Source organism: Pleurodeles waltl, chromosome 7 (assembly GCF_031143425.1).
Source record: "Pleurodeles waltl isolate 20211129_DDA chromosome 7, aPleWal1.hap1.20221129, whole genome shotgun sequence".
Taxonomy (NCBI): domain Eukaryota; kingdom Metazoa; phylum Chordata; class Amphibia; order Caudata; family Salamandridae; genus Pleurodeles; species Pleurodeles waltl.
In genome coordinates, this window is record NC_090446.1 from 1,540,984,756 (window position 1) to 1,541,273,113 (window position 288,358).

At 46.2% G+C, this 288,358-nt stretch overlaps 1 protein-coding gene across 1 annotated transcript; it reads right to left on the minus strand.

Moving 5' to 3' along the window:
* Nucleotides 1-42,364: 42,364 nt before the first annotated feature.
* LOC138246666 (carcinoembryonic antigen-related cell adhesion molecule 5-like) lies at nucleotides 42,365-194,866 on the minus strand. The gene is made up of 10 exons (XM_069201412.1): nucleotides 194,554-194,866; nucleotides 168,946-169,296; nucleotides 91,845-92,123; nucleotides 88,884-89,147; nucleotides 83,009-83,284; nucleotides 82,654-82,914; nucleotides 70,118-70,253; nucleotides 65,088-65,131; nucleotides 60,445-60,476; nucleotides 42,365-54,692 (listed from the first exon to the last, which is right to left on the minus strand). The coding sequence occupies exons 1-10, from the start codon at nucleotides 194,621-194,623 to the stop codon at nucleotides 54,582-54,584; spliced, it is 1,824 nt and encodes a 607-aa protein (XP_069057513.1). The 5' UTR covers nucleotides 194,624-194,866; the 3' UTR covers nucleotides 42,365-54,581.
* Nucleotides 194,867-288,358: the final 93,492 nt, after the last annotated feature.

A 288,358-nucleotide genomic window follows, 5' to 3' on the forward strand; every position in this document is an offset into this window, starting at 1 on the left:
ACTCAATAGAGCTAACCTTAAATCTGAAAAACCCATGTTTTCCCACCAAAACGATCATAGCCTCAAGGACGTTTTGGTTAACACAAGACCTCGAAGGGATGAACCAAAACCAATGTCTGCAACAAGTATGTGGTAGGACATTTTCCTCGTGGCAGCTGTAGTGTGTGCTCCCTTACAGAACCTAAAAATACATTGGACTTGGGTGTGGAAAGACCTTGGCGTCTGCGTAAACATACTAATTGTAACCAGCGCGGGCCATGTACATTATAACTTGCCCTTATGAACTGAGACACATTATACAAAATACAGATGCATATGCAAGCACCGAGCAACTAAAGTAAGCTTAACCCCACACAAATGTCAAACCATTACATTGCAATGGAACACAGTGTAAAGGAGCTGCATTGGGTGATCCTGGGGAAGATTGACAATACAACAAATAATGTGGAACGTGTTTTGCAGAGAACAACAGTGGATTTACAGGCTAGCCACTAATAATACTGGACTCAACGATCACATCCCGGGGCCACTTTTACAGCTGATAAGGTTTTCAATCATTATCTATCAGGTCGCACACAAAGAACTCCCTTGAGCTGATCTTAACCATAAAATACGTGCCAACAATTTAGAGCAGGGAAGTGGGATATTTAAAAAATAGATGGGAGAATGTATTTTCTCCACTGACTTATATTGAAATAGAAGGCAATCTACCTGAATCGGGTCTATTGGCCTTACGTTCTTGGCAGCTTAATAACTTAGCACATACAAAGGCAAAATGTTAAACTCTACTTTTGTATGCGCTAGAGTAAAACTGACAGAAATACAATGTTGAGGCCTTTTACATGCTCTGATCTCCCCCTCCAAGAATTATAATCACAAAGCATTAACTTTGGATCTTAGAGGTAATTCTTGAAGGGGGAGTTCTGGGCGTGTTTGACGGGCCTCAACATTTCACTTTTGCCTTGTTTCCGGCAGATCATGAGTCAGCAATGCCTATCAATCAGGATTCTACATCCAGGAATCGGGAGGTGGGAGACTAGCTCTGAAATCGGTAGTATCCCGTCTGAATCGGAGGGTTGGCATGTATGCCCTGAGCATGGGTGAAACAAAGGCCCCCACGGTGGGGTGGGACAGGCTCCAGGGGGCCCCCTCAGCACAGCACCTGGTCTGAGTGAGTTGGGGGGGCCCTCAATGTTATTTGCAGGGGGAGCTCTCACTGGCCATGAGATGTGTCAGTTTCAGTCGCTACGAGTGACAAGATCCATGACATTTCATTACTACCTCTGTTGGTTCAATACAAAATTTTATTTTTACTATTTTTGTAGATAACAAAAAACATTCCTACCTATAACTCCGTCAAAATGGAAGAAATATAGAAATTAAACTGATACCAATGGGTTGTGTACTCTGGACATAACTGAGATTACCCTCAACGCTCACCATTAATATGGAGAAGGGGTTATTTTAGGTCACACACAAATAAAAGCATACATTTCAAGACAAGAGACAAGTTAAAGAGCTAAATAATTAGGGACAGCATTTCTCCCACTGATTTCTATTGAAGAACAGGAAATTTCAGGCAGGAGACAGCAAAAAATAAAGTCATTTTTGCTTCAAAAATCGAGAATCTCCATCCTGAATCAGCTGTATGTAGGAGATGGTAGGTGGAAGGTGTAGGCAAAGGGTACCTTTATCGAAAACTAATCCAACCCGTCCATGAGAGTTTTCTGAGCCCATTTTATAGATTTTCCCTTTGAAAATAAAACAATACATATTTTCTTATGTAAAAAAGAGGGGGGGTTTAATATGTAATGGTCTTGGAACACAATGTTGTAAAGGCCAAGAGAAACTTCAAGCCCTGTATCTCCTTCAAAAAAAGCCTGAATACCCACATAATGAGATGGATACTTACTGAAGCTATGTGCATGACAGAGCAGGTTACGCCATCATGCTGATGTCATCATGTGATACATGACTGACTGGGAACAGGGGCTGGAGACGGTATCTAGGTGCACCAGAGGGCGGGAATCTTTGACAAGCGGAGTAAACCAACTATGAAAACGGTTCTCAATGAAACTGGCATTTCCTGTGACAATGTACTAATCACTCATTTTGGAGGTATCTTTTCTACTGCCTCCACAGTGTGTGAGCACAGGTCATGCCTCGCTCTAGCACCCTAAGGTGCGACGGAAATATACCGGGTTTGTAGGCACGTCTACTTACTTGTATAGACATGGAGAGAATATGAAAATGATACAGGTCTAAAAATACCAATATTTGTTTCCTGAGTGTGCACACAAATATTACTGAGTGCCTTGGGTCCTGGCAGCAACAAACAATACTTACAGAGCGCCTTGGGTCCTGGCAGCAACAAACAATACTTACGCAGGGCCTTGGGTGATGGCAACAACACATGATACTCACATAGGGAGTTGGGTGCTCGTAGTAACAAACAATACGTACACATGGCCTTGAGTTCTGGCAGCAAGAAACAATACTTACAGAGGGCCTTGGGTTCTGGCAGCAACAAACAATACTTACAGAGTGCCTTGGGTCCTGGCAGCAACAAACAATACTTACAGAGGGCCTTGGGTCCTGGCAGCAACAAACAATACTTACAGAGCGCCTTGGGTTCTGGCAGCAACAAACAATACTTACAGAGGGCCTTGGGTGATGGCAACAACACATGATACTCACATAGGGACTTGGGTGCTCGTAGTAACAAGCAATACTTATACATGGCCTTGGGTCCTGGCAGCAACAAACGATACTTACAAATACTTACGCAGGGCCTTGGGTATTGGCAACAACACATGATACTCACGTGGGGGGTTAGGTGCTGGGAGCAACAGACAATACTTACAGAGGATCTTGGGTTCTGGCAGCAACAAACAATACTTAGAGAGTGCCTTAGGTTCTGTTAGCAACAAATAATACTTACACAGTGCCTTGTGTTCTGGCAGTAACAAACAATACTTATACAGGGCCTTGGGTAATGGCAACAACACATGATGCTTACATAAGGACTTGGGTGCTCGTAGCAACAAACAATACTCACACAGGGCCTTGGGTTCTGGCAGCAACAAACAATACTTACAGAGCGCCTTGGGTTCTGCCAGTAACAAACAATACTCACAGAGGCCCTTGGGTGCTGACAGCAACAAACAATACTTACACAGGACCTTGGTTTCTGGCAGCAACATATGATACTCATGCAGAGACTTGGGTGCTGGCAGAGACACACATTACTCACAAAGGGTATTAGTTGCTGCCAGTCATACAGGAGAGTCACACAGGATCCTCTGTATTAACAGCAGTACACTGAAGGTGACCGTTCGGGCTGCAGTTTGACATGACTAGCTCCGGACTCTCTACACTCAGCAAAGCCCTTTATAGGCAATCAACCTGGACTCAGGCGAGATGATCAACACACAGGCAGCCATAAACACAGCATTCAAAGATTATATTCCATCACTGTACGCTGCTTCCGCAGAACCTACACCTGCACAGTTATGCAGATGCAGTTGTCGGAAAGAGACAAATTAGATGAATCTACTCGGCTAGAGGACATTCGCACAGCTCTGGCAGATCTGGCCCGCAACAAGACCCCAGGCATGGCTTGGCTACCAGCCGAATACTACACCACAGACCCACCTCATCTCCCACAGCCCATGCTCAACATGTTCACTGAAGCGTGCACAACAGGCCAACTGCCGAAGGCCCTCATAGTGGAATTGCCCAAACCCGGTCATGACCCTCTAGATGTGCACTCCTATAGGCCACTCTCCTTACTAAACCTAGGTTGTAAAATACTGGGAAAATATCTTAGCTAACAGACTTCTTCCGGTAATTCCTAGGTTGATACATGAGGACCTATCTGGTTGTATTCCCGGTCGGAACACTTTTTTAAATATCAGGAGATTGATACGCCTTCTGCACAGTGACTCTCAGACAGGTTACGTAAGTGTGGCCATCTCACTTGATATAGAAAAGGTGTTTGACAGACTCAGTTGGAACTACCTTCTTGAGACTCTCAATCGGATGGGCTTTGGGCCTGGTTTCCTGACTTGGATAAATATCCTGTATTCTAACCTAACAGCCCGTGTCAGGGCAGGGCATACTATATCTGACAGTTTTCCTATACACCACGGCGCTAGACAGGGATGTCCACTTTCCCCACTATTGTTCACAATATTGATGGAACCACTGGCTGCCCGATTACGGCAGAACACAAGGCATTTGGGGGTACTGAAGGCACATATGGGCCACATTATATGCCTATACGCTGATGACTCCTTAATATACCTACTCCACCACTAAATGTCCGTTCCGGAGGTTATAAGCTTGCTGGACTCCTTGGGCACAAAATCAGGGCTGAGGGTCAACTGGTCCAAAACTTGCACTTTCCCCATGTCTCCTGTCCCACCGGACGAGCAACATACCCTTCCAAATTACAGAATACAGTGGTGCCACACCACGTTTAAATACCTAGGGATATAGGTATATCACTGTATAAAAGACCTAAAAGAGGGTAACCTTGACCGTGCCATCAGATCCATAAGAGGCTCACTCCCCTTCTGGTGCTCGCTCCCACTCTCACCGATGGGCAGGGTGGCCATAGCCAAAATGATAGTCCTTACTAGACTGCAGTACTACTTTGTGGCGTTACCAGTTTTTCTCCCATGATCTTTTTTCCAAACATTACATAGCTTATTAACTGAACTACTCTGGGGGAAAGACAGGCGTTGTGTGGCCTTGGCCACAACGCAGTGCCCACTGGATAAGGGGGGTCTTGGCATCCCTAACCTTGAATTATACTATGCTGCAGCTCAGCTACAATGGCTGCTACGGTGGTTGAGTCAGTTCCAGAGCTGAGAAAAAACAACCTCCTTGGTTTGACCTCAGTGTACACTTGGGTGACAGACAAGACATGCCACCCCACACATGGGACTATCTTGATGACCACAGCCAGAGTCTGCTGGCATAGGTTTATACACAGCAAACTTGCTAACATACCGTACTCGCCACGGAAACCCATGGCGCAAAGGCCAGCTGCTCGGTCACGCTCTGGCAACATGACATGACCCCGTGGAAAGCGGCGAAGCTCACAACGGTGGAAGAATATATTTCACAGAAGGTACATTGCTGTCATTTGATGAACTTAGGGTTTCCAGCAACTTACAAGCTGGTCTATTTTTATCATACTGCGCAATAAGACCACTTACACATGTCACCTTGCACAATGGTGACAAAGAACCACCACCTTCGCAATTACTTACACTGATACAGTCAGCTATGATGGACTAGGAAAACAATTTCCATATTATATACTGCCTTGAACATCACAAATTGTCCGGGGATGGAGGTTCCTTGTGCTCGGTGGGACGGGGTGCTTACCATCCCTCTGTCCCAGCACTCATGGGCATTGGCCCTATCTGGTGTCAAAGAGATATGGCGTAACCATAGGTTCCCTTTTACACAGTTCAATTACTTGCACCAATCTTATCTCTCCCCTCACTGCATTAAACAAATGTTCCCAACAGCTGACCCTAAGGGGCATATTTATAATCCCCTAGCACCACCTTGCGCCTCATTAACGTAATTTATTTTGATGTTAATGTGCCCCAACAAGGTCCAAATCCCCGCACTTTATTTACAGGGTGGCGCAATGCATGCCTTGCGCCACCCTATAACCCTGTGCGCTACATTATGCCTGCACCAGGAATAATGTATGCAAAGTGGGCGTTACCCCGTTAGGGGAGCCGGAAAAATGGCGTAAGGAAATCTATATGATTTCCTTGCTCCATTTTTTACAGCACTTTTAACGCCTGCTGAAGAGCAGGCGTTTAAAGGGGGCTTCAATTCTGTAGAATGGGGCCCTGTGTGCTCAGAAGCTACTCCTGCAGAGGACATCAATAGCATCATAAAAAATGACACTATTGCTCCCTACCTTGCGCCATGGTGCGCCGTATTTTAAATATGGTACGCAAATGGTGGCGGTAGGAGGGCGCTAAGGAAGGTGGCACTGCACTGAGTGCAACGCCACTTTCCATAAATCTGCCCTGAAATGTCCAGGTTGTGGATTGCCCGAAGCGAGCTTCTACCATATGGTTTGGGAATGTCCCTCTTTACAAGAGGCCTGGAAACAGGTAGTTGAGTCTACAGCCGACATAAAAGACTATGCCCTGTCACCTACCCCTGAATCCTGCCTATTGGGACTGCGCCACTGGGCCAGAGGGACAAACACCTTCATAGATTTATAGACCTGGCATTTACTACAATTAAGAGCCTCATCGCCATGCACTCTGGGTGCTTTCCATCCCAGACAACACCAAATAGTAGCAAACGTTGCTACAGTGGTCCCGAGCGGAGGCTGAAGTGCTACGTACACTGAGAAATAAGGCCCTCGCACGAGGTGGCAGTGAAATTTGGGACACGCTCGTTATCAAAATAGAGGCAAAAAATGACATTAGACCCCCATGAACATGACATGACATTACAGCCCTGTATGAAGGAAGTGGGCTTCCTGTTGCCCTTATGTAATTATGCATAATGAGCTACTTTTCATCCCCACCTCTTAGGCCCCCCACCTCAACTGACAACCATGGGACCCCACTTTGACATGTATGCGTCCTCCCACAGATGCGGGGCACAACAACTGTGTATATTTTGGCTGACATATATTTGCTGAACTCATTGTCTCTAATTCTCTGTTACTAATGCATGCTACATTCACACCCATTGAGGCACATGTGTCACTTTATTTACTGGATCGGGATGCTTGCTCCGTTGCCCTCCTACCTGGCTCCTGTCTGCCCTTCCCCCCGTGACACGCTCCCAACCCCTAGATCTCCTTTTTCCAATATTGTCGTGTTAATGCTGCAGATGTAACTGTTTGTTTTTTGTTTCTGCACTTACATGGTTTATAAAACTCAATAAAGAGATTTAAAAAAAATCTAAACTACATACAGCGCTCAGTGCAGCTCTGCACAAGGACTTATTACAAGGGGCCTTAGAGTTCGGCAACATGGATACTCATCACAGAAGTGGGGGATGTCCCGTTTGCCGTGTTACAAGTGCATTACATCCAATGGTATTTGTACTACAGGGGACAGGATATCTGCCATGTTTTCAAACATTCCGTCCTCCAAACTGTAAGCAAGACCCAGTATCTTATAAAAGGGTCAGCAGAGGGCTTTCATTGGATATAGCGTCTGTCCTGCCTAGCGCAGCAGTCAAGGAGCTGCCTGCAGAGCAACTATGGCATTGTATAGTGACGGCTGGTGGTGGTTACGCCAACCACACATCTGCAGAAGGTAGTGGTTGGTGTTGCTGAAATGTTTTGCAATGTCGAGAAAAATAATGCAATAATATGCAGGATTAACCTATAGGCTTTAATGAAATTAGATGTGTATAAATGAAAACAATCATAGTAGTCAACCATATTTACTCATATTAGGCCTGAATAGCTGACGTTACATTGCCTGACAAGCTGACATGACTAAAGAATGATGACTTAACACACCTTCCCATGGACATGTTTTTCATAATGATTCATAGTTGAATAAATGTTTGTCTTATAATTCTGCAGATGTTTCTGCTTGCACAGAGATCACGGTTCACTAATGAACAGAGATTTCCTATTTAGTGAGGTCATGAAGACGTTCACAAAGATGCAGCATTTCTGGAGAGAATGAATTATGTGAGCATGTAACAGAGATACCATTGTAGCTAATAAGATAAATGTTTCATTCCACACTGCTTCTGAAGTTCACTGTGATCCTGGTGAGAAGACAAGGTGCGATCCTGTTCCCATGAGAGCATCCAGAGGTGATTGGCTGGCTGAAGAAAGAAGAAACAACCAACTGCAACACTGAAGTGAAGTGTTGTCTATAAAAGTGTGAGTTCCTCAAGTAGGCTTCCACGATCATATTTTCCTCACCCGTTCATTCACAGAGCAATCTCCTTTGCCATTTTCCAGGCTGAGACTCTACTGAGTTTCTTAAACCGCCATCCATGAGAAGTTCTGCTTTGATTAATTACTTATGTATTGAGTTGATTTGATAACAAAGTTTATGCTTATTGATCTCCCTCTAATTAGAACTCTTTAAGGGTTCTGACACCCTTTCTGTCCCTGCTCCTAGAATAGGGATTCTTTTACTCATGAAATGCACTGAATGCATTTATTATGATTTATTGATTACTTATTTTGATTATTGACAAAACTAGTGACTGATATTGGTGATATGTATATGCTGATTTTACTAAAGATGAATTACTAAAAAGATTTGATTAATAAAATGCTTAAAACTCATACCAAATTCTACTTTTTGACTGAAAATAGAATTGAGATTGTGTTGACAATTCAATGTGATGTACACCTCCTGGTTAATCTCAGCCAATGTTAAAGTCTCATAGGCTTGAGAAGAAGAGCGGGGATTTTCTCTCTGATGAGTAGTGTCTGACTGTAAACCAGTAATTTAACTGAGATCTCCTCTCCTCCAATGGCAGAGTTAGAGGTATTCATTGGGGTTATGTTTATAGGGCCTCACGTCTGGTGGAAGGAGGATTTGAGGAAAGGTTAGAGCTGCTCATTGAAAAGCCTCATACCCGAGGGAAGTATATTTTGAGGCCAGTTCAGGAGGTTACCATGGAAGGAGAGTACGCTAATTACCCGTGAGTGTATCCAGGCTGTCCAGAGATGGTTGTTTTCAGGTCTGGCCTTGAGACATCTTAAGCTGTCTTGCCAGTCTTGTGTAGTCCAAAAGCCCCATGAATAAAAAAGTACATATATGCATACATAGCATGACTTAGGGCTCCACCCTCAACATCTATAGGTTTGTTCAAGTGTTATTGAATTTGCTTGACCGTAGCATTGGGTAATGGGTTTGGCCGTTCCAGCCAATTGCTGTCTTCACTGTGACTGACAAATGCAAAAAGAACAAGTGATGGGCAGAATGCTGAACAATGTCAAACATTCACCCCCAGTCACAGATCTGGGCCTAAATCCATCGTTTTATTGCTACCCATTGTGAGAGAGGGCCTCTTTTTGACATGGTTATCCCCCTTCTTTTTGCCTGATGTTGATGTGTCCTAGAAATTGTAGGGCCCAGGGCCCCTGCTAACTAGGTTCCCTGGGCCAGAGCTCTTTCCCTAAATCTGTTGTGATGCATGGGCACAATTGGATACACCCTTAACTACCACTATAAGTCCCTAGCAAGTGGGTACCTATGTACCCAAGTCATGAGGTACTAGGGGAAGGTCCCTGAGGGCAGCAGCACTGATTGGGCCACCCTCTAGGGCCATGCATCCAGATGCACCCCGCACTGCCAGTGCAGACTGAGTGTTCTGGTGCAAACGTAAGATTCAAACTCGACATGGCACACTGTGTGTCTGTCCACCATACACTGCATTTACGATGGGTAAGACATCCCTCTGGCAGGCCTAAAGGCAGGGGGCTTCATATTATATGTAAGGGCATGAGCAATATGCCCTCACTGTGTCTTTGCCAAACCTGGGACATGGTGAGTGAACCGAGCAGCCATTTTAATACTTGTGCTGGACACAGGTCATCATGAGTTTCCCAGGTACATGAAGGACGCTCTGAACCCTGGGTTGTCTGGTATCAAACAACTCATAATGATAACCCCAAACTGGTGCCAGTGTTGGATTTATCACTAAATGTACCAAGGGGCCACCTTAAAAGTGCCCCCCCCCAAAGGCTAACTATCCTGGCATGGTTGCTGACTGATCTTATCCAGCTGCCACCTCCAGACAGCCGATATACAAACCTTGGGGGGTCGGGCTGCCTCTCCGGTGTGTAAGACAATGCCTTTCCTGGGTGAAGGAGTTAACACCGCCTCCCTCAGGAATGTGCACTCTCCTGCTGGTGAGGTTCAAAGGGCTTACCGCCCTTGAAACTCAACCTCCAAGCCTGCTGCTAGCTGCAAATGGCATCACGCTTGCAAACCTCCACTTTTGGCGGGAGCAAAGGCGGGAAACCTAACAAAGAGTGGGGGGAGTGGCCTCACCTGGCATACACCACCCTTAGGGTGTTGCCTGTGAGGTAGACCCTCTTTTTCCGTTTCCTCCATCTTGGAATAGAGGAAAATAGTCAATGAGGTTTATGGAAGTGACCCTTCCCACAGGAAGTGGTCACTATAGTGGGTGAAGCCACCCAAAGGTAAGTGTCCCATTGGACACTACCAGGTTCCCCCTAAAACGCCCACTAAATTCAGTATTTAGTGGACACCCCTAGACCAAGATTTCGGATTCGAAAGGAGAAAGAAGACTAGAACCAAAGAAGATCCAAAGCAAGAGAACCATGGACCTGATGCATCAAGAAAACGTGCCAAATCCTGCCTGCTGCACCCAGGACCCAAAAATCGCCGCTGCGCAGGAGCTGGACACTGGATTGACCCCATTAAACCCGGCAGACTTCCAGGCTTTACAAATTAGCCTACATGTCCCCTTTGAGTGGAGGCAACACTCTGCAAACCAACAAAGACCAACAAGCCATTGAGGGTCAGTTCACTGACTGGCCAATATCCTCCAAACCGGAAGTCACTGCCAAGTTTGGTGATACTGCACTCTCCAGTGACCGAGGCGTGCTAATACCCCAGGTACTTGTCAGTGAACTTTGGAAATCAAGTAAAACAGCTCCCCCTTAGCTGCAACTAGACCAGAAAGAAGCCGCAGTCGAGGGACTTCAGGACACCCCGGACCTTGTGACAGAGTGCCCCCATTGTCCTGCAAGTGATCCTGACCTCGATCACAAGAGAGGCATATTGGCACACAGCCCTTGGATCAACAGCTCACCCTGCACCCGACCGCCTTGGGCCTTGGAACCAGCTGTGCCCCAAAGGTCCCTCACCCCTTGCAACCTCAACACCACAATGGGACCCCAAGGCACCACCTTTAAACCTGCTCCTGCATACCTTTTCCAAGTGGTCCCTCGCAGTAGCCCTTCACCAGCTTCAAGAGTATTTCCAACGCTGCTCCCGCTGGAACTGGGAGCTGCCCAAACTTCTTCAGCTGGCACAGTGTGCCCACCAATGACTGCAACCAACCTACCAAAGCTGAACTTGGTAGAGCAAACATATGATTAAATATTCATTGTTACAGGTGGCCTTCAATTGATTCATATGGTACATAATTACACAGAAAGACTGCATTTATTAAACTTTGAAAAATTCATAAATTAAAAAGTACTTAATCAATTTTGATTATCTTGGTCTCAAATATTATATAAAATCTGAAGTATTGTTATAAATTGGTCTTGATTCATTTCTTTGAGTGTGTGAGTTGCATGATTGATATTATGAGTACAACAAATGCTTTGCACTTTCCAAGATTAGCCTAATTGCGTGACTAAACTACCTCAAATATTAGAGCATTAAGTGAACTCGTTTTTGCCTCTGGAAACCAGAAACCAACATGTGGCTGCCTGGACCCCTATACAGTGTACCTAGTTGTGTGCACTAAATAGAGGGCCAGCTCTATGCCATTATACCCCATGCCATTATAGTTTGGACCCAGCTATCTGCATATCAGTCTTGATCCTGCTCTCAATGGGAACAGTCCAGCCCGACCTGCCAGCTCCAAGTTCTCCCTGGACTGGAAACAAGCATCCTGGGACCAGTTTCGCAGTATCAAGCCTCTAGCTTGCCTCCATTGGCATGGGCAGCACAACACCCACGTCTGGACATACTCATTCCACTTAGGGCAACAAATGCAAAAAGAACAACTGATGATCGGCATGCTGAACAATGTCAAACATTCACCCCTACTACAGAGATCTGGGCCTAAATCCACTGTTTTTCTGCTACCCATGCCATTCCAGCTTGGAACCAGCTATATGCAAATTGGTCTTGACCCTGCTCCACATGGGAACAGTCCAGCCCGACCAGCAGGCCAGGTCCTCCGTGGACCAGAAACAAGCATCCTGGGACAGACTGGTTTCAGAGTACCACCCTTCATCAGCCAGGTTACCGTGAATCCAGTGGCCAGTGAGCAAGGAACCCATGTCTGGGCATACCCTTCCCACTTAGTGCAACTTTAGCAACACAAAAGGATGATGGATGGAGTGCTGAACAATGCAAACACTCACCCTCAGTCACAGATCTGGGTTTTCTCCATTGTTCTTTTGCTCACCACGCCACCCCAGTTTGGACGCAGCCATATGCAAATCAGTCTTGACCCTGCTCCCCATGGGAACAGTCCAGCCTGACCTGCCAGGCCAGGTCCTCCTTGGACTGGAAACAAGCATTACAACTCATCTCACGTGAACTTTGGTGTCAGGACTGGTGGGCCCATACTTTACTTTGTCAGTGCTTTTTCAGTCCATTTTTTATCCTTTTTGTTTTTTACTTATCCTTGTGTGTTTAAGCTATGTCTTTAAGTTACAGTAACTCAAAGCCCAAATCGCCTTCTCTCTGTGCCAGTAATAATCATATTTTTCTGTGATGTGCATTAAAATAAAAAATGTTATTCCGCTGTTATAGGAAGCACTGTTATTGTTCTAAGGAAAGTATATACCATATTTAATTATTTTACTTTACAGTTTTTATTGAAACAAATCTTGTTCATATTTTGTTGAATGTGATTGCAGTTAAAAAATTTAAAAATGTAGCCCCTTCACACTAGCATCCAAGGTCAGACCTACTGCCTTTGCCATTGCTTGTTGAACATGCAGATGGTGATTTGGAGGACATAGAATTGACATTAGCTTTCGCACTGGGTGATCTACTCTTCGCTTGTCTGGACAAGTTAGCTTTGAGGGCGTGTCTGGATATGCAGAGGGAGGTGATGCGGGGAAGGTCTGACCCAGGAGCGGCTCCTCCATAATAGCGGAGGAGCGTCACTGAGTCAGTGAAAATTTTAAATGATAATAAAACAATGTTATTATCATTTAATTTATCATTGTCTGACTGAGCCATGCAATCTAGGGTGGGACGGTGGACGAGCCATGGCAGGGGGGAGGAGTGGTGGGCACTGTACAGTGCACATGTCGGTTTGACCGGCCATCTTTATGACGGCCAATCCGACATGCACACTTACATTTCTTTAACCCAGCTGGAGAAATGGCACAGGCTCCCTGTGCCTGAGAAAGCATCAGACCACTCGATCAGGCCAATCTCCGGCGCTTCTCTCATGCTTGGCATAGCATGAGAGCAGCATCTGGATTGGGAGCCTGTGCTTGCACCCCAGCGAGGAGGCTTACCTGGACCGGGAGCAGCAGGTAATAAAAAAAAAATGATTTTATTATTATTACCCTACCCACCCACCACTTTAGATTGGCAGAAGCCGCTACTGGTCTGACACTACGGGGAGGTCGTATCTGAAGGCAGTTTAAAGCCCTTGATGCAGGGGGCAGTTGTGACCCCTCTGTTTGGAGAAAATTGGTAGAAGAAATCTTGGGTGTAGGTGAGGGGCAGGAGGGCGGGGTGTGAGATAGTGGGGTGAGTGGTGTGGTACCAAGGTAGGACTCTCACATTCCTCAGTTTCATGGACACTCAGTCCCATATTTATACTTTTTGACGTAAATCTGCATTAGCGCAGGTTTGCGTCAAGAAGTATATCGCCGGCTAGCACCATTCCTGGACGCCAGCCAGCGGTAAAGCCCAGTTAGCGTAAAAATTATTGACACTAGCCGGGTGGGGGAGGCGTAGGGGAAACTGGAGATTGTGCGTGAAAGAATGGCGTTAGTCAGGTTAGAGTAAAAAAAATGACTCTAACCTGATTAGCGTCATTTGTTTCACTCATAACCCCCATAGACATGACTCCTGTCTAAGTAAAGACAGGAACCATGCCTCCCAGCCCAACAGCCATGGCCAGGGGACTTATGTCCACTGGGCATGGCCATTGAGTACAGCCCAAGTTAGGCCCCCCTGTGGCACTTTGAAAAAAAATTTAAAATACTTACCTGGACTTACCTGAGATGGGTCCCCCCATCCTTAGGTGTCCTCCAGGTGTGGGTGCGGGTGGGTGGGGGTGTCTCTGGGGGCAGGAAAGGGCACCCGTGGGCTGTTTCCATGGTCTCTGTCCATGGAAAAGGCTCACAGGCTCCCTAATGCCTGCCCATACCCAGGCGTTAAATAATGGCGCTAAGCAGGCTTAGCGCCATTATTTAAGGCCCTCTTCCTCCCGTGACTGTTTTCAGCACGGGAGGATAAATATGGCACTATGACCATAGCATGCGTTTTTGCCCGGGAACACCAACCTTTCATCTCATTGACTCAAGGTAATTTCCCGCAAGCAAAAACCAATGCAAACTCCAAAACTTTGGCGCTAGACGGGTCTAGCGCCAAAGTATAAATATGGAGTTAAGTTTGTGCCGGATTTGCATTTTAAAACAAAATGACTCAAATCTGGCGCAAACAGAGTATAAATATGGGCCTCAGAGGGCCTTTTACTAAGGTGATGGGGGTGGGGTGGACGCAGGCAATCACACTCCCTGACCTCTGCTGACAATAAATCCACCCCCTTCTCAGTGTGGCACACACACATGGCCATGGAACATGCACTGTGGCAGTCACAGATAATGGTGCACAGACACATGGCCAGAGACCCTGTACATAGTGGCACACGCTCATGTCCATTGGTCTTGCACATGGTACAAACACACAGTGGTGCACAGACACAGGGCCACAGACTGTACACAGAAGCACACACTTGTGGTCATGGGACATGCACAGTGGACACAGATGGTGGTGCACAGACAGAGGACCACACACTCTGTACACAGTGGCATATGCATATGGTCATTGGACATGCACAGTGGACTCACAGGTAATGGTACACAGACACAGGGCCACAGACTTCGAACACTGTGGCACACGCACATGGCAATGGGACATTCACAGTGGCAAGACAGATATTGGTGCTGACACGCAAGGCCACAGAGGTGCACACATGTACTTATGGTACTTGCACAGTGGACACACAGATAATGGCGTACATTCATAGGGCAAGAGACTCTGTACACAGTGGCACACACACATGGCCATGGAATACGCACAGTGGCACACCCAGATATTGGGTCACAGACTCTGTACACAGCAGCACACACGTGGGCATGGGGGATGCACAGAGTACACTGACCGTCGTGCACAGACCAAAGGCCACATACTCAGTACATAGTGGCACAGGAACACGGCCATGGGACATACACACTGGCACACTGTTGGACATGGCCTTGTTGGGGGAAACTTTTTGCTTCTTCCTCCCTGCTTTTTGATGACTCTCTTAGCGTGGCGTTAGGACTCTGGGCACTTTCCCACTACACTGCAGTGGGAAAGTGCGTGTGACTTTCCTACATAGACCAGGAAGGGGCACGTACTTGGGTGGTTGAGGTGCTGTCCCCAGGAGTGCCCTGAAAAAAGGTACACCACATACCTGGGGCAGGTGAGGCCCTGGCTACTGGTGGGGCCCTGCACTGTGTGTGCCACCCACCAGAATAGCCTGACCCACATGTATCAGGCCTGACAGTGCAGGCCTGGGGAGGCGCTTCTGCACCCAGGGTGGCATCACTCATGCCTTGACCACCCCTGAGTACGCCTTATGACACCCATAGAGTGCCCCTGAAGGGCAGTGAGGGTGGTAGGTGTGGTTGGTGCACCAGAGTGTGCCCTGCCCAAGCAGGCAAAAATCCCGACATGGTTTCTCCCTGCCTAAGGGGTCAGCCCCTCCCATAGGTTCCTCTGATTCCCTGTGAGTAGAATTAGGACCCGGGGCACTGTCCCACTGTGAGTACAGTGTGAAAGTGCCTGTGCCTTTTCTACGCATGGTGGGAAGCGTTGCTAACTGGTGTGTTCTGGACCTGCTACTGCAGCTCGGAGTGGGCACACTCGCAATGGTATTCTAATATGTGCTGAACCTGGCCTGGCAGGACAGTATGTGCGCATTTGCCCCATGGTGTCCAATAATGGACCGGTTCTGTCGTTGCACAATGGTGTTTCAATGTACAGTGAGCCTGACAGCTTGTGCGTGCGCCAGGGCACATGTGAAAGAATACCTATGTGTGTTTGCACTACACAAGAGAGCTGAAATGCCCATAGGTTAACATGCGGATATGTTACAATTTATCCTGAACCACAACAGTGGATTGCAGTGGAGCAGCCTCATAATGTTTACTGTCATTGGATTCATAAGGACAAATCCTTTTCCCATGGTAAATATGTTTTTTTCAGTAATGCTCTAGAAATGACACTTCTAAGAAGTAGGCATTTCTATGTTCTAAAAACTCTCTTTTGATGCCTTTTAGTTCCAACTCCATTTCACTGGAGGCTGGGGAAAGCACATCTGTGCATCCCTAGCAACAACCCTAAAACCTGGGCACCTGGGATGACAGGCTTCTGCCAGTTGAGGGTCTGGCTGGATAGACTGGAGGGAGAGGTTTTGACACTTGGCCTCTTGGAGCTTGGTCATGGCCCCACTAAAGATAATGATCTGCAGTCCATGGCTCCATGGCAAACAGGACAGAAAGTGTAGGGGAGACATCTGTGGTTCAAAGTGGAACACTATGAAGCACCCTCAACTTCAAAGGCACACGTCAGTATATCTACTGGTACCACACTTCCGAAACTTAGAGCTACGCTTGCAGCAACGTGGGACAGAGACGCTACACCAGAGGACTCTGTTGTGTACAAGGAGTATTTGCTGCTCCAAGAAGAGACTGCGCACCCTTTCAACATTGTGGTTGGCCTGGGCAAACTTGTTGCTGCAGTGTGCCACTCTGAAGTGGGTTCTCCAAGGGTATGAAAACGTGCCCCCTTTTCTTTTGTGGAGGTCTCAGGGACATCAAGGACCTCCCATGAGGGACCTACACCTTCTACCGGTGTCATCTGGAGAGTGGTGTCCTCGTAAGTACTTGCATCGTTGGCTAGACTTTATCAGGCAGCAACAGTGTAAGCGCTGAAGCAAGTAGACTATCTGGAGACCCCCTACTTTGGAGAGCCACCTGGGGTAGTACCTTCAAAGTATTGCCCACATTTCAAGGAGTGTGGCCCTCCTTCATGGGGCCACGACATGCATAAGCAGCTGATTTGTTGTGAGCAGATTCACTGGTGCCGTATCCCACATGATCCTAGTTTGTTGAGTGCATCGCATTTCTCTAATGTGATGCTCATTGTGTGTGGTAGCCGTGTAATAGGTGACAACCGTCTGAGGTGTGGGAGTCTCAGGAGCAGTGCTGTATCCTAACTTGTGCAGCCCCACTGTACTTACATCTTTTGTGTGTGTGTAGCCAGATCGTATGGTGTGATTCAAATCACTGTGCACCAGATGTTGTGCCTCATTCTAGGGAGCCACGAAGTTGGAATCCTTTCTGTGCTTGCTCAAGGATTGTCTGGTGCAACTCAGTTCATCACGCATCAGACGTTGTGCCTTCTTCCAGGGAGGTATGACATTGAGCACTTTGTGTATGCAATTGGAACCTATCTGGTATGACTCAAGTCAGAGAGGGACATCATTGAGCACTTTGTGGTTGTGATTGGAATTGTCCGGTATGACTCAAATCAGCGCGCACCCGACGTAGCGCCTCTATCCATCCAGGGAGGTGCGGTTTGGTATCTCTTCATGTGCAACCAGGACCATCTGGGGCTTCTCAAGTCATTGTGCCACAGACGTTGTGCATCCCTTGAGGGTAACTTTTGTGTATTAGAATGCCTGGCTCCGCTGGGCGCCACTCCTCCTCTAGGGTGGATCTCATGCTGACAACGTTTGGCACCTCATGTGGGTGCTGGGAGAGTGCATTTCTTTTCTCAGGTGTGCATACTGCAAATGTCGTTTTAACACAGTTCAGCCTAGTGCAGCTAGTGTTGTTTCAAATGGTAATTCCTGCCCAGATTTGCATGTTATTCATGCTGTGTTAATTAACTTGTGTGTTGAATACAAAACTTATTTACATACACCTTGTGTGAAGTCTCTTTTGTGACTCAGCGTAATTGTGTGGTATTGTTGTTCCAATGCTTTACACATTGCCCCTGTGATAAGCCTCACTTCTCTGTGCCAAACTACCCAAGAGTGGGTGCAGTTTATACAGTGAGTGTAATCGCCCACCCCTGACGGGAGTGGGAATTCTGCCTGGCTAGGGCACCAGCCTCCGCCAAACAAAACGTACCGCCTTCAACACACACACAGATGGTGGTGCACAGACACATGGCCACAGACTCTGTGCACAGTGGCACAGGCACGTGGCCATGGGACATTTACAGAGGCATACAAATGTGGTCATGTACTCTGTACACAGAGGCACACTCCGATAGTTTTGCACAGACACATGGCCACAGTCTCTCTGCACAGTGGCACAAGCACCTAGCCGTCGGACATGCACAGAGACACACACACTTTGCTACCTCCATTTGGCGCCACACACTAACCGTGGTGTACACAGACAGTAGTGCACAGACAGAAGGCCACAGACTAAGTACACAGTGACACGTGCACATGGTCATGGGACTTGAACAGTGGTGCACACTGAAAGTGGTTCACAGACACAGGACGGCAGACTCCATACACAGCGGCACATGCATGTGGTCATGGGGCATGCACAGTAGACACACAGATAAGGAGCCACAGACTCTCTAGAAGTGTGGCACAGTGGTTAGAGCGACAGACCCTAATGCAAAAATCTGGTCCGGGACCAGGGTTCAATTCCTGCCTTGTTTTCGATTCTCTTGGACCAGATAATTCTCACCTCGGTGCCTAATCTAATTAACGGGTCCCACTCTGGGCAATAGCTTGCTTAATCTCCACAACAGCCGTGACAGCGCTTGGATGCTTTGCTTCACCCTGGGGATTGCCCAGGAGTGGGCACCTCACAGGGTAAAGCCAGGAGGGGCTCCACAGCAGTATGTGTACAGCGCATTGAGACCCTAATGGGTGAGTAGTGCATAGTTTTACACAGTGGCACACGCATGTGGTCATGGGGCATGCACGGTGGCACACACAGAGGGCCACAGACTCTGTACACAGTGGCACACACATGCGGCCATGGGGCATGCACGGTGGCACACACAGAGGGCCACAGACTCTGTACACAGTGGCACACGCATGCGGCCATGGGGCATGCACGGTGGCACACACAGAGGGCCACAGACCCCGTACACACAGGCACATGCGCAGAGACAATCACTTCGCCAGCTCCACACGGCGCTCCACACACACTGGTGGCCACGCTCGAGGCTGGAGCTCCTGGGAAGGGGTTGGCACCGCGCCCAGCAGGAAGCTCGCGCTGATTAAATATGAAAAATGTATTTGTGCTTCCTGCTTCCTTGAGGCTGTTTGTGCACAGAGGGGCGTGTCCTGAGGAGGAGGTTGGTTTATTTGGGTCACATTGAGTCACCCTTCGAGCTGAGAATTCCGTTTCCCAAGAAGTTTCGAGGCCGGTCTGCACTGAGCAGTGTGTGACCCTGGGCACCTGGGACTCCCCCTGTGACATGGACTCTCCCCTGTGAGTGGGACGGACCGGAGCCCGCGAGCTCAAAGAGACTCCTGGTGGGGAGGGCCACTGGCTGGGGTGGGGGCCCTCGAGTGAAGGATTGTGGGTAACGATGCGGTCCTTAGCACCGACCCGTCCTAACGTGCATTTTCATTATATTTTATTCAATACATAATATAAACTAACCTAACATACAATATCTGTTTATTATTTGTAAACCATAACACTAGATTCGTCCGCTACCGCATAATCCGTCACAGTATGGAATGAGAGCAGGAAAGCGCTTGGAAGCCCTCGTGCCTGTACAAAGCACAAAAGGGCTGGGGCTGAGGTGAGGGGGCGAGGTCGGGCCCCGGGGTACAGAGTCCTCAAAGTCAGTGTCGGGACAGAAGAGTTTATTGGTGCCACCCCTGTCTGGTAGATGCCAGCTCCAGAGGGCACGGGTGTCCGGCTCCGGCGGGCATCGGCCTCGCACGTGGAGGTCACGGAGCGAAAGCCAGGGAGAGGACACCGGGGCCGCCACGTTGAGGCCAGGGTGGCATTCACAGCCCCTTCACATATAGGCAGAGAGCGGCTTATGTGTCACAGCCCGCTAAACCCAGGAGTGCTCTAGGGTCATGTGGTGCCCAAGGCACCAGCTCCAGCAGGGAGCGGACCATCTCCCCCAGCTGACAAGAGCCATGTGGTGCCCAAGGCACCAGCTCAGCGGGGAGCGGACCAACTCCTCCAGCCCACAAGAGCCATGTGGTGCTCTAGGCACTAGCTCGAGCGGGAAGCAGACCATCTCCACCTGACGACAAGAGCCATGAGGTGCCCTAGGGACCAGCTCCGGTAGGGAGCGTCCCATGCCCCGCCCCACACTCAGCTAGAGCCATGTGGTGCCCTGTGCACCAGCAGGGACCAGACCATCTCCCCAGTCGACAAGAGCCACATGGAGCCCCAGACAATGCAGGAGAGTGGGGGGAAACAGGGAGAGTTAATGGTCCAGTGCCCCAGCCTCCCTAGATGAACCTCATCTATAAACTGACATGCACTGTTCCAAAGTTCAGGAATACAGACTACCTATTAGGGAATCTGAGGGTGTGGAAACAGGTGGAGGTGACAGAGTTGTCCTGTCTTGTCATGGTGATCGATGAGTCGATGATGACGCCATGGTTGCGTGCGTGGTCTGTAGGGTTTGGGGGGCTGCCAAGTGTTGAGGGCTACAAGGAGTCGTCTCAGGCTTAGGAGAAGGGTTTCCTATAGGTGCTCTTAGAATCATGGAGTGTGGGGTGAACCAGCAGTCTTTCTTAGTGGTGTGTTTCCCTGTGGTCACTCGGAGTGGGGCTAGGGTGTTGGCGCAATTGTCGATCCATTGGCAGAGGTTGCATGCTGAAGTGTTGGCATCTGTTGTGTCAGGGGTGGCGAGTTGCTGAGGGTGTTGATGAGTTGCTCCTCTGTGATCTGGTTTCATTTCCTGTGGGGGCAGGCTGTGTGAATGTGAGCTGTAGATGTATTGATGGAAAAATTGATGCAGTGGTCATCAGTCCAGTGTAGCGGTGTTGAGTCGCCGATGGTGACGTTGCTGCTGGCAGAGAAGATGGGGTCGAGTGTGTGTCCAGTGATGTGCGTTGATGAGATGACCAGTTGCTTGAGGACGATTGTGTCAAGGTTCGACAAGGTGTTGTGGTCGTCATGGTCGTGGATGTGGAAGTTGAGGTCTCCGAGGAATATGTAGTTGGTGGAGGCGAGTACCTCAGGGACTTTGAAGTCGATAATGGAGTTGCTGAAAACTGGGCGTGGGTTCAGACCAGGTGGTCTGTAAATGAGGGTGCCATGAATGGTGGTCTTCGGGGTGACGTCGACTTGGAAGTCGAGGTGCTCCATGAGAGGAGAATGTTCCGGTGAGTTGATTGATAGGCGGAGGCGATGGCTCATCCACCGCCGACGATGTCCAGAGAGTCTGACTCTTTGCGTTCTGTTTGTCAGGAAGGAGTGTATCCACCGAAGGGCCTTGTTGCGTATGCCTGCTGTGTGGAGCCTGGTGCATAGGGTGCGGTGGGACACTGTATCGAAGGCAGCCAAAAGGTCTAGTAGGATGAGGGCTGCTGTTTTACTGCTGTTGAGGAGAGAGCAGATGCCATCTGTGACGGTGAGCAGGGTGGTCTTGGTGCTGTGATTAGTTCTGAAACCTGATTGGGAGATGACCAGGATGTTGTCCTCGATGTGTTGGTGGTGCTGAGCATTGATTGCTTTTTTGGTGACCTTGGCTGGGAAGGACAACAGCGAGATGGGATGGTAATTCTTGAGATCAGTGATGTTTCTTGAAGAGGTGGGCGGATCTCGGCATGCTTCCAGTCATCTGGGAAAGTGGCTGACTCTAGCAATGTTGAGTCGTCAATGGTGACGTTGCTGCTGACGGAAAAGATGGGTTTGAGTGTGTGTCTGGAGATGTGCATTGATGAGGTGACTAATTGCTTGAGGCCGATTGAGGCGAATGTACTTGGTGGAGGTGAGTGCATGGGAGCTATGACATCGACGATGGAGTCGCTGAAAGCTGGGCGTAGGCCAGGTAGTCTGTAGATGAGGGTGCCGAGGATGGTGGTCTTCGAGGTGACGTGGACTTGGAAGTCGACGCGCTTCATGAGAGGGGAGTGTTCCTGTGTGTTGCGGAGGGTGGTCCTGTAGGTGATAGCTAGTCCGCCACCTGGTCCGGAAGGTCAGTCCTTGAGGAGCAGTTTCTAGTCACTGGGGATGGCGATGGTGATGTCCGGTTCAGATACTGTGTTTACCCATGTCTTGGTGAGGACGGCAATGTCCGAGCTGGTGGAGTCTATCAGTTCTCAAAGTTCCACAGCATGCTTGTGCAGGGAGCGAATGCTGAGGAGGATGCACTTGAGGTGACCTGGAAGGGTTTTTGATGGTACTGAGGCGGGGGGGGATCTGGCGTTTAGAGTACGGAGAAGGCACAGTGGCAGTTGCGGCAGGAAAAAGTGCATGGGTGCCTCTGAGGGAAGCAAGGTGGCAGGCGATCTAACATCCTGGGTTCAGTGTGTGGAGGGTTTCAGCGTCGTATGTTGCGAGAGCCAGGGTTCATGGTGCAGGGTGTGGTCCAGGCACGGACGTGTGCTGACGGGACACATTTGGCACACCCACTGCGCAGCCGCAGCCACCCTTAAGAAGGGGAGGGAGGGGGATGAAATTGGTCAGCTGAGAAGTGGGAGGGTGGGAAAGTGCTTCGAGGGTGGGGTCACAGGGGCAGCAGCGGCAGGGATGGAAGCAAGGGAGCAGTAAGGAGCGTGAAAACGGGATAAAAAGTGCAGTAACAGAAAAGGAGTAAAAAACAGGAAGAAAAACAGACACAGATGGCCACCAGGGATGAGGCGCAGGTGGGTGCCTTTGGGTGGAGATGGGCCTCGAACACAGAGCCGGCAGGCTATGTCAGAACCCAACAGAGGCAGCAGCAGCAGCAGTGGCCACGCAGGAGGGAGCGACAGATGCTGACCAGAAGGTCAGTGGACTTGCTTAAAAGTTACTGTATGCCACTTAAAAGTTACTGTATGGTTTCTGGAACCCTACCCCAGTGAACCTGACAAACGTAGATCCACTGAGGACCTCCCTGTTTAGTTACAAGTCAGCTTTATTTCGGTAAAAATAAATACCATAAAAGCAGACCACAAATTCACAATTTTACAAGAAAACAGGCTATGTATAGAAATCTCAATTACAAAACACTAAACCATATGTAAAAATCCTCGAATATAAAACATTCTCCCTGTAAAAATTCGTACCATATTATAAAATCGTGCAAAAATGCAAAGTTTTTTGTGATAAATATCATAAATCAAGTATATATACCTAACTAAAAACAATGAATAAGATAAAAATAGAAAACGTTTCCATTTAAGACATATAAGAATATAAAACACGGAAAATTCATTGGACAATAGAGAATTGGTGTATGCATACATTAAAATTCACAAGTAAGTTTGTCAATGACCACTCCCATTATCTGTTGTTGGATTTTTTCCAGTTTTTTTTAACATATTCAGTCTGCAGTGCCAAATAGATTCTAAACATTTTGCCAAACAACAAGCTACTAAAACAGTTGGATCAGACTTAAAAACTCTCAGAGCCGATAGGCAATTCCTAAAACCCATTTTTTTACATAATGGAATAATCCAAGAAGCCCTCTGTTTATGGTATGCAAAACATTGGAAGAGGATGTGGGTTATGGATTCTTCCCTGGCGCAACCCATCGGGCACATCTTAGTGCTACAGCTTGTATTAGGAACTTGGAACCTCCCTGTTTACATGGACCGAGACCTTAGAGCTTAGTTCTCAGGTTGACTGGTGCATGCATAGTGCATCCCTATTTCACAGAGAGTGGCTACTGCCCTCTCTACCAAGGCAATGGTAGACTGACAGAGGTGGCAGAAATAAATCTCTAGTCAGGGATACCTGTATCCTTGGTGGTGGGGGGAGCTACTAGCCACCCTCCTGATCAAGTCTGTGCAGTCTTCTTTACCTGTGGTCCTGTTGCCTTAGTCTACCTGGAATGTGTGTTTGAGAGCCAGTAGGTTGGCTAGTGGAGAATGGTGAGGTGAACCATTGTGTTTAATGTGAGCAGAGCTGTTCTGCTTAACATTTCAGCTCCCCCGTGCCCCTCCCTATTCCTTGGGGAAGCCTGGTGGCTGGGGGTAGACACTGGCTGTTATCTGAGTTTAGTGGCAGTAACTCTTAGGAGGGCCCCCCACTCTTTTCATTGATGGTCAATGTCTTCTGGTCTGGAGTTAATTAAAATTCCTCTCTGGGGAATAGCCTGGGGTGATAGTAAGAGCCTGTCCTGAAGCCCAGTAGCTCATCCTATACATGCCTTATACATGCAATGAGCATGACACAGATAGGCCACATGATTGGAGGGGCACCCAGGATTCAAAAGTAGCAGACCCTCTGAGTGTCAGTGGTTGTTCAGGACTGGTCTTCAGTTCTAACAAGCATCTACAGAAGCCAGCTGTGGACCTGCGGTGTGAAGGCAAGGCTCACTGCGTCTAACCTTGAGAGTTTTCTCTGTGATGGATGAATTGTCCTTTGAAGGAATTTGCCGGCTATGAAAGCTCAAAAGGATCAATCAGCAGCCTGAATATAGAAGCAGAGGGCCAGCTGTTTGTGAGGCTTGTCGGGCAGCATCGGCTTGGAAGATAAGGACATTTCAAACAGATGTTCAAGATAAGGAAACTTGTAGCACATCAACAGAAGGAGACGGGGAAGCTTGATTCTACCATCCCTTTGAAAGTGAGATAACTTTGCTCAGACCCCACCCCTGTGATACTTAGTTACAATCTGTAGCTGGGGAAGAGTGTCCTATGACGCAGGCCCCCTATCTTTCTCTTTGTGATACATGGGGATACCAGTGTGTACTGGCACTCTGGCCAGCTAAAACCCTCACACTGCTAGCCAGTGGCTACCAGTCTAGTGGAACTACAGTAAACTGTGCAAAGACATCAGGCACTTGTGACAAGATCCCTGACTCCCCCAGACAGGAGTTCTTGCTAAGGGTGGGAGGGCACTTCTAGGGCACTTCTGTTCTTTGGGTGGTGGGTTCTGGGGCTGATGTGGAACGTCTGAATTCACATCATATACTGAAACTACACCATTGCTTGCAAGGATTGGTATGATGGCTCTAGCAAATGAGAGCAACCCTGTGCAAGATGTTCTGTAATATGCAATGTTAATTGTGTGTCTACATGCTAACTGCGTTTGTATAGTGCTTAGATTCCAGGTGCTATAATACTGTTTGGGGTCAGACCTCTGGCCCAGAGGATTATAGAGATGACCGTTATTCACTGTTAATCCTAATTTTATGAGTAGTATATTTCTCTTAAGAGTATTAAAGTACTTTTCTTTAAAAAAAAGTAAAGCACTGACTGGACATTGATATTATTAGCTGGTAGTACAGTGTACCCTGTATTCTGAACGTCTAAACCCACCTTACCTCCCTGAGTAAGCTTTGGACTGCTTTGTTTCACTACCCTGAGAAGAGTGAAGTGTTGGAGAGGAGTACTAGGTTATCCAGTTTTCGGTCCACTAGTACTGAGGCCCCAGGACACCAGTGGGGAACACTTCAGTTGATGGAATTGGTGTGGGGTAGCCCCTGAGTGCCTTGATGCCCAGGAAACCGGGTCTAACACCTTCTGAGAGAGGGGGAAGCTTGTACTTATGCCTTTTGAGAGAGAGGGAAGCTTGTATTGATGTCTTCTGTGAGAGAGAGAAGCTTGCACTGATGCCTTCTGTAAGAGAGGGAAGCTTGCTTTGCTACTGCAATGCTGTTCCTAATGTGGAGGCAACGAAGTGTGTACTTACGGCTTCTGTGAGAGAGAGAGAAGATTGCACTTACGTCTTCTGAGAGAGAGAAGACTGCACTTACACCTTGTGCGAGAGATGGAAGATCGTACTTACATCTTCTGTGAGAGAGGGAAGCTTGTACTTACGCCCTCTATGTGAGAAAGGAGCTTGTAATTATGCCTTATGTGAGGGAGGAAAGCTTGTACTTACACTTTCTGATAGGAAGGGAGGGAAGATTGCACTTACGCATTCTGTGAGAGAGGGAAGCTTGATTTGTTACTGCTATACCTATTGTGAGAGGCGGCAAAGCTTGAACTTGCTGCTGCCTGATTTGTACTTCTCCTAAGATAGCACAGGCTTGTTCTGATGCTACCATAGCTGTGCCACCCCTCTGAATGAGGGAAGCTTGTACTGTTTCTACCCAGGTGTAGCTGTCTATGAAGAAGGGTATTTCAGCACCAGTTGATCCAACTTATAAAAAAGGATATTTTAATGCACTCGCATAACATGCCCAGGTGGGTCAGAAGCTGTTATTGGACCCAGGGAAAAACTAGTTGTGGGGCCTTGACCCAGAGAGTCCCAGTTTCACAGCTACCCAGCTTGACCAAACTGTATGACCATGGGCCTCTCTTCCGCAATGGCGGAGTAGCATCAACCCCCCCGGCTTAGAGCCAGCAGATGAAAAATAAAACAATAGTTTAGCCAGCAGTGCTTGGAGGAGCGGGGCTGGGCCACAGAAGGCGGGAGACGGAGTAAAGTGCACTAAGTGCGCATGTGTATTTGGCCAGCTGTCTTAGGTCGGCCAAACATACATGCGCACTTAGGTTTCTCCAACCCGGTTGTGCTGAACAGCTGGGTTGGAGAAAGTGCACAGACCTCAGTGCACTGTCTGAGGGCAGTTCAAGCCACTCAGACCAATCCTGACAGTGCTTTCATGTAGGGTTTAGAAAAGCAAGAAAACAAAAAAACACAAACGATGGACGTACGCGGAATCAATCAAACATTCACACCCAGTCACAGATCTGGGTTTAATCCATCAATTCTTTTGCTCATCATGCCACCCAGGCTTGGACCCAGCCATATGCAAATCAGTCTTGACCCTGTTCCCCATGGGAACAGTCAAGTCCGAACTGCCAGGCCAGGTCCTGCCTGGACTGGAAACAAGCATTGTGGGACCGGTTTCAGGGTAACATCCTTCATCAACAAGGCAAGCTTGAATCCAGTGGCATAGTGAGCCCGAGGCCCACATCTGCACATACCTGGCACACTTAGGGCAAGAAAAGCAAAAAACCACAAATAATGGACAGAAAGCAGAACCAATCAAACATTCACCCGGTCACAAATCCGGGTTTAATCCAAGGCAGCAGACGTAGAAAGAGGAAAAGATGAGGACAAATAAAGATATTTCTCCTTGTTATATTTCCCGTCAGGAGGCGTACAGTTTTGATGTATTCCCAGATTTATACATCCCTGTGAATCCGGGAATGTTTAAAAACCCATGAGTGTCATGTGGGAAATCCACTGCAGTGCCCATGGAACGCCCCCGAGGCAGAGTACGACAATGCAGCAACTTGCTCTGTGTTGCCTTATGCCTTATCTACGAGGCATTGAAAAGCCACGCCAAGTAGCTTTGCCTGGCCTCGTAGAAATGGGCCTTCACTGTGCGCCGCCGGAGCATCAAAGAAAGTGACGCACCAGTGGTGCATGGGACTTGTAAATATGCCCCTTACTTTTCTTCACTCTGCCTCCTTTTCCATGGTCACCACCTTTGTGAGCACCTTGAAATAGTTCATTATGTGCTCAGTACAACAACCTCTCACGTTTGATCTAATAGTCACAAAACATTTCTCCATCTTCATAAAATGGCTTATATAAAAGAAACAAGAGAATTGATTTGCCTGTTGAGCCATTATTAAAATTGGCACCACAAAGAAGGTGGGGTTTACTCATTTTAATAATGGCAACTCAGTGCACTAATATGATCCAGGGTGGTAAAATACACTTGTTTGCACTTACACAGGACACCAGGTGTAGTATGTAACACACTGCACTCACACAGGAATCAGGAGTAGAATGTGACACGCTCCACTCACGCAGGACACCAGGTGTAGTATGTGACACACTCTTCTCACACACAGGATACCAGGAGTAGAATGCAACACGCTGCACTCACACACAGGATACCAGGAGTACAATGTAAACACTGCACTCACACACAGACTCACTTGTTGGCTCTTCAGCCTGAAGACCTCCTAGCTACCAGTAGGAAGTCTTCTACTGCAATCTTGTTTCCAAGTTCTGCATGACTTCTGCAGTCCCATGGCCTTGCATCCTCCAGAGTGACTGGGACTCTGCCTGCACTTAGGAAAGCAAGAAGAAATCTCCCTTGGGGTAAAGGAGTCACTCCCCTGCATCTGCAGACACCTCAATGAAGACAACAGGCTTCTGGATCCTGCTGCACCATGGACTCTTCAAGGCTCTACAATACAGATGGTGGTTCTGTGGCTCTCCAGAGATCTGACTTATCTTCCTTGCAACTGGAAAGTCTGTGGTCCCAAGCTGGAGCTCTTGGCTAGAACCTCTGTGCACCACGTCTGCTTGTATTGCAATGACTTTTTGGCTCTTCAACCTAAAGACCTCCTAGCTCCAAGAAGCCGCGGCCTCCAGCACTCTCCAGCTCCAAGAACGACATCCCCTCTGCAACTCCTACAACGTGGGTACCCCTCTTTGCTGTGCTGCTGAGGTCTCCTTGTGACTCCCTGTGCCTGCTGCCAGAGGGTAATGCTGGGGACTCCAGCAATTCTCCTGGCTCTTCTGCTTGCTCAGGTCTGGCCCTGACTTATCTGCCAAGGTTGGGTCACTTGTACCTTGCTGGTCCCCACAAATCCTGCAAACTCTGTGCAATGCTTCTCTGCATTTGCCAAGCCTTGTTGATGGTTCTGCTGACCAGTGACCCCTCTGCAATTCGACGGCTGGCATGAGACAGCTCGTGGATGACTCCTGGGATTCTCCTTCATCACCTGGATTCCACTGCTGCACTTCTTCATCCACCGTCCTACAGACAGCATCTCCAAGAAGGGTGGGAATTGCCTTCCTGCATTGCCTAGGCACCTCTGGGTGGTCTGGACTCTGTCCCCTTTCTTCTTAGGTCCTCTTCGTCTGGGATCCACACCTGGGTTCCACCGACCTGGTCCACAGGTCATGACAGCAGCTGGACAACCAAGGTCCCAGTTGATTTCAGAAGGAGGTTTCGACACAACTTCACCTCTATGCACCTGGGCTCCCCAGTGTAGGTACTCCACTGTTCTGGGCATCTGTGGGTGGGGGCACTATCTAAACTCCCTTGTTTCAAGCGGGTTCCTCTGGGTCCTCTGGGAAGGGTCCTGAAATGCAAAAACTCCAACTGCAACCTCCACATGTTAGCCTATGGACACTGACCTGAGATTACTACTCTGCACACTGGCGCCTGGGGTAACCTACCTACATACCTTTGATGTTTCAGTACTTCCCCAGTCCTATGGGCCCTTGGGTGGTAGTGTGGGTTGGGAGTGAAGTTTGCATTTCAGGTTTTAGTATATAGTTTGTGTGTTACAATAAATATAACCTTTTTTCTAACAGTGATGTCGTTCTTTCCTGTGTGTACATCACTGACTGACCTGTGTGGTGTTTGCAACCACTTTACACCCTCCTGGATAATCCTTAGCTGCTCTCCACATCTACCTTTGTGAGAGATCTGTTTATCTAGAGCCGCCTACACTATCACTAAGGGTTGCCTGAACTCAGTACAGGGTGCGTCACCTATAGATGTACACCATATACTGAGCCAGCTTCCTAAACCCAGGACATCAGGACTAGAATGTGCACTCACACACAGGGCACCAGGAGCAGAATGTAACATGCTGCACTCCGAATGAGAGAAACCAGCAGTAGTATGCAACACACTGCACTCACACAGAACACCAGGAGTAAATTGTAACACACTAAACTCGCAAACAGGACACCAGGCATAAAATGTAACACACTGCACTACCACACAGGACACCAGAAGTAGAATGTAACACACTGCACTCCGACACAGGACACCAGAAGTAGAATGTAACACACTGCACTCACACAGGACACCAGGTGCAGAATGTAACACACTGCACTCACACACAGGACACCAGAAGTAGAATGTAACACACTGTTCTTACACACAAGACACCAGGAGTAGAATGTAGCACACTACACTCTGAACAGGACACCAGGAGTAGTATGTAACAACCTGCACTCACACACAAGGATACCAGGAGTAAATTGCAACACACTGCACGCACACATAGGACCGTAGGTGTAGTATGTATACACTGCACTCACGCACAGTTCACAAGGAGTAATATGCAACACACTGCACTCACACAGGACACCGGGAGTAAATTGTAACACACACACTCACAAACAGGACACCAGACAAAGAATGTAATAAACTGAACTCACACACAGGACACTAGAAATAGAATGTAACACACAGTTCTCAAACACAGGACCATACCATTAGTAGAATGGAACACATTGCACTCACACATAGGACACCAGGCACCAGGAGTAGAATGTGACACACTGCACTCACACACAGGACACCAGGAGTAAATTGTAACACACTGCACTCACACACAGGACACCATGTGTAGTACGTAACACACTACACTCACACACAGGATACCAGGTGTAGAATGTAACACACTGCACTCAAACAAAGTTCACTAGGTGTAGTATGTATACACTGCACTCACACACAGGCCACCAGGTGTAGTACTTAACACACTGCACTCAGGACACCAGGATCACTATGTAACACACTGCTCTCAAACACAGAACACCAGGAGTAAATTGCAACAAAGTGCACTCACACACAGGACACTAGGGCCTTCATTATGAACACGGCAGTCAAAACCGCCGTGTTCATACTGGCGGTCAAAAGACTGACCGCCAGCGTCCCCGGATCCCCGCCGGCCATACAATGTTCATTCCTGTGGGCCGGCAGGCGGAAACATTGTTTCCGCCCGCCGGCCCACAGGAATGCCTGGCCGGGACATTGACGGCTGCTCCACATGGAGCCGCCGCCAATGCCTCTGTGCAGCGGGTGCAGCTGCACCCATCGCGCAGATCACTGCCTGAAAATCGGGCAGTGACCTGCGCGATGGGGCACTGCACCGGGGCCCCTGCACTGCCCATGCCAAGTGCATGGGCAGTGCTGGGGCCCCCAGGGGTGCCCGGGTGCACCCCTTCCGCCAGCTTTTCCCTGGTGGGTTTCCCCGCCAGGGAAAGGCTGGAGGCTGAGGAATCATTATCCAATGGGCAGCACCCCTGCCCTGTCAGATAATGATTCCGACTGCCGCCAGGCTGCCTGACGGATGCAGCCTGGCGGTGAGTGAGGGCTGCCGATGGCGGCCCTCATGGTGTTCATATGTGGTGGTGTGACCGGCCATGCCGGCTGGCGGGTTTTCCCGCCACCGCCAGCATGGCAGGCCACACGCCTAGTTCATAATGACCACCTAGGTGTAGTATGTAACACACTGCACTCACACACAGGATACCAGGTAAACTATGTAACATATTGCACTCACACACAGGACACCAGGCGTAGTACATAACACACTGCACTCACACACAGGACACCAGGAGTAGTACATAACACACTGCACTCACACAAAGTGCACTAGGTGTACATACACAGAACACCAGGTGTAGTATGGAACACATTGCACTCACACACAGGACACAAGGTGTAGTACGTAACACAATGCACTCACACACAGGACATCAGGTGTAGTATGTAACACACTGCACTCACACAAAGGACACAGGAGTAGAATGTAACACACTGCACTCACACAAAGGACACAGGAGTAGAATGTAACACACTGCACTCAAACACAGGACACCAGGTGTAGGACGTAACACACTGCACTCACACACAGGACACTAAGGTCCTCATTATGCCATTTGCTGTAAAAACCACCTACTGGCGCTGTGATGGCTGCCAAAAGACTGTCACTGCGGCTACCATCCATCCGCCACACTATGATCACTGCCAGACTTCCGCCACAAGAAGGACGAAAATCCGCAGTGATCATAGTGGCGGATGGTGGTAAGGTGGTGCTGCTACCACCAGTACCTCCACACCAGTAGACCACTGCCAGCCGTATCATGACCTGTGATACGACCTGGCGGTGTTCTGCTGGCGGGCGCTGCTGGCGGAGGCAGTGTCCTTCCCGTTCCCTGCCAGAAGACCACCTGGAAGAAGGTAAGTTGGGCTTCTGACAGGGGAAAGGGTGGGGGGTGTTGTGTGTGTGTGGGGGGGGGTTGTGTGCATGAATGTGTGAGTGTGTGTGAATGCATCTGTGTGTGTGGTGTTATTTGAGTGGGTGTATGCATGGTGCGTGTCTGCGGGTGTGTGTGTGTATGGGGGTGAGGGAATCGGAAGGGGAGAGTGGGGATGGAGGTGGGTGTGGGGGGCATCTGGGGAGTGTTGGGGGGAAGGGTGAGCTGCCTACCAGTGACAGGGAAGGAATTCCTCATCACCGGTAGGGCCTACTGCCATGGTTTTCACGGTGTTCCTAGCGCCACGAAAACCATGGTGGTAGGCTGGCTCAAAATTCCCCCTGCGGTAATATAGCGGCCACCGGGCCGGAGATTGACATGGTAGTCTGAGTGGAGAAGAGGCGGGTTGGCTGCAGCCAACCCGCCATTCTCATAATGTGGGGGTATGTACCACCAGCCTGTTGGTGGTACTGCTACCACATTACCACTCACCGCTGGGGTCACAATGACCCCCTAAGTGTAGTATGTACACACTGCACTCACATACAGGGTACCAGGTGTAGTATGTACACACTGCAGTCACACACAGTTCACCAGGTGTAGTATGTACACACTGCACTCACATATGGTATACCAGGTGTAGTATGTACACACTGCACTCACACACAGGACACCAGGTGTAGTACGCAGCACACTGCACTCACACACATGATACCAGGTGTCGTATGCACACACTGCACTCACACACGATTCCTGGAGTAGAATGTAACACACTGCATTCACACACATGATTCCTGGAGTAGAATGTTACACACTGCACTCACACACATGATTCCTGGAGTAGAATGTAACACACTGCACTCACACACAGGACACCAGGTGCAGTATGTACACACTGCACTCACACACAGGAGTAGAATGTAACACAGCACTCACACACATGATTCCTGGAGTAGAATGTAACACACTGCACTCACGCACATGATTCCTGGATTAGAATGTAACACACAGCACTCCCGCACATGATTCCTGGAGTATAATGTAACACACTGCCCTCACGCACATGATTCCTGGAGTAGAATGTAACACACAGCACTCACGCACATGATTCCTGGAGTAGAATGTAACACACTGCACTCACACAGTACACAATGGTGAGGTCCATATTATACAGATTAGGTGGGTGTCACCAGGCAGAGAAACAAAGCCAGAGTTTCGGTTGGCAGAGAAGCAGTAATGACCTCTTCAGGGAAATGTATTCTATTATTAGCTCCACCAGCCCTGCCTGGAGATGGTAACCAGGTGACGGTGTGTGAGGGGAAGGCACTGCAAAGGGTAACCAGGTGACTGTGTGGGGGGGGGGACACTGTAGAGGGTAACCAGGTGACGGCGTGTGAGGGGGGCACTGCAGAGGGTAACCAGGTGTGTGAGGGAGGAAGGCACTGCAGAGGGTAACCAGGTGACTGTGTGGGGGGGGCACTGCAGAGGGTAACCAGGTGTGTGAGGGAGGAAGGCACTGCAGAGGGTAACCAGGTGACGGTGTGTGAGGGGGGCACTGCAGAGGGTAACCAGGTGACTGTGTGGGGGGGGACACTGCAGAGGGTAACCAGGTGACGGTGTGTGAGGGGGGCACTGCAGAGGGTAACCAGGTGACTGTGTGTGAGGGGGGAGGCACTGCAGAGGGTAACAAGGTGACATTGTGTGAGGGAGGAAGGCACTGCAGAGGGTAACCAGGTGTGTGAGGGAGGAAGGCACTGCAGAGGGTAACCAGGTGACGGCGTGTGAGGGGGGCACTGCAGAGGGTAACCAGGTGTGTGAGGGAGGAAGGCACTGCAGAGGGTAACCAGGTGACGGTGTGTGAGGGGGGCACTGCAGAGGGTAACCAGGTGTGTGAGGGAGGAAGGCACTGCAGAGGGTAACCAGGTGACGGTGTGTGAGGGGGGCACTGCAGAGGGTAACCAGGTGTGTGAGGGGGGAGGCACTGCAGAGTGTAACCAGGTGACTGTGTGGGGGGGGGACACTGCAGAGGGTATCCAGGTGACGGTGTGTGAGGGGGGCACTGCAGAGGGTAACCAGGTGTGTGAGGGAGGAAGGCACTGCAGAGGGTAACCAGTGGACGGTGTGTGAGGGGGGGCACTGCAGAGGGTAACCAGGTGTGTGAGGGAGGAAGGCACTGCAGAGGGTAACCAGGGGACGGTGTGTGAGGGGGGGCACTGCAGAGGGTAACCAGGTGTGTGAGGGAGGAAGGCACTGCAGAGGGTAACCAGGTGACGGCGTGTGAGGGGGGCACTGCAGAGGGTAACCAGGTGTGTGAGGGAGGAAGGCACTGCAGAGGGTAACCAGGTGACGGTGTGTGAGGGGGGCACTGCAGAGGGTAACCAGGTGTGTGAGGGAGGAAGGCACTGCAGAGGGTAACCAGGTGACGGTGTGTGAGGGGGGCACTGCAGAGGGTAACCAGGTGTGTGAGGGGGGAGGCACTGCAGAGGGTAACCAGGTGACTGTGTGGGGGGGGACACTGCAGAGGGTATCCAGGTGACGGTGTGTGAGGGGGGCACTGCAGAGGGTAACCAGGTGTGTGAGGGAGGAAGGCACTGCAGAGGGTAACCAGGTGACGGTGTGTGAGGGGGGCACTGCAGAGGGTAACCAGGTGACGGTGTGTGAGGGGGGCACTGCAGAGGGTAACCAGGTGACGGTGTGTGAGGGGGGAGGCACTGCAGAGGGTAACCAGGTGACGGTGTGTGAGGGGGGCACTGCAGAGGGTAACCAGGTGACGGTGTGTGAGGGGGGCACTGCAGAGGGTAACCAGGTGTGTGAGGGGGGAGGCACTGCAGAGGGTAACCAGGTGACTGTGTGGGGGGGGACACTGCAGAGGGTAACCAGGTGACGGTGGGTGAGGGGGGCACTGCAGGGGGTAACCAGGTGTGTGAGGGAGGAAGGCACTGCAGAGGGTAACCAGGTGACGGTGTGTGAGGGGGAGGCACTGCAGAGGGTAACCAGGTGACGGTGTGTGAGGGAGGAGGCACTGCAGAGGGTAACCAGGTGACGGTGTGTGAGGGGGGAGGCACTGCAGAGGGTAACCAGGTGACGGTGTGTGAGGGAGGAAGGCACTGCAGAGGGTAACCAGGTGACGGTGTGTGAGGGAGGAGGCACTGCAGAGGGTGACAGTGTGTGAGGGAGGAAGGCACTGCAGAGGGTAACCAGGTGACGGTGTGTGAGGGGGGGCACTGCAGAGGGTAACCAGGTGTGTGAGGGAGGAAGGCACTGCAGAGGGTAACCAGGTGACGGTGTGTGAGGGGGGCACTGCAGAGGGTAACCAGGTGTGTGAGGGGGGAGGCACTGCAGAGGGTAACCAGGTGACTGTGTGGGGGGGGACACTGCAGAGGGTATCCAGGTGACGGTGTGTGAGGGGGGCACTGCAGAGGGTAACCAGGTGTGTGAGGGAGGAAGGCACTGCAGAGGGTAACCAGGTGACGGTGTGTGAGGGGGGCACTGCAGAGGGTAACCAGGTGACGGTGTGTGAGGGGGGCACTGCAGAGGGTAACCAGGTGACGGTGTGTGAGGGGGGAGGCACTGCAGAGGGTAACCAGGTGACGGTGTGTGAGGGGGGCACTGCAGAGGGTAACCAGGTGACGGTGTGTGAGGGGGGCACTGCAGAGGGTAACCAGGTGTGTGAGGGGGGAGGCACTGCAGAGGGTAACCAGGTGACTGTGTGGGGGGGGACACTGCAGAGGGTAACCAGGTGACGGTGGGTGAGGGGGGCACTGCAGGGGGTAACCAGGTGTGTGAGGGAGGAAGGCACTGCAGAGGGTAACCAGGTGACGGTGTGTGAGGGGGGAGGCACTGCAGAGGGTAACCAGGTGACGGTGTGTGAGGGAGGAGGCACTGCAGAGGGTAACCAGGTGACGGTGTGTGAGGGGGGAGGCACTGCAGAGGGTAACCAGGTGACGGTGTGTGAGGGAGGAAGGCACTGCAGAGGGTAACCAGGTGACGGTGTGTGAGGGAGGAGGCACTGCAGAGGGTGACAGTGTGTGAGGGAGGAAGGCACTGCAGAGGGTAACCAGGTGACGGTGTGTGAGGGGGGGCACTGCAGAGGGTAACCAGGTGTGTGAGGGAGGAAGGCACTGCAGAGGGTAACCAGGTGACTGTGTGGGGGGGGACTCTGCAGAGGGTAACCAGGTGACGGTGTGTGAGGGAGGAGGCACTGCAGAGGGTGACAGTGTGTGAGGGAGGAAGGCACTGCAGAGGGTAACCAGGTGACGGTGTGTGAGGGGGGGCACTGCAGAGGGTAACCAGGTGTGTGAGGGAGGAAGGCACTGCAGAGGGTAACCAGGTGACTGTGTGGGGGGGGACTCTGCAGAGGGTAACCAGGTGACGGTGTGTGAGGGGGGAGGCACTGCTGCCGGTAAACTCACGTTATCTCTGTTCCCAGCAAGCCATGCCCCCATCCTCTGTGGAATGAAGAGAGGACACGGGTCATGGGTGAGGGGTCACGCCCTGTGGATGCTGGGACCAGCACAAAAGGGGAAATTGTCTGCTGAAAGGAGGAGCGGGTGTCGCGGAGAGAGTCACCTTCAACATTTCAAAATGAAATATGACCCTGTTTGACTACATTTGCTGCCACTGCTTCCGAAGGTCCCTTGTTGACACTTTAACGTTAGTACAGAGTCTCTGCACACTGGGGGCGCAGCTGGACTGGGGGGTCGGCAGAGGGTACCAAGGCGGGGGCAAAGTGCGCTCTGGCCCAGGGCCCCGCCTGGCAGTGCCACCTCTGTTCTGCAGTCTCTTGCCCTGGCGACCTTCAGTAATTATTAAACAGATGGTTTTAAATACTGCTTCCTTTTATGTTAATGTGGGTGTTACATGGGAGTCCACGACAGACGTTCTGCAGACAAATGCTTGTTTTCCACACCATGCAACATCCACAAACGCAGCTCCTTTTAGGTCAGAGCAGGACTTCGCATATGAGAAATGTGGGTCAGAAAGATTATTTGCAATAATATCACTGAGCTGCTGCCGTATTATAAAACCGAAAACACAAATCTCGAGCCCTGAATACTAGATATAAACACATTTAGAACTTAGACTGTGCCTGTGCCCTCCCAGCGACCCGGCCAAAGAGGGCATGAAAGAACTACCTTAGATGATCAATTCGAAGCTGTCCCGAGCAGGGCCCCCCACATTATGTTTGGGCCAGGGCCCCCGAAATCCTTAGGATGTTCCCGGGGTGTCGGGAGACTTTTCAAACAGTTCTGTCATTTCCCTCATCACCCAGAGTCTCTTTCGGTTTAGGGGACACATGGAGTGGGGGAGTCCTTCCCCAACTAGATGTATATACAGATTAGACATCACGGGAACACGTACACATCCCAGGTGGCGGCTCAGGAGACAGTCACTTCCGGTGACCTGCAGGGCTTGGTTTGTATTATGTGTTTATGGCCTTTGAATCGGGTGTCACGTCAGACCTGAGGATGGGTGGTACCAACGATGCCAAGAGCTGGAGGAGCACCGAGAGAGATGGTCCCCAGTAGAATGTCACGTGGTGCCCGGATGGTGCAGTCTGTCTACTACAGCATGGAAGGGACCACTGCAGAGGTAAGGTGCGTGGTGGTGCATTGAAGGCTTGTTTGACAACTATTAGGGTTGGCTTTGAGGAAGGTGTCTAGCAGCCATTAGGGCAGTGTATGACCCCGGTTACTGTTGGCATTGAGGATGGTGTCGAGGAGTAGTTGGAGCAGTGTTTGACTACAATTACAGTTACAGTTACTGTTGGCTTTGAGGATGGTGTTACACAATAATTGAAGCAGTGTTGGACTACTGTTACTGTCGGCTTTGGGGATGGCACTGAATGGTAAATAGAGTGGTGTTTTCCCACTGTTACTGTCGGCTTTGAGGATGGTGTCGAGGAGTAATTGAAGCTGTGTTTGAACACTGTTACCGTTGGCTTTGAGGATGGTGTCGAGCAGTAATTGAAATGGTGTTTGATGGCGGTTACTGTCGGCTTTGAGGATGGCATTGAGAGGTAATTGGAGTGGTGTTTGGCCACTGTTACTGTTGGCTTTGATGGATGGTGTCTAGGAGCCTTTGGAGCAGTGTTTGACCACTGTTACTTTCGGCTTTGAGGATGGTGTTGAGTAGTTGGGGCAGAGTTCGACTACTGTTACTCTTCCTTTGAGTATGGTGTTGAGCAGTATTTAGAGTAGTGTTTGACCACTATTACTGTCGACTTTAAGGATGGTGTTAAGCAGTCATTGGAGCAGTGTTTGACCACTGTGATGCTTTGACGATGGTGTCGAGCAGTATCTGGGAGTAGTGTGTGACCCCAGTTACTGTTGGCTTCTTCAGGATGGTGTTGAGCAGTAATTGAAGTGGTGTTTTATGACTGTTACTGTCAGCTTTGAGGATGGTGTTGAGCAGCAATTGGAGTGTTGTTTTACCACTGTCACTGTTGGCTTTCAGGAAGGTGTCTAGCAGCCATTGGAGCTGTGTTTGACCACTGTTACTGTCAGCTTTGTGGATGGTGTCTAGCAGCCATTGGAGCTGTGTTTAACCAATGTTTCAGACAGCTTTGAGGAAGGTGTTAAGCAGTAATTGAAGCAGTGTTTGACTACTGTTACTGTTGGCTTTCAGGATGGTGTTGAAGAGTAATTGAAGCAGTGTTTGACTACCCTTACTGTAGGCTTTCAGGATGGTGTTGAGCGGTAATTGGATTGCTGTTTGGCTACTGTTGCCGTTGGCTTTGAGGATGTTGTCTAGGAGCCACTGGAGCAGTGTTTGACCACTGTTATTGTTAGCTTTGAGCATGGTGTTGATCAGTAGTTGGAGTGGTGTTTGCTTTTACTGTTGGCTTTGAGTATGGTGTTGACCAGTATTTAGAGTGGTATTTCACTACTGTTACTGCTGGCTTTGAGGATGGTGTTGAGCAGTAATTGAGTTGTTTTTGATTGTTATCACTGTTGGCTTTGAGGATAGTGTTGAGCAGTAACTGGAACGGTGTTTGACATCTCTCACTGTTGGCTTGTATGGTGGTGTTGAGCAATAATTGAAGCAGTGTTTGACTGCTGTTACTGTCGGCTTTGAGAATGGCTTTGAGCGGTAATTGGAAGTCTGTTTGGCCACTGTTACTGTTGGCTTTGAGGATGGCGTTAAGCTGTAATTGGAGTGCTGTTTGGCCACTGTTACTGTTGGCTTTGAGGATGGTGTCTAGGAGCCACTGGAGCAGTGTTTGACCACTGTTACTGTTGGCTTTGAGGATGTTGTTGAGCAGTAATTGAAGCAGTGTTTGACTACTGTTACTGTCTCCTTTGAGGATGGTGTTGAGAAGTAATTGGACCGGTGTTTGACTACTGTTACTCTTCCTTTGAGTATGGTGTCTACCAGTATTTAGAGTAGTGTGTTATCACTATTACTGTTGACTGTGAGGATGGTGTTTAGCAGACATTGGAGTTGTGTTTGACTACTGTGATGCTTTGAGGATGGTGTCAAGCATTATCTGGAATGGTGTTTGACCCCATTTACTGTTGGCTTTGAGGATGATCTTGAGCAGTAGTTGGAGTGGTGTTTGATTGCTGTTACTGTTGGCTTTGAGGATGGTGTTGAGTAGTTGGAGTGGTGTTTGATCACTGTTACTGTTGGCTTTCAGATGGTGTCCAGCCGCAACCGGAGCAGCTTTTGACTACTGTTACTGTTGCCTTTGAGTATGGTTTCAGACAGTGTTTGGAACAGTATTTGACCACTGTTACTGTTGGCTTTGAGGATGGTGCGAAGCAGTACCTAGAGCAGTGTTTGACTGCTGTTACGGTAGGCATTGAGGATGGTGTTGAGCAGTCATTGAATCAGAGTTTGACAACTGTTACTGTTGACTTTGAGGATGGTGTTGTGTAGTAACCGGAGCTGTGTTTTACCGCTGTTACTGTTGGCTTTGAGGATGGTGTCTAGGAGTAACTGGAACAGTGTTTGACCACTGTTACTGACGGCTTCGAGGATGGTGTCGCATTAACTGGAGTGGTGTTTGACCACCGTTACTGTCAGCTTTGACGATGGTGTCGAGCAGTAGTTGGAGTGGTGTTTGACCACCATTATTGTTGGTTTGAGGATGATGTTGAGCAGTAGTCAGAGCGGTGTTTGATCACCATTACTGTTGGCTTTGAGGATGATGTTGAGTGATAGTTGAAGTGATGTCTGACCACTGTTACTATTGGTATTGAGGATGGTATTGAACATCATAGATATCCAACAGACCCCCCAGCCTTCAATCACACTCCTAGTTCTAGACAACATGAATCTCCTTCCTCAAGCTCCTTCCAGGACCTTCATCACCCCGCTACCCCACCATCCTCTTAGACCTCTGTAATGCTGTCTGTATTTAACCACCGGCTCCACCTTGACCACTGACTCCTTTTTGTGCTTATCGGGCGCTCATGATTTGCATACGTTTAAAGAAATCAGGTAATCATAAAATGGAGGATTTATGGAAGTTACGTGAAAGATCCCCCTAGAAATGGTCTACCTTAAAGACTATCTTGGGGTAGGTCTTCATATTTGGTTGTGTATTTACACAAGGAGCCATTTGTGATCGGAAGTTGGAATTAGAGAATTGAGCCCTTTTTGCTTTGTATTTGAGGAAACTCATCAACATCGTCGCCTGGATATATACGTACGGGAAGGACGAGAACTTATAAGACCTGCAATATTATTTATTAAATATTGAAAAGGAACTGCCCTGATGAACACAGCCTTATAAATTGGATGGTTACCGCCGAAACGCGCGTAGGCTTGGTTCCTACAGTTGTCTGAATAGACTATGAATTTATGGTGTTAAAGTATAAATCTTTTTCTTTCGTGAATCAGTAAGATGGAGACATAATCAGGATTTGAATTACAATATGATACTATTGTGAATATTATTAAAGCTCCAGAAAGAGAAAGTGTGTATATTTAGCTTGTATCTTATTGTATCTTTGTAAATTTGAATTCTATTTTTGTCCAGTGTTATGTGTAGGTATATTTAGAGAAATAGGTGTGTGTCTTCCCTTATGAACATGTGTATATGTATATATTTTAGACAATGGTGTTTTGTTTTTGCTGTACATACATATGTAATAAATATCATTTTTTGTATTTTGATATTATTAGTTTTTATTTGTTCTGTATATTATTGTGGACAACAGTGAATATTAGTTGTATCTTATTTGATTTTTCTTGTACTCCTTTTTGTGCTTAGCCAAGCTTGAAACACCATCACATTGGTGGCACAGGTTTTTCTGTTCAGAGCTTGTTAACCTGTTTTTGCTCTTCTCATCAGGGGAAGGAACAAAACATGGGGGAGCAATGAAGATAAGCAGGTACTAGGCTGAGAATGTTTATGATAGAGCAGGATACAGCTCGGTCTTGGAAAATAAAATCAGATTTGGCCATCCTCATGTGTGTTCTCTCAACACTGACTTGACAAAGCCAATGCGTGAATTTCACAACTTATTTAAAGGGAGGGGGGTTTCTAGAACCTTCCTCTTAAGTTTGTTTAAAATATATAAGGTGAGAAAGCTTGACAACTGGGAGAAGAAGGAACTACTCTGGGAAGGGACTCCTTGCTCAGAAAATAATCCAGTTGCGGGTGGTCTTCCTCATGTTTCGGTTGTCCAGGGTTCCACGGCCTGAAGTTGGCAGACAAAAGGATGAAGTTGGTGCCAAGCCCCATGGTGATGCATTTTTAATTCTTATTTTTAGCTTGTCAGTGTGCAGGCATGAATATATATATATAATAATATTAATTGTTGAAGTATTGCATTTTCTTTGTTTCCGTGATCATTATTATTCTACTGCTGTGATTATTATTAGAATTGCACATGTTTTGCTGAGTTTGAAGTAAAAGCTCATGTTATTCTTTTCATTTATGAAAATTGGGAAGTGCTGTAATAAATTCATTACTCAGACTAAGAGTGCTGCATTCTTTGCATTCCTTTCATTTCGGTTCTTCTTAGTCTGAAGCAGAGCAGAACAACATCCAACGCCCCCAGTCCTCACTCACACTCCTAGCACAAGCACAACACCACATTCTTACAGGCAAACCACTTTCTCCCTTCAAGTCCTTCACCATCTCTCTCTTAACTGCCACCACATTCCTCACGGACCCCACCACATCTGCTCTTACTCTCCGCCACATTATTAATACCCTTTCCCTACATTCATGCCACGCCGCTCACACCCTCGGCCATATCCTTGCCACCCCTCTGCACGCTCAAAGTACACCACCTAGCCTTCTCACCGTGGTAAACACACTGAAGAAAGACAAATACTGAATAATTAAATAATGAACTTTATTAAAAATGAAAGTACAGATGATTTACAAGGAAAGGATCTGCAAAAATTAGGCACTAGAAAAAATTCTCATTGGTCTCTGACACATCTGATTAACACTTTGAATATACAAAATATACAGATTGTCTCTCCTGCGCAGACTCAGAGAGAGGCCCTGAGATTCCAGACAAAAGTGCATATAGTTCAAAAACATGGCATATATACAGATACTGGAAAAATGGGTGCAGGGGTTATATATGTGGACGTGCACCTCTAGATGACATTCCGTACATAGATCTCTGAGGTGTGACATTATCAGGATGGGTAGTCAACAGACCACAAGACAGTTTGAGAGAGGGGAGGGTCACTTGCCATGTCTTCATATAGGTACTGCAGTGACGCCCTCTGCTAACTTCCCTAAAAGCAATCATCGGACCTAGACATGAAGTTTTCAATGCTGGCCCTGGATCACTGCAGGACTGGGGCCCTGAAGGCTGGCAGCACCCACCCCCTGAGAGTTCAATTAGCTACAGTCAATGGAGGCACACCATATCAGTGACTACTGAAGGACATCTCTCATGTGCAAAATCAATCAGGGGTCTCTCACAGCTAGATGCCTACCGCAGGACTAGGTAAAGAGACAATCCCCAATTCTAAGGTCTTGATCGTCAGAGAGTAAAGTCTACGTAGCACTTGGACACTTCCATCCACCTGAACTAGGAAAACTTCCACAGTGGTCTTGGCTTCTGGTCTCTGAGAAAAGGAAATTCACAAGGAAGAACCTTACTTTAGGACCCCCCAATCTCCATCCGTCAGCTGGGGGCACAGGTAGAACATTTCATGAAACACCTGGGCCCCTTGACTCTCCTTCCTAACATCATACATCCAGGTGATACGGAGGTAGCACTAGTCATGTGTCAGCTTTGCTGCAGCACCGTCAAACCCTCCTACCATGCCTCTAGACAGTCCTCATGCCAGTCCTTACCTGGGGACCCTCACCTCTGGAATTGCCTCCCCTCCATCCCTCAGCTGCCAGACCACGTCCATCTCTCCAAGTTCAGGCGATACCACCCAGTGGTGAGCTCCCTCCTCTGAATGAAGTGTGGTCCTCTCACTTTGTGTTCAACCTACAACACTTCTGGTCCTCAGTAGATTCTGATGCAGCCCCCACACCGCTCCAAGAACATGCCAGACACGTACAAGAACACAAAGAGAGAAGCCGGGTCATGGGTATATTTAAGATGTGCAAGTGTAGAATGCTTGGATGTGAGGGTCAGTCTGGGGGAGTTTGCTAATGGGAACGTCTAGAAAGTTTAAATCCTCTAAAACCCATAACCACCTAGGATCTGGGGGCCAACCTGTGCTGCTTGAGGTCACTGCCTGGGAGAGCGGATTCCTGTACACTGAAGCACATCAGATCTGAGACACAACTCCTGCAGTTGTCATGAAATGTACAGCAGACATGTCCAGCAGATGTCATGAGATGTACAGGAGACATGCGCAGCAGATGTCATGAGATGTGCAGGCGATGTCATGAGATGTACAGAAGACATGTCCAGCAGATGTCATGAGATGTGTAGGAGATGTCATGAGATGTACAGAAGACATGTCCAGCAGATGTCACGAGATGTACAGAAGATGTAATGAGATGTACAGCAGACGTGCCCAGCAGATGTCATGAGATGTACAGAAGACATGCGCAGCAGATGTCATGAGATGTGCAGGAGATGTCATGAGATGTACAGAAGACATGTCCAGCAGATGTCATGAGATGTGCAGGAGATGTCATGAGATGTACAGAAGACATGTCCAGCAGATGTCACGAGATGTGCAGGAGATGTCATGAGATGTACAGAAGACGTGCCCAGCAGATGTCATGAGATGTACAGAAGACATGCGCAGCAGATGTCATGAGATGTGCAGGAGATGTCATGAGATGTACAGAAGACATGTCCAGCAGATGTCATGAGATGTGCAGGAGATGTCATGAGATGTACAGAAGACATGTCCAGCAGATGTCACGAGATGTGCAGGAGATGTCATGAGATGTACAGAAGACATGTCCAGCAGATGTCACGAGATGTGCAGGAGATGTCATGAGATGTACAGAAGACATGTCCAGCAGATGTCACGAGATGTGCAGGAGATGTCATGAGATGTACAGAAGACATGTCCAGCAGATGTCAAGAGATGTGCAGGATATGTCATGAGATGTACAGAAGACATGTCCAACAGATGTCATGAGATGTACAGAAGATGTCATGAGATGTACAGCAGACGTGCCCAGCAGATGTCATGAGATGTACAGAAGACATGTGCAGCAGATGTCATGAGATGTACAGCAGACGTGCCCATCAGATGTCATGAGATGTGCAGGAGATGTCATGAGATGTACAGAAGACATGTCCAGCAGATGTCATGAGATGTGTAGGAGATGTCATGAGACGTACAGAAGACATGTGTAGCAAGTCAATGAGGATCGGTATTAAGGTTGACATTTGTTCTTTTAACATGTAATGTATTAAAGAACATGTAATTACATGTATATTATATTAGGATGAGAATCACATTCGGAAATGTTAATTCAGGAAGGTCTGGAAAGACGATGCATGATGCCGTGTTGTCGCCGGCACAGCAGCGGCCGCACTTCACTCTAAACCACAGGAACTGACACCAGTGGCAGGAGAGCCACATGTGTGAGGCGCGGTTTTCGATTTAAATCTGTTCTCTTCCTTTTTTGTGCTTTACCTTCAACCGTAGGTGGTGCCCTCACCTCTCTGCTGTTTGGTTTTGAGGCCTAGGGCCATGTCAAGGGTGCGCATGGCACAGCTGTGGGCCTCTTTGTAAGAGACTTCCCTGTCTGAGCACAGGTGAGCGAGCCAAGCCTGAGCCCTTCTCTTGGGCCATGAGGGCTGGCTACTGCCCAGCTCCTGGCCATGAGGGCTGCTACTGCCCAGCTCTTGGGCCATGAGGGCTGGCTACTGCCAGCTCCTGGCCATGAGGGCTGCTACTGCCCAGCTCTTGGGCCATGAGGGCTGGCTACTGCCCAGCTCTTGGGCCATGAGGGCTGGCTACTGCCCAGCTCCTGGCCATGAGGGCTGGCTACTGCCCAGCTCCTGGCCATGAGGGCACTCTTGGCCCATGAGGGCTGGCATCACAGACAATGCAGAACAGATGAGCGCACACAGCAGGCCTGAGAGGGGCTTCCCTGCTCTATTTATGTGGAGTTTAAACACAGAACATACAAATGGGAGTGCGTCAGTCGCCCACCCCTTACCACACCTGTGCCTCAGTGCAGTGGCGTAACAAAACTTGAGGGGCCCCACCTCAGACTACAGGGAGGGCACCTCCGGACTCAATTAGGAACTCTCGGGCCAGGGTACTATGCTGAGGGGGTCACTTGGAACTCGGGGGCTCCCCCGCATCGCAGGAGCTGCGGGGGCCTATTTTAGGGCACTGCCTCAGTGAGGAGCTCTAACTGCAGGATCCGAGGCCGCTGTGGAGTTTGAATACATGTGAGGGTCTCTACTGAGGTGTCTAGGTGCCCCTGAAATCTTCCTCTTTGTTACGTCAGGAAGGAGATATCCACCCTGTTGCTGAATTCCACAAAGTGTAAACTTTCCACAAAGAATTCAGGTTTAGGCAGCTCTGCGCCAGCACCCTCGCCCATGGTCTGACCGGGCTGTACAATGGTGTTTCAACGAGGTCGGTAAAGGGGTCGAAGTAACTAGAAAAGACACTTTGTGGGGTAAATAATAACACTGTTGAAATTGTTCACAACTGTCGGTGTCTGGTGCGGGGAGGAGACAGCGCGGACGGCACATGTTGAGTACATCATTTCTTAGGAAAGACTGTTCCGGAAGAGGAGGAAGTGGACGTGGCTACACAAGAGAGAACCCGTTGATGAAAGCACCACAAGTGTGAGTAAAGACTCCTTAGAACATGAGGTCACAGCTGGGCCGGAAGCGTGACCCAACCAATGGCTCATTAGTCAAGCAAGGAGGATTCAATGAAGGAGCTGCGGAGCTCGACAAGAAGGGGGGTACACCTCACTGAAGGAAGAGGGGGTACCTCACCGAGGGAAGAGGGGGTACCACAGTGAGGGAAGAGGGTGAACCTCACTGATGGAAGAGGCGAGGTACACCTCACTGACACGATGAAGACGGATGTACCTCACCGAGGGAAGAGGAGAGGTACACATCACTGACGGGATGAAGAGACCTTCCAACTCAGAGTGCCACCACGTGTCACACGATTTAGGCTCCATTCACAAGGTCACACGGTGAGGAGTCGAAATCACACTGTGGCTGCAACAACGAGCTGAAAACCACCGTAACCTGTAAACACAACTCTCAATCACACGCAGAAAGAGGAGGAAGCGTCAGAGGATTGTGTTTTATGTGGCATTCCTGCCCTCTCCGTGGGACGCAGCAGAGCGCGGTGTCTTGCTTCGTTGCTGTGCATCACTCTTCCGAAACCTGGCCCAGGGTATCTAGTTATGAGCATGCGAAAAACACGCGATGTGTATCTGCGTAATAACGGGACATTTCTGGAAAATGACATGAACTGCAAAACATGACAGAGTCAGAGGGTGGCTGTGAAAAAAAGAGTGCCTTGAGACAGCCGGTGAGCTTCGCAGTGCGCTACTCAGCGATCGTAGCAACCTCCATGGTCTCCGAGGCTGAGCCCCGGGCTGAGGCTTGAAGCCGGCGGTTTTCTAGAGGTTTCTGTCCCTAGCCAGCAGTGAGGTACACATTGAACAGCTGGTTTCACTTCCTACACTAATGACAGCTGGAGGCGGAAGACCGCACCTCGACCCACAAGTGAGGTGCACCATGAACCCCAGAAATAAGGAGGTACTACAGTGCGAAGAAAGCCCGGAGATCTCCACACCCCGAGGCCACCACAGGTCACAGCCACAGCAGCTGCTGAGGTTTATCCTATTAATGGACCTAAAATAATAATTACATCAGGAGAGAGCGAAGGTCCCGCGTGCCTCCTCCAGATCATTAACCAATCTTTGGGGAAGGAATCGGGTGGACTCCGCTCACTCTGCTGACGTCGGCCCTTCACGGCTCGATGGGCCCCGGGAGTGTGGAGGCTGAGAGGCCATCGCCCTGGCGGACACGAGGCCTCAGTGGAGGGCGGGGGCGGGTCCAGGGATTGATCTTTCACTTCCTTTATGTGCCTCACAAATTGTTAACCTCCAGCTCTCTCCACCGCCCCAGGACGGCCTTGGCTCACTAGGACTCTTCGTGACTCCTGGACCTCTGACCCCACAGACAAGCACAGTTGGTAAAGGGAATCAGAAAGCATCTGCACTATCAAGGGATGAGAGCTATTAGAGCATGAGAGATGCTAGGGCATGAGAGATATTAGGGTATGAGACATATTAGAGCATGAGAAATGCTAGGGCATGACAGATATTAGAGCATGAGAGATATTAGAGCATGAGAAATGCTAGGGCATGAGAGATATTAGAGCATGAGAGATATTAGAGCATGAGAAATGCTAGGGCATGACAGATATTAGAGCATGAGAGATATTAGAGTATGAGAGATATTAGAGCATGAGAGATATTAGGGTATGAGAGATATTAGAGCATGAGAGATGCTAGCGCATGAGAGATGCTAGGGCATGAGAGATATTAGGGTATGAGAGATGCTAGGGCATGAGATATATTAGAGCATGAGAGATATTAGAGTATAAGAAATGCTAGGGTATGAGAGATGCTAGGGCAAGAGATATATTAGGGGATGATATATACAAGGGGATGAGAGATCTTAGGGGATGAGAGATGCAAGGGCATGAAAGATATTAATGGATGATATATATTAGCGTATGAGAGATCTTAGGAAATGACAGATATCAGGGTAAGAGAGATATTAGGGAATTATATATATTCGGCTATGAGAGACCTTAGGGGATGGTGGTATTAGGGGGTGAGAGACATTAGGGGATGAGGGATACTAAGGAATGAAAGATATTAGGGTATGAGAGATATCAGACGTGCGATAATAGGGGATGAGAGATAAAGGGGATGCAAGATATTAGAGGATAAGAGATGCTAGGGTGTGGGAGATATTTAGAGATGAGAGATATTGGTGATGAGAGTTATTAGGAGGTATGCGATGATAGGGTGTGGGAGATGCTAGTGGATGAGAGATATTAGAGGATGAGAGATATTAGGGCATGCAAGATATTAGGGGATGGGAGATATTAGAGCATGAGAGATATTAGGGGATGATATCATGGATGAGAGATATTAGGGTATGAGAAATATTAGGGGACAAGAGATATGTGATGAGAGATAATAGTGGATGAAAGATATTAGGGGATATGAGATAAGATATTACGGGTGAGAGATATTAAGCTATGAGAGATAATAGAGGGTGAGAGATATTAGGGATGAGAGATATTATGGTATGGGAGAGGGCCATTTTATTAGTATTGTGTTTCTGCAGGCCCCAGCTAGTCTCACAGATTTCTACAGGTGTCTCCACCATCACCATTGGCTAGCTGTCATGTACGTCAAAGAACAAAACCTGCTATCATCTAGGATATAGCGCATTACAGCTATATACAAATCATAAATCATTCTTGAGCAGGTCTTATCTCACTCTGACCTATGTATGTACATCATACCTTCTCTCATCCAGGTCATATCATGCTCTGATCTAAGTATGAAACTCATACCTCACTCTCGTCCAGGTCCTATTGCTCTCCAAGCTGCCCTTCGACTCACTGCTCCCTCCCAAGTCTGTTCTACGTCACCGCTTGCTCCCAGGTAGGATTTATGCCACCACTGGTTTTCCAGGTCTGATCTATATCACTGCTCGCTCCCAGGTAGGATTTATGCCACCGCTGGCTCCCAGGTCTGATCTATATCACTGCTCGCTCCCAGGTAGGATTTATGCCACCGCTGGCTCCCAGGTCTGATCTATATCACTGCTCGCTCCCAGGTAGGATTTATGCCACCGCTGGCTCCTAGGTCTGATCTATATCACTGCTCGCTCCCAGGTAGGATTTATGCCACTGCTGGCTCCCAGGTCTGATCTATATCATTTATGCCACTGCTGGCTCCCAGGTCTGATCTATATCACTGCTCGCTCCGAGGTAGGATTTATGCCACCGCTGGCTCCCAGGTCTGATCTATATCACTGCTCGCTCCCAGGTAGGATTTATGCCACCGCTGGCTCCCAGGACTGATCTATATCACTGCTCGCTCCCAGGTAGGATTTATGCCACCGCTGGCTCCCAGGTCTGATCTATATCACTGCTCGCTCCCAGGTCTGGTCTATAGGACAGCCCGCTTCCAGGTCTGATCGATGTCACTGCTCCCTCTCAAGTCTGATCTATGTCACCGCTTGCTCCTAGGTCTGATCTATGTCAATGCTATCTCCAAGGTCTGACCTATGTCACTGCTCGCTCCCGAATATTATCTATGTCACCGCTCACTCTTGGGTCTGATCTATGTCACTGCTAGCTTCCAGGTCCGATCTTTGTCACTGCTCACTCCCGGTTGTTATCTATGTCTCCACTCACTCTCGGGTCTGATCTTTGTCACTGTTCTCTCTCACGCCTGATCTGTGTCACTGCTTGCTCCCAGGTCTGATCTATGTCACTGCTTGCTCCCAGGTAGGACTTATGCCACCTCTGGCTCCCAGGTCTGATCTATATCACTGCTCGCTCCCAGGTTTGGTCTATATGACAGCTCGCTCCTTGGTCTGACCAATGTCACTGCTTGCTCTGAGGTCTGATCTATGTCACTGCTCGCTCCCAGGTCTGATCTATGTCACTGCTCGCTCCCAGGTCTGATCTATGTCACTGCTTGCTCTGAGGTCTGATCTATGTCACTGCTCGCTCCCAGGTCTGATTTATGTCACTGCTCGCTCCCAGGTCTGATCTATGTCACTGCTTGCTCCCAGGTCTGATCTATGTCAATGCTCGCTCCCAGGTCTGATCTATGTAACTGCTCGCTCCCGGGTATAATCTATGTCACCGCTCGCTCCCATGTCTGATCTATGTCATGCTCACTCCTGGGTCGGATATATGTGACCGTCCGCTCCCGGGTTTATCTATGTCATGCTTGCTCCTGGGTCTGATCTCTGTCGGCGCTCACTCCTGGGTCTGATGTACGTGACACTCGCTCCCGGGTTGATCTACGTGACAGCTCACTCACGGACCTGATCTATATCACTACTCGCTTCTGGGTCTGACCTATAGCACACCTCGCTCCTGGGTCTGATCTATGTCACCACTCTCTACCGGGTCTGCTGTATGTGACCACTCACTCTCAGGTCTGATCTATGTCACTCCTTGCTTCTGGGTCTGATCTATGTCAGTCCTCATACCCGGGTCTTAGCTATGTCACCGCACGCTCATGGGTATGATATATGTCACTGTTCTCTCCCAGGTCTGATCTATGTCACTGCTCGCTCCCAGGTCTGGTCTATGTGATCACTCGCTCCTGGGTCTGATCTATGTCACCGCTCTCTCCAAGGTTTGATCTATGTCACCGCTCTCTCCAAGGTCTGACCTATGTCACCGCTGGCTCCCAGGTCTGGTCTATGTCACCGCTCGCTCCCAGGTCTGATCTATGTGATCACTCGCTCCCAGGTCTGGTCTATGTGATCACTCGCTTCCAGGTCTGATCTATGTGATCACTCGCTCCCAGGTCTGGTCTATGTGATCACTCGCTCCCAGGTCTGGTCTATGTGATCACTCGCTCCCAGGTCTGGTCTATGTGATCACTCGCTCCCAGGTCTGGTCTATGTGATCACTCACTTCCAGGTCTGATCTATGTGATCACTCGCTCCCAGGTCTGGTCTATGTGATCACTCGCTCCCAGGTCTCACCTATGTCACCGCTCGCTCCCAGGTCTGTTCTGACCGCTCGCTCCCAGGTCTGGTCTATGTCACCGCTCGCTCCCAGGTCTGATCTATGAGATCACTCACTCCCAGGTCTGGTCTATGTGATCACTCGCTTCCAGGTCTGGTCTATGTGATCACTCGCTCCCAGGTCTCACCTATGTCACCGCTCGCTCCCAGGTCTGATCTGACCGCTCGCTCCCAGGTCTGGTCTATGTCACCGCTCACTCCCAGCTGGCTCCATCTCATAAACTAGTCATCCGCTCTACTTTGCAGTTATAGTTTAGTCCCACTTCCCTTCCTTCTTGGCTCTAGGCAGGTCCTCTGCACGAGGAAGGGAAGAAGGCGGGATCTTGCGTGAGTGTGAACAGGGCCACCCTGACGACACTTTCATACACTGCTAATGAAGAAATGCACAAAGGGATGGTCTGGGTCGGTTCTGCAACCTGAATCTAGAACCCGGTGAATACATCTTTGAAGGTGAAGCAGAGATCACAGAGGTTCAGTGGTGTAACAAAGGCCCCTGCCGCCACCAAGGTGGGGGTGGGTCCTGAGCTCCAGGGGGCCCCCTTAGCATAGTACCCTGGTCTGAGAGTTCCTGTGTTTGTCGGGGCATCCATGTACTTTGAAGGGGGCCCCTAAGTTTTGTTACGCCTTTGCAAAGGTCACTGACAGGCCAGGCTCTGCATACTGTGCAGCTGAGACTTAAGGGTTAATGCTTTGATAGCTAGTGTTGAAAGAGGTTACTTCCAGACGATTCTCCCATGAATACTGTTAAGTACTGAATATTGGACTAGATTTATTTTAAGTGATTGCACTATTTTGTTGCAGGGTTTACAATAGTTTTTTTGATGTCTTCTATAGGGCTGCCTTCTATTCTATGAGCCAGGCCCTATTGAAACGCGCCTAAGGGCAGTTTGTTGCAGCACTTTGAAAGATGGTGATTTTGGCCCAAAACAAGGTTAATGCTCCAAGGAAACAACCAATCTCACAGCAGAGAAGTTCCTCCACATATTTCCTCGCGAGCCTTGAAGAAGCAAACAGAATGCTTTGGATTTACATAATGAGGCAAAAGTAAGATCCCCTATCACACTTTCAGGCACGGGCACCAGACTCACTGGCACGGGCACACCAGCTGACATGGGCACTAAGCTGTACATTGCAAGTTCTAAAAGTAACATGCATCTTATAACCCAGGTCCAGCTCGAAATCCAGTGTTTTCCAAGAAGACCACACTTTCAGGCACAGCTGCACTAAACACCTGTCCCTTGTCTCTGTCTCTACCCCTTCTCTTTAAATCCCATCCTCTGTAGCAGCCTGTACCCTGCCTGGGACCCTTCAATCAATCAATCAATCAATCAAAAAATGTATAGAGTGCGCTACTCACCCGTGAGGGTCTCAAGGCGCTGGTGGCGGGAGGGGGGGACCCTTTTCGAATCATTAGTGCTGATCAGAGCTTCTTTAAAGATGAATACATTTCATAAAATGATTCTCAGACATGAAGAAAGGAGATACAATCAACATTGAGAACTCCCTGGATAACAGTAAAGCATATTTAACCAAAAAGGACAAGCAAAAAAAATCATCTATAGAAGCCAAACACTATGATGTGATAGGACAGAAGGAAATAACAGTAGAGAACTCACCCAGAATTTATCCCAGCACCATGTGTGGTCACAAAGAGGGTCTCATAACAGTAACTCATCGGTGACCACGTATAAATCAAATATTGCCATGGTTACTGATGCATAGATAATGAGGGCTCTAACTCTAGCCTATGGCGAATTGACAGCACCTATGGGCACATATTTTAATCTTAAAGAAACTTTGTTAGTGCGGAGAAGAAAAAACTCGACTTTTCTGAAACCCTGATCTTTGCAGACTGCGGTGGATGGTTCCTTCTAGCAGAGGACCACACTTTAGGGGCACAGAGAGTCAGTCTTTAAAGCACGCAGTCTGCCCCAGTACTGGGTGTAGCTGTGTCATGTGAGCCACGAGTACACACTCACAACATCCAAGGTCACCCAACACCCAGACCAACTCCAGAGTCCATCTGCTGCCTCTAATGAAGGCGTTCAGGAAGTGATCGGCGACTGTGAAAATAATGATCCATCAGTCAATGGCAAGTTTTTGCAGATCAGACATTCTGAGCATATGATAGTGCTGATGCAGCCTTATCTAAGGTAAGGATCCAGGGATGTGGCACCTTTCGAGTGCACGCAGAGAGATCATGGAGGCCACAGAAGGACTGGCTGTGCTGGACACGACGCAGTGCGGATGGTTCATCTCTGCCTCGTCCTCTGGTTCCTCTTTGCAGTACTGTTTGGTCTCTTATTCTTTGCTGCCTTGGTGACTCTGCAGTTCACCCTGAGGGTAGAACGCCCTAATATCCATGGCCAAAGGCCATCAAGTCACCATGGGACGATCTGACATCCTTTACGTCGCTCCTGCTATCGCAATGGTCTCTTGGGGCTTGGCAATACTTGAACATGTTCCGATCTAAAGGTGCTATTGCGAAGCATCATCACATTGGGGAGGCCAGTAAGGCTGTGGGGGGCAAGCAGACATCATAACAGTAACAATCTGATTTTCATTATTTTTTGTTTCATACGATTGGAATACTTTCTGCTCAAGATCAAACTGAGGAGATAGGAATGAAAAGGAAGTGACATCTGCCCAAGAAACTGGCATATGGTAAGTCACATTGTCACAAGGTCAGCCAGCCTTACCATGATAATCCTGATTATGATAAAAAGTAATCTGCAAGAAAAATGACTTGGAATTAGGTATTAAAGGCAAGTGGAGCAAACCCTGCGGTGGGGACAGATTCCTAGCATTCTGCTAATGATTAGATTCTTCTTGGATAAATCTCTGGGTTTGACTCAAGCAGTGTCCCGGTGTAACCAAGGCACGATCAACCATGCGATGCGGACATCTTCTGACTTCTCACTTGGGTGATCTTTGAGGTCTTCTCTGTTGGTGACAATCACAGCTTCTGAGGAAGGGTGATCTGGAATCTGCAAGGCTTTGAGAGGCAGAACCCCCCAGCTGCCACTGTTTCTCTGTCTTTGGTCTCACAGCTCTGGCTTCTGAAAGCGAGTGCAAGCGTGGAAAGGGTGCAGGATAGGACAGTTTACGGCTCCCACTACAGTAGCAGCTGGGTACACACTTTGAAAGAAGCCAAATGGAAAAATGGTGTGACTTCCACTTAAGGTTCAAGTGAGCTAGTCATGCCAAGATATCATGTCGCACAAGTGGTTTCTCATGTCCCTTCAGCCCAGCTGTCGCGGACGGCACTGACAAATTGGTAGGACACAGGGACGTTGTTTGTCACATGACCCCCTGCAGCATCATGACCGCCGCACCTCAGAGTACACAGTGTTTTCGTTGGATATCGGCTTCAATGGTGTACTTCCCTTGGGCATAAAATTGACCGAACTGTACTGAATATCTTCCGCAGTCTACAGAGAAAAGAAAGAAGACTTGTGAATTCACTGCTTACATTTGACTCACCTCTTACAGACTGACCACAAGACACAATCTTGGTGGGACCAGACTCTCTGGGCTCACGGACATAAACACCTAAAAGAATGAACATTTATGTTATGTTATATGTATTTGTAAAGTGCACTATTACTCGTGAGGGTATCCTGGCAAGACTGGGCATGTGTGTGTACCCAGCCCTGCCTAGTGTACGTTAGTCAGTTGAAAAGCCAGGTCTTCTCCTCTGAGCGGAATTCAGAACAGAGGAGGAGGTTCCTATGTGGAATGGGAGGTCATTCCATGCTATAGGAGTGATGTAAGAGAAGAAGTGTCCTCCTGATCAGGTTCTGTGTATGTGTGGAATGTGTGTAAATAAGACTCCTGTAGAGCAGAGGTGTCTGGGTGGTTGGTGGAATAAGATGCAACTGTTCAGGCTTGGGAGGGCTAAGTTGTGTACTGCCTTTAATGTGTGTGTGAAATGAGAGAGTTTGTGTATTAGGAGCCAGTGGAGTTCTCTGAGGTGTGATGTAATGTAAGTTCTGCGTGGGAGGTAGAGGATAAGTCTGTCTGGCAAGTTCTGGATGGATTGTAGTCTTCTAGTAAGTTACTTGGTGATCCTGACGTAGAAAGTGTACCGTAGTCCATCTTCCTGGTGACTATGATGTGAGTGGCAGTTTTTCTATAGTGTCTTGGGAGCCGTTTTAAGCTCTTCCTCAGCATCTTCTGGGTGTGGAAGAACGATGCAGTCATGGTGTTGACTTGTGCAGTCATGTCCAGTTTACTGTCAATGATTATTATGGGATTCCTGGCATGGGTACTGGCTGTGGGACTGAGTTCGGCTGGCCACCAGATGGAGTCCTATGGTGAGCTGTTCGTGCCAGAGATCACTACCTCTGTCTTGTAAGTGTTGAGTTTGAGGCAAATGGCATTCACCCAGTTAGCGACTTCGATCTTCCAGGCAGTGAACTTGTTTCATATGTTGGGGGTCTTGTTCGAGAGGGAGAGTACGAGTTGTGTTTCATCAGCATAAGAGAGTATGTTGATGTTGTGTGTGTGGATGACATTAGTCAGATGGATCATGTATTCATTAAAGAGGGTGAGGCAGAGTCATGAGCCTTGAGGGAGTCTGCAGATGAGTTTGTGGGCTTCTTAGTAGTAAAATGCCATGCTGACAGTTTCTGTTCTATCTGTTAGGAAGGAGCAGATCCAGCAGAGAGAGGTCTCTTTGATGCCAATCTCATGCAGGTGCCTCATGAAGGTGTGGCGTGACACTGTGTTAAAGGCTGCAGAGAGGTCCAGGAGGTTGGACTTCTCTGTTAAGGATCATGCGGATATCGTATATGTGGCAGTGATGAGTGTTGTTTCTGTACTGTGGTTGGGCCTGAATCCGCAGTATATGAAATCTAGGAGCTGGTGATTGCTGAGGTTGTCGCTGAGGTGTTGGTTCATATGTTTCTGTAAGACCTTTGCTGGGCATTGTGGAAGGGAGATGGGTCTGTATTTGGAAAGTATGGCTGGGTCAATGGAGGTCTTTTTGGGGAGGGGCATAGTGATTGCATGTTTCCAGGTGTCTGGGAAAGTGAATACTTCAATGGAGGCATAGAGGATGGGTGTTAGTGTTTCACTTATTAGTAGGAGTCCTTTGGTGAAGGCTTGGTGGGGGCAATGGTCAGATGGGGTCCACAAGTGGATGGTGTTCATGGAAGCACCAATTTCGATGGTGGTGACAGCAGGCCAGGAGGTCACGGTACGTTCATGAGTGGACTATCAGCAATGCCTGTTAAGAGGAGGTTACTGAAGAAGCGGGATGATTCTAGTCAACCAATGACAAACAGGAAATGAGAAATGCACGTACTGTGACAGCTGCAGAAGGTCACTCTAAGTTCATGCCAGAGATCTGTGACCTTCAGAATTCAGTGGTCCTCAGTGACAATAACTGCTTCAAGTGTTTGGAAGGGCACCTGATTATTGCATTGGTCGTGACCTTGAAGATTACTATTAAGGTACATTGCCAGAGCTGCACGGACATAGCAGTTTTGTTGGGAGTCATTGCTGGGACCTCTGAATACCTGTATTGTTCTGCATCAGAAGAGATTCATGAATGCATCAATAATTGTGTAATTTCAATGGCAGTTGTGAACAGAGGCATAACAGTTTTTGGTGGTGGGGCAAGTGGTAGGTGGTGGGCCGAGAGAGACCCTCCATGTTCTTTGCAGGGGGGACCCTCAAGTTTCATTAAGCCACTAGTTGTGAAGTTCATTCATTAGAGGTGCTGCTTAGTCATAGCACTATTGTGTTATTCTAGTGATGAAGATTGTGAAGATGTGTATGATTCTACCTTGAGACCACTAAAGCATTATTGCAATGATGGGTGTGGAGAACCAGACAAACTGCATGCCTAAAGGAGAACCGTGACATTACAGTGGCGGGGACTGTGACAATTGCTTGCCACTGTGTTGTATTTGAAGAGCTACACAGACGGACAGTATTGTGTCATTGCTGTGGTGGGTGTGGTTATCGTACTGTACTGCATTGGAAGACTTGCATGGACAGAGCAGCAATGCATTATTGTAATGGTGGGTGTGAAGACTGGAGCTGTGCTGCATGGACAGAGCAATATTGTTTTACTGCAAAGATTGCTGCCTAGACAGGTATAGTGCTGCAGCGGAAGAACCTCATGTGTCAATCGGCAGTGTGTCATGACGGTGGTGTGTGCCTAGGTCTGTACTGTGCTGCAGCGGAAGAACCTCATGTGTCAATCAGTGGTGTGTCATTACAGCGGTGGGTGCCTAGGTGGGTATAGTGCTGTAGCGGAAGAACCTCATGTGTCAATCTGTAGTGTGTCGTTACAGTGGTGGGCGCCTTGGCAGGCATTGTGCTGCATTAACAGTGTGACATTGTTTTTGCAATGGATGGTGCCTATCTAGGTATTGTGCCTCAGCGAAGAGCTAACTGGACACAGCAGTAACGTGTCATTGCAGATCCAGAGCTTGTGAAGACCTGTTTGTTGAGCTGCCCTGGCAGAGCTGTGTGTCCAGAGGCACAATCTAGTGTTGAATAGTCTGGGCTTGTCAAGGTGATGTGAAGGTGCATCAGTAGAGCTGTGTGCTCAGGGTCAGCTTATTGTGTTAAATTGATACAGTTTGTGTTCTATTGTGGTAATCCTGTAATATGTTTCTGCCTCCTGTCGATTTAGCCCAAAGCTCTTTCCAGCTGCACGAGCAGGTAATTACCAACTCTTCCAGTACATGCAGGAGGAAGATGTGTTGGCTGTTGTGCCATCTATTAGTGTTGAGTTGTGTGTCATGCATGCAGCCCGAAAAGTGTGCTCCAGACTTGCTTTGCTGGCTTGTAGCAATGTGTTAGCCATGAAGTGGAATATAAAGGTTGTGACGGACAGCTTTGTAAGCAACAACGTGAGGCCAGCTGAGTCAGGCACAAGACCCTCAAACATTTAGCGCTAGTGTGAACCGGAAGTGTTTTTGGTGATCACTGTTCTCTATGAGAAAGTGTAACAAAGCGTGCATCTCTGGACAGGGGAATAGGCACTGTTAAACCGCCCGTTACATCCCTGGTCTCAATGGAAGCCCAACCCTGGAGGCACTGTTAATGCACCAATAGGACACTATCTGAAGTCCACCCTGTCACAATAGGAGCTCAAACCCCGGAGGCACCAGTAAGACACAATCTCAAGTACACCCTGCCACAATAGGAGCACAAACCATGGAGGCAGGACACTAATGAAGTGCACCCTGTCACAACAGGAACCACACCCATAAAGGCACTTTTAAGGCACCAGTTGCCACTATCTGAATTCCACCCTGTCACAATAGGAGCTCAAACCCTGGAGGCACTGTTAGTGCACCAGTAGGACACTATCTGAAGTCCACGCCGTCACAATAGGAGCACAAGCCCTAGCGGCACCAGTAGGACACTATCTAAATCCATCCTGTCACAATAGGAGCACAAACCCTGGAGGCACTGTTAGTGCACCAGTAGGACACTATCTGAAGTCCACGCTGTCACAATAGGAGCACAAGCCCTAGCGGCACCAGTAGGACACTATCTAAATCCATCCTGTCACAACAGGAGCACAAAACCTATCAGCACCAATACTACACTATCTGAAGTCCACCCCGTCACAATAGGAGCACAAACCCTGGAGGCACTGTTAAGGTATTAGTAAATCCCTATCTGAGGCCCACCCACTAACAACAGGAGCACAAATCCTGGAAGTACTGTTAATGCACCAGTAAGACACTTTCTGAAGGCCACGGTGTCACAATAGGAGCACAAACCCTGGAGGCACTGTTAATGCATCAGTAAATCCCTATCTGAGGTCCACAGACTAACAACAGGAGCACAAATCCTGGAAGTACTGTTAATGCACCAGTAAGACACTTTCTGAAGGCCACGGTGTCACAATAGGAGCACAAACCCTGGAGGCACTGTTAATGCATCAGTAAATCCCTATATGAGGTCCACAGACTAACAACAGGAGCACAAATCCTGGAAGTACTGTTAATGCACCAGTAAGACACTTTCTGAAGGCCACAGTGTCACAATAGGAGTACAAACTCTGGCGGCAGTGTTAATGCACCAGTACAACACTATTGAAATCCACTTTGTCACAATAGGATTCTACACCTTGGAGACACTGTTAATGCACCAGTACAACACTACCTGAAGTCCACCCACTAACAACAGGAGTACAAACCCTGGAAGCACTGTTAATGCACCAGTAAGACACTATCTGACGGCCACCCTGTCACAATAGGAGCACAGGCCTTATTGGCACCAGTAAGACACTATCTGAAGACCACCCTGTCACAATACGAACACAAACCCTAGAGGCACTGTTAGTGCACCAGTAGGACACTATCAGAAGTGCACCATTTCACAATTGGAGCACAAGCCCTGGAGGCACTGTTAGTGCACCAGTAGAACACTATCTGAAGGCCACCCTGTCACAATAGGAGTACAAACTCTGGGGGCAGTGTTAATGCACCAGTACAACACTATTGAAGTCCACTTTGTCACAATAGGATTCTACACCTTGGAGGCACTTTTAATGCACCAGTAAATCCCTATCTGAGGTCCACCCCACTAACAACAGGAGTACAAACCTGGAAGCACTGTTAATGCACCTGAGACACTATCTGAAGTCCACCCACTAACGATAGGAGCATAAACCCTAAAACACTATACAACACTATCCGAAGACCACCCTGTCACAATAGGAACCCACCCGTGAAGGCACTTTTAATCCACCAGTAAGGCACTATCTGAAGTCCATCCACTCACAATAGAAGCCCAACGCCTGTTGGCACTTTTGGTCCACCAGTAGGACACTATCTGAAGTCCGCCCTGTCACAATTGGAGCACAAACTCTGGAAGCACAGTTAATGCACCAGTAAGACACAGTACATAGTCCAGCCAGTTACAATAGGAGGCCAAATCCCCCTGCGCTCTCATCCCCAATTAAGCCACTAGTACACCACTATGGTCCTCATTTGGAGTTGTGCTCAGATACCACCCCGCACAATTTCAAAATGTACTTGATGTAAGAACACACTGGATAAAACCAAATCCTTTGCTGCGCACTTTGTCCTCATTCTAAAATAAAAGCAGGTGGACATAGTAATCCCAGGTTCAGAGTCGAGATGAAGGAAACAGTGGTCAGATTAAAGAGCACACAACGAGGTGCAACATAACAGAAATGTGTCTCACCCCATTGACCTTAGGATTGGTTGATGCAGCATCTGAAAACAAAAACAAAACCAAGGGGTCAGGCACATAATGTACAGTTTTTACAAGAAAACTTCCTTTTACCAGAAGCAATTAGAAGGTCTGAAGGCCTAAACTCTAACCATGCATCGATGACAAAGGACAATAAAAGATGCAAAAGCTGTTTGATGGTAAGGAGAGGCGTAAATAAATAGTGACATCATCTGTGGAGAGTGAGCATCAATTGTGCAAAGTGAGCTGAACTGAAGTTCTTGAGTACACTTGTGATGTCACACTGATGCATCACTTAGACCCATTGTGCAGAGCTGGGAAGATTCGTGCAAGTACGTAGGTTATTAGTTGGAAAGGCTGTGGGTCCTTCGCAAGTAATAAACCTACTATCACCCTCCTACTGGGAACCTGTTAACTGTACGCAGCAGTTGACTCTCTCAGGGTAACGAGGGAGATCTTTGGGGTCTCTTGAGGGGAGGTGGTCTGGTCTACAAGCCCAGACCGGAAGCAAGCCATGAAGTTTACTCACAAGGAAAAGTGCTTTATAATGCACAGATTAACCAATGCTAAGTATACACTTACAAATATATACAAGATGGTAGGTGGAAATACTTTTCTGGCTGCTACACCTTGCTAGCCCTGAACCCTAAACCCACAATACCCACCACCTATGCAGAACATAATGTGATGGGATGAAGTTATTAAAAAGTAGGTCTACTGGCATTGTCAAGCTGTCACCACAATAATAAGCGGTCTTTTATAATAATCCAACACAAGATCATTGAGGGCCTTAGTTAGACTTTGGTGGAGGGATTACTCTCACATATTCCGTCCACCGCATTACGATTCCCGTAGGAAATAATGGAATTGTAATAAGGCAGGCGGGATAACCCGACACGTTTGTGACAGAGTAACCCCATCCACCCAACTCAAAATTAGGCCCTAAATCTTTGAGAATAATTCATTAATAATTTGTCATTATGAAGGAAATATTTCAAAATACTTGTATGAATCACTTTTACATCAGCTTTAGGACCCACCAACAATGGCACCTACATGTAAAACCATACAGTTACGTATCCCAGCTCTAAGAGTACATGGAAACTATCATAAACCTCTCTCAGGGTATCCTGTGTGGTCTAGGGCAGTGCTTAATTTCTGCTTGTTGTTTCCAGTGCTGAGCACCAGCACTTATTTTTGAGGGTGGCGCTTCGTCTTCTGGCTCAGTTATTTGCTGCGAGCAAAAGACACGTTTGGGAAAGACGGAGGAAGAGAAAAACAAAAAAGCGTCAAAATGAGAGAAAGCAGAAAGCTGCAGGTGTGAGTTGAAGGGGCAGGGAGTGGCTGTAAATGCATTGAAGAGGCCCGAGATGGCTTCAGGATTGCGCTGCCTCGGAATTCCGTGTTCGCACATTTAATTGCAGCAGCCGCGTGTTTAAGAGGAGGGCTTTGGGCACCGGTACCTTTTTATTTACAAATTAAGCACTGGTGTAGGGTTCTCCCCGCGCCCAGTTCAGTGGCTTGCAGCTTGCATGGGAGCAAACTTCAATGTTCCCCCACCCTAGGCTGAAGCTGGACTCTTCCTCCTTCGTGTCTCTCCCAAACAGAAGCAAGGGGTGAGTGAGGTGGTCTGGAGCAATGCTTCAAGGGCCCAGGCATCCCTGTGGCAGCTTTTTACAGAATCAGGCAGCTGTCACAGTGACTTCAGTCCCCAGAACATTGAGGGCCCGTGAGGGTATCAGTGTAGTGGTATCAGTGTCCTAAAAAGGTCCCCGCTGCCAGGGGGCCCACCCAGCACACTGCCCTGGCCTGAGAGCTCCTGAGTGAGTTCATAGGGGGCTCCTGCAGGTACTTGCAGGGAGACCCCCTCAAGTTTTGTTACACCATGGAGGGGTACTAATTTCTCCTCACTGCGGTCCGTGTGGGCGGATCACCAAATGGAGGGAGCACCAGCGGACAATCCAATCACAGGTAACTGGGAGCGCCCTGCGCGCTCCAGGGCACTGGCCCTCCCTGGGGAGTTTTGAAGCTAAGAGAGCGAGATCTCAGGTCCATTCTCCTACTGTCCCCTTTAGGGTGCTTAGGGGTGACTGCCACTGGTCACGGATAGATGAATCCACAGAATCACATTCAGTGGGCCCGCAGAGCTCACCAGCAGAGTAATTAACTCGACTCAGCAAGGGAAGCCAAAACCTGAAATCTAATTAGAAAGCTGGCTCAGAGAGTTATGAAAAACTTTAAGTGCCAGAAAGAAATATGTTGAAATCAAGGTCACATTTGCATTTGTGATCCTTGTTTATCATAGCATTGATGGGTCACCCTAGCCTCTAGGAGCAACTATGGCAGAACTGTAGTTTGGGGACGATTTCACCCATTATGTACATTACAGTAAAAAAAATCACTTTTCACGTAAAGCACTACAGATATACATTATGAATGCCCGCTCATAATGCAAAGCATGTGTGGGGCAGCACCAGTCCATGAAAGGCTTCTGATGCACGGGCACCTGGCTGAGTGAACCCTAGTCCTTCTCACCCGGCCCACACAGTTGTGAACACGCATGTGTGCATCGCTTCGTGTGTAACCAGCCCACAGCCTCTTTCCCCAGCTCTGAAGCAGCTGACTAGATTCAGCAGGCAGCACCGAGGGCTAGTCCTCACAGTCCGTCCAACAGAGCTTGTAGTGACTGACCCTCAGCTAGAAAGACTCACACTCAACAAAGATCCAAAAAGGAAAATAAATGGGGCTACTGAGATCAGAACCCATTCTCCTACACTATCACGCGCCTGCCCAACTAAAGCGAGTGAGTTGTGATGTGTCACAACAGGGAACAAGTCAAGGTGTTGGGCAGTGGTCAGATGTCACCCCCTGGCACCATAACGTGCAAGTGATGCATACATGCTTAGTTGAGACTGGGTAGTTTCCTCTTGGGCTTTGTACATGTACATAGATGGTGCAGGAACCAAACCCACACAGGTATGTGTATGTGCAGTGATACATCGCCTGAAAACTGTGGCATGTATCACTTCCGCTGTCCTTCTATAAAGGTTATCATAAACTGCAAAAAAGTGTCACCATCCTTCTCTTACACTGGTGACGTCACTTTGTGACGTGTCCTCCACAGTTTGTTTAGGTATCTGTCTTTGTTTGGATGTAAACGCTGGACAGTGCTGGGGAGGCCTAGCCGTGATGGACTGTGGGGCACGCGTAATGTAACTTATATATGGTTCTGATCAGGATTTAAGTCCTTATCCTTATATTTATATATCTCAACCTGCTTATGGTTTTCTACTTGTTTGCATGTAGTTTAAAAAAAGGAAATTATTTTCATGGACTTGGCCAGAGAGGAAGCAAAAAAACAGATTGACAAACAAGAGACCTATAATTCTGGGCCTCTTTAGCAATCACCCTTCTGTTAGAACTGAACACAAAGAGCCCATGGTGAGTGATGAGTGACCATGTAGGAGTGGACACTCATTCACGCTCTAGCTCGTCCACTCTGTGGGGGAAGGGTCGGAATAGTATTTGTATATTCACTTCCTTCTCCGTGAGGTGTTCCTTGCACTATTGTTTCACACCGGGCCAGTCCCAGGTGAATAATGCACCAGGAGAGAGAAGTCAAGACTCACTGAATGACCACAAGTGATAAAAACAAAGATGATAGCAATGGCTTTACCACCAAGCAGTTGAAGTGAAACAGAAAGGCCCATAACACACAGTGGACTTCCTCAGTAGTGTTGAGGGTCTAAAGAGCCTCTTTGGGGGCCCGCCACAAACATTTGTCCTCTTCAGTAGTGTTGAGGGGTCTAAAGGACCTCTGCGCGTGCCCAACACACACACTGTACCTCTTCAGTAGTATTTGTTCCTCCAAAGGGCCGCTGTGGGAGCCCAGAACACATACTGTCCCCCTTCAGTAGTGTTAGGAGCTCCAAAGAACCTCTGTGGGGGCCCAGCACAAACACTGACAGGACCTCTGTGGGGGCCAAGCACAAACACTGACAGGACCTCTGTGGGGGCCAAGCACAAACACTGACAGGACCTCTAAGGGGGCTAAGCACACACACTGACTGGACCTCTGTGGGTGCCAGGCACAAACACTGACTGGACCTCTGTGGGGGCCAGGCACAAACACTGACTGGACCTCTGTGGGGGCCAAGCACAAACACTGACAGGACCTCTGTGGGGGCCAGGCACAAACACTGACTGGACCTCTGTGGGGGCCAGGCACAAACACTGACTGGACCTCTGTGGGGGCCAAGCACAAACACTGACAGGACCTCTGTGGGGGCCAGGCACAAACACTGACTGGACCTCTGTGGGGGCCAGGCACAAACACTGACTGGACCTCTGTGGGGGCCAGGCACAAACACTGACTGGACCTCTGTGGGGGCCAAGCACAAACACTGACAGGACCTCTGTGGGGGCCAAGCACAAACACTGACAGGACCTCTGTGGAGGCCAAGAACAAACATTGTCAAGACCTCTGTGATGGCCAGCACACACACTGTCAGGAACTCTGTGGGGGCCCAGCACACACACTGTCCCTCTGCATTAGTGCCGGGGACCCCTGTATGGACACACCTCTTGTCCCCACTTTGCACCCTTGTGTCGGAAAGCACGTTTTCTCTACTTACTTTTGCTGCTTGCAGCATCTGTAGTGCTCCCTTCAGGTGGATGTCTAAAGGAAGAAAAAAGGGAGTTAATCCTTGTCCAGTGGCAATGAGATTCAACCAGTGATCATGGAAAACGTACATAGCATATCACAACATACTGTGGGCACGAACATCCTTGGGTGTCCGATATACCAATCCAGCGAGCCCTATGCCGCACAGTACCTCTTGCCTCAACACCATGAGCTCTCTGGGTCTGCCTTAGAGACGACCTTATTCAATAACATAATCTCTGAGCCAAGCAGCCAATGCCTCCTTCCTGTGCATCTATCAGCAGACAGACCTGCCTCCTCTCGCTGCTGTCACAAGACTTTGAGTGGGCAGCAGGAGCCCCTACTGCGCGTGTGGGTCTGCCCTCCCAATGCCCTGCCAATGCTGAAGGTCTACATCTGAAGAGGGCATATTTATTTATATAGATATATGTATATATCAACTTAACCCTGTTAAGTCTTGGGTATATCTACATAGGCATCAAAAAGTACGACTCTTGAGGGGTAGATTCTTGTACAGTTGTTTTGTCAACAGTAATATACTAATTATTATTGGACTACTGGTTTCCTTATTAATCACTTTTCTTTTTATTATTTTGATTGTGTCAAACCCTGCTAGGGAATAGCACTGATTAGCATCATTCTCTCTCTCTCTCTCTCTCTCATGACATGATTATATAAACGTAAACTGCTACACCAATCAAGTACCACATTTATATAGACATATATAACAAAACAATCACTACACCACAACCTGTCCTTATAGCACAATGTTTTAAAGATGACAGCCAACATATTTTTAATCAATCTTGTTAGGTCAGTCTTTTAAGGCAGTCTGTAGTGCAGATACCAATTGCCTAATGTCCAAAAAATATCTCCCACCTAAAGTGGATTAGGCTGGTAATCTTCATGTTCTTTATTGTTTGTTGTGGACTGCTTATGAAAAAGAGTGTCAACGCGTTTCGGCCTGTTCATTCCTGGCATCTTCAGGACTGTAAAAGGAGTCTGTATCCTTTTTTTCTACAACTTCTCTGCTTTGATTATCGTACTGAAGGGAGTTCACCACACGTCCCCAGAGTGAGACCTACTGTTTCTGTGGCAGGACTGGAGGCTAAGGATTATGATTCTCTTTATCTTTATCTTCTTAACACAGCAGCAAAGTAACATTACAAAAATACTACATTTCCCATGACCCCTCACAGCCCGTAGTCCACCAATCTGGACCCCACAGTCCCTATAAAGTGTTATGACTCCTCAGTCCTTACTCTTTCTTTGCTGCTAACACAGCTCAGGTAAATGCTCTCACATTATTCTGATGATTTCAAATTGCTGTCATATTTTATAAGTTTGTTTGCTGTTTTAAGCACTGTTTATTTGATGCAGGGGTAGTGATCCCTTCATTCAGCATTACCTGCGTGGAGCGGAAGTGGGAATCAGGAGCTGCACGTGTTCCTAGTAGGTTCGAAGGCCGTCTGCTGACACGGTGCCATAAGTAATCCCGCGTCCGTAGCAGCGGCATCTCTCCTTGTGGCGTAGTCTCAGGTGTGGTTCACTGCACCCAAGTAAGTTGGTCCTACCTCACTCGGGTTAATGCCTTCTTCATCGCATCTGAAGAGGGCAGCAAAAGTGAAAGGACTGATCCCAGCCAAAGCAGGATGGATGCTGCCATCCTTCAAGGTGGTGTGGGGAAAAACTAGGGTGGGCAAATGGGTCCTCGTCTTTGCGAGCTCTGCATGGTTCTTTATTTAAAGACTCACTGTAACTGTACAGTATGGCACCACAACAGCAGTGAGGTCATGTGATACAGCAAAACTGCCCTCAGGGAAACAGTACACACACAAAGTCCTTGAGTTTCCATCCCAGTGCTGAATGACACCGATCATCATGTCAAGGTAGAATTTATAGTCCCCATTCTGGCTTCATAGTCTGTCCTTACCTGTACTGTACCCACCCCTCCATTCACTAATTCACCCCCTGCAGTCTTTGTTCTACAACACAGTAAGCAAATATCCAAATGTTCAGTGCAACTGCACAAAAGGCCATGTGGCCTAAAGAAACAGAATCAAAGTTGAGAAGCTGAAGCAAAGACAATTGAAAAGATGCCACAAGAGATCCTGGCCCAAGGTCAGACAGATGCAGATCAGAGAAGCAAGGAGTCTGGAGAGAGATATCTTAAGAAAGAGATGGGGAGAACAGCATCTGGTCATAGGTGATGAAGAATGAAATCAGTGAATGCAGGAAGTGACTCCAGGCTTCACAGTCTCATCATCATCACAGAAAACAGGAGGAGTCAGAAGGCATGGACCACCAAAAACAAACGTCAAGAAATGAGGGAATCTGGATTGGATTGTTTTTTTTAGTTCATTGATTTTATAACACTTTAAAATCCTTGATGCACTATCAGAGCGCTTTACTGAGTGAGTAGACCCCATCCAGGTGGAGGTGAACATAAAAAAAATATACATGCATTTGGTGAGCAAATGCTGAATTAGTAGCGCCTAGAGTGTCACAATTTTGAAAATACAACATGATGTTTAGGTAAAAATCCTTAAATTACTAATTACAATTTCTAGGGGGAGCAGGTGGCAGTCTTCCACCGGAATATCCAGCTTTTTACTATTTTTCTACAAGACTGTAAACTCTAGAATATGAAGAGTCGCTATATTGTGCAGAAGAATATATGTGCAGTTAACGATAGTAAATCTACACTTCAGACAATATTCTTGTAGGACGATATTTGTAGCTATATCATGAAGATGGGTAGTTGAGGAGTTATCAATAGTAAATCTACACTTATCACGATATTCTTGTAAGACCATATTTTTGACTTGATATTCTGACATGACCCATGTAGCTTGTGACTTTGTCATACTGCCAAATAGATCGTTTTAGTGCAAGTCGGGACCCTGAAACTACACACACTGCACATTAGCGTTCAGTTCCCATAATCAATAATTGAAAAGATAGGATCTATCCGGAAATGGCACCCTCAAATACAAAGAAAAAGTTTGTTATGTTCATTTAATAAAGATCTGTATTAACTTAACCTCATTTCAGGTGTGGTTCCTTCTGATGGCATCTGTAGCCGCCCGACAGTGATTCAGGGAATTTACGCCATCCTAATTATACCTCCAATATGATTTACATTAGGAGTGGCTGATATATCCTGCTCTGCCACCAGAACTAGCAGAATTTTGTCGACACCTCATTACCCTTGCAACACAGAGTTCCAGCCAAATTCCATCAATCATCACGTGGTTGAGTTTTTTTCTTGTGCATGCACCAAAATGCTAAATTGGCAAGTTAGATTTGGTATCTCCAAGAGAGATTTTCCGTCGCCAGGAGGAAACCCAGCAAGATATTTCCAACATGGCAGTCGCAACCGTTCTTGGTCATAAGGCAGCGGCTCGAGTAGAAAAACTACTCAAGCGGCAGCAAAATCAACTTGAGTAGCTGCGCCCTCTGGCTCATCATGTGGTGCCATGGGCGCTGATTTTTCTGGGAGAAACGCGCTCCCGGTGCTAAATCACAGCATGAGCTATTGTCATGTGTGAGTTTTTAGGTAAGACTGCGGCACACAGTGAGTTCCACCCACCCTAATTTACATGCAAGGCAGTACGTTGCTTGAAGAGATCTGTGGGAATCCCAATATTACCTCAATGCAGACATGCAGGATTATGCCCGGATTGAGGGCTCAGGATTATCTCTTGGCAATAAATGTATTAGTTTCCCATACATTTATGTGCACAGTTACCACCAGCGCTACATGTCCATGATATAAAGTGGTCCTGTAGCACTTCAGCGATGCTGTACATGTGGGACAACCGTATGAGTCACGCTGCGTACGTTTAAGAATCCAGAACCTCAGTAAGTGACTCAAGTGGCTCGAAGCACAGAGGGTCACTGATGTCTCTGTGTGTACAGTGCCAGAAGGCATGCAGGGTATGTCCACAGTCGGCGAGTCCTTGCGACAGTGTCTGGCGAGGGCTTTACATTTTGACTTTCTCAGAAGCCTCGATGCCTCTGACCTCACATTCAGACTCAGGAGACATCCTTGATATCTCCTGCTTGTGTTGTCGATCCTCAATCTCTGGTACACAGAGGCTGTTGGTGGACCACAGCCTTGTTAAAGCTACGAAATACGCTCTATCCTGGAAACCTAAGGCGATGTCCTAGTGTCACACTGAAGATGAACCAGAGAACTTCAAAGTCATCGCCTGTGAGGGACCTGGATGTCATCCAGAGCAAGAGATCTCCTAAGATCTTACACTACTCAAGTAATGGCTCAATGAATATGGGTGTTGCCAACACACTCTTCTGCTGCTTCTCAAAGAGGCCTAGAGTCTTTTGAAATCTATTTAACGTGTTGTCTCAGCCTATTCCACACAATCCATCTGCTAACATCAGGTAAGAAAGAACTGTCAGAGGGAACAGAGACATTCTGTGGACACAAAGCGAAGAGATCAGGTCAATAAAGACACTTACAACCTCCAGCTTGAAACATAAACCTTCTCAGTGAGGGTCCGTTTATCGGAGGGTAACCCTGGTTACTACTCCAAAGGATGAGCGAGGTGTAGGAATTAGGAGGTCAGAGGAGAGTGGCAGAGGCAGATATTTAAAGGGAAAGGAGATGGGTATGATTTATGGGGAAGAAATAAGAAGGAAAGTCTTGAGACAGACCCTGAAGAGGAAGAGAGATGGACCTTAATCCCAGGAAAGGAAACACTGAAGAAGGACTAGAGACAGACACATAAAACAAAGAGGGATGGGGTTAATTTCAGAGAGGAAACACTGAGGAAGAACCAGTGGCAGATTCAGAAGAGGAAGAGAGATGGCAGTTAATCCAGGGAAGGAAACACTGACGAAGCACCAGTGACAGACCATGAAAATGTAGGGAGGTTGACATTACATTCAGGAAGGTAACACTGAGGAAGGGCGAGAAACAATTGGTGGATTGGAGTGACACATGACGCCATCTTGGTACGTGTCTCTATGCACACTTACCCTGAGGCAGGCTTCTTTATCACAAAGATGTAAACCAGCACACACACAACGATGATGACCGCTAAGACGCCAATCACAATGCCAGCAATAGCTCCACCTGAGAGATCTGGACTGCCACCTGAAGAAGGGTCTGTTCCTGAAAAACAAAGAGAGAGGGGGTTGGGTCAGAAAGTCATATATTTCTATGATTTAGCTTATCTTTGTGTCAGTGAGCTCTGATCACACCATCCTTCAGTGTATGGAGGCTTTAACAATCTCATGTGCAACCACTACTCTGTAATTCTTGGCCCCTTTATCAACATGTACTGTCACATAATTATTAAGGTGACACAGTGACAGTGTAAGGGATGCACACTGTGGTGCTCTATATGAGTGGGGTACAAAGACTGCATACCCTCCCTTGTAAACGTGTGTGTGTGTGTGTAACACTGCTCCCTGTGATGCTCAACATGAGTGGGATTAAAACACTACGTGCACTGACAATATAAACATGTCCGTGTGTGTGTGCAGTCACTGTGCTGTATGGTGCCCCACATGACAGGAAGCACAAAGACTACATACTCTGTCCTTGTAAACTTGTGTGTATGACATAAGATGTAAACGTGTGCGTGTGTAAGGCCACACCCTTTGGTGCTCCAGGTGAGTGAGAGTATAACAATGCATACTCTGACAATGTAAATGTGTGTGTGTGCGCGTGTGTAAGGCCACACCCTATGGCACTTCAGGTGAGCGGGAGTACAACATTGCATACTCTGACACTCTAAATGTGTGTGTGTGTGTGTGTGTATGGCGCTCCAGATGAGTGGGAGTACAACAATGCATACTCTGACACTGTAAATGTGTGTGTGTGTGTGTATGTGTAAGGCTACACCCTATGCCGCTCCAGATGAGTGGGAGTACAACATTGCATACTCTGACATTGTAAATGTGTGTGTGTGTGTGTGTAAGGCCACACCCTATTGTGCTCAAGATGAGTCTGAGTATAAAAATTTATACTCTGACACTGTAAACGTGTGTGAGTGTAAGGCCACACCCTATGGCACCCCAGATGAGTGGGAGTGTAACAATGCATACTTTGGCATTGTAAACGCGTGTCTGTAAGCACTGCCCTGTCTGGCCTTCCACATGAGGATTCTATGATCCTCCACCTTCCCCTCTAAAAGGTCAGGTCTTAAAAACTTGGAGATTACAATTAAAATAAAATGGTATGGCCCTCTATGTCCTAAGGACTGGACAACTAATATGGACATGACCATAGGATTTCATTCCCAGTTTTATGCGTGGGAACCTATCCCAGTGAAGGTGGTATTCTTACTTTAGGATACAGCATATGTGCAAGACAGACAAGATTTCCCATGCAAAAAAACTACAGTTACCTCCTTGCTGAAGACAAACTTGCACACATCACCCAGACCAAAAGTGATAGTGTCTTATTACCACCCCATGCCCACATTGACCATTATCTAATAGAAGGCAAGAAAATGTGCCATGGCCCTGGGGCAAACAAGGAGCATGGGAACTCCGGAACTCCTGGTTGGTAGTAAAAGATATGCATAATTCAGAGGCGTAACACAATGCCCTGTGGGATTGCAAGGGTCCCCCAAACATCCAGCGGGACTCAACTCAGCCTAATGCCAATCAATATATGTCAGATATGGAGGGCTAAGGGGTCCCTCATCACACTCTGCAGGCCGGCCCCATAATTTCTGTTACACCACTGACATAATTGGGGTAAAGCTGCTGCTCATCCTCCTGGGTCTTGGTGCCACTGCACCTGCTGTTCCTATAATAGCTTCAATACTGATATCCCCTGCTTTCCTTGTCAGACAGAGAGCCCATCCATACTACAGTAGGGCCTTGAGGGTGTAGGTGGGCAAGAAAAGTAGATTTTTGGCTCCTTAAGGCACAATTTTCTTCCTACCACACAACTCGAGCACTTCACCATAACTAGCAACCTGGGGCAGCAATCAACAGATATAATGATCAATGGCCCATGTTAATGTGTGCATTTATCTTCAAGATTTCCATAACATGCTGGATTTATCATCAGTTTGGCTATCTTGTAATGGAATCATCTCACAACAAGTTGACTAATGGCCTTTTAAAGGTAGATATACACAAGCTGCCTTCACAGCAGGTTTATTAATCCTATAATTCACGGAGATGGTAGGATTCCTCCAATCATCATGTATCTCAAGATCTTCTATAACTGCTGCACCAACGAGGCCCTGAGAGTCACCAAACACACACATAAATGTACAGTCTCAGTGGCACTTATTCACTTTTCAAAGTTCTCACCTTTGTTGAAATTCGCATAGTTAAGTTTCTGCAGGTTCTAGGACCAGCTCCCCCTCCTGCTGGAAGGTACAATCTGGTTACACTGAACTCTGGGATCAAACAGTTTCTCTTGCTCTCCTTTTACACTTTACTATGAATGGTCAGGCCTCACTCTGCTCCCTTTCAAGTTAATTAAGTTCCCGAATCCCTTCGATTGGCCTTTCCTGAACTAATTGGATTTATAGCCCTCTCACTGAGATCTTACAGCCAAACCAGCCTAAGCCATTGTCTGTGCTTTGGGAGCAGTTTTCACACCTCATTAAGAGCAAAACACTGACCAGAGGAAGTTGCTGGTAAACTGTTGTTAACAGGTAGGCAGTAAGGGTGTGCGGAATTTGAGGAGTTTGATTCCACAGAATAAAGTGGAATTACATTAAAATTCCACCAGGTTCCACAATGGGATGGAGTTGGCATCTAAACTAAACTTTGCACTTGTATAGTGCACTACTCACTCGTTAGGGTCTCAAGGTGCTGTACGCATAGCACTGTGAAACCCCTCCCGGCTTTTCCCTGTGAGGCACCCACTCCTGGGCAACCTCCAGGGTGAAGCCAGGCATCCAGGCACTGTGAGGGCTGTTATGAAGATTAAGTAAGTTATTGTCCAGAGTTACAGAGTGGGACCCATTAATTAGATTAGGCACTGAGGCAAGAATTATCTGGTCCAAGGCAATTGAGCCCAAGACTCACCAAGGCAGGAATCGAACCCTGGTCCTGGGCCATATCTCTGCATTAGGGTCTGCCGCTCTAACCATTGTGCCACACATGTCCAGGAAAAATGCACCTTTACCTCAAAAAATGGATGCAAGGGTGCATTTTGTGCTGAGACAATAGAGTAGCTAAATACCATTTGGCACCCTTGCATACTCTGCAGTGATTAAAACTTTTAATCACTGCAGAGAATGCAATGGCACCAAGTGCCATAAACAGTGGTTTCTAAAATTTATAAACCACTGCAAATCACTCAGCGGCCTTATATACCCTGCAGTGATTAAAAGTTTCAATTACTGCAGAATATGCAAGGGCGCTCAGCGTTTTAGAAACCACTGCAGAGCAGCAGAAATGTAATGTCTCCATAATTCAGCTACAAGGGTAACATGGAATTACCACGATTCCTTGGAGTTTGCTGGCAGAATTGAAAAACCTGCCCAGAAATCCAATTACACCCCTGAATTGCACTTTAAATAAATATTACAACAGTGATTGGATCATTTCTGTAGCCTATCCCAAAACAAAATTAGCAAAAATAATATTTTAATTGCACTTTTGTTTTCCTAATAAGCTCATAGCTTCAGCTCTGTACAGTGAAATTAGCGCTTGGAGGTAGTCACTTCAGGAAGACGCAAACATTGAAGTATGTGCCCCTCTTAAATGCTATATACCCTACCCTGTGGGCTACAAGGCCAACTTAGTGATCACTTATTTAATATGTATTTAAAAGTACGGTTCTCTGCTGTCAATAATTGTTATTTTTACAGACTCACTTGCAGGTTTAAAAGCTGTGGCAGTCAGAGCACAAATCTAGGTCTGACGCCATGTTTTCTTTGTCACCCTAGCGGAATGGCACAATATGTGCTGAAGTCTACAGGTGATGTTTAACTTTCAATGCCAGTGGTGTATTCTACTGAACGATATACTAAGGAAGTATGGGGCAGTTAAATATGTCAACTGAGAAATAACCAATTTTACCATTTTAGGAGTCAGAGCATTTTAACTGGGGACTGAACAGCAGTATCTAATTATATAGAGTTCAAAAACCAGCAACACTGGTGAGCAAAAAAACCATGAAGGTGATCAGGAAAAAAGAGGGACGTGAAAACAATGTCAGACACTCCTCTAGCCCTAGGTAAGTAACACCACGACCAAACCTCTAGCTGAACCCTCTTAATAGTGGGGTTCCTTACGCTTTGTATACTGTATAAAAGCACTCAAGACAAGCAAGCACAAAATATATGTCCACAAACCAGAAACCAGCAAAGATGATAAATAAAAAAAAAAAAAAGGTCTGATGGGGTTGTGGGATTCCTTGCAGTATTTTCACAGAATGTTTCCAGTTGCCAAGACTTTGATCAAAGCATGAGGTGTACTCTATTAAATGTATAATTTCACACACAACACAGAATCCTGAGGACGTTCAAGAGATCCCCAGTGTGAATGAATTACGGAACCTCTAAGATTGTAATAATATTATTTAATAATTCAGTAACAAACCCAAAATTTGTTTTATGAGGAAGTTAAACCCTTTCACTCTGTGACACATCACTTGTACCAAGGATAAGTAAATCCCTTTGTCACGTAGACTCTCATTATCCTAATGAGGCTGCAGGATTCAGGCGGCAGAGTCACCTGAATTGTAGGGAACTGAGTCCAATCCCAAACCACGTGACAACTAATCCAGGTTTTCCGGCTAACTAGCAGCGCCTCATCTCTGCCCAAGAGCAGGGGTGATTGTGGCAACTGAGTGCATGAGAGGAATGACTCCTCAGGGGAATCGTGGTTGATCAGATCTTATCCTTTTCTCTCAGTTACATCAGTCTCACATATGCAAAGACAAACAGAGGAAGAGAATGTTTTAATAAGGTTTTTGGAATTAACTGCATTTTACATAAAGTGGCATGAATTGCAATAACTAGGATGATAATACACGCTACAAGCAAAATTATGACAAAATGGTGACAAGAAGAGTGAAACATAAGAACAGTCCCACCATACTGTCACTCGAAGTAATATATGTGGTTCCTACATAAACTATGTTAGAGCACAGTGTGATAAGCCCTAATCCGCCCTTCAGGTTTCCCCCCTGTGAAGATATCATCCCCATACATGAGCGAGGAAGCCTGTGGTCTAGAAAGACACCATTCCCATGTAGGCCAGGGAACCGGTAGTCTAAGCAAGCAGCTGTAGCAAAGGCAATCAGCAATCAGCATGCAGTCGTGGTCATCTGGCTGGAATCTCCCTCTAACATGTATGGGACAGAGAAGTATTTTACAATAGAACAGATGATGTTCTGAAAAAATGTCCCCACGAAAGGTTGTGTATGTTTCTGTGAATGTCGGAGACATGGCGTACCACTTTGCCGGCAAGTCTATCTGGCTGCAGCCTTGAGTAAAGCACAAAGTGGAAAGAATGTCTTGCTAGGAACATAATGATTTCCTTTGTGAAAGAACAACTAGATAAAGAAAAGAAAATAGTGCCACAAATGTGGACTATGCTAGACAAATAAAATGGAAATGAATAAAATGTAACTGTGTTAAAGTGCACAACGGCAGGTCTAGTTGCTAAAATAACGTGTCCAAAACCATGGCTAAAATAGCAATACAACACCTCTTTAGGGAGATTTGTCCAAGACCATTGAGGAACAGCCTCATTGCAATAAAGTCCACCTCACCACCCTGCTTTACCTCTTTTGGTAAATCACATGAATGTCTGACATGCCCTAGATATTTAGACATCACCAATGTCTTGATTTCACAAGATATCATTCCACCTTTTGCTTATACCTATTTTAAACCACCAACAACCTAGAGGTGCAGCAATCCCAGCACATTTATAGAATGCTTTTCCAAATAATGATTAACAATTGAGCAATAACATAAATGTTGCAGAACTGTTTTTTTTTTATTTCTACACCAGCAGGCAGAGAGTCATGTGACCCAGATTCAGCAGGAAACTGTTATTAACTTTGATAGATTTGTTCAAACAGCCTCAACATCTGGAGAGTGTTTTTATAGAGTTCACTAATCACTTTTGCTGAGCTGTAGCTGTCATGTTTTAAAATAGCTGTTTCACACAACGTTTTCAATGAATTTTGTTATTTGTGCAGGAGGTGAGGGTGCACATGTAATGTTAAAAGCATTACAACAAGTGGTTATCAGCAAGATCTATACATCTATCCCTCCTCTTTCGGATCACAAAAACCCTCAGGGCAAAGTTTTACAGAAGCACAGTATTAAATGTTATTGAACCCACATATCTGAGGTGTCTCTTGGCTTATGATACAGGATGAAACAACCATGCACAGTATTATTTAACTATTGTTAACTAAAATGACAAAACATTAATCCTTATACTATTTTCAGCCAATAGCAGCAGCGGGTGTGACAAAATAGCTTTTAAGATAACTAGTGGTACACAATTCCAATATGAAAAGTTAAAATTACAAATAAGTGAACGATTTAGAGCTTATTATGAACTGTAAATCCACTGTTGCACTTTCTGTCTCCGGCGGTCTGCCTTCTTCTAAGAAGCTTGATAGGCAGAGTTTTTCCTGGTCAACGGATGGCCTTTGCACATCAATTTGACAATAATTTAAGTAACATAGGTAAATGTAGACCAAACGTCAGGCCCAAAGGTTGGTATCATAATGTGCCACTTCATCCAGGTTCACTTTTTGAGCAACAATAGCAAAACATCTGTCAGAATTAGAAAATAAAAATGAACTTAAGGATATTTAAGTCCAGTTTTACTTTTTTCTGCCATCAGTCTCCCGCTGAGTGACACAACAAAACACACCTTTCCTCAGATAACTAAAAGTAAGAGGCCCAACCTAAGGCTCAGTTACTTACAGAAAACCTGTTGAAAATTATATATTTTTTTCTACTGTAAAGCAAAATCATGTATTGCCATTTCATGACATTACCATTTAATTCTTTTCAGAAGATTGGGTGGGCAAAGATGGACCAGTTTGGCTTAGAAGTTGTTTGCACATGAAATAAAAATCCCAGAGAAAATGATAGGAAGGATCCTGCATCCACAGAGGACGTTGACTTTTACTCCCTTCTGAGCCCCATCACAGTCAGCACTTAAGATGTTAGAATAAAGGTACCAAGAGTCTCATTAGGTTTTGAATATCTCATACTCAATACCTGATGGAGACGGATCCTGAATGTTTACTGTGTTGGAGTGGTACGTTTAACTGTTTGAATACAGGGCGGTGACGACAACGGGGGAAAAAGAGGCAGGCAGGTCTTCATGTCATACACTAAGTAGAAAACAAGGGAATGTACCAGTGACCTGTAGCCAGATATGTTTGTGTGACAAACATATAACATTTTATCTGCTGACCCCTGTTGTGGTCTTGGAGCACAGAGATCAATTCTAGGCTGGTGTAAAGGTTTTGAAGTTAGGTGCAGGCCTGTTGATTAAGGTTATGGTTTGTGAAGTTAGGTGCAGACCTGGTGATTGTGGCTATGGGTTTTGAAGCTAAGTGTGCGCCTGGTGATTGTGGTTATGGGTTCTGAAGTTAGGTGCAGACCTGCTGATCGTGGTTATGGTTTCTGAAGTTAGGTACAGGCCTGGTGATTGTGGTTATGGGTTCTGGAGTTAGGTGCAGGCCTGATGATCGAGTTTATGGTTTTTGAAGTTAGGTGCAGGCCTGGTGATCATGTTTATGGTTTTTGAAGTTAGGTGCAGGCCTGGTGATTGTGTTTATGGTTTTTGAAGTTAGGTGCAGGCCTGGTGATTGTGGTTATGGGTTCTGGAGTTAGGTGCTGGCCTGATAATCATGGCTATGGTTTTTGAAGTTAAGTGCAGGCCTGGTGATTGTGGTTATGGGTTTTGAAGTTAGGTGCAGGCCTGATGATCGTGTTTATGGTTTTTGAAGTTAGGTGCAGGCCTGGTGATTGTGGTTATGGGGTCTGGAGTTAGACGCAGGCCTGGTAATCATGGCTATGGCTTTTGAAGTTAGGGGTAGGCCTGGTGATTGTGGTTATGGGTTTTGAAGTTAGGTGCAGGCCTGGTGATCATGGTACCTGATTGTGTTGAAAGGTCATATTAAGAATAAATCAAACTGCCTCTTGTGGGTGTGAGAGACAAACAGTTTCTAAGCAGAACCACAAAGGATTTGTTTATAAGCTGTACAGACTCTGATTGGTCTCCTGATGGGCAATGTTTCAGGGATGGTTCAAAATGAGCAACACAGTGGAAAGGCTAGTCCTCATGTGCTCTATGATATCATATAAAGTCCAACGCCAAGCTGCGGTCAATTACCACCCACAAAGCACTGAGGTGTCTCAACGATGTTCATCTGACAAGGCCCTAAGAACACAAAACTAGGAATCAAATATGCTGCGCCCTCCACTGGATAAATGTTGGCCGGAAGGGGTCATGCAGTGACGTTCCTTTGATTTAAGTTACTGCTGAACACTTGAATATAATCTTCTATGCACAAAAATTACCCCATTATACCACAAAATAGCTAGCTTGCAGTTATGTGACTATTTCTATCTTCTATCTTCTATCTTCCAGAAATGCTTTTTTTCTAAGGTGGATAGTAGATAACAGTTTGTAATTTGATAAATATTGAGCCGTTAACAATAATACTCGAAACAAGATGATACATAACTAATGTAGGACAGTTACTAATGGAGCATCCCTCCTCATCATTTTATTATAGACAAGTAACCTATTAAAGTGACACAAACATACAGAGGGAGGATAAATAAAGCTGAGGGCGGACTCATGCTTCATGCCATTATTGTCCAGGCGCAATTTGTAAAGTATCACGAAAATAGCCAGTCCAATTAGAAGATCATACACTTGAAAACAGCATTATATTATTGGGCTTGGAAGGTGGGTGATGGGTATTTGTATGTATGGGGGATACATGTGTGGGTACATGTCCAATACCAACATGGAGTCTGAATATTTAATTTACCACTAATTTTCAAAACAAGGTCGAAATCCCAGCATCTGCTCTACTATCTGATACTTGTAGAACAACTTAACACTATTTTTTAAATCTCTAATCTCTCTTACACTTTCTTCATCTACAAATCTGGTGTGATGGCAATATATTAAAATGTGCTCAATAGAAGAAGAGAGTATCGCTTACAAATCACCATTAAAAATCAGTTTTTAACATTTTAAACTTTCCAGTGTGAATCTGTTAAGATTGCAAAATATGCTAACGGCATAACAAAGTGATCTGTACTGTTTTCAAAAAATACAAATATCCTGTTTGACTAATTTATGAAGCAATGTGTTGTTTCATTTATGAATCACTACATATACATTTTTATTGGTAATATATTTTCAATACATTTCTTTATGTCTAGACAAGGTGACATCAGCTTCACAAACAGATCTTCTTATAGACCAATAAGACACTAAACATTTTTCTGTGCTCTTAACGATCGGATGTTCTACTGTTTAAAGAAACAGGAAGAAGAAAAAGGCTGTTGACAACTTACAAGACCATACATGAGAAACACAAACTGGTTCAGGCTTGATAGACTCAAAATCCAAAATCACGTTAACAATAAATGAGGAAATCTAGACGCAATATACCTGGCTGGATAAAATGGGGGCAGGCCCTGCCTGAGATACCTGCCAGCACAGTCTTGATGTATATTACAGAGTGCCTTTACAATTCTCTGAAAGGTTCATAATACTACCCCACCCAATAGAAGTGGACATTTTGTTAACACAAGTAATTTCTAGCTTGTTCCACACCAAACCATTGTCTATCAGTTTCCCAAAAACTCATTTAGAACCTACAAATAATCAGTAACTGAGCTACTGGAACAATGTGCACGTTTACATACAGTAAACATACCCAATAATTCTTTCACTCTAGCCTCATGAATAAAACAATGTATAGAATTCGAGACCATTCACCTTGCTCACTAAGCCATAATTTTCTGAAACACTTGATCCAACATCATTGACAATAACTTTCACCAAACTTTACGCTTCATTAGTAGTCAACCAACACCTTATCAATAGCATGTGTTATAGAACTGTTCTCTAAAGACATGCACAACCAGATAGAGCTTCCCGGATGGGAAGCCAAGGCTCTCTGAAAATGGTTTTGCGAAAAGGTGTCTGACTTTTCACAGGGTTGCCAACTTATAAGATTACTTTCAACTGGGAGATTTAACAACTCTATCTAGAGTGGTGTGAAACAAAAATTCAGTGGCACACTGTGATACACACGTTTTAAATCACAAAGCATCCAGTGAGCACAGCAAAGGAGCAAAGAACCAAATATTCAGTTAAACATAAAAAAGTATAGTTCTAAGAAGTTTTATAGAGTTTAAGAAACATTGTTATGTAGAACTGCAAAAATGACAATTGACTCATGGTAGAAGCATTGAAATTTGAGATGTTAACTCTGCTAAAATTGAAAGGGTCTCTATTACGCTTGCAATAATGATATAGCCTCCAAAAATACAATACCTTATAATACAACCAAAATCTTATTGTATTTTAGACATTTATTATATTGAGTCACAAGTAGTCAAATTTGTCTTGGCGATTTGTAATGTTGCTATCACTAGTTTACATCATGTAACAGTTATTATCAATAAAGTTAATGGTAGCTTTTAAAACTCTTTAAACTCTTTAAGAAACATCTATATTTAATCTTCGGTTTGCTTTAGACTGTATCTTCTGAAACCTGTTATATTTCTGAATGGTTAAAAAAAGATTTGCCTCTCTCTTGTGAGGCTCCTATATTTATGCCTAGCAGATGAAAGAATGACAAATTAATCTTTCCACTTGTTCCCAGATAATATTCCTTGCCAATGTTACCACACTAAATTTTATTGTCTTAATATTTGACATATGAAACAAACAGTTTACTGCATTCATTAATTCCTAAGTTCGACATTCTAATGTGCAATGGTCTTGGCAGAGTCCGGAATGAGTGGACAAGAGAAGCATTGATAGAAAGAATGAGAGAAGGTCAGAGGAGACAAGAAGGACAGGAGTGACAGAAAGAGAAAGGACACAGGGAGCACAAACATCATCTACTGACATTACCATGGACTGCCTGCAGAATCTCTGCAGTCATCATTTGACAGAATAAGGCCCTCATTCTGACCCTGGGGGTCAAAGACCGCCAGGGCGGAGGACCGCGGGAGCACCGCCGACAGGCCGGCGGTGCTCCAATGGGGATTCCGACCGCGGCGGTAAAGCCGCGGTCGGACCGGCACCACTGGCGGGCTCCCGCCAGTGTACCGCCGCCCCATTGAATCCTCCACGGCGGCGCAGCTTGCTGCACCGCCGCGGGGATTCCGACCCCCCCCTACCGCCATCCAGATCCCGGCGGTCCGACCGCCGGGATCCGGATGGCGGTAGGGGGGGTCGCGGGCCCCTGCAGTGCCCATGCCACTGGCATGGGCATTGCAGGGGCCCCCGTAAGAGGGCCCCTACATGTATTTCACTGTCTGCTGCGCAGACAGTGAAATACGCGACGGGTGCAACTGCACCCGTCGCACAGCTTCCACTCCGCCGGCTCGATTCCGAGCCGGCTTCATCGTGGAAGCCTCTTTCCCGCTGGGCTGGCGGGCGGTCTGAAGGCGACCGCCCACCAGCCCAGCGGGAAAGTCAGAATTACCGCCGCGGTCTTTCGACCGCGGAACGGTAACCTGACGGCGGGACTTTGGCGGGCGGCCTCCACCGCCCGCCAAGGTCAGAATGAGGGCCTAAATGTCTTAGGCCCTCATTAGGAGTTTGGCGGTCAGACAAGCAGAAGGCCAAACTTGTGGGGAGGATGACCATGGCATCTCCCCAGAGCGTATAACAATGTTCCTGCCGGGCTGAACGGCAGGAACATTGTATGAAGAGGGACCATGCACTTCTCATGCCCTCTAAGGCCCCAACACTGGCTTTTCTCCAGCCTTCTGATGGCAGGGACCCTGCCATGGGAAGCCTGGTGGAAAGCTGAGTTGTAATCACCCAGGCGGCGCTGAGCTCTGCCGATTGTAATGTGCCGGTTGGACCGCCACAGTTGCAGCAGTCCTACGAGGCTGGTGATCTTTGGACTGCCAACCTCATAATGAAGGCCTAAGTCTTTGTTATTTTTTTTATAGCTTGTTATTTGTGTCAGTTACCAATTAGGCATTTGAAATGTTGCAAAGTCAGGTATTTCAAGAAAGATTATGTAAGAAAATGTATACTGGTCCATCATTCATCTCAGGTTGTTCTCTGATGTCACTTGGCATGATGTCATCAAGGTGTTCGATGATATTACTACTAAGAAGCTAATTATATTATCAATATAATTATGCCACTGACTGAAAGGAAAGAAGAATCTCAATAGCAACAAAAAGAACAAAATCAAAAGGGGGAAAACGATTAAGAAAGTTATGCATGAAGGAATATGGTGAGATGCTAAATTGGAATCCACATTTCGAGAAATGTTTTTAACGAGGAAGAAGTAGGCTTGAAGTCAAATTATTTATTCCTAGAGTACTTACCATTTACAGTTATAAAGACAGAAGTGTTTGCAGACAGGCTGGTGTACGTGTTGTGAGCCACACACGTGTAGTTGCCATAATTTTGAGAAGACACCTTCTCAACGGTGTAGGTGTTTCCAGGTCTGTTTAGATTAGTATCATTGAGAAACCACTGGTACTGCACTTCTGGGACAGACTGCGCAGTGCAGGATAAAGAGAGTTTATTCCCCACTTGTAACAACTGAGATCCTGGTGGAGTTATCTTCACGTTCTCCGGCCCATCTGCAATGGAACAGAGAGAGGGTCTGTGAGCTCAGAATGTCTTTACCAGAGAAATGGACGGGAGACAGGAAAGAGGGAACGTGGGATTACTTACAGGCAACAGTCAGAGTCTGGGGGTCACTTGTACTATTGCTCACAGGGTTCAGGGCCGTGCACTGGTAGATCCCTGAATCCCCGCGGGACACATTGGAGATGGTCAGGGTTCTGTTGTCTGGTGACAGAATGATATTTCCAGGTAGTGTTTGGCTGCCATTAAAGGACCAGAAGATTGTGACAGGCACACTCGGGGTATCACAGGTTATTTCCACAGGACCCCGGTTCTCCACCAGCTGCGAGCTCACATACTTCACTGTGGGTTTAGTCACCAGCTCTGCAACCAGAATAAAGAGACAGGATTATATTGTGTGCAGTTTACTATGTATCTTCCTAAGGATAAATAAGGAAAAGGAATGGAAAAAAGCAACGGAAAGACAAATCTCTACCCGGGGATTTCCCACACTCTCATGTGGGTTCTGCGCTTCATTAAATTTATTAAACTATATATTGAAGGTGCCATAATCTCAAGAAGCACCTCCAGTCCTTGTAGGAAACAGACAACAGGAATGAGCCTTACGTGAAGGACTATAAAGCCTTTTTAGTGCCCTGCCTTTTCACTTCCCCTGCTACCTACCCCATACCAAAGTATATATTAAGAACCCAGAGGGACCTGAGATCTCAAACACCGTTTTCCAGAGTGAAGCCCATCATTCACTGATAACAGCCCAGGTGAAGATGATTTGCCACATAGTTTAACAGCTTGTCCTTAAAGGTTGACATCAGCCCATTCAGAGCACAGGAATGTCCTCAAGCTGGACATTAGGCTTCTAACCAAGTATTTTTCTGGACCATTCTGTACCACCTTAGACCACAGCTGATTGCTCAGGGACATAAATAACTAAATAGGGCAATGACAACAACTAAACATAGTGTGGTCATTTGTGAAGTAAGCAGTACTCAAAGAAAACTCTCTTGAATGATGGAAGATGTTATATCCATACAAAATGAAGTCTACTCTGTCATCGGGAGGTCTGGAAGCAACAGAATTACAGTACATTCACAACTCTGGATGATCGCGTACAGTGAAATAGTGGACTCTCATTGGTCAGACCTATCACTTGGAATGTGCTTGGAAGTTGACAGGATGGGAAAATGAAAGAAAGTAAGATTGACACTTTTTGCATCTTTAGATGATGCCCCATATGTTTAGATTTCTGTACATATACAGCATACGTCCTGAAAAATGGTGGGGTGTTAAGTCAACCAGTTTTTAGAAAACGTATGATGCAAAATCCATGGTTTTATTTTTATTACCACTTTATCAATGTTTTCTGGGGGCAACGAATGTGACAGTTCTGTGCTGTGGTTGTCCACTGCCCACCTCAGTGCAGCATAAGCTGCATTTAGAAGCCAGACAAGAATGCAATTTCTGATGACATTTTCACAACTTTGTTCAGTGTTTTACAAGCTCCCTGGTGTTAGGAGAGTCAGTATGAGGGTTACTGACAGCTAAGGGACTGCATTACAAGAGTGTGCAGTTTTAATATGGTGCATTTGAGGACTGAGAATGAATTGAATGACTTCTGGTTCGAACCTGATGTAAAAGCGTATGTGTAGAGTTCAGAGGAGTGTTCAGTGTTATTCTGAAGAAGAGAAGGTTGGTTCTCACGTGGAAGGTCCCAGAAAGAGCTTCTTTAAACTGTGAAATGCATTACCCCTTTCATGCTGCACTGCCTAGGAAGGTCTGGTGCATGCCAGATTTGTGTGAGTGCAGACAGAGTCCCAGGAGGCTGTGCTGTTTGATTCTGAGCAGCATTGGGTCCTCTATGTGACAGGCCTGTGGGATGAGAAGAGCATCTTGAAATTGATTCTGGCCTAATGACTAGTCAGAGAGACAAGGCCCTGAGGCATTTTTGTCACTCTTAAATACAGCAAGTGCATAAGGACTGTGTGCAAATAAAGAAGATGTTCTGAGGGTTGTGTCCACAAATCCTGGGTGATACCCTGCCCACACCCAAGCCCTATTGTCTCACTGTCTGGGAGGAATACACAAAGTCTAACAGCAGGGTGATGTGACCCAGGACATTAGAGGCAGGCACCAAATGGGTAGGACAAGAAAATGCCAACTTTCGAAAAGTGGCATTTTCAGATTTGCGACTTAACTGAAAATCTAACTTTACCATGCAATTCATTTGAGTCCAAACTCTATCTTAATATTAAATGTATAAAGTTAAACCAATGTTATCCAATGGACGAGATAGGCCTTACAGTTGAGAAAAATGATTTTAGGAGTTTTTCACTACTAGGACATGTAAAACACATGTCCAACTTTTTAAATACAATGCACTCTAACAGTCCTAGGCCCTTGGCGTTCATGCTACGTTGTTACTCCTGACTAACCCTAAAAGTTGGGACTTGGAGAATTTCCCACCAAAAGGTGCGCTGAAAACTGACAGAAGACCAGGACCTCTCTACCTGCCGATCTGACTAAGGTTCATTGCCAGTTGGCCTGACTCCTCAGGAGCTCCTGCTTGGTTCTTCTACGCAGCAGCATTCTTTTCAGCAGGACCTATCAGCACAGATACCTGGCCTTGAGGAGACCTCATCCGCTACAGCCTGCAATTTTGTCCAAGTGGAGTTATTCACCTTCCAAATAAAAGTGACAAAATCCCATGGAAGAAATTCTTCATCCAACTCTGTACAGCGGCTCTCTTATAATGACGCCTCCTGCTCGGACACTACTGGCTGACTTGCCTCACTGAACTTTCTTTCTCTGAAACATTTCTTCAAAAAATCTTCTAAGTCTGAAGGTAAGTCAAGACCGGGTCCAATCCACCTCATGTAGTTGAACCGCATGCTAACACAGTTGCCCTTAACTTTTAAATTTGCCTCTGTCTCGTGCAACCAGATGCCTACGGTTGGCAATTCGATCGTTTTGGCACAAATTTTCACTTTATACTTTAAAAAGTCTTTACTCCGGTTCTACTGATTGGTTTTAATTTGTTTTGGTGTCATTTTATTTATTATGTTTTTCTCCATTTGTCTAAATCGACACAGGATTTTTTTCTTGTGTTTTGTTTTCATTTCATTACTGTTTGTTTGCTGCATAAATACTTAACACAGTGACTCTTAAGTTAAGCCTTACTGCTTTTGTGCCAAGCTACCAAAAGCTTAAGCACGGGTTAATTTAGTGACTTTTGTGGTTCGCAGTTGTTTATTGAGAAGCGTTTTTAGTCCACTCAATCAATAACCACATTTCTTACACTCACGATACACGACCTGCTGGTAATCTCCACAAAAGCATTTCACTAGATAAACCAAACCTATAATCTCTAGCAGTGTCTCGTGAACATTCATTCTGACGCAAGCAAGGGAATCTCACCCACTGTAACCATGAAGATGGGAGTCTGGAGCCTGCCTAGTGAGAAGCTTGTAACTTTGGTTATATTGCATGTCTTTCCTTCATTAGTGTAACTAATACACATTTCACAATGTCCAAAGAACTTGCATACCAGATGGACCACTCAAGATGCTGCTAGAATCTTTTTATTTTAGACAGTTAGTTACCTCCCTTTTTAGGGGCGAGTGCAAAGCGCCCCGTCCCTCTTCTAATCTCTCTTTAGGGGGATTTAAACCACACCCATGTTACGTCAGTCACTTTCATTGGTTCGTAGGCTTACCTTTTAAAATCCTCTTGTTTTCATTCGTGAAAGGGAGGCATACGTCACGCCTTTTCCGGTGTTTAGCCCTCCTCGAGAGCACCGGTAAACTACTGGAAACATTGAAGGCTCCATGTTTTCCATATGGTTTCTGAACTACTTTTTCTTTTTATTTCGCAACACGCTAGTTTTTTTCTTCTCCATTTAATGTGGCAAGAAAAGTCCAGTTAGGAGTTTACAACGGTAATAGCTCTAACTCGATGTAATGCGAGACCCGTTGTACTGCAAATGCTTGTTCTGTCAGGAATGACTGTATAAATTGTTTCTTTTTGAAACACTAATGCAGGTTATTATTATTTTGTTTAAATAATTACAGATGATATATGTTACCAAATATGTACTTTGATGGTTGATGAAAAATAGCTTTTTCATGGACAATCAAGTACTTATTCTGTAAAATACAGCTAATCTGTAATAAAAATACAAATATTACCCACAATGAAAGAATACAATATTGACAGACAACTATTGCTCAGCGCTGATTAAAGTCACAAATGAAAAAAACAAACAGATAATAAATTATAGGGGCATTCATGACCTATGATGTAACATCTCGTTTTGGTCTTGTATTTGAAAATATTAACACATTAATATTTAGATCATAGGATAGCAAAACATTTAAAATATTCTTAAAACATAATTGCTTGAAAAAAAGACAATGAGTTATCCTATCAGTTCCAAGACTCACAACAGCTATCTACACATTATGAATAAATGTCTCTGTTTATGTGGTTTGAAGCCTTTATAAATGAATTTTGATATTTTAACACAGTTCCCTCTCTGTTGACTTTGTTCTGACACAACCTACTTCTGAACTTGGTTTGTGCTTTTCTAAACTGGGTTAGGTTTAGGGGTTATGAGGTGTGCTGCCCCTCTTTTAATGCTTTTTATGTGTAATAGTTGGACAGACCCCATTGCCGTTTAACATACAGGAATAAATATTGTTTTTACATTTTTTCTGTTTTTAAAAGCATCTTTACTTAACAATGATTTGAGTTGCATTTTCAATATTGTCTTTAGAATTACTTCACTCATTGAAACGTATTGTAGGATCAGAAATTAAATTAATTAATTAGTCAAATCTATCTTTATTCAAAATTTGCAAGTGATTATATTCATTAAACACTTTGTCTTGACTGGTTAAAAATCAACCCACGATGTGCCATGTTATTTGTTTACATAAAATCCACAAGTAGATTTCGTATTGAATCCACAATGAAACACATTTTACTTTATTCTACATAGTAAATATAATGAAGCCTAATCGGAATATGTTCCTAATAAATGGTAAATATAGTTAATTGCTTGTTTTATAATTTATTGTGGGATTAAATGTTAACATTTGTGAACTTGTTATTGAAATTTGGTAACTTGGTTGATTTTCACACAAGGTAGTGAATTAATGAGTTTAAGATTTCACTGAGGAATGTGATGCACGTGGCACTGGTTCAAGTAAACACGTGGGTTCTTCCCATTATATGTGATTGATAATTTCATAAATCGTCTAATAAGGTATAAAGTATTAATTATTATCTGAGACGAGGGGCCTCCAAACATTTTTGGAATAAGAGCAGCTTAGTTTCAATAAAAATCACCCCGACCTACTGCTACTATTTGTCTTGTTATCGTTGCATGATTTATCACTCATATATTAGTTTTAAATACATTAAAACATTTTTCTGTAAACATCTAAAGAGCAAATATACACATTTCAGTCTCAAATACACACTTTCCAAGTTTGGCATACATTTACAAATTCAGCCAAGCAAGAGTTTCTAATTTGGTAGCTGGGCTGCCTATAGAAAGCTACTTACTTAACCTACTCTTGTGTAATCATCTCTGTATATAGGATTCATCTAATAACCACACAGTGTTTTTTACGTCTGTCTTGTGTTTGTATATATCCACTTTTTAATAACTTGGTTATCACAGTGATTTGGTTAGAGATCCATTTTAAATATTTTTCCAGTAACAGTTTATTTCCCAGTTAAGCAAAGATCACATTATAAACCACGCTCACTCCTTAACCACCTTCACATATGATCTCCCTTAATTATTTCATAGCCACTTTTGAAACAAAATAAAACACAATACCTGGACATGAGACAACTGACAAACAAGGAATGTAAAAGATTGAAAGAGTCCACCACCAACACCACCTGGATAGTAGGAGGTCAGCCCACTCCCGCAGGGATTAAAGAAATGCTTACTCACCAAGGACGCGGATTCCCCATAATGTGTGCTTAGAGAGATGCGTGACACTGTTAGAGGTGTTACAAGTAAAGTTTCCAGAGTCAGCCAGAGTTAGAGAGTGAATGACCAGCTCAGGTCCTGTATTCAGTAAGGATTCCCCATTGAGAAGCCATGTGTACAGTGCAGGAGGGTGAGATGCAGCCGTGCAAGAGAAAGTGATAGCTGAGCCGGCTGCATAAGCCGACTCCTTGGGGTTGACAGAGATCACCGGAGTGTCAGGTCCATCTGAAGTAAACAAATTAAATGAACAATTTTTAAAAATTAAACCAACCGATAAAACACTTACTATTCTACGAGTGTTTGTGTTTATTAACACTGTTGTGGTGGTCATTCTGACCCTGGCGGTCTTTGACCACCAGGGCGGAGGACCGCGGGAGCACCGCCGACAGGCCGGCGGTGCTCCAATGGGGATTCCGACCGCAGCGGTAAAGCCGCGGTCGGACCGGCACCACTGGCGGGGTCCCGCCAGTGTACCGCGGCCCCATTGAATCCTCCGCGGCGGCGCAGCTTGCTGCACCGCCGCGGGGATTCCGACCCCCCCCTACCGCCATCCAGATCCCGGCGGTCGGACCGCCGAGATCCGGATGGCGGTAGGGGGGGTCGCGGGGCCCCTGGGGGCCCCTGCAGTGCCCATGCCACTGGCATGGGCATTGCAGGGGCCCCCGTAAGAGGGCCCCTACATGTATTTCACTGTCTGCTGCGCAGACAGTGAAATACGCGACGGGTGCAACTGCACCCGTCGCACAGCTTCCACTCCGCCGGCTCGATTCCGAGCCGGCTTCATCGTGGAAGCCTCTTTCCCGCTGGGCTGGCTGGCGGTCTGAAGGCGACCGCCCGCCAGCCCAGCGGGAAAGTCAGAATTACCGCCGCGGTCTTTCGACCGCGGAACGGTAACCTGACGGCGGGACTTTGGCGGGCGGCCTCCGCCGCCCGCCAAGGTCAGAATGAGGGCCTGTGTGTCTTGCAGACAGAGGCCCTGAAAGTATTAGCTGTTGAGACACAAATAAGATTAAAGAGATGCAATGAGGATGTTCAGCCTCAATCTCTTATTCTGGAAAAAGTATAACTTTGTTCAATGAATTGGTTTAAAGAACTGGTCATCTGGTGCAAGCTGCTGTGTATCTTCAAACCAATAGCATTTACAGAGCATAGCAGAGGCAAAAGTGATAGAAGAAAAGTTACAATTTATATCAACAGCTGGAGATCACTCAGCCGCGTCCCCCAGACAGGTTTTGGCCTACTTCATTCTCATCAGTGAGGTGTAGCTTCAGTCTTAAGGCTGAGTAGTGTGCACGGGCACAGGTGGTGCTCAGGTGGGCATACCAATTGCACTTCGGGTGTCAACTGCAACAAACAACATGATGGAAGGAATGCTTGAATTAACCTCAGTCACTGGCGAGCACTCAGGGCCGCATCATTTGTCACCCACTGTACCATTCTAGACAGCGATCAGCCACCTGCAAACCAGCATTGGTCCAAAGCAAAAAGGACAAAAGCTGATTTGCATATAGCTCGGATCCTTCCGAAGTGGCACAATGGGTGAAAAATGATGCGCTGGAATGATGCTAGAGCAACTGACAGTGGCTGAGATGTTTTGCAGAACATTTGATGAGTGCAAGGCAGTGCAGCGCAAGGCTCTAAGTGCGTCAGTTTTTCCTAGACACTGTTTTCAACTATAGCCCTCTGTTGAGGCCAAAACTGTTGTAAGGTGGCTCGTGTTCCCATTCAGAAGGGTCCTGATTAGGCACTATTCTTATTGGAGCTGCTGAAAGTGGTCGAGACTGTTTGCAAATGTTGTACCCATAACCTTTCTTTTTTTCTCTTATTTAAGCTGTGGTAACACTATGGGCTGAGGTGTGTAGTCAGAGAGACTTCTGAAGGGGATTGGGATTATCAGACTCCAGCGATTTAAAGTGAAATAGTTCTGTTACAAGGTAATGTTCAAGCAGAATGAGTAGGGGCACAAAATTCGAATCCGATTTTCATCAGCTAACAGAATACAGCAACTAGAGACGAAAGCCACCAGCAGAGCTGAAAATGAAGCTCACACCTACATGGCTCAGAAGCAGCAGGTAAATGTGCAAAGGAGTTGGGCAGGAAAGTAAATGTCTTAATTGACGTGTTGTTTTGGGCTTTTTTTGATAATGATTTTGTGTTTTATAATCTCATGTTATAGTCTGTCGATTAAAGTTCTGAGTTGTCCAGAGTGTGATGTCTGGGGACAAAGTGAACCATCTGATTAAGATGGGCCCACTGTTCACACACCTGAGATTACTGAGTGCAGAGGTAGTAGGACATTCTGTAGCAGATGTAAAATGTTTTTTTTTTTTTTTTTTTTTAACATAGCCAATTTTGGTTAAAGGAATACGGGATGCATTTAAAAAGAAAAAAATGAAACTTTGAAGTTTCATTTTTGAAGGTTATGTAGTTGTTCCTTGCACCACTGCCTGCTCTTAACAATTGTTTTTCTAGCCATTCGCAAAGGGTAAGGGGCCCCTGAGGGACCGGGGACCCCTTCTCATTTGTGAATGGGTTAGTACCAATTTTAAGGTGGAGGTCAATAACAAATGTTTTTCAACCACATTTAGGATGCAAAACATTTGCACATAACACCGTGATTTAGTATTAGGAAGGGACACCCTCAACATGCCCCTTCTAAATACAGAATTGCAAAACCCAAATAGCGATTCAGTAAAAAGTTACCAAACCGCAGTTTGTGCTTTGCACATCAGAAAAGGCATTAATGTGGTTTCAAATGGCCCAATTCTGCAAACTGGACCATTTGCAAATGAAAAAATGCTTAATACATCTAGCCCTAAACATCTTAGTGTAATGCTTTCCAAGATATAATCCCAAAAAGGTAGCTGCACAATGTCTGTTTTACGAAAGAAAGAAAATGACGAGTTTCCTGGTGACACTTACAGCTAACGGTGAGAATGTATTGGCTGCTGGTGGAATGACTGACAGCGTTGGACGCCCTGCAGGCGAAGCTGGTTCCTGTGTCACTCCTGGTGCAGGGTGAAAGAGTGAGAGCCTGGCTGTTACTAGTGATATTAATCCTTCCTCCAGATGTAATCAATTTGTCATCCTGGTACCACTGATAGGAGACGTCTGTGCCCGATGCATTGCAGAACAGATCCAGTGATCCATTCTCTACAGGGTTCTGAGGCATTGCTTGAATAACAGGGATAGAAACATTCTCTGTATAGAAGAAAAAGGTGCAAATGTGAATTACTTAGATGCATTTCTCGATTCACGGTCTCTCCTTCCCATCCTAATCTCCATCTATCGTTCTACGAACATTATCTCTTTTTTCAGACAGCAAGTACCTGTGGGTACTGGAATGCCATGCTTCATACCTGTCCATTACCCTTGTGTAAATGGTATTTGACAATATTTGTCACTATATGTTATGCCCTAAAAACACATTTTGATGTAGTTTAGGATCATGGATTTATCTCTAAGGACCTCATACACTCACCACAATTGAAACTTATTTTTCTTTGTTAATCTTTAATCAAGGTCAGATCTCTATGGTGCTTCACAGATATACGAAGATTACAGTTCATTCACCGCACCAGAGTTAGTTTCAGATATTCTCAAAATGGAAGCAGCCTCCTGACCTCTACTCATAGCCAAAATATTATGAAGGTGTCAGTCACTCAACTCTACCAACTTCTAGACCAAAGTGGACTTTAAGACAATATACATTCTGAACTCCCAGTTGAGCATCTGGCTTTAAAGAATAAGTAGGTTGATATTTCATTTGATAGCAAAATGATCTGTATCCAAAACAATAATTTCTCTTCTTATCAGTGATCAGTAGTCGTACTCATACAATTCCAATAGGCCATCTTGAACTTGCTGCATCTAACTTAGCTTAGTGCTAGTTCACATATTTTCTTTCAGAGTAAGACATAGTGACCACACCTTCCTTTGGACATCAAGCCCCTACATTCACACGTTATGTGACACTCATTAGATGGCCGCCCTACATTCATACACAGATGACAAATAAGTCTGCTTTATAACCTGCACGAACCTTTCCAAGCTTTCTCTAGGTGTCAAGAACACGTCCCCTGATTCTCAAACCTTAACATATTCAAAATTGAAATTATGCTAAAGGGACCACTATCAGAACAATGAACTGAAATCTTCAATATACACCAATGCTAGCAATGAAACCAATAAATATTCAATATATGAGCATGTATAAGTCAAAAGGGAATACATAAAGGAAAAATATATGGAACGATAAAGAAGCCTACGCTATGAATATATATATATATATCTATGCACAATGATACATGAAAAAAACAAGGCTATAATTTCTCATTTCTATTTTGACTATTGGCGCCTGATACAAAATAAACATTATTCTGAAAGGGATTAAAAAGCATAAATCAAATGTAAAAAGAAATTGTAAAAACAATCATTAGCAACTTTTGATTGTCTCTACTAAGTTCACACTGTTATGGGAACGTATGGATGTTTTGATACCAGCAACGTCAAATAAGGCAACACACAGATGAAAACAATGACCATTCTTCTGAATGAGACCAAAAAAACTTTAAACCTTAATAGAAGTTTTTCGGATTTTCTGCAGATGTAGGTGACAATGAGGGAGCCACAAGTCTCCGAAAAAATGAGGACGCTGAAACCTTAGGTGAATAAGATGTCAAGGGCGTCAGTGCTGATATTTAAGACAAGGGTGAAGAAGTTTGCAATACCAATTGAACTTGAAAATGAAGAATCTGTAGGCCTGGTGCTTACTGGGGAAGACACAGGCATGTGATGGCATTGAAACATTATCAAATACAGCTTTTTTAATGATGGGCAACGGCATTGCACTACACAATGTTTAATGCTCTCTGACTTGTCAAATTATATCACAAATGTTGTGAAATGTTATTGGTGATTGTTTCAATGGGATGTCCATTGAAACTGTTCATGTACCGGATAGCAGGGTGATTAAAATATATATGAAAAAGTTCAGTTAATTTCTCGCTTAACTAATACAACAGATCTTCTCCAAAGTAGGATGCCATTGCTTCACAACATTGATGTTCAGTCAGGTACCATCCATTTTCATTCATGTTGGCATTCATGCAGGATTTATTTCTTCACAAGGCAAAAATATGAACTATAGAAAGTATAACTGATATTCCACCAACCACATTTGAAATCAAAGAACTTAAGAAGAAATGCACCAAAAATGTCTCACAGCCAGTCAATAGGCCATATCCAGTGGTTTAAAAGACATAGATAATGCCTGTTGTGTTTAAATATAGTGTGAAATAAATCAGCAAAATGATTCAGGGAACTGAGTCTGAAGGAGCTGCTCAAATTTAGAAGTATACCAGGCTACTTGCAGTGCTTATTTATCATATCTACTTTTGGCCAAGGAAAACGTTCAACCAATTGTTTTAGGAAGTGGATAAAATGTAACACCACAGCATTTGACTGTCTTTCAAGAGTTAACATGTACCCAAAATTCAGGGTCAATCCATAGCAAGGTTTATTACTCCTCATCAAATATAAATAATTTCCTAAAAGTGTGTGATAAGAGGGAATGAATGAAGCAGGTGCTCCAAAGATTTTACAAGCAGGGATGGGATTCAAAGGGTTACAAGCTCCATGAACACTGATTTAATCACATAGGAGTGAATGGCCTAGTGGATTGGTGCATGCATATGTACTAACAAATGCAGAACCATCTTCTGTCCAATAACTGAATTTAAAAGGGCATTTCAAACATGTTAAAAAAGTATTTTATAAGTAAATGGCAAGACAATTACTACATGCAGAAGGCACATATGTTGTTGATTTTCAACTACAGAAAATGAAGTGCTCCCAATCTGTTCTACTGAAGAAGATTATATGATTTCTCCTTTTTGGAGATCATTATCTGTATTGGGATTTAACTATAGCAGAGACAGCTTATTAGCTTATGAACTGCCATAGCACTATATACATTTCAAGATGTTTAAGATGTTGTAGTGCTCAGTTCAGTTGTGTTAATGCTCATATTTGAGCCTGTCCTTTGTGTGAAAATAATGACCTTCTTTTAACAGCTTTAGAGCAAAAATACCAATAGTTGAGATTTGCAATATACATTTAGAAAGTGATAAGAAATCACTGTCAATATTCTTAAATGTGTCCTGCATTATTTCTGTGTTAGTTTTTCTAGTTCATTCTGCATCTTGTCTTTCAGAGTATTTCTCTTCACCCTTTGTAGCAGCAAAAATCAAGGTATGTACAAATCTTTTGTTCCTTAAAGGCAGATGTTCTTTCTCATCACTCAAATTAGACTGGGATAACACTCTCTGACATAGTGCCCCCACAATATATGGAACTACAGTGACTGGAGAATACATGTTGTACCTAGGTTCTAGTCTGAGAATCTGTTCATGCATAGATATCAGTATCAACTGGCCATAAGACTATTCAATTTTAATCAAATATTGTTAAATTGTATATTTTAATCTGCACCATTTCATTCAAACAATTATCCTTCTATTTCTAACCTTTAATTGACAAATTATGTTTTACAATTAATAGCGTCTTTAAATATTTAAGTGACAAAAAACTCACAGTCTTATTCAGTAATATCTTTAGCATATCATGAATTCCCTAAACAGGGTATCAGTGGCTTTAATTTGCTAAAGGTTTGCACCTCACACACTTGTTCCATAATCATTTTTTCCAATATGCATCATCATGTTCTGCAAAGGAACGGTTGGCATGGGGTACTCTTAAATTCTTGCACCCCAAAAGTCATCTCATTGCCATGACCATGGGTGGGCGTCATGGGATGACATTAAACCTTCATTTCATGAGGTTCTGTGTCCCAAGATAAGCTGTTCATCAGCATATCAAAAATACAGTCAATTAGGTAAGGGCTGACTCAATAAGTGTGTTCTAGGGCAGAATTAGAAAATGTATAAATATTTACTACAAACTTTAAACAGTACAATACAAAAATTATAAAGTTCAGATGCATAAAGTCATTGGCATGAATGTTCCCAGTAAAAGGGCAATACAGAATAAAAGGTAAAATATTCTAAGTCTCAAATTAGCTGCATAACCAAAAATAGGAAGGTTATCTGGGTCACTGCCAAATTAGTGGATTTATAGAGATAATCTTCTTGTAGAATAGAATGGAACTTGCAGATTGATCAAGGTTTGAGAAAAGAAAGCAAGCATTCAAAGCAAATCAGAACATAGAATTGCATAGCACCGCATAAGCGCCATCCCACTACATGAATATTGATTCAACCCCGTCTATACTAATGTCATATGAAGATGTCAGAACAAAATGTTTCTTGAGAAACGTCTTCGAAAACAGTGTCGAACGGAAATAAACAAACATGACTGGCTTGGCTACATGCAGTAGAAATAAACAGTGAATCTTCAGGACGAGACATCCATTTTGAACAAGATGGCTATGAGGCCTAAAGTAGATTGATTTAGCACAAACCAAGAAAATATAATTTAACAGGTCATGTCAAAATTGTTTGAAAAGCAATAGCATCAAATAGATGTATGCATATGAATTTTAGTATTCTGCACATTGATAATTGTGCACAATTAATAATGAATACACTATACGTACAGAACCAATATACTGTAGAATAAATGAAACTGTGATTTGTAATCACAATCTTTGTCAGCTTTTCTAGCTCTTAAGTACAATAAATTGTAGCTCGATGGAGCATGTAATCATTTTTGAAATGAGGATACATTTTCAGGAACTTTGCAGTACTATTATTGATGGGGTCTCACAATGCTCCCACTGTATGAAATATCTTTTTATCTTTGGGTGATAGACCAATGGATGCAATGGTATATGTAATGACAAAAACAAAACAGTTCCTGATGATGTTCTGCAATGACATAGGGTTATTCATTGTCCATTCATTGTCCAGTGAAGCATGGGATCCAAAATCATTCATTAACCCCTTCGCTGCCAGGCCTTTTCCCCCTCAGGTGCAAAGACGTTTTTTTGGCTGTTTGGGGCAGTTCGTGCTTAGGCCCGCCCACCTTTTTGTCCACATAAGTTACCCACGCCAAATTTGCATCCTTTTTTTCAAACATCGTAGGGATTCTAGAGGTACCCAGACTTTGTGGGTTCCCCGGAAGGACACCAAGAAATTAGCCAAAACACAGCAAAAAATTCGTTTTTTAAAAACAAAAGGGAAAAAAGTGGCTACAGAAGAAGGCTTGTGGTTTTTTTCTCTGAAAATGGCATCAGCAAAGGGTTTGTGGTGCTAAAATCACCATCTTCCCAGCTTTCAGGAACAAGCGAACTTGAATCAGAAAACCCAATTTTTCAACACAATTTTGGCATTTTACTGGGACATACCCAATTTTTACTATTTGTTTGTGCTTTCAGCCTCCTTCCACTTAGTGACAGAAATGGGTGTGAAAAAAACAGATGAAATAAAAAAATATTGAAATTGAGGTGAAAAAACTGCAATTTTTCTCAACGTTTTAATCTGTAACTTTTTTCTGCAATGTTAGATTTTTTAAAGCAATATACCATAATGTCTGCTGGACTCATCTAGTTGCGGGGATATACAGGGCTTGTAGGTTCATCAAGAACCCTAGGTGCCCAGAGCCAATAAATGAGCTGCACCCTGCAGTGCGTTTTCATTCTATACCGGGTATGCTGCAATTCATTTGCTGAAATATAAAGAGTGAAAAATAGGTATCAAGAAAACCTTTGTATTTCCAAAATAGGCACAAGATAAAGTGTTGACAAGCAGTGGTTTTTCTGAATTCTGGGGTCACCATACCAACACGTGAATTACAGGGCATTTCTCAAATAGATGTCTTTTTTACACACTGTCTTACATTTGGAAGGAAAAAATGTAAAGAAAGACAAGGGGCAATAACACTTATTTTGCTATTCTGTGTTCTCCCAAGTCTCCCGAAAAAAATGGTACCTCACTTGAGTGGGTAGGCCTAATGCACGCGACAGGAAATGCAACATGGACACATCACATTTTTACATTGAATTTTTTGCAAAGTGCCTAGCTGTAGATTTTGGCCTCTAGCTCAGCCGGCACCTAGGAAAACCTACCAAACCTGCTCATTTTTTATAACTAGATACCTAGGGGAATCCAGGATGGGGTGACTTGTGGGGCTCTCACCAGGTTCTGTTACCCAGAATCCTTTGCAAACCTCAAAATTTGGCCCAAAAAACTATTTTTCCTCACATTTCGGTGACAGAAAGTTCTGTAATCTGAGAAGAGCCACAAATTTCCTTCCACCCAGCATTCCCCCAAGTCTCACAATAAAAATGGTACCTCACTTGTGTGGGTAGGCCTAGCCCCTGTGACATGAAATGCCCCAAAACACAACATGGAGACGTCACATTTTCCCAAAGAAAACAGAGCTGTTTTTGCAAAGTGCCAAGCTGTGGATTTTGGCCTCTAGCTCAGCCGGCACCTAGGGACACCTACCAAACCTGTGCATTTTTGAAAACTAGACACCTAGGGCAATCCAGGATGGGGTGACTTGTGGGGCTCTCACCAGGTTCTGTTACCCATAATCCTTTGCAAACCTCAAAATGTGGCCAAAAAAACACTTTTTCCTCATATTTCAGTGAAAGAAAGTTCTGAAATCTGAGAGGAGCCACAAATTTCCTTCCACCCAGCATTCCCACAAGTCTCCCGATACAAATGGTACCCCACTTGTGTGGGTAGGCCTAGTGCCCGTGAAAGGAAATGCCCACATCAAAATGATCAAATATTAAACTACCTCTTTTTGCAGGGAGGACCTGCGTTTTTGGTTTTGGGCTAAGCAGCCATTTATGGAAACCTACCAAACCCAAACATTTCTGAAAACAAGACACCCGAGGGAATCCAGAGAGGTGTAACTTGCGTGGATACCCCAATGATTTCTTACTCAAAATCCCCAGCAAACCTCAAAGGGAAGAGCCAAAAACATGTCAAAATTGAGGGGGAACCAAAGTGGGCCCACAAGGGCAGTTTGAAAAATACATTTTTAGGTTGACAAGTGGGGCAGAATTTTTATCGGTATAGATGAGACAATGCTGGGTGTTAGGAATTTTGTGGATTGCTGCAGATTCCGGAAGGTTCCATTACAAAAATGTGGAACAAATGTGTGATTTCTTTCAAAGTTAGAGGTTTGCAGGACATTGTGGGTAAGAAAATGGTGCAGGTGCATGTGAAGCACACCACCCTGGATTCACCCAGATGTTTAGTTTTCAGATGTGTCTAGGTCTTGTGGATTTGTCTACATGGCAACATCCCAAAGTCCAAATAGTGCAGCCCTCACCATTGCAAGTGGGACGATTTTGAGAGTTAGCCAAGCTCTCATGGACCAAATGTAAAACCAAAACCCAAAATAATCAAATGTCCTCTTGCTTGCCATGGGATAAGATGTTTTAGTGTGCAGGGGGAGAGCTGAAAGACAGTGACCCCCTTCAGTTGGGGTGGTGGCATAACCATGCCCATACTGGTTGGTAGCCACAACCACACTATTTTTTTTTTTTATTCCCTGGCATCTAGCAGACTTTCTGCTGCCCCCCTGGGTGTGGATCGGGGGTTAGTGCCCCATCTGCCCACTGGTGGGCAGAACAACTTTGGCCCCATTTATTTGGGATGGGGATATGACCATACACTACCCTCTTATTTTGAAAAAAAAACTTCCCTGGTCTCTGGTGGGCTTTCTGCCCCCGTTGCAGATGGACCTTCTAAAAATAGACCGATCTGCCCCCAACTGGGGCAGATATGGCCAACAGTAATGTGCCCCCATGGGGAGCGACTCTTGCCCAAGGGGCTGCCCCCCCAAAAAAAACACAGACATACACACACACCAATCCCTGGTACCTTATGGCTTCTGCCCCCCTGGGGGCAGAAAAGGCCTAATTAATTTAGGCAGATCTGCCCCCGGGGGAGGGCAGAAATGGCCTAACAAAAAAATTCCCCCCGGGTAGCGACCCAAAGATTGCCCCCTTATCAATATCATTTTTCTAAAAAAATCTGTGGTGCCTAGTGGCTCCTGCCCCCCCAGGGGTCAGATCAGCCTAATTAATATAGGCCGATCTGCCCCCATGGAGGGCAGAAAAGGCCTGATTAAAAAACTGTCCCCCTGGGAGCGACCCTTGAATAAGGGGACGCTCCCATTATCCATATATATAAAAAACAAAACAGCCCTGGTGTCTAATGGCTTCTGCCTAATTAATATAGGCCGATCTGCCCACGGGGGGCAGAAATGGCCTTAAATAAAATGCCCCCCTTGGGGAGCGGCCCTTGCCCAAGGGGCCGCTCCCCTTATGACAATTTCAAAACAAACAAAAAAATTCCCTGGTGTCTAGTGGGTTCCTGCAGCACGGTCACGATCATGCTGCAGGAATGCACAGAGAGACATGAAAAGGGAAGGAAAAGCCTTTCCTTCCCTTTTCATGCCTCTCTGCCTCCCCTGCCCTCATAACCGAGGAGAAACTAATCAGATTCTCCTCGGTCACGCTGGAAGCATTCAGACGTCACTGGGGGGGGGAGTCGGGGTGGAAGGGAAAGCGATTCCCCTTCCAGCCCTGCCCTGGCCCTCGGGGGAGCGCCAGCACTTCCCCCGAGGGCCTATACCAGGGCGTAATGGTTACGTCCATGGCGCCTCAGCGCTGCGCCACTGGGCGCAACCATTACGTACGTGGCGGGGAAGGGGTTAAATGTGTAACAGCACTTATGACCCACAAACTTGCAAAAGGATCAGAAATGAAAGATATTGAGTTTGAATCATTTCTGTTGGACCCATTATTTGATAAGAAACTGTCTTTTAATAATACAGTCTGTTAGAATGAGGTCTCTAGTTGGCAGTCGGTTTGCACCCTGTTCCAGTAGAGACCTTCGTACTAGTCAGGCTAAGGGAGATACCCACTAAGATATCCCCTGCTCACTCCCTTGGTAGCTTGGCACAAGTGGTCAGGCTTATCGCAGAAACAATGGGTACAGCATTTGCACATAACACACAGTAATACAGTGAAAACACTGCAAAAGTACACCACACCAGTTTTAGAAAAATTAGCCAATATTTATCTATATAAAACAAGACCAAATACGATAAAGATCCACCATACAATAAATAAGACCTGTATTTTGCAAGAATTACTTAAAAACGTTGCCGGCAGCAGCGCTGTCATTGCTGAACTGCTGTCATCGGTAGGCCCAAGTCAACGGTGCGGCACAGGACAGGCTCCGTGCGGTGTCCACGGGTTATGTTGCAGACAGGGATGCCTGGGGACAACACTGGAGTCAATGGTGCTGGCGCCGGTGGACCGGGGCTATGGTGCGGGATGAGACAGTGCTTTGTGTACCTCACAAGTGATGTCCACAGGCCACGGTGCAGGCATGTGAAGATTCTTTTCCTAAACTATCTGTCCTGCTTTCTGAAGCCACCCATCAGCAGCTGAAGTAAATTCATTTTCAGTGGTGCCATAGTAAATGTTTGCTCCTAATTTCTTGAACACTTTGTAGTAAATCCAAAGAGAGTCAGGTGATTTATTTATGTCTCTGCTAACCCTCATGGGTAATCAACACCAGTCACATATGTTGGTACTCCAAGAGTGATTAGTATGAGGTAGGCCCACGTAACACTCCTCTAGGCAAGTAATTTAATATTTTAATGTTAAATCCTATACATATTATGATACCACAAAATTCCTGTATTCAATAATGTAGCGGTCCAGGCTTGCTTAAGTATACCATTGACTAACTCTACAACACCCTTTGATCTTGGACAGAATGGCTCAGAATATAGCAGTCTTAATCCCAGAGCACAAATAGCATCTATAAATGCCAGAGAGGTGAATAGAGGATCATTATTGGAACAAAAGGTATGAACTGTTCCCGCTGCCACTAGGCACCTCATGCCTTTTATGACTGTTTAAGCAGTGATAGTCTTTTATGGCCAAACCTAAAGGAAACTAAAACAGGAATCGACTGCACCCAATAAGCACTTATATTGAGTGACAGTCAGGAATCAACTGATATGCTCGAGGAAAATTATTCTGAATGATTTGCCACAGATTGTAAAGGAAGTAGGCGCTGGTCTTATAGCACTTAAATGCTTTATTTGCTGGCAAATGTCACACTGATGTACCTTTTTTTGTAAACTTTGGTACATATGGCCACCAACCTCGTCACTGTAGCATTGATACAGTAGTGCTGATGCCAGCAGAAGCAGAAGCTATCCCTTCATGAGCTTCCATGACTAAGGGCAATTCCAATATTTCCTATGGAACTTGCACTTTGGCAGACGGTATGGAATAACCTGTCTGCCAAGCTCTAAATGAGACCCAAAAGCTAAAGTAGATTCTTCATTTCAAATGCACCTATCCATAATTCCAGGTATGAAAACCATAGGAATGTTGTCTTTAGAATAATTTTACGAATACTTAGAGGGGAAACCATCACAATAGTTTTCCCATTTAAATATTGTATGTATTGTCAACAAATGTCAGCATCAATCTCAGTTTGAGATTGAGTTACAGCACTTACCTCAAAGGTTGTTTCCAGCTAAGTCTGCTGCACGGTTCCCTTTAGAGTGAATTACTTCACTTTTACTGGCCATCATATGCTGTACATGGACTAAAGGAAGCTTGTCCTGTAGATATGCTACCTTTCCGCAAAGCTGTTTAATTGTTGATTGAATCTCTGAATCAACGAAATTGCCACTATGGTAATTTCACAATGTAGCATTACGTGCTGAATGCAGAGTCTGACACAATAAGCATGGGCACTGATGGATCAGATTTCTGAAAGGGCATACATTTCTGCTCTCTGTGCAATAGAGTCACTTAAAATCTTAGTGTGTGTACACAGTGCTTTGAAACATCATCTTCATAACCTTGCTGCATAACACCAGAAGGTGTGAAATATTTTTTAGTACTATCCGAAGGATGTACAGAGCCATCCATGTAGATTGCAATCTTACACTCATGCATGGTTAACATGTTTGGAAATTGTAAAAATTCCTGAGTCCAAAGTGATAGATCATCTTCACAATTTGGGCATCATTATGAAGTTGACAGACTGAAAACCCAGTCCGCCAGCTTCTCAACAGGGAAGCCGCCGCCTAAGCGGCAAACTCCCCACAAATGGTATTATGGACTTCCCGCTAGGTCAGAGGATGGGAACCCAAGTTTCCGCCCGCTGGCCTAGCGGGAAGCGACCTACACCATTGTCTCCGGCTCGTACCCAAGTGCATGGGCAGTGCAGGGGCCCCCCCAGAGGCTCCCTACACCCGTTCTACAGCAGCAGTTTTATGTCAGTATTACTACCATGAAACTGCTGGTGGAGTACGAGATCGTAATCCCAAAGGGAAGCGCTGCTTGTAGCCCAGCCCTGGCAGATTAGGATCGCCGCCACCGCCAGACCGCTGGGATCCAGGATCCTGGTGGAGCTGGCAGTCCGCTCGCAGAACCGACTGCCAGGGTTGTAATATGACTATCGGACTGTCGTATTGGCAATGGTCAGACTGCCTTACGCGAACCTGGCGGTCCTGAGACTGCCAGGTCCGTAATGACTCCCTTTATGTCAGTTGCATTTAAAGATTCAGGCCCTTATTATGAGTGTGGCAGTCATAAGGCAAACTGCCATAATGCCGCCAGTACCGCCAGGGCTGTCGAACCACCAGGCTGTAGCTGAGCACCTCCATCCCGGCAGCAGCCGTAATACCGTAGGGGATATTATGAGTCGGCACACTGCCACGCTTTTCATGGAGGTCGCACCTCCACAAAAACCCTGGTGGTAACGCACCTGGCGTCAGGAATCCCCATTCCTGTATCTGGCACACGCACCCCCACATTTCCACACACATTCAAGCACCCAACCACTCATCCAGGCACCCGCAGACATGCATGCCCAATCACCCACAAACTCGCTGACAAACGCCCCCACTCGCTTGCACCCAAACATGCACAAGCACACCCCATTCGCTCAAAAACACGCACTCACACACCCCCATTAGCTCACAAACATACTCAGACCCACATTCGCTCACAAACATGCACTCAGACACCCCCATTTGCTCACAAACATGCAATCATACAGATACCCCCACCCCTATGCATACAAGCACACACATGCACACAGACATACACCCCCATATCCACTCATCCACACACTGGCAGACACCCACCCACCTGTCCACACACATGCAAACTTCCCTGCACCCAACTGCTCACATCCATACAAACACCCCACCCGCTCTCACACAAACATACACACACCCCCACCTAAAGATTTAGTGTGTAGTAATCAATTATATGCACAACAAAGGCAATTAGTAATGAGCAAATAAGTAATGACAGAGGCCCCCAGAACTTACAAATACAAAACAGTTACTGCTTCATGGTAGTGCTCATGTCAAGTGATTACACAGTATGTGACAATTACAAAGAAACAAATGCAATGTGTGCATTACAAAGTAGGCCATGTAACAATTGCACCTTGATGTTGCTTGCACTGTTTACTTCGCAATATTTAAACAACAAAAGAGTCCACTCCCAAAATGTTCCAATTGCTCCAATTGTTGGTAGAATTCAAATCCGCTTTGGTTTGAGGGTCATTTTTCAGGACTTTAAAAAACTATATGAAGCAAAAGCTGTCGAATGTAAATGAGAAGGGACATGAATCAATCAAAAGTTACGTAACAATTATCAGAGGTGATGTAAAAATAATGTAAGAATAAGGCCTGTCCAAAATTTGAACTACTTACTAATGGTATTGATTGGAATTAATTTACTGAAAAAAAACTATTTTTTTTAATGACTGAGAGACAATATGAATCCGTGTAATTAGTGAACCCTCACACGAACTGAGCAAGCAATACTTGGCATCAGGGGTAGCATCGTACAAGATGAATGCTCAGGGTAATGTCAATATTGGTTGCTATTTTTTTTTTTTTTTTTTACAGAGTTTGACATGGGTAGTTGGTCAGGCGTCCTGCTGAAGTTAAGAACAGCCTCGAGTAAACCTTAGTTTGGGTGCTCAGAGGATGAGAGGAGAGCAGTGTAAGTAAATGTCAGTTCCCATCTGCATGGGTGGAGCCAGAATCTCCTGCAGTGCTGCGACTTTGCCAAAAAGACCTGCATGCCAGAACCAATAGTAGAAGAAAAGATTTGTGCTATGATAAGTATTATAAGGTAGGCAGGTAAATGTATTTTATTAAAGTGCATACGTTCATGCAGAAGGCAGGGAGAAAGGGAGAAACAAAATATTTCCAGCAACCCACCTCTAACAAAGAAACACATCTAAACAGCCCAATTTAAGTATGAGGTAAATTTATAGCACAAAACTAGTCAGGTCCAATAGCAGCTTAAAGTCAATTAGTGGTAAGAGAGGTACTTGGTTTGTGGACTGTTAGTGTATTGCGATGTAGTGTTCTCTGAAGAGGCGCATCTTCTACTCGTTCCTAAATAGTACAGAGTTGGGGCTATTCAAATTCATTTGATCTTGGAAAAAGCCACGTTTTCTGGGACTTCCTAAACTTACCTAATTCAATTCCCGGTGAAGAGTGATACAAAGGGAGTTCCATTTAATGGCTGCTGCCACAAAAAAATTTAGGGGCCAGATGTAGGAAGGCTTAGCGCCTCGCAAACAGCAAAAAAAGCTGTTTGCGAGGCGATAATGCCCTCACGCGATGCTGAAACACATATTGCGAGTTGGTACCGACTCGCAAAATGTGTTTCAGACTCGCAAATAGGATTGGGCGTTCCCTACCTATTTGCGAGTCGCACCGCGATGTAGGGTTGATTTGTGACCGCGAAAGCGGTCGCAAATCAACCCGCAGTTACCATCCACTTGAAGTGGATGGTAACTCATTCGCAAACGGGAAGGGGTCCCCATGGGACCCCTTCCCCTCTGTGAATGCTCACAATAATGTTTTTTCAGATAATAATGAAATAATGTTTTTTCAGAGTAGGCAGTGGTCCTATGGACCACTGCCTACTCTGAAAAAACACCGAAACAAAAAGGTTTCGGTATTTTTTTCTATTTGCAGCTCTTTTTCGTTTAAGGAAAACGGGCTGCAAAGAGAAAAAAAAAACAGCTTTATTTAAAAAACAGTCACGGACATGATGGTCTGCTGTCTCCAGCAGGCCACCATCCCCATGAGTGCCTAGACTGGCTATGCGGTCGCAAACTGCGACCCACCTCATAAATATTTATGAGGTAGGTCCTTGCGACCCCATAGCGAGTCGCAGAAGGTGTCTGAGACACCTTTCTGCATACCAATTTGAAAGTTGCAAATTGCGAGTCGGAAGGACTCGCAATTTGGAACTCGCAAATTGGTTTCTACCTACATCTGGCCCTTAGACTGTTGGTAGCCATCTGAGTAAACCTCAGTACTTCCAAAAGGAATTGATCAGATGATCTTAAAGCACTTTGTGGAAGATACTCTTGTAAAGTTGGTAACGTAGGAGGGGTCTTGCCATATATAATGCTATGTGGACAACAACAAGATTTAAAATGAATCTGTTCCATAACCAAAGCCAATACTAAGTGGCAAAGTGGGAGAAGTGTGATTCCTAACATCCAAAGCAAAAGCCAATTTAGCAGCATCCTTTTGCACCGTTCACAGTTTGTGCTTGGTACATGATAGAAGATCCAAGAAAATAGAGTGCTAATAGCCCATTCATGCTGAAATAAAGGCATACACAATTTAGGCGAAAAAGAGAGCAAGTGCAGTAACTGAACAAGGTCAATCCAGTATCCAGCTTGACATTGAGATTTTTCATACAATTACTAGGAATATGTTAGGACCCAAAGACTAAGGCAAGAAACGTAATTCCCAGCTAAGGGTGAGCCTCTTAGCACATAATGGGGGTCATTATGACTCTGGCGGTCCTGCACCCCCACGCCGGTGGTGGCAGCCAGACCACCGACAGCGTGGTGGTGCAGGACTGCCAAATTATGACAACGGTAGAGAACTGGCTGCATTGCAGCCAGTTCACCACCTATACCACCAGGGGGGTAGGACTGCCTGGCCAAAGGTAAACCACTTTGACCCAGCAGTCCACCTAACACCGCCTGCGGTATTTTGAGCATCCTTACCACCAGGGTTTCTGTGGCAGCAGCTCTGCCATGAAATCCCTGGCAGTAAGGATACTGGCGACAGGAATGCTCATTCCTGTCGCCACTACAGGACGCCCCCCTCCATGTAGGTGTCCCACATCCCCTAACCCAATCAGATGCCCCCCACCCCCGGATCCCTGTTCTTTACTCCCCGCCCCCCATCCACGCATGCACACACCACACTTGCATACATGCACACACACACCACACATACATACATACACACACTCATCCACGCTCACTCATTCACACACACATGCACACATATCCACGACACTCCCCCCACAAACACGCAATCACACAGGCACACAGACACTTGCACACACACAACACCCCCCACCATTCACACCCACACACCCCCATTTACGAACACTACACTCAACACCCCCTCTGCCCTGTCGGTTGATCACCTTACCTGGTGATTGTGGTGGTTGTCTGGAAGGGAATGGGGTCCACGGAGCTTGCTCCGACGCCAGCGCCCTACCAACACAACACCGCCACGCAGTCTACTATGTAGTAAAATGGCGGGCGGTGTTGTGGTGCCGTGGCGGTGGTGACGGAGCAAGCTCCACTAGACCGCCAACCGCCAGTATGGCTGCTGGCGACTTCCCCGCCAAATAGTGGAGGAGAGCAGCCAGCAGCCATAATATGGCGGTCATGTGGCGGGCATGATTTCGGCGGTCTGAGAAAAAGACCGCCAAAGTCATAATGAGGGCCAATATCTCTGTCTTGTCTCTACTGAGCTTCAGGTGGTAGAAGCACAGCCAGTTCACAGGCTCAGACTGGCAGGTAAGCTAACAGTCAAAGGGATCATGTAAAGACTAAAGGGAAAGGAGAAAGCATTGCACCCTGAGAAACTTCAGGCAAAATAGGAGAGAATTTCCTGATGAGTTCTATAAGATAAGAGCTCAGAAAACTAGATAAGAGCAGTGTTGTTTACACACAGTACCTCCCGCCTGGTAAGCAAGGATTTCATGTCAAACACCACTGAGAAACCTAATAAAAACAAGGTGGCAACAACCTTCATCTCCATGCTAGCATCCAGCTTACAGAGTATGGAGGATCTTATTAGAGTCAACAAAACAAGATGACCTGGAAAAACAGCACATACAGCTTGGGCAGATAGGTGAGAAAGTTAGGACATAGAGTAATAGATTGTCAGGATCTAAGGTGGATTTCCTTAAGAGTAGAGTCACACAGGGTAAATATTTAGGGACACAACCTGTCGTCAGCTCTAATAACAGCTCTGAGCACAGAAGGTTCGAATAGGAGCAGCTCCTTTGAATTTAGAGTGGAAGGTCTGAGGCTTAGCCCAAGGTTTTACTGAACACTTTTGTGGAGAATTCCTATGAACCAAGAGTAGAGGAATGGGACAAATGCTCCACAAGGATGAGCAAAGAGGGCTTCAAAGAGGAAGGAGAAAGTGGTGATTTACATTGAGTTAGTAACAAAGATATGGAGCTAGTTTTGTTCTCAAAGAAATCAGCAATAAAGTTTTTTTTACAATCTGAGAAACAGAGATTCACCTGCCTGGGAAGATCTTGTAAGTGCCTGATTGGTGGCAAAACATCTGCTGCCAAATTAAGGACATTAACAATCTTATTAGCATAAAACACTGTTTTGCATGCCTAATAATTCAACTGTATTTGTGATTATGTTGTAACCATTCCAGTTTCACTGAGAGGGCACAGTCCTGGTGTTAATAGTATTCCAAGATTTGGAAGTGACGTTTAAATGCTGGAAGACCTGCAAAAAACAGCCACAGGAGGGACTCGCCCCTGTAGTGCTAACTGTCCAGAGCTTGAGCAATATGAGTAGTATAGGCATCCAGAGGCAACTGGAAATCAGCAATCTGGAAAGAGGCTGCAAAGGCGTTCTGTCAGTTGCAGAACTTAACAACTCTACGTGAACAAGACCCAGCAGAACACTGACAGTGACAAGGGAAAGGGACACAGTAATGGTTTAACTCAGAGGACCGGAAGAGAAAGGTACCTGAGTGGTGGCATCAATCACATCCAAAGTGTGTCCTTTGGGATGCAATGAAATGGGAATATTCAGAAAGGAGGCAGTCTTGTCAACAAAGAGAATGCAAGGCCTAATAAACTATCAGACCCAGGTGCTAGTGATGGGAAAAGAGAGAATAGATATATTTAAAAAATCACAGCTATGTCTGAGCAGAGGCGTACTCAGAGGAAAAAACCCAGGAGGGTACCAGGCATACTCCTGGCACAGAGAGGTGTAGACGAGTGTGTCACTGAGATTAAATTAAATATGTAATTAATCCTCTTCCTGCGACACTCTCTGTCACCCACATTTATAAGACTGTGGTCCCATGACAATTCCCCATTTAGATGCCCTAAAATACCCACATTTATCAGGAAAACATTTAAAATACCTTTAGAGGCCCATTGTCAAAAGAAAGTTGGATAACTTCCAACTTAGTTTTGCAAAAAGCACTCTCCCCTAAAACATTATTGGCAGATCATACCAAACAAATGAAGCTGGATGAAGACTGCTTTAAGGTAATGCAATTATGAACCAAGTATTTCTATCAAATTCAATGTGCGAGAACTAGTCTACAAATGCCATTGCTGAAAAAATTATAAGAATATTTTAGAGAACCTAAAATAGTAAAAGTCTAGGGAACCTAGAGCTGGCTGTAAAATCTTGGAGTACCTAAAAGTATAAAATCCTAGCAAACCTAAAACTATAAAATCCTAGAGAACCTAGAACTATAATACTTTAGAGAACCTAGAACTTTACAATCTTACAGAACCTAAAACTATGAAATCCTAGAGAAGCTAGAACTATAAAATCTTAAGAGAACCTAAAACTATAAAATGCTAGAGAACCTAGAACTATAAAATCCTACAGAACCTAGAACTATAAAATCCTAAAGCACCTAGAACTATAAAATCCTAGGGAACCTAGAACTATAAAATCCTAGAGAACCTAGAACTATAAAATTCTAGAGAACCTAGTACTATAAAACCTTAGAGAACCTAGAACTATAAAATCCTAGAGAACCTAGAACTATAAAATCCTAGAGAACCTAGAACTATAAAATCCTGCTTCACTACAACATTATTCCCTAAATGTACACTCTTGTCTCAAAGCCGTTTCATCTACAAAAAAGCTCCGAACCTGGCTCGTCTATGATGTGTGCATATTGTGGCCTCACCGTTGCCAAATATCTCTGTGTTACAGATGTCACCCTGTTTGTCTATTTTATTTGTTTAACAGCTTAGTTCAGCAATGTCTACAGCTCACAATGGAGGTGGATGTCCTCTGATTGAGCTCTTGTCCGAAATCAATCTCCCTCACTTAAATCCAGAGATTGCCGCGTAGACTAGCAGTTTGCTGGAGTCCCATAGCCATGCTGAGAGTCCAGGATGAGTGAATCCCTGACCAGTTGCCCAGTTTGGAAGCTGGAGGACCTCAGCCAAGAATGAGGTGCACACCAACATGGCAGACGTTCATTGATTGGAGCGGCTGGATGGATTGCTCTGGGAGTTGTCAGCAGCATATTCAAGTCACTCTTAGAAACACTACGTTGCCCTTAGCTGCCTGCTGGCCAGTGGTGCAACACTGATTGGCAGCTGAGGTGGAGCCAACCCCTGGCTCGTTCACCAGTGCAAATCATGGTGGCTGGGCTAGTGAGGTGATTCAGACTAAATGATTGTGGTCTGACTCTTTTCCATCTTGAAAGACTGTGTCGCTGCTCCTGGTAGCTCCTGGGGTACACGTTGGCTTTTCAATCTAAGAGGTGTGCCTTTACAGAAGTGAAGCAGGAGCTTCGGCAACTGCAGGTGAAATACATGCTCCTTTATCTTGCTACTCTCAAGATGACTCAGCAAGGTACTACCTCTTTTTTCCTTGACCCAGATGAGGCCTGGGAGTGGTCAACAAACTGGATCTGAGCTAGGAGTATTGCTGACTGCAATGCTCCATGAAACCCGACGACAGTGTCTGACTGGCAAACTAAAACGTTCCAAGACCATGTCAGATCTTCACAGCAGGATGCTTTGCACACTAAGAGCCACTGGGTTGCAAGAAAGTCCCAGTTTTAAAGCCCGGGTTCCCGCTTTGGCTTCGATTGCATGACCCCGGAGGATGAGACAGATGACATGGACACTTTTCATTTGCTAAGGGTCACACCAATAACTGCGGATGACATCATCTCTTGAGTTCCTTAACTTTTGGACTGTGACAAATAAATTGTTTTTGGTCCAGGGTAATAGAGCCTGCATGTTTGTTGTAATAATTTGGGATGTGCCTTATGGGCTAGGGGGCAGCATTTGTCCACTCTTGAACACATTGAGAGCTGTGGGGTGCACATAGATTGCTATTGGGTATTTCATCTATTGTTAGATGGATGAAGAGATGAGTGTTATCCGCTAAGTCATGTGTTCATCCCGCTATACCGGTCCTGTGTTGTTCCTAGCATAGGAGTTTGCAAGGTATATTTTCTACAGTTTGTGGTGGGAGGCAGTACGTTTTTATTGGGCCATGGGTGAAAAAAAGCTGGGAATGTTGTTAGAGCTTTTTTTGTTATTCAGGCATGACAGATACTTCTTTTCGGCAAAGGATTAGCTGATTCTTGAATCACAGAACAGAAAGCGGGGGATAGGTGGGGTCTGGTATACTCAGTGGACAGATCGGACACTGAATCCCTCTGCCTTGATGGATTTGCACCTATTTGGAAGGTGAAGGAGGATCAGCATTTAAACTTCTATACTTGGATTGTCCATTTGCATAGAAGCCTGATCAGGAGGTAAATATGCTATGCATATCTTCAGAGGAAGGGAGGGAACATGGCTTCCTTAAAGAAGACCCACTTGGCTAGGAATGAGATGAGTAGGTTGACATGTAGATGGAGGGGCAGTTCTATGGGACATCCTGCTCCTCCTACACCAGTGGTACACTGAATTGGCTAGACCCCTAAGTCCTGTTTGAACTAGTTTCCCACTGGTGTTGAAACCACCACCCAACCCGTCATCCTTTTGGCAGAATGCACACCTGCTTTAAAAATGGTCCCAAGAGTGCATTTTGTGTTAAGAAATAGAGCTAAAACCTGCAGAACATGAACAGCAGCAGCCATCTTGCTCTGTTCTAAGCTCTTGCATTTTTATCCCAAAGCACTCCAGATTTCACGAATGAGTATTATTGTGTAATTTTCAGTCATTTTACATGGAAGATTAAGGTGAAATGCTAAACTTATACTACAGTGATTTAAATTTTGGCCAAACCTATAAAAAACATCTGCTCATGTATCACTTTATCTCTATTTTACATGAAGAAATTTTGGGCCTGATTTAGAACTGGTGGATGGGTTACTCCCTCTCAACGTTGACGGACATCCCGTCAGCCGAAATCTAACTACCATTGGATATAATGGGATTTAGATCTCAGCGGATCCAATATTCGTCACTGTTGTGACGTATTAACCCGTCACAGAGTTCTAAATCAGACCCTCTGTCTCCCTAGTGGTGTTACCAAACCTACAATACACGGAGGAAACAACTCCTGTAAGTTTTTCTGACAAACCTGACATTGTTAAAATCACTACAGACTGCTGACTAGCAAACTAGGTATTAAGTAAAAATCACTTGCGTTCCAGTATCTCAGCCCTATGATAGAAGCTGTTTCTCAAGATCTGAGTCATTTTAATGATCCTGAATGTGATTGTAAGGTCACACCCATGTTACGATACCCCACTTGGTCATGGTTCCTGCCTTTACTTAACACGTAGGGTGAGTTTTCACATCCAGAAATGTTGATCTATTTACAATACAATATGTTTCACATTCCCACCAGTGATCAGAATCATCTGAGAGCTGATGCACGTAATCAAAGCCAAAGGTGAGGTTATGCTATTGGGCCAGTATCATATCAATAAAGCTAAAATTTCCAAATACCCTTCTACAAGCCCCGAGGCCCATCGGAGCTGTTGGGTGGGCTATGAACACAGTAACTAACCATCCTATGTGGAGCGAGCTTCACCCAACGAGACACGGCAAACAACTACTGTCTCCTCTTTGGTGATGCTCTTTCTCGCAAACGAAATATAAAATTGAGATGAGCTTTTCATTTTCCATTTAAATATCCTTAACTTCCCTCACATTTATCTGAGAAATATTCAAAAATATCATCATCAAAAGCAAGTTGAACTATTTAACTTCTACATACCTTAATTTTCTCTCATAGAATCACGTTGGGAAATGAAGAAAGATGACACTTGTAAGGAGTATGAAATCTTAAAAACTAATCTTTCTATATTAAGGAAATGGTTCCCCATGAATATAAAATAGAATGGAAACGTTGTTGCCGTTCTACGAATGGCAACATATTGAAGCTCCTCGGAATTTAGATGAGCAGCAAATACTACAGAATCCAACCTGCAGCCTCCATTCTGCAGTAGAAGGCCTCCACAGCATCCCATGGACCTGCCTCACATCCTTAGGTCTGCATCAATTTAAAGGGCAGATAATCTGCCCTTGAGCATCCTTCCTTCTAATCTGACATCTTTTCACACATCTGCCAGATCATACAGATGCTCAGTACCAGCCCCTTCTACCATCTACCCTCCTTGAGCATTGAAGCTTGCTTAAACCTAAGTATTCCCTAAATCTGCAGATTGATGTGTTGTGTAGCCACTTTAGTTATAGCTCCATATACGTCGCTTTAGCATATTAGGCCTGCCGTTGTGCACTTTAACCTAGATATATTTTATTCCCCTTTATTTTATTATTGTTACAATAGCCACTTTTGCAGTCTTGTTTTATTTTCTATCTATCAAACTATATTGCCGAGGCCAGCACTCTGTTCTCAAACAAGACATTCTTGCTCACTCTGTGCTTTTTCAAGGCTACAGCACAGTGCATTGGCGATGAACATGGTATAAAGTTTTGTCTCCGACATTCATAGAAAACACACATCCTTACGTAGGGACATTTTCTCAAAACATCAGCTGTTTTATAATAAAAACACTTCCTTATCCCTTACACGTTAGAGGGAGATTCCAGCCAGAGAACCACGACTGTATGCTGATTGCGGAATGCTTTGCTCCATCTACTTATGCAGACTACAGACCTTTGCTTAGGTATGGGGGATAATGTCTTCCCAGGGGAACCTGAAGGGCAGAATTTGAACTTAACACGCTGTGTTCCGTTATAGCCTAGGTAGGAATTAGTCCATTGACTGCAATGACAATATTTTAGTGTTATTCTTATGCTTCACTCTCCTTGTCACAATTTTAATCTTAACATGCTGTATCGTCCTGGTTATCGCAGCTCACGCTTTGCTATCTAAGATGCAGTTGCTTCATTAAAATCCTACTAAAACATATACTACCTCCATCTGTCATTGTGTACATGAGACTAATGTAACAGAGAAACGGATGAGACCACGGCTTCCCTGAGAAACCAATTATGTCATGCGCTAGGCTTGCCAGTCATCCCTGCCCTTGGGTAGAAATGAGGCACTGCTAGTTAGCCAGAGCAAAACCGGATTGGAGCGACAGGTGTCACCTGCAGTGGGTCAGACTCAGTCTCCCACACCGCAGGTGATTCTGCCACTCAAAATCCAGTAGCCTCATTAGAAAAACGAGAGCCTAAACGCCAGATGCGTTTTCTCTATTTAAGAGGCAGCAAATTGTAAGTACCTAAACGTTATCTTATTAGCTATAGGCACTATAAAAAGGCTATATGAACACATTGAGTGAGGCAAGATGTACAGTGCAATCAGGAAGTGATGGGCAAAAGAACAATACCGGGCACATAATGATGGGATGGCAAAAAGGGGGACAACAGCAGGTTGACCATAGTGACAAGAGCCCCTCGAGCTTCAGAGTACATTAGCACGTAAGTGTCGGGGAGGCCACGGAGCAGGGACAGAAGACACAGGGCCCTATTCATAAACGGACTTATGTGTATTAAAGTGGCAGAGATTACCCACCAAGCACGGAGACTCCACACTCGTAACTTTACTACACGCAAGTCCCTTCGTAATTGTCCCACGGTGCAGAATACACAGTATCAAGGCAGGGTAAGAGGGTCAGTGCTGGAGAGGGCAGACAGAGGAGCAGGGATGGGAGCAAGGATCAAGTGGGAGCAGATGGACAGGAAGAATGGAGTACCCCACTGTGAGGAATCCTAAAGAGCACACTATGCGCATGAGCAAAGAGTTCTCCCTTCAAACCTCTTAAAGACACTGTGTGGCTTCAGTAGAAGTACAACTATGCAGCATTTTGAAAGGTTCATCCCCAGGCCTATGACGTTATACCTATTTTAATTCTAAAATTCCAAAAGTAAAGCAACCCAGAAAAAAATTAAAAACACTGTTCGTTACAAAAGATGATGAACTGAAAATACAAGAACAGCTCTCAGTACAGACACCTTATGAGCCCGGATATGAAAATGACTTGGTCATCCAAGGAACTTTGGATAAGCGCAGAGAAAGCATAATATGTGTGCATATCATCATGTTTACTTTAGAGGTTTCATTTCAAAATGAAAGTCATACAGCTGGGGGGGGTGACGTATCCATGTGCATTGTAGAGATATACAACTGAGTAAAAAAAATCCCAAGTGGTTCATTTTCTCCATATTTCGGAAACTATTAATGAAAATATGTGATATTCATATCCCTTATGTATGCACGTCTGTCTTTGTCTAACCCAATCTGTGGAAAGAATCTGCATTGCACAGAAATTCATAGAATTTTCAAAATATCTTATTTAACATTTTATTCTTCAGAGAAAATATTTCCTAGGAAATGTGTCAATTATATATGCGCTCCATATGGCAACGATGAGCAACGACACACTTGGGCCCTCATTACAACATTGGCGGTAACTACCGCCACGGCGACGGCCGGCAACATACCGCTGCCGTGGCTACCAGCCGTCTACGCGTATCATGGCTGCCGACGTTATACCGCCAGAATTTTGGCGGAACACCACCGACGATTATGACGGCGGACAGCGGCGCTGCTGACAGCAGCACCGCCACACCAGCAAAACACTGCCGACCATATCAGGAGCAATGATACAGCCTGGCGGAGTTTTGCAGGCGGACGCTGCTGCTGACAGCAGCGCCGAAGACCATCTCCAGCCAGAGGACCCCCTGCAAGCAGGTAAGTCGGGTTCTCCAACAGGAGAGAGGGGTGGAGGGTGTTGTGTGTATGTTAGGTTGTGTGTATGTTTTTGAATGCATGCATGTGGGCGAGAGTCATGTTGAATGTGTGCGGGAATGAGTGTTTGTGAGTGTTGTGTCTTGTGAATGCATGTGTGTGACAAGGTATGTTGGTGTGTGTTGCGGTGGGTGGGTATGTATGTGTGCATGCGTGGGTGGTGGTGGGTATGTGTGTGTGCATGTGTGTAAATGGGTGCACGTGTGGGTGTGTATATGTGTGGGGGGCAGGAGAGGGAGGGTGGGGGAGAACTATGGGGAGGTGAAATGGGATGGGGGAGACCCCTATCAGTGCCAGGGAAGTGATTCCCTGGCACTGATAGTGCCTGCCACCATGGTGCCGCGGTAAGTTTGGCACGAAAACCATGGCGGTACGCCAGGTCGTAATCCTGAGGGTGGGATTGTGACAGCTGCCGGGCTGGAGACTGAAGTCTCCTGCCCAGTAGCCGTTACCACCCTGGTGGTCGGTGTGTTAAAGTGGCGGTCTTTAATGCTGGTTAACCTAGGGACAAAATCAATTTTTTTTTACTGCCGGCCTGTTGGCGCTTTTAACGCCGCTTTAACACCAACCGCCAGGGTTGTAATGAGGGCCTTAATGCTGGACGTGTACCTGCCTCATTTAGAAGCGTATTTAGAAGCACATACAAAGTGCAGGAAATGCACCACACGTTTGTGAGTTCACAAAGAGTAGTTACCTCAGGGTGTTAACCTCTATCCCAATGCATATTCCTAATCACTCCTCCAGCTGCCACCTACACATGAAGAATAGCACAATTTCTATATGCTTCTGCACGTGTAGATAACACTTCTGTATCTAAAAACATAGCTGTACTTCTTTTTTTGATCACCAGAGGTGGATAATGGACGTATGACAATGTGAAGGCATAAGTCAGTGGTTCTTAATCTTTTGACTTCTTTGGACCTCCCGAACAGCCACTCAAGCCTTACTGAAATTCAGGGATGACCACTAAGTCGATATTGAAATTGTGGGCCACCTACTGAGTCAGTATAGGAATCCAGGGACCCATACTAAGCAATTTTGATTATTAGAACCACAGAACTATACAAAAACATACAGAAACAAGCATTTGTCAAATAAAGACCATATAGGGAAACATGTTATTTAATTAACAAATAAATATAAAAAATCATTTTTTTAAATTTTAATAGGAAGCTTGAACTTTTTTCTAAATTCAATTGAGGCCACTCATTGTCCTCCCTATATTCTGTCTGCTCTCACAAATCAATCTGAGGATACCAACATAATGTTTAGCCTCCAATTTCAAATTCCTTCACATTTAGAGAACTTTTTAGAAATGTTTTAATCTTGATATTATTTATTTTTCTATACAGTCAGGGACCCTCTGAGTAGATGTTGCGGACCTCAAGAGGTCCCCAGGCCACATGTTAAGAACTAATGGTGTACATCATATTTGCATCCGGAAAAGCTACATGATTCTGCACCCTCAGGTCCAAGAGCTATTTGAAGGGGGTGAAATGCTTGTCTGACATGCTTGTACATGGGCTTGACGTCTCTCATTGGCATGGCATTATTCTAAGGTAGATAGAAGGATCTCCATTGAGCTGGTTAATTATAACTATGTTTCACATAACCACAGGGATTGACGTAACTCTTACATCATAAACCAGTAGAATATTGATGTACTGATAGTTATCCAGACATGCAAATGAAAGGGGGAATGGAAAAACCAAACTGCAAGGGGAAGTAGATAATTATGCACAGAACATCTTAAGAATGGCGGAGACTAGGTAAAAAAAGACCACGATTCGCAGCATTCACCTATTTCAACAACTAGTCTCCCTCGGATATTGAAACATCCCAAAGGTGAAGTGAGCCAGGCTACACTGCATCAAGCCCTTAAGTTTGATGGACTTCGAAAGAGGTCCTTAGCTCTCATTAGCTTTCATGAACCTGCCATTCACTTCTCATACATCCGATGCTGGTTACACCTTGCAGCCGAGAAGCCTCTGTGCATAAGCAACACTTCTAACATTTATACCATGACCGGATCTCTATAGCCACTGAATTTGTTGCCATATATCATTGCACTTAATTAAAGGTGTGAGAAATTGCACTTAAAAAATATATATATTCAAAACTTGGGAAATTAAGTAAAATTACAGAGTGCATTAAAAAAAATTCGCTAAGAGGTATACCTCAAGGGAAGATTGTGCAAAAACGCATAAGTCATGTTCTTGTACTTAAGATACAAGCAAGGGTAATTCTCCATTGAAACATTTTCTGCTCAAACTGGTCTTCCGCAAGACATTTTCTCCTTGAACCAGTCACTGCATAATTTGTGAAATTTCACATATTTTAAGTAATTTTAACATATGCAAAATTTGTAAATTTCACAAGCATCACAGACATTTTGCTTGTTTCTTCACTGAATATATATCATTACACAATGTTTCGACTAACACGCTGGGTGAATGGCATGCCAAAACACATATGCTGCCTATTCAGCAGCCCTGAAAATACATATGGAAAGATGTACATTAAATGTACACAAATATTCGTAATGTTTGTCTTATAACGAGCGTCTTGTTATGTGCAACTTTCAGAACGACATAATAAACACTATCTGAATACAATATTAGATTAAACTGTATAAATAATAATGCAAAAAAACTATGTTCCAAACCTAACCACTTGCAAAACCCCTAATCGTATTTCGTGCATCAGTTTAGCTAAATATTGCACTGCAACATTTAATTTTCTCCATAGTTTCCCCAGGTGCCCCTTTAAAGACTGGAAAGACCAATTAAGCATATCTGACCTTTCTTATGGCACATATATACCTCAGTGTTAAAAGTCAAACACATTGTTGACTGTTAGACAAATTCAGAGCTTCCCAGAATCATTTGCCTTCCTTACATTACCTCCATTACAAAACATTGTTTGTGAAAACATATGCAAGTTGCTCTATTCACAGTTATTTCAACATGCTCACAATACTGAGCAATAATCACATGCCTTACATAGAGGAGTTTAACATTGAGCTGGAGGCACAACCATGGCATCAGAGTGTATACAAGCTTATGCCAACATTACCGTGAAATTCAAGGGAAGAACTGTTGTTTGGGACTTCAAATATGATCAATACTCAAAATACATTCTTGCTATGGATTCCTTTTGCTGAAGATTTGTTTACTATTTTAGATTTAGAAGCACCAATTTGGAAACCTACACATATTCCCTAAATCAAAAGCCCATTCATTATAGTAAACTATGTGTTTTTTTAATTTAAAAATCAGAATTAAGGAGAGACAAATGTTTTCATTCTCAAAAATCTTATACTGTTGATTTAAGTGAAGAGTGAGTCACTTGTGAAACGAATGAGAGGTTTAGAGCTAAGGGCAATCTGGAGCATGTACTTCATGGAGCTATGGCCAAAGCTGACGTCAAAAATGCCAGTAAACGTGTTACAACAATAATCACCAACAGTACTACTAACCAGTAGAGGATGTATTATCCAGCGAATAAGCTCTGTGTAAAGTGGTTCAGAAACACTGCCCCTTCTAAACTTTGCACTGAATCATCTTTCTTTCGGTCATGTATTAGTTCAACACGAGGTGTGTTTATGATGGAGACGTTCAGAAACATGGCAACTGCTGTGCTTGTAAACAGAGTATCATCAAATTCGAAAGACTTGATGATCTAGCGGCTCAAGATTATAAAAACACATTTATCAGTTGCCATAGTTTGTTGCAGAAGTGCAACAATCTGTACTTTGTTCTGCCAACTGTTCCTGTCCACTCACAGATAGCTAATTCCTGCTAAGTGGTGAGCAGTTAAGACCTATTGGTCTTTCCTCGGCCCACAGGCAAGCCATTGTCCTCTGAGTCAGAGTTGTTAACCCTCCCAGCCCAGGATGTGCATCCCAGCTCTGGAGGTGTGAGAGGAGGCAGAAATGGTTTAAGCCCATTCAAGGGCAGGCTTACAATAGTACATATTTACAAAGTTACTTTTCTGTTTAAGTTAACAAAAATCTGATTTCATCATAAAGTCAGAATTTGTAAAACAAAGCAGGAAACACCTTTGAAGCATTTTTGTAGCCCTTTCCTACACCATGTGAGAAAATAACAAATTTAGGTGGTCATTACGACCTCAGCGGTCTTTTCCGCAGACCGCCGAGGGACCGCCGTACCGAAGACCGCCAGTGCTGGCGGTCTTCCGCACGGGCCATTATGACCGTTGGCAGCGCTCCGTCCTTTTACGGACGGAGAGCCGCCAACAGCCATACTGGCGGCAGGCGGGGAAGTGGAGGTAGCTCCACCTCCACCGCCACGCCAACAGAACACCGCCCTGCGAATCACGTCCTGTGATTCGCTGTGGCGGTGTTCTGTTGGCGTGGCGGCGGAGCTGCCCCCATGGTTCCCGTTCCCTCCCGGAGGATCACCGGAACAGGTAAGGTGATCGTCCATTAGGGAAGGGGAGTGGGGGGTGTTGTGTGTTGTGTGCATGCATGGGGGTGTGCGTGTGTGTATGTTGAGGGGGCGTGTGAGTGCGTGCATGAATGCGGGGGTGTTGTGTGTATGTGAATGAGTGCATGCATGAATGCGGGGTTGTTGTGTGTATGTGAATGAGTGCATGTATGCCTGCGTGCATGTGTATGTGTGTAGAAATGTTGGGGATCGGGGTGGGGAGGGGGGTCCTGCCACCTTTGGGGGGTGGCAGGGGTGGTGGTGGGGTAGGGGAGGGAGTCAGGGTGGGGATGGGGGTGGGGGTGACCCCTATCAGTGCCAGGGAAGGGATTCCCTGGCACTGATAGAGCTTACCGCCATGGATTTCATGGCGGTCCCAAACCGCATGAAATCCATGGCGGTAAGCCGGGTCAGGCGGGTTGTGATACCGCCGGCGGTATAGTGACGACCACCGGGCTGGAGACCCAGGTCTCCAGCCCGGCGGGCGGAACGGTGAAGCGGTGGTTGGCCATGGCGGTAACCGCCATGGTCAAAATCTAATTTTTTAGACCGCCAGCCTGTTGGCGGTCTTACCGCCGCTTCACCGCCGTCCGCCAGGGTCGAAATGACCCCCTTAATCCTACTTAGCCCTAAAAACTGTAGTCTGGCCTACATAGTGAAATAGCTTTGGCTTTTATTTCACACTGAGGGCACACTAACCCTAATATATAGTGTTACCTATTTCTAAATATTAGGTTTCTGTCCTCTGGGCTTACAAGACATAGGTGGTCATTACGACCTCGGCGGTCTTTTCCGAAGACCGCAGAGGGACCGCCGTACGGAAGACCGCCAGTGCTGGCGGTCTTCCGCACTGGCCATTATGACCGTTGGCAGCGATCCGTCCTTTTACGGACGGAGAGCCGCCAACAGCCATACTGGCGGCAGGCGGGGAAGTGGCGGTAGCTCCACCTCCACCGCCAGGCCAACAGAACACAGCCCTGCGAATCACGTCCTGTGATTCGCTGTGGCGGTGTTCTGTTGGCGCGGCGGTGTCGGCGGAGCTGCTCCCATGGGTCCTGTCCCTTCCGGAGGATCACCGGAACAGGTAAGGTGATCATCCGTTAGGGAAGGGGGGTGGGGGGTGTTGTGTGTTGTGTGCATGCATGGGGGTGTGCGTGTGTGTATGTTGAGGGGGTGTGTGAGTGCGTGCATGAATGCGGGGGTGTTGTGTGTATGTGAATGAGTGCATGCATGAATGCGGGGGTGTTGTGTGTATGTGAAAATGAGTGCGTGCATGAATGCGGGGGTGTTGTGTGTATGTGACCGAAATGACCCCCTTAATGTCCTAAAGTATGTAAGTATGGGGGTCATTTCGACCCTGGCGGACGGCGGTGAAGCGGCAGTAAGACCGCCAACAGGCTGGCGGTCTAAAAAATGAGATTTTTACCATGGCGGTTACCGCCATGGCCAACCGCCGCTTCACCATTCCGCCCGCCGGGCTGGAGACCTAGGTCTCCAGCCCGGCGGTCGTCACTATACTGCCGGCGGTATCACAACCCGCCTGACCCGGCTTACCGCCATGGATTTCATGCGGTTTGGGACTGCCATGAAATCCATGGCGGTAAGCTCTATCAGTGCCAGGGAATCCCTTCCCTGGCACTGATAGGGGTCACCCCCACCCGACTCCCTCCCCTACCACCCCCACCACCCCTGCCACCCCCCAAAGGTGGCAGGACCCCCCTCCCCACCCCGATCCCCAACATTTCTACACACATACACACATACACGCACGTAGGCATACACGCACTCATTCACATACACACAACACCCCCGCATTCATGCACGCACTCATTCACATACACACAACACCCCTGCATTCATGCACGCACTCACACGCCCCCTCAACATACACACACCCCCATGCATGCACAAAACACACAACACCCCCCTTCCCTAACGGACGATCACCTTACCTGTTCCGGTGATCCTCCGGGAGGGAACGGGACCCATGGGGGCAGCTCCGCCGACACCGCCACGCCAACAGAACACTGCCACAGCGAATCACAGGACGTGATTCGCAGGGCGGTGTTCTGTTGGCGTGGCGGTGGAGGTGGAGCTACCTCCACTTCCCCGCCTGCCGCCAGTATGGTTGTTGGCGGCTCTCCGTCCGTAATGTTTGGTTTTTAAGTGAATTTCTATTTTGTTTCTATTTCCTAAGTATAACTTCCCTGTAACCACCACCGCGCATGAGCTTCAGCAGTTGGCCAACCCCTATAACCACCCAAGCCTCCACTGTGCACAGCATTTGGCATTGAGCAGCGGGTGCCAATCTTAGCCCTGCGGATCCCATCTCCCGGTGCCTAGCCATGTGACCGGGGACACCCAGTCACAATGTTGGGGACCATGGGGGGAGCCTGAAGGTCCCCACGGTCTCAGCTGGTTCCCTGCCTCCTGCAAGAGCAATGTTTCCTTTGTCTCTCTGCATCTCCACAGGCAGGAAGACAGAGAACACCTCTTCTTGCAGTGAGGGAGAGATCATTGACAGCTCTACCTCACTGCGAGCAGAGTGTTTGCTGTGACTTGGCAACAGCTGTAAAGTTGCAGCCAAGCCACAGCAAACAGCTGTGTTCAGGGGTGGGCACCTCGGGACATAGCAGAAGTCATCCCTGGGATTGGAGGTCCCCAGGGCCATCTGTGGTTCCTTGAGGGTGGCCGTTTGGACCCCTTCCAAACTAAAGTAGCCCCGGGGAGGGGTGTTCCACCCCTGTTTCTTTTTTTCAATGCCCCGTGGAGGTGGTGGTCCACCCCCTTTTCTTTTTTTGATTTATACCCTGGGGAGGTGGTGGTCCTTGGGCTGCGGGGGTGGGGCGCATGCCCCCCACATAATTATTGAAATACCCAGGGAGGTGGTGGTCCCTAGGACTGCGGGGTGGGGACGCTCAGCCCTATTATAGCAATGTCCCAGGGAGGTGGCGGTACCCATGGCTACGGGAGGCCCTCCCACTGTTTAATAAAATTTTAGCCCTGGGGCAGTGGCAGTTCCCAGGGCAGCCCCCACATTAAAATATGCGCTTATTTTGGAAAAAGAAAACCCTGGATTTGTGTCAAATCTCAGCAAAAATGTTTTGTTTTTTTAGGTCGCAAGGTGTCCCTCTGGGACCCCGACACCAGAGCCAAAGGGTCAGGGTGTCGCCACCTGGCCCCTCTTCTTTTTTTTCACTTTATTTTTGAGAGACTTGATTGAAGCTGAGTCCCAGGATGGTTGTCAGCACTTCCCGGCTGAAGTGTTGGCAGCCACTCAGAGCTTTGCTTTCTCTGCCCAGGCTTGTCATTATTCGCAAAGACATTGCAGCTAGAGATATACAAATTTGGATTCCTTTACATTTCTCAAACACTACTGAACGGAATTACACCAAATATGCATAAGTGTAATCTGCCTACCGAAAGCTAGCTTTCTGCCAAATTTGGTGTAATTCTGTCCAGTGGTTTTGGCTGTAGACGTATCTAGAGGTCCAATGGGAATTAACATGGGAAACACAACTTTTTTGATTCCTGCTTTTTCTCGGCCCCCGCTTTACAGATCAGCCTGAAACTTTCTGTGCGCAACAAGGATTACCAGGGCACTTTCTTTTTTAAACTTGTAAAGATTTGTAAATGCTGCTAAAGATAAAGGCAAGTCAAAAAATGCTTTTTATATGGAAACACGGTCCTAACTATAACTACCTAGTGGTAACTGCCACAAGGTTATATATATTCACTGAAAAAAAACAAAGGTTGCATGGACGTTATAGTTAGATTCTGAATTTACTCGTACAAAACCGTAGAAATTCAGCAGTTATAGTTACCTCAGCTTACTATAACTGGCGCTCCCGTAATGCACTGTCTATGACCTCACATATTACATCACTGTGACATGGTCAGTGACATCACTGATGGCATCCCTGATGACATCTCATATGACATTACTGATGACATCATTCAGTGAGTGTAAGTGTTGTATTGATGTGTGAGTGGATGTGTGAGTGTGTCTATGGATGAATGAGTGGTTGAATCATTTGCTCTATGGGAGACCGAATGGATGTGTACGTTGTTTTATAGGTGGGCAAGTGAGTGTGTGAGCAGCTGCATTTCATTTAGTGAGTGGGTTTGTGAGTGGCTCCATGTGTGAGTGAATGGGTGCCAGAGTGGTTGTCTGAGTAAGTGAATGGGTGTCACTGTATTGGTGAGTCACTTACTGTAAGGCTGTAAGTATAACTGAGTGGCTGAGTCAGTGAATGTATGCAAGAGTCAGTGGGTGTATGAGTAGCTGTATCGTAAACCGAGTGGGTGAGTCTGTTTTTATATAGGATAGTGAGAGTATGTGTGAGAACTTGTGTTGGGCAGTAAGTGGCTGTGTGAATGGCTGTATGGGTGACTGAGTGGGTATTTAAGTGCGTGTTCATGTGAGTGAGTTGGTGTGTGAATAGTTGTATAGTTGAGTGATTGTGTGTGTAAGTGACTGTAATAATGAGTCAGCGACTGTGTCAGTGACTGTATGGGTGAGTGTGAGTGTGTCAGCGTTTCTACAGCTGCTTAACTGGATGTGTCACTAGAATAGTGATCTATTAATGGGCTGCGTGAGTGGGTGTGTCAGTGGGTATATGAGTGGGTGTGTAAGTAACTGTATCAGTCTCTGGATACCTCAGTTAGTAGTGTATGGGTCAGTGACTTCTTGTGTCAGTGGCTGTTTGACTGAAAGAATGTCTGTATATCAGTACGTGTATGCATCTCTGAATAAGTATGTGAGTAAATATGTGTGTGTGTGGTTATACAAGAGTCTGTATCAGCAAATGAGTGGGTGTATGACTGTGTTCGTACCCTGGCCCCTTTTGTTTTTTTGACTTTTTTTTGGGGACTCGGCTGAAGCCGAGTCTTAAGATGGCTGACAACACTTCAACAAGTTCGATTGTTGAAGTGTTATCAGCCAATCAGATCTCAACACAAGATGGTTAGGGGTTGCGAATCCTCTGCGTTCCTAGATATACCAATTTGTTTTTCCCTTCATTTATCAAAAACTACTGGACGAAATTACACCAAAGCCCAAAAAAAAAACATTCTTTCTGGACCAGGACCTACCTTCCTGCCAAATTTGGTGTAATTCGGTTCAATAGTTTTTGCGCTATCGATGTTCAAAATCCCTATATAAAAATGATTGGGGAAAATGTGTTTTGGGACCCCCCTTTTTTCTCGGCTCCCCCCTGGATGAATCACCCCTAAACATTCTAGGCAGCATCTGACAGAACTGGCAAATTTTTGTTGGACAGTTTTGTGAAGATTTGTCAAGTGGTGCCAAGGAGATATAAATATCAAGAGAAAAAGAAAACTCCGCACTCCCAGAGTCAGTCACAGAGTTAGAGAGTGAATGAGCAGCTCAGGTCCTGATTTAAGTAACGATTGCCCATTGAGAAGCCATGTGTACAGTGCAGGAGGGTGAGATGTAGTCATGCAAGAGAGAGGGAGGGATGATTCCATGAGTAATATGTCAAATTCTCCAATAGCTGCAGTCCCAGGTGAGATCAAATATGAATGTAAGCGCCAACACACCTTTCATGTTTACAATCTGTACTAAAGCGCTTTCATTCTTCGGACAATACATGTTTTGATGGATGGTTTTCATGACTGTCTCACGTAAACATGTAACTCCCCATTTTATCACAGTTAGAGGTACATCTTCTTTGAGTAATATTTTAATATCCAAAATATTATAGAAATCCAACTTACACCTTAGACCAACTGTGCCTTTAAAATACAACCAGATTATGTTACTATTTTGAAATGGCGGGTTTAACCAGTCACCAAGTTTTTCCTCAAAATGCTCATTACTAGAGCAGTACTTACCGGTTGCGAAAACAGAACACATTTTGTTTACATCACCTTTACTATGTCCACAGTGCCAGTATCATCCCAAAAACACCAGCATTAACTCAACATCTATTAGTGAAATAACACCGAATCTATCAGTGGACTCAGGGCACCATCTCTAAAGTCTTCAATATCAGTTCTCGGTGCATTACAGGCTCTAGTTCACTCCCTAACACCAGAGAAGTGCACTTAGTTCATCTCTGCAATGAACAGCTGCATCCACCACAAGAAAAAATGTTTACGACAACTTTGTTAACAGCAACCTCCGATGCAAACATCAGCATTAGGTCAACTGTAACACCACCCATTGAACATAATGCAACACGAGAACCACACACCACACGTTGCTACAACCTTGGTTTGAAGACGTTAAGATAGTCTATTGAAAGTCATCCCTGGTTGTAAACCCATCACTGTCCTTAGCAAGAACTAAGACAATATTTCTATAGAAGGAAAATGAGACTCCTTATCATGCTATAAAAAGAAATAGAAACCAAGCCAAGTAATGCATGATGTCTGCACTGCATTAAACAGAAATTGGGTTTGGAAAGTGTGGAATCAAACTACTTTTCCTATAATACCTCTGATCTCTTGACCATGACTAGTTTGCCCTCCCCTCATAACCTCTTACTCACCCAGGATGCGGATTCCCCATATTGCGTATTTAGAGAGATGCGTGACACTGTTAGAGGTGTTACAGGTGTAGTTTCCAGAGTCAGTCAGAGTTAGAGGATTAATGAGCAGTTCTTGTTGTGTTTTCACTAAAGGTTTCCCATTCAGAAGCCACAAGTACTGTGCAGGAGGGTAAGACGCAGCCGTGCAAGTGAGAACTAAAGTCCCGCCCGTCGTGTAAAATGGCTTCTCGGGGCTGGCGGAGATGACCGGGGTGTCAGGGCCATCTGAAGCAAACAAATTAAATGCATATATTAAAATAATCCAATCAAGCCAAAAAACATGTATTAATTTATTCTAACATAGTTTAGGAAATTATGACATATTTGCATGTGTGTGAATTGCATGTTCTAATGTGAGGGAGTCTACGAAATTGTTTAGTAAATGCTCTCTGGTGTTCACTAGAGTAGGAAACACCAGTTTACATGGAACAATTCCTGATGTTGGCTAAGATGCAGGTTCTCAGGTACCCTGGAAGGAGGAGCTAGAAGACTCTCCCTGGCACATCTTAATGCTGCAGGCAGTCAGAGAGACTTCCAACGTCAACTTTGATTCCACAGCACAGTTAGAAATGGAGGAGAAAAATGTTAAAGTGTATACAGATTTGTTGGGAAAATGTTCGTCTCACACAGGATTCAGAGATCAGCCACCTCGTGTATAAAAAAGAAACTTTTATGTGCCACAGACCGGTTTCTTTACATGTGTGAAACAAAGAGGACCAATGATGTTGACAGCAGCTAAACCAACCCACCTTAATGTGAAGTCAGTGAGGGGGGGTTGTGTCCAGATTAAGGACTCTAACTTCTCCTTGAATGATGTGTTATTATCGCTAATACTGAGTATCCATGTACACAGTCTGAACAATAAATTGCCTATTATGTTTCTTCTGCAACACAGCGCAGAAGCATCAGTCCATATTTGGCTTAATTTGTTTGAATGTATATTGAACAAGCTGACAACAACTGAGAATTAACTGATTTTGGGGGTTGTGAAATTTCTGATAAAATATAAGACAGAAGGATCCAACTTACTTGAGAGAAACTATGGAAGTTGCTCACTTGAGATAATATATTTTCATTCCCTTAAGATATGTGTTCACACTGTCATCACTTTGAAGAAATAAGCCTTTACAATGAATGCATAGGTTGTGATCTTAGCTCCTATGGCTAGTGTTGTGCAAGATTATTAATGTATATGTGTACAAAAATGCAGTTAACCGCTTTTGGACATTTGTCAACAGGAACAGTTGAAAACTAACTTGAAAATAGAGGCCAGGAAGTCAAAAGAAATCACAGATTTTTCTTCTATACAATTTGTTGTGGAGCATAAGAAATACTACTCTTTGCCCAGACTCAAGTTGTAGATTTTCTTAGCTGCCCTGCCTTTAGCTGCATTCCGAAAATTTAAATAAAACAGGTGATACTCATCCAAATATTACCTTCCATTTGATGCCAAAAATTGCAAACAAGTAATAGGATTTCAACAAATAAATTGACTCTTCTAGTTCGAAGTAATGCATTTTATGTCTACCTCACACAGCAATTAGTGAATTGCTGAACTTGTGTAATGGATTCACTGTGGTGAGAAGAAAAGGCAGAGAAGCATCTGTGACCCATCAAGGATGGCTTTATCTCACAACAGAGTGACCAATCAGGGTACAACAGCTGAGGGTTAAAGGTCTCTGCAGAGTCAGATTCAACTTAAACATGAAAGCATGAGAGGCTATGAACTGATGCTGTGGTGCTAACATGCCCTAATGCACTGACAGCAAACTACCGGTGATGTGACTGTAGAGGGTCAGGAGATGTGTGGAGTGGACCTTGCTAGGTGAGAATGGTATTTTTCATACTAGAATACGTAAGAACATTCTTCAATTAGTATAAAAAGTAGACCAGTTCTACATTCTTGGTACCACTTACAGCTGACGGTGAGAGTGTAGGCGCTGCTTGTAGAGTTACTGACAGCATTGGATGCCCTGCAGGTGAAGTTGGTGCCGGTGTCAGACCTGGTGCAGGGGTGCAGGGTGAGGGTCTGGCTGTTAGTAGTGAGAGAAAATCCTCCTCCGTCAGCAACAATTTTATCCTCCCGATACCACTGATAGCTGACTTCAGTGCCTGATGCATTGCAGAACAGAATCAGTGACCCATTCTCTATGGGTGTTTGTGTAAATGCATGGATCAAAGGGACAGACACTCTCTCTGCGGAGGAAAAGAAGGTGCACAGGTGAATTAAATGGGTTTGAAATTGTGGAATTATTAAGAAAAATCCATCCTTAATAATATAGTATAAGAGGTGTCAATCATTCTGCAAAATCAACCTTACAGGTTCTAAGATATTATAGGAGCAAGAGACCATGAGAGGTACTCAAATAGTGACTGGATTGACAGTGCTTGCTCCAGAAGACCTTCAATATACCTCCAACATAGTGCATGCGTGTCACTTGGCACAATGGTCTACTGCACAATCATCATCTCTAAATTAACTACCTCAAGACCTTACTAATGTCCAAGCTGGAGCCCCTGCAGTGCATCCACCATACTTCTGTTAGGATAATGTACCACACGGATGTCAACTCAAGGCCTCCACCTTCACCACCTCAGCAGCTTGATTTCAAATCCTCCCTGATTTCGTAAATGAAGAAGTTCCACGCTATGCTATGGTGCCACCTGTTTTTCCTTATTTCATATTTGGGATTTTCCAAGGTTAACAGGAGACTTTAGTTGCGAAGGGTGTTCAGTATGAAGATTTACAACTACAACTAAGCCAACTGACCTGGGCCTAAGGGCACCTTAGGAACAGAGGAACCACATTAGTTGTAATTCAATGAATGTGATGTACCTCAATCAACGCCCTTGCAACAAAATGTATATAGGCATGACATCCAGGAAAGTGAAAATCTGCATATGCGAACATCACAGCATCAGGCGATGCCAGCACCCTACTACATGTACTAAAACATCCCGAACCACCATGGACACAGGTTTTGACCAAGCAGGTTATATAAGGCCACACTTGTTGACTTAGGGCTCCCATTTTCACATCTATCATTATTCTCATGAGACAGTCACACATAAACAAATGAAGTGCCTGTTTATCACGTCTCCACAACTAGAAGATTAAACCTTGCCACAGCGAATGGTTTTTATGGTGAGGCTATGCCTCGCGCTGACATACCAATGACTAAAACAAAGAATAAAAGAAGTATGTTAATATTGAATACTGAAACCATCATTGGTTTTAAAGTAATCCCGTCTGAGAAATATAAGATACTACCAAAGTATGGGAGTTTTCAAAATACTGTATCACATGCCGGCACATTATAAATTAAGTACCTGCTACATTTTTGAGAAGTTATTTTTTAATAGAGAACCTTTTTGCACATGTACAGCATCACACAGTTTGAATTTTTCACCTATTGCACACAAGCAGTCTAGTGCAAATCACAGGGACTTCGTGTCCCATGAAGCTCCATTAAGGTGATACACATGTGTGAACACATATTAGCATGATAACACAGTAAACCAAGGCATAGTGGTTATCGAGATACTGTGTCACACACCAGCACTTTATGAATCCTCTGTTTGCTTCGGAACATTTTCAAGTGGATCGGAATCGACATGAGAAAAACAGTCACCCATGCTCTCATCAGCAGTAAAGTCGGCCACGGCAACACACTCTCTGGCTGCATCAACAAAGAACTCCAAAACAAAATCTGGAGAATACAAAACACTGCAGCCAGACCCATCCTGGACATCCCCCGCCACAGACAGATCTCCGCCCTCCTGAGAGACCTACACTGGCTCCTTGTCAACAAACACATCACTTTCAAACTCCTGACACACGCTTACAAGGCCCTTCACAACATCGGGCCTGCCTACCTCAACCACTGCCTCTTCTTCTAGGCACCGCCCAGATATCTTCGCTCTGCTCACCTGGCCCTTGTCACCATCCCTAGGACCTGGAAGAAAACGGATGGAGAAAGACCCTTCTCCCACCTTGCAGACCTGGAATACGCTGCCGCTTCACCTTAGGAAGTACCTCTTGCTGGTTCAGTTCGGGAAGGACCTCCAGACCTGGCTCTTTGACTGACGCGTGTTCCCCTACAGCGCCTTGAGACCCCCGGACAATAAGTCGCACTCTACAAATATTGGATTGATTGATGAATTGAGTACCTGTTTACACCTTAAATAAGGCATTTCTTAATACAACCTCTATGGATATGGTCAGCAATACACAACTTGTATTTTTGGTCTCTCGCACATGTGCGGTTTAGAGCATTTCACTGGAACTTCACTTCCCATTAAGCCCCGCTGACGTAATGCCTATATGCGAAGACTCAGAGGGATGACGTGTATTATTCCTACTTATCTTTCTCTCCTCTATGTGTGTCCTGACATAACCAATATAGCGTGTGTCTACAAGAGCATGTCCCCCACTCCTCCCACGCAGTATATCATCTTGATAGTCAGAGTAGGTTACTTGCTGATGATTATTATATGTGCACAATATTGCATCCTTCATGTTTCTCAGATTAGTGATTACAGATGACAAGAAAACACACGTTTATATTTGATTGTGCGTGATAGCTGTGAAGATTACGGTTTGTTTGGTTCCTATCAGAAATATGACAGAGAGTTTTTCTTAAAGGTGCTGGTTTGTTCACTGACTGGTCTGATTATGCAAGAGCAGCACTGAAGTGCATGTGAAGCTTGAAACCAACGCAAGTCCATTGTGTTTTTTTAATCTTTATTTTTATATATTTATTTTTATCAAGATGAGAACGTTGTGGGGAAAGGACGGCTCTGCCCTTTGCATGCTTTTTATGTTATATGTTGTGTATTTGTCCTGACAGAATAGTGTTAAGCCATCTGATGGCTCTAAATGACATTTCTCTGGGGCGTACGGCTGATCTAGTCCCAATGAAAGCCCAGAACCCTAAGGCGATTATAGTTTAGGGCTGAAACATGTCAACTTTTATGTAGGGTTTAGGATCCCTACCTCCATAGCCACCCCCTGCCTTTATATTTTAATCATACCAGGATCACCACAAATAAAGGGATACCTAGGTGTTCTGAGATATCTTTATTTGAAGACCATGGAAGAAGCATATCTAAAGTACTCCCTAGAATATGGTCGAGCCCATCATGATGTTTAGGGACCCGGTTGAGTCCTGATGATGGAACATGACACCAATATGGTGGGTTAGGGTCTAACAAGCAAATAGGAAATTACATGAAATTGTTAGGTTCAAATCTTATACCTTCTATAATAGGATACCGTTTGGTGGGACACTTGTAACGGGAGAACCTCTCCTAGTTTTTTCTCTCATCTCCTTCTTAGCATTGGACTGACCGTCTGGTCCCTCCTTGCTACCATTTGTTGTGGATGCTTGTTGAGCAGTGAACAGCTTTGGCAAATACATGGGCTAAGATTGTTCATAGAAAATAAAAAATAAGCATATAAGGATATAACATTATACACATTCACTGCTGGATAATTTGCAACAGTCTTTTGTACACAGTTGACAAATGCATTAACACAATGGCAGAAGAAACAGTTTGCTCTCTCCCATAGTATAGGATTTGCAATGCTATCAGCCCCACCTTTAGTCATTAAAATCAAAATCACCAAGCCCTGCACAAGTAGATGGCTGGGATAACTTAAGAAGAACCAGGTAAAAACTATTCCACATGGAATCTCAAATCTTTTTGGAAGATCAGAAGTTTAGAAAGGATTGTCACAGATCGCTTGGAGATGCACACACGATTGGTTGATCTTAATTATGAATACAGCAAAATGGCTATCTGACAAACCATTAACCAGGATCAAAATCACCGCAGACAAACCTAACACTCAGATCAAAATTTGCATCTTCATAAAAAGACTGAGGAAGCTAATAAAAAAGTAAACGATTGTAAGGAATTACTAAACCAAAGACATCAAAAAATTCTACCACCTAAAAGTTTACCTTTATATTAGGGATGACTCTGTGGGAAACCAACAATCATCTTCAACACAGAAAGGTATGCAGTCCAATTCAGATTCGGATAGCTGGTTGAGTGATGGTTCAAATCACTGTGGAAAGAATGTATCATACAGCCAAAGAGGACAGAAACAACATAACCAATACTTCTACATCACACCTTCTTGTGGTATGTACTTCTGGCCCAATCCAAATGGCCCTTTACCGCCTATGGAGGTAGCCCCCCCCTTTTTTTCACGGCATCTGTCCTCTTTGAAGGAGAGGTGGTTAGGGAGGGGGATGAGGAGACAGAAAAGTCCAGTGGGACAAACTAGACTCATAAAGAGTGAGAACAAGGAGCAGGACAAAAGAACCACAACCAGGACCAAGAAACTAAAGTACTGAAAAGAGGCTTACGTTTTGTCCCCACTAACTACACAGAAAAATTCAAGTTAGGATGTGAAATGGCAGAATGTTTTTGCAAAATAAGATTGAAAATAGTTTTGCAGGATCTTCCTCAGACAGACCACCAAATCTGGATAGACAGAATAAAAAAAATAAAAAAAACATGTTGTAATTCACCAACTACATCCATGCCATCTGAAGTTATTGTCTTTGAGGAGGCAGCCATTATGGATGTTGAGAGACCCCAAATAAGTTAATCAATTACTGTGGCCTTGAATGTCTGAAGACCAGAACAAACTGTGTCACAAGACAGGTAGATGAAGACGGGGCCATCGTGATTCAGACCAAAGAAAATTACTGCGAGGCATGTATGACCCTACTGAAGGAGGAAAGAAACAAAAAAATCCTAATCTAAGATCCAACACCATTGTTACAGAAGGAGCTCAAAAATCTGGTAAACACGGCTAGAAAGAATGGGTGGACCACAGAAAAAACAAATGTGAATTCTTGATTACTGTCACACCTAAGACACCATGGCCCAGATTTATCAAACTTTCACGCATCGTAACAGAGCAAGACACCTTGAAACCCTGCATGAAAGGGTGAGGGCAGGAATGCACCATATTTAACATTATATGACACACTCCTCTCCTCTCCTCATGCTGGTGCAAAATGTGCTGCCTGGCACCAAAACAGGTACCCTTGCATTGTGGTGGAAGGGTGTCTGTATTGTAGGCAGGATTGTTTTTGTGTAGAAAGCACCTTCCTGCACGGAAACAATATTCTGGGGTGTTTTTCCTCTTTCTGTGCTGCCTTGCATTACAAGCACCGCAGGGCCAAGCAAAGTAGCCTTTCATCACTTCTTCAATCTGACTTTAGTGTTGCATTGCCCTTGCGTGATGCACGGGTAATGCACCACTATGATATATCTGCTCCCATGTTTCAATAAGCTGCCTCAGATCCATGTGCAACATGTCCAGTACTAGCTAGACTAGCTCTGACAACATTTTTGAACAAAAGTGTTTTTTTAGTTCAAGGGTACTACTTATTTACAACCAGATGGGACTTCCATGAGTTATACATTCGCGCCGAGCATTGCCTGTTTGTACGTTCACCATTTTGAAAAAGAGAATATATGAACAACAACCCATTCATAACACAATTGGTTGTCTGAGCTGGTTGAACTCTTGCAATCCTTTCTTAAAATTTACTATGAAAATTGATTCCAATCAAATGCCCTTACTAGGTGTAACCATTAATGCAGCAGAAGGGAAACTAAAAACAAGTATGCTCACAAAACCAACAGACAAGAACAGCCTGTTGGAATTTGGAAGCTCACTTTTCTGGTTTTTATAAGAAAATCTACCCATACAGCAGTTCCTCCAGGTCCGATGGAATTGCTAACAACTGAGTGATTATAAAGCAGAGGCCAAATTCTTGACTAAAAATAACTTATGGAATGCCATTGAGTAAAATCACTGAAAACCTAATAAAAGAGCTCTTAACAATTATAAGGAGTCCCCAGAAAAATCAACTAAAGAACAATTTACGTGTGTGCGTAAATATACTAATGTTTCTAGAGCAGTTACAAAAAATCATTACTGAACACTGTTGCATTTGAACAGTGGTAATATGAACTTTGATACTGGTCGTACTTGTCCATAAGAGACCAAAGTCAAGATCAATGTCCCCATTGGGATCTTCTGAGAGTAATAGGCCAGTTTCCTTGCGGAGGGTGTTCAGTATGCAGATTTACAACTACAACTAAGCCAACTGACCTGGGCCTAAGGGCACCTTAGGAACAGAGGAACCACACCAGTTGTAATTCAATGAATGTGGTGTACCTCAATTAAAGACCTTGCAACAAAATGTATATAGGCATGACATCCAGGAAAGTGAAAATCTGCATATGCGAACATCACAGCATCATCTAAAGCCAGCGTACTACTACATGTTTAACAGCACACCTCCTTGAAAGAAACCATTCTGAGTATCACCCTCAATGGACGGCCAACAAGAACATTTGAAAAAAAACACAACATGACTAGAGTAGTATTAGAAAAAGAACAACACTGGATATATAGATTACATACCCACCTGATGGGACTTAATGATGACATACCATGGACTCATTTAAACTCTTTACAGTCATACTAAGACATCTTTAACCATGAACACAGGTTTGGACCAAGCAGGGTATATAATGCCCATACCCGTTGACTTAGGGTTACCATCATCACTTCTATCGTCATCCCCATGAAACAGTTGCACAAAAACACATGAAGTGCGTGTTTGTCACATGTCCACAACTAGAAAATGTAACCCTGTTTGATTTGTGTTCAGTTTATTAACTACCCACGTTGCATGTTCAACCAAAGAAGCCTTTCCATCGATGTCGCAGTCAGAGCTGCTGGGGTGATATAGGTAATGAATAAACTGAAGGCAAACCAAATAGGGTGACACAAGAAGCTTAAATTGTAAGATTCCCCTATACACCGCCTGGCAAATCCCTGGAGTGAGAGAACCAATGGAAAAATTATTATTAGTAATACAATCAGCGCCCACCCAACAAAACCAGCGCAAGGCCGGCTTTGTTATTATTAAAGAATATATGGTCTATAATGATTTAGTTCACTGAGAAAAGAAATTAAAGATTGCCTCAATGACTGAATTGTTTGTGAGAATTATATAATTTTGGAATCCCCCGTGGAATTCCTACATTACATGAGATCTTCTTATCATGATAGATGTTCCCAATAACCGTTTTCTGGAAAGAATATAAAATTATTGTGTCCATAAGAAAGTGGTTTTCAAGAAATACATTTTGGCCACCAAAACACTTCAAAGAATAAAACAGTGACATAATTCATAAGCACTGAACAACTATATATGAGTAATACAATCAGAGACGCACAGTGACACAATTGAGGAGTATGTACAATTTCAAAAGCTGAATTTATGAGCTTGTTTTTAATTTTTCTATGGTACATGTTGTCTGTGAGATTTTTTAATCATGCAAAATGAATTAGCAGAAGATTTATTATGACAATAATACATATTTAATCCAGATTTTTAGAATTTTATGTGGGTGTGTTTACAGTGTCCTGCTGATATGGTTAGAGTAATGATTAGTATGCAAGAGTGAAGTAGCGAATGGCAAAGGCTTTGGATTAAAGATATATTTTCTTTAACCCCAGAAAAAACTATTTCACTTTGGTTTTGAAAAACCCTGTCCACTTGGGTTCTAAGCGGTTACTCTCAGTCATTACCTATAGGTTCCTTATTTAATTCCTTAAATGTTCACCAGTATTTGTTTAATCCCTCCGTTACCTACTCCCATAATAGCTTAGTCACTCCTATTCCAACAAACCACCAGAAGTGGCAAACTATTCTCTGAACTACAAAACCTGTGCACCGGTAGAATATTAAAGTATGGAACAAATTCAAACTAAAAAGCCAGGTTTTTAATTTCTTTACGGAAGCAGTTTTCTGAGGAAGTCAGACTAAGATCCTCAGGTAGCATATTCCAAGATTTATTTAACAAATAAGAAAGTAAATTACCTCCTAACCTAAAGCAAAAGATGCAAAGGATTTTTAACTCATTGCCTCCCGGGAGTGAGTTAGGAGAACCAGTACTCATAGGGAGTGGCAGGGAATATATGCCACTGCCCAGATCTCAGCCCAGAGTGTGAAAATACGTGAGACTCAGAGTAGGATCCTAACCTACTGACATGGGGCTGCCGGAGTAATATCGGACATTGTTTTAAAGGTTTCATGCACTTGCTTACAGGCGGATGTGAGCGAAGAGTACACCAATAATGTAAAAAGGTTTAGCAAGACGATGTTTGACAGGTCAATTCAGATGCAGTCAAATGTGCTTTACATGAAATCACCAGTTCCCTAAAGGTCCCCACAGTTGTGAAGGGAGTGGGACAGAGAAGCATTTTCTTATCTCTGAGTAGTAGAAGCATCTTTTTCGGTCTCACCCGAGACAGAGCATGCAATATTGCTTGTGAGACATGTTGTTTGCTTACAGGGGGCTTAGAGCCCGCCTACTGCTCACCATTGGTTTGCTTTATCTTCACTCTCATTTCCTTGCTTACTTTTTGTCAGTGCATGCCAGCTTCACTGGTTCTTCGTGTGTTTGCCCCTCCTCAGGAGCAAGTACTGCTTCATTGAGCCATCGAGTAGCCTTTTGAGGTATTTGGTTATATTTTAGTTGCAGCACTCTATAGGAGTACATGTGTTTACAGGCTGACTCCCTCCACGCCACCCTGCTCCATCATTGTTGCTTGTACCATTGCGGTTCCTCAGTCTGTCGTTGTTGCCCCCCTCATTGACTCATCGTTGCTTGCCTTGCTGTGGTTGCATGCCTGTCCCCCGATTCTCCTAAGTTGCTGCTTGCAGTGTCTCCCCTGTGTTGTTGTTTGCCCTGTTACTCTCTCCTATCGTTGCTTGGCCCGTCACCTCCTACCAGATGAAATATTGCTGTGACGTGGCCAATGCTGGCGTGTTATAGCACTTTTTATTGTACCTTTCGGTCATGCTGCAGAGCAGCTGCACTGCAGCATAAAATGGCTAAAAGACAATGGCAAAGACAAAAATTCTCACATTTGTGAAGCCGATTGGCTTTGCCAATGCTTGTTTGGTATCTGCTTCAGCAGACAAAAAAAAAAGTACAAAGGAGTGCCCAGGATGAGAACCACAGGGCAAAAAAGGGTGCCAGATTCCCCGTATTACACTGCTGAGTGGAACTTGCAAAACCCATGTGTGTATGCACTGAAAGCAGACCAAATAGTGCAGCTACCCCAGCCCAGCCATTTGATTGGATATCAAGCAGCCAATCCTTACGGTATAAACACAGACACCAATTGTGTTTGGTCGAAAGTCATACAATAAACAAATGTTGATAAACTGCTGTTACAGCCAGTCGCAATTGCCAGTCGTCAGCCAATCGGAATTGGTCCCAATGTTTATAGCACAATAGCTTTGGCCACCGGCACTTTCCCCTTTGTGATCCAGAGGGATGCAGACAGAATGAACAATGACGGGATTCCAGTGAATGAAATTAACACCACTGCAGGGAAAAGTAATAGCAAATAAATAACAAGCACTTGCAATGCAAGGGGTCTCGCATTTTCTCGAGTTAAATATATTAATGTGGTAAACTCCTAACCAGACTTTTCAGGCCACATAAAGTGAAAAGTAAAACAGTTTCACGTAAGCGAGCCCACGGCCGCCATGAGCGCTGAGGAAACACACAAAAAGAAACAGTGAAGAGTATCGTCAAAAGTGCAATTATCCTTGTAACAGAGTTGATGTCATGCAAACTGTTCGACTACTGCCCAGCGGGATGGCGCTGCCTAAGAGATAAAGAGAAAAAGTAGTCCAGAAACTATCGAGCCTCATATGTTTTCAGTAGTTGGCCGGGGCGCTCGAGGAGGGCTAAACACCGGAAAAGGCATGACTTATGCATGCCTTTCACTAATGAAATCAAGCCAATTTTGAAAGGCAAGCCCACAAACCTACCAAACTGATGGGCTTGACATGTGCATGGTTAAAAGTCCATAGAGAGATTACACCAGGGACAGAACGCTTTGTGCTCGACCATAAAAAATCAAAGTCCACCATTTTCAATCAGGGAAACATCGTTGCCTACGACCAATCACAAGAAATTAAGGTCTGGGGTAAAGAGGTCATTGTTATGAGCAGGAAAATTACATTTAAAGTCACGTAGACTAAGGCTTTTTGATTATTACCAGTCCATATGGTGAACTTTGTGTATACTTCAGACTATGGGAACACCTTTAACATGTGCATTTACATATACTGAAAAAATATTAATTATAATAAAATAAAAGAATATAATTAAATGTAATTGCATAAAATAAAGAGACTACAAAGAATCAGGGGCGGTGTTATCCTCAGAAATATATGAGGTAATCTGCTTATAGTACGATAAAGATTATCAATGAATCAAACAGCATAGCCAATTAAACACAAATTTGAAATGTATGTCATAAACAATGAAGGTTTATTAAAAGTTTGAGGGCATAATTTACAAGAAACTGACGCATCGGCCCAATGTGTCCGATTTCTTGCGCCCCCTAATGATTCCATAACGACACCATGGATTTGCTGCATTTACTATTCAAAGCTCCTTGACACATGTTTTAACAGATTTGTCAGAAATTCTGACGTATCTGTAGCTCTAGACTGACGCATTAATGTACTAGCGTCCAAAAAATGAAAATTACGCTATTCCAGTAATGCGAGGAAGGCTCCCATACAGAAAAGCCCTGAAATATACATTTCACTGTGTCAGTTCTGCGTAGCTTATTGCTTGGGAACGCCTACGTTGTATACATTATACATGGCACAGATAAAATGTGATGCAGGGCTTACAAACTGACGCATTGCGCCCAATGCATCAGTTTGTAAATCTGGAGCAGTGTAAAGCACTGCTAGAGCCACCGGTGCATAAAAAAATGACGCAACTGTGGCACAAAGGCCTTGTAAATGAGACCCTAAATTCTTTACAGAAGGCAAAAATGTTGTTAGTCATTTACTGTTATGCAGAGAATTAACATAACGCTTAATCAAATGTGGAAATCAATCGCTAGAACGAAATATCATTAACTTCATGCTAAGAAATGCAATAAGAGGTGAGTTATGGTCTTTAGCTGTGTGTGTAAATAAATAATCTAAGCCCAGAGCATAACGAAGACCAAAGAAGATCTGCTTCATACAAATGAAAGGGAAAGTTAACCCTGGGAAAGTCAACTCAAGGTGGATCACCTCCAAAATCAGCCATCTTTTATCACAAAATATACAGCAAAAAAAATCATACAGTGATCATGAGATGTGCAAAAGAATACATAGGATCAGCAAATCACAAAACAGAATAAAATGCAACACCACCTAATACCATCCCTGAGTCTCTATTTGCCCTGATGCCATTGCATGTGAAAGTACAAATCCTGTTAAACATAAAACAATGACAAACATATGACATAAAGAGGCCCAAGAAGTTCAAAAGTTTGAGGAGTTACATTTGAGTGGAAAAAGCTTTTGCACAGCTTTCCTAAAATAGCATATTGTTGATAGACAAGGAACACCACAAAGCACAACATCTAATAATGTGTCTGTCCACATTTTGCTGTGTGTGGAGACCGAAGAAATGAAAATACAACCAGGTTTTGGATTTCAAAATGGAGTTAGGGCATAGTTCAGACCTCACTTAGCCAAGCTAAGAAAAACACGGGTCCAGAGAGTGCAGTAAGCGTGTTTCAATTGAAACAATTCAGGACCTCATGCAAATAGTATTTATTAATTAGAAATTTCTCTCTCAAAAACATACAGCAATCTTTCTATGACAATCGATTTCCATACACTAAGATGTACACCTTTAACTGTGATCAAGTAATGGCAGTTGAGAGAATGAAGGACATAAGTTAATGAAAGAAACAGATAATATTCATGTAGGAAAGATCACAGAGTCAATTAAGTGCAATGAGAAGATTGTCTCAGACAAGTGTTTGGCATGAGTATTCATGAGATTTAACTTGAAGCACAAAGCGATCCATAACCTCTGAGACCTAATGAATACTTTGAGCTGCAGCTGGAGACATCTGACCAACATTTAAGAAAGGTACATTTCATATCCATTAACTTTTAGTTTTCAAAATATGATCTCTGTGGATGCCCTAAGAACTAACAGGCATCTCTGCTTCCGCACCCCTGGAACTGGTGACACTTAAACCCATTACTGTGATATGTCAGAGCGGTAGCTAAACTCCAACAATTCAGTTTAGGAAGGAAAAGTGGTATGTGTAACAGTACAATACGATAATACAGATAATAAATGAGAGCTGAATATGATAAACCAAGGTTAGTTAAATAGACTATCGGCCTGATTTAGAGGTTAGTCCATCACAAACATGACGGCGATCCTGTTTGCCGTATTACGATTCCCTTATATGCTATGGACATTGTAATACGGCGGTCTCGTTTGTGATGGAGTAACCTGCACAGCAAGTTTTTAATCAGTTTAAGTAAATTAGGCAAACCCAGTGACCCTCTCAGTCATTCATGCACCCACTCAGGCTCATGCACCCAATCAGAGACTCATGCAATCACTCACAGACCCACTCAGAAACCTCATACACTCAGTCACAGATACACTCAGAGACTGGTGTACCCACTCACAGACCTACTGAGATACTCATGCGCTCACTCACAGATTTACTTAGACACTGGCACCCACTCATAGACCCATTCAGAGACTGATGCATATTCTCACAGACCTATTCAGACACTCACACACACACACTGACAGACCTACTGAGACACTTTCACACCCACTCACAAACCTACTGAGACACTTATGTGCTCAGTCACACAGTCACTGTCACAGGTTAGAGGTTACAATTCGGAAATAAAATTAAAGAAATTCACTTTAACGCCTTCGCTGCCAGGCCTTTTCCCCCTCCTGTGCCGAGCCTTTTTTTGGCTATTTGGAGCAGGTAAAGATTAAGCCCTCATAACTTTTTGTCCAAATAAGCTACCCAGATCAAATTTGCATCTTTTTTTTTCCCAACATCCTATGGATTCTAGAGGTACCAAGACTTTGTGGGTTCCCCTGGAGGAGACCAAGGAATTCGCCAAAATACAGCGTTTTTTTTTTTTTTAAAAAGGGCTGCAGAAGAAGGCTTATGGTTTTTATCACTGAAAATGGCATCAACAAAGCGTTTGTGGTGCTAAAATCACCATCTTCCCAGCTTTCAGGAACAGGCAGACTTAAATCAGAAAACCACATTTTTCAACACAAATGTGGCGTTTTACTGAGACTAACACCATTTTTACTATATTTTGTGCTTTTAGCCTCCTTCCAGTTAGTGACAGAAATGGGTATGAAACCAATGCTGGATCCCGGAAAGCAAAAGATTTCCGAAAAGTAGACAACATTCTAAACTCAGCAAGGGGTCATTTGTGTAAATCCTATAAGGTTTTCCTACAGAAAATAAAAGCTGAAATAAAAAAATATTGAAATTGAGGTGAAATAAACAGCTATTTTTATCCATGTTTTACTCTGTAACTTTTTCCTGCGATGTCCGATTTTTTAAAGCAATGTACTGTTACGTCATGTAATGTATTTTGGCCTCTAGCTCAGCCGGCACCTAGGGAATCCTACCAAACCTATACATTTTTGAAAACTAGACTCCTAGGTGATTTCAAGATGGGTGACTTGTGGGTCTCTCACAAGGATCTGTTACCCAGAAAGTTCTGGAATCTGAGAGGAGCCACAAACTTCTTTCCACCCAGTGTTCCCTCAAGTCTCCCGATAAAAATGATACCTCACTTGTGTGGATAGGCCTAGTGGCCGTGAAAGGAAATGCCCCAAAACACTATCTGGACACATCAAAATTGTCAAATACAAAACTACCTGTTTTTGCGGGGGAGAAGGGAGCGGGGGGGCACCTGCGTTTTTGATCCTGGGCTCAGCAGCCATATAGGAAAACCTACCAAACCCAAACATTTCTGAAAACTAGACACCCGAGGGACTCCAGGGAGGTGTGGCTTGCGTGGATCCCCCAGTGTTTGTTTTACCCAGAATCCTCAGCAAATCTCAAATTTAGAAGAAAAAAAAATCAAAAATTTCCCACATTTCTGTGTGGGATCACCACACTGGGACAAATTTCCTACCACCCAACGTTCCCCTCTGTCTCCCAATAAACATTATACCTCACTTGTGTAGGTGGGCCAAGTGCCTGTGACAGGGAAGAGCCAAAAACCTGTCGAAATTGAGGGGGAAACAAAGCAGATCTAAAAGGGCAGTATGAAAAAAAAATATTTTTATTCTGACAAGTGGGGCAGAGTTCTTAGTGGTATAGATGCAACAATGATGGGTGGTAGGGATTTTGTGGATTCCTGCAGATTTTGTAAGGTTCCATTACTAAAATGTGGGGAAAACTTTTGATTTCCAGCAAAATTGGAGGTTTACAGGGCATTGTGTGTAAGAAAATGGTGCGGGTGAATGTGAAGCACACCACCCTGGACTCACCCAGATGTTTAGTTTTCAGATATGTCTAGGTCTTGTGGATTTTTCTACATGGCAGCGTCCCAAAGTCCAAAAAGTGCAGCCCTCACCATTCCAAGTGGGACGATTTTGAGAGTTAGACAAGCTCTCATGGCCCAAATGTAAAACCAAAACCCAAAATAATCAAATGTCCTCTTGCTTGCATGTTTTAGTGTGCAGGGGAGAGCTGAAAGACTGTCACCCCCTTCAGCTGGGGTGAGGGCATAACCATGCCCATACTTGTTGGTAGCTTTAGCCCACTATTCTTTTTAATTCCCTGGCATCTAGTAGGCTTTCTGCCCCTCCAGGGAGTGGATCGGGGGTAATTGCCCCATCTGCCCACTGGTGGGCAGAACAACTTTGTCCCCATTTATTTGGGGTGCAGGTATGGCCATACCCCCACCCTCTTTTTTTTAAAAACAATTCTTCCCTGGTGTTGTTTCTGCCTCCCTGGGGGGCAGATGAGCCTTACAAAAATAGGTCGAGCTGCCCCCAAGGGGGGGCAGAAATGGCCTAAAATAAATTTTCTTCCCTTGCATAAAAATTAGAGCGAAAAAAAAATCCCTGGTGTCTAGTGGTTTCTGCCCTCCCTTGGGGGCAGACTGGCCTAATAAAAATAGGCTGATCTGCCCCCAAGGGGGGCAGAAATGGCCTAAAAACAACTTGCCCCCCAGGGGAGCGACCCTTGCGTGAGGGGTCACTCCCCTTATCAATGTAAACAAATTTTAAAAAGTCCCTGGTGTCTAGTGGCTTCTTGGCCTAATCAATATATGTCGTATGAGAAAAGGCCTCATAAAAAAATTGCCCCCTGGGGAGCGCCCCTTGCATAAGGGGTTGCTCCACTTATGCCAGTTTCATTAAAAATAAATCCCTGGTGTCTAGTGGCTTCTGCCCCCCCTGGGGGCAGATTGGCCTAATCAAACTAGGCTGATCTGCCCCCGGGGGGGCTGGATAGGCCTAGTAAAATTATTGCCCCCTGGGGAGCGACCCGTGCCTAAGGGGTCACTCCCCTTATGAAATAAAACCAAAAAAACAAACAAATCCCTGGTGTCTAGTGCCTTCTGCCCCCCATGGGGGCAGAAAAGACCTAATAAGAAAATGTCCCCCAGGGGAGCAACCCTTGCCCACGGAGTCACTCCCCTTTATAAATAAATAAAATAAAAAAAACTCCATGGTGTCTAGTGGGCAAAATGCTCAGAATGACATCGAAAACAAGCATTTGCAATGCAACGGGTCTCGCATTTGCTCATGTTAGAGCTGATCGCGTTGTAAACTCCTAACCCGACTTTTCATCTTTCGGCAAAAGTGCTTTTATGTATGTAACCCGAAAAAGTGAAATTAACTGTGTAAAGCGCTCGACTTCTGCCAAGCGAAATCGCGCTAGGAAAATAGAGAAAAAGTAGTCCACGATCCGACAGAAAACAGCGAGCCTTGCATGTTTTCTGTACTTGGTCGCTGTGCTCGAGGAGGGCTAACCACCAGAAAAGGCATGCGTGTGCATGCCTTCAACTAATGAAAACAAGCAGATTTTACTAGGCAAGCCCACAAACCAATCAAACACACTGACGTGACTTCGACAGGGCTCCGAGCCCTTTTCTAATAACTAAAGCGTCTCGCTGTGATACACATGCGTGAACGCATGCAAAGCAAGCTCGACCCTAAAAAGGAAAAGTCTTTCCTTTCTTTAGTTGTCTCTGCCCGCCCCCCAACTCCCGAGCGGAAGAGAAATGCTTAGCCATGTACGAGGATGAGACCACCTCGTTCCAGGCACCATAGGGGTTAAAAACCTAAAGGTTACAGGGACTTTATAATTAGGAAAAAACATTAAAAATAACGGTAGAAATTCACTGAAAAAAACAAAAGTCACAAGGATGTTATAGTTAGGTTCACATTTCACTCGTACAAAAGCAGTGAAATTTAGCAGTTATAGTAACCTGAGCTAACTATAACTTACACCCCTACAATGCACTGCTTATGTCCTCACATACTACATCACTCATGACATGGTCAGTGGCATCACTGATTACATCACTGATTACATCTCATATGACATCACTGATGACGTCGACCACAGAGGCACTCACGCACCCACTCACACCCCTATACAACCTCTCATACACCCACTTACGCACCCACACAACCACTCACATACCCATTCACAGACCCATACAAGTACTCACACAACCACTCACTCATCTATAGAGCCACTCATACACCCACTCACTCACTCATACAGGCACTCACACAACCAGTCACTCACCCATACAGCTACTCATACAACCATCACTTACCCATCCAGCCGTTAACAGAGCCACACACTCACCATACAACTACTTACACACCCACTTACTCACCTATATAGCCATCACACACTCACTCACTCACCCATACAAGCACTCAGACACTTACACACCCACACAACCACTTACATACACATTCACACATCTATAGAATCACTCACACATCCGCTCACTCACCCATACATACATTCACAGACACTTGCTCTACAACACAGCCACTCACACAGCAACTCACTTAACCAAACAGCCACTCACTCACCCATACAGCCACTTACACAGCCAGTTATTCACTCATAAAGTTATTCAGACACCCACTCACTCACCCATACAGTCACTTACACACCCACCCATACAGCCACTGACACAGCCACTCACTCTCCCATACAGCCACTGACACACCAACTAACTCGCCAATATAGTAAGTCACACACCCACTCACTCACCCACACAGCTACTCCCATATCCACTATACACCCATACAAGCACTCACACACCGACTCCCACACCCATACAGGCAGTCAGACATCAAAGTCAGTCAGTTTTGCGTCAAAAAGTATAGAGCCGGATTGCGTCATTCCAGGACGCCAGCCTGGTGCCAAATTTATGTAAGGGTGCAATCCGGTGAAAAGGGTGGGCTACCGTTAAAAAAAATGATGTTAGCCGGGTGGGGGTGGGGGTGGCGGTACGGGAGAAGGGGGTTTTGCACCAAAAAATTACGTTAGGCTGGTTAGAGGCAAATAAAATGCCTCTAACCAGCCTAGCATCATTTTCTGATGCAAAACCATCCATACTACATGACTCCTGTCTTAGAAAAGATCAGAGTCATGCCCAGCAGCCCAATGGCCAGCACAGGGGACCAGTGTCCCCTGTGCATGGCCATTGCACCCTGTGCCATGCAGGGAGCCCCAAGTTGGGCCCCCGATGGCACTTCAATTTAACAAAAGTAAATACTTACCTATACTTACCCTACTTAACTGGGATGAGGTCCCCCATCCTCCACTGTTCCTGTGTTGTGGGTGGGGGTGTTCCTGGGGCTTGAGGAGGGCACTTGTGGACCCATTCCATGGTGGTCAACCATGGAAATGGGTCCACAGGTCCCCTAATACCTGGTCTGACCCGAGCTTTTTACCATTATTTAGCTCCTCCTCCCACCTGTGCATCATTTTAGCACGGGGATATGGGGTTAACACAATTTTTTAGATGGGAACGCCTACCTTGCATCTCATTGACGCACGGTAGGTCATGGTAGGTCACACATCTAAAAAATTGGTGCAAACTCGAATATCTTGAAGTTAGATGTGTCTAGCGTCAGAATATGGAGATAGTTATGTGCTGATTTCGTGTAAAAAAAAATGACACAAATTTGGTGCAAATGGAGTTTAAATATGCCCCTAAGTGCTCTAACTGGATGACAAAGTTGCTCGCTTTGGTCACCTGATAGTCCAGTGGTAGTGACGATGTAGGGTCCAGACTAACAGGAGGAAGTTGTAGTGTTTTACACTTGAATACAGCAGGGTAGTAAACATAGAAACCTCAGTGTTGTCAGGTGGCCAGGACCCTTGTGTTGTCTTAGCACAAGGTGGATACAGAAACTTTACACAATGATGCAAGTTCTTAAAACCACTACAATTGTTCGAGTAAAGAGGACTAAAGTATCTGGCAGTGTTGGTTAACCCTTTAAATGTGGGCCGACGCCCACACTACCTCCCTGGTGCGGGTCACAACCAGTGGCTGACACCAAGGAGGGGGTTAATAAATCCTCGGGTGCGTCGCACCCGAGGATTTATTTTATTTTATTTTTTTTAATCCCCGGGAGACACGGAAGCTTTTCCGTGTCTCCCCCCGGCCCCCACCTGCCCCTTTGTGACGTCAGCGAGCCGCGAGGCGCGCTGATCACCTTGTTGATTTCCCCATAGGAGCAGGAAGCGGCCGTAAGGCCGCTTCCTGCTCTGATGGGGAAAATGGTCCTAAACGGCCTTCCCCACGTTCGGGAAGTCCTCGTAAGAAAGGGGAGACTCTCCCCTTTCTTACGAGGCCTTCCTGGAAGTGTTTCCTGGCCCCCGATCGCAGCACAGCTGTGATAGGGGGCCAGAAAACACCACTAGACACCAGAGATTTCACTTGGGGGGTCGCCCCCTCGGAAAACAGGACGCCCCCCCGGGGCATTTTTTTTTAAAAGAAAAGTTAGGTGTCCCCTGGGGGGCGCGATCGCTCTCGATCACGCCCCCCCGGGGCTAAATTTTATTTAAAAAAAATAAAAATGGGCAGGGGGTCGCCCGTGGGCAGGGCGACCCCCTGTGGGGGCAATTTTTTTTTTTAGTTGTTGTAGGGTTTCCCTGGGGGCCATTGTGGCCCCCAAGGAAACGATACAACTACTAAAAAAAAATATATATATATATATATATATATATCACTTTTGTCAATACATGTGTGGTTTCCCTGGGGGCTGCGATCGGCCCCCAGGAAAACCAGACCCACATATAAAAGTGATCTCTCGCTCTCTCTCTCTCTATATATATATATATATATATATATATATATTATATATATATAGTTGCCACCAGTTGTCTTGCAGTTGCAGCTTGCGTCTTCAAAGCAATGCACATACTTCACCTGACGCATTTCAACTGTAGCTTTTAGGCAGCAATAAAGAAGTAAAGTAAGTACTGTGATTATGTTTCTGCCACAAAAGGATCAGACATTTGTCTAGTGGCCGTTTTAGTGCCATAAAGAAGCGCAGAAGGTTTATATGCCTACTGCAAAGAGCAAATCTGTATTTTATGTAAATAGCTGAGTACATTAGTAAAGTCAGCCATTACCTGTGCTATAATACAAATTAAATGTATGTGCAGGGTGGTGGGTGGCTATGGAGAGATGAAGGGCACTTTTGCTGGGTGGTAATGGGGGAATCCGAGGAGGAGGGAGTGGGAGCACCAATAATGATTGCTGGACTGGGCGCAGGAGGTGCTAAAGACTGTGACGAATGGTATGTGACAAGGTGTTTTTTAAGTGTCTTGAAAGAACGTGCTGATTGAGGGAATAAGCGCCGGTAAGGTGGCCTCTACTTTTGCACGTATCTCACACACACTATCGATTTTGTGACTGTCTACGTAGGCTAGTGTTTTAGAGCAACAGTTTAGCCAATAGCAGAGATGGCATCTTGATGGATGACTGCTCCTGTCACTCGGGTTATAGAGGACAGCTCTGACATAGGATCAGAGACTGAGACATCAGATACTGAGACAGCATCTGAGGGATAGGACATTGGCGTAGACTCTGGGAGTGATTTTTTAGTCGGAGGAGTTCCATTCGATAACTCCTCTTCCAGTAAATTATGAGGGAGGTGATGAGGACAGTCCTGCTGTCCCTTCGCAAGCACAGTCTGTGCAACGGGGTAATAGTGGATTAGCCCAACCCAGAGAGCAGGTGAATGCGGCGGCAAGCAGAGAGAGAGAGTTCTCTCTTGGGAGCTCCCCAATTTAGTTCAGCCCCAAATTCCACGGACCAAATCGTATTGTGGAGACATCAAAATTATCTATCACAAAACAAACTGGTTTTGTAAGGCAGGCACTTGTGTTTTTGGTCCTGGGTTCAGTGGCCATAAAGAGAAACATACTAAACCCAAACATTTCTGGAAACTAGACATCCAGGGGAGTCCACAGAGGTGTGACTTGTGTGGATTCCCCAAAGTTTTCTTACCCGGAATACCCTGCAAAGCTGAAATGTTGAATAAAAACTCTCGCATTTCTGTCACACAAACTACAGGAATATGCTGGGATCCACAAAATTCCTACCACCCAGTGATTCCTCACCTGTCCTGATAAAAACACTACCCCACTTGAGTTCCTGTACCTAGTGCCTGCGTCAGGAATGGATCACCCCAGGGTCAACAGCTGCCTCATGTAATGACCAACATTGACCGTTGTGTGATATATTCCTGTCGCGGGCACCAGGTCTACCCAAGTGAGGTACCATTTTTATCGGGAGACTTGGGGGAACGCTGGGTGGAAGAAAATGTGTTGCTCCTCTCAGATTCTAGAACTTTCTGTCACCGAAATGTGGGGAAAAGGTTTTTTTTTAGCCACATTTTGAGGTTTGCAAAGGATTCTGGGTAACAGAACCTGGTCAGAGCCCCACAAGTCACCCCATCTTGGATTCCCCTAGGTGCCTGGTTTTCAAAAATGCCAAGTTTTGCTAGGTTTCCCTAGGTGCCGGTTGAGCTAGAGGCCAAAATCCACATCTAGGCACTTTGCAAAAAACAGGTCTGTTTTCTTTGGAAAAAGGTGATGTGTCCACGTTGTGTTTTGGGGCATAACCTGTCGCGGGCGCTAGGCCTACCCACACAAGTGAGGTACCATTTTTATCGGGAGACTTGGGGGAACGCTGGGTAGAAGGAAATTTGTGACTCCTCTCAGATTCCAGAACTTTCTATCACCGAAATGTGAGGAAAAAGTGTATTTTTGGCCACATTTTGAGGTTTGCAAAGGATTCTGGGTAACAGAACCTGGTGAGAGCCCCACAAGTCACCCCATCCTGGATTCCCCTAGGTGTCTAGTTTTAAAAAATGCCCAGGTTTGGTAGGCTTCCACAGGTGCCGGCTGAGCTAGAGGCCAAAATCTACAGCTAGGCACTTTGAAAAAACCCGTCAGATTTCAATGTAAAAATGTGATGTGTCCATGTTGCGATTCCTGTCGCAAGCATTAGGCCTACCCACGCAAGTGAGGTACCATTTTTGTCGGGAGACTTGGGGGAACACAGAATAGCAAAACAAGTGTCATTGCCCCTTGTCTTTCTCTACATTTTTTCCTTCCAAATGTAAGACAGTGTGTAAAAAAGACGTCTATTTGAGAAATGGCCTGTAATTCACATGCTAGCACGGGCACCCCGGAATTCAGAGATGTGCAAATAACCACTGCTTCTCAACACCTTATCTTATGCCCATTTTGGAAATAGAAAGGTTTTCTAGATACCTATTTTTCACTCTCTATATTTCAGCAAATGAATTGCTGTATACCCGGTATAGAATAAAAACCCATAGCAAGGTGCACCTCATTTATTGGCTTTGGGTACCTAGGGATCTTGATGAACCTACAAGCCCTATATATCCTCGCAACCAGCACACGTAATGGTATATTGCTTTAAAAAATCTGACATTGCAGGAAAAAGTTACAGAGTAAACCGTGGAGAAAATTTTTTTTTTTTTTTAGCTCACTTTCAATATTTGTTTATTTCAGCTGTTATTTTCTGTAGGAAAACCTTGTAGCATCTACACAAATGACCCCTTGCTGTATTCAGAAGTTTGTCTACTTTTCAGAAATGTTTAGCTTTCCAGGATCCAGCATTGGTTTTACACCCATTACTGTCACTAACTGGAAGGAGGCTGAAAGCACCAAAAATAGTAAAAATGGGGTATGTCCCGGTAAAATGCCATAATTGTGTTGAAAAATGTGGTTTTCTGATTCAAGTCCGCCCGTTCCTGAAAGGTGGGAAGATGGTGATTTTAGCACCAGGAACCCTTTGTTGATGCCATTTTCAGGGGAAAAACCACAAGCCTACTTCGGCAGCCCCTTTTTTCCCATTTAAAAAAAAAAACCGAAATGTTCACTCTATTTTGTCTAATTTCTTGGTCTCCTCCAGGGGAAACCACAAACTCTGGGTCCCATGAGAATCCCTAGGATGTTGGAAAACAAGGACGCAAATTTGGCGTGGATAGCTTATTTGGACAAAAAGTTATGAAGGCCTAAGCGCGAACTACCCCAAAAAGCCAAAAAAGGGCTCGGCACTGTTGGGGGGGGGGGGGGGGGGGGGGGGGAAGGCCCAGCAGCTAAGAGGTTAACCTACGCAGCAAGAAAAGGACTTGTAAGAAGCACAGAAACACCCACTTCCAAATCCTTTAATACAATTGTTTGTTTAAAACATACAGGGGGTCATTCTGACCCCCGCCGGCGGCAGAAGCCAGAAGACCGCCAGAAGACCGTACCGCGGTCAAAAGACCGCAGCGGTCATTCTGACTTTCCCGCTGGGCTGGCGGGCGACCGCCAAAAGGCCACCCGCCCACCCAGCGGGAAAGCACCAGCAACGAGGAAGCCGGCTCCGAATGGAGCCGGCGGAGTTGCTGGTGTGCGACGGGTGCAGTTGCACCCGTCGCGATTTTCAGTGTCTGCCAAGCAGACACTGAAAATCCTAATGGGGCCCTGTTAGGGGGCCCCTGCAGTGCCCATGCCAGTGGCATGGGCACTGCAGGGGCCCCCAGGGGCCCCACGACACCCGTTCCCGCCAGCCTGTTTCTGGCGGTGAAAACCGCCAGAAACAGGATGGCGGGAAGGGGGTCGGAATCCCCATGGCGGCGCTGCTTGGAGGATTCTCTGGGCCAGCGGGAAACCGGCGGGAAACCAGCGGTTTCCTTTTTCTGACCGCGGCTTTACCGCCGCGGTCAGAATGGCCCCAGAAGCATCGCCAGCCTGTTGGCGGTGCTTCCGCGTCGTTGACCCTGGCGGTCCATGACCGCCAGGGTCAGAATGACCCCCACAGTTTGGTATTTAACAAAACATCTTGAGTTCACATTTGTTGTAATTAAAGAAGCTTCTATTTTAACGTCCACATGTCTCATTTCAGTAAAGTCATCTTCAATATCTCGTTTATTTATGTGCACACAATGTACCTCTGTAAGAACTTGGTTCCCTTAAGAAAGAACTGCAGAGCATCACACTGTATTATATGCTTGTAATAAATGCATCTCAATGGGTGCATTATACATTTCAGGTCATCCGACCTTACACACAGATTAGCATGTTTGGAATGTTTCTGCAGTGGAGAGCCATCTTGAAATACCGATTAGTTTGGGACAGTGTCGGCTGTCCAACTTGACTTACACAAAAAAGCAAACAAAACATTTTCATCAAAAAGAAGAAACTGCACCCTGTTCAAATTACATTTAAATTTGAAAGGACTGCTCTCATGCAGTACACATAAGCCCTCTTCTAGCTTATCAACAACTAAACTGTGACCAGAAATCATTTGAATAATGTTGGTCACTGCAGTACTACAAGTGGTATTAGTAAAGTTATCATCACTTTGACCCTGAATTTATTTTAATAAAACTTGTAAAGTGTGCATCAGTTGCTGCCTTTTGTGGCAACTGTGGCCAATGAAATTATGTGGAAATTGAGTCCCCAGGTGGAGGCAGACGTCAATAGGTGTTATGGTCGGGCACCACTGAAAACCGGTGGCACTGCATGGGAGTCTTACCTTACTGGTAGGTAGCAGACCCAGGGATATGTTCCCTACATCGGCGTTATTTCATATAATTCAGGAATTTTGTGCTTAACGAACTCTGCAAACATTTTGGCACTATGCGAAATGCAAACTTTTACATGATTTTTTCCCACATAACACTGATTCAAAGTAGAGAATGTGGGTGGGAGACAAATTTTGTTGAACTGATTTCTTGCTATTATCTTAGTTTAGGAGACACGCTGTTTCCACGCAAAATACCAATCAATGCTATTTTACATATTTACAAAATACAATTTCGTACACTCCTTTTTGGATATAGACTATGTTAAAGGTCGGTAACCCGGGCCATAGCTCATAAAATGATGCAGGTACTTATTGAAGGCTATTAAGCCACATTAGAGAACGGTTCTTAAAAATGGTCCTTTTCTGTATTACATTAACTTTCTGTGGAGTCACATAAAGTTTTCAGTAAGATTAATGGAACAACTGAACAGCCATGTGTTGAGTGTCGGTCTTCCCCATTTCCTCCTACAACTCACCCCAGCCCCCTGCCCCAGAAACGCCGAAAGCTCTGTGGCTAATGCCATAGATGCAAGGAGAAAGAACAGCTACATGCCAACAGTTTAAAAGAGGAAAGTGGCAGATTTTAAAAAAAAAAATCGGTGGACTATATTTATCCCGTTGACTTCTGTTGAGGACTGAATCGGGTCCATTGTCATGTACGGAATTTGCAAGTGTCGTGTTGCACTATAGGATTTAAGAAATGCAAATATGCGGGTTTTTTCTTACCTTTCACGAACATGGACAACATGCTATGGCAGGAGAGAGAGCTTGAGAAACATTTTGTGTGCTGGCCTGCAGGAGCAGGTTCCTGGCAGTGCATACTCCAGGTCACACAAGACCAGGCACTGTCAGCAGAAGCCTGCTAAGAAATTGAGATTTTATCTACAGGAATCAGAGGCGAGAGATTAGCTTTGAAATCAGTAATCTCCCACCTGAACTGGAGGTTGGCATATATGATTGCCATTTCCTGGGATACCCCAGCTAAAATATAATTTACCTGGGTAACACCGAAGTCATGGTCTCCTATATTCCTAGCAGTAACTGGACCCTCCAGTACCTTTATTTTTAGTAACTGTGTATTGTGTTTTCTTATGATATTGTGCATATGATATAAGTGGTATAGGAGGAGCTTTGCATGTCTCCTAGTTCAGCCTACCTTCTATCCGCCTAAGCTGCTAGAAACACCTCTATTCTACTAATAAGGGATAACTGGACCTGGCACAAGGTGTAAGTACCTTTGGTACCCACTACAAGCCAGGCCAGCCTCCTACATTGGTGGTGCAGAGGTGGGATAAGTACTTGCAACTGCTTTACCACTTTGTCATTTTGTTCTTTTCATAAGAGAATCATATACCAAACAGTTCAGTGTATGTACACTTAACCCAAAAAGTTTGCTTTTCTATTCTAAAACTTTTTACAAAGTTCTGAAAAGTTTTTTAAAACTTCTAAAAGTTTCATAAAAGTTAGAAAAAGTTTTCTTTTCTGTACTTTCACAAGTTCTAAAACATTTTCTCTCCTCTCCCTATCCCTAAACCTTTTACTATCATGTCTGTTGTAGATGCCACTCTGAAAACTGTCAATGCTACTTATGACATTTTGAACTACAAAAGTTTAAGGAGTCTCTGCCTAGATAGAGGTTTAGTTATAGGAAAAAACCCTACAAAAGAGTTTCTTTTTAACATGCTTGTTGTGGATGACCAGAACCAGTCTGGCCCATCAAATGAGAGGTTAGAAAATGTGGAAGCTTCCCAGTCTGACTCAGGAGAGTGCCCTGAGAAGGGTTCTTATCAGGGCCTGCCCCCTAGCAAGGCACCTAGTGATGCTGGTAGTGATAAGGGTTCCCATAGCAGTAGGGCATCCTTTAACCCTAGAGGCAAGGTTACCAGGGTCTAGACAGTTAGGGAATGGTCCCCCTCTGAAGTTTCCAATTTGTCATCTGTGTCAAAGCATTCCCAACCCAACCACCCTGAGGATAACTTGTTAGAAAGGGAACTCAAAAAGTTGAGGGTTGAAGAGACCATACGGAAGCTTAAACAGCAACAGCTGGCCTTAGATAGGGAATCTCTAGACATTGAGAAGGAAAGACAGAGGTTGGGGTTAGGACTCCATGGTGGCAGCAGCAGTATTCCTGATAGTAATCCTGTGAGAGAGCAAGATTCCAGGAATCTGCATAAGATAGGCCTCCCTTAAAAGGAGGGGGATGACAGCAAGAAGTGGTTTGCTGCACTTGAGAGGGCATGTATGGTACAGGGGGTCCCTCAAAGGCAGGTGGTTGCTATTTTGTGGCTATCTTTCACTGGAAAGGGTAAGGATAGGCTCCTTACTGTTAGAGAAAGTGAAGCTAACAACTACACAGTATTGAAATATGCACTCTTGGATGGATTTGTCTTAACCACTGAACAATACAGGATTAAGTTCAGAGACACCAGAAAAGAGTCTTCTCAAGACTGGACAGATTTTGTGGACTGTTCAGTGAAGGCCTTGAAGGGTGGGTACATGGCAGTAAGGTATCTGACTATGAAAGCCTGTACAATCTTATTCTGAGAGAGCATATTCTGAACAACTGTGTGTCTGATTTGTTGCACCAATACCTAGTAGACTCAGATCTGACCTCTCCCCAAGAATTGGGAAAGAAGGCAGACAAGTGGGTCAGAACAAGGGTGAACAGAAAGGTTCATACAGGGGGTGACAAGGATGGCAAGAAAAAGGATGATAAGTCTTCTGACAAGGGTGGGGCCACAAGTAAACATTCTGAGTCTTCATCTGGCCCACAAAAATCCTCTGGGAGTGGTGGGTCCAAAACCTCTTCCAATACTCAACCTAAAAAGCCTTGGTGTTATTTGTGTAAAGTCAAAGGCCATTGGGCAACTGATTCCAGCTGCCCAAAGAAAAACACCAAACCACCCACCAAAACAAACCCTGCTGCAAATTCGAGTGCCCCTAGTAATAGCATTGGTGGTGGGAAATCTACTACTAATAGCCAACCCAAGGGTGTAGCTGGGCTCACTATTGGCAATGTAGTTGGGGTTGGTCTTGTTAAGGAGACCACAGAGGCTGTTGTAGTCTCTGAAGGTGCTATTGATTTGGCCACCTTGGTTGCTTGTCCCCTTAATATGGATAAGTACAAGCAACTTCCCCTAATAAATGGTGTTGAGGTTCAGGCCTACAGGGACACAGGAGCCAGTGTAACTATGGTGATAGAAAAACTGGTCCACCCTGAACAACACCTACTTGGTCACCAGTACCAAGTAACAGACGCTCATAACAACACTCTTGGCCACCCCATGGCTGTTGTGAATCTCAAATGGGGGGGGGGGATACTGGTCCAAAGAAAGTTGTGGTTGCCTCAGATTTACCTGTAGTGTGTCTACTAGGGAATGATATAGAGACATCAGCTTGGGCAGAAGTGGAGTTGGAGGCTCATGCAGCAATGCTGGGCATTCCTGGGCATATTTTTGCTTTAACCATGGCTCAGGCCAAAAAGCAAAAAGGACAGGGTAACTTGGATCCTGGAACAATGGACCAAGTGCTCCCTAAAGCTAGGGGTAGCAAGGGTAAATCCCTACCCACTATCCCTCCCTCTACAGATGATTCCCCTTCTGAGGAAGAGAAATTTCCTCCTTGTGCAGAACCTTCACCAGAGGAGCTGGCAGCAGACACTGCTGAGCTTTTGGGTGGAGGGGGGCCTGCCAGGGAAGAGCTGAGTGTGGCACAGCAAACCTGTCCCACATTAGAGGGTCTCAGACAGCAAGCTGTCAAACAGCAAAATGGGGGTGTCAGTGACAGCCATAGAGTATACTGGGAAGATACCCTCTTGTACACAGAGGCAAGGTACCCAAAACCTGGAGCAGCTAGTGTAGGAGGCTGGCTTGGCTTGCAGTGGGTACCAAGGGGTACTTACACTCTGTACCAGGTCCAGTTATCCCTTATTAGTGTAGAAGAGGTGTTTCTAGCAGCTTAGGCTGGTAGAAGGTAGCTATAGCAGAGCAGCTTAGGCTGAACTAGGAGACATGCAAAGCTCCTACTATACCACTGGTGCCATATGCACAATATCATAAGAAAACACAATACACAGATATACTAAAAATAAAGGTACTTTATTTATAGGACAATATGCCAAAAGTGTCTCAGTCAGTACCCTCAGTATGAGGATAGCAAACATACACAAGATATATGTACACAATACCAAAAATATGCAGTAATAGCAAAAGGAAGTAATGCAAGCAGTGTATAGTTACAATAGATTGCAATAGGAGCACATAGGTATAGGGGCAACACAAACCATATACTCCAAAAGTGGAATGCAAATAACGTATGGACCCCAAACCTATGTGAGCTCGTAGAGGGTCACTGGGACTGTAAGAAAACAGTGAGGGTTAGAAAATAGCCCACCCCAAGACCCTGAAAAGTAGGTGTAAAGTGCACCTATATTCCCCAGAGAGTACAGAAGTCGTGATAGGGGAATTCTGCAAGGAAGACTAACACCAGCAATGCAACCAAAGTGGATTTCCAGACGAGAGTACCTGTGGAACAAGGGGACCAAGTCCAAGAGTCACGACAAAGTCGAGATTGGGCAGATGCCCAGGAAATGCCAGCTGAGGGCGCAAGGAAGCTGCCACCGGATGGTAGAAGCTGTGGATTCTGCACAAACGAAGAAGGCTAGAAACTTCAGCTTTGGAGGATGGATGTCCCACGTCGTGAAGAAGCTTGCAGAGGTGTTCCCACGCAGAAAGACTGCAAACAAGCCTTGCTAGCTGCAAGGGTCGCGGTTAGGGTTTTTGGATGCTGCAGTGGCCCAGGAGGGACCAGGATGTCACAAATTGTGTGAGGAGACAGAGGGGTTGCCCAGCAAGACAGGGAGCCCTCACAGAAACAGGCAGCACCCGCAGAAGTGCCGGAACAGGCACTACGAAGAGAAGTGAGCCAGAGCTCACCCGAAGTCACAAAAGGAGATCCCACGACGCCGGAGGACAACTCAGGAAGTTGTGCACTGCGGGTTAGAGTGTCGGGGACCCAGGCTTGGCTGCGCTCAAAGGAAATCCTGGAAGAGTGCACAGGAGCCGGAGCAGCTGCAAATCACGCGGTACCCAGCAATGCAGTCTAGCGTGGGGAGGCAAGGACTTACCTCCACCAAACTTGGACTGAAGAGTCACTGGACTGTGGGAGTCACTTGGACAAAGTTGCTGAGTTCCAGGGACCATGCTTGTCGTGCTGAGAGGGGACCCAGAGGACCGGTGATGCAGTTCTTTTGGTGCCCGCGGTTGCAGGGGGAGGATTCTGTCGTCCCACGGGAGATTTCTTCAGAGCTTCTAGTGCAGAGAGGAGGCAGACTACCCCAACAGCATGCACCACCTGGAAACAGTCGAGAAAGCTGGCAGGATTAGGCGATACAATGTTGCTGGTAGTCGTCTTGCTACTTTGTTGCGGTTTTGCAGGCGTCCTGGAGCAGTCAGTGGTCGATCCTTGGTAGAAGTCGAAGAGGGAGATACACAGGAACTCTGATGAGCTCTTGCATTCGTTATCTGAAGAATTCCCCAAAGCAGAGACCCTAAATAGCCAGAAAAGGAGGTTTGGCAACCAAGAAAGGAGGATTGGCTACCAAGAAAGGTAAGAGCCTATCAGATGGGGTCTCTGATGCCACCTGCTGGCACTGGCCACTCAGAGCAGTCCAGTGTCCCCCCAGCACCTCTGTTTCCAAGATGGCAGAGGTCTGGGACACACTGGAGGAGCTCTGGGCACCTCCCCTGGGAGGTACTGGTCAGGGGAGTGGTCACTCCCCTTTCCTTTGTCCAGTTTCACACCAGAGCAGGGCTGGGGGATCCCTGAACCAGTGTAGACTGGCTTATGCAGAGATGGGCACCATCTGTGCCCATCAAAGCATTTCCAGAGGCTGAGGGAGGCTACTCCTCCCCAGCCCTTCAAACCTATTTCCAAAGGGAGAAGGTGTCACACCCTCTCTCAGAGGAAATCCTTTGTTCTGCTTTCCTGGGCCAGGGCTGCCTGGACCCCAGGAGGGGAGAATCCTGTTTGAGGGGTTGGCAGCAGCAGCAGCTGCAGTGGAAACCCCGGAAAGGCAGTTTGGCAGTACCCGGGTTCTGTGCTAGAGACCCGGGGGATCATGGAATTGTCCCCCCAATACCAGAATGGTATTGGGGGGACAATTCCATGATCTTAGACATGTTACATGGCCATGTTCGGAGTTACCATTGTGATGCTATACATAGCATGTAATGGTGTTCCCGCACTCACAAAGTCCGGGGAATTTGCCCTGAAAGATGTGGGGGTACCTTGGCTAGGGCCAGGGTCCCCACACACTAAGTAACTTGGCACCCAACCTTCACTAAGTGAAGGTTAGACATATAGGTGACTTATAAGTTACTTAAGTGCAGTGGTAAATGGCTGTGAAATAACGTGGACGTTATTTCACTCAGGCTGCAGTGGCAGACCTGTGTACGAATTGTCAGAGCTCCCTATGGGTGGCAAAAGAAATGCTGCAGCCCATAGAGATCTCCTGGAACCCCAATACCCTGGGTACCTCAGTACCATATACAAGGGAATTATATGGGTGTATCAGTGTGCCAATGAGAATTGGTAAATTTAGTCACTAGCCTGCAGTGACAAATTTGGAAAGCAGAGAGAGCATAAACACTGAGGTTCTGGTTAGCAGAGCCTCAGTGATACAGTTAGGCACCACACAGGGAACACATACAGGGCACATACTATGAGCACTGGGGCCCTGCCTGGTAGGGTCCCAGGGACACAAGGACTAAAACAACATACATACAGTGAAAATATGGGGGTAACATGCCAGGCAAGGTGGTACTTTCCTACAACGTGGAACACATAAACTTAGTTATAGCAGGATCTCCTTATCAGATGAGTTCACCTACAAAACACAACTGAGGCAGAACATGTTTCTTTGCCCCATCCTGAACTGCCTAGACACAAGATGTGGATTTCTGAGCCAGCTGTTATGATAGTGACTATGAATGATCAAACAAAGGAATTCCAAGATCCAGCAGAACTGGGCTGTAAAATACAGGAAACTCTAATAACAATATAGAGCTATTCCACAATACCCCAGATCGGGAATACAAACAGCCCGTAATGATTGCAATCAGGAGAAGAAAGACTGATACAGCTCATACACAGAAGAAAATGTTGCACCAAACAGACAGAGATAAGTCACACTCCCTACTTCGAACATGATACAAGACTATATTGTACAAGATAACTAACTGAATATTTTCCCTCAGAGACCACACTAACTCAATACTTTATTGCCATGAATGAGGGTCAAAATAATGCTTGACCTGACCCTTTCTGCAGGGTCATCCCGATTTTATTTGCCTTCACCCTCCTGTTTTCTAAACTGATTTGTGTTGGCTATTAGGATTCTGTGTACTTTATCACTGTTAACCAGTGCTAAACTACTTGTGCTCTCTCCGTAACACATGGTTGAAATGGCTAATACCCATTTTGCATATTTAATTTATGTCTACATCCCTAGTAAGGTGGCACTTCCTGTACCCAGGGCCTCGAAATTAAATGCTACTAGTGGGCCTGCAGCACAGATTAGGCCACCCACCTCAAAGTAAACATTTTGCCAGGCCCAAACCTTCCTTTTGAAAGCATGTGGCAGCCCAAGGGTAGGCCCTGGGCCAGCCCACAGGACAGGATGCAATGTTTTTAAAAAGCAAGATACGTACCTTTAGGTTTTACATCTCTTGATATTGAATAACTCCTAAATTCATTTTTTACTACTGCTGGGCCTACCTCTCACATAGAATAACATTGGAGTTCACTTATTATTTTTAATAAGTGCAATTTCTAAATAAGAACAGGTAACCTATTCATGTTTGATGTCACTGGAATCACAATGAACAATCCTAATTTAGGGTTGTTAGACTTGGCATCATTGGCATGGTCTCCCCTAACTTTTTGCCTCTACTTCCCAGGTTGGTTTCTGTGTGCTGGACTCTGTTTTTGCTGTTTTGTTTGCTCTGGACATTTTACCACTGCTGACCAGTGCTAAAGTGTAAGTGTTCCCTGTATAAATTATAGGTTACCTTGGCTTATCTATGATTGGCATATTTGATTTACTAGTAAGTCCCTAGTAAAGTTCACTAGAGGTACCCAGGGCCTGTAAATGAAATGCTACTAGTGGGCCTACAGCACTGGTTGTGCCACCCACATTAGTAGCCCTGTAAACATGGCTCAGACCTGCCCCTGCAGTGTCTGTGAGTACAGTTTTAAACTGCCAACTCGACTTGGCAAGTGTACCCACTTGCCAGGCCTAAACCTTCCCTTTTCGTACATGTAGGAAAACCCCTAAGGTAGGCCCTGGGTAGCCCCAGGGGCAGGGCGCAGTGTATGTTTAAGGTAGGACATAAACTAATGTGTTTTATATGTCCTGACAGTGAAATACTGCCAAATTCGGTTTTCACTGTTGCAAGGCCCATCCCTCTCATAGGTTGACATGGGGGCTGCCTTTAAATATGAATAAAGTGTAGATTCCCTTTGGGAACAGATAGACATGTGGAGTTTGGGGTTTCTGAACTCACAATTTAAAAATACATCTTTTAGTGAAGCTGGTTTTTAGATTGTGTGTTTGAAAATGCCACTTTTAGAAAGTAGGCATTTTCTTGCTTAAACCATTGTGTGACTCTGCTTGTTTGTGGATTCCCTGTCTGGGTTAGTTTGACAGTTGGGTTGTTTGCATCTCTCCTCAGACAGTGACACAAAGGGAGCTTGGGTTTAGCCTGCATATCCTGATGTGCCATCTGGGCTGAGGGGAGGAGTGGAGTGGTCACTTACACCTGAAAGGGCTGTGCCTGCCCTCACACAATGCAGTAGTCTCCAGCCCCCTGGTGTGTGTCTGGGGCCTGGCCTGGGCAAAGCAGGATCTTGAAAACAACGGAGACTTATCTTTGAAGTAGGCCTACTTCAAAGGCAGAAAAGGGTATAAGAAGAGCCCCCCAAAACCCTGAAAATAAGGTTACTTCTAAAACCAAGAGGAACCTCTGCCAAGGAGAAGAGCTGGAGGAGCTGGAGGAGGAGTACTGCCCCTTTGCCTGTGACTGTGCTTTGCTGGGTTGGCCTGCAGTGGCTGCTTCTACCTGAGAGAGGACAAAGACTGACGTTTGAGTGACTTCCCTCTGGTGAAGAATCTCCAAGGGCTTGAAACTGAGCTTTCCTACTGTTGTTGAAGTCTCAGGGACAACAAAGACGTCTCTCTGCCAGCACTTGGGCTTTCTCCAGAGAGTCCTGCCTGCCAAGTGGTGCCCTAACCTGTCTCCGGGCCCTTGAAAGGTGCAGCTGATGGAAAAGGACAGAAATCCACGCAAAGACTGCTGTGTGTGGAAACGTTCGACACACCACTTGCCTTGTGGTTGAAAAACGACGAGCCGCTGGCCTTGTGGCTAAAATCAACACTCCACCTGCATCGTGGCTGGGAGATCAATGCAACGGGCTAGGGAAACAACATGCAACACCCGCTGTTAACGACGCAAGCACAACGCAGCGTGGTTTCTTAACACCGTGTGACTGGATTTTGACGCAACATCGCTGGGCGCCGAAAATTAACGCAACGCCCGCCTGGGCCCACAGTGCCTGTCCGGGTCGATGCATCACTCTCTTGCGGAGAGGAAAAACGATGCACGCCGAACCGACTGGAGGAGGAACGACGCACAGTCTTGCTTGTGAGTGAGAAATTGACACATCGCTGGCCTTTTCTGACACACACTCCCCCGTGCGGTGTTATTTTGACGCAACCCAGGTACTTTTTTTACACTAACAGTGTTCTCATTGTTTTCTAAAGGATTTGAGATTCTTATTCTTTAAAAGTTCATAACTTGACTTGTGTATGTTGGATTTTTGTCGCTTTGGTCTTGTTTTGTTTACATAAATATTACCTATTCTTCTAAACCTGTGTTGTGTCATTTTGTAGTGTTTTCACTACGTTACAGTGTGTGTTGGTACAAATACTTTACACCTTGCTTCTGAAGTTAAGCCTGCCTGCTCGTGCCAAGCTACCATGTGGGTGAGCAGGGGTTAATTGAGGGTGATTCTCCTTTACCCTGACTAGAGTGAGGGGCCTTGCTTGGACAGGGGGTAACCTGACTGCCAACCAAAGACCCCATTTCTAACAAAGATTATGTTGGATTTTAAATTGCAATATTGAAAAAGCCACCTTTAGAAAGTGTCCGTTTTCTGGCCTGAGCCATTTGATGCCTGCAGTCTGTGCCTGGCTCAAATGCCTGGGTGTAGTTGACAGCTGGGCTATGTGTATTCCTCCTAGACAGCCATATACAATGGGGAGCTTAGGTGTGACTGGATGGGCCATCACTGGCAGGATGGGCGGGAGGAACTGGATCCAGCCCCAATTACACTTGAATAGGCTGTGTCCTGTCTCCACACAAAGGGATGAATTCCCCCTAAAGTTAGCCTGGAGCCAGGCTGTAGGAAAGTACCATCTTGCCTGGCATGTTACCCCCATATTTCACTGTATATATATTGTTTTAGTTGTATGTGTCACTGGGACCCTGCCAGCCAGGGCCCCAGTGCTCATAAGTGTGCCCTGTATGTGTTACCTGTGTTATGACTAACTGTCTCACTGAGGCTCTGCTATACAGAACCTCAGTGGTTATGCTCTCTCATTTCTTTCCAAATTGTCACTAACAGGCTAGTGACCAATTTCACCAATTAACATTGGCATACTGGAACACCCTTATAATTCCCTAGTATATGGTACTGAGGTACCCAGGGTTTTGGGGTTCCAGGAGATCCCTATGGGCTGCAGCATTTCTTTTGCCACCCATAGGGAGCTCTGACAATTCTTACACAGGCCTGCCCTTGCAGCCTGAGTGAAATAACATCCATGTTATTTCACAGCCATTTACCACTGCACTTAAGTAACTTATTAGTCACCTATATGTCTAACCTTTACCTGGTAAAGGTTGGGTGCTAAGTTACTTAGTGTGTGGGCACCCTGGCACTAGCCAAGGTGCTCCCACATTGTTCAGGGCAAATTCCCCGGACTTTGTGTCACGACATATGTATAGCGTCACAATGGTAACTCCAAACATGGCCATGTAACATGTCTAAGATCATGGAATTGTCACCCCAATGCCATTCTGGCATTGGGGAGACAATTCCATGATCCCCCGAGTCTCTAGCTCAGACCCAGGTACTGCCAAACTACCTTTCCCGAGGTTTCACTGCAGCTGCTTCTGCTGCCAACCCCTCAGGCAGGTTTCTGCCCTCCTGGGGTCCAGCCAGGCTGGCCCAGGAAGGCAGAACAAAGGACTTCCTCAGAGAGAGGGTATTACACCCTCTCCCTTTGGAAAAAGGTGTCAGGGCTGGGGAGGAGTAGCCTCCCCCAGCCTCTGGAAATGCTTTGATGGGCACAGATGGTGCCCATCTCTGCATAAGCCAGTCTACACCGGTTCAGGGATCCCCCAGCCCTGCTCTGGCACGAAACTGGACAAAGGAAAGGGGAGTGACCACTCCCCTGACCTGCACCTCCCCTGGGAGGTGCCCAGAGCTCCTCCAGTGTACTCCAGACCTCTGCCATCTTGGAAACAGAGGTGCTGCTGGCACACTGGACTGCTCTGAGTGGCCAGTGCCACCAGGTGACGTCAGAGACTCCTTCTGATAGGCTCCTCCAGGTGTTGCTAGCCTATCCTCTCTCCTAGGTAGCCAAACCTCCTTTTCTGGCTATTTAGGGTCTCTGCTTTGGGGAATTCCTTAGATAACGAATGCAAGAGCTCATCAGAGTTCCTCTGCATCTCTCTCTTCACCTTCTGCCAAGGAATCGACCGCTGACTGCTCTGGAAGCCTGCAAAACTGCAACAAAGTAGCAAAGACGACTACTGCGACCTTTTAACGCTGATCCGGCCGCCTTCTCAACTGTTTTCCTGGTGGTGCATGCTGTGGGGGTAGTGTGCCTCCTCTCTGCACTAGAAGCTCCGAAGAAATCTCCCGTGGGTCAACAGAATCTTCCCCCGGCAACTGCAGGCACCAAAGAACTGCATCACCGGTCCTCTGGGTCTCCTCTCAGCACAACGAGCGAGGTCCCTTGAACTCAGCAACTCTGTCCAAGTGACTCCCACAGTCCAGTGACTCTTCAGTCCAAGTTTGGTGGAGGTAAGTCCTTGCCTCCCCACGCTAGACTGCATTGCTGGGATCCGCGTATTTTGCAGCTACTCCGGCTCCTGTGCACTCTTCCAGGATTTCCTTTGTGCACAGCCAAGCCTGGGTCCCCGGCACTCTAACCTGCAGTGCACGACCTCCTGAGTTGGGTGAGCTCCGGTTCACTCCACTTCGTAATGCCTGTTACGGCACTTCTGCGGGTGCTGCTTGCTCATGAGTGGGCTCTTTGTCTTGCTGGACGCCTCCTCTGTCTCCTCACGCAATTGGTGACATCCTGGTCCCTCCTGGGCCACAGCAGCATCCAAAAACCCTAACCGCGACTCTTGCAGCTAGCAAGGCTTGATTGCGGTCTTTCTGCACGGAAACACCTCTGCAAGTCTCTTCACTACGTGGGACATCCATCCTCTAAAGGGGACATTTCTAGCCCTTGTCGTTCTTGCAGAATCCACAGCTTCTACCATCTGGTGGCAGCTTCTTTGCACCCACAGCTGGCATTTCCTGGGCATCTGCCCACTCCCGACTTGATCGTGACTCTTGGACTTGGTCCCCTTGTTCCACAGGTACTCTCATCTTGAAATCCATCGTTGTTGCATTGCTGGTGTTTGTCTTCCTAGCAGAATTCCCCCATCACGACTTCTGTGCTCTCTGGGGAACTTAGGTGCACTTTGCACCCACTTTTTAGGGTCTTGGGGTGGGCTATTTTTCTAACCCTCACTGTTTCCTTACAGTCCCAGCAACCCTCTACAAGGTCACATAGGTTTGGGGTCCATTCGTGGTTCGCATTCAACTTCTAGAGTATATGGTTTGTGTTGCCCCTATCCCTATGTGCCCCCATTGCATTCTATTGTGACTATACATTGTTTGCACTGTTTTCTATTGCTATTACTGCATATTTTGGTATAGTGTACATATATCTTGTGTATATTTGCTATCCTCATACTGAGGGTACTCACTGAGATACTTTGGCAAATTGTCATAAAAATAAAGTATCTTTATTTTTAGTATATCTGTGTATTGTGTTTTCTTATGATATTGTGCATATGACACTAGTGGTACTGTAGGAGCTTCACTTGTCTCCTAGTTCAGCCTAAGCTGCTCTGCTAAGCTACCTTTTCTATCAGCCTATGCTGCTAGACACCCCTCTACACTAATAAGGGATACCTGGGCCTGGTGCAAGGTGTACGTACCCCTTGGTACCCACTACAAGCCAGTCCAGCCTCCTACACAGGCTCAGGAAGACATGGCACCTATGCACTTCAAAGGCATGTCTCTAGAACTTCTTACCATTTCAAAGCCACAACTGGGTGTAAATAATGGACCTCAGACACCAATGCATGCTTGAATGCACGTCTTGAACTGTGGATACTGTGGCAGGAAGAAGGACTGCTGTGCTGCTGAAGGGACAGCCACTCTGCTGGACTGGAGCTATGAAGGACTGCTACCCTGTTGTGCTGACCTGCTGCCTCCTTCCTGGGTGAAAAGGATTGGATCTGCATCTCTTGAACTCAGAAAACACAGTGATTCCAAGGGCTAGTTGGCTGGCCTCCTGATCTGAAGCCTCAGAGGCATAACAGGGTTCCAACAACTTTGCATCTGCACCTGTACTCTGCAATCTGGGAGTTTAACCTGCTAAGTGATGCCATCCCATTCCTGGACCCTTGGAATCAGACTTAAGGTGTTCTGCCAGTCTCTGTGGATTCATCGGAACCAATGCATCAACTCTGATCCATGGCAGGACGACTCCTGAAGAAATGCATTTAACAGCAAAAAAGTATGAATTAAATATTATATGCACCCTGGTAGGAGAGAAAGCATTGACTAGGATTAGGCAGACATGTATAAGCAAGGTGAAAAGCTAGGCAGATTAGTTGCTATGAAGCTACAACAAAGAGAAGCCCACAAGGCTATACCACGAAATAAAGATGTGACAATCCTCTCACAACCCCTTACAAGACGTTTCAACCTAGTACTCACAGCTCTACTCGTCTGGTTATACAGAAAACATGGAAAGAGAAGAAATCTTTATGTCACAGATTCACCTGCCCACACTGCCTGATCAATTCCGAGAGTGGCTAGATCAGGATATAATGGAAGACGAAGTGGGAGAGGCTATAAAATCACAGACAGGGGAAAACAGCTGCCCAATGGAATTTTACAAGATCACACAACCGAAAATCCGACCAGGCTTTACAAAAATGTTCAGGGAAGCCAGGATCTCCAAATCCCTGCTAGTGGAATTCAATAGGGCTCACATTGTTAAAATGCAACGTGAAGATTCTGACAAAGGGTTCGGCAACCCGACTGGGTAAAGTCTTACATTTTCTGATACATGACAATCAAGTCAGTTTTGTACCACATTCCTCACCTCATAATGGGAACCTTATCTCACTTACTCTGGCAGACTAGAGTGGATATGGATGACAAGCTACTCCTCTCGTTGATTCTGAGAAAGCTTCTGATCAGGTAGAGTTGCTGTACCTTTTTCGAACCATTGAGTGAGTTGGCATAGGTCTGATTTTCATGAGAATGGTACAATGGCTGTACAATGCTCTGTAGTGGTAGACCATCTGCAATGGATTATTACCAGCCCCAGTTCAAGTCACACAAGGAACAAAACAAGGATACTCACTATGGCTTCTACTTGTCCTCGTAGCGTGGAAAGCACTGGTCATCACTTTTCAAAGCTCTGCATGTGTGACAAGGCTTTCAACCCCAGCTGGAGAACTTAATTTTTTACTATATGCAGATGATGTGCTGCTGACCCTCAGCAATTCCTGCACATTGATTTTTCCTGTTTCTCAGGATACAAAATAAACTCGACTTAATCAGAGGCCATGCCGCTAACATCCCATACTACATGGAAGCATGTATCAACAAAATAGATGCATCCTGATTGAATACTTGGAAATACTGGTGAGCAGTAATTTCTCTATCATGATAAAGGATAGGTTCCCAGCACCACTGGTGTGCGTCCATCTGATGCTGCTATTCGCAAATATATCCGGATCAAAAGGAGACAGGGTTGGCTCCTTCCAAACTATATGCAGTTACATTAGATTCTTTAGAGTCCCCCACTTGTGGTCTGAGTACAGAGTGCAACACCTCTCACAAATGGCGTACCAGTTAAATACAGACAAACCGTTTAAATACACACAAAGAAATACGTACAAGGGTGAACACAGAGCGCTAGCTCTTTGAAAGAGCACAGAGCTCGCTGAGGAATTCCAACTCCCAAAGACCCATTTGTGAAGATGCCTACAGTTTGACAGACTACAGGCTTGTTAAGGGGTCACCAAACGGGTCCATAGCACCTCCTCATTCCATGTGTATCTGATACAGTGCGGTCATTGTTAGGCACTTCGCATTGATTTAAACTACTAGGGCCACAAAGCATGTCAATGATCCAATGGAACAGTTCAAGCTGTCCACGTAAAGTTACATAAAATACCTAGGCGAAGAAAGATCAAATGTTACATATAATCCTCCCCTCAGACGAAAGATCGACTTCCGGGCAGAGGTCGTGCACTTACCGGAGACCCTCAGCTGTCTGGTAGCTTCTACCGGGGATGCTCCACTCACTATCACATTCACGGTGTAATTCCCCGTGTAGTTTGTCCGCAGGTCCCTGATCTGTAAAGCTCCGTCCGGGCGGCCGCTCTCCCGACCCGTGTACTGGGGTCCGTTCACCTGTTCTGGTGATGAAACGAAGTAAGTGCAGATCAGCTGAGAAGCAGCCACCGCGGTCCCTCTGTACCAGGAAAATGAAAATGTTTTCACAGTGACCGGGGCGGGGATGGTGGCCGTCTCTCCCACCGCAGCATCAATCACTTCTGCACCTGCCCCCTGAGCCGATGCCCGAAGGATGCACACACCGAGGCAGACTGAAAGACAGGAGAAGAGGTGAAACAGGGATTAAAACATAGCTTGAAACTTGTAAAAACACTCACCACTGACATTAGTCTCCCCTTTCCTGCCAATGGGAAAGGAGCTCTTTTTTTGCAGTGGCCGTGAGTCGAACAGAGTGAACCACGGCCGGCTTTAGCGCTGGCGGCGCCCTGTGCCACAGTGTTATTTGGTGGCCCCCACCCCATGACCACTCCCTCGATTCGCTCACAACCACCGGAAAACTGTCCCTCATCTCTCCATAACTCCCCTTTCACATACATTCATTTATTTTAAAGCACTTGTAAAGACTGACTTTATTAATCCGTTCAGCTTTCCATATAAAATACCGATCTGTTTTTTGCAGCAGGCATATTAACCCTCTGCGCTACTTTATGGCGAGTCTAAGCTGTCACTAGGCAAAACTCCCATCTGTCTCTCCCCAACATGAACATTAATCACAAGAGTTATCTTGACATTTTGATTGCGTTCTGAAGGCTGGATGCACAAGGAACTTTTCAGCTGGTGCTTTTAAATTGCAGGTTTGTAACTTATTGCTGAACACAGCGCCCCCCTGAGGTCAGTGGCCCCCCTATCAAGGTCAGCACCCGGTGCAGCCACACAGCTTGCCACGCCCTAAACGCGGCTCTGGAGGGAAGCATTATTGTTAGAGGGGAGAGGCCAGGGGGGGTAGGAAATATTAATATTCTGGGGACATGTGAATAGCCCTGAGTAGTTAGTCGTTAAGGAGTGCTAAAGGATTAGGTTGGTGAAACAGCCATAATACTACTACTTTTCAAGGGGTAATCTTTAAAAAACAGGTAGGATAATTGCAGAAACACAAAACGCAAACACAATATTGATTTCTGTTACCAATAGGCAGAGCCCTTCCAATGAACGAGGACCTGCCCTTGTTGGGTATCTGGATGGGTTATTAGGGCTTCTTAAACATAAGTGCTGTGTTGGGTGGTGATGATGTGGTGCAGCTGGAATTGCTGCTGTGGCTCATGGTGGTGGTTCGCTGAGCGGTGGGCACCTCTATATCTCTAGGAGAAGCCAGGCTGCTGCTTGTTTGGCCAAAACAATCTGAGGCTCTGGACCTTTGCCTGGACACGGCTCTCACTTCTTTTCATGGTTGGTACACCTGAACCTAGTAGCTGGCCTGGGTCTTATAGGTTTCGTCTGAATCTGTATGATAACAGTGCTGTGGTCCAAACTGTCACAGCTCATGGTTCTGTGCTGCTATTGCAGGGGTCTGTATGACAAGCTACCTCCAGTGACATGTCATTGTTGGTTCTCTAGAATTGATGTTTAAAGGCCTGGATTCTCACATCTCTCTCCCAGGTGTGTTGTGATGACTCACCCAGACCATGACAGGGCATATAGAACAGCAATGGCACCCCTACACTTCCTATGAACTCTCATACTGAGTACCAGGCGGTCATAATTGTTTGTTTTTGGTGTCATGAAGAAAAACTGTATTGGGGCTAATGTCACCTGCAGATTCCGCCCCCTCAACCTTCCCCAAAGACCATACCACCCACAATAACTCTACAAACAAATTCTCCTCTCACCATAGATGACAAATCTACAGTCAATATTAGTAGCAGGCAAGAACCCACTGTAATTAAAACACTCTAGCAGGAGAAAAGTACAAGAGACGGCCCGACCACAGCACAAGGCCAGATGTCTCCTCTCATTACACTCATAGGTCCCATATATTGGCAGCAGGTGAGAGCTCCAGTGTTGGAAATGGCTCTTTCTGCAGAGGTATCCCCAAACTTTTTGCCTTCCTCCTCCCTTTTTTCTGACCATCTTTTTGTTGTGTTTAGCAGTCTGGGCACTTTACCACTGCTAACCAGTGCTAAAAGGCATGTGTTCTCTTCTCTAATCAAGGTATGATTGGTTTACACCTCTTTGGCATATTTGATTTACTTGCAAGTCCCTTGTAAAGTGTTATACCACATACCCAGGGCCTGCAAACTAAATTCTACTAGTAGGGCCTGCAACACCACCGATTGTTCCACCCACAGAAGTAGCCTTTCAAACCTGTATCAGGCCTGCCACTGCAGGGCCGGTGTGTGCAGTTTACTGCCATTTGGACTTGGCATTTAAAACTACTTGCCAAGGTAGGCTTTAGGTATCCCTATGGACAGGGTGCTGTGAAAGTAAAATGTAGGACATGCACTTTTATGTTTCGCAGATCCTAGTGTTGTGTAGCCATTTTAGTTATAGCTCCATGCACGTTATTTTAACACACTAGGCCGCTGTGCACTTTAAACTAGATATATTTTATTCAGCTTCGTCTTATTATTGTTACAATAACCATTTTTATGGTCTTGTTTTATTTCCGTCTATCTAACTGTTTTTGCCTAGGCCAGCACTCTGTTCTCAAACAAGACATTCTTGATCACTCTGAGCTTTTTCCAAGGCTACAGCACAGTACATTGCCAGTGAACGTGGTAGAAGTTTAGTCTCCAACATTCGTAGAAAATACACATCTTTACGTAGGGACACTTTCTCAGAATATCAGCTGTGTTATTATAAAAACACGACTGTATGCTGATTGCTGAATGCTTCGCTACAGACGCTAACGCAGACCGCAGGTCTTTGCTCAGGTATGGGGGTTGATGTCTTCCCAGGGGAACCTGAAGGGCAGACTTCAAGCTTAACATGCTGTGCTCTATCCTAGCCCAGGTAGGGATTAGTCCATTGACAATAGTGACAATATGATAGCGTTGTTTTTATGCTTCACTTTTCTCGTCACAATTCTAATACTGTCATGTTGTGTCGTCCTGGTTATTGCAGCTCACGCTTTGCTATCTAAGATGCAGTTGTTTTATTAAACTCATTATTGAAACATATACTGCTTCTATTTGTCATTGATATATGAGACTGAATTGTAAACGAGAGAACCGGATGAGACCTGAGTGACCACGACTTCCCTGAGAAGCCAAATATGTCATGCGCTCGGCTGCCCAGTCATCCCTATCCTTGGGTAGAGATGAGGCACTGCTAGTTAGCCGGAGCAAAACCCAGATTGGAGCGACAGGTGTCACCAGCAGTGGGTTAGACTAAGTCTCCCACACTGCGGGAGATTCTGCCGCTCAAAAAACAGTTGTCTCATTAGAATAATGAGAGCCTACACAACATGGCGCCATCAACGTTTGGTCATGCTCTAATTTTCGGGTCCTCTGGAGTATCTCTGTCTCAATATATATAGTGACACCTCAATACCATATACGGATGCGTCCATGGTACTGAGGATTTTCACCCTCAGCTACGTAGGCTATCCTATCTAAAGCTGGAGGTTGTTCAAGCTTGAACTTTAAAAGGGAAACCCTTTTTGGTGTGCCTTCTCTGAAGTTGGTTTATAAGGGCGAATCCACAGCAGGTACAGCAAGCGGTTAACATGAGACAACCTCTAACTACACATCTATTAGTGAATGGCTTGATGCCCCAGGGGGGTCCAGTCACATTTGTGGTGGATGCCCATGTAGCTTATAGAACAGAACTTTTTTTTTCTTGGGTCACATTTCCAGCAGTTGATGGGAACACAAATACATTTCATTGTTATACACTTACAAATGCGCCTGTACAATACAGAGCATACTCATATTTAGAAGTACCTTTATCTTATCAAGAACATAATAATTGGCTTGATGGTGCCCTACGCCACACAATTTTACCAGTAAGGTTAGGTCCTCTAAGTAACAATAGTCCTACCGGGCCTTTATTGGCCACCTATACACCACATCCTGGGGTTGCAAATTTAGCAGTAGCTGAGGTTCGTCGCTTATATATAGAATTAACAGCGATATATAGACGATTAGTACAAGTTGTAATGCAAACATTAAACACAAACCCAGCGTGTGCTGCTCCAGCTCATCCACATGCAGTAACACCAGGTATAAACCCTGCGACTATACATTCGATCATGGGTAAGGTACCTGCCAAACGGGAGGAAACTCCATTTTGGTTAGCACAAAAAATTAATGCGCTGGAAGCAGTATTTCCCCATACGGAACCTCAGGATAAACACAGATTATTAACAATGTGCTTGCCTTTTGGGATGGTCCCTACAGTGGATAACTGTAATACTTGGGGCACAGTATTTGCTGCGCTCTATACAAATGTGCATGGTACACCAACACTTGCCAATTTACCGGAGGTGTTGAAAGAAATTCAAGATGAGTACGGGGCTGCCCCAGCACCTGGATTTGGGGATGCACTTGATGGGCAATTTTGCCACAATTTCCTCAATCATTTTAAGTAACCTTAAAGGGGAAGCGGTCGCACTTGCAGTGCGCATGCGGCTCCATGACGTTCTGCAACAAGATCAGGAATGCGAGCTGCCTAAATTAATCGCAGAGACTTATTCTAGCATAGGTCGAGACAGTTTAGGGGCCAGACCATCTAAACCACAATTTCAGGGCAAATCAACTAAAGATTTTCCCAAGCAGGCTCCTGAGTGTAATAAGAAACGCTGGGATAAAAAACAACAAACTCCTAAAAAAGAGAGGGGAGAATCTCCGCGTATGGAGACCACAGAGAACGGATATAATCTCAGAAATAGAGATAATATAAAAATGCCTGATAGATATCAATATACTGATACCCGCCAATCTCGTTCCTTTCAGGACTCATCGGAAAAACGAAATGAGAGAGGTGGGCGATCAGAGCGAACAACAGAGTATGTGAAACCGAGACAGGAATCACACAAGTCACAAGAGACCTGCCTCATTAATATTCATGAGGCAGGTTGCAATTTGCAACCCATTTGAGAATGGCTCCTCTCACAGGGATGGTGCCCTAGTGCGACCAGTAGATCACCATCTCGGTGATTGCTTTTCAATGAAGCAATTTATTTGTTTTGTAATTTCTTATTCCTTTAAAGAAACGTGGAGGCTGGAAATTGTGTTTAAGGCTGGGTACACCAGCTACTGGGTCCCTGCCATCCCCACCTGTCATGGAAGGCCCCCAGGAGGCCAGACAATATGGGTTACGGTATCTATCTATTGTACAATCAACCAGATTCCCATAGAATGCCCTAATATTTTGGGCACTTCAATCAGTGGCAGCAAAAACAGGACGACTGTAGAGCTATTTAACATCTATCCTAATGGCCCTAAGGGATGCAAACAATCAAAGACTTTACAAATCCTTGAAGATCATTTGGAGAAGAGAGATCGTTATCTTTACTTGATTCTAGTAGGTGATTTTAATACGCCCTTCAAGTCCCTAGAAAGGAAGGATGTTGCATAGACGAGAGAGGAGGATGAACTTTGGGCCATACCTCTAATGGACTTGGCCTCTATAAAAAAAATGGACATAGATAGCCCTCTAGCTAAAAGCCTTGACACTAGAAATTGGCCTGTGCTGCTAATGGTAGAAAAAGATAGGGGCTGTCCTACATTAGATCGAATTGTGCTAGCCGCATTGATTATATACTGGCAAACCTGAGGTTATGGCAAAATGTCATCAACATGATAGTGAGAGATAGAGCAGAAAGCATTCATAACCCCTTTCATATCACAATGACTGCACTTACTGAAAGGCAGCAATCCGACCTCTCTGCCCCTCAAATTACAAAGGAAGTTGTACTTTCTGACGACAAGTGTCGGATAAAAGGGTCACATCTGGTACTTCAAAAAACCACTCATACTTCCATCTATCTTGATTTAGTGACATTTACTGAGACTCCAAAGGTGATAAGCAAAGGGGTTGGTTTTATTGAAAGAGCCACCAATGTACATTAGTTTTTTTAACATATTGCTAATTATTTTGTGGGCCTCCAATAAATCATAAGAAGAAACCTCGAGGCCAGAACTCATGGTTAAGCAGGAAGCAGCTGATCTCACCAGTAAGGTCAAAAGATCAGGGTCTTATATATGATGCCAGAAAAGCTTATAAGGGAGCCCAAATGAAGGTCACAAGAGACTGCAATGAGGAAAGATGGAGGGATTTAGCAAACGCCTATTTAAGCAAGGATTTAAGGAAGTTCTGGCCATTGGTAACCTGGGGCACAAACCCTGTGTCAACTCAAGCTGTAAACCACATCGCAACCTCTGTGTGGGCTGATCATTGTCCAAGCCTTTATAAAAATAAATCACTGACTTATTCACATGAGTTTTTTTATTCCAGCCTCATTCTCTGGGCAGGAGTATTAGTTTAGCCTGGGAGACATTGCTAGAGCTATTGAGGCCATAGTACATGGCAAAACCCAAGGCCCCGCTGGTACTCCAGAGGATGTGTTTCTCCATGAAAGAGACTAAATGTATATACAAACTCTCAAAATTAATAGCAAGAAAGGCCTCCATTTCTGAATTGTGGAAGGCAGCTGAGGTGGTCCCCATATACAAGATGGGCGACCAGAGTCTACCAACCAATTATAGGCCCATTAGCCTCTTTGACTCTGTACAAAAGGTGTTTTGCCGGGCGATCTTAGGATAATAACATCCTTACTCCCTTGCAGGCTGTATTTAGAAATAAAACCAGCATAATACCGCAGGTCTTTAGGTTTGTCCTACTGTACTGGAAAACAGTTCTGATCAACAGAGGCCATCGTTATGTGGCCTTTGTTAATCTGAAATCATCTTTTGACCTGGCCCCACGACAGAAGATCAGGATATCTTGGCTGTGGTTGTCTGCCTTCACACACATGGAAAGAGAAAATAATGAGGAGAAATACATTTATTTCTCCTCATTGCACCTTTCTGTGGTAGAGACACCATTTTGGTGCAATTCCTGGATTACTGCCTCTAGTAATCTGGGATTGTGCATTCCATTCCATAAATGCAAAGGAGCACCCGTGCTCCACCCATACCCCTAACACGAAAAAATGTAACTCATCCCAGAGCCAGCCTCTGACTTGCATTACATTTCTTTTCAAAGTAAAGCTGGCCCTTTGTGTGTCTTACTTATTACCAGCTCTTGTAGAAAGACAATCCATTAGTGAATAGCTTTTTGGGTTAAACAACATGGAAGCTGCATTATCAGAGCTGAACTGTTGTCTCAAAGATCAATGGTTTGAAAAGAAGTCAGAAGTGGTGAACATCCGTTCTTCAGTGGGGACGGGACATCACAACTTCCAGACTCATCCATAAGGTATGTCACAAGGCAGATTTTGGTAATAATGACAGCTCTCACATACTTGTGTTGCTGTCACAGGCAGCAAGTCAGTATCTGCTCTCTGCTTTTTGTGTGCAATCACCAGATGAACAGGGGCAGCACAGAGCAGCAGGAGCAACCCAGTGATTAGCGAGGGTGGGAAAGTACACCAGCATATGTTCGTGGCCAAGGGCTCCAGCACATGTACGATGATTACATCATCAGATCAAATGTCAATAAGAGTCCATGTAACCAGACCTAGGTGTGAAGAGTAAGTCAGTGTATCTGGAAAGACCATGAGCAGTCTCCCACAGCCCCAATTTAAGTTTCACCTGCACAGCGTATGTGTGTGTGCTGTGCTCGCGAAGTCTTTTGTTAATAGCAAAAAAAAAAATCTTACAAGGGGCTTAGAACCTGCCCCTTGCTTACTTGAACTTACCATTGGTTCAGTCCAAAGTTGCTCTAATTTATGAGCTTCTCATTGACTAACATGTCTGCTTACACTTCCTGCTCTGCTTTTGCCTCCCATGCCGTCACTGGAGCTTTGACCAAGTATTCCTTCCTGTCACTGGCCACTGGGTGCTGGCCAGTACCCTTCCACTGAGCACATGCTTCCCAAGACACTTTTTAAAAATACTTTTACAAATGCAGACTCTAGGAATCCACGTCTGCAGTCTTTCTACTCAAGTGAGAAATATTACTTATTGGTTTTATTATTTGTCGAGCAACCCTTGCATGACTCCCTTGCACACTGTCAAAGGCCGGATAGGTGTTTTTTTTCTTTCTCTTTGCACGTCCACCATTTTGCCTTTTCTTTTACTTGGAAGTGCAGCCAGCCTCAGCTCACACCCAGGGCTGCTGCACTCATACCCGGCCGTCACCTCACTTATGTTCTTTTCCACCAGTCAGAAGTTGTTCAAGGTTCGATACAAAATACATTTGGCATTATCATAATAACCATCTTCACTGTGGAACGAGCACACTTTTTTGCTGTTTATCTGTCTGTATTCAAGTGATGAAACAGTGTATTAGAGGAAGGGAAGCGGGGTCCCTTCGCACCCTATCTACAGAAGTTTCTGGCTAAATATTTCTTTTGTTAAGACTTGCACAAATTTATGCACAATGGCGCAGCTCCCTGGCTTCTAGTCTCCTTATTTAATTGGAATGAAGTAGGGTCTGGTGAAGCATTCAATGGAAATCGATTCTGCAATCTTTTGCTGCTTAGCCCAGTTTGTAATAAAACATATTTGCTTGGGCATGTTTTTCCATGGTATATGTCAACCGTATCTAAGGCAGTGTGACATACCCTGTGTGCAGTGATTTTCATAGCTCTTTGGCTTTAATGTTTTTCAAAGGTATTCCAGATTAAACAGGGTGATGTGGAACACAGCATTGACAAAGACAATAAATCTCACATAGGCTAAATCGATTAGCTTTGCCAATGCTTGTTTAACACAGTTGACATCACAGGGTTTAGCGATTAAGTACATTGCGTACAGTGAATAACAGGTGCCTCCTATTTATGTCAGTGTTATGCATTTGAAACACTACAAGATTCATAAGCAACTGGCAGTGCCAAAGCACAGCATGAAAGTGCTCATATGGCAGAATTAACTATATAAAATGCTACAAAGTTAACAGTGTGTGTTCAATAAAATCATAAAATGAATTACCTTATGCTGACCTCGAGCTGAATGGTTTCTGGACAATTGCTCCTAACTATTCTTTATAAATCCACAATATTACTATATTTTCTTCCATATAAAAAATAGAGCGTCCTTAACTTGAAAAAATGCACACGTCAGTGTAGGTGTTGCCCTGTGCCTGCCAGTGTTGTGGATGCACTGCCCACAATCTGCCACAGGTCACACCCTTTCTAGGGTCAAATGGAACGCCCCTTATAGGACCGCAATGCACGTTTTTACAACAATTATTTAATAGTATTTTCATAGTGTTTTACCAAAATATAGAATTAAAAATATTATAGGTCACAAATGTCATGGCCAGAATGTCATGATGTCAAAATATAATGGGACTTAATATTGAAAGTAAAATTAAGTATTTAATATAGTTTTTAAAATGCTGATGTATGAAAAAAAGATTTTTACTGTCATTGCATATATCCTTTCTTAGACCTGGCATCCTTGGCATGGTCTCCCCGGTCTTATTGCTTCTGCTTCCTATGTTTTGACTGTGTGCTGGACTGTGTTTTTGGTACTCTGGGCACTTTACCACTGCTGACCAGTGCTAAAGTGCTCCTATATATATAAAATATATGTGTAATTGGCTTTTCCATGATTGGCATATTTGATTTACTAGTAAGTCCCTAGTAAAGTACATTAGAGGTGCCCAGGGCCTGTAAATCAAATGCTACTAGTGGGCCTACAGCACTGGTTGTGCCACCCACATTAGTAGCCCTGTAAACATGGCTCAGACCTGCCACTGCGGTGTCTGTGTGTGCAGTCTTAAACTGCCAATTCAACTTCGTAAGTGTACCCACTTGCCAAGCCTAAACCATCCCTTTTTATACACGTAAGGCACCCCTAAGGTAAGCCCTAGGTAGCCCCATGGGCAGGGTGCAGTGTATGTTAAAGGTGGGACATGTACTTATGTGTTTTACATGTTCTAGTGGTGAAATACTGCTAAATTAGGTTTTCACTGTGCAAGGCCTATCTCTCTCATAGGTTAACATGGGGGCTGCCTTGAAATATCCTTAAGGCGCAGGTTCCCTTTGAGAGCAGATACAAATTTGGAGTGTAGGGTCTCTGATCTCACAATTTACAAATACATTTTTTAGTGAAGTTGGTTTTTAAATTGTCTGTTTGAAAATACCACTTTTAGAAAGTAAGCATTTTCTTGCTTAAACCATTCTGTGACTCTGCCTGTTTGTGGATCTCTCTCATAGGTTAACATGAAGGCTGCCTTTAAATATTTTTAAAGTACAGATTCCCTTTGAGAGCAGCTAGAAATTTGGGGTCTGGTGTATCTGGACTCACAATCTAAAAATACATCTTTTGGTACACTTGGTTTTTAAATTGTTAGTTTGAAAATGCCGCTTTTCTTGCTTTAACCATTCTGTGACTGCCTGTTTGTAGATTCCCTGACTGGGTCAGACTGATAGTTGGGGACAAAGGGAGCTGGGGTGTAGCCTTCATATCCTGATGAGCCATCTGGGCTAGAGTGGGGGGGAGGAGAGGTCACTTACACCTGAATGGGCTGTGCCTGCCCTCACACAATGCAGTCTCCAGCCCCCTGGTGTGTGTCTGGGGCCTGGCCTGGACAAGACAGGATCTTGTGAACAACAGAGAGTTTGTTTTCCTACTTCAAAGGTAGAAAGGGGTATAAGTAGTGGACCACAAACCCCAGACTTTTAGATCACTTCTGGAACCAAGAGGAACCTCTGCCAAGGAGAAGAACTGAAGAGCTGAGGAGAAGTGATGCTCCTGCCTGTGACTATGCTTTGTTGGGCTAATCTGCAGTTGCTGCTTCTGCCTGCGAAAGGGCCCGAAAACTGGACTTTGTTGTGCATTCCTGCTTGAAGAAGAATCTCCAAGGGCTTGAACTGAGATTGCCTCCTGTTTTGAAGTCTCAGGGCCATCAAAGGCTTCCTCTGCCAGCACCTGGACTCTCTGCTGGGACTCCTGCCCTGCCAAGTGGTGCCCTATTTAGTCCCTGGGCCCTGAAAGGAGAAGTTGGCAGAGCGAGAGCTGAAATCCACCAACAGAATGCAGTGCGGGGAAATTTTTGACGCAACAACTGCAACGCTGCTGATAAACGATGCGCTACCCGCTTCGTGGCAAGAATCGACGCTCCACGTGCATCGCGTCTGGGAGATCGATGCATTGTGGTTGGAGAAATGCCACAGCACATACTTGCAGCTGCTGATAATGACGCAAACCCACGCAGTACGGTTTTCTAACACCGTGCGACTGGATTTCTCAGGCGTCGTACCTGGGCGTCAAAGTCATCGTTAGTCGGCGCAGATCTGAGGTGCCATGTTCAGAAATCAACGCATCGCTCTCTTGTGAGGTAGAAAAACAGCACATTGCCGACCAGACCGGAGAAAAAATGATGCACGGCCTCACTTGTGACTAATGAATCGACGCATAATTGACTTTTTCCACGCACGCTTGCCCTTGCAGCTTTATTTTTTACACAAACCAGATACTCTGTGTAAAATTAACATTTCAGGATTTTCTAGGGAGGAAGACTCTTAGGGCCAGATGTAGCAAAGTTTTGCGAGTCGCAAATGGCCCGATTCGCTATTTGCGACCTCGCAAAATCCGAACTGGGATGCAAAAATCCCATTTCTGAAATGCAAATAGCGGTGCGACACTGCACGACTCGCAAAATTTGCGACCTGATTTTGCGACCCGCAAATAGGAAGTCGCAAAATTGCAAGTCGCAAACCATATGCAAAAGCCAGTCGCAAATTGTGACTGGTCACAAAAAGCCCATTTTGCACATCCAGATTACCACTGATTCAGAACAGGTGGTAACCAGAACCAAAGTATACAAGCATTTACAATGCATCGGGTCTCGCGTTTGCTCATGTTAGAGCTTATCGCGTTGTAAACTCCGAACCCGACTTTTCGCCTATCGGGCAAAAGTGCATTTATGTACATAACCCGAAAAAGTGAAATCAAGTACCTAAAGCGCTCGACTTCTGCCAAGCGAGATCGGGCTCGTAAATTAGAGAAAAAAAAGTCCACAAGCCCGATGGAAAACAGCGAGCCTCGCATGTTTTCTGTACTTGGTCGCTGTGCTGGAGGAGGGCTAACCACCGGAAAAGGCATGCCATATGCGTGCCTTCGACTAATGAAAGCAAGCAGATTTGATAAGGGAAGCCCACCAACCAATAAAAAAGACTGATGTGAAGTTGACAGGGCTCCGAGCCCTTTTATAAATACAAAAGAGTCTCCCTGCGAAACGCATGCGCAAGCGCATGCAACGCAGGCTCGACCCTAAAAAGGAGACCCAGAAGGCATCTGGGTGACTCAAAATGGCTGAACTGTACGTGATAACATGGAGGAGGGGAGTCCAGGCCGCCCAGCAGAGGAGGAAGAGGCAGAGACAGGAGAGGATATACAGAGCCAGGCAGACACTAATTCAACAAACTGAGGAGGAGATATATGACAAATATAGACTGAATAGTGCTGCAATCTTAGAATTAATTGAACTACTGAATCCTCAGCTTGAACGACAGACAATGCACGGCAGCGCCATCCCTAAACATGTGCAAGTGCTATGCTCACTGCACCTCTTGGTCTCGGGTAGCTATCAGGGGGTGATTGCTGTGGCAGGTGGGGTATCCCAAAGTGCACTCTCATGATTCTTCAGATGTTTCCTAGATGCCATACTCACACACATGTCCAGATATATACACCTACCCAGGAATGAAGCAGAAATTAACAGCACTAAGTTGGACATCTACAGAATTGTCAACTTTCCCCATTTTATAGGGTGTGTGGACGGGACACATATACAAATTTGCCCTCCTGAAAATCTGGAATATGTGTTCCGCAATAGGAAATGTACTCACTCCCTAAGCATCCAGGTGGTATGCGACGCCCATAATGTCATTACTGACATTGTAGCTAAATATCCAGGGAGTACACATGACTCATACATATTCAGGCACAGTGGGATACACCAACGCCTAGAACGTGGGGAGTTTGGAGACGGATATCCATTAGGTATTGCTGACTACACTCTGAAGCCTTACATACAGGTCACTGTGTAACCCTGTGATGCCCTGCTAAATTTGCCTTTTTTGTCAAACAGGTGACAGTGCATATGCCCTGAGACCATGGATACTAACCCCGTACCTAACACCTGGCAATCAGAACGAGAGGCGATATAACAGTGCACATCGGTGGACTAGAACTGTAGTGGAGAGGACCTTTGGCTTGTTAAAGGCAAGATTAAGATGCCTCCACAAAAGTGGAGGTGCACTCCAGTATGCCCCAGAAACAGCATGCAAGATAGTTGCCGCCTGTGCCATCCTACACAACATTGCCACCAGACATGAGCTACATCTCACCCCTGAAGACACAGACACGGAGGATGAGGAGCAAGAGCTACCGCAACGACAGCCTGGGGATAGAAGCATCGCAAATGAGGGCAGACAGAGACGGAACCACATTGCAACCCAATACTTTGGCAGGTACGTGGCAACCGTGACCACACTCACTAATGTCAGACACACATAGCCCAGTTATGTAGTGAAACAAACAAAACCTTTTTATTTCTAAACTATGAAAAATATAGAATAGTGCTGTATGCCACAGTCTTGAATTGTCAATTGTCATTTAAGACACATTAAATGCATGTGCCTTATTCAGAGTACAGTTTGGTGGCTCACACCCTCCTCCTACTGCGGCCACCATGGCTCATTCCTGGTGGGTCCCATGATCCCTGCCATGCACTGCTACTCCGCAGCACATGGGAATCGCTGGCAGACACACTGCTTATGGTCGACCCCTCCTCACTGTCCTGCGGTGTATCCCCTGTGCCTCTTGTAGCCTGCCTGCTCTCCATTAGGTCTACCGCATGGCTGATGCGGCCAAGTCCCCGTGCCACATCCCCTGTGAAATGCCCAAGTTCAACCTGGAGGCTGACTGTACGCCTTGACAGGCATGTGGTATTAGTGGCAAGGCACCCAATGGATGCTGCCAGTCTGTCAAAGCGGGCGGCAGTGTTGCGCTCCCTGCGCCTTGCCTGTGCCCTGTCTGCCACAAGTTCAGTGACCAAATGTTCAATGGCCTGTGTCAAGTTCCCTAGATGTTGGTTCATGTGTTGGAACTGACTGTCCACATTTGCCATCCCATGGGTCATTGTGGTCTGCAGTCTATTCAGGTTTCTGTTTATTGCCCTTAATTGTCTGTTTTGCAGGCGCTGACCCTGAATCAGTGATGCCTCCGTCCCGCAAACTCTACTTCTGCCACATCATCCCGAGGCACAGACTGCACTCTGCGCCGGCGTCTGCGTACTGCTCCAGCTGCTGACTCTCTGCGCCTCTCTGTGGGGCTGAGCCCTGGTGCTATTCCTGCTGCCTCCATGTCCTGCGTTGGATCTTCCATGGACCCTGGTGGTGTTCTGCTGGGCCCTGCTGTGTCACTGGCAGGCTCCTGCTGTGGGTATGGCCCATGTTCCTCTCCCTGCCTTCGTTCGCTGCTGGGGGTGTCTTGTGGGAGACCTGTGGGACATGGGGGATACACTGTCATTCTCGCACATCTGTTTTATGCCTCATAATAAACATTTGCCTATATTTGGACTACTGTACTACATTGCCCATAATGCACTATTCTAGAGGTTGCTAGACTGGAATGGAGCTAGTCTGGTGGTGCCTGCTGCTGTGTACTGGGATAGTGTGTATACTGCATTTGGGGGTGTCAAAGCATATCTCATGGTACTCACTTTTTGATGTCCCAGGCGCTGAAGTGTCCAATTCTCCCATGCCCAGTATGGCCTCTGGCTCCAGTGTCTGCTCCACCATGCTTTCCAGGGCTGTGGGTGGTGGTACAGTGGATGGGCCTCCTCCGGTGCCCCTCATCTCCCTCATGCGCTCCGCAACCCTCTCCTTGGTCCTGGAGCGCAGGTCATACCACCTTTTGCGGATTTCCTCTAGGGTGCGGTGGCTTACCCCAATGGCATTGATTTTCTCTTGTATTTGTTGCCATAATCTTTTCTTCTGAGTGTCAGGGACACTCATTGCTGCCTTTCTTAAGAGTTTGTCATGGTGCAGGCAGCATTCTTCTGTAAGGACCTCCAACTCCTTGTCTGAAAATTTAATTTTTCTCCTTCTGCCAGCACTGCCTGTCTCCTCCATGGTTGCTTCAGCTCCTCACCCCTGGGTGTGGCTCAGCAGTTTGGGATGGGTGTGGTCCTCCCTCCTTCTAGGTCTATTTGGTGACTTCCTGGTTCTGATGTCATCACCAAGAGCCAGGAAGTGAGTTTCCCAACTGTTGTGGTGCAACTGCAGTCAATTTGCGAGTCAGCCGCAATTTGTGACACCCTTCTCACAAATTGCGATCTCGCTTTTAGCGAGGTCGCAAATTGCGACCTCGCTAAAAGTGGAAGTCGCAAAATGCAGTGCGACACCTCTGCGACTTGCAATTTGGTATCGCGAGTCTTACTTGCATTTGGTTTTGTGAGTCGGAAATAGCGATTCGCATGGAATCGCTATTTCCGATTCGCAAAATTTTACCTACCTACATCTGGCCCCTATTTTTTTTAAAATTCATATTTTGACTTGTGTATGTTGGATTTTTGTCATTTTGGTCTTGTTTGATTTAGATAAATATTACCTATTTTTCTAAACTGGTGTGGTATCTATTGTGTAGTGTTTTCACTGCATTACTGTGTGTGTTGGTACAAATACTTTACACATTGCTTCTGGGTTAAGCCTTTCTGCTCGTGCCAAGCCACCAAGGAGGTATGTGGTGGTTAACCAGGTGTGTTTCTCCTTTATCCTGACTAGAGTGAGGGTCCTTGCTTGGACAGGAGGCAACCTGACTGCCAACCAGTGACCCCATTTCTAACATCCTTTCATATTATATATTAGTTATTTTAGCATTATAGGCATTATATGGAATGGAAAAATCAGGTCTTAAAAATGTGAATTTTGGATGAAAATTCCAAATTCCAAGCATACAATCTACAAAATACAGTCTGACATCAAAAATGTAAGGCTGGTTACACTGTATTCTGTATTGTTGACCAAAGACAGGGGAAACTTGTTTCTGAAATGTTGAAATTCTGCAATTCATTGTCAATTTGATCACATTCTCTCATCCTCGACTGATAAAAGAAAATTCAGGCCCTGACCTAGTTATGGTTTGCATTGTATACCTACATATGGCTGATGTCAAGTAGATGACTTTCTGTTATTCTTCGAACTGTTAGAAAAGCGTTTTGTCTTCCTTTTATGGGAACTTTATCTCACATCGATGACCGCTGACATTAACCAGTGACATATCTCTAACCAGGTCAAACTGGTGGAAACAAACTCTATGACCAACTTCAGTCAGGATTTGAGATGCACACTGATGGTGCTAATCACTCATCAGACTGAGGACCTCCATTGGACAGCCTCCTCCTGAAGCAACTGAAAAGAGCCTTCCTTATTCAGAACCAAGCCACATGATTCTCTGCTCTCAGGAGACTACATCAGGTGCCTATAAGCAAGAAAAGTCTTTACATGGTGGTATATGGTTTACAAAAAGTCTATTGGGATGGAGATCATCTTGTTCAAGAGGGCAGTATAAGATTGGAGACTGGCAAGAGCACAGGAGAGACAGGCAGATAGGAAATTTCTCGGACAGCCAGAATCAATCACTCAAACAATCAGGATTTATAAAGTGCAGCTAATCACCCAATAGGGTAACCAGGCGCTTGCAGGTCCCAGAGGCTTATTCCAGCAGCCAGGTCTTGAGGGCCCTTCCGAATTCGAGAAGAGAGGTGATGGTCCAGAGGTATGTGTGGAGACTGTTCCAGGTTTTTTCTGCAACGTGAGAGAAGGAGTGTACTCCACTTCTGCTTCAGTAGATGTGGGGAGTATGGGCAAGTGAAAGAGCAGCAGAGCGTAGTCTTCTCAACGGTTGGTGGAAGTTCAGGCTGTGGTTTATGTACGCCGGTCCTTGGTTGTGTAGAGCTTTGTGTGCGTGGGTCAGCATCTTGAATTGGCATCTCTTCTGTACAGGGAGCCAGTGGAATTGCTTGAGGTGGGGTGTGGGCTCATCGCGGAAGGCCGATAACGAGTTTGGCTGCGCCATTCTGTATGATCTGAAGTGTCTGTAGGGAGGTGCCTCGCAATTCCTACATAGAGGGCGCTGCCATAGTCCATAGGTGATGAGGGCCTGTGTCCCTGTGTGTCTCATGTGTAGAGGTAGCCACTTGAATATCTTATATAGCATAGGCAAAGTGAGGAAGCAGAGGGAGGAGACAGCGTTGATCTGTGATTTCATGGAGAGCTTGTGGTCAGAGCACCCGTGGAAGTTCCTGCCTCAGGTTCAGAAGCCACAAGCGCTTAGGTGAGACACCATCACTATTCTCATCTATAGAGGTCGACTAGATCTTTGGACTTGGCGAAGTGTGTAGTATTCATAATCGGTCAATCAAAAATCTATAACATAAACCATAATCAATTCTAGACACCATGAATTATTCCACACTAAAACAAACTCCAAAATAAATAAATTACAATCCCCAAATCAATGTCACGTACATGGCGGGCAAAACTAAATTATAAACATAGATGAAAACCATAACTTGGCTGAAACGTCTGAAAATATTTAACGTACTAAACATCAAGACTGTTAAACACCCCAAAAGAATAACATAAATTAGCAACATAACACTATGCACATTATAATCAAATTTCACAACAGATGATGTTGACATCAGTAAATCACCAAAATGCACTTTTCATAATCAATTTCAGATTTAGGACTGAGCCATACCTATCTCTAACACAAATTTATACTTGCATGTGTGGGAATGGGCTAACACATGCGGGCAAAACAAAAATATAAAGAGACAAAAATAATTTAGAAAAATTATCTAACTAGGATACTCTGCTATAAAAATACACTGGTGTAGTTATCTAAGCTAAAGGAAACAAGAACCAGATTTAGTTATGCTTCTCCTCATAGGACAGCTAACAGCAATGATTCCCCAGCAGAGCGGTCACCTTCTTCCAGCATCAGTTGACAGCATCATCAGGACAGCACAGACCACAGGCGGCAGATAGGGCAAATCAGCAATTCAGAATTAGTTGGGCATATTAGTACTGAACAGCATAAACAAATGGGGCAATTAAGAATATGATCAGGTTCATCAGAAGAACTTGGATTTGATAATGCATACATCTGTCTTTGCGATAATTGTCAATTCTCTTCATCATCTGATAATATCTGTTTCTCATATTTTCCATTTCCATTTCTTCCTTCCTCTGTTTATTTTTTGCTCTTTGCATTTTCCAAAAAATGGTTAGCCTTGTAAAATCTAAGTGCACAAATTATGCACACTATCACAGTCAAAGGTTTCAGGACCATTTTCACAAATCCATTTCCCAAGTTTCCAAACCAAAATCCTACTTTTGAGAATCCTTCACTTTTTGTCTCCCAAACAGTTGTCTGCTTCAGGTCAGTTAAGCCACTTTTCAGACTCGTCAAATTAGATAAGTATCTCCTTATCTCCCTGTGCAGCAGTGCTGTGACTTTAAAACTAGGCAGACTCCGCCTTCCCTTGCTAAAAGGATGTCTAACATGAGGCAATTCTGTAGAATCATCGACCTTGAAGCAACCATTTCTATGTTCATTAGAGCATTGCATCTGAAAAATCAGATGACATGTTATCTACAATCATTGGTAACTTCCTTATTTTTATGTCATTCAAGATCACACCCACTGATGGAATAAAAACTCCAAAAATATCTCCTGTAATCTCTGATCTACTTGCTCCTCTTTTAAATCTCGTTTCAGGTCTCTCAATGTCTGCCGGATTGCCAATGTTGTCCACTTGGTAGATTTTTGTAAAAAGCACCCCTAAGTAGCATGTAACTTTCCAGTCTTTTGCCAATCTGTAATAAGCACCCTTACCACAGATGTAATAAACACCAGGTACAGTGAGGTCTTGTCCATTTAACATAAAATCCCATACACCTTTAAACAAAAACACGTCTGCATTCACCCGTTCCTACAAATTTATTGACAGTTTTCGATAGCTTCCCTACATGTGGCCAATCTAAAGCTAAACGTCCTTGTTCATCAGGTGTATTGTGATCTGATTTCTTTCTGGAAACTAATCCCTTGTCTATCCTTTCTTTCATTGCTTTTCTTCTGTTGTCAGCTCGATTAATGGACTCCTTCTCTACCTGTGTGAAAAGACATGTTAAATTATTCCAGTGTTCATAAGCTATGCCAAAAGTCAATGTAGGCTCAAAGAATCCTCCTACTATGTCTATGATCCTAGCCTTTTCATTGCTGCTCAAATGCTGATTAATGGGAACAAAAGAGAAAACTTAATTATAGTTAGAATAAAAATACTGAATGTGTGAGAAAGTAGCCTCTTTCTAGCCTTGTTACCCCCACTTTTGGCCTGTTTGTGAGTGTATGTCAGGGTGTTTTCACTGTCTCACTGGGATCCTGCCAGCCAGGGCCCAGTGCTCATAGCGAAAACCCTATGTTTTCAGTATGTTTGTTATGTGTCACTGGGACCCTGCTAGTCAGGACCCCAGTGCTCATAAGTTTGTGGCCTATATGTATGTGTTCCCTGTGTGGTGCCTAACTGTCTCACTGAGGCTCTGCTAACCAGAACCTCAGTGGTTATGCTCTCTCATTTCTTTCCAAATTGTCACTAACAGGCTAGTGACCAATTTTACCAATTTACATTGGTTTACTGGAACACCCTTATAATTCCCTAGTATATGGTACTGAGGTACCCAGGGTATTGGGGTTCCAGGAGATCCCTAAGGGCTGCAGCATTTCTTTTGCCACCCATAGGGAGCTCTGACAATTCTTACACAGGCCTGCCACTGCAGCCTGAGTGAAATAACGTCCCATTAGTCTCCCATTTCCTCTCACCTTCACGAGGTGTTGCTTAGGTCTTGGTTCTGTGCTCTGGCTCCTTTGCAGTGATATGTGTGTATATTGTTCAATTTAAGTCATGTGTGGTCACACTCATACTTAAAAACAAACGAGTCCTCTCAGGGACAGAGGAACACATTTAACCTACATATCCCAGTGTAGCTTTATACAACATTTATCAGTTCACACAGAACCTCAAAAATCATACTTTGCTTTTCATTGATACCGATATCCAAGGTATTGGACTGACCTTGTACATCATTCAGAAGGATTCTGGGCATGAGTATCTGCATATTATCAGATCAAGTATCATAATTTATCTACTTTAGGATCTCTTCAGTGTGACCATTGAGGCTAGCATATGTGTTTGATCATGCTGTCTAGTTCACTGAGCTACATTTATGTGGATGATTGAAAAAGCGTTATTGGCTCACATGCCTCACAGGCTCCATTTTTAACAGGTAGACGTGTATTTGTTTAGTAAGGGCTTTCACTGTGTACCAGTCATGGAACTGAAGCTTATTGTCACATCGTGACGTACAATTGGTAAAGAAGACATTCCTCATAATGCTATTGCAGTGCATGTACTTGATGTTGATGCACATACAAAGAGAGCAGGTGATAGTGAATTTTACTCCCTCTCTTTGAGATGCTAAGAAGCGTGTTTTGCAAATACACATCCACCACATTACAAGTAGATTGGTTCCACAAAGCTTCAAATCATTCAATATGTCAACGACATTATCATAATTGACCATAGAAAAATCGGCTTACAGCGGGCATTAAACACGCTAAACACATGTAATACAGCCATCAGCTTCAAGTAAACCAAGAAAAAACAAAAGTCCTCATATTTGGAAGATATAAAAATAAAAAGATCATAACCTGGCAAGTTGGAAATCAGACCATCGACACAGCCAGGAAATATAACTACCTCACCATGTGGTTCAGCAAAAATACCCTGGCAGGATACTGAAAAGCTCAATCCTATACAAATCTGCCAAAATCACATACAGGATTGCCCAACTGAACAACCAGCTAAGAAGTGAATTGGCAGCCCCATAACTGAGGGTAACAAGGCTACTCTACTTCCGGCCCCGCAGTGTGGCAACTTGGCAAATCCTGGATCTCTAGAAGCCACCATAGAACAAGCACACTGTAGGGCGTATAAAGTTTTTTTACAACAACCAAAATACATCCGACAATCCAGGAGAAGATTAGGGTTTGGCCTTGTGTCACAGAAGCTAGATTTCCAAGCATCCATCTTGAAGCACTACATAAGGATCAGGAAGGCAAACACTCAGTCATTAAAACACCGTTTGAGATTTATTTTTGAAACTCCCGGTAATCCCTGGTATACAAACATAAACAGTGAGCTGAAGTTTTTTGAAATGGAGAGACTCAATTCATATGGCAGAAACTGTTCAATTTAATACTTGGAAAATAACAATTAACAGAAGAGCAAAGAAAATTGCTAGGGAACAAGATTTATTGAATGCCAAATCCCCATTAGCAGTGCCAGTTTTAAATGACTCCTACCTGGTCGGGCCCCACAACCATATCCTTTAGAGAAAATAAACATGGAAATTGGACAGCAGATCTTTTCCATGCGCACATTAGCCTTGCCAATTAATGACTTCAATCCTTCTTGGCCCTCACATAAAGATAAAAGAGCCTGTAGGCTTTGCTCTTACCAACATGAAACTTGGTTACACCTTCTTTGCTGCTGCCCATCTTTAGTTTCCCAGCAGAGACAGCTAATTAAACCAGAAGGTTTGGCCTTGGGGGGGCACACTTGTGTGGAGGCATCTAACATCTGCTTCTCACACTAGGCGTTCTGGAGCTTGGGTAGATATGCAAATATGTTACAGCAGTGAGAAGGATGTTCTTTCAAGCAGCGGGATGGCCAGCATGGAGGGTTGTTAGAAGGTTAAGAACTGCCTGAGTCATCTGTGTTATAGATTTGCAGTTGCATGTTTTACTTCCACAAGAACTTTTAAGTCCTTCCAAATAGATGGACGGCAGTAGCTAGCTCAGAAAGTGGATTAGCATGGAGGGTTATTAGAAGGTTAAGAACTGTCTGCAAAATCTGAGTTATAGATAGATTCGCAGTTATATGTTTTATTTGCACAAGCACTTTTAGTACCTTTAGCATTGAGGGATGATAGTAGATAACTCAGAAGGTAGAGCAGCTCAACTCAACAAGTTGTAGTAAGGATGAGGACAGAGTAGGTAATCGCATAAATGGCATATCATGTGTTCATGTATAAAGCATTACAGAGCCTTCAGTACTTGGGTCAGCTGGGAAAATAGAGGTTCTACCGACATAATGGTACTTGTTGTGTCACTATTTTAACTTAAGAAAATGTGTTATTGATGATTTTATTGTAATGGTTTTAATTAACTTAACAATAAAGCTGGCAATGAAATGCAGTAGAAGTAGTCCTTTCTGCAACAAACATACAAAACTCTGGTTTATAGGAGTGAATTTATTTTCAAATGTGGTTTGGTCAGAATGAGCATTTTTACAGTGTTTGGGGAAACAACACCAACACTGATTGAGAGTAAAGGATGTCCAGACAGAGTCCATTTGGGAGACATGTCATGTGACATGTACAGGTGAGGAGGATTTCAGTGAGGAGGATCAAATTGCCATTACAGAAGCTATGAGTGCTAAAAAGTCCAAAAGTGGTTAAAATGAATACATGCACGAAGAGTATAGTACTGAATAACAAAAGAGGTAGGATGATATCAAACACAGGATCACTAAGAAACTGGCCTGGATATACTGAGAAATGACATTGTGCAGCGAAAAACTAGTTATGTCCACATCTTCATCCTCTGATGGGTGTTGTACCTTCCTTCCCTCAATATGATGGTGTTTGTGTGGGAGGCATCTGAGGCACAAAGAGATCATGGGCTGAAGATGTGGCTCTCCTGCCCCTACGGACATTCATCAGTGCCAGTAAGGCAGTCTGGAAATTCCTTACAAGGGTCTGATGGCTTGTCAGAAAAGCAACAATGCTGTTAATGAGGTTACCCATTGTTGTTATATAGGAGTCCAACTTCCGCTCCATGGATTCCATGGTGTTACGGATGGCCCCCAGCTGGGTGGCAGCTTCACTGGTGTCAGAAGTAGAGGGCTGATGTTGCTCCCTCTGCAATATGACTCAATGATTTGCGCTTTGCATCTACCACGTTGTGTAGTGCATGCATGGCACAATCCTCTTATAAATATAAATGTATTGTGTCAGATAATCTACCTTATTTCATACTTATATATTTTATTTATAAATGTGACTATTTATATGTAATTGTAAAAGTGTAAATATTTATTTTTGTATACATGACAAGATTAATGCCATATACTTTTTTTTAAAGTTCTTTGGTATTTAGTCGTAGTATTTGAGGCATTTGCGTTGTTTGTTGATTGTGAGTCCTTGTTGTGAGAAGTGTACCTAGGGGAGCTGAATACATTTTGGGTTTATGGAACCCTGTCCCCTTGCTGTGACGGTTATCTCTTATATACTTGACACCACTCAGCCAAATACAGGTCAGTGCACAGATAGTTGTTACACTTTGATTAACAACTCTGCACATGGTGTGCCCCACTTGACCACAGATCCCTGCTCTGTATCTCAATCTATATTACTCAAATTACTTCCAGCGCACACACGATTGTAATATGTGCTGAGCTGTGTGTCAAAAACCTAAAGCTTGTTATGATGATCACAAAACAATCCCTGCAAAATTCAGCACACATGGAAAGAAGAAAAAATTAGGGTATGCCTCACTTGGAAGGTGTACCATTTTGAGGAATTCCCAGATCCACCAATAATGGTAAATCTGGGAATGTGCCAAAATCCATGGATGGATGGGTGGGAGCACCCATGAAACACCCATGTAATTCCTTCCCTATGCACAGTAACACAGCGACTTGCACTATCTTGCATTACTATAGATTTACTGATAGATTTGCGTACTTTATTAAATCTCCCCGAAGGCCTTGCGTTGGCTTGTTAAATCTGACCTTTTTTGTCTGAATTTATGGTGCGTATTCAGACAGAATCAAATCCCTCCATTGATGCAAGTTCTTAAATGCTAGGCCAGTATATTGTTATTATCCCTTGTGACTGCTGTGCAGTACATTTCAAACTTGGATTGCTCCTCATAATTTATACTTATCATAGCGTGACTGTCTCTCCCTAACCATCCTTCAAAAGGTTGATAGATCTTCTTAGCAGATCCATGGCAAGTGCTAAACCAACAGTCGTGTCTGGTCTAATAGCAAACAGGAACTCACATGCAACAATGCTGGACTCCATATGTGCAAAGAACAAAAGCAAAACTACGAGTCCCAGACGGCAATGTGCTGCTGGTTAAAAGTCGTGGATACAGCTGGCACACATGTGAAAGGGCAACTTGGCATCTCTGTAGCCAAATGTCAAGACCTTCTCTCATAGGTGAACACACTCGGGGGAAGTTCTTTCAGCAGAAGATGGAATGTGATATCTGAAGCCCTGTAGAGAAACAATATACTGACCTGGCATACCAGACTAGGAAATATTACATAAGGCAATGAAAACTACGAGGTGTCACATGTCATCCACACTAGTAGGCGACATATTTTAAGAAGGTTTGGTGTGGGGAAGCACAATCTGTGGACATAACACGCACCACAATGGTTCTCTTTTCTAATAAGGATCTATTTGTACCCGAACGAACACATTTTAGAAAAATTAGGACAACGAAAGGATGAGGAAAAAACATAACGTTCAAACGTGCACCGCGCACTTTTCATGTCGCAACAGTCACTGTTGTATATTAAAGCGCTTCGACGCCTCGTCAGGGGTAGAAAGCGCTATATAAATACTATTACAATACAATACAATACAATATTAGGGTTCAATGTATGAAGTGCGTGTAACAAAAGCCTCCCTGTGACATAAGCAGTTTCCTACTGAGGTAATTGATTGATTCAAAACTACCACTTCAGAAAACTCCAGCTTTCTCTAGAAGGTACATTAATCACCAGAAGTCTTAATATTTTCATATTTGTCTGACAATTGCTGGACTCACAGGGAACTCTGCAGCAGGTGCTTTTAAGGACACCAGTCGCACCGCCATAAAGCTGGCTGTGTACAAAATAGATTTATGGCTCATTCAGCCCTAACCTAGACATCATTTCTGGTTCATTGGCACGGAACATGTCTGTGTCCAGTTTTGATGCAGTTTCACTAGGACACGACTGAACCTTAGACAACACTACTTTCTGCTGTTCGATACTTATGGGTAACAGACATCACGCTTAATTAGTATAACATTGTCTTTCTGAAAGACAGCATTTCGTTTATTTAACACCTAAACACTTAAAAGCGTAATTTCAAATCGAACTGCACGGCTCGGAAGCGACTGCAATTTCTCTTGGCTTTTTATTTCTTTGTTACTATTGAATTAATCTATGTTATGTTCAAATGTAATTGAAATCTCGGTTCACCTTCGCCCCCTAGTGTCCGTCCTTATTTTGAGTGAGTATGCTCCCAGGTTCTCTCTTACCTGCCAGAGTGAGGGTCTTCAGCGCGTGACTCCACGGGAGGGAACCTCGGGGTCCGCAGGAGAGCCCCATTATGTGAGACAGAGTCACAGCTCCGCCGAGGCCGCCCTGTGTGCTCTTGTGGCGATGGCGCCGCCTTTGACACACCCAGATCCTTGCTGTGAGAACGGGGTATCCACGGGCTCGGTGACCTGTGCTGTAAAGGGCCAGACCCCGGCCTTGTGGCCCGTCGGGGGTACGCCGTCCTGGTACGGTGCCCCCCAGTGCCCTGGACCTGCTCCCAGCGCCGCCTCCGCCTCTCTGAGCCTCCCTCCCTCTCCGCCTCCTTCACGACTGGCTCTCTGCTCCCTCCCTCCCACCCCCGAGCAGCTAGCAGGAAGAGGGACTTCCACGCACATTACACTGACATAAAAACATATTAATAACCAGGCAGAAATCATGGCTCAAAAATATACATTTGAGCATTGATAATAAAACCCAGCAAAACAGCAGCGGCTTGTCCCAGTGTGGGTTTTATTATAGAAATAAAAAACAAAGTTTAGTTTCTCTTAAGTGGAAAATGAATCCCATAGACCCATCTCCTGCTCATCTGAGCAGCCTGGACCACCAACACTCCCGAGACACCCCTTACCAGCTGTTGGCACCCTTGGTGAACGGCAACATTGTACTGCAGTAACCAGACCCGTGAAGAATGTGCACTGTCAGGTATGTTTGTAGTGCAGCATATTAGAAATATGAACCCGTGTGTGCAACTCCGATGTGCACGATTTACAAAACTATTGCGAATACTAACTCTACGGCTTAATTTGTGCTTATTGTTTCCGGTGCTGAGCACCGGCACTTATTTTTGAGGGCCGGCGCTTACTCTATTTTTCTGCCTCAAACATTTACTGCGAGCAAAAGACACATATGGGAAAGACGGAGGAAAAGTGAAACGAAAGAGCGTCACAAAGGGAGAAAGCAGAAAGCTCCAGGAGTGACCTGAAGGGGCAGGAAGTGGCTGTAAATGGATTAAAGACGCCCGAGATGGCTTCAGAAGTACGTTGCTTCGGTATTCCGTGCTGGCACATTTAAATGCAGCAGCCGCGTGTTTAAGAGGAGGGCTTTGGGCACCGGCACCTTTTTATTTACAAGTTAAGCACTAACACAAAATCCCGTTTCTAATTCACCTTCCTACGAGTTTCCCTGTAAGAGTCCTTACCCACGGTAAATGGAACCACCACAAACCACCCCACCTGTTCCAACCTGTGGCACTAGCGGGTGGGACATCAGCAGCCACACACTTGAGGGGCATTGGATACGTTTGCACAGTGGTTAACTTGTAACACAGTAAATCCCGCTATACAAGACAATGTGCTGAACGAAAAAACTCAAAAGAAAATCACAACATCCTGACAATAGCTAAGAGTCTACTGGAGTACAGTATTCAGAAAAGTTTGGGACATGAATGTAGGGCCCGATGGACATTGCAACTAAGACCTCCGCACCCCACACCGTTTCAATCCACCAAAGGACAGAAGTCTTCAAAACAGTGGGGGGACTAACCAGCTAGGCAGTATGCAAGTGACAACATGGCACATGACATCACAGAGTGGGACATCACACATGGCATCACAGGAAGTGGCATCACAACCCATGACCTCACAGGAAGTGGCATCAGATCCTAGCACCTCACACATATGTTGGCAGCTCCATCATGAGTACATTTAAGGGTATTATGACATTTCATAAATAAGATTTGAAGCCGGGTGTAGGAAAATACCATCTTGCCTGGCATGTTACCCCCATTTGTACTGTATGTATGTTTGTTTTTGCTTATGTGTCCCTGAGATCCTGCCAGCCAGGACCCCAGTGCTCATAAAGTATGCCCTGTATGTGTTCCCTGTGTGGTGCCTAACTGTATCACTGAGGCTCTGCTAACCAGAACCTCAGTGTTTATGCTCTCTCTGCATTTAAACCTGTCACTGCAGGCTAGTGACTAATTTTACCAATTCTCATTGGCACACTGGAACACCCTTATAATTCCCTAGTATATGGTACTGAGGTACCCAGGGTATTGGGGTTCCAGGAGATACCTATGGGCTGCAGCATTTCTTTTGCCACCCATAGGGAGCTCTGAAAATTCTTACACAGGCCTGCCACTGCAGCCTGAGTGAAATAACGTCCACGTTATTTCACAGCCATTTTACACTGCACTTAAGTAACTTATAAGTCACCTATATGTCTACCCCTCACTTGGTGAAGGTTAGGTGCGAAGTTACTTAGTGTGTGGGCACCCTGGCACTAGCCCAGGTGCCCCCACATTGTTCAGGGCAAATTCCCCAGACTTTGTGAGTGCGGGGACAATATTACAAGCGTGCACTATATATAGGTCAATACCAATATGTAGCATCACCATGGTAACTCCGAACATGGCCATGTAACATGTCTAGGATCATGGAATTGTCACCCCAATACCATTCTGGTATTGGGGGGACAATTGCATGCATCCCCGGGTCTCCAGCACAGAGCCTGGGTACTGCCAAACGAACTTTCCGGGGTCTCTACTGCAGCTACTGCTGCTGCCAACCCCTCAGACAGGTTTCTGCCCCCTGGGGCCTGGGCAGCCTGGTCCCAGGAAGGCAGAACAAAGAATTTCCTCTGAGAGAGGGTGTTACACCCTCTCCCTTTGGAAATAGGTGTGAAGGGCTGGGGAGGAGTAGCTTCCCCCAGACTCTGGAAATGCTTTGATGGGCACAGATGGTGCCCATCTCTCCATAAGCCAATCTACACCAGTTCAGGGATCCCCTAGCCCTGCTCTGGCACGAAACTGGACAAAGGAAAGGGGAGTGACCACTCCCCTGTCCAGCACCTCCCAGGGGAGGTGCCCAGCGCTCCTCCAGTGTTTCCCAGACCTCTGCCATCTTGGATGCAGAGGTGCGAGGGCACAATGGACAGCTCTGAGTGGCGAGTGCCAGCAGGTGACGTCAGAGACCCCTCCTGATAGGTGCTTACCTTTCTCTGTAGCCAATCCTCCTTTGAGGGCTATTTAGGGTCTCTCCTCTGGGCTATTCCTCAGGTAACGAATGCAAGAGCTCACCAGAGTTCCTCTGCACTTCCCTCTTCGACTTCTGCCAAGGATCGACCGCTGACTGCTCCAGGACGCCTGCATAACCGCAACAAAGTAGCAAGAAGACTACCAGCAACATTGTAGCGCCTCATCCTGCTGGCTTTCTCGACTGTTTACTGGTGGTGCATGCTCTGAGGGCTGTCTGCCTGCACTGGAAGGCAAGAAGAAATCTCCCGTCGGTCGACGGAATCTTCCCCCTGCCAAAGCAGGCACCAAACTTCTGCATCACCGATCCTCTGGGTCCCCTCTCATCCTGACGAGCATGGTCTCTGGAACACAGAAGCTGGGTCCAAGTGTCTCCCACAGTCCAGTGGCCCTTCTGTCCAAATTTGGTGGAGGTAAGTCCTTGCCTCCCCACGCCAGACAGTAATCCTGTTTACTGCGTGAACTGCAGCTGCTCGGGCTTCTGTGCACTTTTGCAAGACTTCCTTTGTGCATAGCCTAGCCCAGGACACTTGCGTGACTCTTGGACTTGGTCCCAATCCTTTACAGGTCCTCAGGTCCAGGAATCCATCTTCAGTGTTTTGCAGTCAGTTGTTGTCCTTGCAGAGTCCCCTATCTCGACTTTACTATCTTTCTGGGGTAGTAGAGTAACTTTAGTCCTACTTTTCGGGGTCTTGGGGTGGGGTATCTTGGATACCTTTAGTGTTTTCTTACACTCCCAGTGACCCTCTACACACTACACTAGGCCTGGGGTCCATTCGTGGTTCGCATTCCACTTTTGGAGTATTTGGTTTGTGTTGCCCCTATGCCTATTGTCTCCTATTGCATTCTATTGTGATTCTACATTGTTTGCACTACTTTTCTAACTGTTACTTACCTGATTTTGGTTTGTGTGTATATTTTGTGTATTTTACTTACCTCCTAAGGGAGTATATCCTCTGAGATATTATTGGCACATTGTCACTAAAATAAAGTACCTTTATTTTTAGTAACTCTGAGTATTGTGTTTCTCATGATACAGTGCTAAGTGATATAAGTGGTATAGTAGGAGCTTTGCATGTCTCCTAGTTCAGCCTAAGCTGCTCTGCTATAGCTACCTTCTATCAGCCTAAGCTGCTAGAACACCTCTAATCTACTAATAAGGGATAACAGGACCTGGCACAGGGTGTAAGTACCACAAGGTACCCACTATAAGCCAAGCCAGCCTCCTACACAGGGGTTGTGCCAAAAAAGTGATGAAAACCCAAGAGAAAATCTAGCCTTCATTTAACAGATTTTTTTTTATTCTGCCCTAAAGAAATTGTCAGCAAGGAGGAACAGGGCAGTACATCCATTCTGCTGAACTGGTTGCAAAACCTTGTGGGTTACGGCACCTGGTGCGGGGATCCTGGTGTGCCCAGTTCATCTCAGGGAGTAATAATAATGCAAATATAACTCTGGAGAGTTACACATTAGCTGGAGAGTTCTTTGTTTTCTCTAGTCCCAGTTTTGACTCAAAGTGGCATGTCTCCCGGTAAGCACATCATGTGACACGCAGATGACAGATTTGTGTTTTATGTAAATGGTCTAGTGTGTTACTGCTCTTCACACAGATCGTTTTGTTAGTTACAGTTCATAAATTGTAATCCTTCTAATATTGGTCAGTGAGCTGGGAAGGAAACACTGCTCCCACACCTCGCACCCCTCACTGTAACATTCCGCCATTGATTTACACACCTATATGATTTATTGGCATGTAAAGCACTTGACACCCTGCACTGGAATGAGTAGCGCTATAAACGGAATAAAACAAATACTGGTAGAGACCAACACATCTGACCTGCTCGCAGTGCATGCATGTCTCCTGTATAGGGACAACGTCACCGTCTCCCTCTACAGTACCTGGGGAGGAATAACAAGATGTTTGCCTTGGTTTCCCCTCCACTGCATTTGCATTGAAGTGTGAGGCTCCAGGAAGCTCCCAGCCAGGATACTCCAACAAAAAGATGCCTGATGGCCCCTTAACTTTGGACTTTGTTTTCAGCCCAGCTGGAATTTCAAATACAAAGCCCTCTCGCCGCCTGCAGGTTCCTGCTAGGAATCAAAGCAGACAACATGCAGGCGCTGCTGAATGTGTCCCAATATCTGAAAACTACACCGGGATGGGCTCAGCAAATGTAAGTGGGCCCAACTTCTTGGCAGGATGGACACTTACTTAGATTGGACACACACACACTTCATCCTACGACATTCTACTACGCTACAATCTCACGCTCTACAACACTATACTCCACTCTACAGCACCCTGCTCCACTCTATGAAACTTCACTCTATGATATTGTACTGTACACCACTCCACTCTATGCCACTCTGCTCTCCTCTATTATACAACACTAACCCACTCTACACCACTCCAATCCAAGACACTCTGCTCCACTCTATGCCACTCTACTATAGGCCACTGCAAGCCACTTTACTCAACTATACAGCACTCCACTCTATGCCACTCTGCTCTACTCCACTGTATGACACACTACTGTGCTGTACACCACAACTCTAGTCTATACCACTCCACTCTATGGCACTCCATTCTATAATAATATTGCACTGTACACCACTCCACTCTATGCCACTCTGCTCAACTCCACTGTATGATGCACTACTGCACTGTACACCACAACTCTAGTCTACACCACTCCACTCTATGACACTCCATTCTATGATATTCTACAACGCTCTTCTCCATTCCATTCTGGTCTACTGCACTCTACTGCACTCTAAGATGCTCCACTACCCTGCACAGCACTACTCCACTCTACTTCACTATACACCACCCTACTCTGCTTCATTCCACTCTACGACACTCTACTCCAGTCTCTGAAACTCATCTCTACAGCACTCTAAGCCACTTCTCTCTATGACACTCTACTACATTGTACACCACTCTATGCTACATGACTATACAGCACTCTCCTCCACTCTGTGATACTCTACAACACTCTACTCTATGCCGCTCCACTCAATGACACACTATTTGAGTCCACAACACTTTATTCCACTTTATGCAAATCCACTCTGCACCACTCTACTCCACTCTACACCATTTCACTCTGCGCCACTCTACTCCACTCTACTCCATACCAGTTCACTCTATAACACTCTACACCATTTCGGCCTACAATAGTCTACTCTAATCTAAACCGCTCTAAGCCAATCCACTCAATACCACTCCACTCCATTCCACTCCACTCTACTGCACTTCACTCTAAGCAACTCCACACCACTTTACGCCACTCTATGCTGTTCTACTGTGCTCCACTATACGCCACTCCACTATACAACACTCCACTCTTCTGTACTCCACCATAGTGGGGCAAGACCTACTGGCTTTCTCCAGTGCTTGTAACCTCTTGCTTGTGGCAGGTTCTTTGCTGACATAGTGTGGTCATTGCTGTCTCTGTACTTGGACTTCAGTTTGTTTATGAGTAGATCAAACTCAAACCCAAGTGCAAGGATAACAATGACAGATTAAAGGCCTGATTACGAGTTTGGTGGTCACACCGCCGTACTGCTGCCTCGCGGTCCCAAGAAGACCGCTGAGCCGGCGGTCCCCTGTCCACCATATTACAATGTTACCACTGGCCCATCAGTGGTGTTCCTGACAGCGCTGGACGCGGTCAGCAATATGAGGTATATTTTTCCATATGTGTCGGTGCAGGTGTGTACATTTTGGCCAAATAATTCCAAAATGTACACATATGTATGACAGATGTGTAAACATACTTTGTAAAAGTACCGTTCCATTGCTGGAGTCTGGGCCGTATATGCACAGTCCAAGCAATGGCAGAAAATGTGTAAGGTAATTACCTGGATTTTTTGGTCTTTATTTTTGGGGCAGAGTTGCTGATGTGAACGGGGGCTAAGGATGAAGGAGTCCATGTCAGAGACTGAAGGGAAAAAAGGGAATGGGGGAGCTAGCCCCCCATTTACTTCAATTCTACCATATCAAAGCAGACATTCTGTCCACCACAGTTGGCTTGATCTAAAAGCACATGTTGATCTGGAGGGCAGTGCCCTTTGTCAGCACCATCGGACAGCTGCTATTCACCAGCCGCCTCTAAGGTGGTCGGAAAATGGCTTGTGGTGTCGGCGGTCTCTAGTTCAACAAACCACCAACATCCTTATTCAGCTGGTGATAGGTACTCGGGCTTCCGCTACCACCATGACGGCGGTGATAAGACCGCCAAACTGGTAATCAGGCCTTAGGTCTAAGCCAAGGACATCAGCTTTGTTTCTAAGTTACAAGGTGCACACCTCTGTTGCACGCTCTTGGCACACTTCACAGCGAGGTGGTGGTGTGCTAGTTGAAGGTTTCGGCCTGACGTTTTGCAGCACTTTCTTTCTGCTTTGTGTCTGCATTTCCCAGGGTGTGTTATATATTTGCTGTACTTAGGCCCATATTTATAATTTTTGACGCTAAACTGCGCTAACGCAGTTTAGCGTCAAAAAGTTTTGCGCCGGCTAACGCCATTCTGAAGCGCCATGCGGGCGCCGTATTTATTGAATGGCGTTAGCCGGCGCAAGCAGACCGGCGCTGCCTGGTGTGCGCGAGAAAAACCACGTACACCAGGCAGCGCCGGCGTAGGGGGAAAATGGCGCATGGGCGTCTTAAAATGGGGCAAGTCAGGTTACGTCGAAAAAATCGTCGTAACCCGACTTGCGCCATTTATTTTCGACGCCCATCCCCCATCAACATGACTCCTATCATTGTAAAGATAGGAGTCATGCCCCCTTGCCCAATGGCCATGCCCAGGGGACTTCTGTCCCCTGGGCATGGTCATTGGGCATAGTGGCATGTAGGGGGGCACAAATAAGGCCCCCCTATGCCACCAAAACAAAATATAAAAAAAAAAAATTATACTTACCTGAACTTACCTGAATGTCCCTGGGGTGGGTCCCTCCATCCTTGGGGGTCCTCCTGGGGTGGGCAAGGGTGGCAGGGGGGGTCCCTGGGGGCATGGGAGGGCACCTGTGGGCTCATTTTGAGCCCACAGGCCCCTTAACGCCTGCCCTGAGCAGGCGTTAAAAAGTGGCGCAAATGCGCCGTTTTTAGCCACGCCAACTCCCGGGCGTCTCTTTTGCCCGGGAGTATAAATACCACGTAAAGGCCTGGGAGTCATTTTTTAGACGGGAACGCCTCCCTTGCATATCATTAACGCAAGGAAGGGGTTCACGCTAAAAAATGACGCACATTCCGGGAACTTTGGCGCTATTCGCCTCTAACGCCATAGTATAAATATGGCGTTAGTTGGCGTTAGTTTTGCGTCGAAATTGCGTCAAAAAAAACGACGCAATTTCGGCGCAAACGGAGTATAAATATGGCCCTTAGTGTAGAAGTTCCAAATTGTGGACGATCCGTGTTTTGTATTTCTATCAAAACTGTAGTTTGGGGTTTGTGGTGCTTGGAGATTGCTGCCCTCCGCTGTGTACTCAGGTGTCGGTGTTTTTTGTGTTCATTAAGTTTCAGACTAAAGCGTAATGTTACTGCCTAATAACCACAAAAAACGGAGACACCGAAGAGCACAGCAGAGGGGAGAAATCTCACTGTCCGGAACGGTCAGTTTATGCATTAGGATGTGGCGGCCACGGTTTTCTTCTGGACGGCAACACCTGTTTACAGAGCATCGGGTGAATTCTTTTTCTTGGATCCCCACTAGGGGTGGGTTTGGGCGCAATCTGATCTTATGTCTGTTACACAGCGTTAGTCCTGAGCCCATCTCTTGTGCTCCGTCTCTCAGTCTTCATCTCCTTACACCTCGGTGCCCTTCTTGCAATTCTTTCTTTCTATTCTTCTTCTCTCGTATTTCAATCGAGTTGTTCCGTCCTCGTTTCTATCTATGTCTATTCCTGTGTGTCTCGACCCGCGCCCCTCATTCCAGTTTATCTCTGTATTGGAGTCAGGAAACGCACATAGAGGAATGGATGTGGCTGGTGATGTCCCTTTGCTGCCATCTGCAGGATTCTTGTGGTAATTGACCAAAATAATGGAATTATTTTAAACGCACCACGAAAAAGACATCTCTCATGAACACCAAAACTATTCAAGTCAACAGTAACCTGGATAATACAAGGGTGTTGGAAAGTGGGTTACTGGCAGTGGTAACTATGAACCTACCACTGGCACTAAGGCCACTAACCAAATACAGATTCAGTACAGGTCCCAGTAAATTAGCCCCTTGCTCAACCCTTGGTAGCTATAACCGAGCAGGCAGGCCTAACTTAGGAGACAAGAGTGTAAAGCATTCAAAAACATCAATACAGTAAATAAGTGAGGCACAACACACAATAAAAATCCCACACCAATTTATAAAAATAGGTTACATTTTTTCTGAGTAAATAGACACCAAAACGACAAAAATCCAATGTAGGGAATCAGAGTTATGAATTTTAAAAGAATAAACACTTCCTAATGCTTAGAAACACAAAGCGCCAATTTTACTAAAGTTCTCCAAACTTCTCCAATCTTCAGGAGGCGTTTCCTGAAATCGTCCTTGCAGGTACAGAAGGTCCAAAACACAAATCCAAGGGTCCGGAATCTCCTAGATGGTCCTTGGAAAGGTGGACCACAATTCCCGCAATGCACCTGGCCAAATCCTTAAAAGTCCCCTGGATGCACTCCAGGCTGGGGACGTTTGCTGGAGATGATGCAGGTGAAGCTCTGTTAACCTGTAGCTGCAGGGAGTCCACTCCTGAGTCCTTCTTGAAGCAAGGCACTGTCCCCAGGGCTGTAGTACCAGATTGTGCAGCAGGCACAGTTCACTTAGAAGTGCAGGCCAAGGGTGCAGCTCCAGATTCCAGCAGGGCAGTTCTTCTTTCTCTTGTAGTTTCAGGCAGCAGATCTGAGAGGCTATGCACCTCTCACATATTTATTCACAGCTCCTGGGTATCAGGAAGGGGGTCGCCCAACCAATAGAATGCAGAGTGACGCCCAGATGCATGACCACTTCCTGCAAAGTGTGGCATATCCCTGCCCCAGAAACCACAATTTTTCCAAAATCCATGATGTCAGAAACTAAGAGCTGACCAAACCATCCTCCAGTGTGGCTCATTTCCATAGCTCTCCCCTTCTAACATCTGCAAATTCCTTTCTTAAGCCTAGTATCTGTCTGAGGGGTCTAGAAGGTGGGGCTTAGGTGATCTGTCATTCTCTCCTGTCTTGCTCTCCTTTGAGGCTGTATGTTTTATTACCCCTCCCCCTGCTCATGCATTCCTGTGTAGCCCCGAACTGCCCTTCACCAGAGATGCTCTGGACAGCCACTTATCACTTAATCAAGCAGCTCTGCTAATCCTGTTAGCATTGACCAATCAGAGGGGACAGTCAGAAGGCTGGATTTTGGCTTACAGAAAGAAAAGCCTTATAACTTATTTTCTGTACAAGTTGTGATAAATTCACCAATGTCAGCTTTTAAAGACAGGCTGCAAGGCAGGTCTGCATTTAAAAGGACAGGAAGCACACAGCAGTGCACACATGCAAGTGCAGAAATTCTGCTGGGCCTCTAATCTCCATGCCCTATTATATAGGGGCTTATAGGCAGAATGTACACCCTTGCCCATTATATACTAGGGACTTACAAGGTCTGTCAGGACAATCGAAAGGGTACCCTGATACCTAGTGTACTCTACTACAAGTGTGTGTTTTAACATAGCACTGGCCTGGGTCTGGCTAACAGAGTCCAGGGCACAGTCAGAGTCAGTTATCATCAGCATCAGTCAGCAACACAAAAATAGGGGTGAACAGGGCAAAAAGATGACTTTGCAACAAAGGGTAAAGAGAAATATACTAGAAAGTGAGAGTCGGGGGCACGAGGATGCTGAAACTTTGAGTACAGAATACTAGACAAATTTACATGACCATTTCCTGCTCTAGGATATCCCTGCCTGGGAACCGGCAGTGTGGAAGGTTACACCTACCCCACGAAGGTCTGTAAGTACCAGGGAGAGGTGGGTGAAGCATTGAAGCTTGAGCCTGAAGTCCGGCTCTGGCTCGACACAATGACTGGTTGGAACCTCGAGCCCATAATGAGCCGAGCTTTCATGTGGCTTCTGCTTGCGACCTTCGCCCCTCACTCATGCACAAAGAGGTCAAAACAAAGCAGCTTTGGCTTACGCCCTCCCTACCACCCAGCCTACGCCCTCCCTACCACCCAGCCAAAAGTGCCCCCATCCCTCCAGAGCCCCTCTCTACCATAGATGTCATTTGTTTTAAAACGCTGGTAAAGGCTGGCTTTATTAATCCACTCAGCTACCACATAAAATACAGATCTGTTCTTGGCAGCAGGCACATTAACCCTCTGCGCTACTTTATGGAGAGTCAGAACTACCACTGGAGAAAACTCTGATCTCTCTTTTTAATAGGAACTTTGATCACAAGGAACTCTGCAGCTGGGGTTTTAAATTCTAAGTTATTGATAACCCTGCCATCCTCCTGAGGTCAGTGCCACCCCTCCAAGTCAGGGCCCTGTGCAGCCTCACTGGTCACACTACTCGGTGGAAGAGGTGGTGACCTCTCAGAGGCAGACATGAAGGAATTACATAAAATGAAAACAATTTTTGTCGTGCCAGAAGCAAGAACTCTCACCTGAGAGTTCAAGTTTATGATAACAGTTAATAGGCCTCTAACTTTCTCCACAGCTTCAATGCTTGTCGCACCGCCCCAGACCACCAGGAAGTCGAGGGCTTTCAGTGCCATAACAACAGTGGGATCCATGAAAGAGTCGGTCATTTGTAATTAAGGATGTGGTTTAAACACGAAAACACTTTCTGTGATTCCCATAGTGTTCCACCCAACTGGTATTTTTCTGCCTCTCTGAGCTTTCTGTTATTGCATCCAGATATATAACACAACAACTACTGACATACGTGTTAAAACACCCATGACTATTGGCTTTGTCTGTTTAACATGAATGGGTAACCACACTGATTTTGTAAAACTGCATCTCAACACAAAAGGTGAGAATGTGGGTTCAGTTAAAAAAACAACACCTGAAACAAAAAAGAAAAAAAAAGAGGGAAGCTGAAAAACAACAGGCTGGATCTCCATCAACCCAGGAGTCCAGCAGGGCTGGTTACATTTTGTTCTTTTCACTGTTGTCATAAACACAGCCTTCCTCTGTTCCGTCTTCATGCCATCCTGCATTGGTGTGTGTTATATGTTGAGCATATGGGGGATGTACTATACTACTCTAGAACACAGGGTTAGTAGATTAGTAGAATATTGTGGTAGTGTGTGTCTGCTAGTTGAGTGGCATGGCTAACAAAGGGGGGTGAAGATTGAGAAGGACGCTTGGGAGTTCATAGTAGTCAGAAGGTTTGGGATGAGTCAAAGGGAGTAGGAATGGTGAGGCCCCACCCTACTGGGGGTCCAAGATGAAGCCTAGGTTGCGAGCATGGATGGTGGGCGAGGGTGCAGTGCCTAGAGTCTTGGGCCACCAGGAGTCATTCCAAAGTGAAGGGTTGGGGCCGAAAATGAGGACCTCAGTTTTGTCAGTGTTGAGCTTGAGGCGGCTTGATTCCATCCAGTTGGAAATGGCGAGAAGGCCGTTGTGGAGGTTGTTGAATCCTGATTGGGAGGTGTCGAGGGCATCGCTGTCTTCTAGGAAACAGGAGAGTTGGGTGTTGACGACTTTTTCGATGACTTTGGCCGGGAAAGGGAGGAGTGAGATTGGTCAATAGTTCTTCGGGTCCTCCGGATCTCCCTTGGGCTTCTTCAGTAGTGCGTTGACTTCTACGTGTTTCCAGATTTCAGGGAAGGTGGCTGATTCGAAGGAGATGTTGATAGTTTTGCAGAGGTGGGGAGCGATGATGCTGCTTGCCTTGTTGAAAATCTGGTGGGGGCAGGGGTCCGCTGGGGATCCGGAGTGTGTTCGATGTCATCTTTGTTGGTGAGGGTCCAGGTGCGAAGGGTGTTGGTGTTGTTCGGGGGGTCCTGTGTCAGGGCGTCCGGCTTGAGGGTGTCAGTGGTCAGATTGGGTTTGAAGTTGTTGTGGATTTCTTCTATCTTGCGGCGGAAATGGGTGGCGAGGGAGTTGCAGAACTCTTGCGTAGGGGGGGTTAGCTGGAGCAGGTCTTGGGGTTGGAGAGGTCTATGATGATGATGAAGAGTTCTTTGCTGTTGTGGGCGCTGTTATCTACGCGGTTTTTGAAGTGGGTCCTTTTGGCGGTACGGATTAGCTGGTGATGCTTGAGTGCGATGTGGTTGTGTTTGCTGGGATCCAGGCGCAGGGCCTTCTCTCTTTTTCAGCATTCTCGTTTGGAGAATTGTAGGTCGGGTGTGAACCAGTTGGGTTTGGTGCTGTGCAGGGAGTGTGAAGGTTTCTTGAGCGATGCGAGGGTGTTGCTGCAGTCTGCTAACCAGCAGTGCAGGTTGGTAGCGTCTTTGTCGGGGTGCGTGGTTGTAGGTGGCGTGGTCTTGGCGAGGGTGGAGATCAGTTCTTCTGTTGAGATTTTGCTCCAGTTGCGTCGGGGTGGTTGTGTGTGGTGGTGGTGGGTAGCTGGTTTCTGATAGGAGAAGTGGATGCATCGGTGGTCTGTTTAGCTGAGCTCAGTGGTGTGGATGAAGGAGACGTGGCTGTTTGCAGCGAAGATGGGGTCGTGAGTGTGGCCTGCAGTGTGAGTGGGGGAGGTGACGAGTTGTTTGAATCCGAGGTTGGCGAGGTTGTCCAGAAGGTGGTTGGTGTTGATGTCGTTGTTGTTTTCAAGATGGAAGTTCAGATCGCCGAGGAGAATGTAGTCTGCTGAGGTGAGGGCCTGGGTGCTGACAATGTCGGCGATGGAGTCACAGAATTGGGCTCGGGGACCCGGAGGTCTGTAGATCAGTGTTCCTTTGAGGGTGGTGTTGGCGTTGACGTGGATGTTGAAGTGAAGGTGTTTAGCAGAGTTTAGTGTGTCGTGGGTGCTGGTAGAGACTTTGATGGTGCTTTTGTGGACTATGGCGATTCCCCACCTGGCTTATTGGTGCAGTCTCTCCTGGTGATCTTGTAGCCTTCAGGGATGACAATGACAATGTCCAGTTCGGAGGCCGAGTTTGTCCAGGTTTCGGTGAGGAAGGCAATGTCCGGTGATAAGGAGGCCAGCAGGTCCCAAAGTTTGATGGTGTGTTTGTGGATGGAGCGAGTGTTGAGTAGGATGCAGTTGAGGCAGTTGTTGGCGGTTCTGTTGTTGTTTTTAAGGGTGCAAGAGAAATGGCAAGCTTGGCAGGCAAAGGGTCCTTTGGTGGTCCTGGGGGAGGACTGGAAACAGGCGGGGGTGCGTCCAGGGTTCAGGGCATGGAGGTCTCTGGCAGAGTAGCGGTGTCTGGTGGTGTGGGGGGGCGCGGTCCAGGCGCGGATGGATGCAGACGGGCTTGCCTCTGGCATACCTCCGGCTCGCCGGCGGCGCACCCGCTGCGCGTGAACGCCATAAAGAAAGGAGGAGGAAGGGAGGTGCAGCTGGCAGGTGGGAGGGAACAGCGAATGGGGGTGCGTGGGGGGCAGGGCCACAGGGATGCAGCAGCGGGAAGCGGGAAGCCTTAGGAGCGCACAAGAAAGGCACAATAAAGCGAAAAAAGGCAAAATAAGGCCGGAATATGGCAAAATAGGAAAAACAAGTGGAAAAGTGACAATAACCTAAAAATACGCCACAATAGGAAAAACAAGTGAAAAAGTGACAATAACCTAGAAATACGGCACAATAAGAAAAATGAGTGAAAAAGTGACAATGACCTAGAAATACGGCACAATAACAAAAACGAGTGAAAAAGTTATAATAATCTAGAAATATACAGTACAATAAGAAAAACGAGTGAAAAAGTCACAATAGCCTAGAGAAACAGAGCGCAAGTCTAGGGACGCTTTACCTGCAGCCCACTAGACACCAGGGATGAGCCTCGAACACGCGAGCAGCAGCGTGGGCGGTAGACAGTTAACACAGGCACAGCGAGGTGGTGCTGCGATCGTGGGGGAGCAAGCTCCTGGCCAAAAGTAGGTCAGAGGTCACTCACCCGCATCGTGCAGCGACCACCATTAAGAAGGAAGGAGGGAGGGAGGAGCAGCTGGGAGGCAGGAGAGAACAGCGAACGGGGGCACGTGGGGGGCGGGGCCGCAGGGAGGCAGGGGCGGGAAGCGGGAAGACTGAGGAGCGCACAAGAAAGGCAAAATACAGCGAGAAAAAGGCAAAATAAGGCCGGAATATGGCACAATAGGAAAAACGAGTGGAAAAGTGACAATAACCTAGAAATACGTCACAATAGGAAAAACGAGTGAAAAAGTGACAATAACCTAGAAATACGGCACAATAAGAAAAACGAGTGAAAAAGTGACAATAACCTAGAAATACAGCACAATAAGAAAAACAAGTGAAAAAGTGATAATAACCTAGATATACGGCACAATAAGAAAAACGAGTGAAAAAAGTCACAATAGCCTAGAGAAACATAGCACAAGTCTAGGGACGCTTTACCTGCAGCCCACTAGACACCAGGGATGAGCCTCGAACACGCTAGCAGCAGCGTGGGCGGGGGACAGGGAACACGGGCACAGCGAGGTGGTGCTGCGATCATGGGGGAGCGAGCTCATGGCCAAAAGTAGGTCGGAGGTCACTCTAACCAAGAACAGAGATATGATTTAACCCTAATCCCTGGGGATGCGGACAGATAACGCAGGAGGCTCCTTGGGGAAACCTGACAATCAATGGCAGCACTCCTGACTTTGTCATCAGCCCGGAGTTCCATCTGCAACGTTTGTGACTTCAAGGGCCCGACGACCCCTGCACCATCCTCTGGAACTGACGCACACTGACGCCTGCCGACACCAGTGACATCACAGTCCAGATCTCACCACGATGATCACGATGCCCTACATTTCCAAGGTACTGTTTGCGGGTCTTCCCAACACCGTAGCCAGCCTGTGACCTCTCGGTCGGCCTGAACTGTTGAATTTGCTGTTCACAATGCTGTGATAGCCCCAGACAGAGCTATTGACTTCAAGAAACTGTATTTTTAAGTAATTCTTGCAAAATTCATAACTTTATTACTGTATGTTGGATGTTTCTCATTTTGGTCTTGTTTTACGCAGATAAATATTGGCTATTTTTCTAAAACTAGTGTGGTGTCCTTTTTGTAGTGTTTTTACTGTATTACTGTGTGTTATGTGCAAATGCTTTACACATTGCTTCTGTGATAAGCCTGACTGCTCATGCCAAGCTATCAAGGGGGTGAACAGGGGTTATCTGAGCTTGCTATCTTCCTTACCCTGACTAGAAGGAGGGTCCCTACTTGAACAGGGTGTAAACTGAATGCCAACTAGAGACCCCATTTCTAACATTGGTTGTCAGCGGTGAGGATAGGACTTGCATTTTCACTTGACCTCCAGTGATTGGTGTACACTACTACCATATCACAGACTACTACGTACCACATACAGACTTTTTGTTTTTGGATTTTTCATCTGATCTATTTTTGGTCTTGAGTTCAAGTTACACTTCCTACTACATCATGTCTCACTCAAGAGGATCATCAGTTACATCCCTGGAATTGATTTTTGAGGAGGATAGGTTGGTAATTTACACTGTGAAGTAACTGAAGTCAGTTTACAAAAGCCTCAAAGTCCAACTTAGAGACCTCACCAAGAAGGAGGAGCTACAAAAGGTGCGGAGGGCCTGGGTAGCAGCCAGAAATGCCAGTGGGCATTATGAGGATCTGTTAGCAATGGGGTCTCTAGTCGGCAGAGGTATACACCCATGTCCAAGTAGGGACCACAATCCTAATCACGGTAAGTCACAACAAATCCAATTTATCCTTTGTGCGCTCTCTGGTAGCTTGGCACTAAGCAGTCAGGCTTAACTTAGAAGGCAATGTGTAAAGCGTTTGTGCAATAAATCATACAGTAACACAGTGAAGACACCACAAAAATACACCACACAGGTTTAGAAAAATAGATAATATTAATCTGAATAAAATAAGGTCATAACAACAAAGATTCAATAAACATAAGTTTAAATCTTAGAAATAAGCAGTGGTCTCTTGTTTATAGAAAGTACCTAGTTTGTGGCAAAAATAACATGCACGGAGACCACAGACAAGGAGATGAGTGGAAAAATAAGGTATGCATTGGATTTTCTGACGCAGGACAGACATTGCGTCATTTCTTTCCACGCTGCAAGGGGCTTGTGTCATTTTTCAGTGCACAGTCTTTGTTCCTCACTGCAATGCGGGGATCTTTTTGATGCCCAGGGACAATGCGAGGAAATCCTGGGTGGGCTGGAAGAAGACACGGGTGTTGTGTTGATCCGGTAGGGCGATATGTAAAATTTTCTGTTGCAGGCGCAGCATCGATTTTCCACTCGGGAAGTCGGGCTGCATCATTCTGGCTTGCTGTGCGGTGATTTCTCGGTCACAAGGCAGGCTATGCATTGTTTCCGGCAGGCTGTGCGTCAAATTTCAGTGCACAAGGAGTTTCCTGAAGAGGCGAAGTCTTTTTGGCCCTGAGACTTCAGAAAACAGGAGGCAATGTCAATCCTAGTCTTTGCAGAGAACATCTCAGCAAAACCAGAGGCCAGAAAGGCAGCAGGGCAACAGCAAGGCAGCAGTCCTGCACAGCAAAGCAGTCCAGTTGAGTCCTTTGGGCAGCCAGGCAGTTCCTCTTGACAGGTGCAGGTTCAGGTCCAGAAGTGTCTGGTTTGGTGGGGTCAGACACCCAGTTTATATACCCCAAAATGCCTTTGAAGTGACGGAGACTTCAAAGAGTGGTTTTGAAGTGCACAAGTTTCAGTAAGGGGTTTGGCAGTCCATTGTGTTAGGGCATGCCACTGAAATGTGTCAGGCCCTCCACCTTTCCAGCCCAGGAAGACCAGTGCTAAAGTGCATGTGCTCTCTCCCTTAAACATGGTAACTTTGGCTCATACCCAATAGGCATATTTAATTTACTTGTAAGTTCCTAGTAAAGTGCACTACATGTGCCCAGGGCCTGTAAATTAAATGCTACTAGTGGGCCTGGAGCACTGATTGTGCCACCCACATAAACTGCCCCTAACGATGTCTCAGGCCATCCAATGAAAGGCATGTGTGTGCAGTTTCACTGCCACTTCAGCTTGGCATTTAAAGATACTGGTTAAACCTTAAACTCACCATTTTCTACATATAAGTCACTCCTAAGGAAGACCCTAGGTAACCCATAGGGCAGGGTGATATGTAGGTAAAAGGCAGGACATATACATATGTGTTTTATATGTCCTGGTAGTGAAAAACTCCTAAATTTGTTTTCCACTACTGTGATACCTGCTCCTTTCATTGACTAGAATTAAGACTGCCCTCCTGCCATTTTTGAGTGGTAGATTCTGATCTGAAAGGGGTAAACAGGTCATATTTACTATGACCAGAATATTAATAGAAAATCCTACTTATTGGTGAGGTTGGATTTTATATTACTATTTTTGAAATTCCAGTTTTAGAAAGTGAGCATTTCTTGCCACTCTAAACCATCTGTGCCCTACAGCCTGTCTCCAATCAACATCTAGTCTGTGCTGGTTGACAGCTCCCTTGAGCATTTCACCCAGACAACCACAAACACAGGACACTCAGTCACATCTGCATACTGAATGGATTTTCCTGGGCTGGAAGGGTAGAGGGCCTGGCACTTACATTTCAAAGGCTAGTGGCCTGCCCTTACACAAAGTACTGATAACAGCCCACAGGGACCCTGGCAGACAGGACTGGGCTGAAAGGGGAATTTGAGCACTCCAAAACCACTCTTTGAAGTCTTCTCCACTTCAAAGGCCTTTGTGGGAATATAAACTGGGCCTGTGGCCCCCACCCAGACACTTCTGGACCTACTCCTTCACCCTGTCAGAGGAGCTGCCTGGCTGCCCAAAGGACTCATCTGGACTGCTTTGCTGGAAAGGACAGCTCCCCTGCTGTTTCCCTGCTGCTCTGCTGGCCTCTGACTTAGCTGGAAGGACTCTGCCTTCCCTGGAAGTGCTCTCCAAGGGCTTGTATTGAGCTTGCCTTCTGTTCCTGAAGTCTCATGGCCAACAAAGACGTCACCACTGCAAGAAATTCCTTGAGGGGTGAAAAATCAACGCAACACCTGCCAAAATCGACATGAAGCCTGCATTGCGGCAGAGAAATCATCGCACAGCCGACCGGAACGATGCAGCCCCGACTTCCCTACTCGAAATTTGCTGCAGCACCTACTTTGCAACTGAAAATTTGACACATCGTCTAATGGATAGACCCAGCTCCTGTGCCTTCTTCCAGCATGTCAAGGAATCTCAAGGCATCGTCCCTGGGCATCAACATATCTGCGCATCACAATGAGGAACCATGGCTGCGCACCCGAAAACAATGCAAACCCCTTGCAGTGTGGAAAGAAACAACGCATCGTCTGTGCTGCTTCGGGAAATCAGATGCAACACCTTATTTTTCCGTGCATCTCCTCCTCTGTGGTCTCTGTGCATCGTTATTTTTGATGCATCCCAGATACTGTGTGTAACAAAGAGACAACTGTTTATCTTCAAGGATTAAGACTCTTTTAAACCTTTTAAAAGTGATATTTCAACTTGTGCTTATTGGATCTTTGTCGTTTTTACCTTATTTTATTCAGATAAATATTATCTATTTTTCTAAACCTGTATGGTGTAGTTTTGTGTTGTTTTCACTGTGTTATTGTATGAATCATTGCACAAATACTTTACACATTGCATTCTAAGTAAAGCCTGACTGCTCAGTGCCTAGTTACCAGCAGGTAGGCACAGGAAAATTTGGATTGTGTTGTGTCTTACCCTGACTAGGACTGTGGTCCCTACTTGGACAAGGGTGTAGGTATACCTCTGCCACCTAGAGACCCCATTTCTAATACCCAGCAACAGAGTTGGGGGGACAAGGTTATTCAAAAGGATTTCTCCAATCTAGTACCCTGGGTTAGAATTCCCATCCCCAGGAGATAAGAAACCATGGGTCTCCTTGGGAAAGCCTGCAGGGATGGGATCCCATAAAAGTGTTGCTTGTGACCAGGTGGGCCACATGAAGGGGGATCCCAAATGTCCCAAGTGGACACTGCCAACCACTGGTGGGCAGACCAAGGGATTGGCCAGTATAGCGCTTGTGGAGGTGTTGGTCCCAAGTAGGTGTGGGGAACAAAGTGAGATGAACGTTGTCTCACTAGGGGACAGTGAGATGGTCCAGAGGACTCTAATGCCTGGTAACAGGCAGTAAGTGACCATCAATTGGCAGCGTAGAAGGTCTCAGAGATACTGGAGCAAGTGTGATCACAGTCCAGTGTCACCTGGTGACCGATGAGCAGATAGTCCCTGGTGTATTCCACCAAGTAGTTGCAGTGGACAACTCGGAGCACCAGTGTAGCGTGGCGCAGGTTCCCTTTGAGTGGTAGTGTGGTTGTCTCCGGTTCCTTGAGGGTAGGTATAAACCCCACCATGCCTCTTGACTGTCTGCTGGGCAATGACCTCGGGAATTCTGCCTGGACAGAGGTGGAGCTCAGGTCACACTTGAGGATGTTGGATTTGGCAGAGAGGGCACGTGTGACCACTTGGTCCATGGCAACCATTCATGGTGAACAAAAGGACCTGGAGCCTGAAACAGTGGCCCAGGTGCCTGCAAAGATAAAGGGCAGAGGTTGGGGGCAACCAGCCCCCAAAGTTCCCACGGTCCGGGAGGAGGCTGACCTCTAGAGGTACTCACCGGTACCTACAGGAGGAAAAGTAGCTGAACTGGGAGACCTACCTCAGCTGACCCATTGTCATCAGGAAGGGGATCCCACCAGGGGGGAGTTCTGTGCTGAGCAGAAAGTGTGCCCTACTGTTATCGGTCTTAGGTAGCAGGCTGAAAGACCAGGCATTTGGCACTGAGCCCAAGACTCACCTGATCAAGAATCACCTGATATATTGCAGAATGGTTTCCTGTATAGTGAGCCTAAGGCTGCCGAGCCTGGGGAAGCCCGTGTGCTGGTGGTACCCCAGTACTTCAGAGCCTTTCTACTGGATTTGGCCCATGATGTTCCTCTGGCAGGACATTTCGGACAAGGTAAGACCTTTGACAGGCTTGTCACCCACTTCTACTGGCCCCAAATGATAAAAAATACTGATGCTTTTTGTAGGCCCTGCTAGACTTGCCAAGTAAGTGGCAAGAGTGGAGGGAAATGTAAAGCTCCCCTCCTACCCTTCCCTAGTAGGGCCTTTGGACCGAAAGACAGCCCCGGACAACAGGTTCACCCTGGTCTTGGTGGACCATGCCACTCGGTACCCAGAGGCTATCCCCCTGAGGACAGTGATGGTGCCCGTCATGGCCCAGGCACTGTTCGGGATCTTTACCCAAGTAGTTTACCCCAAGGAGGTGGTATCTGACCGGTGTACCAACTTTATGTTCTTGTACATAAAGGACATGTGAAAGGAGTATGGAGTCATCTTCAAGTTCACCACTTCTTATCACCCCCAAAGTAACAGGTTGGTTGAGAGATTCAACCGAAACCTGAAAGACATGATTCAGAGTCTGTCAGACTCCATAAGGCGTAAGTGGGACGTCTTCTTGCCATGCCTTCTCTTTGCCTACCAGGAAGTACCACAGAAACGGGTTGGCTTTAGCCCCTTTAAGCTGTTGTATGGGCACCCTGTGAGAGGACCTCTAAGTCTGGTGAAAGAGGGCTGGGAGCAAGCTCCCCCAGGATGTATTTAGTTACATGCTGGCCTTCCGAAACCAGATTGCCTGCTTCAGGAAGCTCGCTCAGGAGAACCTGGAGGCAACCCAGGAGGGCATGAATGGATTGTACAACCAGAATACCACTCTGGTTGAGTTTCAGCCTGGCCAAAAAGTGTGGGTCATGGCCCCAGTAAAGCCCTGTGCTCTACAGGACAAGTGGACATGGCCATTTGAGGTAAAGGAGCACAAGAGTAATGTCACTTACTTGGTGGACTTGCAGACTCCTGGGAACTCCTTGAGAGTCCTACATGTGAACTGCCTCAAACCCCACTTTGAGAGGTCTGAGTTAACCATGTTTCTGGCTACAGATCATGGGGTAGAAAAGGAAAATGAGTCTCTCCGTGACCTCCTGTCTGCCAGAGAGCATGACAGTTCAGTCGAAGGAGTTTTCCTTTCCCCTTCTGTGACTCTAGAACAACAGAGTGACTGGGACAATTTTCAACTCTGTTCTCGCTCACTCCAGGTGGCACCCATCTATGTGCGCATGATGTGGACACTGGGGACAACTTGTTTATAAAACACAAAGTTTACAGGTTAGCTGTCAAAGTGAAGACCAGCATCAAGGATTAGGTATCCAGGATTTTAGCTTTAGGGGTGATTGAGCACTCCAGCAGCCCTTAGTCCAGCCCAGTGGTTTTGGTACCTAAGGCTGCTGTACCTGGTGCCACACACTAACTCAGTTCTGTGTGGACTACCGTGGACTCATTTTCATCAACAAGACTGATACCCCCATCCCCAGCGCTGATGAGCTTATTGATTGTTTAAGAGCTGGCAAGTTCCTCAGCACATTTGGGGCCATATTTATACTTTTTGACGCTAAACTGCGCTAACGCAGTTTAGCGTGAAAAAAATTAGACCGGCGCTGCCTGGTGTGCGCGAAAAAAAACCACGTACACCAGGCAGCGCCGGCGTAGGGGGAAAATGGCGTATGGGCGTCTTAAAATGGGGCAAGTCAGGTTGAGGCAAAAAAATCGTCTTAACCCGATTTGCGCCATTTATTTACGACGCCCATCCCCCATTAACATGACTCCTGTCTTAGTAAAGATAGGAGTCATGCCCCCTTGCCCAATGGCCATGCCCAGGGGACTTATGTCCCCTGGGCATGGCCATTGGGCATAGTGGCATGTAGGGGGGCACAAATAAGGCCCCCCTATGCCACAAAAAAAAAAAAAAAAAAATATATATATATACTTACCTGAACTTACCTTAATGACCCTGGGGTGGGTGTCCTCCTGGGGTGGGCAAGGGTGGCAGGGGAGGGCAGCTGTAGGCTCATTTTGAGCCCACAGGTCCCTTAACGCCTGCCCTGACCCAGGCGTTAAAAAGAGGCACAAATGCGGGGTTTTTTGCCCCGCCCACTCCCGGGCGTGATTTTTGCCCGGGAGTATAAATACGACGCATATGCGTCGAAGTCATTTTTTTAGACGGGAACGCCTCCCTTGCATCTCATTAACGCAAGGGAGGTGTTCACGCCAAAAAATGACGCTAACTCCGTGCACTTTGGCGCTAGACGCGTCTAACGCCAAAGTATAAATATGGCGTTAGTTTTGCATCGAATTTGCGTCGGAAAAAACGACGCAACTTCGGCGCAAACGGAGTATAAATATGCCCCTTGATTTTACATTTGGGCCCTGGCAGATTGCCTTAACTGATGGGGCCAAGGAGAGGTCGGTGTTCTCAACACCAGAGGGGCACTTCCAGTTCCTGGCCATGCCCTTTGACCATCTTGCCTGGCATGTTACATCCATTTTTACTTGTGTGTCAGTTTGTTTTTGCCTGACTCATTGGGATCCTGCTAGCCAGGACCCCAGTGCTCATAGTTTGTGGCCTAAATGTGTTCCCTGTGTGGTGCCTAACTGTGTCACTGAGGCTCTGCTAACCAGAACCTCAGTGCTTATGCTCTCTCTGCTTTTAAAATTGTCACTGCAGGCTAGTGACCATTTTCACCAATTCTGATTGGTACACTGGAACACCCTTATAATTCCCTAGTATATGGTACCTAGGTACCCAGGGTATTGGGGTTCCAGGAGATCCCTATGGGCTGCAGCATTTCTTTTGCCACCCATAGGGAGCTCAGACAATTTTTACACAGGACTGCCACTGCAGCCTGAGTGAAATAACGTCCACGTTATTTCACAGCCAATTTACACTGCACTTAAGTAACTTATAAGTCACCTATATGTCTAACCCTCACTTGGTGAAGGTTAGGTGCAAAGTTACTAAGTGTGAGGGCACCCTGGCACTAGCCAAGGTACCCCCACATAGTTCAGGGCAATTTCCCCGGACTTTGTGAGCGCGGGGACACCATTACACGTGTGCACTACATATAGGTCAATACCTATATGTAGCTTCACAATGGTAACTCCGAATATGGCCATGTAACATGTCTAAGATCATGGAATTGTCCCCCCATGCCAAATCTGGTATTGGGGTGCCAATCCCATGCATCCCCGGGGCTCCGGCATGGACCCCGGGTACTACCAAACTAGTTCTCTGGGGTTTTCACTGCAGCTACTGCTGCTGCCAACCTACAGACAGGCTTCTGCCCTCCTGGGGTCTGGGCAGCCCATTCCCAGAAAGAGGGTGTTACACTCTCTCCCTTTGGAAATAGCTGTTAAGGGCCTGAGAGGAGTAGCCTCTCCTGGCCTCTGGGAATGCTTTGAAGGGCACAGATGGTGCCCTCCTGCCATAAACCAGTCAACACCAGTTCAGGGATCCCCCAGCCCCTGCTCTGGCGTGAAACTGGACAAAGGAAAGGAAAGGGGAGTGACCACTCCCCTGTCCATCACCACCACAGGGGTGGTGCCCAGAGCTCCTCCAGTGTGTCCCAGATCTCTGCCATCTTGAATGCAGAGGTGTGAGGGCACAATGGAGGCCTCTGAGTGGCCAGTGCCAGCAGGTGACGTCAGAGACCCCTCCTGATAGGTGCTTACCTGGTTAAGTGGCCAATCCTCCTCTGAGGGCTATTGAGGGTCTCTCCTGTGGGTTTCTCTTCAGAAAATGAATGCAAGAGCTCACCAGAGTTCCTCTGCATCTCCCTCTTCGACTTCTGCCAAGGATCGCCCGCTGACTGCTCCAGGACGCCTGCAAAACCTCAACAAAGTAGCAAGATGACTACCAGAAACATTGTAGTGCCTGATCCTGCCGGCTTTCTCGACTGTTTCCTGGTGGTGCATGCTCTGAGGGCTGTCTGCCTTCACCCTGTATTGGAAGCCAAGAAGAAATCTCCCGTGGGTCGACAGAATCTTCCCCCTGCTAACGCAGGCACCAAACGTCTGCTTCACCGGTCCTCTGGGTCCCCTCTCATCTCAACGAGCGTTGTCCCTGGAAAACAGGTGCTAGATCCAAGTGATGGCAACAGTCCAGTGGTCCTTCTGTCCAAATTTGGTGGAGGTAAGTCCTTGCCTCCCCACGCCAGACAGTAATCCTGTGTACTGCGTGAACTTCAGCTGCTCGGGCTCCTGTGCACTTTTGCAAGGAATCCTTCGTGCACAGCATAGCCCAGATCCCCAGCCATCCGTCCTGCATTGCTCAACTCGCTGAGTTGACCACTGACTTCATGGGAACCTCCTTTGTAGTGCTGAGATGACTGCCATGCTCAGATATCTCGAATGCCTGTTCAAGTGCTGCTACGGGTGCTGCCTGCTTCTGCATGGGCTCTCTGTGCTGCTGAGCGCCCCCTCTGTCTCCTCCTCCAAGGGGCGACCTCCTGGTCATTCCTGGGCTGGGGCAGCACCCATTTTCTTCAACTGCGTCCTTTGCAGCTAGCAAGGCCTGTTTGTGGTCTTTCTGCGTGGAAAGAACTCTGCATCCTCCAGCATGCAGTGGGACATCTTCTGTGCAAAGGAGAAGTTCCTGGCATCTTCCGTTGTTGCAGAATCTTCAGCTTTTTCCACCTGGAGGCAGCCATTTTGCACCTTCATCCGGGGTTTAGTGGGCTCCTGCCCCCCCCCCCGGACACCGTTGTGACTCTTGGACTTGGTCCCCTTCCTTTACAGGTCCTCAGGTCCAGGAATCCATCTTCAGTGCTTTACAATCAGTTGTTGTCCTTGCAGAATCTCCTATCACGACTTTGGTGTGTTTCTGGTGAAGTAGGGTAACTTTACTCCTACTTTTCAGGGTCTTGGGGTGGGGTATCTTGGACACCCTGAGCGTTTTCTTACACTCCTAGCGACCCTCTACACACTACACTAGGCCTGGGGTCCCTAAGTGGTTTGCATTCCAGTTTCTTAGTATATGGTTTTTGTTACCCCTAGGCCTAATGCACCCTATTGTATTCTACAGTGTTTGCATTACTTTTCTAACTGTTTACTTACCTGATTTTGGTTTGTGTGTACATTTTGTATATTTTACTTACCTACTAAGGGAGTATATCCTCTGAGATATTTTTGGCACATTGTCACTAAAATAAAGTACCTTTATTTTTAGTAACTCTGAGTATTGTGATTCTTATGATATAATGATATATGATATAAGTGCTATAGTAGGAGCTTTGCATGTCTCCTAGTTCAGCCTAATCTGCTCTGCTATAGCTACCTCTATCAGCCTAAGCTGCTAGAACACTACTAATCTACTAATAAGGGATAACTGGACCTGGCACAAGGTGTTAGTACCACCAGGTACCCACTATAAGCCAGGCCAGCCTCCTACAATGCCCCTTCCTCCTTCTAGAGGTTTGTCAATCAGGTCCTGGCTGGGCTTCAGTGCCGCCTACCTTGATGACATTGCTGTTAACAGCTCCAGTTGGGAGGGCCACTTGTATCACCTCTGGGAAGTGTTGAAGGCGCTGCAAGCCGCAGGCCTCACTCTTAAGGCCAGTAACTGTCAGATAGGGCAGGGGTCAGTGGTGTACTTGGGACACCAGGTAGGAAGTGGCCAGGTGGCATCCCTATAACACATGATTGATACCGTTCGGGCTTGGGCAACCCCCAAGACCCAGACAGAGGTGAGAGTCTACTTAGGCCTCACTGCATACTACAAGAGATTTGTCAGGGGTTATGGCACCATTGTTGCTCCCCTAACAGAGCTGACTTCCAAGAAGCAGACTAGAAGGTGATCTGGACTGAGGCGTGCCAAGCTGCGTTTGACACCCTGAAGGAGGCCATGTGCATGGCGCCCGTGCTGTTGGCTTTTGACTTCTCCAAGGAGTTTGTGGTACAGACAGATGCTTCTGAGCATGATGTGGGAGCGAACAAAGCGGGTCTAGACCAACCTGTAGTGTTCCTTAGCAGGAGGCTACTCTACAGGGAACAGACGTGGAGTGCAATTGAAAGGGAAGCTTTTGCTGAGGTCTGGTCACAGAAGAACCTAAGACCCCATTTGTTTGGGTCTCACTTCTGGGTTCAGACCGATAACGGACCCCTCAGATGGTTATTGCAGATGGGAGTGAGAACCCAAAACTGTTGAGGTGGTCCATTTCCCTACAGGGGATGGATTGTGTGGAGGAACACTGTCCTGGCACAGAACACGCCAACGCTGATGGTCTATTGTGGTTTTTCTGCCTTAGTGAGAACTCCCAAAGGGGTTAGGTAGTTTTCCCTACTCTCAGCTGGAGGGGACACCTGCTAGACCTGGCATCTTTTGGTGTGTTCCCCCCTGTCTTTTTTCCCTCTGACCTCCTGTTCTTATGATATGCTAGACTCTGTTTTGCTGGCTTATTGACTCTGCACACTTTACCACTGCTGATCAGTGCTAAAGTGCAAGAGCTAAATGTGTAAATTGTATTGCTGGTTGTTTTATCTATGATTGGAATATTTGATTTACTAGTAAGTCCCTAGTAAAGTGCACTATGTGTGCCCTGGGCCTGTAAATCAAATACTACTAGTGGGCCTGCAGCACTGATTGTGCCACCCACATGAGTAACCCTGTAAACATGTCTCAGACCTGCCACTGCAGTGTCCATGTGTGTAGGTCTGCACTACCAATTCAACCTGGCAAGTGTACCCACTTGCCAGCCCCCAACCTTCCCTTTTACTACATATGTCACCCCTAAGGTAGGCCCTAAGTGGGACCGTGGGCAAGTTGCCATGTATGTGCCATGTATGTAAAAGGTAGTACATGTATAGGTGTGTTTTACATGTCCTTATAGTGAAATACCTCCAAATTAGTTTTTCACTATTGCAAGGCCTATCTCTCCCTAAGGTTAACACGGGGACTGCCTTTAAATATCTTTTAAAAAGTCCAGTTTACCATTGGGAGCAGAGGGAGATGTGGAGTTTGGAGTCTCGGAACTCACAATTTAAAAATACATGTTTCTGTATAGTTGTTTTTTAGATTATCTGTTTGAAAATGCCACTTTTAGAAAGTCGGCATTTTCTTGCTTAACCATTCCATGCCTCTTTCTGCCTGCCTGTGGAATCTACGTCTGGGTCAGACTGACAGTGGGGCTGTTTGTGAATTCCCTCTAGACCAGTGGTCTCCAAACTTTCTACTGCCGCGCCCCCCCCAGTTGCAAAAATAAAAATCATTGGGCCCCCCTCATGATTTTTCACAATTATTTTATAAAGATGGCAGTGTTTAAATATGTCTAGACCTATTTAAACATTGCAGGTCAGTAATGTTACCTTTTAAAAAATACAATAACATGCTTCTGCTTAAAACAGAGGCCTGTAATCTGTGTAATGTTGCTTTTGGCCAGGGTCTGGCGCCCCCCCCCCCGGGATCACTTGAGGCCCCCCAAGGGGGGCCCGCCCCCAAGTTTTAAGACCTCTGCTCCAGACAGTGACACCAAGGGAGCTGAGGTGTGTCCTGCATATCCTAATGAGTCTTCCTGGGCGAGAGTGAGGAGGGAGGAGCTGACACCTGAAAGGGCTGTGCATGTTCTCACACAATGCAGTCTTCAATCCACTGGAGTGTGTCTAGGGCCAGGCATGGGCAAGGCAGGATCTTGTGAACAACAGAGACTTTCCTTTGAAGTTTGCCTACTCCAAAAGGAACCTCTGCCAAGGAAAGAGCAGAAGAGCTGGAGGAGGAGTACTACCCTTTTGTTATGTGTGCTTTAGTGGGTTGGCTTACAGTTGCTGCTTCTGCCTTAAAGAATACAAAGACTGGACTTTGCTGTCTATCCTGCTTGTCACGTTTCTTCAAGGGTTTGAAGTAGAGCTTGCAGCCTGTTGTGAGTCTCAGGGACATCAGAGGCTTCAGGCTCATCTGCCTACTGCTCCCTGAACTGTGTGTTTTTGCTGCAACAGAAGGAAAATGACACAACGCTGTCAATGATGCCACAGCCAGCACTGTGACCTGACAACACTGCATGAAGCATTGCCTCGCTTCGCACCACAACCCTAGTCTCACTGATGCTGCCACCTGTCTCCATCACCGAGCCGCTGCTTGCACCGTGACCTGTGGGCTCTGCACTCCACATCGCCTTGCTCACACCGCAGCCTTGGTATCCCTGACACTGCCACTCTGCGCTGACACCGATGCCACTGCCTGCACCGTGGCCTGAGGACACCACTCATGAGATACACAAAGCACCATCCCGTCCTGTATGCAGCCCCTGTCCACCGATGCTAGCGACTCTAGCATCCATGACAGTGCTTCAGCAAAGACGTCGCCGCTGCCTGCACTGCGACCTAGAGACACTGCACTTCACAATGCCCCACTTCACACCACAGCCCTGGTCTCACCTATGCTGCAGGACACCATCACTGAGGCGCTGCCTGAACCGTGACCTCTGGGCACCACACTTCGCATCTTCCCATTTCGCAATGCAACCCCAATGCCATAAATGCCAGCGCTCCAGATTTTGTCATCAGCCCGGAGTTCGATCTGCAATGCTTGTGACTTCAAGGGCCCAATGGCCCCTGTATCGACCTCTGAAACTGACACCGCCGACGCCAGCAACGCTGCACTCCAGATCTCATTGCGAGGATCACACCTCCTTACATTTCCAAGGTACTGTTTGCGGGTCTTCCCTACACCTTAGCTGGCCCGCGAACCCGCAGTCGGCCTGAACTGTTGGATTTGTTGTTCACAACGCCGTGAAGGAGTGATCAACTTCTAGAAACTGTATTCTTCAGTAATTCTTGCAAAATTCATATCTTTATTACTGCATATTGGATTTTTCTCATTTTGGTCAGTTTTACAAAAGATAAATATTGGATATTTTTCTAAAACTCGTGTGGTATTCTTTTTGTAGTTTTTTCACTGTATTACTGTGTGTTATGTGCAAAGGCTGACTGCTCATGTCAAGCTAACAAGAGGTTGAGCAGGGATTGACTGAAGGTCCCTACCTGGACAAGGTGCAAACTGGCTATCACCTGGAGACCCCATTTCTAACAATGATGGTTTGGGTGGAATCAGATCCTTCATAGCTGTGTCTAATCTAAGAAGATGCCAATGCTTAGGTACAATTCTGTAGACTTCAGTGCTTAACAGACTGTATGGTGTAATGAATGAGAATTTGTCATGTTTCTTTCTTCTTGGACAACCTTGTATTAACTAAGAGGTCATTATGTATGACATTTAAGAGTTTATTTCTGCCTTGCCAATCGTCTTTTCAAGTATTTTTGCACATTAGAGTGTGGTACATACAAACACAGTGTAGCCATAGGGTCCAGATTGTCTCCATTTCCTCAATTTGTATACAGGACTATTTGAAAAATCACATATTTGGACCTCTTGCTCTATTGAACTTACAGAACACATCTTTTACTGGGAAGATAAATTGACAATGTGCTTATGTTTTTGTGAGGTGATATGGATGAGCTCAATCGATGCATACAACATCAGAACCAGAGTACCTATAACTTGACTTTTACTCATCAATGTAGCACACAACAAATAGATTTTTTGGACGTTGTTCTATATATATCTAAACTGTTCAGAAAACCTACCTCGTGTAATGCCGTACTGTATGCAACTAGAACAGCACAGATAAGAAGAGTATCCTATGGTCAGATCATATGAACAAGACATAATTGCAGCAATGATTCTCACTTCAGAACAGAACTTCAACTAGTGGAGGAAAGATACATTATTAGAGGTTACTTGGACCCCTGATGCAGGTATGTTACCAAACAACTGATAAAGAGGCAGACTTGTGGCAGTAATTATATAAACAATCCCCAAGTATACATTATGTTCCTGTCACACGTAAGTGAGAAAGGAACATGATGTTAATTCTTACGTACATCACTTGATCATGACGCTGATAATGACGCCTTCATAGAATGGCACTGATAATGCAAATCAAAACATTTCTATAACCATAAACAATGGCAGCCATCTTAAAAGCAATAATAAAATAAATGGCATAAAACAGAGCATGCTAAGCAGGTTAAAAGTCACTAGGTGGCAGAGGCAACAGGCCTGCAAGTCAAAGACTAAGCGAACTCCTGAGTCCCAGTAAAAACTAACATGGATTCGCCACAACTTGAGCACTTGCAGGGGAGGTCCTTCTCTCAGATTATCACCCAAGATTCTGCGAGAGATGGTCTCACCTGCTGCCAGCATACTTCGCACGTTGCAGATGTCACATCCCCCGTGAAGCCCATAAAGCTGAGTCTCTGGGGAGGAAAAGGCAAAGTCGATATGTCATCCAACTCAGGGTGCCATGCCCACAAAACACTACCTGTGACATAGGTAAGTCACCCCTCTAGCACGCCTTCCAACCCTAAGGCAGGGTACACTATACTACAGGTAAGGACATAGCAGCAGGAGCAATATGCCCATACAGTGTCTAAGTCCATTCTTGGACATTGCAAGTGCAGTGTGGCCATATTAATTATATGGTTTGGGAGTTTGTCATCACAAACACCACAGTTCCATAATGACTTCACTGAATACTGAAAAGTTTGCTATCAAACTTCTCAGCACAATAAACCCCCACTGATGCCAGTGTGGGATTTATGCATCTTAGAGATGCCCCCTGTATTTTACCCAATCCTCTAGTGTAGGACTGACTGGTCTGTGCCAGCCTGCCACTAGCAGACATGTTTCTGACCCCATGGGGTGAGGGCCTTTGTGCTCTCTCAGGCCAGAAACAGAGCCTGCTCTGGTTGAAGGTGCTTCACACCTGCAGGAATTGTAACACCAGGTGGTGAGCCTCAAAGGCTCAAGCCTCATGTGACAGTGCCCCAGGGCACTCCAGCCAGTGGAGATGCCCGCCCCCCAGACAAAGTCCCACTTTTGTCAGCCAGTTTGCCGGGAAACTTAAGAAAAACAAGAAGGGGTGACCACTTCAGCTGGGACCACCCCTAAGGTGTCCAGTTCTGAAGTGACCCCCTCCATGCAGAATCCTCCATCTTGGTTTGGAGGACACGGACCAATAGGGATAGGAATGTGCCCCCCTCCCCAAAGGGAGTGGACACAAGGAGGGTATAGCCACTCTGACCACTGTAACATCCCTACATCTTGTATTTAAGGGCTTCCCTGAACCCAGCTAACCAGAATCCTGGCGACCTACAAGAAGAAGAAGGACTGCTTAGCGGAAACCCCGACCGGCCTGTCCACTGCTTCAAAGAACCTGCTCCCATAAGGACCAAGAACTCCTGAGGACAGCAGCCCTGTCCAAGAAAAACCAACAACTAAGGACTCCCACCTCACTCTAGATGCATGAGTCCTGACCACTCTGAACCTGACGCCCATGGCCCTTGTCCAGGTGGTCCGCCCAGCGAGAGTGGGTCCCCAGGCGATTGCGACCAAGTGCCCACCCTGGGTTGACCTCTCCACGACGACGATGCCTGCAGAGGGAATCCCAAGGAGCCCCTCTGACTGAAAAGCTCCGGACAAAGATTTCCGACACCTAAAGACACACTGCACCCACAGCTCCTAGGCATTGGAGAACCCAACCTCTGGTGCTGCAACATTCAGCAGGCGGCCCTCTTCCCTGTCCACTCGGTGGTATGCCTGAGACTCCCCCCTGGACCTCGCCTGTAGCTTCTGAGTGACCCTCGGAGTCCCCTCATAGACCAGCTTTGGAAGTCCGATGTCCTGTTTGCACCCTGCACCCGGCCACCCCTGTGCCGCTGAGGGTGTGTGTTTGGTGCCTACTTGTGGCCCCCTCCAGTGCTCCTCTAATCCCTCCTGGTCTGTCCTCCGAGATGCGGGTACTTACCTGTAGGTAGACCTGATTCCGAGTACCCCCTGTCTCCTTACGAGCCCACCTTAAAATTGCTCATCTTTGACCTCTGCACCCGGCGAGCCCGTGTTGCTGGTGGTGGGTTTTTGGGGTTTACTTCAACCCCAAACAGTGTACTTCCTAAAACACGGAGACTGAATCTGTAAGTGTTGTACTTAACTGCAAATCAAACCAACATTTCTTCCCCCAGGAACTGTTTCTGAAAATTACAGTGTCCCCATTTTTAAAACAGATTATTGCCAATAATTCACAAACTGTATAAGTTATCGATTTCAAACAAAGTACTGTTGATACATGTGTGAAATATGAAACTATTGAAGTACTTACCTGCAACTTGAATCTTTTGGTTCTAAAAATAAAGTGAGAAAAAAATATTTTTGCTATATAAAAACCATTGGTCTGGAGTTAAGTCTTTGAGTGCGTGCTTCTTCTATTGTCTGTGTGTGTACAACAAATGCTTTGTACTACTCTCTGATAAGCCTAACTGCTTGACCACACTACCACAAAAGAGAGCATTAGTATTATCTACTTTAGCCTCTGTTAAGCCTCTGGGGAACCCCTGGACTCTGTGCACACTGTAATTTATTTTGATATAGTATATACAGAGACAGTTTCCTACACACATGCTACCGGTCTCCCTGATGTAGGACACTCAAGTAGTAACATGTCAGGTGACAATTGCAATGACTGTGGCGGCCATCTTTAAATGTAATATTGGGCCATCTAAATGCTCTCCAACACTAAATCCACATTCACAACCCTGCTGTAGGTAGCCCCAGAGCCTAATTTATTACAGGGAAAGGGGAGGCACTGTGTGCACTGTGCAGACAGAGGAGAGGCACTGTGTGCACTATGCAGGGTGAAGCACTGTGTGTACTAGGAGAGGCACCATGTGTGAGAAAGGGCCTCTTTTTGACATGGTTAGCCTGACACTTTTTGCCTGATGTATGATGTAGCCTAGAAATTGTAGTGCCCAGTGCCCGTGCTAACAAGGTTCCCTGGGCCAGTGTGCTTTCCCTAAAATTGTTGTGATGCATTGGCACAATTGGATACACCTTTAGCTACATCTCTAAGTCCCTAGTAATAGGTACTTAGGTACCCAGGAAATGGGGTACTAAGGGTAGGCCCCAGAGGGCAGCAGCACTGGTTGTGCCACCCTCTATGGCCAAGCATCCAGATGCACCCATCACTGCCATTACAGGCTGAGTGCCCATATGCAAACCTAAAGTACCAACTTTACATGGCACACCCCTCTGGCAGGCCTTACAGCCCTAAGGCAGAGTGCTCCATATTATATGTGAGGGCATAGCTGCATGAGCAATATGCCCTCACTGTGTCCTTGCCAAACCTGGGACATAGTAAGTGAACGGAGCTGCCATTTTAATACATGTGCTGGATACTGGTCAGTAGGAGTTTCCCAGATACATGATGGCCACTCTGATTGACTTTGCTGTTTGTTTGGTATCAAACAACTCGGAATGAACAATCCAACCTGGTACCAGTACTGGATTTGTCCTTAAAAGTACCCAGAGGTCACCTTAGAAGTGCCCCTTGCAAAAGCTAACTACCTTGGCATGGTTGCTGAGAAGTCCTATTCAGCCTGCCACCTCCAGACATCCGATCTACAAACCTTGGGGGAGAGACTGATTCTCAGGTTTGTAGAACAATGTCCTTAATGGATGGAGGTGCTAACATCCCCTCCCTCAGGAATGTGCACTGCTCTAGCAGCGTGCTACTTACCGCCTTTGAAACTCGACCCCCAAGCCTGCTGCTAGCAGCAGATGGTCAACTTCTTTGTAAACCCCCACTTTTGGCAGGAGCAAAGGCAGGACACTACACAAGGGCAGGAGCTGTGGCTCCACCTGGCATGCACCACCCCTAAGCCTGCAAGGAGGACACTCCATTTAATATTCCTCAGTCTTAGATGGAAGGAAAATAGCCAATCAGGGATAGGGAAGTGACTCTTCCCACAGCCAGTGGTCACTGTAGTGGGTGTAGCCACCCAAAGATCGGTGCCCCATTGGACACTACCAGGTGCCCCCTAAAACACCCACTAAATTCAGTATTTAGTGGGCACCCTTAGACCAAGTCATCAGATTCGACAGACAAAAAGATCAGCACCAAGAAGATCCAAGGCACGAGAACTGTGGGCCTGCCGCACAAAGAAAAGGCACCAAACCCTGCCTGCTGCACCTAGGACCCAACAATCACTGCTGAGAAGCTGCTGGACATGACAACACTCTGACGACCACAAGGACAAACCCTGCAAGTGTGGCAAGTTTGGTGGCACTGCACCCTCCGGTGGTCAAACCGTACCAATACCCTTAGTATTGGTCAGCTGAGGTTGGACACCAGGAAAACCATCCTGCCCGGCCTGAAAAAGGACTAGGAAGAAGCCCCAGTCGAGGGAATTCAAGAACACCCCAGACCTCCCACCAGAGTGCACCCGTTGAATTGCAAACAACCCCTGAACTGACTTACCTTCAGATCCAAAGGGCATCTTTGCGCTTAGCTCCTGGCACAATGATTCGCTCTGAATCCGGCCATCCTGTGCCCTGCAATGAAGAACCTGGTGTGCCCCAAGGGTCCCTCACCCTTTGCGACCTCGACACTCCGAGGGGACCCCAAGGAACCACCTCTAAACTTACCTGTGCAGATCTTTTCCAAGTGGTCCCCCATCGTGTCCCAGCTCCAGAGACATTTCACTGCTGCTCCCGCCGGAACCAGGAGACACCCGAACTTCTCCAGCTGGAACAGTGTGCCCACCAACGACCTCAACCAACCGGCAAAAGAAGAACTTGGTAAAGCAACTCTGTGATTTTATATGTACTTTTAGAGGTGACTTTCCATTGATTCCTATGGTGCGTAATTACACATGAAAAATACTATTTTTAGTAAACTTCAAAAAGTCATATCTCAAAAAGTACTTAACCAATTTTGATAATCTTAGTCTTAAAAAATACATTAAAATCCGAAGTATTTTTATGAATTGGTCTTGAGTTATTCCTTAGAGTGTGTGAGTCGCATGATTGATATTGTGAGTTCAACAAATGCTTTGCACTTCTCCAAGAATAGCCTAACTGCTCAATCAAGGTACCTTAGAAATTGGAGCATTAGGTGATCTAGTTTTTACCTCTGTAAACCAATGTGATGCTGCCTGGCCCCCTGCACAGTATTCCTCACTTCGGATACTACAAAGAGGGCCAGCCTCCTACATTTACAGGTGACCTAGTGGCAAGGGCTACAATTCAGACTGTTAGAGTAGCAGCCCTAAACAGATCTCAAATGAAGCTTAACACAGATATCTTAACATCCATGAATGCAACATGCAAGGTGGAAACTTCCTGCAGGTTGTCCTCACAAATGCTCCTACACCCTTAATTCAGATAACATTCCCGAGTGGGGGGAACCGAATATTACCTAATAGTCTGTCTAGTAGTGTGACATTTGTCAACAGATTAAACCCTACACTGTCACTGTCAAAAGACCCTCACCAACTCCCCTCATGATCTCAAATGTCCCCTTCCAGGTGATTTATTTGGCTTACATTGGTCCCTTCCACTCAGCCCAATGATATAAGTAAATATTGGTGGCTATTGATTCATGTCCTAGATTCCTATAGGTTTGGCATCAGCACTTCAGCAGTAGTAAAAGATGTTTAGGCCCATATTTATACTTTTTTAGCGCCGCATTTGCGTCATTTTTTTTTACACAAAATCGGCGCAAACTTACAAAATACCATTGTATTTTCTACGTTTGCGCCGATTTTGCGTAAAAAAACAACGCAAATGCGGTGCTAAAAAAGTATAAATATGGGCCTTAGTGCTTAGTGGCAATGAGGGCAGTTCAATCATTTCAGTCAAATAATTGTCTTGTATTTGCCTCTAAGGCTTACAGGGATTCACTGTCTGCTCTTGAAGTTTGTCTGCAATTCATCAACCCGTTCAAAGCTGAATTGAACATTGTTGTAGAGAGTGCCATCTGCATGATTAAACAAGCTTTGACTGCTGGGATGCTAACTTCAGGTTTTAGTTGGTACCATAATCTGTATGGAGTTAAGAGAGCATTAAGAACCTTGCCTAGACATGTATTGGAAGGACGCACTCCATACAAGGTTCTCTTTGGTGTTCCTATGTATGTGCCTGGCTTAGATAATTCTGGGAAGGTGGTGGATGAAGATACATTTGACTTGGAGCAACATTTGGATGTTTGCAGAGTATCCAAGAAGTCAGAGACAAGCTGTCTAGCAAACCACACTGTAGCCACCACCTCTGAAGAGAAGGTTATCACTGCTGCCGACAAGTGGGTTCCCAAAGTTGGGGACCTAGTTCATGAAAAAATCCATAACAAGCAAGCTTTTGAACCATTTTACAGATCCCTCATCACTGTTCTTGGGGGTAAAAGGCAACAGAACTGTTATTCTGCCTCCTCTGCCTGGCTCAAGGAAAAACAGACAGGTGTCTATAGACCACATTAAAAAACACTATGTGGTCAGTTCTCTACAGCTGACCATTGCACACATCAAGAAAGGTTCAGAGTAATGCCTCCCAGTTTTTTCCGACTCTGAATACCTTACACCCTGAACAAAGCAGATCATTTGATCCTAACATTTTATGCAAAAAATTCAGTGCAATAAACACAGCTGATGCTGCCAATATGACAGCGGCTACTGTTCAACGTAATTCCATGATTTATTATGAAATACCACCTGACACTGTCATTTCAACTGGTACAGGCACATAGGCTTTACTTATCATAAGAGGTAGCCCCTGAAAAAGCAAAATGCTTTCTCCACATATGTAGGATTAGGGCCAAAATACAACCTCATAGAGTAGAGCCCCAAAGTGTAGTTGTAAATCTGACCCACTATGAGACCTATCCCACAGCACTGTACCTTCTCACTGTTCCTAGCAATATCCAAACTGAGATAGACAGGATGCGCAGAAAGGGCACTATAGGGGAGGATACTGTTTAGCCCCAAGATTTTCCAGAGAAGAGATTCTAGGAGATAGCAAAATCACCAAACCAGTGCACAAGAACATCCACCTCTCTTCCATCTGTGGTCCCAGGGTGGTCCTCAGCATATCTTGGGCTGTCTTTGTTAACAACAAATGGATCCCAGACATGGAATTTCAGTGTAGGGCCACCAACCTCGAAGATATGGAAGGAAATGGGTCTCGTAAGGAAGGGTTAAATAGCAGCAAAGATATGCCATGTCAGGAGAAATGTGACACTGACATAGATAGGTATACATGGATTGAAGGAAAGGGACAACCCCTAATTGTATGGAAACTCACGCAGTATTCATTATGTTTCAGAAGCAAATGAACAATTCCGCTGGGTACGAACGAAAACTGTGGCACAATCCTGCACATTCTGGACATGCAATTGGGCATCCCCATGCTGATAGACACTTACTGGCAATATGGCAAGTTTGCATGCACTCAGCTCATCCCTGGATGGCATGGCCTTTGCTCCCTTGTCACCATACACACCCCAACCCAAATCATCTCCAGAGAAGATTGTGAGAACTGTACCAACGCCCGGTAAGGAAGAAGACGAGTCTGTTGCATCAGGCTCAAGAAAAAAGAACTGTTGATTATTTTGACTGGGCTCAGTACAAGGACATTCCAGAGGAATTCAGACAGTTCACTGATGCATAAGTATCAGAGGGCGAGTCCATACTCTTCTTCACCTTGCAGACAAAAGCTAAGGCCTGCTGATTGCAAATTATCAGGGGGGGAATGCTCAAAACGATGAACAACACTAAGCTTGGCCTTAATGCAATCAAGGAGAGTCAACCGCCTCATGGTGATGCAACATCGTTATGTGTTAGACTTGATGACCGCAATGGATGCTGGAGTATGTACGAAGATCAGTGCAACTTGCTGTACATTCATACATGGCATTGACATTAACAATGGGACTCTGACTCTTGCCTTCCAAGCCAGCCAAGAATTGCGCTGACTCTTGCCATCCAAGCACTGCACTGACTATAAAAATACATGTGTGAGGAGGGAGGTGCCCCTGAGCTGAAGTGGTTCACAAACTGGTTCTCCTGGTTCCCCCGGTGGCTAACCGGTCTGTGCATGCCATTGTTTCACACTTTCCTTGTATTACTGTTATGTGTGGTTTCCTGCAAGTGGGGCTTTCCTGCTACTAAAATGCAGTCCTTAAATTGGGTAGAGTGAAAGTAGCTAGGGAAGCTAGACAACAAGCCTCAAACAATGTGACTGTCATGAAGTCTGGGTTTGATGGTGTGGTTGAAAGTTCACACTAACACTTATGTGGTCAGATAACTACTGTACGTCCTCCTATCTAAGAACTAAACCACAACAGGTTATGGTGGTAGGCAGAAAAGCATGAATTAGGCTCTTCCAGCAGAATAGTGTTGAGAAACACTACTTGAGTGAAGATGGTTTGTTTGTGTCACATGAGGGAAAAATGTACTTTTATTTGGAAGAAGAGGCCTCACACACTAATCGTGTCATGCTTCATCATTTGTGACCTTTTCCCACTCGGGTAGGACAGTGCCACCCAGGCAAACCCAATCTCCCCTGGTGGAATAAGTGGGAGAGAGTTCTTAGATAAATTATACTGGATAGTTGTTGGGGATCCAGATCCAGTTAAAAATACCTTACGTTTACCAGGCTGTCACCTTTATCAAAGTGGGTCTTTTGGTACGATTAAAAACCAATGGGAACGTGAATGAGAGAAATGGCTCATGCCGGCCCTTTAGTAGTTGAAAAGGAGGTCATGTTAGTATTAGAGTAATCAATGTCACAATGATACATTCATACACATGAACGTAGTTGCATCACCATTATTAGATTCCCATGTTTTGAACTCTCTATCAACCCCAGCACGAAGATACGTGGTCAGACAGGCTCCGAGAACAAGGCCTGAGGTTACTGGCTGACAGGTCACAGGTGGGGTGACACGTAGCTGACAGACAACCTGTAAACAGGAAATTTGGACCCTTATTACAACCCCGGCGGTAAATGCCGCCTATCGACGCGCTGACAGCCGCCAACATAACGTGACCGCGGTGGTATTCCGCTACGGGTAGTATGACCCAAACTAAGAAATCAGCCACTATACAGACACCCACACAAGTCCTCCAGCCCAAAGGTCAGTGATAAACTGGCGATAGAAAAACCCACACCGTTACACCAACAGGAATACGCCCACAGTATCACGACCCACAAATGACATCGGCGGTGTAGGAGGCTGCCCTTGTTTATAGTGGGTACCTTGTGGTACTTACACCTTGTGCCAGGTCCAGTTATCCCTTATTAATAGATTAGAGGTGTTCTAGCAGCTTAGGCTGATAGAGGTAGCTATAGCAGAGCAGCTTAGGAGACATGCAAAGCTCCTACTATACCACTTATATCACTTAGCACTATATGATAAGAAACACAATATTCAGAGTTACTAAAAATAAAGGTACTTTATTTTAGTGACAATATGCCAAAAGTATCTCAGAGGATATACGCCCTTAGGAGGTAAGTAATATACAGAAAATATACACACAAACCAAAATCAGGTAAGTAAACAGTTCGAAAAGTAGTGCAAACACTGTAGATCACAATAGAATACAATTGAAGACAATAGGCCTACGGGCAACACAAACCATATACTCCAAAAGTGGAATGCGAACAATGAATGGACCTCAGGCCTAGTGTAGTGTGTAGAGGGTCGCTGGGAGTGTAAGAAAAAACGAAGGGTGTCCAAGATACCCCACCCCAGGACCCTGAAAAGTAGGAGTAAATTTACCCTACTACCCCAGAAAGACAGTAAAGTCGAGATAGGGTATTCTGCAAAGACAACAACTGACTGCAAAACACTGAAGACGGATTCCTGGACCTGAGGACCTGCAAAGGAAGGGGACCAAGTCCAAGAGTCACGCAAGTGTCCGGGGGGGCAGGAGCCCACTAAACCCCGGATGAAGGTGCAAAAGGGCTGCGTCTGGGTGGAAGAAGCTGAAGATTCTGCAACAACAGAAGGTGCCAGGAACTTCTCCTTTGGTCAGAAGACGTCCCACGGCGTGCTGGAGGATGCAGAGTTGTTTCCATGCAGAAAGACCTCAAACAAGCCTCGCTAGCTGCAAGAGTCGCGGTTGAGGATTTTGGGTGCTGCCAGGGCCCAGGAAGGACCAGGAGGTCGTCCCTTGGAAGAGGAGACAGAGGGGGTGCTCAGCAACATGGAGAGCCCACGCAGAGGCAGGCAGCACCCACAGAATTACCTGAACAGGCATTCAGAAGATCTGAGCACAATGGTCGACTAAGCTCGACAAAAGAGGGTCCCATGAAGTCCGAGTCCAACTCAGCGAGTTGGGCAATGCATGACAGAGTGCTGGGGACCTGGGCTAGGATGTGCACAAAGGAAGTCTTGCAAAAGTGCTCAGAAGCCCGAGCAGCTGCAGTTCACGCAGTACATAGGATTACTGTCTGGCGTGGGGAGGCAAGGACTTACCTCCACCAAATTTGGACAGAAGGGCCACTGGACTGTTGGGGACACTTGGACCCAGCTCCTGTGTTCCAGGGACCATACTCATCAGGATGAGGGGGGACCTAGAGGACTGTTGATGCAGAAGTTTGGTGCCTGCGTTTGGAGGGGGAAGATTCCGTCGACCCACTGGAGATTTCTTCTTGACTTCCTGTGCAGGGTGAAGGCAGACAGCCTTCAGAGCATGCACCACCAGGAAACAGTTGAGAAAGCCGGCAGGATGAGGTGATACAATGTTGCTGGTACTCTTCTTGCTACTTTGTTGCGGTTTTGCAGGCATCCTGGAGCAGTCAGCGGTCGATCCTTGGCAGAAGTGGAAGAGGGAAGTGCAGAGGAACTCTGGTGACCTCTTGCATTCGTTATCTGGTGAGATACCCACAGGAGAGACCCTAAATAGCCCTCAGAGGAGGATTGGCTACAGAGAAAGGTATGCACCTATCAGGAGGGGTCTCTGATGTCACCTGCTGGCACTGGCCACTCAGAGGTGTCCATTGTGCCCTCACACCTCTGCATCCAAGATGGCAGAGGTCTAGAACACACTGGAGGAGCTCTGGGCACCTCCCCTTTGGAGGTGCTGGTCAGGGGAGTGGTCACTCCCCTTTCCTTTGTCCAGTTTCACACCAGAGCAGGGCTTGGGGGATCCCTGAACCGATGTAGACTGGCTTATGCAAGGAGGGCACCATCTATGCCCTTCAAAGGATTTCCAGAGGCCAGGAGAGGCCACTCCTCTCAGGCCCTTCACACCTATTTCCAAAGGGAGAGGGTGTAACACCCTCTCTAAGAGGAAATCCTTTGTTCTGCCTTCCTGGGACTGGGCTGCCCAGGGGGGCAGAAACCTGTCTGTGGGTTGGCAGCTGTAGCTGCAGAGAAAACCCCAGAAAGTTAGTTTGGCAGTACCCAGGCTCTATGCTGGAGCCCCGGGGATGCATGGAATTGTTCCCCCCAATACAAGAATGAGATGTTAAATGGCCATGTTCAGAGTTACCATTGTGACGCTACATATAGGTATTGACCTATATGTAGTGCATGCTTGTAAAGGTGTCCCCGCACTCACAAAGTCGCGGGAAATTGACCTGAACAATGTGGGGACACCTTGACTAGTGCCAAGGTGCCCTCACACTTAGTAACTTTGCACCTAACCTTCACCAAGTGAGGGTTAGGCATATAGGTGACTTATAAGTTACTTAAGTGCAGTGTAAAATGGCTGTAAAATAACGTGGACGTTATTTCACTCAGGCTGCAGTGGCAGTCCTGTGTAAGATTTGCCTGAGCTCCCTATGGGTGGCAAAAGAAATGCTGCAGCCCATAGGGATCTCCTGGAACCCCATTACCCTGGGTACCTTGATACCATCTACTAGGGAATAATAAGGGTGTTCCAGTGTGCCAATCAGAATTGGTAAAATTAGTCACTAGCCTGCAGTGACAATTTTAAAAGCAGAGAGAGCATAAACACTGAGGTTCTGGTTAGCAGACCCTCGGTGATACAGTTAGGCACCACACAGGGAACACATATAGGCCACAAACTTATGAGCACTGGGGTTCTGGCTAGCAGGATCCCAGGGACACATATCAAGCACACTGACAAATAGGGTTTCCACTATGAGCACTGGGGTCCTGGCTAGCAGGATCCCAGTGAGGCAGTAAGAACACCCTGACATATACTCACAAACAGGCCAAAAGTGGGGGTAAAAAGGCTAGAAAGAGGCTGCTTTTCTACAGGCAATCTTTTAATCACGGTAAACCATTGGCGGTCCACACCACCGCCCTCAAAATACAGAAAACACTTACAAAACACCACCACATTGGACAATTCAAACTACACACACCTGACACACATATACACACCACACCCACACACCCAATCCAATATAAAACACACACCCACAACCCTTTCAATGGAAAAAAGATAGCAAGCAGAGAGAGGCAAGCCAGGAGCACCCACTCAATCGGAGGCACAAAACATCATCACCCATACACCATCCACGCACCTCGCAACACATCACCCCACACATCACCACACACATCCTCACACATATCACTCACACCACATCCATGGCACCCCAAAGACACCCCAGGTTCTCAGAGGAGGAGCAAAGGGTCATGGTGGAGGAAATCATCCGGGTAGAGCCACAGCTATTCTGATCACGGGTGCAGCAGATGTCCATTGCAAGGAAGATGGAGCTATGGCGGACAATCGTGGACACCGTCAACACCGTGGGACATCACCCCAGAACAAGGGATGACATCACGAAGAGGTGGAACAACCTACTGGGGAAGGTGTGTTCCGTGGTTACAAGGCACCACGTAGCGGTACAGAGGACTGGTGGTGGACCCCCACCTCCTCCCCCACAACTAACAACATGGGAGGAACAAGTCTTGGCAATAATGCATCCTGAGGGCCTCGCAGGAGTATCAGGAGGACTGGACTCTGGTAAGTCAAAGCATTACTATTATATCCCCCACCCTAACTGCATGCCATCACAAACTCCTACCCTCATCCTCATCATTCCACCACCTCAAACATACCCCACTATCACAACCCACCCATCCCAATACCAAGCCCTGCATGTCACAACAATCTATGGACCCCATCACAAACCTGCCTGGACACCCATCACCACAGCATGCCTATTAGAGAGAATCACCTAGCCCACAAAATCACCACGCACACAAGGCAAAGCTGACAGGGTAATCACGACCATACAGGGAAACACACCCATGCACAAGATGGCACACACAGATACAATAACACTGCATTTGCATCCCCACAGGACCCCTGCTCAACGTCACCGAAGAGGTGCCAGCTACATCCAGTCCCCCCGAAGACAGCAGCTCTGCACGCCTGGATCATGATGACCAACCTAGCCCATCAGGGACCTCTGGACAGTCGTTTACCCTACTACAGCCCCAACCCACCACAGAGCCTCCCCCCTCAGGAAACACCACCACAGCACCCACCCAGTGGGCCCATGGCACTGTCACCAGGACACGTAAATCAGCAGTGTGTCCACCACTACAGGGACCCCAGGCAACCCCACAAACACAGGACGATCAGGGACCTGGGGTCAGTGGCAGTGGGCACACAGTTCAGGGGACAGAGGCACAGGACAACAGGGAAGCTGGGAGGACTGCTGTGCGACAGGGAGAGGACAGGCCCAGGGAACCCACTCTCCAGGAGGCACTCACCAACATCCTGGGAGCATACCACCATTCCCAGGAGACCATAGGCCAGATACTGGCCAAGTTGCAGGAGACCCAGCGGCTGCATGAGTGACAATACCTGAAGATCAGGGAGGACCTCAAACACATCTACACCATCCTGGTCACCATTGCAGGGGTGCTGGCTGACATGGCCACCACCATGAGGGAGGCAGTGGCACAACAACGGGCCCCTGACACTAGCCACACCGATGAACAGCCCTCCACCTCCACCAGCGCTAGTGGACAGGAGGCCCCGCCACAGGAACAACAGGCCACCAGCACCCCACCCCCTGCAGAAGGAGAACCACCCCGCAAATGGTCCCTGCGATCCAGGCACAAGCCAGAGAACATTGCCAAGACCCCTGCTAGGAAATAAGACTCCCCTGATTGTCACCCTTCTGTCCCACTCTGCCACCCTGTCCACCTTGAACTGCCATTGTTCCCCTTCCTATGCCCCATTGGACAATGCACCTGTGATAGCAAGAGACTGGACTCTAACTGGACATTCCTCCACCATCACCCCAGCTCATTGCACATCCCCCTCTACTTAGGACACCTAAATAAATACCCTTGGAACAAATACAAATCTGGAGTCTGTCAAATGATTCAAATATGTATTAGTACAACATTATCAAAGCATTGCAAGTTTAGATTAGTTTAGTTTTATGCATTTATAGAGCGCGTAGCTACCCTAGGGCATCCCAGCGCTAAAGGTACAAGAAGAATTATAAGGAAGGCAGGAGGACAGGTTAACGACTAAAGAGAATGGTTTTCAGCTTCTTCCTAAAAAGAGATTCCGAAGATTCATGGTGGAGCTCAAGAGGTAAGGCATTCCAAAGACAAGCAGCCTTAATACTGAAGGAGTTTCCTCCCCATGATCTGTTGACGCAGGGTATATGAATCTTTCGGGTGGAAGAAGATCTCAAGTGTCGCAAAGGGGCGTAGATGGAAATACATTTTCTGAGGAAGTATGGACCTTTGTTGTGTAGGGCTCTATGGGTGATGCACATGGATTTAAAATGTATACGCTGTTTAATCGGCAGCCAATGGAGTGCTGCAAGAGCCAGCTTGGCAGATAGATGTCTAGGACAGTTCATAAGGAGCCTAGCTGCCGTGTTTTGTACAATCTGCAGTTTCCTTAATACATATTCCGGGGATCTAAGATAAAGAGAATTCCCATAATCCAGTCTGGAAAAAACCAGTGCCTGGACCAAGATTCGTCTAGATGAGATGGGAAGAAGATTGAGAATCTTCCTGAGAGATCTCATGAAGCCAAAACAGACCAAGGAAATTTTCTTAGCTTGTGGTTCCATCGTAAGGCGAGAATCCAGTACAAAACCTAGGCTTTTTACCTGACCTTTAGGAGGAGGCAGACTGGTAAAGGCCTCTGAGTAACATGTTAAAGGGGGAGCAGGAGAGCCATTACCTAAAATGAGTACCTCAGATTTGCCATTGTTAAATTTAAGTTTGGATTGACTCATCCAGTCACCGATGTCCCTCATACAGCCAGCTAGGTTGACGGAGGGAGAATTCCCAGAGCTAGAAAGGGAAACCACTAGTTGAGTATCATCGGCGTAGGTGACCAATGAAAGGTTGTGGGGAGTGACTACTTTGGCCAAGGAGGATAAATAGACATTAAAAAGAGTAGGACTTAAAGAGGAACCCTGAGGGACTCCACAAGTTAGGGGGATGATATCCGAAAGGAAGGAACGGTCCAGAACTTGGAAAGTTCTTCCTGTGAGAAAGGATGAAAGCCAGGAGAGCGCTATGCCTCCTACGCCTGCCTTGGAAAGTCTGTCGGAGAGAAGAAAGTGGTCCACTGTATCAAAGGCTGCGCTAAGATCAAGAAGAATGATGGTGGCATGTCCACCCTGGTCTAATAATTGACGGACAGACTCAGTCACTGTTAGGAGTGCAGACTCAGTGCTGTGTTGTGCTCTAAAGCCCATTTGAGTGGGGTGGAGAAGCGTATTACTCTCAAGATAGCTCATCAGTTGCAGATTTACATGTTTCTCCAATATCTTAGCTAAGATGGGGAGAAGAGCATTGGGTCTGTAGTTGTCCAGGACAGAGGGATCGAGCTTGGGCTTTTTAAGAAGGGGCATTTAAGAGATAGAGGGAGTGAGCCCGAAATAAGGGAGTTATTAAGTATTCTAGTCAAAGGAGAAATAATGATGTCTGCGGCTTTTGCCAGAATAGCCGGAGGGGCAGGATCCGAAGGGGAACCGGATTTACTAGAAGTAAGCAATTTAAGAGTCTGCACATCTGTGAGCGGTAAAAACATAGTTAGTGAGGGCCCAGCCAGTGGGGGGGTTCACTACCGGCTTATCAGATGGCTTCCGGGGGGGGGGGGGGGGAGTCATATGTACAGTTAAATATACATTGGAATTACCTGTAGTGGGCAGCAGTACACATACCAGGAGCCAGAGTGGGACACAGAGATCTGAAAATAGAGATGCCAAAGGGTACAGTAAGAGACCAGGCTGCCATTTCCAACACAGTGGAGAAGTGTGCCACAATGATTAGAGAAGCAGACCCTGATGCAGAGCTCTGGCCTGGGACCAGGTTTCAATTCCTGCCTCTGCAGGTCTTGGACTCAGTTCCCTTGGACCAGATAATTCTTGCCTTGGTGCCTAATCTAATTAATGGGTCCCACTCTGTAACTCTGGGCAATAGCTTGCTTAATCTCCACAACTACCCTGACAGTGCTTGGATGCCTGGCTTCACCCTGGGGGTTGCCCAGGAGTGGGTGCCTCACAGGGAAAAGCCAGGAGGAGTTCCACAGTGGTATGCGTACAGCACCTTGAGACCCTAACGGGTGAGTAGTGTGCTATACAATTGCGAAGTTTATGTTTACGTTTACAATGCCCAAAAGAAAACTGAAAAGTAAAGTGAAGTTACAGTGTCTTACCTGTGTGTCACTGGAAGTACTGCTGTATTAAATTACTTCTGTTGTCAACATCTTCTTCCTCTGCCTCCTCTTCCTCACTGTCCACAGGCTCCACCGCTGCCACAAGACCCTTTCCAGGCACACTCTCCTGCAGAAAAGGCACCTGGCGTCTCAAGGCCAGGTTGTGCAACATGTAATGATGATCTGGCACAGCTTCTTGGGTGAGTAGTACAGGGATCCACCTGTCAGATGGAGGCACCGGAACCTGGCCTTCAGGAGGCCGAAGGTTCTTTCTATGATCCTCCTTGTATGCCCATGTGCCTCATTGTAACGTTCCTCTGCCCTTGGCATTCCTCACTGGGGTCAGTAGCCATGAGAGGTTGGTGTAACCAGAGTCACCTGAAAATATCGAGGGACAACTTTTAGACACACACTAAATCTTAGGGACAACCCCATACCCAGACACCTACTCATCCTGGGTGGGGACCTTGGGCTCACCTATTAGCCACACCCGGTGCCTCTGGAGTTGGCCCATCACATATGGAATGCTGCTATTCCTCAAGATAAAGTCGTCATGCACAGAGCCAGTATACTTGGCATTCACGTGGGAGATGTACTGGTCCGCCAAACACACCATCTGCACATTCAGAGAGTGATAGCTTTTTCTATTCCAGAATACTTGTTCATTTTTCTGGGGGGGGGGACAAATGCCACATGTGTACCATCAATGGCACCAATGATGTTGGGTGTAGGAAGATAGCATCTTTCTAGCCTTGTTACCCCCACTTTTGACCTGTTTGTGAGTATATGTCAGGGTGTTTTTACTGTCTCACTGGGATCCTGCTAGCCTAGACCCCAGTGCTCATTGTGAAAACCCTATTTGTCAGTGTGTTTGATATGTGTCACTGGGACCCTGCTAGCCAGGACCCCAGTGCTCATAGTTGAGGCCTGAATGTGTGTTCCCTGTGTGGTGCCTAACTGTGTCACTGAGTCTCTGCTAATCAGAACTTCAGTGCTTATGCTCTCTCTGCCTTTAAAATTGTCACTGCAGGCTAGTGTCCATTTTCACCATTTTTAATTGGCACACTGGAACACCCTTATAATTCCCTAGTATATGGTACCTAGGTACCCATGGTATTGGGGTTTCAGGAGATCCCTATGGGCTGCAACATTTATTTTGCCACCCATAGGGAGCTCAGACAATTCTTACACAGGACTGCCACTGCAGCCTGAGTGAAATAACGTCCACGTTATTTCACAGACATTTTACACTGCACTTAGGAAACTTATAAGTCACCTATATGTCTAACCCTCACTTGGTGAAGGTTAGGTGCAAAGTTACGAAGTGTGAGGGCACTCTGGCACTAGCCAAGGTGCCCCCAAATAGTTTATGTCAATTTCCCCGGACTTTGTGAGTGCGGGAACACCATTATACGTGTGCACTACATATAGGTCAATACCTATATGTAGCTTCACACTGGTAACTCCGAATATGGCCATGTAACATGTCTAAGATCATGGAATTGTCCCCCCATGCCAAATCTGGTATTAGGGTGCCAATCCCATGCATCCCCGGGGCTCCAGCATGGACCTCGGGTACTGCCAAACCAGCTTTCTGGGGTTTTCACTGCAGGTACAGCTGCTGCCAACCCACAGACAGGCTTCTGCCCTTCTGGGGTCTGGGCAGCCCAGTCCCAGGAAGGCAGAACAAAGAATTTCCTCTGAGAGAGGGTGTTGCACCTTCTCCCTTTGGAAATAGGTGTTAAGGGCTTGGGAGGAGTAGCCTCCCCAGCCTCTGGAAATGCTTTGAAGGGCACAGATGGTGCCCTTCTTGCATAAGCCAGTCTACACCGGTTCAAGGATCCCACAGCCCCTGCTCTGGCATGAAACTGGACAAAGGAAAGGGGAGTGACCACTCCCCTGTCCACCACAGAGCTCTTCCAGTGTGTCCCAGACCTCCGCCATCTTTAATCCAGAGGTGTGAGGGCACAATGGAGGCCTCTGAGTGGCCAGTGCCAGCAGGTGACATCAGAGACCCCTCCTGATAGGTGCTTACCTGACTAGGTGGCCAATCCCCCTCTGAGGGCTATTTAGGTTCTCTCCTGTGGGCTTCTCATCAGATAACGAATGGAAGAGCTCACCAGAGTTCCTCTGCATCTCCCTCTTCGACTTCTGCCAAGGATCGACCGCTGACTGCTCCAGGACGCCTGCAAAACTGCAACAAAGTAGCAAGAAGACTACCAGCGACATTGTAGCGCCTAATACTGCCGGCTTTCTTGACTGTTTCCTGGTGGTACATGCTCTGGGGGCTGTCTGCCTTCACCCCCGCACTGGAAGCCAAGAAGAAATCTCCCATGGGAGGCAGGCACAACTTCTGCTTCACTGGTCCTCAGGGTCCCCTCTCATTGAGACAAGCGTGGTCCCTGGAACACAGGAGCTGGATCCAAGTAACCCTGACAGTCCAGTGGTCCATCTGTCCAAATTTGGTGGAGGTAACTCCTTGCCTCCCCACGCCAGAAAGTAATCCTGTATACTGCATGAACTGCAGATGTTACGGCTTCTGGGCACTTTTGCAAGGAATCCTTTGTGCACAGCACAGCACTGCCCAGCTCCCCAGCACTCTGGCCTGCATTGCTCAACTCGTTGAGTTGACCACCGGCTTCGTTCGACCCTCTTTTGTAGTGTTGAGATGACCACCATGCTCAGTTTTCTTGAACCCAAGTACTTCTGCGGGTACTTCCTGCTTCTGCATGGGCTCTCTGTGTTGCTGAGCGCCCCCTCTGGCTCCTCCTCCAAGGGGCGACCTCCTGGTCCTTCCTGGACCTGGGAAGCACCCATTTTCTTCAATCGTGACCTTTGTAGCTAGCAAGGCTTGTTTGCAGTCTCTGCGTGGAGACAACTCTGCATCCTTTAGCACACTGTGGCATATCTTCTATGCAAAGGAGAAGTTCCTGGCATCTTCTGTTGTTGCAGAATCTTCAGCTTCTTCCACCCAGAGGAAGCCATTTTGCACCTTTATTTGGGGTTTAGTGGGCTCCTGCCCCCCTGGACACTTTTGTGACTTTTGGACTTGGTCCCCTTCCTTTGCAGGTCCTCAGGTCCAGGAATCTGTCTTCAGTGCTTTGCAGTCAGTTGTAGTCCTTGCAGAATCTCCTATCAAGACTTTAGTGTGTTTCTGGGGAAGTGGGGTAAAATTACTCCTACATTTCAGGGTCTTGGAGTGGGGTATCTTGGACACCCTTTAGTGTTTTCTTACACTCCCAGCGACCCTCTACACACAGCACTAGGCCTGGGGTTCCTCAGTGGTTCGCATTTTACTTTCTTAGTATATGGTTGTGTTGACCCTAGGCCCATTGCATTCTATTGTATTCTGCAGTGTTTGCACTACTTTTCTAACTGTTTACTTACCTGATTTTGGTTTGTGTGTATATTTTGTGTATTTTACTTACCTCCTAAGGGAGTATATCCTCTGAGATATTTTTGGAACATTGTCACTAAAATAAAGTACCTTTATTTTTAGTAACTCTGAGTATTGTGATTCTTATGATATAGTGCTATTTGATATGTGGTATAGTAGGAGCTTTGCATGTCTCCTAGTTCAGCCTAAGTTTCTCTGCTATAGCTACCTCTATCAGCCTAAGCTGCTCGAACACTACTAATCTACTAATAAGGGATAACTGGACCTGGCACAAGGTGTAAGTACCATCAGTTACCCACTATAAGCCAGACCAGCCTCCTACATTGGGGATATGTCCCAGGGCATAAAATACAGCTTTCACTGTGGCCAAATCCTCCACCTGGGGGAATACGATGTAGCTGCGCATGTGTTTCAGCAGGGCTGACAACACTCTGGTTAACACGTTGGAGAACATTGGCTGAGACATTCCTGATGCCATGGCCACTATTGTTTGCAAGGAACACTTGCCAGGAAATGGAGCACTGACAGGACCTGCACTAGAGGGGGGATACCTGTGGGCTGTCGGATAGCTGACATCAGGTCTCGCTTCAATTGGGCACCCAGTTCTTGGATTGTGGCCCGATCAAGTCTGTATGTTATGATAATGTGTCTGTCCTCCATTGTCGCAAGGTCCACCATGGGTCTGTACACCGGAAGATGTCGCCATCTCATATTCAGCCTCAGCGGTTGAAGTCTATGGAAGAAAACGGTGAGCAGAGGGTCATATCCACACATCTATTGCACTAATGATGCATTTTTTCCTTTACAGAACCAGTTTGTGAATCCGAGAATCAGTTGCTGTGCCAATGTCTCCTGTGACGCAGTTAGGTGCCATGCCTTGTGTCCCCCTGAAATGGCGGCTGCCTGACCTGTGAGGAGTGACAAGTGGAAATGAGGTAATTCTGCTGGCGTTGTGCGCCGTTGCGGTAGGCGGTCGAAGACCGCCGCGCAACTTCGCATTGGTTAGGATTGGGCTGTAGGAGGCTGGACTGGCTTGTAGTGAGTACCAAGTGGTACTTACACCTTGCACCACGCCCAGGTATCCCTTATTAGTTTATAGGGTGTCTAGCAGCTTAGGCTGATAGATAATGGTAGCTTAGCAGAGCAGCTTAGGCTGAACTAGGAGACGTGTGAAGCTACTACAGTACCACAAGTGTCACTTGCACAATACCATAAGAAAACACAATACACAGTTATACTAAAAATAAAGGTACTTTATTTTTATGACAATATGTCACAGTATCTCAGAGTGTACCCTCAGAGTGAGGATAGCAAATATACACAAGTTATATGTACACAGTACTAAAAATATGCAGTATAGTCTTAGAAAACAGTGCAAACAATGTATAGTTACAATAGGATGCAATGGAGACACATAGGGATAGGGGCAACACAAACCATATACTCCAAAAATGGAATGCGAACCATGAATGGACCCCAAACCTATGTGACCTTGTAGAGGGTCGCTGGGACTATTAGAAAATAGTGAGAGTTAGAAAACTAGCCCTCCCCAAGACCCTGAAAAGTGAGTGCAAAGTGCACTGAAGTTCCCCAAGAGACAAAGAAGTCGTAATAGAGGAATAATGCAGGAAAGACACAAACCAACAATGCAACAACTGTGGATTTCCAATCTAGGGTACCTGTGGAACAAGGGGACCAAGTCCAAAAGTCACAAGCAAGTCGGAGATGGGCAAATGCCCAGGAAATGCCAGCTGCGGGTGCAAAGAAGCTTCGACTGGACAGAAGAAGCAAAAGTTTCTGCAGGAACGAAAAGGGCTAGAGACTTCCCCTTTGGTGGACGGATCCCTCTCGCCTTGGAGAGTTGTGCAGAAGTGTTTTCCCGCCGAAAGGACGCCAACAAGCCTTGCTAGCTGCAAATCATGCGGTTGGCGTTTTTGGACGCTGCTGGGGCCCAGGAGGGACCAGGAGGTCGCAAATTGGACCTGAAGAGAGAGGGGACGTCGAGCAAGACAAGGAGCCCTCACTGAAGCAGGTAGCACCCGGAGAAGTGCCAGAAACAGGCACTACGGAGATGCGTGAAACGGTGCTCGCCGAAGTTGCACAAAGGAGTCCCACGTCGCCGGAGACCAACTTAGAAAGTCGTGCAATGCAGGTTAGAGTGCCGTGGACCCAGGCTTGGCTGTGCACAAAGGATTTCCGCCGGAAGTGCACAGGGGCCGGAGAAGTTGCAAAAGTCGCGGTTACCAACAATGCAGTCTGGAGTGGGGAGGCAAGGACTTACCTCCACCAAACTTGGACTGAAGAGTCACTGGACTGTGGCAGTCTCTTGGACAGAGTTGCTGGATTCAAGGGACCTCGCTCGTCGTGCTGAGAGGAGACCCAAGGGACCGGTAATGCAGCTTTTTGGTGCCTGCGGTTGCAGGGGGAAGATTCCGTCGACCCACGGGAGATTTCTTCGGAGCTTCTGGTGCAGAGAGGAGGCAGACTACCCCCACAGCATGCACAAGCAGGAAAACAGTCGAGAAGGCGGCAGGATCAGCGTTACAGAGTTGCAGTAGTCGTCTTTGCTACTATGTTGCAGGTTTGCAGGCTTCCAGCGCGGTCAGCAGTCGTTTCCTTATCAGAAGGTGAAGAGAGAGATGCAGAGGAACTCGGATGAGCTCTTGCATTCGTTATCTAAAGTTTCCCCAGAGACAGAGACCCTAAATAGCCAGAAAAGAGGGTTTGGCTACCTAGGAGAGAGGAGAGGCTACTAACACCTGAAGGAGCCTATCACAAGGAGTCTCTGACGTCACCTGGTGGCACTGGCCACTCAGAGCAGTCCAGTGTGCCAGCAGCACCTCTGTTTCCAAGATGGCAGAGGTCTGGAGCACACTGGAGGAGCTCTGGACACCTCCCATGGGAGGTGCAGGTCAGGGGAGTGGTCACTCCCCTTTCCTTTGTCCAGTTTCGCGCCAGAGCAGGGGCTAAGGGGTCCCTGAACCGGTGTAGACTGGCTTATGCAGAATTGGGCACATCTGTGCCCAAGAAAGCATTTCCAGAGGCTGGGGGAGGCTACTCCTCCCCTGCCTTCACACCATTTTCCAAAGGGAGAGGGTGTAACACCCTCTCTCAGAGGAAGTCCTTTGTTCTGCCATCCTGGGACAAGCCTGGCTTGACCCCAGGAGGGCAGAAACCTGTCTGAGGGGTTGGCAGCAGCAGCAGCTGCAGTGAAACCCCAGGAAAGGCAGTTTGGCAGTACCAGGGTCTGTGCTACAGACCACTGGGATCATGGAATTGTCCCAATAATGCCAGGATGGCATAGAGGGGGCCATTCCATGATGTTAGACATGTTACATGGCCATATTCGGAGTTACCATTGTGAAGCTACATATAGGTAGTGACCTATATGTAGTACACACGTGTAATGGTGTCCCCGCACTCACAAAGTCCGGGGAATTGGCCCTGAACAATGTGGGGGCACCTTGGCTAGTGCCAGGGTGCCCTCACACTTAGTAACTTTGCACCTAACCTTTACCAGGTAAAGGTTAGACATATAGGTGACTTATAAGTTACTTAAGTGCAGTGTAAAGTGGCTGTGAAATAACGTGGACGTTATTTCACTCAGGCTGCAGTGGCAGGCCTGTGTAAGAATTGTCAGAGCTCCCTATGGGTGGCAAAAGAAATGCTGCAGCCCATAGGGATCTCCTGGAACCCCAATACCCTGGGTACCTCAGTACCATATACTAGGGAATTATAAGGGTGTTCCAGTAAGTCAATGTAAATTGGTAAAATTGGTCACTAGCCTGTTAGTGACAATTTGAAAGAAATGAGAGAGCATAACCACTGAGGTTCTGGTTAGCAGATTCTCAGTGAGACAGTTAGGCACCACACAGGGAACACATACACATAGGCCACAAACTTATGAGCACTGGGGTCCTGACTAGCAGGGTCCCAGTGACACATAACAAACATACTGAAAACATAGTGTTTTCACTATGAGCACTGGGCCCTGGCTAGCAGGATCCCAGTGAGACAGTGAAAACACCCTGACATACACTCACAAACAGGCCAAAAGTGGGGGTAACAAGGCTAGAAAGAGGCTATTTTCTCACATGGGCCCTATGGGTTCCAGGAGCAAATGGCGATGTACGCCGGCGGTGACGGTACGCACCGCCACGGACGTGACTGCCATTTTCTATCTGTTCACTCATTTGCTACCCGACCTTCAACAGGAGAGAACCTACACTGCAAGTGCTGCTGTGACCTGTGTCTGGAAGCAACAATGGCTCATGTGTCTGGTGAAAGGGCCCATGCCTTCACTGCAGAGGAGTTGGAGAAACTGGTGGATGGGGTCCTACCCCAGTATGTGTTACTCTACAGTCCTCCAGAGAAACAGGTGAGTACACTGTGAGTATGATGCGTGGGCCATGAATGTGTGGATTGCTGTGTGTGTTAGCCACATGTAGGGGGGGCTGAGGCGTCCTGGGTGCTGCATGTATGGGTGTCAATGTATGTGCGTCAGTGGATGGGAGGGTTCTGGTGGGCCATGAGTGTGATGGTCCGGACGGTTGACTAATTCCCCTTTTCTGCTGTCTTTTCCATGCAGGTCAACGCCCACCAAAAAAGGGTATTTGGTTTGCCATCACCAAGGAGGTGCAGACCCTGGGGGTCTGTGACAGGCGGAGCACCCACTGCCGAAACGGTGGGAGGACCTGCCCTGCTGGGCAAAGAAGACAGCGGAGGCCCAGCTGGGGCTGGCCTCCCAACGAGGAAGGGGTGCCCGTAGCACCAGGACCCCCCTGATGTTCCACATCCTGGTGGTGGCCTATCCGGAGTTGGATGGGCGCTTGAAGGCATCACAGCAGCCACAAGCGGGTGAGTACAGATTCTGAATCCTGACTTTGCATGTGTTAAGGGTTACCTGGGTGGGGGATGTGGGCTATGGGTGCCCCTAGGCCAGGGCGAAGATGGCAGAGTTGGTCCCTTGTTGGGCAGACTCTGAAGCACTCCTACCCCATTGGTGTTAGTGGGCATCTACTACTGGGCAGTGTCCTGTGGGTGTCAGGTGTGCAGCTAATGGCGGTAGGCATTGTCCCCCATGGGCTGGTGACTATCTTAGTAACTGGTAGTGCATGACCTAGTGCATAGTGCTGCTCCCTGTGTGTTGTGTACGCCAACAGTGGTGGTGTTGCTGGCATTGACCAAGTGTATCCTCTGTCTCCCCCCCCCTTTTGTTTTGTCACCCTGTCCTTGTGTGCATTGGCATCATCTGATGGAGGAGCAGAGGCACCAGCGAAGGAGGGAGCTGCATCCCACATGGGCCTGGAGGCCGAATCCACCGACGATGAGGACACCAGTGGGACGGAGGGCGAGGGGAGCACCACGACGGGACCAGAGGGGAGACCACAGACAGCAACTCCTCCTCCGAAGGAAGCTCCCTGGTGGTGGCGGACACCTCTGTGCTCACCCCAACAACAGGTACTGCCGCCACCCCCCTACCAGCACCGTCCTCCCAGCAGCCCCTCAGTGTGTTTTCCGTGCCTGCTCACCCAGGAGGGTGGGCATCTCCTTCACCCCAGGCACCTCAGGCCCTGACTCAGGCATTCCTGCTGCCCTCAGTGAGGAGGCTAGCGACCTCCTGAGATCCCTCACTGTTGGGCAGTCAACCATTCTGAATGCCATCCAGGGTGTCTAGAGGCATTTGCAACAAATAAATGCATACCTGGAGGGCATTCACTCTGGTGTGGCGGCCCAACAGAGAGCATTTCAGGCTCTGGCCTTCTCCCTGATGGCAGCCCTTGTCCCTGACTTTAGCCTCCCCCTCCAAGTTCCTCTACCCAGTCCCAAACCCCTGAACCCCAGCCTATCCCAAGCACACCTTCAGACCAGCATTCACCCAAATCAACACACAAAAGTAGCTCACGCAAACACAAGCACCACACTTCATCTCACAGGCACTCACACAAGCACCATCCCCAAGCAGACATACAAACATCCACTGCCTCCACTGTGTCCCCCTCCTCCTCGTCATCCACCTCCCTCCCAGTAGCGTCTCCACTCATACCTGCATGCAGTACATCCTCATCCACTACCTCCATCACCAGCACGCCCATCACAACACACCCCTCAAGTGCAGTCACCACCCCCATATCCATGCACACATCCCCTGTGTCCTCTCCCAGTGTGTCTGTGAACCCTCCTATCAAAGTACACAAATGCAAGCACCCACCCAACAGCCATCCACCTCACAACAGCATCCAGCCCATGCACCTGTACCCAAACTCAGCAGACAGACACCTCCTACAGCCACTCCCTCTTCCTCCACTCCCAAACCTTCTCCCTCTTCCCTCCCCAGTGTCTCTATGAAGCTTTTCCTATCAAACAGTGACCTCTTCCCTACTCCTCCCCACCCGTCCTTCCCCTCCGGCCAGGGTGTCCAGAACCCAGCCCAGCACCTCAGCCACCAAGTCGACGTCCGCTGTGGTTCCAGCAGCTAACAGAGGCTCAAAGGGGGCACCCATCATCCCAGTCAGTGTGCCACCAACCCCTGCCAAGGACAAAACCATTCTGCCACCAGCCAAGGTAAAGAGGGGGACAGCGTGCAGCAAGGGTAAGGAGCACCAACCACCCAGCAAGGCCACCCAAAGACTCCAGCTGCCAGACCCAAGGTGACACCACCATCTACCAAGGTGAGGAAGGGGGAGAAAACACCAGGCAAGACACTTCAACCATCGGAGGCTGCAAGTGAAGGCCTGGTGGCTACCAGCACAACCGCCAGGCCTGCCACCTGCACCACGGCCAGCACCAGCAGCCCCGCCACTAGCACCGCTGCAAGCCAGTGGGCAGCTGTCCGAGGCTGCAGGAGAAGGACTATGGCCTCCCCCCACCACTGGCAGCACTGGCACCTGCACCACGGCCAGCACCGCCACCTGCACCACCGCTGGCACCGCCGCAAGCACCGCCACCTGCACTACTGACAGTAGCACCACTACCAGCAGCAGAAGCCTCAGTGGGCAGCTGTCCGAGGCTGCAGGAGAAGGGAGAGCCTCCCACCACCACTGGCAGCACCCTCACCAGCACCAGCACTACCACCAGTTTGCAGCCTTAGCCGCCGCAGGATGGAATCTAGCCCTGCCTCCATGGACTATCATGCAACCTGGTCCCTGCAAATCTTGTGCTTTAGACACCCAGGTGAGGGACTGTGAACTGCCACACCCCAAGTGTTGCATTACTGGGCACAAGGCCCCCTCCAGACCCAGTGGAAATCTGCATCCACTAACCCAATCCTTGGCAGAATGAATCACACTGGGCACAAGGCCCCATCCAGAACCAGTGGTAAAAGGCATCCACTCACCCAATCCTTGGCAAGATGAAGCACACTGGGCACAAAGCCCCCTCCAGAACCACTGGAGATATGCATCCACTCACCCAATCATTGGCAGGATGAAGAACACTGGGCACAAAGCCCCCTCCAGAACCAGTGGAGATATGCATCCACTCACCCAATCCTTGGCAGGATGAAGAACACTGGGCACAAAGCCCCCTCCAGATCGAGTGGAGAAAGGCATCCACTCACCCTATCATTGGCAGGATAAAGCACACTGGGCACAAAGCCCCCTCCAGAACCAGTGGAAAAAAGCATCCACTCACACAGTCCTTGGCAGAATGAAGCACACTGGGCACAAAGCCCCCTCCAGAACCAGTGGAGAAAGGCATCCACTCACACAGTCCTTGGCAGGGTGAAGCACACTGGGCACAAAGCCCCCTCCAGAACCATTGGAGAAAGGCATCCACTAGAGCGACTGTGGCTTTGAACTCCCCAGGACCAAGCAGTGGGAACCCACCCACTTGAGAGACTTGAGAGACTGACTTTGCACTCCCCAGGAACAAGCAGTGGGTAAACCACCCACTAGAGAGTCTGTGGCCTTGCACTCCCCAGGGCCAAGCAGTGGGCAAAGCACCTACATGAGAGACTGTGGCCTTGCACTCCCCAGAACCAAGCAGTGGGCATGGAGCCCCCTCAAGGAGCGGTGGCATTCTTCCATCTTCCTGCTGAGGTGCCCTCCTTCCCCGTCCCCCTGAGGTGCCTGTGTGTTTTTGACCTGATGCCCCTGCAGTGTTATCTCCGTATTGAGGCAGGAGTCAAGTGTGGGCTTGGCCCATGATTTTTGGCCCAGTGGCCCACGGACAATTTGGATGGACAATGTACCGCTTTATGTACATATTGTATAATTTTGTAAATACTGTTAATCTATTTCTTACATATATCTGCCTATTTCTAAAATATCACTGTTTTGACTCTATTCCTTTTGTCCTTGCGTTCTTCCAGGGGGTAACGGGGTGTAAATGTAATGTTGATGCATGTGTTTGTGTGTATGGTGTTGTGATGAGGGAAGGGGTGGGGGTGTTGCAGGTGTGTGTAACTCTCTTTTTCCTCCCCCCACCCCCTATGTACTAGGTGCAGTAATCACCGTGGTCATCGCCGCCGCCTTTCGCATTCCTGGTCGATGAGGAGGTAGACCAGCATGGGCAGGACCTGCAGCTTGGGCTCCATGGTGTCCTGGTTCTTCGTTTGTGTCGAGCGGTGCGTGGTTTCCCTTCCAAGTCCTGTTACCGCTGTGCTTTTGATGGCGTTGGTACCGCCCCAGAAAAGCTGACGGCTAGGCAGGTTGTGATGGGGTGGGCGGTACATTGACTTCCACTTGTCTGTTAGCAGTTACCGCCACGGTTTTTTTTGCTACCGCTGTGGTAGTCAGAGGGATAAAGTGGCTGGCTGTGTTGGCGGTTTCAGCCGTGATCATGATTCCATTTTTGTTACCGCCGGCCTGTTGGCAGTATTACTGCCGCTTTAACACCGACTGCCAGGTTTGTAATGAGGGCCTTATTTCTAAATTCCACAGTTAGGTGCAGTGATACCACAATGGTCCCAGGAGATTGGTCCCAGTAAAACACACATGGCCAGAAGGGTGCATGCATTCCTAAAAACACCATAAATTTGGTGTCACATGTAGTTAGGAACTCTAAGCTAATCAAAACACAGCATACGCACCAACCATGCTCCCCTCAGGCCAGACATCTGGACACATACTTGTGGCTTACAATGTACCCACACTAGGTCGAGGCCCATATGCATTTGTTATCAGGACGTCATTTATGATTCCATGACAACTGCTCACTTTCTTTACCGAGAAGAAAGGAATGTTTTTAATACTTTATGGTACTCAAAGAAATGTGTAAAACCCTATTCAAAACTTTAGATAATCAATATTTTGATAGTGCACCACTTCTGAGTATATCAAAAAAGTCCAATTACTCAATGTCATCTCATTGTTATCTTCATTTTATTCTGCTTTTCTTGCAACACATTCATAAAAACATCAGCCTACACGTTTCGTCCTTAACAAAGGACTTCTTCAGAAATAGTGTCCTCAATATATTAGAGAACCAAATACATGACATAAATACTCACTGAGAGAAAACAACATACTAAACAATAAACACTCAACTTAATCTATAAATAGAACATATGGACAAGGGGCAAGCATAACCAATATACTACATTTAAGAAAACAAACATCTTGAATATATAAAAAAGGGACATGTGTTATCACACCTTACAAATATTAAAGACAAACATGTATATATAATGTACAAACAACAAAAAAGCAAAAGAGGTCAGCCACAAAGTAATAACCAAAAAAGACAAAATAAATACGTATATGTATAATAATATCAACATATACAATTCCTAAAAAACATAACTATATATAAAAGAAATTCATTTTTGATTATATACAGCTAAAAGCATCAATGCGCCCTGCAATGTCTGTTGAAAATCATTACCACATATTAAGATGTTATCAATAATACAAGTGATATATATCTCTTCCCCTCCACAATGATGTTAATTACACAAGGCTAATCAGGCCCAACCACATATGCAAAATTATATTCTAACACAGTGGACGACTAGTAATTGCATTGGTTCTGCATTCAAATACATAGTTATAAAAATTGATAAATCAAGAACTCATACCTTTTGTATATATAGCTTTTAATGTCAATCACCATCATGGTTGTTAAAGTAGCTCATGGCCGCACGATGTAGCCTGAATGAGGCACACTCCTGAAATGCCACATAATACGTGACATATATTTCTCAACGCTACAAGAGTGTGCAATGACCGCCATAATAAGGAAAAATAAGTATATCTAAATGAGGTACACTCCTAACACAAAAAGAAAAATCATCAAATCACGCTTGGAATGCCACATTAAAGGAGACATATATTGCTCAAAGCTAAAAGAGTGTGCAGTAGCCACCATGATAAGAAAAAATAAGCATGCCTATAATAATCAGGTAGTAGTGTGTAATTGTTAGACGACATAATCTACTGCCAAACAGTCAGCTTGTCACATTATAATTAAAAGTTTATATATTGTATTGGCAACTAATAAGCAAAAGGTTAAATGAGAATAAGCAAAAAGAAATATGTTGCCTTAAAATGAGACAGCGCAATTGCGCTTTTGCCAGAGCCATTAATCATTTTGATAATAAGAAACAACAAATGTCATCTAAAAGATGTGGGGATATATTATAATAGCTGAAAGGGGTTCAATAAACAGACAAAAAATAGTTTAAAGTCATTTTGTCCGTTCAAATATGGAATCCATATCGACTGATAAATCGGTGTAAGCACTGCTTACCTCCACCCATATCAAGCACCGCGCTTCTTCGCACCACAAAGATAACCAAAACCACCTTTTACCCATAACACCGTAGTAGTGTGCGTTTCCATGCCGACCAATCGGCATGCTGGCCGATAAAAAAGTGAGGTGAGCATGGCAGCCATCTTGTAATAGTACAAGCGTACTCCATGACAAATGACCTGGACCAGTTCCATTCTTATAAGGAATAACAAGGTGGAATGTGAAAGCTATACTAACCAGTGAAAAGTGTTACTGTTACCTCATATGCTTAAAACCTGAATGCTAAACGAAGTAAAGCGAAAAGATCGTAGTCACAGGTTGTAAGCAAAAATCATGCAGCTACCAATAAGAATATTTGAGATGCTTTATATAATAATGAAAACATTCCCTGCCAAGAGTGGCATACCTCATATAAGTTCTTGCCATCCACGGTCAGCATATATCTCAGCATCTTGGATGGACATACCGCAGTGGCCATTTTAAAGTAATCTAAGAATATATTTGTGCTTAAAAACAATTCCTGTACCGTGTATACTGGATGTATGGTGAATAACCAGTCATTTCTAACATGTTCTTCCCAAATTCACTAAGCCAGCCACTAGGTGGCCCGAAAACGAGGGTAAGAACCACCAAATGGATTTAAGGAAGATTCCAGAGTGAAAAAGCACCCATTAATATTAACTGGGCACTTATGTACCCCACTCAATATATGTAAAAAAGAGTATTGAGTTGAATATTGATCATATTCCACATGTTGATATATCAGAGACAAATCATGTGACTCATGCAGCTCCTAGAACAACCAATAGGGATGGACATCATAGAGTTGCCAGATCTTTAATTATTTCACTATATACAATAATCCCTTAGAGAAAATAGTGAAATTCCTCATCAGTGTTGTGTCCCATATCTACAGCCCGTAGGCGACATATCCACGCTGCCTCTTTACGCAGGAGGGCCAGTTCTCTATCACCCCCCTCTCCAATTAGGTAATACCTGATCAACCCCATGAAACCAAACTTTACTATCATCAGGGTGTTGTTCCATCAAGTGAAGTGCCAATGGAAATCTGATATCTTTATTCTTTATTGAATGGATATGTTCCTGTATACGAAGTTTGAGAGGCCTTATTGTACTGCCAACATAGATTTAATCACAACTGCAACCTATAATATAGATGGCATATTTCGTTTTGCAGTTAATGAAGTGCCGGATTTAATAACTTTTGCCAGTATTATAACAAAAGTTCCTGATCTTATCCACACCCAGACTGCAAATACTACATTTGTGGCATACAAAAAATCCCTTTGGACCTGTAGGTAGCCAAATATGTGTCCTGTTCGTTGTAATATAGCTTGGACATAAGAGGTCCCTAAGAGTCCAGCCCCTATGATAGGTAACCTTTTGCTTGCTAGACAGAGTCTTACTGATGCTGGGAACTTCCAACAACAGATGCCAGTGCCTATGAAGAATCTTGTAAATATCATTGCTTAACGTGGAAAATTAAGTAACAAATGCTAAATAGATAGGCTTTTCTTTTCTTTTGTTGTTATTAGTTTTAAGTGTTGTGCTTCTCATTACAGCACCAATTTGTTTTTCTGCATTTGTCCAAACATCATCCTTGTAACCACGATTTCTAAATCTCTGTTAAGCTTTATTAACATGGGCAGTAAATCTGTTACTGGTGCTGCAATTGTGCCTTATGCGAACCATTTCCCCAAATGGAATATTGTTAATAGCCGAGAACACTATTGCATGCTGTAGACTTCCTGAACAGGGTACTCTGTATCTTATTATTTTCAACATAGAATTCAATATCAAGAAAATCTATCTGTTCCTTACTGTATTGTAGACTTAATTGAACATTATATGGATTATCATGGAGGAAGAGATGATATGCCAATAGCTGTTCAACAGACCCTTTCCACAGAAGGATAATATCATCTATATACCTTCCCCCAAAAACCACTGAGTCTGTCCATTGAGAAGCATGTCTGCCCCAGGCATGCTACCAACCCATAAAAAGGCAGGCATAGGAAGGAGCAAACCTGAAACCCATCGTAGTCCCCTGTATCTGGTGATGCCACTGGCCATCATGCAGAAAGACATTTTTTGACAAAATAATGCCAATCATTTCCATTATCATGTTGTTGTGTTGCCAGTGGTCTGCAGTTCTGGTGTGTAAAAGAATTCAATTGCTCTGATCCCAAATTGTTTTTGTATACACGTATACAAACTAGTAACATCCATAGTTACAAACATCAAATCATCCGACCAGTCCAGATCATCAAATTTATTCAGTATGTCTTTACTATCCTGTAGAAAAGCGGGTAGGTTATGTACAGAAGGTTGTAGGAACACATCCACATATTCTGACAACCTCTCAGTAGGGGAGGAATTGACAGATAAAATAGGTCTTCCGGGAGGGAACTGGCCCCCTTTATGCCTTTTAGGCAATATATATACAAGGAAAATGTGGATCCTGAACCTTCAAGTAGTTGTATTCACCATCCGTAATAAGACCAATTTCACACCACTCAACTAGGCGCATATTGATAGACTCGCCAAGTGGTTTCATCAGATTCTCGAAGATGCATTCATAACAGGCCCGGTCTGACAATTGTCTGCTGATTTCCTGGATATATTCTTGTTTGTCCATAACAACAACATTTCCACCCTTGTCTGCTTCCCTGATCACTATTGTTTTGTCAGATTTTAAAGACTAGTGCAATTCTCTCAGTTTTCGTCAAGTTGTTATTTCTAAATTTTGAAGTGGTCAATCTTTCCATAAATTTATGCAAATCATTGGTGACCCTCATGCGAAAGAGATCAATATTGTGATGTGTTCCGTGTGGAACAAATTTCGAGCCAGGTCATAACCCACTATTTACATATGTATTCTCCTCAATACCCAGATCTTTTCTTAGATCATCAATGTAAACATGGTCATCATTAGATAGTGAAATCACTAGTTATAAATCATAAAGGTAGGAAACAGAGTGAGACAATACCGGAGACAGGTCTGCTGACAATACAGGTGGCGTGTGTATAGAATTAAAGTGATCCTTTAATTTAAGACTGAGGTACATCGAGAGACAGTCCTCTGAACCTGGTTCTGTGACTGGTTTCCCAGCCGTAATGTTTAATTAAATGAATTGTTCCTGTTTTGCCAGACACCTCTTGTCTTTTTTTAACCTCATAAGCGCGGGCGTCAGCTACTGGCTGACGCCCACACTACCTTCCTGATGCGGGTCAATTTCCCCATTGGGAGACATGGAAGATATATCTATAAATAGATATGTATATCTATATACATAGATATGTATCCCTCTCTCTCTCTCTATATATATATATATATATATATATATATATATATATATATAGAGAGAGAGAGAGGGATTACTTTTGTCAAAGCATTAGTGGTTTCCGGGGGGCTGCAATTGGCCCCCAGGAACACAAAACCACATCCACATATAAAAGTGGTCTCATATATATATATATATATATATATATATATATATATATATATATACACACACACCACCAATTCTCTTGCAGTTGCAGCTTGTGTCTTCAAAGCAATGCACATACTTCAACTGAAGTGTTTCAACTGTAGCTTTTAGGCAGCAATAAAAAAGTCAAGTAACTCATAAAGTAAAGTAGCACAGAAGGTTTATATGCCTAATGCAAAGATCAAATCTGTATTTTATGTAAATAGCTGAGTGGTTTAGTAAAGTCAGCCAGTACCTGCACTATAATACAAATGAAATGCATGTGCAAGGGGGGCTATGGAGAGATGAAGGGCACTTTTGCTGGGTGGTAGTGAGGGAATCCGAGGAGGAGGTCATGGGAGTGGGAGTACCAATAATGACTGCTAGACTGGGCGCCAGAGGCGCTAAAGACTGTGACGATTGGTATGTGACAAGTGTAGGAAAGTACCATCTTGCCTGGCATGTTATCCCCATATTTCACTGTTTATATGTTGTTTTAGTTGTAGGTGTCACTGGGGCCCTGCCAGCCAGGGCCCCAGTGCTCATAAGTGTGCCCTGTATGTGTTCCCTGTGTGATGACTAACTGTCTCACTGAGGCTCTGCTAACCAGAACCTCAGTGGTTATGCTCTCTCTTTGCTTTCCAAATTGTCACTAACAGGCCAGTGACCAATTTCACCAATTCACATTGGCATACTGGAACACCCTTATAATACACTCTAACCTGCAATGCACAACCTTCTGAGTTGTCCTCTGGCGTCGTGGGACTCCCTTTTGTGACTTCGCGTGGACTCCTCTTCTTCCAAGTGCCTGTTCAGGTACTTCTGCGGGTGCTGCCTGCTTCTGTGAGGGCTTCCTGACTTGCTGGGTGCCCCCTCTGTCTCCTCCTCCAAGTGGCGACATCCTGGTTCCTCCTGGGCCACAGCAGCACCCAAAAACCTCTACCACAACCATTGCAGCTAGCAAGGCTTGTTTGCAGTCTTTCTGCGTGGGAACACCTCTGCAAGCTTCACCGTGACGTGCGACATCCGTCTTTCAAAGGAGAAGTCCCTAGCTCTCTTCTTTCTTGCAGAACTCCAAGCTTCTTCCATCCAGTTGCAGCTTCCTTGCACCCTCAGCTGGCATTTCCTAGGCTCCTGCCCACTCTCGACACTGTCGCGACTATTGGACTTGGTCCCCTCGTATTACAGGTACTCAGGTCCGGAAATCCACTGTTGTTGCATTGCTGGTGTTTGTTCTTCCTGCAGAATCCCCCTATCACGACTTCTGTGCTCTCTGGGGGTAGTAGGTGCACTTTACACCTACCTTTCAGGGTCTTTGGGTGGGCTATTTTTTTAACCCTCACTGTTTTCTTACAGTCCCAGCGACCCTCTACAAGCTCACATAGGTTTGGGGTCCATTCGTGGTTTGCATTCCACTTTTGGAGTATGTGGTTTGTGTTGCCCCTATACCTATGTGCTCCTATTGCAATCTATTGTAATTCTACACTGCCTGCATTACTTTTCTTGCTATTACTTAACTAATTTTGGTTTGTGTACATATATCTTGTGTATATAACTTATCCTCATACTGAGGGTATTCACTGATATACTTTTGGAATATTGTCATAAAAATAAAGTACCTTTATTTTTAGTAATTCTGTGTATTGTGTTTTCTTATGATATTGTGCATATGATACCAGTGGTATAGTAGGAGCTTTACATGTCTCCTAGTTCAGCCTAAGCTGCTTTGCCAAAGCTACCTTCTATCAGCGTAAGCTGCTAGAAACACCTCTTCTACACTAATAAGGGATAACTGGACCTGGCACAAGGTGTAAGTACCTCTGGCACTCACTACAAGCCAGGCCAGCCTCCTACACCAACCTGGCACATCTGGGACCTCTGGACAGTCGGTTACCCTGCCACAGTCCTAAACTACCACAGAGCCTCCCCCTCTGGAAACACCAGCACAGCAACCACCCAGCTGGCCCATGACACTGTCCTCAGGACACGTCAATCAGCAGTGTGTCCACCACTACAGAGGCCCAAGGCAACCCCACTAACCAAGGACGATCAGGGCCTTGGGGTCAGTGTCAGTGGGCACACGGTTCAGGGGACCGAGGCACAGGACAACAGGGAAGCTGGAAGGACTGCTGTGCGACGGGGGGAGAACAGGCCCAGGGAACCGACCCTCAATGAGGCACTCACCAACAAACATCATGGGAGCGTACCACCATCCCAGGAGACCATGGGCACGGTACTGGCCAAGATCAGGGATGACCTCACAAAAATCTACACCATCCTGGTCACCATAGCAGGGGTGCTGGCTGATATGGGCACGGCGAGGAGGGAGGCAGTGGCTCAACAAAGGGCCCCTGACACTAGCCAAACCGAGAAACAGCCTTCCACCTCCGCCGGCGCTAGTGGACAGGAGGCCCCGCCACACAATCATCAGGCCACCAGCACTCTACCCCCTGCAGAAGGAGAACCACCCCGCAAACGGTTCCTGCGATCCAGGCAGAAAACAGAGAACATTCCCAAGACCCCCGCCAGGAAATAGGACCCTCTTGATTGTCACCCTTCTGTCCCACTTTGTTACCCTGTTTACCTTGAACTGCCATTGCCCCACTTCCTATGCCGCCTTGGACAATGCACTTGTGATGCATGAGACTGGACTCTACCATGGACCTTCCACCACCATCACCCCAGCCTCTTGCACATATCCATATAATTATTAGCACCTAAATAAACACCCTTGAATCAAAAGCCAATCTGGAGTCAGTCCAATGATTCACAAATGTATTACTACAACATTAGCAAAGCATTGCAAGGTATATGTTCATTTACCCATACCAATGTATGACAGTTGTTTTGCAGCAGTACACATAGCAGAAGCCAGATTGGGGTGCACAGATCTGAAAAAAGGAAACCCAAGGGAACAGTCAGTGTCCATAGAGAGAGGGTAAGAGGGTGCCATGTGCAAAGTCCTAAAGTATACTGAAATGTGAAGAGGAGTTACAGTCTCTTACCTGTGTGTCACTGGAAGTACTGTTGTATAATGTTTGTTCTGTTGTCAACATCTTCTTCCTCTGCCTCCTCTTTCTCACTTTCCCCAGGCTCCACCGCTGCCACAAGACCATCACCAGGCTCATCCTCCAGCATAAAAGACACCTGGCGTCTCAATGCCAGGTTGAGCAACATACAGCATGCCATGATGACCTGGCACACCTTCTTGGGTGAGTAGTACAGGGAGCCACCTGTCAGATGGATGCACCGGAATCTGGCTTTCAGGAGGCCGAATGTCCTCTCAATAATCCTCCTAGTTCACTTATGTGCCTCATTGTAACGTTCCTCTGCCCTTGTCCTGGGATTCCTCACTGGGGTCAGCAGCCATGACAGGTTGGGGTAACCAGAGTCACTTGCAAATATCGAGGGACAATTGTGAGACAAACACTAACCCCTAGGGACAACCCCATACCCAGACACCTACTCATACTGTGAGGGGACCTTGGGCTCACCTATTAGAGCCACAACCGGTGCCTCTGGAGTTGGCCCATCACATAAGGGATACTGCTATTGCGCAAGATATAGGCGTCATGCACAGAGCCAGGATACTTGGCATTCACATGGGAGTTGTACTGGTCTGCCAAACACACCATTTGCACATTCATCCAATGGTAGCTTTTTCTATTCCTGTACACCTGTTCATTTCTGAGGGGGGAACAAATGCCACATGTGTCCCATCAGTGGCACCAATGATGTTGGGGATATGTCCCAAGGCATAGAAGTCAGCTTTCACTGTGGCCAAATCCTCCACCTGGGGGAACACGATGTAGCTGTGCATATGTTTCAGAAGGGCAGACATTTTTTTCTCAGAACATTGGCTGAGACATCCCTGATGCCATGGCCACTGTAGTTTGGAAGGAGCCACTTTCCAGGAAATGGAGCACTGACAGGACCTGCACAAGAGGGGGAATGCCTGTGGGGTGGCGGACAGCTGACATCAGGTCTGGCTCCAATTGGGCACACAGTTCTTCGATTGTGGCAAAATCAAGTCTGTATGTGATAATAATGTGTCTGTCCTCCATTGTCGACAGGTCCACCAGGGGTCTGTACACCGGAGGATGCCGGCATCTCATCATCTGCCTCCGCGGCTGCAGCCTATGGAGAACGGTGAGCAGAAGGTCTTTTACCACATAGATAGCACAACTATGTATGAATTAATGTTACAGAAGCCGTGTGTTAAATCGTGAGTCAGTATATGTGCCAATATGTGCTGTGACGCAGTTAGGTGCCATGCCGTGTGCCATCCTGAAATGGCGGCTGCCTGACTTGTGAGGAAGGACAAGAGGAAATGAGGTAACTGCACTGGCGTTGTGCAGAGTCACGGTAGGCGGTCGAAGACCGCTGTGCAACTCCGCATTGGTTATTGGTCCTATAGGTTCCAGGAGCCAATGGCAATGTACGCCGGCGGTGACGGTACACACCGCCATGGACATCACCACCATTTTCTGCCCATTCACTCACTTGATACCTGACCATCAACAGGAGAGGCCATACACTGCAAGTGCTGCTGTGACCTGAGTTTGGAAGCGACAATGGCTAGAGTGTCTGGGGAAAGGGCCCCTGCCTTCGCTGCGGAGGAGTTGGAGAAACTGGTGGATGGGGTCTTCCCCCGGTACACGCTACTCTACAGTCCTCCAGACAAACAGGTGAGCACACTGTGAGCATGATGCGTGGGTAATGCCTGTTTGGAGTGGTTTGTATGTAAGGAACATGTTAGGGGGTGCTAAGGCATCCTGCCCTGAGTGCTGCATGGGAGGTGGTCTGTGTATGTGCATCAGGGCATGGGTGGGAACTGGTGGGCAATGAGTATGATGTCCAGACGGGTGAGTAATTACATTTTCCTCTGTCTTTACCCTCTAGGTCAGCGCCCACCAGAAGAATGGTATTTGGCGTGCCATCGCCAAGGAGGTGCGGACCATGGGGGTCTATCACAGGCGGAGCACCCACTGCCACAAGAGATGGGAGGACCTGTGCCGCAGGACCAAGAAGATGGCGGAGGTACAGATGGGGCTGGCCTCCTAACATGGAAGGGATGTCCGTCACACCATGACCCCCCTGACCATCCTGGCGGTGGCCTATCTGGAGTTGGATGGGTGCTTGAGGGCATCACAGCAGCCACAAAGGGGTGAGTACAGATTCTGAAAGCTGACTTTGCACGCTTTAGGAACCAGCTGGGTGGAGGATGTGGGCTGTGGGTGCCCCTAGGCCAGGGCGATCATGGCAGGGTAGGTCCCATGTTTACAGGCTCTGAAGCACCTTACACCAATGGTACAAGTGGGCAACTACTAGTGTGCAGCGTCCTGTGGGTGTCAGGTATGCAGGTGCTGGCGTTAGGCATTGTACCCCATGGGCTGGTGACTACCTTAGTGAGTGGTTGGGCAAGGCCTAGTGCATAGGGCAGCTCAGTGAGTGTTGTGTATGGCAACGGCAGTGGTGTTGCTGGCATTGACCATGTGTGTCCTCTGTCTTTGCCCCCCTTCTTGTTTTGTCACCCTGTCCTTCGGTGCATTAGCATCATCTGGCGGAGGAGCAGAGGCTCCGACGACGGATGGAGCTGCATCCCACATGGCCCATGAGGGTGAATCCACGGAAGGTGAAGCCACCAGTGGGACGGAGGGTGAGGGGAGCTCCACGACAGGCACAGGAGGGGATACCAGTGACAGCGACTCCTCCTCTGATGGAAGCTCCCTGGCGGTGGCAGACACCTCTGTGCCCACCCCAACAACAGGTACAGCCACCACCCCCTTACCAGCACCGCCCTCCAAGCAGCCCCTCAGTGTGTTTCCTGTGCACGCTCACCCAGGAGGGTAGGCATCTCCTTCGCCCCAGGCACCTCAGGCCCTGCCCCAGTCAGCCCTGCTGCCCTCAGTAAGGAGGCTATTGACCTCCTGAGATCCCTCACTGTTGGGCAGTCAACCATTCTGAATGCCAACCAGGGTGTCAAGAGGCATTTCCAACAAACAAATGCATACCTGGAGGGAATTCATTCTGGTGTGGCGGCCCAACAGAGAGCATTTCAGGCTCTGGCCTCTGCACTGATGGCAGCCATTGTCCCTGTGTCAGCCTTCACCCTCCAACTTCCACTACCCTGACCCAATCCCCTCTACCTCAGCCTATCCCAAGCACACCTTCAAACCAGCTGGCACACACATCAGCACACAAAAGTGGCTCAGGAAAACATAAGCACCACACATCATCACGCAGGCACTCACACAAGCACCATCCCCATACACACATACCAACATCCACTGCCTCCACTCTGTCCCCCTCCTCCTCGTCATCCACCTCCCTCCCAGTATCGTCTACACTCACACCTGCATGCACTACATCATCAGCCACTGCCTCCATCACCAGCACCACCATCACATAACATCGCTCACAAGCAATCACCACCCCCACAACCATTCACACCTCCTCTGTGTCCTCTCCCACTGTGTCTGTGAGCCCACCTCCCAAAGTACACAAATGCAGGCACACACACACTCAACAGCCATCCACCTCACAACAGCCTCCAACCCATGCAACTCACCAGACGTACACCTCCTACAACCACTATCTCTTCCTCCACTCCCACACCCACTCCATCTTCCTGTTCCAGTGTGTCCAAAAAACCTATCCTAGCTAACAATGACCTCTTCCCTACACCTCCCCCGTACTTCCCTTAGGTCCAGGATGTCTAGATCTCAGGCCAGCACCTCAGCCACCAAATCGGCGTCCGCTGTGGTCCCTGCAAGTCTGGGAGGATCGCATGGGGCACCCGTCAGGGCTGCCAGTGTGCCACCTACAGATGGGAAGGACCACCCGATTCCACCACCTGCCAAGGTTAAGAAGGGGCCAGAATGCAGCAAGGGAAAGTCACACCACCCACCCAGCAAGGCCTCATCCAAACACAAAGAGGACAGTGCCAAGGTCCCAGCAGCGACTACCAAGGTGGGGAAGGGACACAAGAGCAAGGCCAAGTCACCTCAGGGCACGAAGCCCCCTAGTGAGGGGCTGGTGACCACCATTTCCCCAGACAGGCCAGCAACCTGTACCACAGTCAGCACCGCCGCAACGACAGCCACCTGCACTGCCGCCTGCACCGCCGCCTGCACCACCACCTGCACCACACCTGCACCACTGCTGCCACAACGTCAGTCACCAGCATCCTCCCCAGTGATCAGCCATCTGAGGCTGCCAGAGACGGTCTGGTGTCTCCCTCCACCACTACAGACACCTGCACCACGGGCAGCACCGGCAGCATTTCCACCGCAGACACTGCCGCAGAAACCCCCACCTGCACCACCATCTGCACCACCACGTGCCCAGCCAGTGCCACTACATCGGACATCAGCACCATCCCCAGTGGGCAGCCGTCCGAGGCTGCAGGTGATGTCCTGGATCCTGCACACACCACATGAGGCACCACCACCAGCACTGGCACTACCAGCAGTTTGCAGCCTAAATCGCTGCAGAATGGAGTGTGGCTCTTCCTCCATGGAGTATCATGCTACCTGTTCCCTGCACATCTCGTGGCACAGACACCCAGTTGAGGGAATGGGAACTGCCACACCCCAGGTGTAGCATCACTGAGCACAAAGCCCCCTCTAGAACCAGTGGAGAGATGCATCCACTCACCCCCTCTTTGTCAGGATGAAGCACACTGGGCAAAAAGCCCCCTCCAGAACCTTTGGAAAGATGCATCCACTCACCCCCTCCTTGGCACGATGAAGCACACTGGGCACAAAGCCTCCTCCAGAATCAGTTGAGAGATGTGTCCACTCACCCCCTCCTTGGCAGGATGAAGCATACTGGGCACAAAGCCCCCTCCAGAACCAGTGGAGAAAGACATCCACTCACCCTATTCTTGGCAGGATGAAGCACACTGGGCACAAAGCCCACTCCAGAACCTGTGGAGAAAGGCATCCACTTGAGAGACTGTGGCTTTGAACTCCCCAGGACCAGGCAGTGGGCAAACCACCCACTTGAGAGACTGTGGCTTTGAATTCCCCAGGACCAGGCAGTGGACAAACCACCCACTTGAGAGACTGTGGCTTTGAACTCCCCAGGACAAGGCAGTGGGCAAACCACCCACTTGAGAGACTGTGGCTTTGAACTCCTCAGGACCAGGCAGTGGGCAAACCACCCACTTGAGAGACTGTGGCTTTGAACTCCCCAGGACCAGGCAGTGGGCAAACCACCCAATGAGAGTCTATGGCTTTGAACTCCCCAGGACCAAGCAGTGGGCATGGAGCCCCTCGAGGAACAGTGGTGTAGTACCATCTTCCGGCTGAGGTGCCCCCCCTCCCTTTCCCCCTGATGTGCCTGTGTTTTTTCGACCTGATGCCCTTGCAGTGTTCTCTCCGTTTTGAGGCAGGTGTCATGTGTGGGCTTCGCCCATGATTTTTGGGCCCACTGGTCCACGGACATTTACAAGGGACAGTGTAAGGGCTTCTGTACATAATGTGAATATTTGTATATGATGAATTATTTTTAATCGATTGCAATATCTGATTGTTTAAAATATCATTGGTTAAAATCAATTGCCTTTGTCCTTGTGTTCTTTCAGGGGGTAACAGGGTGTATCTGTAATGTTGTTGGATGTGTTAGTGTGTATGGTGTTGTGGGTGAGGGGTGGGAGTGTTGCGTGCCACATGTGCGTGTAACTGTCTTTTACCTCCCCTGTGTGCTAGGTGCAGTACTCACTGTCGTCACCGCCGCCTTCTTTCTACTTCCTGGTGTGTTAGTAGATACACTAACATGGGGAGGATCTGCAGTTTGGGTTCCATGGCGTCCTTGTTCTTTGTGGAGTGTCAGAAGGTGAGTGGTTCCCCTTCGGTGTACTGTTTCCGCCATGCTTTGATGTCGTTGGTACCGCCCCGGAAAAGCTGGCGGATTGGCCTCTCATGAGAGGGTGGGCGGTACATTGTCTTCAGCCTGTCTGTTGGTGGTGACCTCCGTGGTGTTTGTTGCTACCGCCATGGCGGTCGGAGTGTTAAACTGGCTGTCTATGTTGGCGGTTTCCGCTGTGGTCATAATCCCATTTTCTTTTACCACCGGCCTGTTGGTGGTGTTTCCACCACTTTAACACTGACCGCCAGGGTTGGAATGAGGGCCTGAGTCTCTCAACAACACTGTTGTTTAGGGGGTAATACATTGAGTCCAGTTTATGTTTTATTCCTTAAAGGGGGCATGTGTGATCGAACATGGAGTTGACAAAAAGCTTTCCGTTGTCTGACCGGTTGATGTCTGATACCCCCACCTGGGTATTACTTCACTGACAAGGAGCATTGCCGCTGCCTTGGCATTACAGTGCAGGTAAGGACCAACTTCAATCCACCTAGAGTATGGGCATACTACTACAATCAGGTATCGATAGTTAGCACATTGATCGATCATGTCAGTAAAGTCAATGTGTATTGTCCTGAAAGGACCCGTTTGTCTCGGGCCAGTTAATGACACAGCCTTGAGTATAAGTTTGAGTGAGTATAATTGGCAGATGGTAGATCTGCTTAAATACATAGTTATGGATTTGGTAAAGTTGGGGATAAACCATGCTATCATGTTGTTTTTTGCTGTGTGTGTTGGTAAGTATAACTGGGGCAATGCTATGTTGACTAAGCTCTGTGGAATGACAGATTCCTTGTGCGTGTGTGTCGGTATATGGCCTATCGCCCGGGACATCTTATTTGGGGTCAAGGGCAACAAGTTTTTATGTTTACTTTGTCCTTGGGACAAGTAGGCCCAACCCTCTGCAGCACAAACCCTTTGGCTGCCTGTTTACAAAGAGTGGAACTCTCTGCAGTTAAGGTAATGTGTTTCCAAAAGATAATGCAGTTCTAACTTGTATTTATGGTTCATTTTTTGAAAGCCTTCATTATTAGGGTGAGTGCTTTAAATAAATGTTTTAAGGTCACACTTCACTACTGACGTTGGTTCCAGTACAAAAAAAACAAAAACGTGTATACACGTTTGAAAAGTTTAGGCTATGAGGCTAAGTATGATGTTCCCAGAATGCTTTCTGATTAGATGCAAATGAAGTGTCATTTAGTAAAATGTTTTGATGCATGCTAATATTTCCCAAAAATATTTCTAATGGAAAATCAGTGTAACCATTTTCAACACGATTATGGGAAGCATGAAAATAAACAAACACTGACAAAGCCAACTGATCTGACATATTTTTATAAGTCTTTTAGTTTCATCAATGCGTGTCTTGTTTTGACATGGCTTTTGTAACACTTTATTGTTGTGGGAGCTACCAGGCCCTCAACATTGTAACAAACACTGGCAAAAAAAAACCAAAACGTTTTTGACTCTAAAAAGCACACGTTGCCACTAGTGAAATAACAAAGGGCCCGCAGTCGCCCTCCAGGGGGCCCCTTCAGCACAGCGCCTGCCCTGAGTGAGTCTGGAGAGGGGTCTCCTCCATGTTCTTTGCAAAGGGGCACCCTCCAGTTTCGTTACGTCACTGATTGCCACTGTAGTTCCTGACACTGAGAAAAACTACTTTGTGTGCCAATATGCTCCTTGTGGAAGAGCAGAATGCGATCACTCACAGTAAAGCCAGCCGAAAGAGAGAGAAATAGAAGTTTAATAAAAACAAAATGTCTTTGTTAACACCAGACCTAATTAGGGACCAAGACCCACATGTAGGTAGCTTTTTGCATGTTGAAAACAGCGACTTTCGCTGTTTGCAACGTGCAAAAAGCACATTGCGATGCACAAACCCAGTTTTGCGATTCGCAATTAGGAAGGGGTGTTCCCTTCCTAATTGTGACTCGCAGTGCAATGTAGGATTGTTTTGCGGGCGCAAACCAATCGCAGTTTGCACCCATTTCAAATGGGTACTAACACTTTCGCAAAAGGGAAGGTGTCCCCATGGGACCCCTTCCCCATTGTGAATGTCACTGTAAACATTTTTTCAGAGCAGGCAGTGGTCTGCATTACAAAAAAAAACTGCTTTATTGAAAAGCAGTCACAGACATGGTGGTCTGCTGTCTCCAGCAGGCCACCATCCCTGTGAGGGCCGCCATTCGCAAGGGGGTCGCAAATTGCGACCCACCTCATGAATATTCATGATGAGGGCATTTGCGAAGCCCTTGCGAATCACAGATGGTGTCAGGGACACCATCCTACATTCGGATTTGCAACTCTCAATTTGCGGGTCGCAAGTCTGAACCTACCTACATGTTGCCCCAAATTCTTAAAGAAAGTTACAAAAGTGCACCCATGGTATATGTCCTACCCCTATAAAATATTTGTGAACTGTATTTTAGCATGGGTATATACAATGTGTAGATTTCCTCATGTGAAAGTCTATTGAGCATTTGCAAGTTCATTTTCCCTCCAGCCACTTTCTTCCCAACCCTGGAAGAAGTTCTAATTCTGCCATTGTCAGGAGTAAATGTCCAACCTTTCTTATTATGGGAAAATATTAGAGAGAAGCTGGTGAAAATCTTTAAAACATGCAGGTTAGTAGGTTTGCAGGCTCAAAGGCATTCCAGCCCTGGAACTATTGCTTACTGCTTCCTCCAGCCACAGTATGCAGATCTGCAAAAAGGTGGCAAAATAAGGAAATTGCTACAGTAGGGATTGAAACTGCAAGTATTCAAGCCCTACTTTGGTAGTAGCCCTGGCATAATCAGAGCTCTTACATAATGAGACTGCTGCCATAATTTGGCGCCACACTACATGGCACCAAAGGGACAAGTAGATCTTTTTACAGGACAAGTAGATTTGAGAAGCAACCTGTCCCCTGGACAAGTAGATATTTTAATAAATTCCACACCCCTGAGGTCATATGCAATGTGCATGCAGCCCCTGGCTAAACATCGCTCCTTCTTAGGCAGTGCAGTTTCCTGCAACTCCCTCAAATACAATTCTGCAGTTACTGTCCAAGGCTTTTCCTGTGGGAGGCTCTGCATCTGATGCCTTTTGTAAGGGACGTATGAGTCTTCCTTAACCATTCCATAAACTGCCCTTTTTGAAAATTGGTTGGCTAATGCATTTCCCAGGGATATGAAGTCCTTGCCGCAGTATAAGTGGCACTTTTTCTGACAGCCATGCATTTAGGTAGAGTCAGCGCAATGATCAGTAATTCTGGGAAGTCCCAGTGTGCAATCGGTGTGCCATCTGATTTCAGAAAATCTCACCTTTTCTACCTTCCTATGCTGGAGTGCACCATGGTGGTAACATAGGCTGAATCTAAGTAAATGGTTACTATGCTTCCTGAGCTTTGGGTGAGGGCTTTGATCAATGCTGTCAGCTCTGCCGCATGTGCTAAGATGTGTGGGAGGAGAGTTAGCATGCAGTTTTTCTGAGGGTGTGTTAGAATGGTCCATTAGTACTGCTGCCCCTGTGTGTCTTACTCCAGTCTCTTGATCTATCATGAAGGAACCATCGATGAACAGGGCCTCATTATCTAGGAAGGGTTCCTCCTCTGCCAGGCTGATCCCCTCTGGGGTGAAGGGGTATCTTGCCCAGTCATTGATCTCCTCCCCTTCTTGAACGTTGTGGGCTAAGAGATGGCTGGGGCCACTAGCTGACTGTTCTGCATACAATGCCAGCAGTGCCACCATCACAATGGAGGTGGATTTGTCGATTGAAAAGGCCACTGCTACTAGCGCCTGCTTACATGGGAAATGACTGTGCATGACTGAGTCTAAGAGTGCACTGTAGTACACTAGACGTTTGTGCCTCCGGGCTCCGGGGCATTCTTTTGTGTCAGGACTGCTGACATGATTCACCTGTCACTGTGGCTCAATAAGAATTCCTTGTTATAGTCGGGTGTTCCTAACATTGGGAAGTATTTTATCGATGTTTTGAGCTTGCAGAAGGCCTCGTGCATCTCAGGCGTCCATGCTAGTTCCTTGTTAGGGTGGCAACAAGCATGCTTTAGTGAAAGACCCACCGCAAAGTTTTAAAACTTTTGCATGTGCTTTTTTGCTTTTGGTGGTGGCACAGCCCTGATAGAATCTGCGTGTTCTGGCATGGTCCACCAACCAACCGCTGAGATCATCTGACCCAGATAACTAACCTCCTGTCTTGGGACTGCATATCAAGATGTTGTTGGCATACTGTATCAGAGTACTAGCTGATCAGAAGTTAGCAAGTTCCTTCCTCAGTATTCAATTGAAGATACTGAGGGACTCACATTACCCTTTTGGTAGTCTCCGGTGAATGATGTCAGGCACTGACTGTCGGGTTGCAGCAGGATGCTAAAGAACTATTCTTTATGTGTATCACTGAGAAATAGCAGGTACCTGTGGGTATGTTAGCTAGTATGATGAGGGGGTCTGGCACCACAGGGAATTTCAGGACCACAATGTCATTGACTGGGAGGATTAGTGTAGTGCAGGGGAAGACCTCATATAGAAGGGACACATGAGAGTAGATATGTGTGCTGTCAACCGGACTCAGGGATGACCCGTGTGGACCCCGCAGCTTATCTCGTTCTGGGAGCGGAGAGCGTGTTGTCACCTGGTCCTGTCTTTGGGAGATCCCTGTCCTACTTCCTCAAATCAGGCAACTACATGCTTTATCCTTTCTGAACCACTGCGGGGGTACCCTAATTGGTGCCACCTTCTGTGCCATTGTAATCACAGCTGTTCTGATCTGGGCCACCTTCTCCTACCTCAGGGATTTTGCAGTAACATCCAGGTTCCATCCCAACCACTTATTGTTGTCTCTCTCTTTCCTTCTTTCCTTGACTTGCCTTCTCTCCCACCTTACGAGGCATTGCTCTATGCAGGGGAAATTCAATCAGGGCTTCCCCTCTCATATCTGATGCACTTCTCTGCCATAGACAGGTCCTCTTGCTCCAATGACTCTCCCTTAGGCCAGGACACTCAAATTGTTTCCCCTACTTAAACCAGTCTGCTACTAAGGCAGTCATTACAACATTGGCGGTAAGAGCCGTTTACCGCCGTGCAGAACACTGCCAACACACCGCCGCGCCCGCAGAAATCCGCCACAGCTGGAATGACCCACAGCACGGAATCCGCCAAAATTCAGACACACACACAAGTCCGCCACACCAAAGGTCAGTGATAAACTGGTGAAAACAAAACCTCCACCGTCACGCCAACAGAAATAAGCCCACACTATCATGACCCAAGAATCCATGTGGCGGTCTTTCAACCGCGGTATTCCATTGGTGGTACACACCGCCGCGCTCAAAATACACACACATTTACAAAACACAGCCACATTGGACAAATCTAAATACACACACAAACCCCTACGACCAGAATCACTGAGAGAAGGCCAGAGAGAGAGACCACCATCAACAAACTAGCATCCACAGGCACACAACACCATCACCCACATAACTTCCACGCACCTCACACTACACACCACTACATATCAGCACACTTATCACCACACACACCACCCCACACATCACCCACACCACCCCATGGCACGGCAAAGACACCCCAGGTTCTCGGAGGACAAGCTCAGGGTCATGGTGGAGGAAATCATCCGGGTACAGCCACAGCTATTCGGATCACAGGTGCAGCACACCTCCATTGCTAAGAAGATGGAGCTATGGCGAAGAATAGTGGACAGGGTCAACACAGTGGGATAGCACCCAAGAAATAGGGGAGACATCAGGAAGAGGTGGAACGACCTACGGGGGAAGGTGCGTTCTGTGGTCTCAAGACACCACCTTGCGGTTCAGAGGACTGGCGGCGGACCCCCACCTTCTCTCCCACAACTAACAACATGGGAGGAGCAGGTCTTGGCGATTCTGAATCTTGAGGGCCTCGCAGGAGTAGATGGAGGTATGGACTCTGCTAACTCAAATCTCTCACTATTTGATCCCCCACCCAACCTGCATGCCATCACATACCCCCACCGTCACCCCCATCACTCCAACTCCTCACAAATGTCCCAATATCACAAACCACACATCCCAACACCAAGCCCTGTTGCAACAACAAAGCATGGACAACCAACACCAAAGCATGCCTGTAGGAAAGTACCATCTTGCCTGGCATGTTACCCCCATTTTTCACTGTATATATGTTGTTTTAGTTGTATGTGTCACTGGGACCCTGTTCTCCAGGGCCCCAGTGCTCATAAGTGTGCCTGACTGTGTTACCTGTGTAGTGACTAACTGTCTCACTGAGGCTCTGCTAATCAGAGCCTCAGTGGTTATGCTCTCTCATTTCTTTCAAATTGTCACTAACAGGCTAGTGACCAATTTTACCAATTTACATTGGCTTTCTGGAACACCCTTATAATTCCCTAGTATATGGTACTGATGTACCCAGGGTATTGGGGTTCCAGGAGATCCCTATGGGCTGCAGCATTTCTTTTGCCACCCATAGGGAGCTCTCACAATTCTTACACAGGCCTGCCACTGCAGCCTGAGTGAAATAACGTCCACGTTATTTCACAGCCATTTTACACTGCACTTAAGTAACTTATAAGTCACCTATATGTCTAACCTTTACCTGGTAAAGGTTAGGTGCAAAGTTACTAAGTGTGAGGGCACCCTGGCACTAGCCAAGGTGCCCCCACATTGTTCAGAGCCAATTCCCTGAACTTTGTGAGTGCGGGGACACCATTACACGCGTGCACTACATATAGGTCACTACCTATATGTAGCTTCACAATGGTAACTCCGAATATGGGCATGTAACATGTCTAAGATCATGGAATGGCCCCCTATATGCCACCCTGGCATTATTGGGACAATTCCATGATCCCAGTGGTCTGTAGCACAGACCCTGGTACTGCCAAACTGCCTTTCCCGGGGTTTCACTGCAGCTGCTGCTGCTGCCAACCCCTCAGACAGGTTTCTGCCCTCCTGGGGTCAAGCCAGGCTTATCCCAGGATGGCAGAACAAAGGACTTCCTCTGAGAGAGGGTGTTACACCCTCTCCCTTTGGAAAATGGTGTGAAGGCAGGGGAGGGGTAGCCTCCCCCAGCCTCTGGAAATGCTTTCTTGGGCACAGATGTGCCCAATTCTGCATAAGCCAGTCTACACCGGTTCAGGGACCCCTTAGCCCCTGCTCTGGCGCGAAACTGGACAAAGGAAAGGGGAGTGACCACTCCCCTGACCTGCACCTCCCCTGGGAGGTGTCTAGAGCTCCTCCAGTGTGCTCCAGACCTCTGCCATCTTGGAAACAGAGGTGCTGCTGGCACACTGGACTGCTCTGAGTGGCCAGTGCCACCAGGTGACGTCAGAGACTCCTTGTGATAGGCTCCTTCAGGTGTTAGTAGCCTCTCCTCTCTCCTAGGTAGCCAAACCCTCTTTTCTGGCTATTTAGGGTCTCTGTCTCTGGGGAAACTTTAGATAACGAATGCAAGAGCTCATCCGAGTTCCTCTGCATCTCTCTCTTCACCTTCTGATAAGGAAACGACTGCTGACCGCGCTGGAAGCCTGCAAACCTGCAACATAGTAGCAAAGACGACTACTGCAACTCTGTAACGCTGATCCTGCCGCCTTCTCGACTGGTTTCCTGCTTGTGCATGCTGTGGGAGTAGTCTGCCTCCTCTCTGCACCAGAAGCTCCGAAGAAATCTCCCGTGGGTCGACGGAATCTTCCCCCTGCAACCGCAGACACCAAAAAGCTGCATTACCGGTCCCTTGGGTCTCCTCTCAGCACAACGAGCGAGGTCCCTTGAATCCAGCAACTCTGTCCAAGAGACTGCCACAGTCCAGTGACTCTTCAGTCCGAGTTTGGTGGAGGTAAGTCCTTGCCTCCCCACTCCAGACTGCATTGTTGGTAACCGCGACTTTTGCAACTTCTCCGGCCCCTGTGCACTTCCAGCGGAAATCCTTTCTGCACAGCCAAGCCTGGGTCCACGGCACTCTAACCTGCATTGCACGACTTTCTAAGTTGGTCTCCGACGACGTGGGACTCCTTTGTGCAACTTCGGCGAGCACCGTTTCACGCATCCTCGTAGTGCCTGTTTCTGGCACTTCTCCGGGTGCTACCTGCTTCAGAGAGGGCTCCTTGTCTTGCTCGACGTCCCCTCTCTCTGCTGGTCCAATTTGCGACCTCCTGGTCCCTCCTGGGCCTCAGCAGCGTCCAAAAACGCCAACCGCACGATTTGCAGCTAGCAAGGCTTGTTGGCGTCCTTTTGGCGGGAAAACACTTCTGCACGACTTTCCGAGGCGAGTGGGATCCGTCCACCAAAGGGGAAGTCTCTAGCCCTTTTCGTTCCTGCAGAAACCTTTGCTTCTTCTGTCCAGTCAAAGCTTCTTTGCACCCGCAGCTGGCATTTCCTGGGCATTTGCCCATCTCCGACTTGCTTGTGACTTTTGGACTTGGTCCCCTTGTTCCACAGGTACCCTAGATTGGAAATCCACAGTTGTTGCATTGTTGGTTTGTGTCTTTCCTGCATTATTCCTCTATTACGACTTCTTTGTCTTCTGGGGAACTTCAGTGCACTTTGCACTCACTTTTCAGGGTCTTGGGGAGGGCTAGTTTTCTAACTCTCACTATTTTCTAATAGTCCCAGCGACCCTCTACAAGGTCACATAGGTTTGGGGTCCATTCGTGGTTCGCATTCCACTTTTGGAGTATATGGTTTGTGTTGCCCCTATCCCTATGTGTCTCCATTGCATCCTATTGTAACTATACATTGTTTGCACTGTTTTCTAAGACTATACTGCATATTTTTAGTACTGTGTACATATAACTTGTGTATATTTGCTATCCTCACTCTGAGGGTACACTCTGAGATACTGTGACATATTGTCATAAAAATAAAGTACCTTTATTTTTAGTATAACTGTGTATTGTGTTTTCTTATGGTATTGTGCAAGTGACACTTGTGGTACTGTAGTAGCTTCACACGTCTCCTAGTTCAGCCTAAGCGGCTCTGCTAAGCTACCATTATCTATCAGCCTAAGCTGCTAGACACCCTATACACTAATATGGGATACCTGGGCCTGGTGCAAGGTGTAAGTACCCCTTGGTACTCACTACAAGCCAGTCCAGCCTCTTACATTGGTTGTGCAGTGGTGGGATAAGTGCTTGAGACTACTTACCACTCTTGTCATTGTACTTTTCATAAGAGAAAAATATACAAAACAAGTTCAGTTTGTGTACACATAGCTAAAAAGTTTTGCATTTCCTCTTTTCACTGTTTTCAAAGTGCTGAAAAGTACTTCTAAACTTTCAAAAAGTCTTAAAAGTTTAAAATGTTTTTTCTGTCTTTCCAAAAAGTTCTGAAAACTTTTTTCTCTTTTTCTATCACTTTAACTCTCTCTAAAAATGTCTGGCACAGGCCAAAATGTTGATCTGTCCAAACTTGCATATGACAACCTTAGCTGGAAAAGAGCAAGGAGTCTCTGTGTAGAGAGAGGTTTGAGTGTAGGGAAGAATCCTTCCTTGGAACTGTTAATTAACATGCTTAGAGAACAAGATAAGGCCATAGGTGCCTCATCTGGTGAAAAAGTACCTAATAGTTCCCAATCTGATTCAGGGACTCCCCCAGGAAAAGATTCAGGAAAGAAACTTCCTAGCCTGCCCCTTACTAGACAGTCTAGCATAGTTGGTCCAGAGGTGGAGTCACTTCATCCAGATGATGTGCTCTCACATTACACTGTCAGCCAAGCTGTTAGGGTGGCTTCTGTAAGGGACAGGTCTCCTTCTGTTCATTCCCATCATACCTCTGTTTCTAGGAATGTCCCTCCCACCAACCCTGATGACAGAATGTTAGAGAGGGAACTCAATAAGCTGAGGGTGGAACAAACCAGACTGAAGCTTAAAAAGCAACAGCTGGATTTGGATAGACAGTCTTTTGAATTAGAGAAGGAAAGACAGAAGTTGGGTTTTGAAACCCATGGTGGCAGCAGCAGTATTCCCCATAGTCATCCTGTAAAAGAGCATGATTCCAGGAATCTGCACAAGATAGTTCCCCCTTACAAGGAGGGGGCTGACATTAACAAGTGGTTTGCTGCACTTGAGAGGGCCTGTGGTGTACAGGATGTCCCTCAAAGGCAGTGGGCTGCTATCCTATGGCTATCATTTAATGGAAAAGGTAGGGATAGGCTCCTTACTGTGAAAGTAAGTGATGCCAATAATTTCCAAGTTCTTAAGAATGCACTCCTGGACGGTTATGGCTTAACCACTGAACAATACAGGATAAAGTTCAGAGAGACCAAAAAGGAGTTTTCACAAGACTGGGTTGATTTCATTGACCATTCAGTGAAGGCCTTGGAGGGGTGGTTACATGGCAGTAAAGTTACTGATTATGACAGCCTGTATAACTTGATCCTGAGAGAGCATATTCTTAATAATTGTGTGTCTGATTTGTTGCACCAGTACTTGGTGGACTCTGATCTGACCTCTCCCCAAGAATTGGGAAAGAAGGCAGACAAATGGGTCAGAACAAGGGTGAACAGAAAAGTTCATACAGGGGGTGACAAAGATGGCAACAAAAAGAAGGATGGTAAGTCTTCAGACAAGGGTGGGGCCAAATCTAAAAATGAGTCTTCATCAGGCCCACAACAACACTCTGGTGGGGGTGGTGGGTCCAAATCCTCCTTTAATCAGAACAAGGAAAAGAAACCATGGTGCTATTTATGTAAAGTAAAAGGCCATTGGACAACAGATGCCAGTTGTCCAAAGAAAGGCACCAGTGCTCCTACCACTACAACCCCTACTGCTACACCTAGTGTCCCTACTAATAGCAGTGGTGGTGGGAGCAAACCTACTAATAGCCAATCCAAGGGAGTAGCTGGGCTCACTTTTGGTAATTTAGTTGGGGTTGGCCTTGTTAGGGAGGCCACAGAGGCTGTGTTAGTCTCTGAGGGGGCTATTGATTTAGCCACCTTAGCTGCTTGTCCCCTTAATATGGATAAGTACAGGCAGCTACCCCTAATAAATGGTGTTGAGGTTCAGGCCTACAGGGACAATGGTGCCAGTGTGACTATGGTCATAGAGAAAGTGGTCCACCCTGAACAACACCTACTTGGTCACCAGTACCAAGTAACCGATGCTCACAACAACACACTTAGCCACCCCATGGCTGTTGTTAATCTCAACTGGGGGGGGTTACTGGTCCAAAGAAAGTTGTGGTAGCCTCAGATTTACCTGTAGACTGTCTACTAGGAAATGATTTGGAGACATCAGCTTGGTCAGATGTGGAGTTGGAGGCCCATGCAGCAATGCTGGGCATTCCAGGGCATATTTTTGCTTTGACAAGGGCTCAGGCCAAAAAGCAAAAAGGACAGGGAAGCTTGGATCCTGGAACAATGGACCAAGTGCTCCCTAAAGCTAGGGCTAGTAGAAGCACACCACTTCCTACTATCCCTCCCTCTACAGTGGATTCTACTTCTGAGGAAGAAGAATTCCCTCCCTGTGCAGAACCTACACCAGAGGAGCTTCAAGCAGACACTGCTGAACTTTTGGGTGAAGGGAGGCCTGCCAGAGAGGAGCTGAGTGTGGCACAGCAAACCTGTCCCACATTAGAGGGTCTCAGATAGCAAGCTGTCAAACAGGCTAATGGGGATGTCAGTGACTCACACAGAGTTTACTGGGAGGACAACCTCTTGTACACTGAGCAAAGGGATCCTAAACCTGGAGCTGCCAGGAGATTAGTGATTCCTCAGGAGTACAGAAAGTTCCTCCTAACACTGGCACATGACATTCCCCTAGTTGGGCACCTAGGACAAATGAAAACTTGGGACAGGCTTGTTCCCCTGTTTCATTGGCCTAGGATGTCTGAGGACACAAAAGATTTTTGTAAGTCCTGTGAAACCTGTCAAGCCAGTGGCAAGACAGGTGGCACACCAAAGGCACCCCTTATTCCACTGCCTGTGGTTGGGGTTCCCTTTGAAAGGGTAGGGGTTGACATAGTTGGCCCCCTTGACCCTCCATCTGCTTCAGGCAATAGATTCATCTTGGTGGTAGTGGACCATGCCACAAGATACCCTGAAGCTATTCCTTTAAGGACCACTACAGCTCCTGCAGTGGCAAAGGCCCTCCTGGGAATATTTTCCAGGGTGGGCTTCCCAAAGGAAGTAGTATCAGACAGAGGAAGCAATTTCATGTCTGCATACTTAAAGGCCATGTGGAAGGAGTGTGGGGTAACGTACAAGTTCACCACACCCTATCATCCACAAACCAATGGACTGGTTGAGAGATTTAACAAAACTCTCAAAGGCATGATTGTGGGTCTCCCTGAAAAACTCCGCAGGAGATGGGATATCCTTCTACCATGCCTCCTTTTTGCCTACAGGGAGGTACCCCAGAAAGGAGTGGGCTTTAGCCCCTTTGAACTTCTTTTTGGACACCCTGTTAGGGGTCCACTCACACTTGTAAAGGAGGGTTGGGAACAACCTTTAAAAGCTCCTAAGCAGGATATTGTGGATTATGTACTTGGCCTCAGATCAAGGATGGCTGAGTACATGAAAAAGGCCAGTAAGAACCTTCAGGCCAGCCAAGAGCTCCAGAAGCAATGGCATGATCAGAAGGCTGTTTTGGTGCAGTACCAACCAGGACAGAAAGTGTGGGTCTTAGAGCCTGTGGCCCCAAGAGCACTCCAAGATAAATGGAGTGGTCCCCACACAATTGTTGAAAAAAAGGGTGAAGTCACCTATTTGGTTGACTTAGGCACTGCAAGGAGTCCCCTTAGGGTGCTCCATGTAAACCGCCTGAAACCCTACTATGACAGGGCTGATCTCACCCTGCTCATGGCAACTGATGAGGGACAGGAAGAAGACAGTGATCCTCTACCTGATCTCTTCTCTTCCACAGAACAAGATGCTCTTGTGGAAGGTGTAGTTTTGGCTGATTGCCTTACTGCTGAGCAGAAGGACAATTGCATAAATCTCCTGGGTCAGTTTTCTGAACTCTTCTCTACTGTGCCAGGTACCACTTCTTGGTGTGAGCACACTATAGATACTGGAGACAGCTTGCCTGTCAAAAGTAAGATCTATAGGCAGCCTGACCATGTCAGGGACTGCATAAAGCAAGAAGTCCAGAAAATGTTAGAGCTAGGAGTGGTTGAGCACTCTGAAAGTCCATGGGCTTCTCCTGTGGTACTTGTACCAAAACCCCATTCCAAAGATGGAAAGAAGGAAATGCGGTTTTGTGTCGACTATAGAGGTCTCAACCTTGTAACCAAAACTGATGCTCATCCTATACCCAGGGCAGATGAGCTCATAGATACACTGGCATCTGCCAAGTATCTAAGCACTTTTGATTTGACTGCAGGGTATTGGCAGATCAAATTGTCAGAAGATGCTAAACCTAAGACTGCATTTTTGACCATTGGAGGACATTACCAGTTTACTGTAATGCCTTTTGGTTTGAAAAATGCACCTGCCACTTTTCAGAGGTTGGTGAACACAGTCCTGCAAGGCCTGGAAGCTTTCAGTGCAGCATATCTGGACGATATAGCTGTCTTTAGCTCCAGCTGGGATGATCACCTGGTCCACCTGTGGAAAGTTTTGGAGGCCCTGCAGAAGGCAGGCCTCACTATCAAGGCTTCAAAGTGCCAGATAGGGCAGGGTAAGGTGGTTTATCTGGGACACCTTGTTGGTGGGGAACAGATTGCACCACTACAGGGGAAAATCCAAACAATTGTTGATTGGGTTCCCCCTACCACACAGACCCAGGTGAGAGCCTTCCTAGGCCTCACTGGGTATTACCATTTACCATTTATTTAATTGTTGTCAGCCTATCCGGCCATAACAATAGTACACAATAAGTATCAATCCATCACACGCAATAAAATTACATTAAATAAAACATTGTAATAAGAGAAAGACTATACTTGAGTTTTTGATTTTACATGGCCCTAGGTGAATCCAATATACCCTGCAATATCATAAAACTTGATAATTAGCCATAATTGGCATAAGACTCTTTACTTATTCTAAAAGCATTATAGATCTAAAATTTAAATATCCTATTCTTGCACTAATCATTTGGGTTCTTGGGATACCTGCCAGCAATATAATAATAACCCAGGACCTAGCCCGGTTTAATCAGCAACCTTCAACGGTTTCCCATATAAATGATAGCTAGGATAACACAAGTAATTATACTTAGGCCAACTGTGAGTACATTAATGAACGTAGCTTCCATGCTTCCAATATATAAGTTGAAACCTTCGCCACAATATGTTTCTCATCTGATCGCATACAAAGCACTTCCACCTCATTACATTTCCTGATTCCGTATGATCTAAAAAGCGGACGTAAGTACAATTTGCGGAGTTTAAGCGTAAAATGACATAATAAAAGGAAGTGGGATAATGTTTCTTGACCACCATGAAGGCAAGGACAGCAGTCTGAACCGCGCTGTGAGACGGCTTGCCATCTGTTAGTCACCGCCATCACTGGTAATGTACCCATACAAAATTTAAAATAGAGAGCCCTTTTTTCTTCCGGATAAATGCAGTCAATGAAAATTGCTGGTTTAAGCTCTTGATTGAACAAAATGTACCGCTTGAGTAAAGGGCTAAGTATCTCACACATACTCTGGGTCTTTTGGTCCCAGTATGCCTTTTTAATGACAGATAAACTGGGCCTTCTGATTTTCCCTGGATGAAGCCAGAGGTCTTCTTGGCCAATAGCAGCCAGGGTAGTTGAGATGTGTTTAAACCAAGGCAATTTTCGATGATTTTGTAGCTTCATGATGTCCATGAGTGTATCTCTGTATGGTTTGAGTTCCTCTTTTGCCCAGATACGGATCCAATATCTTATTGGGGCCAGTGCAATGTAATCCTCGACCTTTCTCATTTGTAGATCAGTTCTCAACGCAATCATTGGTGCGGCAGTGCCTAAGCAAAGTAATCGGCGTAGAAAATTATTCTCGGTTACTTGTATTAATGGGGTCTTTCTAAATCCCCAGATCTCTGCGCTGTAAAGTGCTGCAGTCCTTGCTTTGGTTTTATAAGCAAGCAGTGCAGAACTCACAGAATGATTGCCTGTGGCTTTAGCAAATCTAAGTACCGCTCCAGCGTGCTGGGCCAAGGAGATGTTACTTTTGTAGATTTGTGGTTTCCATGTCTGTTTTTCATCCAGTCTGCAACCCAGGTAGTCATAGGTAGTCACTCGGGCCAAGGGCTTGTTGTTTACCCTAAAAGTCGAATGCATCGTTTGTTTTGGGATAAGAATCATAAACTTTGTTTTCCCCTCATTAATTACCATGCTCCTTGAAGTGCAAAATGATTTGAAACCCCTAAGTAGACGATGCATTGCTATCTCTGTTCTGATGATGCTACATAGGTCGTTTGAAGTGGAACTACCTTGTTTGATCTTTGATTACTACCTTCCAGTCCTTGGATGAGGCTGGTTGAGTTATTTGTACTCCGGGATGCCGTCTTGACCTCTTCCTGATACAAGGCGGTAAAATGCTCTACCCAGAGTTGTGGGTTGATATTCAGTTCTAGGTTTTTTGAAGGGCCTTCGCATCCCCATCTGACTATCTCCCAAAACTTTTTGCAGTTTCCTGCCGATATTGCCTGCAGGAGGGATTTCCAGAGCTTATGTGGAAATGTCTTCCTTTTATATCTTAGTAATTTTTTGTACTGTTGCCTGCATTCATAAAAGTATTGCTCATTATGGTTATTCAAATGCCGATTCTTTAGTGCTTGCGATAAGGTATTTTTTAGTTTCAAACACTCTTCATCGAACCAGCCCTCCATCGTATTAGGGTTAGTTTGGGGATGCTTAATTCTTTCCTTTGTTGTTTGTAATAGCAAGTTGTTAAAATTATCCAGGAGGGGTAAAGCTTCATTAACTGGTAGGTTTAAAAACGTACTAAGTGATAGAAACCAGGTTTGACTAGGTACGCTCAAATAGGGTTCATCTACGTTTGACCTTAGTATGTTTTTCCTATTTGGTCTCATGGTTATTGCTAAGCAATTTCCGTTAAATGGAAACTCAACCTTCCCCAGGCTTGCGTCCGGATGGATTATCTCCATTAGCAATGGGTCGTGGTCACTCTCGATCCTGTCCCTTATTTCCATATCGATAACATAATGCCAGGCTTCGATGTTTATTGCCATATAGTCAATTATACTGTGTCTTTTTCCAGTTCGAAAGGTAGATTTAAAAGTTCTATCTGAGTTGGTTCTTCCGTTTACTGTGCGAATTCCGCCTTCTATTAGTACTTCAAAGATTAGTTCCCCTTTTTTAGAATCTTGACAACGTTGGATGAGGGGCGTTGGTATATTCCAAGCGTGATCTTCCTCTACTACTTGTTCGTCCCAAAGGATAGAATGGGGTTTAGTGTTAAAATCACCACATATTAGTAGAAGGGTTTTACAAAACTGAGGGGGACGGTTGTTCGCGTAACCTAGTGTTGGGTTCCTCCAACCCTTAGATCTTTTATTTAAAATATGTTCTTCGAGGAGCCGCACACCAGGCGTGACTTGGGCCCGGCTAATGGGAGGGAAGTACACGTTTACTATTTCAAGTGACCACTCCTCATGTTTTACTGCAAGTGTCTGGATTTCCTTGCTTAGTATAGCATGGGTTACAGCAGAATTTCCCAATAGCGAAGTTCTGATCCAAATGATCAGACCTCCCGATGGTCTTCCTTTTTTTTGTTTGATAGCAGGTATGTAAAAAGTGGAAAACCCGTCTAGGTCAATGGCGTTGGTAGACCAAGTTTCTTGGAAGCAGCTGATATCTTGCTGTTTAATAAATTCAACCCAATCCTTATCTTCCATTTTGCTTTTTAGGCCTGCAATATTCCAGCTTAAGATTTTTAATGTAGGACTAGTTCTATTTTTTATGTTTGAGCTGCCCATTTGTTGCTACAAATTTCTAGATGGTTGGTCTTCATCATTCTGCAACTGTGGGGGATTGCCCCTGCTGTTTCTAGGGGAGTTAACAAGCAGGCAGAACCTCATATTGCTCAGGTTTATTCGTTCAGGGAGTTGTTGTTTGGAACTAATTGCTCCCTGTAGTATCGAACCAGAATTGCCTTCTACCTCTTGCCTGCCCGAAACATTTTGCTTTGGAGCTTTTTCAAGAAATATTGTTGGATACGGTTCCTTTTGTGGAATAGCAGTAGATATTCCCCATGTCTTCATCATGTTAGAACATTTTAAAATCTGTTCTGCTATCCAGGGTGAAGCCCAGACTGTTTCTGTTGATTCCCCGTTCTCCGATTCTTTCCTTTGCATAAATCTTACTGAGAGGAGGTCTTTAGTTGTTACGTTCTGCAGAGCTGGCAGAGAATTGACCAAATGTAGGATGTTAGTCCTATTTAGAATGTCATGACTTCCTCTTGAGGAGTACTCGGGAATAAACGTGATTGTGGCATCAGGCTCTTTAATTATTTCAGTGCGAATCTCGGTATGCCCGTTACCTCCCTGTGACCATCTTCCTTGAGATTGATTATCTTCCTTTGCTTTATTGTAAATAGTAGCTGCCCGACTAGTCAATGTTTGTTCTACCTGGCATTTTTCCCTCCCGAATTGCAACTCCTTGTTCCTATGTTCCTCATGAGGTTGTCTTTTTGGAGGCCAATTATCCTTTTTTCCTTTAGTTTCCAAGTCAAGCACCAGACGCGGTGGGGCAGGTGGATCAGTAACCCACCCTGGCTGGCTACTAAAGTTGTGGTTTCCCGAACTTGCCTGAGAGCAGTGTTTTACTTTTGACCGAGGTGCGGGAACCGGGGCTATTGTATTATCCACGCACATGGTTTTTCTTGTGCTTTGTTCGCTTCTTGTGCATTCTGGGCTCTCTGCCCTTCCGTTTTCACTTTTGCTGTTTTCTTGTTCTACCCCCTCGGTAATAAAGTTCAGAGGCTGCTGACGTTTTCCATTATGGACTCCTACTGTATTTGGATAATGCGCCTGAATTGAGTGTTCTATTTTTATGGCTGGGAGGTGCTTATCAATGCCGGTACTTGATTTTGTTGTCTCTGGGCTCCATTTGTATTGTCCATTGGCTAGGGGATCGTTTGCCTCATTGATCCCGTGATTTGTACCTGAGTCTTTTTCTGGCCTCTTTCCTTTGTCTAAGTCGTGCCCAGATACTTGGTAGCCCCTAGGGCCAATGGGAATTCGGTTTATATGAGAATGGTGGGTGCAGCTTTTGTCGCACAATAATCCAGGATTTTTATTTATAAAACTAATATCTTTGTCAGTTGGTTTCTCGAGACTCTCGGGCTTGATGCACTGATCTTTAGGCTGCTGTTGAGTAGACTCATCACCTGTGTTCCTGGTCTGCCCTGTTGTGCTTGCCTGTTTCGGCATATTTAGAGCCTTTTTTGCTGGTACTTTGTTGTTTCCTCTAGGTTTTTTCCATGTGTATTTCCATCTACCTGTTTGTTGATGCCCTTTACTCAGAGTCTTTTTTTTAACTATATTTGAGATTTCGATTGCTGATACAGGACTTTTGTTGATTCTCTCCGTCTTGTCTATGTGGGTTTTTGCGTCTGGGCGCTCGTCTCGTCCCGTGCCAGAGGGCCCTTCTTTATCTTCGCTATCTATTGGTCTTTCAATTAATCTCGATTCTGTTTTTGCTGACTCGTGATTGCACGCCTGTGTGTTTTTGAGACTAGATTTGCAATCTTCGATTATGTCTTTAACTACTTTCGGAACTTCCAGTAATTTTTCCAGCAGTGGGCCACAAGCTTGCCTGTCCATCTTGTCCATTTTTTCAGCCACTGCCTGATGTAACAGATTTTCCCTTATTACACCCTCTACAAAGGCCATCCTATGGTCTATGGTCTGTAATGAGTTAGTAAATTGTTTAGTTAGCTCAAGTTGATCATCAAATTTTTGAGACTGGACCATGATCGTTGTTGCAATTGAGTCCAATGTTGTGCATATAACTTTCATGATGCTTAGAATTGGTTGATCTAATGGGGGATCGTCTCTATTTCCCCAGGTTTGCTCACTTTGCTCATTATTTGTCTGGCCTTCTAGGTTCTTATCGTCCTCTCCTCTATGACCTAACATTATACTACCTTCCAAGAGGTTTAAGTCTTCCGATGTTATACTGTTTAATTGGGGCTCTATACTACCAATTACGGAGTTGTCAGGCGAGGAGAGCTCCAGACTACAAGAACTATGATCAAATCTGCTCAACGTTAGGTTCGTTTTTACAATTTGGCTTCCATGGTGAAGCTGTGGCGTAGAGAGCTTGTGTGAGTATTTCTATGATGATTGTTCTGTTTCAGGCCCCTTTACATTTTGAAGGATTGTAGGTTCTACTTTTAGATGAGGTAAAGGGAATATCAGTGGAGAGCTCCCAGAATGTAGTGGTCCCATTAGGGCTTCCGAATGAGGTGATTCATTACTTTTTCTTTTTCTTTTTCTTTGTCTTTGTTCTTCCGAGAAACTGCCCCATTCTGGGGAACTAATTGACCCCACTTCACTACCCACAAAGGAGTCGTTCGTTCCACAGGGTAGTCGTGATGGTCGGGCAGATCGCTGCTGGGATGGACAGGAATCCTGATGCCCGGTCTCTAAGAGCTCCAGCTCGCCCTCCACATTATTGTCACCTTTTTCCCCTGATGGCTGTGATGGGAGGTCGCTAGCTTTAGAGCTTTGCATCTGCAGCCAATCAGTATTTAGATTTATATGATTGTAATAGTTGGTAATAGTATTTATCTTTGATTTAATTTCCCTTGCTCCCCTGGTCCCACCTGGGCCCAGGTGCGTTGGTATATACTGTTGTCTCCTATGCGGAGGACTTGCAGGGCCCCCCGCCATTTCACCTGCATTCAGTGATACATGCCCCATGTCGTCAGAGTCAGTATGGACTAGCAGCATAGACAGCATAGACCCTGGT

Coding starts and splice junctions, on each gene's coding strand:
- LOC138246666 (XM_069201412.1), bottom strand. CDS start 194,623: ATGGGGCTCTCCTGCGGACCCCGAGGTTCCCTCCCGTGGAGTCACGCG. Junction 83,285..88,883: donor ATGGGGAATCCGCGTCCTTG/GTGAGTAAGCAT, acceptor TTCTGGTTGCAG/AGCTGGTGACTAAACCCACA. Junction 82,915..83,008: donor CCAGACTCTGACTGTTGCCT/GTAAGTAATCCC, acceptor GTTCCATTGCAG/ATGGGCCGGAGAACGTGAAG.